This window comes from Sorex fumeus, unplaced genomic scaffold (assembly GCF_029834395.1).
Source record: "Sorex fumeus unplaced genomic scaffold, SorFum_2.1 ptg000129l, whole genome shotgun sequence".
NCBI classification, from domain to species: Eukaryota; Metazoa; Chordata; class Mammalia; order Eulipotyphla; family Soricidae; genus Sorex; species Sorex fumeus.
In genome coordinates, this window is record NW_026606186.1 from 5,699,904 (window position 1) to 5,986,710 (window position 286,807).

The 286,807-nt window shown below is 47.9% G+C and overlaps 3 protein-coding genes and 2 non-coding genes across 6 annotated transcripts in view; 2 read left to right on the forward strand and 3 right to left on the reverse strand.

Moving 5' to 3' along the window:
• Positions 1–14,755, reverse strand: part of OLFML2A (olfactomedin like 2A) — a 21,146-nt gene extending 6,391 nt beyond the window's left edge. Inside the window, exons 1-4 of the mRNA XM_056138700.1 lie at positions 14,489–14,755; positions 6,567–6,674; positions 2,976–3,182; positions 607–856 (exon numbers count right to left, since the gene is read on the reverse strand). Coding sequence (XP_055994675.1) covers positions 607–856; positions 2,976–3,182; positions 6,567–6,674; positions 14,489–14,725 — 802 coding nt within the window. The 5' untranslated portion in view covers positions 14,726–14,755. The remainder of the gene's footprint in view (positions 1–606; positions 857–2,975; positions 3,183–6,566; positions 6,675–14,488) is intronic.
• Positions 14,756–26,716: 11,961 nt separating this feature from the next.
• NR6A1 (nuclear receptor subfamily 6 group A member 1) lies at positions 26,717–227,824 on the forward strand. 2 transcript variants are annotated; one of them, XM_056138654.1, is made up of 10 exons: positions 26,717–26,986; positions 59,432–59,473; positions 190,611–190,853; positions 207,461–207,516; positions 210,445–210,599; positions 211,926–212,153; positions 213,404–213,658; positions 220,779–220,900; positions 223,301–223,453; positions 227,512–227,824. In XM_056138654.1, exons 1-10 carry the CDS (start codon positions 26,887–26,889, stop codon positions 227,598–227,600), a joined length of 1,443 nt encoding a protein of 480 aa, XP_055994629.1. In that variant the 5' UTR covers positions 26,717–26,886; the 3' UTR covers positions 227,601–227,824. The 2 variants fall into 2 exon arrangements, with proteins under 2 accessions (XP_055994629.1, XP_055994630.1); XM_056138655.1 differs by having other exon boundaries at positions 211,929–212,153.
• LOC130045870 (small Cajal body-specific RNA 13) lies at positions 69,781–70,043 on the reverse strand. The gene has a single exon (XR_008795635.1). It is a non-coding gene; the product is annotated as a small Cajal body-specific RNA 13 (non-coding RNA).
• Positions 75,917–76,023, reverse strand: LOC130045859 (U6 spliceosomal RNA). The gene has a single exon (XR_008795628.1). It is a non-coding gene; the product is annotated as a U6 spliceosomal RNA (small nuclear RNA).
• Positions 227,825–245,189: 17,365 nt separating the features above from the next.
• Positions 245,190–261,352, forward strand: NR5A1 (nuclear receptor subfamily 5 group A member 1). The gene is made up of 6 exons (XM_056138712.1): positions 245,190–245,291; positions 245,443–245,584; positions 247,406–248,034; positions 252,123–252,242; positions 253,732–253,879; positions 261,105–261,352. The coding sequence occupies exons 1-6, from the start codon at positions 245,190–245,192 to the stop codon at positions 261,350–261,352; spliced, it is 1,389 nt and encodes a 462-aa protein (XP_055994687.1).
• The last annotated feature ends 25,455 nt before the right edge of the window (positions 261,353–286,807 follow it).

Here is a 286,807-nt window from a genome sequence, read left to right on the forward strand (position 1 = left end):
AGTGCCACCAAGCTGGAGAGCAGAGGGAAAGGACTCACGGTGGCAGCGACTACAAACTCTGTGACATCTCATTCCCAACCACCCCAGGGAGCTGGAGCGAAGGGTGCCTGGCAGGCAGAGCTGAGACATCGGCCATTTAACTAGAGAGAAGGCCCTGGTGTACTGCACAGAGAGCATCGTGGGCACATGGCTTGCACGTGGCTAACCTGGGTTTGATCACCAGCATCCCATATGGTTCCCCCAAGCACTGCCAAGAGTAATTTCTGAGTGCAAAGCCAGGAGTGACCCCTGAGCATCGCCGGCTATGACCCAGAAAGAAAAAAAAATAGGGGAGGCAGAGCTATAGTAGTGGGTAGGGCGCTTGCCATGCACAATGCCAACCTAGGTTTGAGCCCCAGCATCCCATATGGTTCCCTGAGCACTGCCAGGAGTAATAGGAGTAATTCTGAATGTAGACCCAGGAATAAGCCCCAAGCATTGCTGGGTGTGGCACCAACCCCTCCCCCCCCAAAAAAAAGCCAAAACCCATGGATCCCTCTCAGGAATGCTTGGGGGGCTGCATCCATCCACTCTCCTCAAATCCAGTGGCTCCCACCGCCAGCTCACCGGCCACAGCCTCGGTCGCCTCCTTCTGGTCGGCCTTGTAGTAGGTGATGCCTCGGATCACAGCCTGCTGCTGCGCCAGGGCCCGGGGCTTGGCTGTGGGCTGCGGGGGTCTGCCCTTGCTGCTCTCCTTCCTGGCCTTCTCCACCTTCAGTGGCTTCTCCTTGGGGGGCTTTGGGGGGCCCTTGTCCACAAAGCTCTTCTGCATGCTGCTGTATTTGCTGGCGTCCTTGCTTTTCCCTCCGGCCGTGTCCTGGGAGAGAAGGGCAGGCTCAGAGTTGAGGGTAGTTAAGGGATGTGTGGGGTCACTGAGGCTTAGTGGGGGGGGGGGGGCTGGAGTGGCCATGCTGCTCCAGGCCCTGTGTCCCAGGTGCTCATGAAGTCCCAGCTTTCCAGGCTACATTGAAGTCCCAGCTTTCCAGGCTACATTCATGACCAGTGGTGCCTCGGTTTCCTCACTCAGCTCTAGCTCCCCTGCAGGAGTAGAGTTTAGCCTGTGAGGCGAGAGCCCTGTCTCACTTCCCAACTCCTCTTCACTTCCCCAGCCGAGTCAGCTCCCAACTCTGGCTGTTTGGAAGCAGCTGATCATCAAGGTGCTCAGGGTCACTCCTGACAGTGCTCGGGGGACCATGCGATGCCAGGGATAGAACCTGGGGCTCCTCTGTGTGGTGCTTCCTGTGCGCCCATCTTAAGCCATCTCCTCAGCCCCAGGTTCTCCTGTTTCACTCCCTCCGTGCTCTCTCAGTCCCTTGGCCGGGACCCCACTCAGCTTCCTGTGCTCAGAACTTCTGGCACTGAATTCCTGCATCCTGGAAACCCTTCTGCTGGGGTGGACCGGCACAGCTGCCCCCCACCCCCAGCCCCAGCCCCCAGACATGCTCTTTATAGCATGGTGTGTACATTGCCATCTTCCCCTTTGATGCCCCTAATGCTAGCCTAATGCTAGCCTGGCACAGGAACAGAGGGTGCACGATGCGCCCTATTGTGAGCGGTCTGTTCAGGAGACAGCGAGTTGAGCATCGACCTGCCATCGCTGCCAACACAAGACTCAGTCACGCCCATGGGCTTGGCCAGGGAGCAAGCAGGAAGCCAACCCCAGGCCAAGGACCAGGCTTTCTCCATGCTTTATCTGCTGTGGGCGGTGTCCCTGGCAGACACAAATGGCCCCTGATCAAAACGTCACCCCAGGAGGAAGGACACGCACCAGCCCTCACACTAGCTCTGATCCTGCTTCTGACCTGGCCCCTCCACTCTTCCAGGTGCCCGGGGAGCACCCCTCCAACCAACCATTGCTTAGGGACCACCTTAGCCCTGTGAGGAGCCGGCCCAGCAGAGAGGTGGGATTCCACCACCATTGGCTCCCTCCGCCTGCCTCACTGGAAACAAAGGTCACCCAGGGGTGCAGGGCTGCCCCAGAGACACAGAGGACCTGAAAGGGAGCTTCAGGGTCCAGCTCTCTCCATGACAGGGAGGAGCCTGCACAGTGCATCCACCCCACCCGAGCGAGCACCTGGTCATCTGCTTGGGGGATCCCCGCTGGTGATTCCTGACCCAAAGCACCGAGAGTTCAATGCCAGACTATGGTACCTCTTGGGGTCCTGTGGTGCCAGGGGTTACCAGGGTCGCTCTGGCAGTGCTGGGGACCTTCAGGGCTGCACCCATCAGTGCTTAGAGGAACCAAGCGTTACCAGGGATGGAGCAGCAAGACTCACCTTAGCCCCTGACCATTCTCTCTGGCACTGGAGGGACCCTTGATTTGTATCTGTGGGCCATACCGGGTGGTCCTCAGGGGCTCCACCTAGCTCTGTGTCAGGAGTCACTCCTGAGGGGGTACTAGACAATACCAGCGTTTGAACCAGCTGCATCCAAGGCAGCCGGGGGGGGGGCTTTTCAGTTGCACCCAAGGGATATGGGTGGGCTGGGGTGTGCTCTCCCTGGTGAGCCCCAGTAGCACTTTGATGTGCTGAGCTTGACGCAGAGTGACAGATCGGCTGCGTCCTGCGTGGGGTTGGCTGAACTGCTGTAGTCTGAAGGGACCTTTGATGCAGGGTGGTTGCAACTGGCCTAGGGTCTCAGGGCCAACCAGGAAAGGTCATCTCTACTGCCCTGTCCCTGCTACATTGGACAGTGAAGGAGAATTCCACCCAGCCCCCGCCCTGGTTCAGGATCAGGAGCGGGGGACAAGTGAGTCCCACTCCCAGCTGGATCCCCACCTCTGCCCCCATGTCCTGTGTCCAGCAGCCACCCAGTCCCCGGGTCTGGTCCCGCCATGGCTACTCTGGCTGTGCCAGCCTCAGCAGCTGGCATTGGGAAACTTGGGGGCACCAGCCCCTTGTGCCCACCGCATTCAGGCCCCAAGGCTGCAGCCTCACCTGAGAGATGCTCCCGGGGATGGTAGCTGGGGCAGCGGGGACGGCCGCAGCGTCCTTCTGCAGCAGCTGGAGGCCCAGGCTGGCCAGCTCCTTCCGGATGCCCGTCATGATGGCCGAGTGGTTCTCATAGCGCCGCAGCTGCTCACTGACGTGCCGCACGCTCTCCCGCACCTCCTCGTTCTCCCGGCTCAGGTTGGCCTTGATGTTCTGTGGGGTGGGACCCGCGTTCTTTCCTCTGACCTGCCCCTGCCCTGTCCCGGGACGCCTGACCTCTGCCATCCATCAGGCTGAGCTGCCCCACCTGCACGGTAGGACCTAGGGCGTCTGTGTGATGAGATGTGCACCAAAGCCAGGCTGCCCAAAGATTTTTGTTTTGGGGCCCACCTGGAGTGGCTCAGGGGCTGTCCCCGACCGTGGGGAACCCTGCACGGCCAGGGACATAATCTGGGGCTCCTCCATATGAAGCCTCAGCTCCTGCCCTCTGCAGTATCTTCTTGGGCCCTCATGAATAGATTCTTTTTGTTGCTGTTTGTTTTTGTTTTCGGGGCATACCTGGTGGAATTCAGGCTTATTCCTGGCTCTGTGCCCAGGATCACTCAGGCTCAGGAGCCCAGATGGGGCACCAAGGATCCAAGCTGGGTTGGTTCCATGCAAGCACCCTACCTGCTGTCCTATCTCTCTGACCCTCTCATTGCTAAATTGTTTTTGGGCTTTTTGGGTTACACCCGGCAATGCACAGGGGTTACTCCAGGCTCTGCACTCAAGGAATTACTCCTGGCAGTAATCAGGGGACCATATGGGATTCTGGGGATCGAACCCGGGTTGACTGCGTGCAAGGCAAACACCCTATCCCCTGTACTATCGCTCTAGCCCCACATTACTGAATTCTTACTTTAGGAAAATGAAAAACTTGCTGTTGGAGGGACAGTACACAGGATAAGGTGCTTGCCTTGTATGCCGTTGATCCGGGTTCGATTCCTGGCATGTCACCTTGTCCCCAAGCTCTGCCAGGAGTGATTCTTGAGCACCCTGGGTGTGGCCCAAATCAGTAAGTAAATAAATGAATGAAAAAAAACAGATAAATATATGTTCAGACTACTAAATTTTGTGTGGTGGGCAGGTTTGGGCCACACCCAGCAGTGCTCAGGGCTTGCTTTGGTTCTGTGCCCCGGGATCACTCCTGATAGGGGACCGTCTCTTCTGCCAGGGTGGGCCCTGTGCAAGGCCAGCACGTACCTGCTGTACCACCTCTCTAGGCCCCCAAGCACTAAATTCAGGCTATGGTGCCGTCTCCCCCTTTGTTTCTCTCTGTTGACTGTGGGAATGGGTCTCAACCTGTGAGGCTTGACCTCTGCCTTTTCTCTGGATCCTGTTTTGGGACCTGTGTCAGGCCCTGGCATGTCACATTTATTCAGCCACATTTATCCAGCCCTTCCCACTGACATTATCTTGACTCTAATCCTTTTTTTTTCCCCCAGTGCCAGGGCTCAAACCCAAGTAATCAATAAATATATACTTTCTTTCTATGCTGCTAACTTGGGGGAGATGCTGGAGATTGAGCCCAGTATGTACAAAGCATGTGCTTCCCCCTAAGTGCAGTCTCCAGCCCCCCTCCCCTGCGGAGCTACCAGGCACCTTTTGGTGTGAAGGTCATTCCTCACCCAGGGCTCCCATAACTGAGCTGTGACCTGAGTTAGCCTCGTCCATGGGGCAGGAAACTGGACCAGTGTGGCAGCTGTCCCAGAGCCCAGCTTCCTCGCCGCTGTTTCCCAGCAGACGGGAAGGACTAGACCCAGATGTCAGCAGCACCCATGGAGGATCCGAGTTGAAACTCGTTGAAACCCTGGTACAGTGGGTAGGGTGCTTGCTCAGCAAGCAGCCAACCTGGGTTTGATCCCCATCATCCTGTATGGTCCTCGGAGCCCCGCTAGGAGTGATCCCCAAGCACAAAGCCAGGAGTAATCCCTGAGCACCATCAAGTGTGCCTCCTGCCCCCAAAGAAAAGAGCTCCGTTGTGAGACACTTGGAAGAGAAAAGAGGAGAGGAGAGGAGAGGAGAGGAGAGGAGAGGAGAGGAGAGGAGAGGAGAGGAGAGGAGAGGAGAGGCAAGAGATGCCCTGGAGCCCGCCTCTCTCCCCCTGCTGCCAGTGACCCTACCTCCCTGAGCTGGGGTTCCCTAACCTGCAAAATGAGGATCACATATTAACTATATGTTACCATCGTAACTCTGGGTCAAGGTTCCAGTGAGAACCAGGAAGGCCAAGGATGCTGAGGAAGACAGAGGCGGGCTCCAGGAAAGGGCTTCTTAGTTTCAGGTGTGGCTGTGCCTGGTGGATGTGGCCCTGGGCACTGGATTGCTCTTAGTAGCACCTCTGCCTGTCCCCACCTGAGTCAACAGGACCTACCACTTTTTCTTTCCTGAGCTGTGACAGTCTCTGTTCAGGCTGCCTGCTTCCTAGGGAGCAGAATTGCCCCAAATGAGAACCACGAGTAGAGGAGGGGGATGGGAAGCTGGGGTGCAGACTGCTGCTGCTGGAACCCCCCCCGCCTCTTCCTTTCCCCTTGGGCAGAGCGAGTCAGCTTCTCCCCCTTCTCCTGCGAGGGCTGATTTCCAGAGAGTGGTGAACAGAAGCAAAATGCAGATAATGCAAAACAGAAGATAATTGAAATGCTATTTCTTTGAGACTGCGGAAACCATTTCTGATTTGTTCCAGTCCCCGCAGCAGACTTGGCCGCTCATGACATGCAGGGAGGGAGCGTTTCCTAAGGAGGCAAGTGCCAGGGCGAGGGCAGGCAGCAGAGAGTCTGGCGTGTGCCCTGAACCACAGGGTCAGGGTCGTAGGATATTCTACCACTGTCCCCTTTCTCCTGGGCCTGGCATGGACCCGACGCCTTTAGAACTACCAAAGCTACTGGAACTCTGCCTTTGGGGCTTCTAGGGGGTTAATTCCCCACCAGGATGCCTAGGTGCCCCCCTGCTCTGGAAAGGAAACTGGGAAAGGAAGCCCCACGCCCGCTCCTGGCCAGGGCACATCCCCGGCTCTCGGCACAGGCCGGATGCAGGAAACAGGCAGTGCCAGCAGAGATGCAAACCCTGAGCCTGCAGATGGGACCCTCCTGTGCCCCTCTCACCCGTCCCTGCCCTCACCAGGCAGCCCCCTCTCCCCAAGAAGGTCCCCCTCGGGGTCGGAGTGATAGTACAGCAGGTAGGGCATTTGCCTTGCATGCAGCTGACCCGGGTTCGATCCCCAGCATCCCATATGGTCTCCCAAGCACCGCCAGGAGTAACTCATGAGTGCAGAGCCAGGAGTTACCCCTGAGCATTGCTAGGTGTGACCCCAAAAGCAAAAAAAAGATCCCCCTCACATGGTTTGTGTGCATGGGGGCTCAGAGTTATCCAGTGTGTTGCCAGTGTGGGTGTCAGTTTCTGTGCCCAGTCTTCCAGCTTCCTGCAGGCCCCTGGGTCTCACCCCAGCCTCCAGTTTCCTCCAGTGGCCACCAGCAACCAGGCAGAATGGCCCAAGGCCCTGAGGTCACTGTCTCAGCCCCAACCCCCGACCACCCTGGCCTCTGGCTGCAGCCCCGTGCTCACCTCTTCTAGCGTGTCCATCTGGGAGGCCACCTTGCGGACGTAGGCGTGCACCTTCATCAGGTCCAGACTGTACAGGGTGCCCTCCAGAAGGTCCACCATGGACTGCAGCTGCCGAGGAAGGTCAGGGTCAGTACAGCTGTGGCTTCAAGCCTCCATACAGCCTGCTCAGCCTGGACCCCAGGCACCAAGGACCATGGGAAGGACCGGGAGGGCTCACAGGCTGAGCAGGGGCTTCACAGGCCCAGTGCTGAGTCACACGCTGCATGATTCCCAGAGCACTGTGGGAGCTCCTGAGCATTGCTAGTGGTGGCACCCTAAAAAATGGGGGGCTGGAGAGACAGTACAGGGCATGGGGTGCTTGCCTTGCATGTGGCTCACCTGGCACCTCATAGAGTCCCCTGAGCCCAATAGGAGTGATCCCTGAGCGCGGAATCAGGAGAAAGGCCTGAGTATTGCCAGGTGTGACCGAAAGCAAAGAAGAAGAAAAAGAAGGAGAAGAGAAGAAAAGGAGGAGAAAAGAAGGAGAAGGATAGAAGGAGAAGGAGGAGGAGAGGGGAGAAGGAGGAGGAGAAAAACCACAGCTGCCAGCTCCACTTCAGGGCACTTACCATGGGGCAGGCACTGGTGGGGTGAGATGGGCTATTGCCCTTGAGCCTCACGCTAACCCGGGAGGTGGACAGTGGGCATGCGAGGAGCTGCACCCACGCCCCTCTGGATATCTCAGACCATCTCTGTGCCCATCCCTGGCTGCCGTGTTCCCCCCTTCCAGGGCCGAGGTCTCCAACGCTCTCCAGAGAGCTTCTTTGCCCACAGAGTGTCCAGGTGTGTATATCTTCCTGCTGGGCCAGCCGGATGACGAGGACGTGGACAAGCACAGCTCCTGCACCCCAGTGGGACAACTGAGTCACACTCTGGTGTCTCGGTCACACTCTGGGACAGTGCTGGCACGTGGCCCCAGACCATACCCCGTCCTCCCACTTAGCCCCTGAGCACCTGTGCCTGAGTCACTGCCCTCGGGAGCTGGTTTTCTGGGGTTCCCACCTACAGTGAAAAGGGAGTGATGCTTAGCGAGGTGAGGTGCCCAGCCTGCAGCCACCCACGGCCACCTGGCTGCTTGGCAGATGAGCCTGGAAGAGATCCCAGACCGGAGTAAACTCAGCCTCTTCCCACGCCCATGGCATCGCTCCAGAGGGTAGGACGCAGGGACAGGTTTGAGCCATTGGTCGGGGCAGATGTTGACTGTGTGTTGCCCAGTGGAGGGCTCTTTCCTGTGACTGTCCCTCTGTGCCCAGCCCTGTCTCCGCTCCTGACCTGACACCACACTTCCCCCAGATGGCTCAGGGCGTCAGGGAAGCTTTGGCACTGGGGGCCGGCTGGGAAACTGGCCGTTCAGGAAGGACAGCGCCCCCCAGCCCAGGTCACCCTGCAGTGGGCACCACTCCAAGCCTGCGGTCACTTCAAGCCTTGCCTGCTGCTGCTCACACGGCTGCCTCCTACCTTCCTGGCACTGCTCAAGCCATGTGAAGCTTAAAGCGTTGCTCCAGGACTGATCTCTAACAGAAAACTAGGCAGAGAGCTCTGACGGACGCAAGCTCTGCGCCTTCCCGGGCTGCCTCCAATCTTGTTCAGCCCTGACCTCTCCTACATCCCCTGAGGCTCTGTGGTACCCCGCTGAGGAGCCACGAACAGCCTTGCAAGGGCCTCAGCTTCCTTCTCTGTGAAATGGGGCAGTGGGGTTGTAATGAGAAACAGCATTGCGTGGACAGGGCCCAGCACAGAGTCAGGGATTGGGAATCAGCCAGAGGGATAGTACAGGGCCTCAGGTGTCTGCCTTGCGCACGGTTGACCCTGAGCATTTCCGGGAGTAACTTCTGAACACCACCAGGTGTGACCCAACCCCTGTCTATCTCCACTCCCAATCTCCACCCTAGATGAAGTGTTCTGTTCTAGAGGGTCAGCTCTTCTGGGGGAACCAGTCCAGTCGGCCTCCCCCAAACTCAGCGAAGACCGTGTTTGGTTTTTTTTTTTTTTTTTTGCTTTTTGGGTCACACCCGGCGATGCACAGGTGTTACTCCTGGCTCATGCACTCAGGAATTACTCCTGGCAGTGCTTGGGGGGCCATATGGGATGCTGGGAATCGAACCTGGCACAGTGCGGGGTTCGGGTGCTTGCCTTGCATACAATCACCTCCTATCCAGTATTCAGCACCCCAGATGGACCCCAGCACCACCAAGAATTACCCCAAAGTACAGCGCCAGGAATAGCTCTGAGTGCTGCCCTGATGTGGCCATGAAACAAAGTTAAATAAAGCTGCTAAACATGTACTCTTGTCACTTACTGTGCAGTACTTTCTCATGGACCAGAACTAGGCAGGTGGCCTGCCACACTTAGAGGAACATGGCCACGTGCAAGGCAAATGCCACGTGCAAGGCAAATGCCCTACCTGCTGTGCTATCATTCCAGCCCTCCATGTGTTTTTTTTTTTTTTCCACTTTTTTAACTTGGCTTTTGGGTCACACCTGACTGTGCTCAGGGCTTACTCCTAACTCGAGGCTCAGTGATCACTCCTAGCAGTGCTTGAGAGACCATATGTGGAGCCGAGGATTGCATCTAAATTAGCTCTTGCTGTCCTGTTGCTCCAGCCTTCAGACACGGTATCCCCCGGCTGCAGAACCAGCTGAGGTTTGCTGCGGCCCATGTGCAGCTGCTCATCTCCTGAGTCGGGCATCTGAGCCCTCCAGGCTCTGCCACCTTCCTGACCTGGGCAGGTGAGTGCTCGGGGCCAGAGGCTGGAGAAGGGGATGAGCCAAGACCAGGAATGGAGGATACAGCAAGGCTGGATCCTGCTGCCGGGCGCTGGGCGTGTCCTGGGGCTGATGTGGGTCAGGGCCAGCAGGCAGGTCTAGCTGAAGTTGAACTCTGGAGGAGGAGTGTGAGTTAGACAAGATGGTAGGAGAAGGGCACTTCCGGTATCACAGACAGCTGATGCCAAGTGCTGGAGGGGAGAGGTGCATGGTTGTGGCCGTGTTCCTCTAAGTGTGGCAGGCCGCCTGCCTAGTTCTGGTCCATGAGAAAGTACTGCACAGTAAGTGGCAAGAGTACATGTTTAGCAGCTTTATTTAATTTTGTTTCATGGCCACACCAGGGCAGCACTCAGAGCTATTCCTGGCGCTGTACTTGGGAGTAATTCTTGGTGGTGCTGGGGGACCATCTGGGGTGCTGGAAACTGGATAGGGGTCGGCTGTATGCAAGGCAAGTGCCTGAACCCCGCACTGTGTCTCTGGTCCTATTTTTTTTTTTTTTGTGACATGCCCAGTTGTGTTAAGGGCTCACTCCTGGCTCTGTGCTCAGGGATAGTGATCAGAGGTCAGGGGACCATATGGGGTTCGAACCCAGGTCATCTGTGTGTAGGCAAGTGCTTCAACCTGCTATACTATCACTCCAGTAGCTCTTTCATTATCCTCTTTTGGTTTTGCAGGGCAGGGTCTTACCAGGGACACACCCCACAGCTCAACACATGATTCTGAGGACTGAACCTGCGAAGGAAGCTTTCAGCTTGTTGAGCTCTCTGGCCCTGAATCAACTTCGTGCTGTTTTAGAAAAGTACAGGTTCTTGATAGTTGTTATTTATCATTATTATCTTTTTATTTTATTTATTTTGCTTTTTTGGGTGACAACTGGCAATGCACAGGGGTTACTCCTGGATCTGCACTCAGGAGTTACTCCTGGCGATGCCCAGGGGACCCTATGGGATGCTGGGAATTGAACCCGGGTTGGCCACATGCAAGGCAAATGTCCTACCCACTGTGCTTATCACTCCAGCCCCCCCCAGCCCCCCATTATCATTATTTTTAAAAACTGTCTTTCCAAGAGAGCTGGAGAGAGCTGGGGAGAGAGAGAGAGCAGGGCAGCATGATGGACTGGGGAGAGGCTAGCAAAGGGGACAGAGACAGAAGAATGTAGAAGAAGAATACAGGAGCAAGCACGTGGAGAAAGAGAGAGCCGAGGCTGCGAGATGGAGTGGAGGGAGATGAGCGGGAGAGACAGGAGAAGAGAGGAATGAGGAGCAGTGGAGACTAGAATGGGAGGCTCAGAGAGACTGGGGCAGATGCATGGGGAGAATGGAATAAACGGCATCTGATCAATCAAAAAAAAAACTGTCTTTCACTACAGAGAGTGCAGGCACCTTCTTTTGGAGGCACTGATGGGAGGCTAGCTGGGCTGGAGCTGGAACAGGGCAAGAAAGCCAGCAATCAGCAGACTGCGTCTCTTACTGGGAGTGCCGACTCCTTCGCTTATGGACTCCTCGACACTCCGCAAAGCCCTCAGCTCCAATACGACCACAGCTTTCAACTGGGCCCTGGCCTCAGTGCCTGAAGCCCTGAGATCTCGGGCTATCCCTAGTCCCTGCACCAATCACCTCACTACTGCTGGGGTTTTCATCCCCCCACTAGACTGGAGACACCAAAAAGTTAGGGCTGTAGCTGGGTTCTGGTCCACAAGGAAAGGGTGTAAAGATGTGAGAGGGGACCCTTGTAGTCAGTCTCCCCTAGAAAGATCTGGAATCTTCTCTAGCTCTCTCAGAGGCAAACAATGGAGTTCACACGCGGCTGGAGTTCTTAGCTGGAGGGAAGGGCTGGGGTAGAAGTGAGAGGTGAGTCTAAGGTAAGAGGGTCCTGCCCTGGGGGCAGGGCCCACAGACAGCCCCCTACTGAGAAGGAGGGAAGGACTCCTTCAACCTTGGGGTGCTCTGGGCACCTTTTGAGTCCCAGTCTCTATGGTATTCGAGAAAACCCGCCAACCCCAGCTGCTGGGTCCATTCCTCTGCTGCCGCGCTCCAGTCCTCTAAGGCTGAATGGAACCCCCAAGGTCCATCTCAGGCCAGAGGAACAAAGCTCTGAGACAGAGCCTACCAGTGGGCCAGGGACAGAGAGAACAACCAACTTCTGCCACTTCATGCAGCCAACTTTTGGCTGTGTGATCTTAGGCAAGTTACACTCCCTCTCTGGGCCTCAGAGCCCCCTCCCCAAATACAGCAGTGACCATATGTTTCCTCTCTGAAGGGCTATGGCCTGGATTAAACTGGTCAGCACTTAGGAAAAGTGTTTGTGGGTCCTTAGATCCATACGCTTCCAAGTTAGTTGCTGACAAGCAATTGAGCCGAAGCTGGCTCAGACTGTCCTTATAACTCAAGAGTGGCCAGTGGCCTTGAGCCTGGAGGCTGCAGGGCCCTAGGGAGAGAGATCCAGCGGCTGCCAAGTGGTCAAGAGGCCACTTGGAATCAAATCCAAGTGCTTCTCCTCCGGCTGTGAGCATCTGGGTACCCATGCAGGACTGCGAAAATAAACCGAGAGTCAGATTTAAAGGAGACACCAGCGTGGGGCTAGAATGTTTAGGCCCCACTTCCTGGGGCTCGGCTTCTCTGGGAGTCGTGTGGAGATGGTGCCAGTATCTGTCCCACGCCCTCGTCCCCCAGTGACCCTAGACACACAGAATGTTTCCTTTCAGGATGGGGAAGTTTGCTCTTGGAGCTCATCATAGAAGTTCAGATTGGGCTGAGTGCGCTTCTGCCTGTAGGCGACCTGGGTTGGATCCCGGGTACTGCCTGATACTGCCTGAGCTCTGCTGGGACCGACCTCTGAGCATTGCACTGAAGAAGGCCCTGGAGACTGCCCGGTGTGATCCCACCCCCCCAAAAAAAGGAGCAAAAAGTGAAAGAGAGTCTAAGCTCGGGGCTTGAAAACCCCCTTGAATGTGTACAGGAGCCAGCTGCCTTCTACCACCTCATCCCCGGGGGTAAAATGAAAAAAACTCTCTCAAAAGACAGTCCATACGGGCCAGAGAGATAGTACAGTGGGTAGGGCACTTGCCTTGCGACACAGTCGGCCAGGGTTCAATCCCCAGAATCCCATATGGTTCTTGAGCCCAACCAGAAGTAATTGTAATTCCTGAGCACGGAGCCATGAGCTACCCCTGAGCACACTGGGTATGGCACAAAAAAAAAAAAAAAAGACACCCCATAATCTGACCCCCGACAAAGAGGGGAGTCACAGCAGGTGGGGACTGGAAAGCAGGCTTGCTGTATCCAGACCAGGCAAGCCCTGAGCTGAGTGTGGCAAGACGAGCCCTTAGTGCCTGCTGGCCACACAAGTCACAGGCCTTGGGGTGGGTCATGGCAGGGGCTATGTCCCCTAGAAGTGGGACTTCTTTCTACTGTGCCCATTGAAGGTGTGTGTGTGTGTGTGTGTGTGTGTGTGTGTGTGTGTGTGTGCATTTCATTCCCATAAAGCCACAGTATAGAGCTAAAGCTTTGGGTCACATGAGAGCTGGTGACAGCTATCCAAAGTCTCCAAAACTGATTTCCTGTCTGTAAAATGAAGCCAGTGGACCCATATTTCATAGCATGGTTTAAGAATTCACAGAAATAGGGGCTGGAGTGACAGTACAGTAGGGAGGGTGTTTGCCTTGCATGTGGCCAACCTGGGTTCAATACCCACCATCCCATATGGTCCCTGAGCATCGCCAGGAGTGATTCCTGAGTGCAAAGCCAGGAGCATTGTTGAGTGTGACCCAAAAACGCAGAAAAAAAAAAGCACAGAAAGCCAAAAAAAAGGAGGGGGGGCTGGAGTAATAGCACAGAGGGTAGGGCGTTTACCTTGCACACGGCCAACCCAGATTCAATTCTCAGCATACCATATGGTCCCCTGAGCATCGCCAGGGGTAATTCCTGAGTGCAGAGCCAGGAGTAACCCCTGTGCATCACCAGGTGTGACCCAAGAAAAAGCCAAAAAAAAAAAAAGCACAGAAATAAGGTGTGAAAAGACTTTTTAGCACCACGAACATACAGGCGACACCTAAGTATAGGAATTACGGTCACTACTACTTTAGAAACAGTTTACATCGGGGCTCGAAAGGTGCTTGCCCTTGCAAGTGGCAGACCTGGGTTCGATCCCCAGATCCCATGTGGTCTACCAAGCACTGCCAGGAGTAATTCCTGATGCAGAACCAGGAGCGAGCCCTAGCATTGCTGGGTGTGGCCCAAAAAATGAAACCAAAGCCAAAGAATGAAAGAAACAAAGAATGACAATACACAACATAAGAAAATGCTAACTATTTAGGGGGTAGAGAGAGAGTACATGGGTTTAGTAGGGTCTTTACTTTTCATATGGCTGACCTGGGTTTGATCCCTGGCATCATATGGTCCCCCAATCCCTTCCAAGAGTGATCCAAGAGGGTAAAAGAGAGGCCACAGAACCAGGAATAAGCCCTGAGGACAGCCAGGAGAAACACCCCTCCCCTCCCCCCCAAACAACAAGATACTGTGCAGGCTTTCCCAGATTGGCAGGATGGAGGAAGCTGATTCTGGGTAATCTGGAAATGCTTTATTTATTTATTTATTTTTATTTATTTTTGGGTCACACCCAGCGAATGCACAGGGGTTACTCCTGGCTCTGCACTCAGGAATTACCCCTGCTTGTGCTCAGGGGACCATATGGGATGCTGGGAATCGAACCCGGGTTGGCCACGTGCAAGGCAAACGCCCTATCCGCTGTGCTATTGCTCCAGCCCCTGGAAATGCTCAATTTATTCCTCATATAAATTAATGGTAACTGCATTTACAAACACCCACCTCCCGTCCACCCTCCACATCTGCTTTCTAGATCGGGGTGTCCACAGAGGAACAGATGGGGTAAAAGAGATGCCACAGGACTGGGAGGTAAGGGGCTGGGTCAGGTCAAGTCGTGGATGAACCTGAACCTAGCTTCTGGCACTTGCCAGCCTTGGGTCAGTGCTTTGCCTCAGGGAGTCTGTCTCCATCCCTAGGAAATGGGCTGAGAGCCCCCGGGGGGACGTGTGGCCCCCATCCAATGGGGAGGTGTTTCCACCTGCACCCCCTCCCTGTATGCCCCCCCCCAGCCCACCTTGAGGAGCTCAGGTGCCTGCTTCTTGAGTTTCTCCATCTTCCACTCGTTCTCGCAGGGGTTGAGCGAGGAGGGCGGCGCGGTGCAGGAGCAGCGGCAGTCGGCGCCGGAGCTCACCGTCTCCACCGTGTAGAAGTCCTCGACGCGCGCGCGCCCGCTGCGCACCCGGCTGCACGCGTCCTTGCTCAGCGGCCGCATGATGCATTTGCAGCGGCAGTCGGAGCCCTCCGAGGTCATGCGCACCTGGTCCCCGTCGCCGAACACCTGTGAGAGAGGCAGGGTGGGCTGGACGGCCGGCACAGACCCTCAGCCTAAGGACCCCTTCCAGTGAAACAGAAGCCTTCTGATAAGGAGAACACTTACACGTGAAACATGCCATTTTCCATATAGTTTTAAATTATATGTATCATTTAAAAAGTGTTCTTTTTAAAAATGATATATGTATATCATAGCACAGCGGTAGGGCGTTCGCCTTACAAGCGGCCAACATGGCCAACCCGAGTTCGATTCCTCCGCCCCTCTCGGAGAGCCGGCAAGCTACCGAGAGTATTCGATATGCCAGACACAGTAACAACAAAGTCTCCAATGGAGACGTTACTGGGCCCGCTCGAGCAAATCGACGATCAACGGGAGGGCCTTTACCTTACCTTACCTTATCATTATATATATATATATCGGGCCAGGGATATAGCTCAGTGGTTGACTACTCATCTTGAACAAGGCTCTGGGTTCCATTCCCACACACCACACATACATACACACACACACACATACACACACCCACAAACACACACCTCTATCTCTATATTTTTGGGGGTCACACCAGGTGGTGATCAGGACCCTCAAAATATAAGAGATAGAGGTGTGTGTGTGCTGGGAATGGAACTCAGAGCCTTATACAAGGTAAGTGGTCTTCCACTGAGCTACACTGGGTTAGATGTTTGACAGTGCTCTGGGAAATAGCTCTGGGGAAACATGCAGTGCAGGGGATCCATCCTGGGTTTCCTACATGCAAAGCTTATGCTCCGGTTCTCTCTGGAGTCCTGGTACCTAGTGGAAGGCAGAGCTGGTAGGAGGGCAGGCAGAGCCCGGTACGTGGAGGTCTCTGAGAACTAGCAGAGGATCAGGGTTTCTTCCTGAAAACACGGGAGTCTCAGAAGGTTGGAAGCAGGAGGGCAGAGAGGGAGTGGGCCAGGGAGGGGGCCTGGGGCCAGACCCCAGGGGGAGGCACTGGATGGGAACATTCTTCTGGACACCCCACGGCCCTGTGTCCTCATGTGGGAACACTTAGCCTGCACCACCCAGCCCATGGCTCCTCGCCCACCTGGCTTTTCTTCCCCGGATGCCCTACCCAGTGCTTCCGGGGCCCTCACCCCCCCCCCCCCCTCAGTATAGGGAGGGGTGCGAACAGGCATGGGTCTCCTCCCAACCCTGGCTCACCCCGCAGCTCCACATGAGGCTGCTACATTCCTTCCCGTCTGGATGAGGTGCTACCTCCTGGGGGGGCCAACCAAGGGCCTGACTTGGAAGAGGGGGCAGAGCTCCCTGGGCAGCTACTGGGAGTCCAGGCAGGGTCCTGCCTCTCTGGTTTCTACTTGCTGCTCGCTCAGATCCCAGTTCTCAGACTGCCTCCCTCTTTGATGTGTGCACGCGCACACACACAGACACACAGACACACAGACACACACACACACTTACACACATTCTGAGGCTGAATCTGAGTAATCCAGGTAGCACACCAGGCCTGCTGCCCTGCTCAGCACAGATCGCTGCCAAGGAATCTCTGCTCTGGGCTGCCACCAAGAACCCTTCATCTGCTTTGCACATTATTTCCCACATCTCCCCGCCTTTCCCACAACCCCAGTTTAGAGAGGAGAAAGGTGGGCATCAGAGAGGACACGGCACCTGCCCGGCTCACACAGTGCAGCTGGGCTCCGTGATTCAGTCTGTCTGTCTGTTTCTCCCACCAGCATCCATGATTCCCGGGTCAGGCTTCTCTACCAGCCATGGCATTGGGAGGGGTCATGGAGGGGACAGGGACATGGGACCAAGTCTCCCACTGGACCTGGCCACCCTGATTTTGGTGTGAGGGCTGCAGTTGGTGGCAATCAGGAAAGCCAGTGACCACTGACTCATAACCGCAGCTCCTGTCTGCCTAGCAACCACACTGAGCACTCATGGCTGTTGGTGCCCCGAAGTGAAGCAGTCTGTGTTCTAAAAGCCCCTGGGAGGGACCGGAGTGACAGTACAGCGGGGAGGGCATTTGCCTTGCACATGGCAGACCCAGGCTCAATCCCTGGCATCCCATATGGTCCCCTGAGTACCGCCAGGAGTACTTCTTGAGCCCAGAGCCAGGAGTAACTTCTGAGCATCACTGGGTGTGACTCCAAAAAAGGGAAGAAAAAAATCCCGTGGGTTGGGGATGGGGCGGCTGGGAGCCAGTTCAAAAGAGGTTGGAGCCACAGGGGCCCAGAGTACTGCACTGGGAGTGATTCCTTGAGCACTGTTGGGTGTGAGCCAGGAATGGCTCCACGGCAAAAGTCCCTGTCTTGCAGGAGAGAGGTCGAGACTCGGACCCCACTGTTGCTCACATAAGCTGTGCATGGTTCCTGGTTTGCTGAGTATGTGATCCCGGCAGCCTGCTCAGTGCAAACTTTTCACTGCTCAGGGAACAGCCCTCCTGGAGCCCTCTGACTGGACTGTGCAGGACAACCACAGGGTTGACCACAGAGGAGACCCCCTGGTCAGCATCACAGTCACACGAGTGTGTGTGCGGCAGTACCACAACTATGCATGTGAGGGCGTTGCAACATCACAACCACATGTGAGCAAAGCCATGTGGGTATATGGATGATAGCATCACAACCATGCATGCACAGCATTGCAGCTTCACGGCCAGATGTGTACCGGCTTGGCAGCCAGGCTGGGTGCAACATCAGAAGAACTGCAGCAGTGAGGAGGAAAGACTCCAGATGAGAAGATCCCTGGGCATCTGCAAGAGCATCCCACAGTGACACAGAGAGTTTTTTTTTGGGATTTGGGGGGAGTGGAGGGGAGATCTGGCCAGATAGGGAAAGTGGGGTGGGGGTGGGACTCTAGAAACACAGCACAGGGTCTCCTTGAGGCTGAGTCTTCCTCCTTCTCTCATGGCCAACCCAGATTTGCCCAGAGGCAACGTCCATGGCCTCCTGCAGCAAACCACACCCCTGCCAGCCACTGCCAGCTGGGCACCGCCTCCCATAGACACCCCGAATGCGATCCATCCCAAACTGGACCCACGTGCTTCTCCTACGAAGCTACCCACCCTCCTGCCCAGCCCAGAGCACCAAGCTGCTTCTTCCTCTGTGCAAGCCATCAGCCACGCTCTCCCCATCTTCACCCTCCGCCTGTCTCTGCCTGGTCCTCACTCTCCAGGAAATGCTCCGCTGCCTGGTGATAGAAGAACCATCTTTCCAGCTCCTCTTCAGTCATATCATGCTCCACAAACCTCCCCGGCGCCCTGTCACCTCCAGGAGTTCTCATCTGCGGCTGTGCCTCAGTGGTACCTGGAGTGTCTTTCCAAATGCAGATACCCTGGCTTTAATCTACAGCAACACTTAATCTTCACCTGAGGTTCAGGCTCTCTCTGGCTCCCCAGGCTATGTGGATGCCCAACAAAACCCAGCAAACTCCTCAGGCTCTTGTCTGGAAGATTTGAGCAGCCACAGGTTCTTTGGTGCCTCAGTGTTCAAGTCTGTCAAATGGGGGCAGGTGGGAGCCCCACCAGGAGGTTTGGGTGAATCCAAGAAAGAAGGGCTGGGAACAGGGCCAGGCACACAGGATGCTTCCTGGGACTTTATCTTGCCAAGGAGAGTGTTAGGGCAAGATCTTCCCGGCAGAGAGACCTGGGGGGCCTGGCCCAGCCCTCATGGCCACTGTGCAGCCCTGGCCTACTCTGGAGGCTGTTTCCAATTACACCCACAGGCGAAAACTGCCCAAGTGGAGACGCAGCAACACCTAACCCCTGGAGACCAGCCTGGCCTGGGATCTGGGCTCCAACCCCAACCTCAGACACCACCAGGCTTGCTCCAGCGTCTCCGGTTCCCCTTGCCCAGTTCTATCACGCCAATGCCCAAAGACAGTCCTGTTCTCCAGCCCCTAGATGCCTGGAAGAATGAGGCACCAGGAGTCCTTCCACCAGTGGGGAAACAGAGGTTGAAATGGGGCGTAAAGGGAGGACTCCTCACCACATTCCAAGGAAACGTAGCCCAAAGCAGATTCCACAAGGTGCCTGGGGCTAAGCCCTGGGTGTCATGTGCAGCAGCCTGCCCAGCCTCCACAAACACCAGGAACCATAAGCTCCTCACTCATTCCTGAGTGAGGACCAAGGGCTGGCATAGCCTGAATCCTTCTTAAGGGGAGCTGCTGTTAACACAGAATCAAACCAGGTTCAGCAAGGAGATGGTCAGACCCCCGAGTTTTACTCTGAGTACTGGGGCAAAAAGTAGTGGGGAGAAGTAGTGTGGGAGGAGTGTCAGAAAGTAGTGGGAGGAAAGAAGATGGGTGTGGGAAGGCTGGAAAGGGGGCCAACTTAACCCATTAGGGCCTGAGAAAAGCCTCAAGCCGCAGGCTGACCCTCAGAAGGGATTTCGCCTCTCCCCACCCCCCAAAATTGGACAGACTCGGAGAGGAAGGAGGATTGTCAGGGAGGCAGAGGGTGAGAACGCAAACAACACTTTCTGCAGAGCCAGCCGGAGTCCAGCAGGGCTGAGGAATGTGGAGTAACTCACTTGATTTTTATTTTTCCCAGCTGGGTGGGAGGTGTCTGGGGGAGGGTTATGCTGAGTGCCCCATCCCCCTGGCTGCCTCACTCTCCAAACTCTAGGAGGGTCTCCCACCCCATCAGCCCAGCTGGTTCTGAAGCAAACACACACACACACACACACACACACACACACATCCAGCTGAGTCCTGGAACAAGTAAATACACACACAGCTGGTCTTGGAGCAACTACACACATGCACACTCACACACACACAAGTGTTTGGCATGTGCACAGCCCCCAGCAGGGCCCTGGAACAAGTATAATAAACACACACACACGTGTTTGGCATGTGCACAGCCCCCAGCAGGGCCCTGGAGCAAGTAAAACACACACACACACACACACACACACACACACACACAGGCTCCAGCAAGTGTTTGGCTGACTCACTCCATAAGCAAGAGTTGGGTTTTCTTTGTCTTTGTTTTGAATGCAAACCCTCCCCCATAAGCACTTTGGCTCTCTGCATGGCTCAGGAGATGCCTAGCACCAAATCCTCCTCCCAGCTAGAGAGAAGCAGCAAAGTGCCAATCTGGGGAGCTGGTTTTTTCAGTTCACTTATTTTCCTACTTGAACCACCCCAAGAGAATCCTGGATGGAAAGCCAGGATGCTATTGTTTGGATGGTGGAAGTGAGGTGACGTGACATACAGTGATATGCCCAATATGTCATATAAGGTACGAAATGTCACATGAAGTGTGACACAGGGGCAGAGCTGAGCTTTGGGAGTCATCTCTCTCTCTCTCTCTCTCTCTCTCTCTCTCTCTCTCTCTCTCTCCCTCTCTCTGCCTTGATTTCCCCATCTGTAAATGGGAACAGTCCTCATTCTCTCCCCGTCTCTGGAGCACATGCTTGGGACTGCAGCCCATGTGTTTCCAGTCCCTGAACCCTGAGCATTCCTCCTACTCTGAGGGTCTCATGTGTACAGTCGCTGGGGCAGCTCCCCACCCCGTTCTCTCAGGAAAGAGGCCAGACAAACAGGGAAAAGTTCCTACTTTGCTCCAGACACAGAGCCTGCCTCGGGCTCTTCACTCTCTGGTCTTCCTCCTCACAGGGGGTCCTTTCCAGAGCATCCTCATGACCCTGCCCTGACTGGCCCTTAGCTCACTTCTTTTCAGGGCCCTAGGGTAAGATTTCATGAACCACTGTTGTGTGATTGGGCACATACTTGGTGACAAGTGGGCAGCTAAGTATTTGGTGTGCGTGTGTGTGTGTGATATTTCAAGCTGTATTTTAAGGAGGCAAGGGGATCTCTCCTGGTGGGTGATATTCAGCCAAACAGCTGGATTGAGCTTCCCGGGCAGTGTTACGGGACACGAGAGTCGACCTAAGGTGTTGGGGTGGCCCGGGCAGGAGGAACTGGGGCTGGGCTCTGGGCCTTGCATATGTGAAACACATGACTCCGACCCTGCGCTAACGCCCCTGGTGCTTGACAGGCACGCACGCACTCGGAGAGCGTCTGCTGCAAACACGGGCAAGATCACCCCCGGGTTCTTGGGCTGGGAAAGGAGGCCCAGAGAGCTGAAGCCCTAGGCCACCTGCTGAGGGGATGTGGGGTTTGAATCTAGATCCCCGGACACCTGCGCAAATAGCGTCGCCAGCACTGAGAACAGAGCAGGTGCTTCTGGCGTCCTGTTCTCCGGGGGGCGCGCCCACCCATGGCAGGAGCACCAGCCCAGGCTGGGGGTTAATGGGGAGCAATCTAGGGGCTCAGCGGAGCCCGCAAGCCCCGGGGCAACCCCCTCCCCCGCAAGCCCGGAGGGTTGCAGTCAAGACTCTGCCCTCCCGTGGTCCCGTCGACCGAGGAAACTTGAAAGCAGATCTCGGGGTCGTCTCTGCCCAGGGTCCCGGGAGTTCCCTGCTGCGGCCAGGGGGGCCTCCTCCGGTCTGCAAGCCCCCACCCCTCCCACCCGCGCCCGGCTCCTCGGCTCTGGGTTCCGGAGCGGGGACTCCTTCGCGCGCGCACCGTCCCCGCGCGCCCACCTTCCCACGCGCGCGCCTCTCCCGGGGTGCGTGCTGAGCCCGCGGTCCGGGCTCCTTGCTCCGTCCCTTTCGGCGCCCCCCGCCCCTGCCACAGCGCCCCCTCGCGTCAGGTCCCCCTCGGGGCGGCTCCGGGGGCCGCGTACCTGTGGGTCGGGGCGCGCGGGCTCCGCGCGGAGCAACAGCAGCGGCAGCAGCAGCCAGGGCAGCGGCCGGGCGCGGGGCGGGAGCGCGGGCATGGTGGGGCCAGGAGGGACGCGGGCAGCACTGCGAGCCCCGTGCCAGCTCCGCGAGCCCCGCGCCACCGCCCGCCCGCCAGCCCGCCCGTCGGGGCGTGGCCAGCGTGCACGGGGGGGCCCGACCGGGGCCGCCCGGCCGACGGGCAGCGCTGCTCACACCGTGCGCACCCCGCCGGGGGAAGGGGAATGGGACAGCGGCGGGCTGGGCCTGGCAGGTGACGGTCTGAGCTCCTAACCGCTCTGAGCCTCAGTTTCCTCTCCTGGAAAATGGGGGAAGTCTTAGGGAGTCGCTTGCCTCGCCCGCGGCCCAAAATGCGTCGGATCCCCGGCACCGCGTACTGTTCCTCGAGCCCCGCCAGGAGTGAGCCTTAAGCGCAGAGCCCCGAATAAGTCCTGAGCACCGCCGGGGGTGGAGGCGGGAATAGTGCGTGCCAGGCGGCCAGCCCTCAGGCGCAGCAGCCCCTCTCATCTTCTCCCCATCATCCCTCCCATCGACCCCCAGGGGCGCCCCTCCTCCCCCAACCCCCTCACTCCGGTTAGCACCGAGCCAACAAAAATCAAGGAGCCCTCTGGGGTGCCCTTCTCAGGTTGCCGCCAGGGTTTGCAGGAATGTCTGTTTGTTGGGGTCTTGGGAACGACCGTAGTGGAACCCGAGCTGGGAGAGCCCGAGGGTGCCCCCTTCTCAGACCTGGCCTTTCCTGCTTTCTAGTCCATCACATTTTTGGCAGAACCAAGGATTGAACCCACATCCCGACCCTTCCTCCTCTCATCTGAGCACAAGATGGGGTGCAGACCCCTTCTTCTTCCCTCTCCACTCTCCTCCAATTCAGGAAGCCGCCAAATTCCTCTTTGTGCCCCAGTGTCGCAGCCTCCCCTCCCTCCCCCTCCCTCCGCCCAAGCACGCCCCTCTTAGGCACTCAGTCTTCATGCGACAGATGACTTCTGGGCTCCCTTTCTGGTTGGTGTGTTTGTGTGGCACATGCCCTTTCCTCGTGGAAGAGGACTGGGGCACCTCATTTTACAGGCACATCCTGTGACTTTCCCCAAGCGCAGGGTGGTTCCTGGCCCTAATCTCACATTACCCCAGGGGCTGGATCTGCTGTCTGCATCCAAATTCTGAAACTCCAGGGGTGAGAACCAGCAATCTCTTGTAATGACGTTTCCAGGGCTTTAGGCTTTGGGAACTGGTGGAGTTCATGCCCCCCCCATCTCCCAGAGGAATTCAGGAATGATGTGCAATAGGTGTTTAATACAAATTAGTTTCGTCCCCAAGCAGCGCTCCTCCCAGGGGATGCGTGAAGGCCAGGACCACAGGCATGTCAAATGAGAATGTGGTGGCTGTATTCTCGTGGGTAGACTGTGAGGGAACACAGGAAGTTGGGAGAGTGTTGAGGGCTTTCACAGAAACCTGTTTTGCGTTCTGTGAATTGGTCAAGTGTGTTCTATCAAGTCAAAGAATAGACAAAATGTTCTTAAGCTATACGGAACCTGGAGGAGGGTGTGTGTGTGTGTGTGTGTGTCCCTGTCCATTTCCCACATTTATCTCCAGGCAGCAGTAGCCACGAAAGGCTGTGGTTACCAGAGAACACTGCCCCCTGCTGGCTACTTCCTGTCCAGAGCAATGGTCTCTGTGATGCTGCCTCTGCCCTAAGCCATAGTGGCCATGTAGGTTCCAAGGTCTGGCCAGCCGGGAGCCTTTGTGCATGTCATTCCTCCTACCTGAACCGCCTGAATCACTGATTCACTCTTACCCGGTCTTCCCATTTTGTTCTGACGTTCCTCATCTCAGGAAGTCTCTCCGGCTCATCATCCCAGGCGAAATGAGTCAGGAGCCAGAGACCTGTACATGCGTTTTTGGGTGTAATTGGCCTCTGCCTGCAGCTACAGGTTTGGGTGGCTGGTTTGCCTAATGTCTGTCCCCCAGCATGGCGCACAGCCCTTGTAACGGGGTTTGGTCTGCCTGGTTCCTCCCTGTCTCCCTGTTTTTGGTCTCAGGGTTCCCCTACAGAGACCTTCTCCCTCCTTTCCTTTCCAGTTCTTTTTTTTTTTGGGGGGGGGGTCACACCTAGCAATGCTCAGAGATTACTTCTGGCTCTGCACTCAGGAATGACTCCTGGCGGTGCTCAGGGGACCATATGGGATGTTGGGAATCGAACCCAGGTCTGCTGCGTGCAAGGCAAACACCCTCCTACCCGCTGTAGGAGGCTCCAGCCCCTCCAGCTCTTCTAATAAGGTATGAAAGTCTCTTTTTACCTGTCCTTCCCAGTCTGTTTACTCATTTGCAAATTGGGAGAAAATACCGACTTCTCAGAATTAGGGGGGGACAAAGGAAGGCAAAAGCCCTTTAGCAGTTGTCCCAGGACCCAATATGCTTCTGGCTCAGTCTCAATAAAGAGCAATTTCTCTTCTCTTCCTTTGTTTTTGGGCCACACCCAGAGTGCTTAAGAGTTACTCCTGGCTCTGTTTGGAGATCATTCCTGGCGGTGTTTGGGAAACCATATGGAGTGTTCAGGATTAAATCTGGATTAGCCATGTTCAAGGCAAATGCCCTATTTGCTGTACTCTCTCCAGCCCCTCACTTCTCTCACTTTTGTGCTAACTGACTCTTACCAATACAATTTCAGATGAGAAGAAATGGGTTCATGAGCACTATTAGGAGAATAAAGAAAACAGGTCCCGTTTGTTTTTTTTTCCTGGTCATGTCTGAAACAGTGAGTTTGCAGGCATCACTGTATATCGTTCTTATAACAATCCTATGAGGGAGCAACTGTCATCACTGCCAGAAAACCAGGTTTTGAGCGTCAGGCCTGGGGTTAACGTGACTTAAAGACAGCTATTAATAGGAAAGTGAGGTGTGTCTTAATTTTCCACATCTTTGGCAGTGAATTCAGGCCGTGGCCTCAGCAGGGCTTATCATGAAAGTCAGAAGATCAAGGAAGGCCTGTGGAGGAGCTGAAATCTGCCAGGTGAGAGAGGGAGGAAGTCCTTGGCTGATGTGTGACACAAGGCTTCTAGGCTTCTGCCCATCTTGAGGGTCAACTGAGACTTTTTTTTCCCCGTTTGTTCTTGGGCCACAGTAGGCAGTACTCAGGGGTTACTCCTGTGGCGGGGTGGGGGGGGGCAGAGCTGGCGATGCTCAGAGGTTTCTCCTGACTCTGCACTCAGACATTACTCCTGGCGATGCTTGGGGACCTTATGGGATGTTGAAGATTGAACCCAGGTTGGCTGCGTGCAAAGCAAATGCTCTACCGGCTGTACTATTGCTCCCATTGGGACTCGTCATTCACAGAAACCCCAACGTTGTCAGGAGGTTTCAGTGGGGCCTCTCTCTCTCTCTTTTTTTCCTTTTCATGGTTTTTGAATCACATCTGGCCAAGTCAGGGCTTACTCCTGGAAGTGCATGGGGTGCAGGGGATCAAACCCAGGTTGGCCATGTGTAAGGCAAGCGCCTTCCCTGCTATACTATTGCTCTGTCAGTGGGGCCTCTGAGCCTGACTGGATCTCCAGGGCAGAGGAAGTCCAATGAAGAATGAGGAATCTGAGCCTTATAAAGGTCACTAGACAGAATTTGGACCCCAGAGCTTGGGGACCTAGGTCGCTGTCTCCTCTCTCTTCACCTAAGTTAACTCTCTGCTCTGTGGGTTGGGGAAAGGGAATGCGTGAACACAGAGGGGATGGAGATCCTGGGAGAGAGTAAGTCCCTGGGAAGATGCCTGAGTAGGATAGTGAGCAAGGAGCAGGGCACGGGAATGGGCTGTGTGAAGCCAGGAGTCCCAGGTTCAGATTCTCGGCACTGTTTGACATTCAGCCCAGTACTGAAGTCACCTCCCAGAGGCCTGTGTGGCTTAGCCAACACAGTGTGAAAGCAACCTTCCCTCCCACCAACCTCCCAACAGGGGCAGACCCCTGATGAAGGATGCAGGAGAGGTTATGCCAATGTTGGCAAGAATACATTGTTGCAGATGAACTATCCTGCAAGTGCAGGGAAGCGTTGCAACGCTTGGGCGTAGCAGGTGAGGCAGGGAATGTGATGAGCAATGTGGCCTGGGTCAGCTCACACAGGGATGCGAATGCATAGGATGAGGGCTTGGAAAAAATTAAGCAAGGAATAACACGGGCCATCTAACGGGCTAGCGAGGCGGGGAATGGATAACCAGAGAGGGCAGCGGCGGCCCCATCACTAAAGAAACGGCCGGCAAAGCACTCGTGTATCCTTGTTCTTTGTCTCCGGGCAGCCAGGTAGGGCTTAACCCTAGGAAGGAGCCGCGAGGGACCCGACCCCCCGAGGGTGGCCGGGGACCGAGGCTGCGGCCACCCCAGAGACTGGTGGCCGCGCGCCACCTGGTGGCCGCAGATGGGCGCAGTCGGGACCAGCAGGGACCTTGCCCTAAGAGCGTGGCTTTGGCTCCGGGTAAACTGAGGCGGGGGAGACGGGGAGAGCGGGAGTGGGAAGTTGGGGGAGGCGGCGCTGGGCCTTGCAATTGGCTCCCGCTGCTCTTCCCACCCGCTTTTGCAGAAAGACGAGCTGCGGCGAAGCGAAGCCGACCGCGGCTCGGGGAAGAGACCCCGGCCCCCGGTGGGCGTCCCGAGCCCGGGCGTGCCCGAGCCCGAGCCAATTTCCTTTGAAACAAGGCAGAGCATCCTCAATGGCTGGAAGCGCCGAGCGCCGGCCCATTCTTCATTCCGGCAGGGCCGGAATGAAAGAGAAGGAAGAGAAACCGTGGTCTTTCCCGCCCACCCGGAGGTAAAAAGCCTTTAAAGAATAGCCCGGAAAGCGGAGTTTTATAGATTCCATTTGCATACGAACGCAGTCACCTCGCGGGGAACTCCGGTCCTTTAATCTCGGGTCCAATTTGCGGCCGCGCCGCGGCGGCCGGCCCCGGGGAGTGCCCGGAGCTCCGCCCCGCGGGCCCGCCCCGGGGCCGGGCTTGGCCGCACGTGCTCGCCCGGCGCCCCCGCGGCCCGCCTCCGAGGGCGGCGCCGGCCCCCGCCGCCCCGCACGGGCCGGGCCCGCCGCCGCGCCCCGCGAGCGACCCTCCCCCCGCGGCGCCCGCGGTCCCGGCCGGCGCCCCGCTCCGGCCCGCGGCCGCCCCGGGGCGCGCCTCCCCGCCTCCCGCGCGGACTACAACTCCCGGCGTGCCCCGCGCGGCCGTGCGCCGCGCCGCCGCGTGACGTCGGGGGAGGGAGCTGGCCAGTGCTGAGGGGGCGCGGCGCGGAGGGGCGCGGAGCCGGCGGCTCGGGGCCCAGAGAGCGCGGCGGCCGGGAGCCCGCCGGCCCCTGACAGCCCCCTCCCCCCGGCGGGCGACGACGACGACGACGAGGACGCCGCTCATGGCGGAGCGGCGAGCCCAGCGCGGGCCCTGAGCGCCGCCGCATGGAGCGGGACGAGCGGCCGCCCAGCGGAGGGGGAGGCGGCGGGGGCTCGGCGGGGTTCCTGGAGCCCCCCGCCGCGCTCCCCCCGCCGCCGCGCAACGGTGGGTGAGGGGCGTGCGGCGCCGGGGCCCTCCCGCTCCCCTCCGCGCGCTTGCACGGCCGGGCCCCCCTCCCCACTGCCCCCCGGCGCGGACCTCCGCCCGACCCCGCGCCGCGCCGACCCTCGCGCCCCGGCTCCCGGGTCCCCCTCGGCGCGGACCCTCCCCCTGCGGCCCGGGTCCCCGGCCCCGACCTCCGTTTCCCCCCTCCCCCCCGCGGCCGGGCCTCCCCTCCCCCCGGCCCCCTCGGCTCGGACCCCTCTCCCCTCCCCGGTCTCCTCCGCGCGGGCCCTCCCTCCCCCCCCCCCGGGTCCCCTCCGCGTGGGACCCCCCCCCCCGCGTTTCTGGTCCCGGGTGCGGCGGGTCCCGCTGCCCGGCGCCCCCACCCCCACCCCTGGGGTCCCCTCCGCGGGGTCTCTTCCCCAAAGGTTTTCGGCGCCGGGCACTCCCGTCCCCTCCCCCCGTCCCCTGCGCGCTGCCCCGCGCGGGTCCCTTCTGCCCCTGCCGACCTGACGCCGCACCCCAAGGCCCCCCCCACCCCTCCGCAGCCCCCGGGCCCGGGGTCCCCGGCTCGGCACTTTGGCCGGGACCTCCAGCACCCGGTGGCCCTCGGCTGCAGCCCGTGGCCCCGGCTCCGCGGGCTCCGCGGGCTCCGCGCGCTCCGGCCGGCCCGGGTCTTTTGGGGACACCTGCCTCTGGCGCCCGCGCCCGCCCCGGCCCCACCTCGCCCCCCGCAGCCCCCTGGGCCACCGCGGGGTCGGGGCCCCGGGAATTCCTCACCTGGCCCGGCCCTGCCCTGCCCTCGCGGCCGCCCCGGGGTCCCCCAGGTTCCCGGGCTCGCCCTCGCTGGTGGTGGTGGTGTGGGGGGGACCCGCCTCGCCCTCCCCCCCTCGCTCCTTCTCCCCGCGGGGTGTTTTATTTGTATCTGTTTGATATTTTCCCCCCTCGGTGTTTGCAGCGGAATGTTTTTATTGGTAACGTGTAAGGAGCTTTTGTGAGGTCGTAAAAGGTGAACTTTTGAACTTGGAAAGCGCCCTGGAGCAATTAGTGCAGGCGATAGCCCCGGGAGGCCTGCATTACAAAGGGTGCTCGTCCCGGCCGGCAAACGCTCCGGCGGCAAACCCGATTTATTTATTTATTTGCCCTGCCTTCCACCTTTCACGTCTCCTCGTTTCCGAATAAAGGACGGGCTCGGGGGAGCCGCGCGCCCCCTCCCCTCGCTGCGCCATAAACGCGCAATTCTCCGAAAGATGCAGGACCGAGCAGTTTCTAACAAGTACCAGATTTCAAACTGCAGGCAGACACCCGGCACAGTTAGGAGGCACTAAAAATTAATTGCTCCAGCGAGAAGTTTCCCTATCAGGACAGTGACCTGGCAGGTGTGAGGGAGGAAACCTGGAGATAGGGCCACGGAGGGGCCGGGCCTGCCGCGGGAGCCCGGCGCTGCGGAAGGGGAGGCCTGGGGGGTGGGTCTGCGAGTTTCTGCGTTTATTAACTGATCAGACCTTTGTTGAGGATTGATCTGGTGTGGGTATTTTTTTTTTTTTTAACCAGTTAAGGGAGAGTAAGGGAGAAGTCATGTTGAGAAGAGAGCCTGGTTAACTTGATGTTACTGACCAGATAGATGTCCTTGTCCTTTTAAATGTATTTTAATTTAAATAATTTTTTTAAAAAGATGTCGGTGATATGCGGTATCTAGGTGGTTGGCCGTCTCAGGGGATGTCTTTGGAGACTAATTTCTGAATGTGAACATGTTTGAGATCAATAAAATTCCGTGTCACAAAGGAGGAGGCTAGAATCCAGTTAGGATAGGAGACAGTACCACAGGAACAAAGGATTTCTTTAGTAAGCCTTTGACTTTTTAAGCTTGTTAAGTGGAGGTTTGCTATTAACGTGTGCATGCTGTCAATTCTGATCTAAAATTCATCACGACTTTTTTTTCCTTTCCCCCAAACCAACAGCAGATCTTTCTTACAACTCACATTAATGTGTTTTCATAGTGCCTTTCTGTGTGTTGAATACTTCCTGTACCCACCTGTGCATAACACTTCAGATGATGGGTTTTCCTCTAGGATTTTCAGTTTTACTTGAGAATTATGTTCTAAGGAAGTCTGAGAACTGCATTTGGGATTAATTATTCATTAGTACATTTTAAGGAACTCAATGGTAATTTTAACTCCTAATCAAATTTCCCAGTTATAGTCTCATTTCCTCAATTGATCAGAACCATTTAAAAGATGTTATTGAGCAATCCATTGATGCTTACATGGCTCTAATATTTTACATGGTTCCAATTTAGTGCTACCAGTTTTTTGGGTTTAAAAAAAAATGGGGTTTTTCACAGTGTGATGGATATAAAAGGAAAAGATTAGATTGTTGTGAGATGTTTAATTTTTTAGTGCGAAGCAAGCATTGTGTACTGTTTTATATTCGTTATCTCTGTAATTGATCACAGAAAATGTGCCAAAATTTAAAAAATCATTGAAGTAGTATGTACATTTCTTTAATACCTACTAATGTTTTTTTTTTTTTCCAAAAGTAAATGAAATTGCTTGAGTTCTAAGCAGGGAAAATGAATTCTCTTGACTTTTTATCCTAGCAACTGATTGCTATTTTGTATGAAGTAATTGCAATAGAAACGCTCTCTAGATAGGAGGTCTTTTGGTTTGTGTCATGAAGAAATAAACTGAAGGGGGAATTTAAGAAACGTTTTCCTTCTGGAACTGCCATTGATCTGAATTTACAGTCCTTTAAATGGTTTTTTATTATTCTACTGGAATAGGGTTGCTAGTCTTTTGATGCACCATCATCCTTCCAGGAATTCTTTGCTGACTGTGCTAGGTAGTTTTGGTTGTTGCTTGTAGATTTTCATAACAAACATAAGCTCACTTAGTCAAAATAGTGGTTTACTATGCTTTGGGGTTTCAAAGGAAAACAAAAGATTTGAGGTGAATATGGCTGAATATGGCATTGATTCATTTTTTTAAGACAAAGAGAAAATTGACAGATTTTCAAGTAAAGAAAGATTACAACCCATAAGCAGTAGTTAAAAGCATATCTTTTAGTACTTAAAGTGAAATTACACTTTTAGAGGCAATAGGGCAAAGTTAACCTTATAACATGATGCCTTTTTATTTTGCAATGACCATTCCAATCAAGTGTTTGTCCCATAAAATACATTAGCAAGTATTTTTCATGGCAATTTAACTTTTTCATTTATGACTTTAAAAAGTTAATTCTGAGTCACCGCAGCGTTTTCTGCTTCCATTTTTTAAAAAGCATACTATAAAAGTATTCTTTAGTACAAACAACTCCCAGGTTTTTAAAGTAGGTTCTGAGACTGACCTCCAGAGAACACTGAAAGCCAACAATGAACAGATTCAGTGGTGATTTTGAGCAGCCTGAGTATATAGCCACATTTTCTATCTCAGATTTTCCATTCACAAAGTATTTTCTGAGCACGAATCAAAATATGATTATGGATATGCTTGCTAGTCTTAGATAATTCTGAATTTTCTAGCACAGAGAGGTGCATTTTTGTGCGTGTGCTCGCAAGCACACGTTTGTGAAAGGCGAATTAGATGGGAAGGAGAGAAGCTGATGGGGAAAAATGCGGGTAACAGCTTAAAATATGCTCAGATCATGTATTTTCAAATTTTACTCATTACTTTATTCTCAATTTCCTTTTGGGATTAGGAAGGGAAAAACAGAAAATAAACTTTAGCGTAAAATAACTAATTTTACTTTAGTGGAGTTTGGAAAGTAGAATTGCCAACTGCTACTATGATACTGGCAAAGTGTTTGTTCTACAAGTTGGCTTTAAGTTGCTAATAATGTTAACAACAAGTTTGGGGTCTGTGGTTGAGTAGTTTCATTCTGTGTTAAGACATCACTATTTTTATAATTAGGTGGATATTTGTTGATTTGTGTTGAATAAATTTTTCTGTGTCAATAATGAATTGTGTTCAGAGGGACAGAAGTTGAGTCAGACAAAAATTGTAAGTTCTGACTCAACAAAGTTCGCATTTCTGTAAAGAATCAAAGTGTCCTTGACACAGTTTTGAACAGAAGGTAGCTATTGAATATGCCCATACAAGTTGTAATTTAATATACCCAATTCTTGGTAATTTAGAGTATTGTAGAACCAAGTTGTTAAAAGTAAATCTGCTGTTTGAGACTTTTCTATGTTAAGGTTAACTTTTTCCTGGCTGAGGTAATAAGAGTTTGTGGATGTCTTGAATTGGTAGAGTTCCAAAAATGCTAGAATTATTAAAAGTTGCCAAAGAATACTGTGCAAGTAATTCTTTTTGGGGAGGGAGAGTGCCAGTGTTAAGTACCCTGTTACACGTGAGGCTTCAGGTTCAGCTGAATTTAATCTTAAATAGAAAAAAATAAAATAACTCTAACTTTGATAGCCAGAATTCCTAGACCCAAGCCCTGTTTTCTGTTTATTGCCTGTTTTCGAGTGTGACTTGTCTTAACAAATAAGATAAGGCTGTTAGACCGCAAATAATGGGAAATTAGCAGAAAACTGCTGGGATGTTAGCTTGCCTTCAGTGTGGCTTAGAAATAACTGTTGAGTAAAGCATGAAAAAAATAAAATGAAAAAAATAAAAGTGCAAAGAATAAAATATTTGCAACTTAATTTTTTTTTCTTTCTCTCTTTACTGTTATTAAACTGCATCCTGTGGAGAACACCTCAGGAAAACAATTTTTTTATTTGTTTCAATTATTTAAATAAGATTTTAGTATGTAACTTGGTAATTCTAATTAACAGTGATTTAGTTGGAGGAGCAGATAAGAATTTCCTCTACTGACTGCTGGGGAGCTGAATTGCTTTTTTCCCCACCCCCAACTGCCCCAAATCTTTTGATCCCTAAGCTACAGTGGTTGTCATTTGAGAAAGCAAACAAGGAAAATAAGTTAGGAAACTGCTTACTTGGGGCCTTCATTTGCATTTTGAAATTTTTGTTCTTTAAAAGGATGGAATTATTTTTTTAATTATGTGAGTAATTATGGGGACGTGAAAAATTTATCTTGAAGTGAACTGACCAAGCTCGCATATAAGTAGAAAATTCCTAAAGGTTCATTTCTTCCTTTAACATTTTTGAATTGTTTTTGTTACTAACAGTTTTAATATTGCAGATTAGATTATTTTAACATACATTCAGAGGAGGCATTCGGATGTTTTTATATTTCCTTTAAGGGTGTGTGTTGGGGGGAAAGATGTTAACCTTTATGCAAGGAAAATTCTTGTTCCAGGTAGTTTGTAGTTTGACCATCAACATTATATGTTAAGTTCAAACAAAAAGTCACAATCTTAGGTCATACAAACTGTGGTTCTTTGTATTCAGAATTATCTTACAAAGTGTCTTCAAATGCTGAAAGTGTTTTGATCCTAATTACAAACCCCGTACCCTTCAATTTGTTTATGCCAGAGAAGCTATTCAAGCATAAACCACAGATGGCAGTAGTAGCATATTTTTTTTTTCTGTGGACGGATTCTTGCCTTTAAGTTGGTGTCAGGTCTACTGGCACTGTTGATAAGTCAGCTGGCAGGTGTAATGTTTCCAAAACCAATTCCCCAGGCAGCAACGTGTAATGTATTTGGGAAACAAATCCGGGCATTTGATTTGAAGATAGGCTCTGTGGGTGGTTTGAACCAAAATAGTGACTTTGCTGTATTGTCAAAGGAAGTGCAAGATTATAAAAGCAAATTTAGTAATAGTGATGAAAGAATTATTTAATAAGCTATAGCGTACTAGAACTTTAGAGGTGGTATTAGCAAGGATATCTAAGATGATTTGCTTAAACAGTTGTTTGCATTGGAGACAGTTTGTAGGTAAAAATATACTCAGCAACATGATTAAAAGAGAAATACTCCCTGAATTAAATTCTTCATATGGAAGAAGTAGCGTCTTGAAATTTAGATTGATTTATAAAAGCATTTCAGAGGTCTGTGTGGATTTTGTTCATTGTTACAGTATCAAAATTTTGGTTTTATCATTTTCCCCCTTTCCAAAAATACTGATTTAAAAAAGACATACTTGATTCAATCAGTTTTTTAAAACTTGCTGTGACTTTTGTTGTTGTTCTTGTTTTTGGGCTACACACACACTTGGTGATTCCTGAGCCTTTGGGACCACATGGCTACCAGATATTGAATGAGGTTGGCAGCATGGCAAGTAGCCCACCCTACCCACCATAGTACCTTTTTGACTTTAGTTTAGTTTTTCTTTTAACATAAAAGAAAAAAGAATGACACTTTTGAAGACCTGCACAGTCAGTCTTTGTCCTGCTTCCTCACCTCTTTCTTACCTTTTGAAATTGATGTGATTAATGAAGTAATAATCTGTTGAGTTGCATTGTTTTCCTTTATCTTATCATTTGTTGATTGTTATTGAATTGTTTCAGATGTATTATATCCTGGCTTTTTCCTTAAATTCGTTACTTTAGTATCTAGACCAGTGGTTCAGCAGTCTGGGGGAGGTCCCTGAGACCCTTTCTGAAAGTTCTTGAGATCATAACTATTTCTTTGTGTGTGTGTGGGGGGGGGGGGACGGGGGGCATGGCCATGCATTCTTTACGTCCCGCACTTGTTTTTATTTATATCTTGTTTCCCCTTCTCTTTTATTGATGTTGTAGCTCTGGGGGTTGAGCACATGTTTAGTTGTGTTTGCACACTAGAGTGTGACGCCCGGGGGCAGCACTCTTTTCCTTGTGGGGGTTTGGCATGTAATCACTAGGACTTACACTTTAGTTATGCTCCCTTCCTGGGGTAGGGGGATTGTACCTGCAGCTGTAAGTGCTGGTGGTCCAGAGCTGTTAGACTTAAACAGCAGCGTTTTCAGGATCTTGCTGGGTCATGGAAAGCACCTGAATTTGCAGGTGCTTTAACCACAGAGCCATCTCCCAGCTTCCTTGTGCAATTTATTTGGTTTTGGGGCCACACCCAGTGGTGCTCAGGGCCTACTCCTGGCTCTGCTTAGGACTCACTCCTGACAGCGTGGGGTACCATATGCAGCACCAGGGATCCAGCCATGGTTAGCTGCATGCAAAGCAGGCACCTTATGTCATTTCTCTGGCTCCTGCACTCACTCACACACACACACACACACACACACACACACACACACACACCCAAAAGCAGTTAAGAATGTGTTTGATGCATCCTGGGTTAGTGAGTGTGCAAGTTCCACAGATTGGTGCAGGCACCACAACTAAGTGTGTGTTCAAGCCCTGGTCAGCAACACTGCTAGGAGAGGGAGAGAGAGGGAGAGGGGAGGGAAGGAGAAGGAGAAAGGAGAGAGACGAGAGAGACCCCAGTCATAATAACAACATCAGTATTAATGGAGGGGAAAGAAGGAAAGAATGATTTCCCTCAGTGTCCAGGGATGAAACTAGCACAGGGCTTGAGCACATGCTTCACATGCATGAGGCCTGAGTTTGTTCCCGGGCACTAAAAACAAGGAAACTACAACAAAAATAATGACATTGATGTAGTAAAAGTGATTACTTCGTTGAGCTTTTGAGTACATGAGTTTTATTTTTTTGTGAGGAAATGGCAGATCTGCATAGAATTTCTGCTGCATATCAAAATAGTTTGGTTGGTTGTTGGATTGTGGGTCACACAGGGATCACCCTCTGTAGCATTTTGGGGAACCATGTGGTGCAGGGGATGAAACCTGGGCGTCTGCATGTAAAGCTTCCACTCAGCCTGGTGAACTCTCTCTTTGGCCCAAATAGTTGTTCAAGGAAAAGTGCTTCTGCAGTTATGTCCCAGCTGAACTAATACTTTTTTTTTTTAAATGGAACATCAGCTTTGCTTAAAAGAACAGTTGCTCTCCCCCCCAAAAAAATCCTAGTTTTGAAAAATTTTCTGCCAAGAATTACTCCTGTTGGGGGCCATAGTGTTAGTATAGTGGGTAGGGTGCTTTCCTTGCATGTGACTGACCTGGGTTTAGTCCCAAAATACCCCATTTGGTCCCCTGACCCCCATCAGGAGTAAGCCCTGAGCACTGCTGGGTGTGGTCCAAAAACAAAAAAACGAAAAAGAGAATTGCTCCTATTTGCTATCAGTACACTAGTTATAGGGGCTTTTTCCTTATCTACAAAAGCTGTGATTTTGTCAATGTCATCTTGCAGTTTGGCCTGCCCTTTAACCTACTTTTCACTAAGGAAAGTGGTAATAAAATCTCTATAGTAAAGTATCTCCTCTCCTCTTCTAAGAATACCCTCACCTAGTGTAAGTAACATTTTAGTGTAAGTCAATTAAGAGTTGTTAAAGAGAAAGGGATTTACTTCTTAGGGTACTTACTGGGTAGAAGTCACTCTGAACTAAGCTTGATGATAGAAGAAATGTCACATAACAATGTGAATAACAGTAGAAGTTACTGAATTAGAATTTAAAATGAAGTTTGTGTGATGAAAGAACAGTGAGTTATTTGGGTTTCTTTTCTGTGAGCTCTAATTATCTTGCGGAGTTCTTTGGGGGTTGCAGGCATAGTTGAAAGAAAATACAAGTCTTTCCTGTTTCAGATTATAATATTTTGGTACCAGTGATTGAACCTGGCCACTCCATATATATTAAACATGTTCCTTACCACTGAGCTAAAAAATGTTCAGATTTTATTTCAAGTCTCAGATAGAAATCTTTAAGTACTTTCTTGTCAGTTAAGTTTCTTTAGTTACTGAACTTAGTAATTGAGGTAGATTTTCTTTACCTTTTTCATATTCTAGCTGTACTTTTGAAATCTAAACTTCCAGGAAGCTTACATTCTCAAACCTTTTCAATCCTGCTTCCAAAATACTTACTTAGCATAAGAAACCACCTGGGGAAAACCCCCTGATACCTACTGAAAAGGCTTTGTTTTTTTAAGAAGTGTCAGCCAGTTTCAGCTAGGGAAGAAAGATTTTGGTGAGATGGTGTGAGAGGAAGAGCAGAAATTCTGGAGTGTGATAGAATTTAGATCACATGTGACTGTCACTTGACATTTCTGAACTTTTATGTTGTGATTTAAAATAACAGCAGCTAATATTTATATAGTGCCTTACTTGATAATGTCCCAAGCTCTCTTTATCCCCAGAACCCTATGTGGTAGGATATTCTTTTATTTCTGTTTTCTAGTTGCGAAAACTGAGGCTCACAGATAAAGCCTCAAGTTTTAGTTCGGAGTAGAGCTGTTTTTTTTTTCTAAATTTAATATCTCCTTCCTCCATACTCTCCACACTATATTATGTCCCCCCCCTCTTCTTTGGCATGCCTGGGGGCCACACCGGCAGTACTACCGCTCTTAGTACTACAGGTTCTGCTCTCAGGGCTCACTGCTCGAGGGACTTGGGGACCAGCAGGGTGCTGCGGATTGAACCCAGGTTAGCACAAGTGCTCTCTCCCCTGTACCATTGCTCTACCATCGCTTCTCCTCCCCTCCCCCCATACTGTGTTTCTGAAATTGGCTGTAGTGTTGTTAGGATTAGAGACAGTTTGTAAAGTGCCAAGGATAGTGTTGTCCCGTAGTAGAACTTGTGAAAGTAGACTGATTATAGTTACTGAGGCCTAGAACTCAGCTCCTTATGGTTTAGTTACAAAGACCCACTCAGTGTTGCCAGTCACTTTTTTCTTTTACTCTGTTTATTTTTAAATATTATTTATTTTGACTTTCTTGGCCACATCCAGTGATGTTCGGTTTGGTGGTGCTTGGGGGACGCTATGGAGTGCTGGGAATAGAATCCAGGTGGGCCCCATGCCGGCTTATGTTACTTTAAATAAGCTTAGCATTAAATAAATTTTAAGAATCAGTGACAATTATGGTGACTCTTTGGAGTGCAAAGGAAAGATGGGCTTTGCAGGACAGGGAGATCATCTTTATCTTACTGTATCCTTGGCACTAAACAGAAAGAAATTGGTGTTTTCAGGCTGCAGAGATAGTACAATGGGGGAGGTTGCTTACCTTACAGCCGACCTGGGGTTGCTCCCAGTACCACATACTGTCCCCCTTGTCCCTCCAGGAGTGATCCCTGAGCACAGATTTAGGAGTATGTCCTGGACACAACTGATTGTGTACAAAAAGGCAAAAAAAAAAATCAATTGGTGTTCCATGATTGTAGGATGAGTAGATGAATGAAAGAATAATCTTAGGAATCTTTCTTCTATATATCATAGATAGCCCTTTGAGTCTGAATCCTTGGTTGACAGTTGGAAAAAGTCTACAGAATTTAAAGCAAGGAAGTATGTTTTTAAGTTACTTGTGAATATTGGGCCAGTATTTAAGTCAAGTGTGTGTTGATGCGAAGTCCAAGATTTGATGTTGGTTTCCTGGAACTGGAATATAGTTTCCATATGAAAATGTGGTTTTGCTTGTAATGTGAATAGATAAACCAGGTTAAAACAGAATAACTTGTTTGCTTCATTGCATTGGGGGAAAACAGCTAAGGAAGAGATGTCTTTCTCCTTAGTACCTTTTAAAATTTTGTTGCTCAAAGGCTGACTGTATGAAAGAGAAAACCAATCAGAAAGTTGATATGACCCACTGAAAGTGAAATTGTGAGGACCAGTTTTTCAAAGCTTGTAAAACAGAAAAAGAGATTTATTTATTATTTTGGTTTTGCTACTGGGCAGTACCTGGGGTTACTCAGGGCTGACTTCTGGAAGTATGCTCAGGGATCAATCCGGGTGGTCCTCAACCGTATGGGGTGCTGAGGATTAAACCCTCGACTGCCACATGCAGGCAAATGCCCTACCTGTTTGTACTCTCTCTCTGGCTCTGAGAAAGTGATTTTTTTTTTTAATTTTGCAAATAGGTGGTGAGAAAAATGTGGGGAAATGGGGGTAACAGATTATGGTAGCAATGTGCTTAGGAAAGAATTTCAGGGAGAAGACAGCCACATCATTTGAGGAGTGGTGAGGTCCAGGTACCAGTTGATGGACCTGAGTCTTCCCTGAATCCTGATTCCAGCTGGGTTGTTTTTTTTTTTTTTTTTTTTGGATCCACCTAGCGATTCCCAGGGGTTACTCCTGGCGATGCTCAGGGGACCATATGGGATGCTGGGAATCGAACCCGGGTCGGCCGCATGAAAGGCAAACGCCCTAACCGGTGTACTATTGCTCCAGCCCCCCCCAGTTCTGTTTTAAAGACATGTCTTAAGCTGGAGAGAGAGTGCAGAGGCTAAGGCACTTGCCTTGCACTTGGCCGACCCCTTTCAGTCTCTTGCACCACACACGGTACCAGAGTAATCTCTGAGCCCAGAGCCAGGAATAAGCTGTGTCCTGCAGGTTGTGCCCCACACCAGCACACACAAAAGAAAAGAAAAGAAAAGAAAAAAGTATGTTTCTGTGGGCAGTCTACAAAATGAAGGATCTCGGGACCAGAGAGGTAGCACAGGGGTGAAAGTTTCTAACAATTCTAGGAATAATCCCTGAACCTCACGGGATGTGGCTACCCTTCCCCTCCAAACGATAATTCCTGAAAGACTTTTCCAGCTGTATAGATGAATTGGGAAAAAGAGTTTGGGAAATTTGGGAAAGGCCTTCCTACAGCAGGTAGCTGTGGTATTCGTTCACAACCATGATTTATTCTCCGGGTTGTTTTGTTTTTTAGTTTTGGGGGTCACACCTGCCGGTGCTGTGAAACTGTGCCGTGCTCAGTGCTCTGGGGCTCCTCCATGTTTGCTTGGGGGTTGTTCCCAGAAGTGCTTGGAGGGACGGGGGGTGCTGAGGTTTGAACCAGGCCTCTTGCATGCAAAGCATATGTTTAGTAGTCCTTTGAGCTCTCTCTCCCGCCCTTTGCTTTTAATTTCTTCATACTATTCAGTTATGTCCCCGGGAACATTTTGGGGCCACACTCGCATGCTCAGCACTTACTCCTGGCTGTGCACTCAGCAGTCACTCCTCATGGTGCTCAGGAAATTGTATGGGATGCTGGGGATCAAACCTAGGTCTGCTACGTGCAAGGCAAGTGTCCTACCCGCTGCACTATCATTGCAGCCCAAACCCTAGGAACGTATTTATATTTATTCTGTTTCCTTGTTTGGATTTTAGAGCAGTTGGTTGCTTGAAAGTCTGTAGGATCAGATTCAAAGAGAGGGCTCAGCTGAGGATATACTTTGCGAATGGACGGCCTGGGTTGAGCCACTGACACCCCATGGTCCCTGGAGCAACACCAGGAGAACCCCAAGTACAGAGCATGGAGTAGATCCTGGGCACCAACATATGTACCTCTGCTCCCTCCCGATATTTTTTTTTAGGATCAGCTAATTTACGTGAATTTATCTGGATTCCTACATATAGGAATATTTATAGTTCTGGGTCAGAGTGATAGTACAGTACATAGGGCCTTGCACATGGCCCATATGGGTTCAATACCTGGCATCCCATATGGTCCACCAAGCCTGTTGGAAGTGTACCCTGAACTCATTCATAACCAGGAGTAAGTCCTGAGCACCGCTAGGCTTGATCCAAAAGCCAGAAGGAAAAAAAAGAAATATTTATAGTGGTGAAATTAGTTTTTGTTTTTTTTTTTCTTTGTAACTTTTCTTCCCACATATGAATTTTCCATGTCACAACTTATTCGTTTTTTTTGTCGAGCAGGATTTTATTGAATAAAATTTACTTAGATGTGAGAAGAGAAAAAGAGAGGGGTGTGTGTTCAAGGGAGAATGCTAGCTTGAAAGAGGAAGCTACAACTTGGTTTTTGTCAGGATAATTTCATTCACTGAGTCAAACTCATTTAAGTTTTCCCTGAATTTCGGTAAAGGTTATTTTATCAGCAAAAAAATCATTTAGCATTGAGAAATCCTTGAAAATTAAATTTTCTCTCTTTTTTTTGAGAATGTGGATTCATTAAGGAAAATTAGAAAACCTTAAATGCCGCTGGTGTATTAAAAAAAGGACCCAGCAGGAAAGGGGCAGCAGTGCTTGGGGGAAGGGCGAAGAGTGTGTGTGGCGGTGGGGCGGGGAGGGGTGCGCAGAGAAAGGGAGCTGCAGTTAGAATATTCATCAATCATTTTACTGGCACCAGGAAACCAATCAGCCTTTTAGAAGAGAGAATTTAATCAATCACCTAATGTGGGAAATTACAATTGCTTTTCTACAGAAATAGATTCTTTTGCTGACAGATCAAATCTGAAATGTACTGATCCGAATTCAGAGTTAACTGATGTCACCTTTGTCAAGCAGTTACCTTTAAGATGAAGAAGAAATCCATTTAACACTCGGAAGACAAAAGTTTTTATATACTGGGAGTCTTTTCAAAATATTCCACAGTGAATTTACTTCTCATAAAGTGCCTGCTAATAAACAGTTATTGAGTATGTATTGACAATAGGCAGCACTTGAAATAGTATATAGTTTATTCTCCTAAACAGTAAATAGTTTATTCTCCTAAACTAGATTTAGGATCTGATTCAGTGGGACTCTTGATGCGGAGAACACCCGTGAGTATTTCCAAAGCCTTGTTTTGAAAGCGATTTTGGAACATTGTCCCAGGGACATTTCCTGGGGAACACAGTTGGAGGTACTTGCATATAAATAAAAGCAGGAGGAATCTCCACGTATCTCTCATTCAGACTTTCAGCTCAGATGGGAGCTCTGAGCGTTGTTTGCATTGCTTTTGTGTCCCCCAGGCTCTTAGGTGTGAGCAGCCTGGGGACCTAATGCTCTCCAAATGAGAAAAGCATGATCACTGAAGAAAACTCTGAAAGTGAAGGAAATGGTCGGTAATCTTGCCCTCAAGTAGGGGGGCTCTGCATTTCCTTTCTTTGTTTCTGTTTTTCTCTTTGGGCCACCTGGTCTAGCTCAGTGGCTAACTCCAGGTGCCTTGCTCAGGGGATGCTCCCTTTGTGCTGGGAAGGGAACCTGGGCCTCCTGCATGTGAAGCACGTTCTTGCAGCCGGGGAACTGTCTCCCCAGCGCTGTTCAAAACTTTAATAGCTATGTGGTGGTCTATTTTATTTCCAGTCGGGCATTTAGTTTTTATTGTCTCACTGTTTTAACAATATTGTACAAGTGAGCTGGTGCTTTGCTTTATTTTGGAGAAATACTGTTTCAGAAGTGTTATCTATCTTAAGAGAGTTTCACCAACAACCTGTTTGATTTTTTTTGTTGTTGTTGTTTGTTTGTTCGTTTGTTTTGGGGCCATATCTGGTGACACTCACAGGCTGCTCCTAGCTCTGCACTTGGGAATCACTCCTGGCGATTCTCAGGGAACTATTTGGGATTCTGGGACCCTAGCCATTGTACCATCTCTCTGGCCCCTAAATATGTTTTACTTCTTGCCACACCTGGCAAGCTCAGGGACTAATCCCTAAACAGTGCTTGGGGTTGCCCTTGGCAGTGCTGGGGGACCTTGTTTGCAGTGGATCAAACTGGACCTTAGGCATGCGAAGCATGTTGCCCAGCTGGTTGTGCTATTTCCCTAACCCCAAAGAAAAGGGTTTTTGTTTTTGGTCATATCCAGTGCTCAGGCCTTTACTCCTGTTTCTGTGCTCAGGGATTATTCTAAGTAGAGCTTGGGGAACTGTATATACGCAGTGCTAGGAGTCAGACTGGGGTTGGCCCCAGGGAAAGCAAACACCTTCACACCTGTATACTCTCTTCAGGCTCCAAAGATATACTTACATCTGGGGCAATCAAAAGTACCATTCTTACCTTCCCTGCAGTCTCAGAAGGAGACAGAGGGAGAGAGGGGGAAAGGGAGAGGGCCTGCATTTTGTGTTTGGGATTCTCTTACTGAAAGATGTTTTCCCAGCTTAACATAAAAGATACTTTTTTTGTTTTGATTTTTTTGGGTCACACCCAGTGGTGCTCAGGGCTTACTCCTGACTCTGCACTCAGAGGGTCACTCCTGGTGGGGTCCAAATGAGGTAGGTGCTGGGGATTGAACCCGGGTCTGCCGTGTGCGAGGCAAGCAACGTTCCTTCCAACTATACTATCTCTTTGCCCCTGATTTTTTAATCTTGTAAACTAATGAATAAAAATAAACAACTTAGGGGGCTGGAGATACTTTACAATGGGGAAGTTGCTTACTTTGGCGTGGGTTCAATCCCCAGCACCCCATATGGTCTCCTGAGACCCCCAGGAGTGATCCCTGCACGTGAGTCAGAAGTATGAGCTGAACACAGCTGTGGCTGAGGAATTAACAAAGAAGTAACTCTCTAGGGCTGGAGATAGAGCACAGAGGCAGAACACCTGCCTTGCATATGTGAAATTCTGGGTTTGAACCTGGCACCATAAAACAGACAGAAAAATAGAATTCAGGCTTTAGAGATTATGGGTCTCACTTACAATTTACATTTGAGACCCTCCCTGGGTTTGATCCCTGCCTCTGTAAAAGTAAACAGTTAAAGTTGTACAGGAGTGGAAACCTTGTTAGAAAAAGTTTTAGATCATACTCAGGCAAGGTAAAAGTGAAAATACTAATATTTATTTGGGGCCGGTTGTTGGTCTACACCTGGCTGTGCTCAGGGATCACTCCTGGGGCGTGCTCTGGAGACCGCATGTAATTTTGGGGATTGCACTTCAGTCAGCAGCATGAGAGGCTAATTGCCTCTATTATATCTTGGCCCACTTTGTGTGATTTTATTTTGGAGAATGCTGGGAGCAAAAGATGTAGTGTCAGCACGCAGAGGATACTAGAAAATAAGTGAGGTTGTGTGTGAAGAGCCTAGAGTGCAGCTATGTTAACTTTTGGAAAGCTATTTTAACATTTCACAGTACCTTTTTCTGTTAGTAAGGTTAACTCCATCTACTTCCTAGTGAAACCAGTTCACTGAGACCAAGTTATTGAAACTAGTTTAACAAATGTCTGGTTTATCCAACATTCAGTCCAGTGAAAATTAACTTGCTAAATCTGATTTGTAGAATTTACAGAATTTTTTCTTTCTTGCTACCCTGTTTTTTCCCCCTTTTCTTTTCTGCCTTTTACTGTCCCCTTTTTTTCCTCTGTCCTCTGTAGCCCGTCTGGGCTGTGTCTTCCCACCAGTGGTCTTTTCTCTGCCCTCTTTCCAACTGCCGCAGAGGAGCGCTGAGATGCAGACAGCTTGAACCTTCTGCTAGTCTGTCAGCAATAGTGTTTCTGGTCAGGCCACATGGAGGATTGAAACCAGGCATATTTCCACCACATCCCCAGTGCTGTCCTGGCCATTTTTGTTTGGTGAAAATTTAAGAGCTTATTGAATGGCCCGTTAACACATTGATGCAGGCCTTGTAATTTGTGTTAATTAAACCACATTCAAGTATGAGCCACCAGTGGTATGCACCAGCATTAGTTATTGATATGAGTTTATTATAAACTTCAGATATTTAAAGACGTGTGTGTATATGTGTGTGGGGGGTGGGCAAGATCTGACTGAACCTTAAATGAGAGGGAAGAGAGGAGGAAGTATGTGTTCAAGTGAAAACATAGGTTTGAAGAGCAAGCCAGTTAAAACACACTTTTCCCCCCCTTTTTTTAGAGAATTGGCTATTTGGTGATAATGGTTATTTGGAACTTGGAACTCTTTATAGGTATATTGGAGGAAGATAGGTAATATTAGTAAAGTGCCTATGACTGTATAGTGTTTGGGCTGACTCGGCTAGTGCTGTTCAATTGGTGCTATGTCTTCCTCCTTTAATTTATGTTTTTTTGAACCATAACTAATATTGCTCAGGAACTTCTTGCAAGGTGCATGGAGGTTGTTCCCAGCATGCTAGCACCATGTGATGGTGGAGTTTAAACCTGAGCTTTCTGTGTGTAAGATATGCACTCCAACCCACTGAGAGGCTTAGTTCCCTCAGTTGGTTTTCTAATAGGAAACTCAGAATGGCCTTCCCTTTTGGACTTTTCGCAGCTGTGGACTCTTAATTGGTCAGTAGCAAGTGATGGAGTGATCAGGGTTAGTTTTTGGATCACATAGTGACTTGCTCTCCCATTATAGTGTTGTTTCTGCCTACATGAGATACCTTTTTTTTTTTTTCAGCTTGGATCTGTTACGAAATGACCCAGTGTTCATTGGCATATCCTTTAGGGTCTGACTTCCCAGTGATTTAAGGCAACTATCACTTTTCTGAAGCACTTCATTCTCAGTCATTTGTAACTAGAATTATGAGCCTTAGCAGAGTGGACTGCGGCTTTATTAGGGTAAAAAGAAAGACAGGGTCCCTGGAGGTCCTTCATGGGAAGTACCACAACCTGCTCAAATGTTGCTGCCTCTAAAACACAGGAAGTATGGCCAGGCACCCTCCATCCAAAGCCTCTCAGGGAGTTTCTAAAAGGGCATGCTGGTAATGTCCTCTTAAGGGAAGAGAGCAAATGGTTATTGAGTACTCACTCTGTGTCAGGGCACTGCACTGCACTGAAGTAATGTAATTCTCGCCACAGACTTTCTTAGATGTTGATATTCCCATATTACAGAAGCATTAACTGAGGCTTAGAGTTGGAAATAACAAATAACATCACCCTGCTGACCACTACTCCACTGAATCAGTAATCTGTAAACTTTGGTTTCTTACTCCCTCCCTTCTTTCTCTTGGCCACACCCAGTGGTGCTTAGAGATTGTTGGATGTTGGGGTCACCTTGAGTGTGCTCCAGGCATGATGTGATGTTGAGGTTTGAACTTGGGCCTCCTGAGTGATAAGTTGTCTCTTGGGCTTGCTCTTGGGCTCCCAAACTGTAGTATTTCTTGTATTGTCATGAGTTTTGTCATTTCCTAAGATGTTATTTAATACACATGTGTGTATGTATATATATATTTCGGTTTTGGTTTTGGGTCACCTGGTTGTGCTCAGGACTATTACTGGCACAGTGCTCGGAGTCACTCCTGGTGGTGTTCAGGATAGAACTTGGGCTTCCTGCATGCAAAGCATATACTTCGGCCATCAGTCCAGATCCCCCATATTTTTTTTCTGTATTCTCTCCCTCTGGCCCTATGTCTTTTTCATCTTTTTGTTGTTGTTTATTTTTGGGCTACACCTGGCTGTGCTCAGGTCTTTCTCCTGGCTCTGTGCTCCAGCATCAGCCCTGGTGGTGCTTGGGACCATATTGGTGCTGGGGAATGAACCCGTGTCGTCTGCATTCAAGGCAAGTTCCTTATACCCTTGTGCTTCCCCCTCCACCCCTGCCCAGGACCCCTTCCCCTTGCCCTCTACTATCATTCTGTGAGCACCAAGCTTGGAGTTCCTGAGTACTACCAGGTGTAAGGAAAAAAGGGAGAAGACAAATAGGAATTTAAAATTTCTGTTTTTTTTTTTTTAATCTGGCCCAGAGATACAGTACACATAGACATATTGCACATAGCTGACCTGGCTTCGATCCTTGGCACCCCATAAGATCTCAGCTCACTGGAAGTGATCACTGAGCACAGAGCTAGTAGGTCCTGAGAACCACCTGGTGTGCCCCTCAGCACAAAAACAAAACAACAAAAAGATCTCTGCATTGTTCATAGGACCTCATAATGCAAGAGATGCAAGCTCTTTGAGCTGTCTCCCTGGCCTTAAACTGAGTTTTTCATTTTATTTTTAAATTTTTGTGCAGTGTGCTCCTGGGGACAGTGCTCCCAGTGGTGCTGCCATGGGATTGAGTCCAGTATGTGCTCTACCACTTGACCTTCATCCCTGTCTGTGGAGGTTTTTCTTTAAGGATGCTTTATGTGTTTCCAAGAAAACGAACAAATAAAGTTCCAAACCAGTTTGTAGTGTTGGAAAGGAGTGGGGAAATGGGTTTAGGGCAGATCCTTGCCCGTGGGGAAGGCAGTGCTGGCCCTGTGCATGTGACATAAAAGCAGATCTCTCTGTGTGGGATGAGAAGAAATTCTAATATCTAAAGCCTTCAGATAGAGATAACTACTGTGAAAAGATTAATTTTAGGGCTGGAGTGATAGGACAGCAAGGAGAGAGCTTGCCTTGCATGCATCTGCTGCCCAAGTTTCAGTCCTGTCATCCCATGTGACCCCACCAGCAGTGATCCCTGAGTGCAGAGCCAGAAGTAACCTTCTGAGCAAAGTTGAATGTGGCCCAAGACCCAAAACAAACAAAGGTAAAGGTAAAGGCCCTCCCGTTGATCGTCGATTTGCTCGAGCGGGCCCAGTAACATCTCCATTGGAGACTTTGTTGTTACTGTGTCTGGCATATCGAATACTCTCGGTAGCTTGCCGGGCTCTCCGAGAGGAGCGGAGGAATCGAACTGATTATGCTTTTTCACATAGTTTACATATATGTGTATGTACACAAATACATTGGGATCACTCTGAGAGTACTGTTTACATTTTTTAAAAATACGGTATTTTGTCCCTAGAAATTTTTTTTTTTTCATTTTTGTATTTGGACCATGCCTAGCGGTGCTCAGGGCTTTCTCTGGCTCTGCACTAAGGAATCACTCCTGGTGGGCTCAGGGCACCATATTCTAGGATCTAACCCATGTTGACTGTGTACAAGGCAAATTCCCTACCTGTTTGTACTATTGCTCCAGCCCAGGTCCCTATAAATTCTTGCCAAACATTTATGTTTCCAAACTATTTGACTGATCACGACCATCCTGTTATTCGTCGATTGCCTCGAGCAGGTCCCAGTAACGTCTCCTTTGTCCTAGCCCTGAGATTTTTTAAAAGGTGCCATATTCAAGGTTCTTTCAGGGTTAGGAGAATGAGACCCATCATTGTTACCGGTATTTGGCATATTGGGTACGCCACAGGGAGTTTGCCAGACTCTGCCGTGTGGGCAGGTTACATTGGGTAGCCTGCCAGTTTGTCCAAAGTAGGAATGAGATAATGAGATGTCTTCCGGGAGCTGGGTTTTATAGTCTCTGAGTCTTGGCCGTTGATGGGATTACACGGCGCCAGGGGGCCAGTTGGTGGGTGTGACCCCTGCCTACTGGAATTTGGAGGATCTGGGTGGAGGATGCTCAGCCCCGATCCAAGTAGGCTTGGAGATCTCAGCCCCGGGACCCGCATGCCTTTGTTCCTCTGCTGGTACCTTCATGGGTGTGAAGAGTGGTCTCAGCATGGTGGTGGCTAGTTCCGGAGGTCTTCGGCTGCCCGAGCCCTGGTCGGGGCGGGGAGGGAAACTCGACCGACTACCCTCCAAGGGGCCCCGGCGAGGACAGCCAGGCGCGGGGGCAGGAGACTCTGACTGAATTGGTATATAATAATATAGTTGTTAACTTCTCCATGGTTACGCTTATTGATAGCTCTCTGGTTTTGCAGCACACTGTTTGTACTTAGGGGTTACTCATTTTGTTGTTGGGGTTGCGCCTTGCGTTCGGAGACCATGAGCTAACCTGGGTAGCGAACCTGGAGTTTCCGTATGCAAGCAAGTGCTCCTGCTCTCTGAGCTATCACTATGTCCCCTCGCTCCCTTATTTATTTTTGACCCTTTTTCTTAGGGTACAATTTCAGAATTGATTGATAGGAAGAACCATCTTCAAGGACCTCACACATCTATATTGTTTAATTTTCATATAGGAATTTTTGTGAGAATATGGGAAAAGGTCCATTCTGCTGCTTCTTTATTAATGGATTTTTTTAATATAATTTTTTAATTTTATAAAGTATCATAGTAGCACTGTCCTCCTGTTGTTCATCAGTTTGCTCGAGCGGGCTCCAATAACGTCTCCATTGTGAGACTTGTTACTGTTTTGGGCATATCGAATCCGCCACGGGGAGCTTGCCAGGCTCTGCCGTGCGTGCAGACGGGATACTCTCGGTAGTTTGCCGGGCTCTCTGAGAGGGACTGAGGAATCAAACCCGGGTCGGCCTTGTGAAAGGCAAATGCCCTACCTGCTGTGCTGTTGCTGCAGCCCAATTTTATAAAGTAGTTGACAATATTTCATTACATTTAATATTCAAACACCAATCCTACCATTATTACACCTTCCCACCACTATATTTTGGATGTTTCCATCCCAAACCCCAATCCCTGCCTCAAAGCAGAACCAAAATAATATATTTTGTATTGTTATGAAAAACCACTGAAAATGCTACAAAAATTATCCTTAGAGGAAAGAGGATGAAGATTGCATGTCATCCAGGGGCCATTAAGCCCTTCTATGAGATCACTAACATGTTGTTAGGGTTGAGCCTTGTGTGTGTGTGTGTGTGTGTACATATATATATATATGTACATAGCACAGCGGGTAGGGCGTTTGCCTTACAAGCGGCCAACATGGCCGACCCGAGTTCGATTCCTCCACCCCTCTCGGAGAGCCCGGCAAGCTACCGAGAGTATTCGATATGCCAGACACAGTAACAACAAAGTCTCCAATGGAGACGTTACTGGGCCCGCTCGAGCAAATCGACGATCAACGGGAGGGCCTTATTATATATATATATCTGAAAAAAAAAAACTGAAAAAAAAAATACCCTCTAAGATTAGTTGTCTCCTACTTTGAACTCCATCAAACGTGGTGCCAGTACTCTTAGAATATGGGTAGGGTGTGAGGTATGACGTGTCCAGGAATAGGTTCACTTGTGGATGAGGCTCAGCCCTAGCGTGTGGAGGGTAGCTGTGAGCATGGCGGCGGTTGAGTTTGGAGGCTTTGGACTGCCCAGTCTGGGTTCCTTGGGGCGGGGAGGGGGTCTCACCTGCCCCCCTCTAGAACACTCCTAGTGAAACAGCCTGGCGCCGGGGTCCAACGGCATGGTTATGGTGAGCGTCATGTTATGCTCCTAATATATGTTTTCTACTTTTCCACCAAACCATTTGTTGAGGGTGATACAGGTTATACTTCCTGATATAATCCTGAAAGCACTCTGACCATGTTCAAACTTATTGGTGTATAAGACATTTTTTCAGTTAGTCTTTGGAATGGCAAGTCAAAAATCTTCACTCTTTTCTCTCCTGATGGGAATAACAAGTTTATTAAAAAGAAACTAATTCTTAGTTATTCTTTCATTTAAGTTTTATACTTTGCTTCAGTCTGATTGACATGTATCACTTAGGATATTTAAAAGGTTTGAAATAGCCGTATCTGAGATGGGCTATTTCTTCTCGGACTGCAAGGTCCTGCTGTAGAAGTGTCAGTTTGTTCTTGGAAATGTCAAGTTCCTTTTTATCTGGCTGTTGCAAAGCATGCACTAGAGCTCTGAGTAGAAATTATCTTCGTTTTGCTTATTCCACTTAGCAGAGTACAGTATACTTTGTTAACCTATAAGATGGCAGATAATTGTAGCTGCTTTTTAGTAAGAATTCATGTAAAGTGTTAAGCCAATGTCTGGCATTTGGAAAACATTCAGTATATAGCAATGGATAAATTATTTTCTATATTTTCTCATATTTCTATAACATTAGAAATTTCTATAACCTCCCTCCAGACTGAGTGAAAAATTATCAAGTCTCTCTTGTTACTCTAGAAACTGTAAAATAAAAATATCAGGGGGTTCATCAGTGTATACAATTTCCTGAGAAATGCTTGTACTATATTTCCATAGAAACACTAATGACCTCTGACTCATCAAACCAAATTGCTTCTGTAAACTGTTTTCACCTTCCAATTCTGTAGATGTAGCCTTGAAACTGTGTACTATTAAAAAAATTTTTTTAAAGTGTTTTAAATTGAAATGTCATCTAGGGTTGCCTTTTCTGCCTACAGTTTGATTTCAAGGCTGTAATTACAAAGTTGGAAGCATGAAAAGCTGCGTGAAAGATGATGTAGGCTGATCAGATGGAAGTTATTAATGTTTTCATAAAAATGCAGACACTTGTAAGTAGCATTTAAGCTGAGAAAATATATAGGTACAATAGGTTATCTAATTGAGAATGCTTGGATCCTCCCACCACCTCCACCATGATTGCACGTTAAGAAAATTTTTAGGCAAAGGGTATTGTTTTGTTGCAGTGTGACCTTGACATTACAGGCGGGGAAAGGGAAATAGGGCTGGAAGCTCTGCTATCCAGCTGTTGCTGCGTGTACTTGTGGTGCTGTGTCCCTGCATTTAAGTGCATTTTCTATTATTCCTAAAGTGTATGGCTTGTTAGGTTGCTTGTGAGAAACAAAAGCTAATGGTCCAAGTTGTACCTCATTCAGTGGTTAGAAAGGAAAGAGGCAGATGTGGCTATAATATTCAGCAAATCCAAAGAAAAGTGTCCTATATCTGCCTGGGTCTAGTCTAGCTTATAGACTGCATGCCAGGTAAGGCAGGCCATGGTCTCACTACCTAATGTTTGTTGTGCAAGAAAAGGATACAAAAAAAAAAAAAAACCCATGTATCTCCCAGTCTCAAACCCATTGTACTAGAAAATGCCTAGAAGTTGGAGTTGGGGAAGGGTCCTGAAAAATGGGAAGAATTTCTAGATGCTAAGAGACCTTAGAAGGGGCAGGAGAGGTAGGAGACTGGTTTAGGCACTTGCCTTGCATGTGCCTCACTGGTGTGACCCAGAAGTCCCCCAAAAGGGAAAATTAAAAGGACCTGGGAAGGCTTTTTGCTTATGTGTTTGTTAGCAACTACCACAAAGCCTTTTTTGGCCTTTGTTTGTTTTCCGGGGCCGGGGGACGCCCACACCTGACTATATATACTCAGGGCTTACTGTTGACTGTATTCCTGCTAGGCTCAGGGGCCCATAAGGCACGGCAGCTAGCAAACCCGGGATGACCATGTGCAAGGCAAAATGCCTTACTCTTTGTACTGTCTCTCTGCACAACCCCCGACCCCCCCCCCCCCCCGCTTTTTCCGTGTGTGTGTGTGTTTCTCGGTTTGAATTTTAGATTTTAGATCGATTATATTGAAGTAGTCAGAATTGAGATGGTATTGATATATTAGGATGGTATATGGTGGTGTGTGTATGTGTCTGTATTTCCATTTCTCCATTTCTTAACACTGTTGGCTATAGAATAAAAAAAGCATACTATTTCTTTTCTACACATATCTTTCATATGTGACTATCTGTATATGTTCATCAAATAGTACTGTTTTCCTGATTAATGCTTATCTATTGTATATGTTCCTGGCCTCAAGGATTCTGCTTCTGTTTTTCCGTTAATATTGATCACAATTACCGATCTCTTTCCACTGACCTAAACATGTTATCTTTTTGAATCATTCGGACAATCTTTAAAAATTAAAACCAAAAAATAACTAGACATATGAAGATTAGCTCAGAAAGATGAAGTAACTTTTATTTTTTCTGGATTCTGGGCCATATCTGGACTTACTACTGGCTCTGCACTCAGGAATTATTCCTGTTGGTGCTCGGGGAAACATACAGGATGCTGAGGATTGAACCCGGGTCAGCTATATGCAAGGTGAGCACTTTACCTGCTGTACTGTGTCTCTGTCCTGAGGTAAAGTGACTTTCTAAGTCATGTGCCAGAACTCAAACATTCTGACATCAGAATTTGAGTTCTTTCTACTTTTTTTGGTTGTTTTTGGGCCCCCAAATTCTTAATACTCTTGTACTATTGGCCATTTGCATCTTACCCATCTGTCTCAACCTGTCACTCACCTTGCCACTTACAAGGCAGGCACTGTATTCAATGTACTATTTCTCTGAGCCTTTACCATTATTTTTTGGTGCTTGAGAGCTCTGAGGCCACTCCCAGTGATGTGAGCATGATGGTTCGGTGTTCAGGCCTGGAAATGATGTGCTGCTTGCACCTGTGTTTGGGGCCACCAGGACCCTACCACTGGTGTTTAGGGGCCACGTGGAACTAGGAATCAGACTCATGTTGGCCTTGTATGCATATAAACTTGTACTCCATTCCTTTGTGCTGTCAGTGGCTCACTTTAGTCATTTTTAGGGTTATAGTTCAGTGGCAGGATGTATATTTACATTGTTGTGCCCTTAATTTTTATCTATTCTTACTCCTCTTCATTCCCTGACAGTAGGGTCAGTCATACTCATTTCTTAACAGGCCTAGGACCAACGTGTGTGGTCGTGGACTAAGTGATATTTGAAGAGATAAATGTTTGATGAGGCTGGAGAGATAGCATCCCATCACATGCATCTTGTCTTGCGTGTGGTCAAACTGGGTTTGATCCCCAGCACCCGTTATGTGTGTGCCAGCCTTGATCCCTGAGCACTGATGGGTGTGGCCTAGACTCTTCCCCACCCCATGTTTGAACTTGCCTTGCATGTGGTCTACCCGGTTCCATCTCCAATATCCCATATGATCTCTTGTGCACTGCTGAGTGTGCGGCACCGCCCTTCCCCAACCCCCCAAAGTTTGATATGCATATGGACTGGATAGTAAATTATAACAGCCCAGGAATTTCCATACTTTGCTTTAAGGTAAAAGGTAAAGGTCCTCCCGTTGATCGTCGATTTGCTCGAGCGGGCCCAGTAACGTCTCCATTGGAGACTTTGTTGTTACTGTGTCTGGCATATCGAATACTCTCAGTAGCTTGCCGGGCTCTCCGAGAGGGGCGGAGGAATCGAAGTCGGGTCGGCCATGTTGGCCGCTTGTAAGGCGAACGCCCTACTGCTGTGCTATCGCTCCAGCAGTTTAAAGCAAATAAACTTTGCTTTAAACTGCACCGAAGTATAAAACATGTGTCATTCAATTTAGAGGGAGGAAAGATTTAATTTTAGTCCTACATTGTTCAGTAGTCACAGGACTATGTGACTGCTTTGGTTAAGAAATTTAAGGGCCAGGGGGTATGGTGCCACCAGCAGGTCAATCTGTACCTGTGAGGCGAGTGCATCAGCAGCCTGATGGTGCCATCAGACTTCCAGACCCCAAAATTGCTACTGTGCCTTTGGCCAGACCCCAAAAACTTGGGGCAAAGTTTACCAAGAAAGTAAATGGCCAAACGTTAGGTATGTGGGAGACACACCCACAAACCACCTCCGGCTCAGCTATATAATTGGAGGCATGGCCTCTCTGGTTCCTGATCGAACTGCTTAACGGCCATGATCCCAGAGGCTCAGAAATAAATCTCAGAACCCAACAGCTTTTGGCAGAAATGCGTCTGGTCCCTGCAGTAGGTTACCAGCACCGGGCCACCCCAGGTGGGAATAGGTTTTGTGCCTTGGCCTGTTCCCCCTGGTGGCCCGGTGGCTACTATCCTCCAGAGGCCACTGGACAGTCATGTTTGGGCCTGCAGTGACAAGACACGTGGGGCCTCATAGGATGGGGGTGGAGCCGAACCTTTTCTCCCCGTCCCCAACGAAACCCCCAGTCGCCGCCCACGAACGGCCTCTTTGGCTCCTGATCAAGCTGCTTAACGGCCATGATCCCAGAGACTCAGAAACAAATCTCAAAACCCACCGGCTTTTGGCAGAAATGTGTCCAGAGTTTCCCTGGAGAAAGAATCCTGATCAGGGGAGAAAAGGATATGGGAAGAGGATTCATATGACCAGATCTTGGGCTAGAGTTACAGTCTAGTGGGTGGGACACTTGTCTTGAAACTGTCCAGTCTGGTTTGATCCCTAGCACCACATATGTTCCTTGAGCCCCACCACCAGGAGTGATGCCTGAGCTCAGAGCCAGGAGTGACTCTTGAATTCTGGTGGGTGTAACCCAAAAATCAAAATGAAAAACATAACCACCAAAACTAGCAAATGACTAGATCGATTTCATCACAAAAGATCACTGAATACAGGCCCAGAGTGATAGTACAGTAGATAAAGTGTTTGCCTTGCAAATGATTGACCCGGATTCAATCCCAGGCATCCCATGTAGTCACGCCCGCCCTCCGCGCCCCCCCTCCCCGCACTACTAGGAGTAATTCCTTGGTGCAGAGCCAGGAGTAACCCCTGAACATCACCAGTATAACCCAAAAAGAAAACAAAAATCAATGAAACAACCCATGTGCACAAGAATAGATGACTAGATAAGGAAACTGTGGTACATGTACACAGTGGACAATTAATTGGCCATAAGAAAAGATAAAATCATGCAGTATGGGCCGCCGGAGCAATAGTACAGTAGGTAGGGTGTTCGCCTTACATGTTGCCGACCGGGGTTCAATCCCCAGCATCCCATATGGTCCCCAAACACTGCCAGGAGTAATTCCTGAGTGCAGAGCCAGGAGTAACCCCTGAGCATCGCCAGGTGTGACCCAGAAAAGCACAAAAAAAAAAAATCATGCAGTATGCTGCCACATGAAGGGCTCTGGAGAGTATCATGCTGAGTGAACTTGGAGACAGACTGGCAGGCAGACAAACCAACACCGAATGATCTCTCTCATATGTGAGTATAAAGAAACATACTGGTGGAATAATAAATGCCCCGAAACAGTGGAAAGACCATGAGAACTGTATTCAGTAGAAAACATGCCCTTGTGGGGCTGTGGGATAGTGCAGCATGGAGCAGCCCCTGTGGTGAAGGAAAGTGTTCAGCTGGGCAGAGGAGAAGGTGCTGCAAGGTGGAAAGGTGCTGTGTATGGAACCCTGTCAGCACTAGGACTGTAAAACCACAGTGCAAAAGCTTACTTTAAAAAGAAAAAGTGCTCCTAGTAGAAGCACACATGGGAGAAAGGCACAAGGCAGGTGGGGGCAGGCACTGGTGGGAGTGAATGGACACTGGTGGTGGGGAAACAGTGTTTGCCAGAAATCCGGTCCCGAATAACTGTGTAATGTCATGATGATTAAAAAAACCCAAACAAACAAAAACAGTGAACGACATATATCAGTACAAATCCTGGGTAAAGGCCTTATTTTAAAAAAGGTTTTTGGGCCACCTGGCAGTGCTCAGGGTCTACTCCCAGTTTGTACTTGGTGGTGTCGGTGGGGAGCAGCGCCCACCAGGTGCTGATCTCAGAGACTAGGTGGTGTCAGGGATTAAATTGGGGTCAGCAGCACGCGGAGAAAGCACAACAACCCTGGCTGATCTCTCCCACCTCACCCTGCTGTGTTTCTGTTTTGGGGCAGGATGTGGGGAAGCTCAGGACCTACTTCCCCCTTCCTCGGTGTTTGGGGGTTGCTCCTGGCAGTGCGTGGGGAAGCGGGTCTGGGGCGCTGGGGCTGGAACCTGTACTTGGGTCATCTTCCTAACTCCTGTCTATTCCTTTCTGGAGTAGTTGAAATGAGCAGCTAAAGTATCTGGATTTCTCAAAATATTTTCTCATCTGTTTAGTGAGCTGTGTGAACTGTCCCGTGAGAAATTATTTTGGAGATATGTTTGTATTGATGTGGTTTATGAGTATGTTGAATTAGAAATCAACACAAAGGCAAAGGGTATCAGAGTTGTTCAATAAAAAGCAAACTCCTAGCAGTGATTTGAATTGTTTTTGCCAGGAATCATTTCGCTAGCTAGCTCTGGTTGATAATTTGGATGAGATTCTTAAGAATTGTAGCCAGGTCTAACTATTCTGTTGACTCGTCATCAGCTTGTCATCAGGAGTGTGGTTTTTAGGTCGGATTAACATTGTTCTCCTATCTCCTCAGACCTGTTCTTGTAATGATCTTAAAACCAAAGACAGCTTTATTTGCTAATGGTCTCAGGGATGAATGGAGAGAATATAAGCATAGATACTAGGTTCCACAATCAGATTCTACAAAGTCTGTTGCAGACCCTTTACTTGAAGGATCTCATGTACCCATGAGAGATGCTCTTAATCCCAGTAAACACCATAGTCAAGCTGTATATCTGCTACATACAGCAGACTTCTCCTTGAGTCATGTGCCTATAAAAGCAATAGCTGTCCCTTAAAACTGTTGCTTACACACTCTGTGTTTTATTTTAATTGGACTTTATTTTCCAAAAATGTATTAGCCTTCTGTTTACTTTAGACTTGTAGTACAGACCTTTTATTTAATGTTCACTTACTGAGATCCAGAATAGGGAATGACTTGCCTTTGTCAAAAAACTGAAAATGACTTGAACTACAACTTAGGAGAGGTCAAACTTTTTATTTTATTTTTTTTTTATTAGGTCTAAAGGTAAAGGTAAAGGCCCTCACGTTGTTCATCGATTTGCTTGAGCAGGCCCAGTAACGTCTCCATTGGAGACTTTGTTGTTACTGTGTTTGGCATATCGATTACGTCACGGGGAGCTTGCCAGGCTCTGCCGTGCGGGCGAGATACTCTCGGTAGCTTGCCCGGCTCTCCGAGAGGGGCGGAGGAATCGAACTCGGGTCGGCCATGTTGGCTGTGTGCAAGGCAAATGCCCTACCGCTGTGCTATCGCTCCAGCCCCGGTAAAGGCCCTCCCTTGTTCATCGATTTGCTTGAGCGGGCCCAGTAACGTCTCCATTGGAGATTTTGTTGTTACTGTGTTTAACTATTTTACACTTCCCAGCTTCTCTGTATTTTTGTGCAGTGTTTCAGTTAACTTAGATTAAGTGATCATATTTTCAATTTCCCATCTGGCAGGGTCTTCACTATTGAGTCCACATGTCGTTTTTCTTGATGCCTGTGCGTGGCTGCTTTGTTTGATCGATCTCTTTGACCTTGGTGTAGAAAGGCTTAAGTAACACCGAGGTGAGTTTTCTCAGGACATCTGTGTGACTTCTTTTGCTTTGTGTTTTGGGCCATACCTGGAGTTGCTACTTCAGGTGTCACTCCTGTGGTACCGAGGGGACCCTGTATTGACAGGGATTGAGTCTAGATTCAGCATTAAAAGCAAGTCCAGCTCATTCAGCCTTCTCTCTTTTCTAGCCCCTCAGTTGCTCTTTTTGGGGGGTGGCTACATCTAGCTGTGCTCTTGTCTCCTGGCCTCTGCATTCTGGGACCACTCCTGGTGGGACTTGAGGTACATATGTGCGGGTGTCAGGGGTAGAACCCAGGCTGTCTGTAAGGCAAGCAGCTTACCTGCTGTACTATCTCTAGCCCTTTTCAGACACCTTTAACCAGCAAAACTGATCTACCAACCCCAATTTCCACAGACTTCCTGTACCGTTTTCTGTGCCTTACCCTGGATTAATCCTAGAGGATTTATTCTGCACTTGAGCATCTTCCAGTAAATAAATTGGCAACTGTTCTGTGCATGGAAAAAACAACTTTGCAGAGAAATACGATTCCTATCCCCGAAGAACTCCCCGTGTAATGGAGAAAGGCAGATATATAAGTTAAATGTTCAGCCTTCTGTGAATGTAGGAGGGACCTTTGTGTTTCCTGTGTTTCATAATGGTGGTATTGGAGCTGGATCTTCTTTGGAGCATTTAGGGTTTGGGTATAGCCAGCTGTGCTTAGGGCTTATTTGTGGCTCTGTACTCAGGCATCACTCCTTGCAGTGCCTACATGGTGCCCAGCCTAAAACAGTTTTGACATGAACTGGACAAACTCTGTAATCCCTGTTGTATCACTCTGGGCCTGCTGCTGAATCTTGAAGGGGACCGATTGTTCACCAAGTGGAGGAGGATCAGAAGACAAAGGATGTGGACTTTTTGGTGTAGGTGTGGCCCAAACAGCCCAACATTGCAAAGGACTTTTTTTCTTTGGGGGGTGCATACCTGGTAATGCTCAGGGGTCTCATCTGGCTCTGTGCTCAGGAGACCATACTTGGTGCCAGAATTAGAACCATTGTCTCGGTCGCAGCCACATGCAAGTGCCTTAGCCTCTGTACTATCTCTCTGGGTCTGCAAAGAACTTTCTAAAGTGTTCTGGTTTTTAAACAATCTGCCGCTGAATTCCTCTTCTTCATATGACTCCCTGTTGCTCATTTGGTGTTCTAGCTCTGATGACGGAACACTCAGACCTCTCTAGTTCTGGTTTTGCTTCACTAGCTTTGGATGTATCATTAAGATGCCTACTCGATGTTTATTGAATAGCTAGTCTTGTGAAAGGAACTAGGGATGCAGCTGTGAATGAGACTGTTTACTGTGGAACAGTCAGACATTGGACAAGTGATGTTGGCCGGTGTTGATGAATCCACAGTTTCTTAGGTAATTATAATGGGCCTTGATCTTATATGTGAAATAAAGGTAAGTGAGGCAAAGAAAAGAAAGCTTTCCTGAGGAACATTTTTGAACTGGGGACTAAAAGAAGACAAAATGAGGAAAATAGCAGTTGTTTTATGGGGTGGGAGCCCCCAGAAACTTTTGACTGTAGTTTGCCTAAAAGTTTATATATATGGTATTTGATTTTTCTCTCCAGTGCAATAGTTACAAATTGTTCAGACAGATGTGACTCAAGACTTTTTGAGCTTGAAATGTACTTTGAAAGGTACATCTGAGGGGTATACTCATTACTAAGTAAATACTCATTAATAATATTAGGGGAACAATAGCACAGTGGTAGGGCATTTGCCTTGCGTGCGGTCAGCTAGGTTCGATTCCTCCGCCCCTCTGGGAGAGCCCGGTAAAAGAGTATCTTGCCTGCATGGCAAAGCCTGACAAGCTCTCCATGACGTATTCGATATGCCAAACACAGTAACAATTCTCACAATGGAGACATTACTGGGCCTGCTCGAGCAAATCAATGAACAATGGGAGGACAGTGACAGTGCAGTACTACTTTCCAATTTGAGGGACATACTCATTTATGGAAGAATTGTTTCCAGTTGTGTGATAGGTGAAATTCTTCAGCGTCTTTGAAAATTTTAAGTGAGATTAATTTGTTTGGGATTAAGTTCAAATTTTGTATATTTTATTTTGGAAAGTAATGTTACGTTGGACATTACAGATACTAAACCATTGTAGTTTTCTTACGCCTTTTTATCCTAACATTGGCTCTCTCACATCTGTTTTTGTGCTCTTATTTATTGGGTGTCAAATGTTGTTTGTATGCTAAATAAGCATTTTGACATTTCTCTCACTTATCCTCATTATTACATGATAAATGCTGTTCTTTTTTTTTTCTTCCTGTTTTGGGGCCACACTGAACAATGCTCAGGACTTACTCCTGACTTTGCACTCAGAAATCACCCCTTGCAGTGTTGGAAAACCTGAGTTGGCCATGTGCAGGGCAAGTGCCCAACCTGCTGTACTATCTCTACAGTCCCTGTTACTGCTTTTTTTTTTTAAATATTAAGATAGGGCGGAGCAATAGCACAGTGGGTAGGGCGTTTGCCTTGCACGCGGCCTACCCATTTTCGATTCCTCCATCCCGCTTGGAGAACCTGGCAAGCTGCTGATAGTATCCCGCCTGCACGGCAAAGCCTGGCAAGCTCCCCGTGGCATATTTGATATGCCAAAAACAGTAACAACAAGTCTCACAATGGAGACATTACTGGTGCCCGCTCGAGCAAATCCATGAACAGCGGGAGGACGGTGCTGACAGACAGTGCAATATTAATATGGTGTATTAGAACTTACAGCACTGTATAGTAGCTAAGTGTTAAAGAGCTAGGATTTAAATACAAATTTGTCTTCTGAGTTTGGATTTCTCTCCTATATGGTATTTGTGTTTGTTTGCGTTTTTGGTTTTTTGGCTTTGGTTTTTGGGCTACACCTGACAGAGCTCAGGGGTACTCCTGGCTCTACACTTAGAAATTATTTCTGGTTCTGCTTGGGGGGACTATAGGGGATCCAACCCAGGTAGGGCAAATGTCCTCCCTGCTGTACTATTGCTCTGGCCCCACTCATATGGTATTTTCTTTTTCATCTTGAAATAACCTTAGTTGTGGTTCACAAATCATAACTTTCTTACTGTTTTCTCTCTAGGTTTTTGTCAAGACGAGTTGGCAGAGCTTGACCCAGGCACCAGTAAGTTCTGAATGTTATCACTATTCATGTGTAAGAAAAAATATGTGTGTACTTTCAAGTGTGTAACTTATCGTTTATAAATCTTGTTTCATTGGCTCTGAGATTATTTTTGTGTGGGTGGGTCCATACCCAGCTATGATCAGGGCTTCCTCCTGGCTCTCTGCTCAGGGATCAATCTTGGCAGGCTTAGGAACCTTAAGGGGTGCTAATTGTACCTGCTATACTATTTCCTAGCCCCAACTCTGAGATTTTATTTTACTTTAATTTATAACTAGGGAAGGGCTTCTCTCTTTTCAAGTTAAAATTCTTTTTCTTTTAATATTATTCTGTGACCAGGAACTAGCAGTTTGATAGTTGACTTGCGGAAAATTTATACTTAATACTAATTTTCTTGTCCTGTATCTTTCTGTGAAACCAACAATAAAAGCAAAAATTGAATGTTTATTAGTGGATACATAATATGAACTCACAACTGCTTCTCTAAATTATTGAGTATTTTGATATAATTTCTTTAAAAGAAAGATTATACTTGGTTTAGATATTTATAATTGATAATCTTTATACTTCAGTTTAATTTCTGAAGCACCCTCATTTATGTTCTTAGAATTAAGTTATAATGGACCGGAAAGTAGCTCAAGAGGTTAAAGTCAATGCTTATCATTCAAAAGACCATTGTTCAATCCTGGGACCATATGCATCTCCCAGATACTGCCAGGAGTGAACCCCAAGAATTGATGCTTGAGAGTAGCTCCTGAGAAACACTGGGTCTGGTTAAAAAAAATTTGTTTTAAATTAAACTGATCATTTCAATGTCTGATTAAGTGTTAAGTTTCTGGTGGGTTTTTTTGTTGTTGTTTGTTTGTTTGTTTTTTGCTTTTTGGATCATACCCAGCGATGCACAGGGTTACTCCTGGTTCATGCACTCAGGAATTACTTCTGGCCGTGCACGGGGGACCATATGGATGCTGGGAATCGAACCCAGGTCGGGCCATGTGCAAGGCAAATGCCCTACCTGCAGTGCTATAGTTCCAGCCACATTCTGGTACAATTATTTACTATTAGAAATAGAACATGGGATCTTATTTTGTCCTATTGGAACTAGGACATGATACCTTATTTTGCTGTAAAGGTCAAATGATTGGAACACACCAAGATTTAGAGTGATAGTTTTCTTTTTTTGGTTTTGGGGCTACACCCAGTGATGCTCAGGAATTACTCCTGGCTCTGCACTAAGGAATTACTCCTGGTAGTGCTCAGGGAACCATATGGGATACCAGAGATCAAATCCTGGTTGATTGTGTGCAAGGCAAACACTCTGACTGTAGAGTAGTGGGTTTCAGTTGCCGAAACAGTGCCTGTCTCCAGGATTTTCTACTAGTCTACAAAAAATGTTATTGCTGCTTAACTGGCAATGGTTTTCAACTGCTGGTCAGATAGAAAAGGTTGAAAATCACTGTCTACATTTATTTTTCTAGTTCTAATAACTTTCTTTTTATTGAATTAATACTTTCTTTTATTGGACTAATATTTATTGTGGGAAATAATAAATTCCACAGTGCGTATAAAGTATTGGTGTGGAGGAATTATCTTTTTAGATATCGTAAAGTTCAGAATCAATTTTGTAGGTAGTATAGACTTGGTTTACTCTTCTATCTCAATATCTATCAATGAACACACTATCTTCTTTGTTCTCTTTTATTTTTGGAGGGTAGTTGGAAAGGGTTGGGTTTGAGCCACAGCTAGCTGTGCTCCGACCTTACTATTGGCTCTCTGCTTAGTAATTACTTCTGGTGCTGCTTGAGGAACCTTATGTGGTACCAGAGATTGAACTAGGATTGGTCACTTGAAAAGCAAGCACCTTATGTTCTGTACTATCTCTCTGGGCCTCTTTTTTTGTTTGTTTTGGGACCACACCTGGTGATGGTCAGGGTTTGCTCCTGATTATGCGTTTAGGAATCCACTCTTGGCAGTGCTCAGGGAACCATATGGGATGCTGGGGAGGACCTAACCTAGGTTGGCTGCTTGCATAGCAAGCTCCTTACTTGTTGTACTCTTTCTCCAGTCCCTCTGTCTTTTTCTTTTTAATAATCTTCATTCAGAGGAGGAAAGGGTATATTCTTGAGTCACTGTTCTTATAAGCATATTTAAAATCTAGGTAGGACATTAAAATGACCTGTAATCTTTCAGAGATGACTGCCAAAACACACCAGATAATTAATCAATTTTTAGTATGTATGTCTTTGTGCCATGGATTGAAGCCAGGGCCTCAAGCATATAAGGCATGCATTCTACCCCGAGCTACCCTCCTTTGCCTTATGCTAGATCATAGAGAACTCTATTAAACATTAAGCATTTAAACATAAAAAAGAGTGTTCTTGCGGGCTGGAGTGATAGCACAGCGGGTAGGGCGTTTGCCTTGCACGCAGCCAATATGACCAACACAGGTTCGATTCCCAGCACCCCATATGGTTCCCTGAGCACCGCCAGGAGCAATTCCTGAGTGCATGAGCCAGGAGTAACCCCTGAGCATCGCCGGGTGTGACCCAAAAAGCAAAAAAAAAAAAAAAAGAGTCTTCTCTGCTCCAGGCCCGTAGGTAGCAATATATAAATAACCAAGTATAGTTCCTGCCCTCATATTAACAGTCTGTTAGAAACTATTTCTGTGTCTGGGATTGTTTGAAAAATGACTTCTTTAATCCTCAAAGTTGCCACATAGTTCTAGACTTACTGTTCTTTTTTGTACTGTATAGTATTTAAAAGCTCTTCCCTACCTTTTAGAAGAGTCCTTGATCGTTTCATAAAAATTGTTTAGTTTTTTTCTGGACACCAAGTAATTATAACACACTTAACTCTTTTATGTAGAATTCCTAACTAGATGTAGTGATTTATGGTCTGTTAATTCTGTGACAAAGAATAGCTATTAAATAAATTGTTGTTGTTGTTGTTGGAAGTGGGGGTGGCGCTTAGCAGTATTTGGGAATGACTTTTGGTGCTGTCCTTGGAGTCCACTCCCAGCAGGGCTAGGGGGACCAGGCAGGTGCCCAGTATTGAACCTGGGGCTCCAGTATGAAAAGCATGTGTTCCAACCCTTTGAGCCATCTTCCCCGTCCTTAAATCATAATTTTATACATTTGGATAGGATGGAAATCACCTACAATCACTTTCCTTTTAGAAATTGTACTTATAGGGGCTGGAACTATAGTACTGCGCCTAGGGAGCTTGTGTTGCTTGCAGCCGACTTGATTAGATCCCCAGCATCCCATATGGTCCCCAGAGCATTGCCAGGAGAGTCCAGAGTAAGTCCTGAGCATTGCTGGGTGTGACCAAGAAAACCAGGAAAAAGAAAAGTTTTTATAGTATGTGGGTCACAGAGAGTATTGCCCATATAAGCCAATTAAAAGTCTAACTTTCTGAAGTCAGTGTTTCGTTCTTTCTGATTTATATTTATTTTTGAGCCAGCCGTCTCCTTGGTTTCTGTGCCTTGTAATTCTTAGGGGAAAAAACCCAAAACCCCAGTACATAAATATCTATTGCTTTTGGTTTGGGCCATACCTGATGATGCGCATGGGGCAGTTCTTGGCTCTTCAGTCAGGAATTATTCCTGGTGGAGCTTGGGGGATCATATGGGATGCAGAGATTGCAAGGAAGCTCCCTGTCTGCTGTGCTACCTCTCTAGCTCCCATACATACCTCCTGTTACAGGTTGGCAGAAACAAAAATTTATCATCTTGGTTTGTGTCAGTCTTGGGGTTCAAACGAGCACGCTCAGCCCACCCAGTTCTAGCAAGTGTCAAGACTGAGAGAAGCTATGTGTATTGTGTTCAGTTGCTTATGGTCGGTGATACTGCAAACTCCATGGCTTCTAACTGGGCAGAACTAAATCTCCCGAGTTAATACTCTTGAAGTATTCGATTGAGTACAATAGGGATTTTTCTGTGATGCATCTTTGGAATTTGGAGGCCCCAATGTCTCCCATGGTCCCATACCTGCTACCCTCCAGAGAGAGGGGCCAGCCTGCTCCTACCTCACTCCTGCTTAGTTTGGATCAGGGAATATCACTGTGGCTGATTTCCCATTAGGCTTCGTAGTGGTTATAGATAGCAAGTTTGGGACAACAGGTACGATGGGTTGGAGCTGGATGAAGAAATGACTGTCTACTTCAAGTGGACTTTAAGTGGGCACCTTCTCAGCACATTTGGGCAGCTATGCTTGGAATATGAGCCACTCTGCACACTTGCTGCTTTCCTATGATTCCTGGACTTCCTGGAGTCCAATGTTACGGGGCAGGTTCAGGCTAAGTTCATTTCTACAAGAAGCATCTCTGTACCCTGCCCATTAGCATAAGTTAGGGACAAGAGCATCCAAAGGTCAGGAGAAGTTCAGAACAGCACAACCTTTCTGTGCTTCTGTTTCCAAATAACCCCTGTCTGCCCTGTTCCTCCGGTTTTTTTCCCTTGGCTGTGGTGTTTACCATGTAGTTGTAAAACTCAAGAGAACAAGGACTAACTTGATACCGGGGAAGTAAGAAAATAGAAGGCATTGTTGCTTAAAACAGGAGAAATAATTGATTTATGTGTGGGGGCCAATTAGGCTATAAAATAGGCACAGGAAAGGGACCTGTGACTTCAGGACAGTTACTTGCTCTGATTTCTGCCCACAGTTAAGGGGCTCCCCAATAAAGGCTGTCAGCTTTCTAGGCTAAATTATTAATTCCTTTCATGCCGCTCAGGATTGTAAACAGCACATAATACAGGAAAACAATTGATACTGTTCAGTTATTGGCCAGATAGAAGGTCAAAGGGTAAATAGTTGGATTACCAGCAGCTGTTCTTCCTATCCAGTCAAACTTTTGTCCCTTGTTATCTGTTTTAGAAAAGTTATTCTCGAGTTTTTGGCTCCATATAGTTAAAACCTGTTTGTCTTACAAAAGAATCCTGCAGATAATTGGAAAACAATTATTGACCAGAATTGAAAATATTTTTATTTTAACCCAGTTTTGAAAGTTGAGTATGACCATTCTTTTGGTATGTGCTGACTGTGTTGTTTGGTATTTAGAGGGTATGAGAAAATTTAGCTATTTTTACCAACACTGAAGGATCTTGATGTAACTTAATTAGAATAATGATGCTTTTGTTTAAGCTATGAACACTCCTTGGGGCTGGAGTGATAGTACAGCAGGTAGGGTTTTGCGTGCAGATTCCCTGAGTTTGCACTCCGGCCCCCCGTGTGATCCCCCAGATCCCTCTAGGATTGATCCTGAGTGCAGAGCCAGACGTTATACCTGAGCAACACAGGGTATGCTTCCCGTCCCCAAGGGGGGAAAAAAACCCTAATTCACTGTCTGAAAACTAACTTCCTTCCATTCTTCCTTCCTTGCTTTTTTTTTTTTTTTAACCGGGGCATACCCAATGGTTTTCAGGGCTTAGTGCTGGCTCACTCTGGGTAGGGCTCAGGCAACCATATGGGGTGCCGGAGATCGAACCCAGGTCAGCCGCATGCACAAGTGCCCTACCCAGTGTGCTGTTGCTCTGGCCCCAATAGCAAGTTCTTACAGAGAGCATGATAGGGGAAAATTTGTACTGTATGATTCAGACTTTTAAAAGTGCGCGCGCGCGCATGTGTGTGTCTGTGTGTGTGTGTGTGTGTGTGTGTGTGTATGTGCGCGTGCGTCACACTCAGTGTTGGAGGCTGCCTCTATGTTTGTGATTTGCTGTCTGCTGTGCTTGCAGGACCTTATTGGTGCTGGGGATTGAACCAAGTTCTGCCACATATAAGGCAAGGAACCCCTGTGTCTCTAGCCTCAGTAAATGTAAATGAGCGTCTTTAGCAACTTGAACATTAAATTAATCCGTGCCCTCTCTTCCCTTACTGGTGAAAGCTTACCAAGCAGGGAACCTGGAGTGATGTTAGGATGAACAGGCAAGATAAAAACATCTTCAGAGAAGGGCAGGGTGACTTTGCTAGTTTCCTTTGGCCTTTGTGTTTATCTGTCAAGTATTTTGGGTTCTCGTGATGACATTTTGTATATCCTTCTTTAGGATATTTTGTATATCCTACAAATGAGAAAGGTCTATCTCAGAGTACCAATAGGTTCTGTCAAACATCCCAATATTCTCAACCCACCTCAATGGATTTCTTCCTTGTCAATCGAATGTCACAATTTGTTTCTGTTTCTGGGTGGCACTGTGAGATATTAGGACCTTACTCCTTGCTCTGTGTTTAGGGGTCACTCTTGACGGTGCTGGGGGGATCATATGCTGTGCCAGGGATTGGATCAGGTCTGCTGTGTGCAAGGCAAGCACCTTATTCACTCTCTCTGGCACAGTTCATTTTTTTTTCCCTTTTGGGTCATACCCAGAGATGCTCAGGGGTTACTCCTGGCTCTGCGCTCAGGAATTACTCCTGGGGGTACTTGGGGGACCATATGGGATGCTGGGGATTGAACCCGGTAGGCCACTTGCATGACAAATGCCCTACCCACTGTACTATCTCTCTGGCCCCTCTGGCACAGTTCTTGATTCGAAAATGATTCATATAACCTAAGTGTGATTTGCAGAGAAATAGCTTAAAGCAAAATGGGAGGGAAGAAAATTAACATTTTGAAGGTATCTCTCTCTTTTTTTTTTTTTTTGCTTTTTGGGTCACACCTGGCGATGCACAGGGATTACTCCTGGCTCTGCACTCAGGAGTTACTCCTGGCGGTGCTCAGGGGACCATATGGGATGTTGGTAATCGAATCCGGGTCGGCCGCGTGCAAGGCAAACGCCCTACCCGCTGTGCTATCTCTCCAGCCCCTTGAAAGTATCTCTTACATACTGGACACTCTTAAATATTCAGTAGTCATGAAAATTGTCTAATATGAAGTATTTTTTTGTTTTGTGCCCATACTCGGTTGTGCTCAGGACTTACTCCTGATTCTGTGCTCAGGGATCAGTCCTGGTCTTGCTTAGAGCATCACAAGCAGTACTGGGGTTCTAACCTGGGGTGGCCACTTGCATGACAAACACCCAAGCTGCCGAATTATTTCTCATACCTTAATTTGAAATTTGACTGAAATACCTACTCGTTGTTCTTTTCTTCTCTTCCTGTCCTCTTTCTTACTTTGTCGTTTGTGCCAAATTACTGCACACAGTTCTGTCTTCAAATGACTCTGATTTAGATAGGAAGACAGACAAAAATATATTATGACTTTTACTACATTATCATTGTAATCATCATCATCCTGATGACAATAGCAGCTGTTCTTTATTGCACTCATGTAAGTGTAAGTGAATCTTTTCACTGGGCCCTCATCAAACTTGTTAAAAAGGTACTATCCAAAGTATAGTGAAGAAGTGTGAGGTTTCAGGGCTACTCAGGTCTTTTATATATTCATTTATTTGACCAGACCCAGTGGGGGTGGTGGCGTACTCTCAGCCACATGCAAAGCAAGTGCCTTAACCCCTCGACTGTCTCTCAGGCTCAGGGCTGATTTTAATTATTCTCTCCTATTTCTGCCTCTTGTAGCTCTTCTTGATAATGAAAGAGTTTAGGCGATCTTATAATTTGTAGCATATAATTATATATTATATATGGCATATCACATATAGCAGTACTGTCAGAGTCATTTGAGCTTCTCTGTGCATAGCATAATAATTTTGCATACAAAATAGAACAGTTTGCTATGGAGTAAGCTCTCAAAGAGCTTTCTTCCTGGCTTAGGTTCAGGATTATGCCACTGTTTATCAGAAGGTTCTTTACTAAAACAAATGAAGATAAGTTTTCCTTTGTTTTCCCCTTTATGTCACCTTTCTTCCACAACATTCTGTTTGTGATTCGGGTATTTCACATTCTTAACAGTTGCAAGCCTGCTTCCAAAACTTGAGCTCCATCTACTAGATCTCTGCTAGATCTAGCGTCTTGAATGTGGCCTTTTGCTGGGCAGTCCTCTTCTGATAAGGATTCTTTTGAACAGGGTGGGGGTGGGATGAAACCCAGAGCTTAGGGTGAGCTCTCATCCCCTTGACCTCTGCCCCGTTTCAGAGTTTATGGTGACTTGGTTGGGACTCCCTATGGAGCCTAGAGTTTAGGACTTGTTTACAATTGATGAAAAGATAGTTGCATTCAAAGGAGGTTGTTGGGTCCTTGGATAGTCATGGATCTTTGCCATTATCTCTGATAGGTGCAGAGAATGCTTGAACATCTGGGTCTAGAGATTTGTAATGGATGACTAAGAAGGAATGAGAAGAAATTCTGAAGCTAGATAGACTGCTGAAATGGTTCTTTCCATGGGAGGGGTATTACAGCAACAGTTTGAGAGTCGAGAGAAATTCAGAGAAACCTGTGACTGTACCCTGTTAATGAGCTTGCATTTTCAGGCTTGTCACAGGCCCATATGGCTGCCTTCATCCTTTTGTTTCCTGAACATTTTCTTTAGGCATCTGAGTTTGCAACTCCCACATTGGAGAAGGATCAATGTGGAAAAATGTGAATTCCAGTGAATTTTAAGAAGTGACAGATATGCAAAATAAATATTCACAGATAATTCCTTTTAGCGGTTACAATACTGGAAACAGCTTAAAAATTATTTTAAAAAAGTAATGGGGCTGGGGCTGGAGCGATAGCACAGTGGGGAGGGCATTTGCTTTGTACGTGGTCGACCCGGGTTCGATTCCCAGCAACCCATATGGTCCCCCGAGCACCGCCAGGAGTAATTTCTGAATGAAGAGCCAGAAGTAACCCCTGTGCATTGCCGGGTGTGACCCAAAAAGAAAGAAAAAAAAAGATTAGTGGGGGCGTACTTGCTGAATGTAAAGCCTGAGCTCTGCTCTGTCCACAGCCAGCTCAAAATTTTATAGGGGACTGATTAAATGGATACTCATGGTTTATTTATTTGTCTAATTTTTTTGACTTGGGGCCACACCCAGAGGTGCCCTGGCTCCCTGCTCAGGAATCAGTCCCGAGAGGGCGATCATGGGGTGCTGGAGATGGGACCTGGGTTGGCCGTGTACTACTAGGCCAGCACCCTGTCCTCTGCACTGTTTGTTTGATCCCTAAATGTATATTTATGTAAGGGAATACTATAGAATGGTAAGATCGCTTTTTATTTTTTTTTTAATTTTATTTATTTTTATGAATTTATTTATTGAATCACTGTGAGAGCAGTTACAAAAGCTTTTGGGTTTAAGTCTCGGTCATACAATGATGAAACACTCGTCCCTTCACCAGTGCACATTTTCCACCACTAAAAACCCCAGTATACGCCCCATCTCACACCCTTCCCCTGCCTGTGTGGCAGATGATTTCCACATTACTCTCTCTCTCTACTTTGATTCCATTCAATATTTCGACACCAGACCCACCATTATTATTTGAGATTTTACCCCAACACTCATATCTGCCAAAAAGGCAACTATTAAGACAATTTCTTTTCTAAAATAATTCTTTTGTAATTATTTCTATTGATTATGAATAGCATATGATGTTGTGGCCATGCGATTTTGGAATTCTGAAATCTTAATAATTAAATCTGGAGGGATTTCTGCCAAAAGCCGCTGGGTTCCAAGATTTGTTTCTGAGTCTCTGGGATCATGGCCTAAGCAGCTTGTTGAGTAGCCAGAGTCGCTGTTTGTGAGCGGCCAAGATAGGTTTCTAGTATAGAAGATACACTGAAATGTTTCTTATACCTCTGGGCAAATAGTGCCATAGGATTAAAAAAGAAAGTTTCATTATTTTTATATTTAAGATAAACATTGTATTATATATATACATATGGGCTGGAGCGATAGCACAGCGGTAGGGCGTTTGCCTTGCATGCAGCCAACATGGCCGACCCGAGTTCGATTCCTCTGTCCCTCTCGGAGAGCCCGGCAAGCTACCGAGAGTATCTCGCCTGCACGGCAGAGCCTGGCAAGCTACCCGTGATGTATTCGATATGCCAGACACAGTAACAACAAAGTCTCCAATGGAGACGTTACTGGGCCCGCTCGAGCAAATCGACGAACAACGGGAGGACAGTGACAGTGATATGTATATATATATATATACACACACACACATATATATATATATATATATATATATATATATATATATTTGCTTTTTGGGTCACACCTGGCAATACACAGGGGGGGTTACTCTTGGCTGATGCACTCAGGAATTACTCCTGGCAGTGCTCGGGGGACCATATGGGATGCTGGGAATCGAAACCGGGTCGGCTGCGTGCAAGGCCATATATTTAAAAAATTTAAATATAGTTTTGGGTAAGATACATGTTTTTTAACATGCCTCTTAGATTAAGAAAAAATTTCAAGTTATTTGTTTGTTTTAACTTGTAGTAGTACTTAGTGTCCAGCAGAAATCTCTCTGTCAGTTAAACAATATCCCAGTTGTGGAGCTTCTCTTACTGTTACAGGAGATAATGACACTATCCAGTCACTATTGCTGTGGCAACTGTGCCAGGAACTATCAGAGGAAAACTGCGCATAAACTGCTGGTGCTGCGGCAGTCATGTCTCAAGAGGATGATGCTTTTTCTGCAAGTCTAGTGTGTTCTAGGGTACACCAACTCAGACCATAGTCATAGTAAAGCAATAAATATCTGGAGAGCTAGAGAGATAGTCTAGAGGTTTAGGTTCTTGCCTTGCATGTGACCAGCCCCAGTTTGATCCCTGGTATCGCATGGTTCTCCAGTACCTCAGCACAGCTCTGAGTAAATCCTGAGCACTACTGCATGGGTGGGACTCAGGACCTAGCTGTGTGCTTCCCCCTCACCCCTACCAAAAAACCTCAGTCCTGGATTCAATTCCTGATACTACATGGTACTGTCAGGAATGTCCCTTACTCTGATAAACAAACAAATCTGACTCAGTTCAGCTGCCAAGTTCCCAAGACTGTTCTGCCAGTTTATTTATTTGATCTGCCCAGACTCCAGCTTCCCTCTTGGATCACAGACTTGACTTTAAGAATTCTCTTATCTTGAAATTGCTCCCAGGAAGAGGAATCGGTGTCCTCCAGACACAGAGCTGCTTTTCCAGGCTCCGCCATGTAACTCAGCCTTCATTCACTTATCATGCTATTGGAATTGGCCTCCTTTTTAGTGTCGGAGAGTGATGAGAGCCATAGTAGCTTCTTATTGGAGTTGTGCAGTACCAGGGTTCCATTGTGAAAGGCACCCTAACAGAAGAGAACATGATGCTGTGAGTTTGTATATTGACTTATTTCCACTTCGTTTTGTTGAGTGACCATAGTGACTCTGAAGCTCAGTTTCTTCATCCATATTCACTGTTAAGAGTTGTTTTAAAAAGCAAGTGAGGGGGCAGGTCCGCCGTTTGCCTTGCGTGCTGTAGATCCTGGCTCAATCCTTGGCATCCCTTTTGGTTCTGCTGGAGAAATTCCTGAATGCAGAACCAGGATTAACCCCAGAGCATTGCCAGGTGAGAACCAAAAGGCAAATAAAAAGGGGGGGGCACGTGAGGGGCCTGGAATGATAGTTCTGTGGGTAGGGCATTTATCTTGCACCTGGCTGATTTGAGTTCGAGCTCCTGCCTCTCATATGGTCCCTTGTGTACTGCAGGGGGTAATTCTGAGTGCAGAGGCAGGAGTATTCCTCAAACATCACTATGTGTGACCCAAAAAGAATATACCCAGCACCCTTGGTGTTCTAAGCACCAAGCCAGGAGTAGCATCTGAGCACTGAACCAATGGGGTTTGTGTGAGAGAAAAGTGAGATACACAGAGTGAATTAAATAGCATATAACTCCTTAGTCATTCCTTTGCTGAAATACATGACAAAGGGTTTCTGGCTTACTAATATTTAGTAATCACTTTCTTGTATGCTAGTGATTTTAAAACATCAACTCTGTGTAGATGTTAACTCTTGTTCTTCCCTATTTTAGTGATTAGAAAATGGACAGATTAGAACTTGACCAGGGTCACACAGCTGACAGTGGGCAGAGTGGAAATCTGTGATTCTCTAGGGCCAGTGTTCTTTTTACTTCTTTTGGTTTTGGGGGCCACACTCTGCAATGCTTCAGGGTTACTCTTGACTCTGCACTCGGGAATCACTCCTGGCGGTGCACAGGGGACCCATTAGGATGTTGGGGATCAGACCCAGTTAGTTGGCCATGTACAAGTCAAGTGCCCATCCCGCTGCAGTATTGCTCTTTTTTTAAAGATTATTTTAAAACTATGTTATGATAAGGCCCCAAACCAACCTTCCCCCCCCCCCAGCCCAGTGTTATGATTTACATGTAGTTAACATGGATCTGAAGTGTAAGAGTGAAGCAGTTTTCACATATCCTTACTTCCTCGTGATTCGTATTCCATCAAGGTATGGTTCATTGCCATTTCTTTTTTTCTTTTTTTTTTTAAATATATATTAGTTCACAATAGTTCATAATTTTTTCAGAAAATTCCCATATGTTTTTTATTTTGATGATCCTGTTATTCTACCCCAAGAGTTAAGAATTTTTCATTTCTGTCATCATACATAGATGGCAGTTGTTCCTATTCTGAAATGCCATATAAATGGAATTATTCTTGTTTTCTGTTGTGTCTCATATCTCAAGCATTACGAGACTTGTCTATGTTGTTGAAGTTCTTTCTATTGATGTATTCTGTGGGCTGTCATCACAATTTTAACAGTTTATCTGTCATTTTTTGGTTTTTTTTTTTGGGTGATCCCTGGTAGTGTCTCAGAACTAAATTCTGCTTTGTTTTGGGTCACACTGTGAGTCACTCAGGTTTTATTCCTGACGTGGTGCTCAGGGATTGATCACTCCTGGCAGGGCTCTGGGGCTGTGCTGGGAATCGAACCTGGTCATATACCTACCAGGCAACTTAGTTTAATATTTCTCTGGCCCGGTTTTATTTTTGACTATTTGAAGTAAGCATACATAGACATCATACAAGTGTTTTATGGATATGTTTTTATTTCTCTTAGACATATATCTAGGGGTGTTGGTTTATGTGATGTGTATTAAAACTTTTCTATAAAATATTTTTTTTCAGATATATTTACAGTTCAGTGGTGTTTGAGTTGTAGTTTTTGTTCATCTTTGTGAGCATTTGGCATTACCATTTAAAACAAAAAATTTATATTTGGGGGAGAGGCCACACCTGGCGATGCTCAGGGGTTACTTCTGGCTCTGCACTCAGGAAATACTCCTGGCGGTGCTCAGGGGACCATAAGGGATGCCGGGAGTTGGACCCAGCTTGGCCGTTTGCAAGGCAAGGGCCTTACCACCAGTATTATCTCTCCAGCCCACCACTGAAAAATTGTTTTGTGTGTTTATTTTGTTGTTGGCCCATACTCTGCTGTGCTCAGGAATCACTCCTGGAGAATTCAGGAGATATGGTATGTCAGGGATCAAACCTGGGTCAACCTTGTTGGTGTGCGCTCTCTCTCTGGACCCATAGCTTTATTTATTTATAATGTTTATGTAATTTTTGGTTTTTGGGGTCACACCCAGCAATGCTCAGGGATTACTCCTGGCTCTGCATTTAGGGATTACTCTTGGCGGCGCTCGGGGGACCCTATAGGATGCCAGGGATTAAACCCAGTGAACTGCTTGCAAGGCAAATGCCCTAGCCACTGTACTAGTGCTCTGTCCCTGTCTAGCCACATAACTTTTAAAATTGTAAAGTTCAGAACTGGGGAGTTAGCTCAAAGGGCTATAGCGCATGCTTTGCATGGTCCCCTGAGCACTGCCAAGAGTGACACCTGGTGCAGCCTGTAAGCTCTGCTGTAAAATCGCTCTCCAAAACAGAATGTAAAATTTAGATATTCTAATAAGCACCTGATTTCCCTGATACCTAATTATGCCAACCATTTTTCATGCACTTAAATTGGATATTGATATATCATCTTCAGTCCCAGGGATGTGACTCCAGTTTGGAGCATATGGGCAAGGCCCTGTGTTTGATCCTTAGCGTTGCCTTGTCTGAATCCCTCGTGCCTCCTCCTAGTCATGTATATGTATATGTCACTATATGTGTACGCACGCCTGTTTATGTATATATGCGCCCAGCCCCAAAGAAAGCTTATACTTTGTTTGCTTTTGATCCCAAACTCAGCTCTACTCTCAGGGTCACTCCTGTCCCTGCTTTGGGATCTCTTCTGGTGGTGCTCAGGAGTTTGTATGGGATATTGGTGATCAAACCCAGGCTAGCTGCTTATAAAGCAAGTATCCTTTCTGACTCCTTAAGGTCTGTTTTCTTAACCTGTGCTATAACTGCCTCTAAAATAATTAGCTTATTTTTTTTCTTTTCTATTGTTGATTTACAGTTCTGTCAGTAATAGAGTTTCAGGTATACAGTTTTCCAGCAACACTTAGCACTTACAGAGACTCTACCAGTGTTTCAAGGTCTCCATCCACCACTCCTCTGGCAAACTCATTTCTGTAGGCTGTCTTTTTCTTCTGTAGGGTGCTACCCCTGGGCATTTGTTAGTCCCTTGCTATTGAACCCATCCTTTGGGACCTATTCTTTTGATTCTATTTATGTAAAACTTAGTTTCTGGTGTACTCACAAAGCAACTAGCTGGTTTCATGGAGTTTAGGCGCTTCCTATTCCAAATTTGAGGTTTCCATCTAGTGGTCTCTTCCGGAAGCACAGGGAGAGCCTGTAATGAGTTGGTATTCCCATGTAGTCCAATAGGTGGCGATAGGCCCTCGTTGAAGTGCCAGTTGTGACTGAGTGAATTGAAAGAAGAAAACGGTGCTTGTGGAGTTTATAATTAAACATAACAGGGGGGAAAAAAAGGGTTTTTTCCCCCCTGAAAAGTAAAACATAATGTTTTAAAATACAAGAGAAGAAATGAATCTTTAGCTTGTTCTGAGGATGTGTATAAGAGCAGCCTAAATACAGTCTGTGGGGGGATGGCTTAGCATGCAGGAGCCTAGGATTCCTTCTGCGGCTTCACCTGGTCCCCCAAACACCTCCTTAGGAGTGGCCCTTGAATACCATTGGATGAAGCCCCAAAACTAAAAGCACAGTACAAAAGACGAAAAAAATAAGTCGGGAGAATTAGGTTTTCCTGAACAATTAACGTGAAGGTGATGTGAGTTTATAAGAAGCCTGGGTAGTGCTAACAGGGCTGCGGAAGTGAAGAGAGAGGGGCTGGGGCGGGTTGCTAGCGCTTCCTGGAATGCTAGAGAAAAGGGCAGAGGACACCCGGACTGGATGCCCTGTGGCCTGCCCGGCAGCCTGGAGCAGTTGCTTGATGATGGCAGCGACACCCACTTTTTTTGGCCCTAGCTTGCTTACTTTGAGCCCGTGGTCTAATAACCTTCCAGTTGGTGCCTTCAGTTGAAAATAATCTGTGTTGGCTTCCGTGGCAGGTGGGGGCGGGCATTCAATTGGCCACTCAGGCCCATCTACTCTCTCCATCCTGGAATCGTGGTCTTGTTTGCCTGCAGCATTGCAGCAGAGAAGCCCATGCTGATGAACGCCATTGTCTTTCCTGGGGACCTTGAGTTTCCACATTTTGGCAAAATGCCAAGGGTGAGGTGGTTCCTCCAATCCGTGCTGTGGTTCCTACCGTGATTCACAGCTTGAAAAATATGGTCAGTGGTACTAAAGTCGATAGTTTCAAAGATCTTAGAGTTACGGAAGCTGTGCGGGGTGGTTTGGTGGCCATAGAAGGGTGGGTTTAAGTCACTGAGATCTTGAGGAAGTATAGTCTCATTGTTCGTAATGTTTGAAGATCAGTCTTTAACAGCTGGTTATTTGCTTTATTATTTGAGTGTTCTCAGATTATGTGTGATCAGACTGGTATTTGAATAAGACTCAAAAATTTTATTGAAAATTCTACTATAATTTATGTACAACAAATATTTCAGGTAGGATGATAAATGTGCTGTAGGAATTGAGGCATTGTTTATGTTGATTCCTTGCGCTCCCCCCCGCCCCCCATGGCTCTCCCGCCCCAACACACGTCCCATATGGTCCCCTGAATCTGTCAGGAGTCACAAGTGTGCTGAATGTTGCCCATAAACAAAAATAAAATGGAATAAAAGAAAAGCAATAATAGTAACCTTTGGAAACTGCTGCTAATTTCCTCAGTGGTGACTGTGGATTTCTTCTGAGATTAGCAGCTGATCTTCCGTTTGTATTTCAGGAGGCTCTTTGCAGAGTTGCCACTCACTGTGTGGCAGCTTCACTGCCTTTGTATGTGTGGGAGCTTCATGTGGCACGGGGAATGAGAGCTGGAACTCCTGAATGTAGAGCCTGTATTGAGCCCCTTGCACTATTTCTCTGATGCCACTTTTAGTTTTTTATTATATCTTCTGTTTGGGGGCCACACCCAACTGTGTTCAGGGCTTACTCCTGGCTTTGTGCTCAAGGTTCACTCCTGGCAGTACTTAGGGAACCACATCTGGTAACAGGGATTGAATCAGGGTCACCTGCATGCAAAGCAAGCTCCAGTTCCCTATCTTTATTTTAAAATCTTTTTTTCTTGATCGAAAAGTATGGAGTAGTTCATGAATTTGTGTGTCATCCTTGTGCAGGGGGCCATGTTAATCTTCTCTGTATTGTTCCAGTTTTGGGCTGGACCCATAGCACAGCAGGTAAGGAGTTTGTTTGTCTTGCATGCGGCCAGTCTGGGCTCGATTCCTCTGCCCCTCTCAGAGAGCCTGGCAAGCTACCGAGAGTATCTCGCTCTCACAGCAAAGCCTGGCAAGTGCCCCGTGACATATATGATATGCCAAAAACAGTAACAACAAGTCTCACAATTTGTTGTGAGATGCTACTAGTGCCCGCTCAAGCAAATCTACGAACAATGGGAGAACAGTGCAGTGCCATTATTCCAGTTTTAGTATTTGTACTCTCAGAGTACGTGTATCTGTTTTGTTTTGTTTTTGGGCCATACCTGACAAAGCTCCTTGCTTCTGACTCTGCTCAGGGATCAGTCCTGGTGGACTGGGGAACCATAATGGGGGTGCCCGGGATTGAACCTGGGGTGGCCACATGTAAGGCAAATACCCTACCTACTGAAGTATGTTCTGTCCCTCCGCCTCATCTTTATCTTTTTAAACACCAAATTTATAAAATCAAGCATTTTTTTTGCGGGGGGGGGGGGGGTGAACACACAACATAGTGATAATATAGTGGGTAGGGCATTTGCCCGGGGTTTTACTCCTGGCTTTGTGCTCAGCCATCATTTCCGATGAGATTCAGGGGACCATATTCTCCAGCCCCAAACAGTTAACAAGCTTCTGTACTAAAAAGTACTTATAAGTAGAAATGAACTTAACATCATTCAGTCATAGGGTGAATGCTTGTTGGAATAGTTTGTCAGGAACTTTCTTTGATTTTTATTTTATTTTATTTTATTTTTTTGCCACACCCGGTGATGCTCAGGGCTCACTCCTGGTTCTTCTCCCAGGGATCACTCCTGGTTGGGCTCTGGGGACCATATGAAGTGCTGGGAATTGAACCCGGGTTGGCTGTGTGCAAGGCAAACACCCTACCTGCTGTACTATCTCTACCGCCCCTGCCTTAAGTTTATAATTTGAAGATCTCAGAAGGATAGAAAGATACAGCTCAAAAGGCTGAATGTATGTTTTGCACGCTAGAGGTCCAACTTCAATTCTTGACACTGTATTAAAGTTCCCTGAATACCACTGAGAAAAAAAAATTGAAAAGAGAGAACCATAACCCTAAAAGGTTGGGAAGGAGAAAAGTTAGATATTCCAAGGCTAACTAGAATAAGACTCAAAATAGTTGCTATTTAGAACTAGGAAAGGAAAAGATGGTTCTGTGACTGAAAGTAAAATATTTGTATGGATGGAGGTCATTGTGTATGTACCAGATGTTTATAATAACGGCTCTAATATTGCTGGTAGTAAGTAGTATTTGTTATATCAGTTCTGTTGACAGAATTATGTGCTGTGTAAATCTACCACCAAATAATTCTTTTCAATATTGTTTTATCTTATGTTGAATGGAGTAGATCAATGTAATTGAGAAGGAAATAAAGTTCTTTCTTTAAAGTGTTGGGATTTCTGTGATTTATTTGATACATGTATATTAAGCATTTTAGTTATCTAGGATTGTGTCAGCATGATTAAGATCCAGTAAATTCAAGGATTAAACATTTTTATCAATACTATCTTGTGAGATTTTCTTTCTTCCTTTCCTTTCCCTCCCTCCCTCCCTCCCTCCCTCCCTTCCTCCCTCTCTCCCTCCCTCCCTTCCCTTCCTTCCTTCCTTCCTTCCTTCCTCCCTCCCTCCCTCCCTCCCTCCTTCCCTCCCTTCCTCTCTCCTCTTTCTCCTCCTCCTTCTTCTCTTCTTCTTCTTCTTCCTCTCTCTCTCTCTCTCTCTCTCTCTCTCTCTCTCTTTTGATTTTTGAGTCACACCCAGCAATGCTCAGGGATTACTCTTGGCTCTGTAATCAGGAATTACTCCTGGTGGTGCTTGGGGGACCATATGGGATGCCGGTGATTGAACCCGGGTCGCCTATATGCAAGGCAAATGCCCTCCCCACTGTACTATTATTCCCGTCCATCTTTCTTTTTAATTTTATTTTGGCCATACCGGAGATGCTCAGGGTTTATTTCTGGTGGATTTGGGAGACCATGCAGGGAGCCAGGGATTGAACTCAGATCAGCTGCGTGCAAGGCAAACTTACTACTTGCTGTACTCTCTGTTGTTCCTTCCATCCCTGACATTTTGTTTCTGTATCTATCATTCTTTGTGAGAATTTTTGTTACATAAAGACTTAAAATGCTATAATTGTTTGTGATAATCATGATAATCTTTATCCTTAACTATATTCGTCACCAAAAATATATTGCTTTTACCTCACTTAAATATTCAATAAGGCATGATTTTTGTTTTGTTTCGGGGTCATACCGTTCGCGCTCAGGGCCTACTCCCAGCTTGGTCCTGGGAAATTGCTCCTTAAGATTTTTTTCAAACAAGGAACCAAATCCAGGATTTCTGCATGCAGTGCTGTGCTCCAGACCTTTGAACCATCTCTGCAGTTTCATAAGTGTGGTTTCTGAACACTTGTGTTTCAACCTCTATTTTTCTCTCTCTCTTTTTTAAAGAGTTGGGTAAAAATACTACTAAGGAGATTTCAGGAAAAGGGCTCAAGTGGTGGAGCACATGTCTTGCATGTTTGAGGCCCAAAGTTCAGTCCCTGGCACTGCGTTGCCCCCTGAGTTATCTTGGTGTAGCCCTGGTGGATCCTGAGCACTGTGTAATATAACTCATGTAAAAAGAAGCTGCCAGGCCAGAGAGATATTATAGTGGGTAAAGTCCTTGCCTTATATATGACCGAGATCAGTTTGATCCCAAGCACCACATTTGTTCCCCATGAACCTTGCCAAGACTGAATCAGGAGCACAGAGCCTTGAACACAGCTGCCTGTGACACTAGACACTCCAGCCCCTTGCCTTCCTGCAAGAGAGGGTGGAGGGGAGCAGAAGGTGGGGAGGGAGAGGGAGGGGGCTGTTAAAGATGCATCTTACTCTAGAAACAAGCTGGGGAGAAATAGGTGTTAATTAAAGTTGGTATGACTACCCATGGGTTAGCGTAACAATACTACTACTGGGCAAGGATTACTGCTTATTAATCCTCTTGATGTACTTGGTGCCATTCAGATCATATAGATTAGTATTATGATATTTTTACTCTATGCTCAAAATACACAAGTTTGATCAAAATAATAGAGCTGCCTTTCATGGGGTTTTGCTGTGTGTCAGATGCTGTGCTGAGCACTTTGTTCTCAGCTTTCATAATCACCACCACAGCTGCATGAAGTAGGTGGTATTTCCCAGTTGAGAAGCTCAGACTAAATGGTTACAAACACATGGCTTCTTATTGCCCTGTTCATCACAGCCGAAGGAAACTTAATGGCTTAAGGAATATGACCTAGTCTTAGGGATTTATAAAAAAGGTTGGCATAGAATGCAAAATATGGGTTGAATACCGGGAATCATATAGTGGTTACAAAACTAGTCTATCTTGTGAGAATGACCCTTGGGATACATAGAGACCTAGAGATGGGAGTTCAACAAGGAGTAGGAATCCTGTAAGCTAGTTTAAAAGAGGGGCATTGGTGGAAAGTGTCATTTTTCTTTGGACCCAAGGATGTTGCATGTGTATGGATTTCATGAAAAATCAGGATTTATTTTTGCGTGTGTGCAGGGAGGGGTTTGGGCCATACCAGTGGTGCTCAGGGTATTGCTGGCTCTGTGCTCCAAGGATCACTCCTGGCAGTGCTTAGGGGACCATAAGAGGTGTCCGTAATAAAGAAATATACTTGCTCTTTTCTACCTTGCCTTGTCTTTCCACCACACATGCTCAACACAGGCTCATTAAAATATTTGCGTTCAAATTAATTTAAACTTAATTAATTTTGCTGTGCCAAGGATCAAATCTAGGACTTTCCACATACAAAGCTCTACCTTATGCATGCTCTACTACTGACTGTCATTCCTGGCCCAGTTTCAAGTTTTAAACGTTAAGAAAAGAAAGTAAGCTAAGATTGGATCAGGTATCCATTTGTCCTAGCAGGGAGAACCATCCATTGACTGTTTGGCTGAGGCTGCAAGTACATTCTAAGGAGAATATGAATAAACAGATGAATACGTTGGCTTCAGTTAGAAAACAGAAAAGATGGAGGTTGTGAAACTCACTATTGAGTATAGTATTTGAAGGACTCAGTACACAAGTTATGTGTTAAGTTTGGGGGTGGGAGGAACAATTGCAAAAGTAGCAGGGATCCAGGTATCAGATGGTGCTTGAAGTTAGGCAAGTCAAAGAGGTGTTGTCCAATCACCAGTAACTAGTTGATCATGTAAGCATTAAGGTGAAAATTCTTGGGTCTTAGGTTGATAATCGCCAGATGGACTTGAGAAATGATTGGACTAAGGAGCATGTGAGCTATGATAGATATTCGGGCGTACTTAGGGGTTTGATTGAAGTTCCCAGGGCCAAATAATTACATTTCGTATACTTACTTGCATAGAATCTAGTTGGATACTTACCTGGTAATAAGGTCTGATGTTGTCCATACCTAGCCTCCATGTACCTAGCCTCATAGGATCTGAGACTGATCCAGATCTCTCTCTCTCTCTCTCTCTCTCTCTCTCTCTCTCTCTCTCTCTTTCTCTCTCTCTCTCATATTATGACTCAATAAATTAGGACTTTTAGCAATATCAGTTGACATTCAAGTTTTTATAATGTTGCTTTCTGTATTTAAAAATAATTCTGGTATTCCACATTTTTCTTCTGCTTTCCCAAAGAAGTTTTTCCTTCTAACTGTATTTTGGGATTGAGCTGTATTTGAATAGTTTAGATATTCAAACAATCCTGTCAGGTTTCAGAAAAATGAATTTGATTTTAGACTGTTTGATTTCACCAAGATTAGGACTTTTGTCACAGATAAAAATATGTATGTTTATTCCTGGGTAAAAATACTCATTTCTTTTTTATACTCGGCATTACGTAGAGGTTAGTATTCCTAGCTTGGTGCTCAGGAATTACTCCCGGCAGTGCTTGAAGGACCATATGGGTTGCTAGGACTTGAACCCCGGATGACCGAGTGCAAGGCAAAACGCCCTACCCGCTGTGCTGTTACTCTGGTCCCAAAGTATTCATTTCTAGTATGAGTAAGAAGGTCAGTAAACTTTGCCCCAAAAAAGCAAATGTGAATATGGACAAACTTTCAAAAGCAGATACAGACTTACGGATTCATGAAAGTCACTAAATTTTTACTCTGTTTTCACTAAATTTTGACTAAGTCACAGATTCAGTCAAGGAAAGTTTTATTTGCTTTTTTTTTGTTTTTGTTTTGGGCCACACCTACACATCCAGCCACACAAGACTTCCTCCTGGCTCTGTGCTCAGAGGTCACTCCTGGTAGTGCTTGAGGGACCACACAGGGTGCTTGGGATCAAACCTGGGTCAGCCAAGTGCAAGACAAGCGTCCTGCGCACTGTGCTATCACTCTGACCCAGGAAAGTTAGTTTAAAAAACAACAGCGACACTACTAGTGGGGCAGAAGCGAGAATTTACAGTTTCCAATAGCGCATTGTTTAAATTCAACAACAAAAGATTAGAAGGCACGCAAAGAGGAAGTCAGAGCAGTAGTACAGAGGGTAGGCGCTTGCCGTGCTTGCTGCCTACTTGAGTTGACAATTCCTGGCATCCCATATGGTCCCCCAGCCCATCCAAGATTGTACCTGAGCATGGAGCCATGACTAAGTTCTGAGAACCTCTGGGTGTGACCCCAAAACAAAACAAACAAAAAAGAAAAACCTGCAAAGAAAGAAAACATGGCCCATACTCAACGGGAAAAAGATCAGTCAAAGCTGCTTTAAGTGGTTCCAAATGCTAGGTAAGGCATACAACTATTAGAGGTATTTGAAAAGGTAAATAGTAATCTTTGAAGAATTCAAAATGTGATGAGAACTCAACAAATAGAGTCTCAATAAATAAAAATATAAGGTGTCCAGAGAAAAGAGTACGGCCAGTAAGGTGGTTGCCTTGTATGCAGCTGACCCAGTTTTGATGCCTGGCACCTCATGGTCCCCTGAGTCCTGCCAGGAGTTTGCCTGGGGACCACACAGGGTGGGCACAGATGAGCGTGCCCCTCCAAAAACAAACCAAAATGGATTGTGGCCCCCAAACCAAAACAAAACAGATACTTTGCATATGGGAAACCTGAGTTCGGGCCCTGGCACTGCTGGGTCCTCCAAAGTGACTCCTGAGAACTTCTGTGTGCTGTCCCAACCAAAAAGAGAAAGTACTTATTAGAGGGGAGAATTTTAATAATTGAAAAATTAGGAGCAGCGCAGTTATGGTACTAGAATAAATAATTGGTAAGTGTATAGAAACACCAAAAAAATTAATACAAAGTATAGAGAAGAAAATAACAAACTGAACTCTGACATTATGGCACACCATCGTGTGCAGGTATGGATATACATAGGAGAGGAGTGAGAGAAAGGAGCAAACATTCTGGAGAAATAATGGCCCTAAACTGAACTGATTTGATGATAAACATTAACCTGTAGATCTAAAATTTTGAAAAATCCTAGTTACGGGGGCTGGAGTGGTAGCGTAGAGGGTAGGGCGTTTGTCTTATACACGGCTGACTCGGGTTTGACTCCCAGCATCCTGTATGGTCCTCCAAGCACTGCCAGGAGTAATTCCTGAGTGCAGAACCAGGAGAACCCTTGTGCATCACCGGGTGTGACCCAAGAAACAAAAAACAAACAAAATCCTAGTTCTGATAAACATACTTCAGAGTCAAACTGTTAGAAGATGCATCAAGAACACAAAAAACCTTACTGTCTACAAGACAACAGCAGTGGGATTTTTGACTGATTTGTCAGTAGAAACCATGGAGGCCTGAAGGCAGAAGATGGTGTTCAAAGAGTGATGGGGGTGATAGGTGATAATTATTAATTAAGAATTATATATCGTCAAAAAGGATTACAAAATGAAGACATTTTCATGTTTAACCAAAAAAATTGTTGGTGGATTGGCCTTAAAATACTAACGGGGAAAAAAAAGTACAAGAAAAGTGGGCCAGGGGTTGGAGTGATAGTACAGAGGGTAGGGCGTTTGCCTTGCACTCGGCCGACCGAGTAGGTTCTAGAGTAGGTTCGATTCCCAGCATCCTGAGCACCACTAGGAGTAATTCCTGAGTGCAGAGCCAGGAGTAACCCCTTTGCATCACTGGGTGTGACCCAAAAAGAAAAAATAGAAAAGAGGGCTAGAAATACAACTCATTGGTAGAGCACTTGCATTGACTATGCAATTGTGAGGTCCTATAATCAATCCCTAACAACACACACACACACACACACACACACACACACACACATTTAAAGATACTCTTTGTTTTTGTTTGTATGTTTGGGCCACACCTGGCTGTGCTCCTGGCTCTACACTCAGGGATTTTTCTGGTGGCCTCGGGGTGCCAGGGATGAAACTGAGCTGTGTACCAGGCAGATGTGCCACCCACTGTACTATTTCTCCAGCTCCCCTGGGGGTATGCTTGACTCCTCATTCATTTCTATTTGGCCAGTTCCTTGGAAGATGGAACTGATGGAAAGATAGTCTCAATATTTTATGTTTGAAAAAGGTGTATCCAGGTGAAGGGACGGGTGTTGAAATATTGTATGACTGAAAACTAGTCATGAGCAACTTTCTAGTTGTATCTCGTAGTGATTTAATTAAAAAAAATTTGAACCGACTGATTTAATTAAAAAAAAAGTTGAAACCCTGACAGTTTGGTGCTCAGGGCCAGTGGAGCCCATACCTGGGAGTGTGTGGGCCACTTGCTAGTACTAGGAATCATTCAGAGCCTTGACATGTAGGCACGTGCTGTACTACTTGGCTAGCTCCCTGACCCGACTTTGTCATTTTTTATTTGGTGGGTGGGGTGTTTCCCAAGCAGTGCTTTGGACTGACTGAGGCACTGTTTGAACACACTCAGGTTCAATGCTAAGGCCCCCAGTTAGGGAGTTTGAGCCCTCAAGTTTGCGAGGACCTCTAGGACCAACCTTAGTAGTGCTTTACTTCAGATCAGCTTTTGGTGACTGAAAAGCAGTTGATGAGCTTATTGTAATACAACACGATTTTGGGGGTGATATCTTTTGTCTAGAGTAGAACTCAGGAATCAGCATGATTTACTTAATTCTGGTGTACAATGAGGTTTGGGAAACATTGGCTTAAATTCCATATTTTTCATTCTTGCCACCTTTTTTTTGACTTTGACTTTTTATTTCTTGTCACACTGTAAATATGAAAGACTAGAAGTTGATACAACTTTTTTACTGCCTTACTTAGACTTTTGCTATGAGAATCTGTTTCTTTTTCTTTCTTTTTTTTTTTTTTTTTTTTGCCTTTTGGGTCACACCCAGCGATGTTCAGGGGTCACTCCTGGCTCTGCACTCAGGAACCAATCCTGGTGGTATTCAGGGGACCATATGGGACGCTGGGGGTTGAACCTGGGTTGGCCACGTGCAAGGCAAACACCCTACCGGTTGTGCTATTGCTCTGGCCCCATGTTTATTTCAAAGTGTATGATGTTATTAATAATCAGAGTTATTGTTTAAAAAATAAGGATATTATTTTAATATTATTCCATTGGAAAATGAGGTTCCCTGTTATATCATAAAAGTGGCCTGCCTCCTGTTGAATCCTGAGAGTTAATCTTTGATTTTAATTTTCATTAAGAAAAATATAATTATTTCCCACCTCACTTTGTTTTTTCCCTTATTTGAGGGACAGACAGGTTTGCAAAAATAAGAATGAATGAGCCTCATTTCTTTGGCTAAAAAAAGAACATGTAAGTACATTTGAACAATAATAACTATAGCATTCGTATGAAGTCATACTATATTGTCATTTAAAACAATGAATAGATATAACTAGATTGTTGATGAAGACTATAATGTATAGCTGACTGAAAAAGCAAATTGTATAGCATTAAGTATAAAATGGGCTAGTTTGTTTACTTTCCAAAACATGAAATTATAAATTGGTTGGTATGTTGGTGGATATAAAGTAAAATTTTATTTCTATTTATTTTATGTTTTTTTATATCTATTTATTTTAATAAATGACACACATAGTACCTTTGTTAGAATTATTCTAAACTAGTAATAAAAGATGAGTAGGCTATAACAAGATTATGATGAAAGGCTGTGGAAAAGATTGTATAGCATTGAGGCTGGAGCGATAGGACAGTGGGTAGGGCATTTGCCTTGCATGCGGCTGTCCTAGGTTCGATTCCCAGCATCCCATGTGGTCCCCCCGAGCACCAACAGGAGTGATTCTTGAGTGCAGAGCCAGGAGTAACCTTTGTGCATCGCTGGGTGTGGCCCAAAAAGCAAAATAAAATAAGATTGTATAGCATTAAGTAAAAAGTGAGCTTGATCTTGTTTAAGTCACTCTTAAGAGCACACAAAGTTATTGGGGCTGGAGAGATAGTTCAGCAAGTAGTGCACTTGCCTTGCACACAGCTGGCTTGGGTTTGATCCCTGGGAGCACATATGGTCTCCTGATCAGGAATCACCACAGCAGTGATTCCTGAGTACAGAGCCAGGAGTGATCCCTGAGCATCATCAGGTGTGGCCCAAACACCCCCACTCCCAAGAGAGCAAACAAAAGAAAAAAGCACACAAAGTTATGGGCAAGTGTCTATTTGCATATAAAGGAAAAGATCTCCAAAGGTATAAATGTCTAGATTATGACATAACAGTAGGTAATGCAGTTTATAATAATAGGTAATTCAGTACTACATTTATTTCTTCTAATAATTACTTGTAACAAGTCATTAAGCTTATGTTTATAGGTAATTTCCGTTGAGAAAGTGTATTGCAGAAGTAGGGAAGGGATTAAAAATTATTTTTTTTGGCCCCTTGGATCACACCTGGCGATGCACAGGGATTACTCCTGGTTCTGCACTCAGGAATTAACCCCTGGCAGTGCTCAGGGGACCATATGGGATGCTGGGAATCGAACCCGGGTTGACCGCATGCAAGGCAAACGCCCTACCCACTGTGCTATTGCTCCAGTCCCTGGGATTAAATTTTTAATGTTACATATTTCTATATGCAGATTTCTTAAAATGAGCATCTGTGTTTTTTTTTTAATTTAAAAATTATGAAGCACAATTATTTTAAAAATATGGAATGATGCCAAGGAGCATAGTTTCTTCTTTCTGTAAAATTATAACTTGTAGATCCAGGAAAGTACTGTGATTGCAGAGAACTTGCTTTTGATTAAAACAAAACAAAAAAAAAAGGGAGAGAGGCCCTTATGTTAGAGAAACAGCTTCTATTCAGCATGGTAGCTGATAGGGGACTCCGCGTTGTTGCACTTCTCTGTGGTTGTTTGGTCCGCAGTTTGCATTCATTGATCAATGAGTTGATTCAGACCTCAACCCACCGACAGCAATGAATGTTGAGTGCAGCCATCAGTGTTTCCCGCTGGTGGAGTTGCACGGCTCCCGACACTCCTGGTAACTTTTCCATATCGGTTCTTTGAGCTGTCCGTCTGGTATGCCCCTTAGTGACCGGTGGTGGAGGGCCCACATAATGATAGATCTCACTGTCACTAGAGCTGGCAGGTTCTTAAGCTAGAGAAATGATAGCACAGAGAGGAGAGGGAGCGCCTGTGGAAGCTGGAGGCTAGCAGGTAGCTCTGGGACCATGCCGCAGTGCTTTTACAGATGGGGAAGCATGAATAAGCCGAGAGGATCCTGTTTTGAGCCGAGAAATGTGAGTGCTTTTAAGGGTAAATTAACATAGACGATGTTTTGGTTAAGTAGTGTTCAAGTATTGAGCAGTTGAAATATTCTTGGAGTAATATAAAGCCTCTTCTGTATAATTTCATTTATTCTTAAAACTCCATGAGCTAGGTCTTCGTACTATCCTCCATTTTGCGCACAAGCAGACTGGGACTCTTGCTCAAGATCTACAGATAGGAAAGGAGCTGAACCAAGATTCATCCCAGTCTGACTCATCCCAAACCTTATTTTTAAGTTTAACAGCCATTAAGTATATGTGCTATTGTTTACTGGCTAGAAATAATAAGGAAGCTATTTTGAAACAGCCCATTCTAATGGAGATGTGAAAACACAATCACATTAACTATAATTGGAGATGGAATGTGTTAAGAGCCGTATATCAAATCCTCTCCTTGTACCTTAATTAAAAGTTTGAAGGAATGTGGGAGAAATGGTAATGAAACTTGTTTCTTGGTTTTGGGATGGGATTCCCCCCTCCATTCCACAACAAGTACTAGAGGACCTTCGGTGCTGAGGGGGGACCTCGAGACCTTAAAAGTGGTCCACCACTTGAGCTATCTCTGGCCTCCAAATCTATGCTTCTAACAAACCTTCCATTGCCGTCCCTTGTTTCTTATCAGCATAGAGTATATTTCTAAAGTACTATAAGCATCATCATGGAACTTGCCTTATTTATTGAAATGTTTGCTTTTAAAAAATGCAATGTAAAGCAAGTATCAATAGGCAGTAGAAATAGAGGAAAACTAGAAAAATTCACTGATCAACTTTAAGGGACTAGTGATTTCGTGTGGCATGAGAAGGGACAGCTTATTCCTTTGCTTTTGGAAATTAATGTCGTCTGTAAGGACCCCAAGGTACAGTCAACGGTCAGTGGTTTTTTTCAAATCCCAAACTCACCGACAGCGTTGAATGTTTCTTGGAATCCTCGGAAGGCTGAGTTCTAGCCCGGTAGTTCTTCTGCTTGTTCTAGGAACCAGTGAGAGTTGAACCACTGCTGATGGGATGTCTCATTCTTTTTTTTTTTTTTTTGCTGGGGGTGGGGTGGTGCTGAAGGGCCGACTCCAGGCTTTGCACTCATGAATCATTTCTGGTGGGCTCAGGGGAGTCTCTGGGATGTTGGGATTCAAACCTGGGTTGGCCTTGTGCAAGTACCTTACCTGCTGTACTCTTGCTGCAGTCCCACTTCTTTTCTCGGTTTTAAGTTGAGAGTCTTTAAATCATGAAGTCTGCAGTATATGGTAGAGAGTTAATGAAGTTCAGGATTGAGACGGTATTCATAAAATCGGGCTAAAATGGATCTTGGAGAAAATATCTTTGAATGGTACTGTCTTGTAATTATGAAATATAAAATACCCTTTTAGTAATTGTGTTTTAACACCTAAAGGGTGAAGATAAGAAAGGATATAGGGGACAGAGTTTAAGGATTAAGGCACTATTGCATGCAGTCCATCCCGGTTCCATCTTCAACAATCCCCAATATGCATATGTTCTCCTGAATACCAACCAGGAGGCCTTGGATCACAGAGCCAGAGGTCGTCCTGGTGCACTGTAGTGTGGTCCCAAAATAAAACAGCCCTAACTCATATATATTGAGGATCTACTCTGATTTATATTTTCATCATTAAGTGTTCAATGACTCCCTTTAATTTGATGAGAAAACTGTCTTATATAAGTTGTTAGCCCAAACTTACTATGTCAAGAGGCAGATTTATAAATACTGAGTTTTTTGATTGCAGTGTTCACTGATCATACTTTTCTCTTCCTTCTCTCCTGTCCATTACAAGTGTTGCATATCTTGGTCATAGGCTTCTGAAAAATGCCAAATCAGAGAAATATTTTTTTATTGTTTGCCTCTAGAAATGATAGGTGGGTGTGTAGCTAAAGTGTTTCATAGCGAAACATGATAAAAATTGACTTCCAGGAGTTGGAGAGATACAACAATGGGTAAGGTGCTTGCCTTGAATACAGTCTACGCAGTTCAAGTTCAACCCCTGGCACCCACCGAGGTCCCCCAAGTCCCACCAGGAGTCATCCTTGAGCACAAAGTAGAAGAGGAAGCTCTGAGCACCACTAGTATGACCCAAAACCAAAAAAATTACTTGACTTTCAGGGGGTGAAGAGAGATAATATAGCAGGTAAGGCACTTGCCTTACACATGATTAATCTGGGTTAAATCCTCAGCACCACATATGGTTCTCTGAGTACTACCCAGAGTAAGCCTTGAGCACCTCTGGGCTTAGTTCCCCCCACCTCCCCACAGACACAATACAGAACTCCAGGGGCTGGGGAGAGTGTACAGGAGGCAGGACTCTTGCATTGCATGTGTCAGACCTGGGCTCAATTCCTGAACGTGGGGTGTGCCAAAAACTGAAACAAAACAAAATTTGACCTTCATATTTGATGATCTCCCTAGCTGAAATCTTGGATTTAAATTTACATAGCGATTCTGTGGTCTTCTGTAAGCTATTTTCTGTATTGAAAATGGAAGGGATAAAAAGAATCCTACTACCTGATAGAAAATCTGCATTTTTTCAGTAAGGTCACAGACATTAAAATGTGGGTGGCTTTGCTTTGGGCTGAAAATGTATCGAAATATTGGGCTGGAGAGATAACACAGGTGTTAAGGTGCTTGCCTTGTATGTGGCTGACCCTGGTTCAATCCCTGGCACTGCATGTAGTCCCCCAGTTCTGCCAGATCCCTGAGCACAGAGCCAGGAGTAAGCCCTGAGCACTGCCATATGTGACCCTCAAACCAAACCAAAACAAAATATTGTACTGGTTACTTTTTTACTGTTTGTTGAATGCCCTTGATAAGAACCTGGGAAGTGAATCTATTATTATGACTCTTTTATAATGTAGGGTTGGGGTGCGGGCATGGGACAAAGATACAGTATGAGGTGCTTGCCTTGCTCTAACTCAGCTTCACTTTAGGACCTCATGATCCTCTGAGCCCCACCAGGAGTGATCTCTGAACTCAGAGCCAGGGTTAAGCCCTGAGCATAGCTGGGTGCAAAAAAGAGCCCCCCAGAAAATTAGAATGTAGAGTTTATGATGGGAAGGGAATTTGGGAATACTCAGTAGGAAAGTAGTTTATAGACCAGCTAGCTGAATTGAGGTTAATCTGTAATCAGGGGTAGTTTCGTCATTTGTCTTAGGTTTTAATATTAAAAGTTGCCTGTTTGCAAATTCATTTTTAAGCACCCAAATGGTACATTGAAAAAAAAATTTTGCCACTGAGAATTTTGTTTGCATATATATATAAACATCAGGTTATACATTAGTTTATTTCACTTTTATGTCAAAACACTCTAGCTAGCCTTGTGTCCTCAGCTTATGGCAGTAAATTTTACAAAAATATAACAGAAAATCAAAAGCTATTGTATTTTTTTAAAAATAAACAAACACTCTTTTTAGTGGGTTTAATTGGTCTTCCTTAACTTGAGAAAATGAATTATTTAATATATGCCATGCAACTATTCAGACTTAAAAAAGCGAACTATTCTGCCATTAGATATTTGCAAATTATTATTGTTTAAATTTATAGTGTTGTAAAAAAAGTATTGTTCAGGGTCTTGGAAATCCAACTTCAGAAGTATGAAAAGTGAATTTCTAGAAATACAAATTTGTTTTCATAGTGTTTGAGAGCATTAATGTTCATGACATTCAAGGCCTCACCATCCCTATTCCTTTGATTTTCTGTAAGTGCTTAATTTTAGTTTCTACCCTCAAGCAAGTTTAAGGCGCACAGACGGCCTTTTAAATGAGTTTAGCTATGGTATTTTTATACCCATCGCACAGAGTGAAGTCAAAGGGTTGAAAAAGTTTAGGGTTAAGTCAAGCTTATTATACAGAAATTTTGCATTTAGGGGCTGGAGCCATAATACAGCAGGTAAGGCATTTCCCTTGCACGCGGCTGACCCAGGTTCGATTCCCAGCATCCCATATGGTCCCTCGAGCACTGCCCAGTGTAACTCCTAAATGCAGAGCCAGGAGTACCCCTGAGCATCGGCGGGTGTGACCCCAAAAAAGAAAAAAAATAGATTTTCCACATTTAATATTCTAGACTGACTGATTTCTGATTAGACTGTTTTTGAGTTTACCAAGACTCATCTTGACTTTTTTTTTTTCCTTTTTTGGGTCACACCTGGCAATGCACAGGGGTTCCTCCTGGCTCTGCACTCAGGAGTTACTCCTGGCGGTGCTCAGGGGACCATATGGGATGCTGGGAATCGAACCCGGCTCGGCCGCGTGCAAGGCAAACACCCTGCCCATTGTGCTGTCACTCTAGCCCCATAATCTTGACATTCTTTATCGTTTCACTTACCTCCTTTCTTTACTTTTTCAGAGGTACTATGAAATATTGGAACCCATTTTGTTTCAACTTGGAGATGGCAAATACTTCCATGGTCCTAAATGTTTTCATAGTGTTTCTGAGGCTTTTTATATACCCAGAAGAAACAAGAAGCATAGACTCAATACAATGATATATTTGAGAGATTAGCAGTATAGAAGAGGGATATTGTCTCAGGTCTCTGATTAGACACTTCTCAGAGCATTATGTAGACAGTATCTCCAAAAATGAGGTAATGTTACTAGCTCTGACATATTATTTAGTTAGAAAGATGACAGTTCATGTTCTTCTTTGCTAAACTTGTTCTGCTTCATTCTTTTATTAACCATTACTTCCTGCATTTGCTAATGCGGCAGCAGAATTCTTGAAATTCCTTTTTGCATAGAGCTCTTGCTGCCATAGGATCCCATAACCTACTATGGTAGAATCAGAGACACAACTGATGACAAATACAAGGAAAATTACTGTGCAGATGGCATGGTACATACCTTGTAAAGAGGAAGCAGAAAATACAGGTTATTTATATCTAGAAGAGTCAGGAAAGGTATATCTAAGCGGTCAAATCTGATTGGACTTGAAGATTGTGTTGAATTTTTTACTAGACAGAGAAGGAAAGAATGAGGAAAAACTTGTACTGTAAATTTAGGTAAGAAAGTTTAAATAATGTTAAGTAGTGAGATTAACCTCTCAGAAAAGAGCATTAAGTCATCTCTAAAATACATGACAGTGGTCAGAGAGATTGTACAGTAGGTAGGATGCTTGCCTTGCATGTGGCTGACGTGGGTTCGATCTTCGATCTTCGGCATCCCAAATGGGCCTCCAAGCTTGCTGGGTATAATTCCTGAACACAGAACCAGGAGTAACCCCTCAACATTGCTGGGTGGAGCCCACAACCCGAAAAAAATAAAAAAGAAAAGGACAAATAGCATTTACCCTTCCTTTGCACTTTGGGTGAAAATCACATGAGGTCACGTATTTGAAAGTGTGACAAGTAATCACTAGGTTTTTTTGCGATTTGCTCTTGATTTCTTTATACTAAAATAGAAGAGTATCTTAGGCATTGCTAAATTGAGTTCTTATTTTTCCTTTTGTCGGATTTCCATTAGTGGCCATAGTTTAAGGTTGATTTTTGTATATTACATCTTTGGAGAAGCAACATTAGAATGTAATGATGAGTATAGGTTTTGGAGCTAGAATCTTTTCCATTTTCTAGCTCCATGATCTTGGACTTATTAATTATGCTCTCTGTTTAATAATTTATAAAATAAGAATATTATCTCATAGGACTGTTTATAAGTGACTTAATATCCAGTGTTTAAAAATTGTACAATGCATGTTAAAAATTATGTTTTTATGTTATTTTATAGTTCTTTAAAATTTTGGTTAGAAAGATCTAGCTCAATGTACTGAGCACATGATCTGCTTGAAAGAGGCCTGGGTTTGGTCCCTGGCACTACAATGGTTCCCCAGGCATAGTCAGGGTTGACACCTGAGCACTGCTGCGTGTGGCCTGCAACCAAACAAAATAGCCCTAGAAGATATTTACGTTGTTAAACTCATTTACAACTATTGTTTGCATTGTACCAAGTAAAATCAGATGGTGAGGCCCAGAGAACCGTATGTGATATTCTGGGGTTTAACCCTGGTTAGGCTCAGTACATGCAAGACAAGCATCTTAATGCTATACTGTCTCTCCAGCCGCAGTAAACAACTTAGTAATTCCGTGCCAAGGGTTATTGTTGTGCTGAACTTAAGGAGTATATGATTTAGAAATATAAAGTCATAAGGTGTTAGAAAAATCACGCACTAAGCAAACATTCAATAGAATTAACAAAATCAAGAAAAACTGGACTCTACTGCAGTGTGTGAAAGTGTTGGCTGAGGTTTTAAGCCAGTGTTTCTACAACGAATATTGACATAAACAAGAACAAGTATCAAAGAATGGTCTTTCTTTTCCTGTAATAATGAAACCCTGATTATTTTTTTATTCTTTTAAGACTGGGCTGGAGCGATAGCACAGCGGTAGGGCGTTTGCCTTGTGCGCGGCTGGCCGGCTGAGCCGGGTTCAATTCCTCCGCCCCTCTCAGAGACCCTGGCAAGCTACCAAGAGTATGGTGTCCCCATGGCAAAGCCTGGCAAGCTACCTGTGACATACTTGATATGCCAAACACAGTAACTAGTCTCACAATGGAGACATTACTGGGCACGCTAGAGCAAATGGGTGAACAATCAGAGGACAGTGCTTATAAGACTAACCTGTTTCAGTTTGTTGCATTAAATCAGTGTTTCCCAATGTGGACAATACCATTCCCTCCCTCTGTGGTTTTGCAGTAGCCTCAGGTGTAATGAGGGTTGGGGGGAGGGGCTTTGGACTTAAAGAAGGTAAACTTACAAGGGGACACAGTCATTTTTTTTTTTTCTGAAAAGGACAAGGCAGGTGAATAACTTTAGAAACCTCTGGGTTAAGTCTAGTCTTGTCACTTTATACTTTAAAAACTTGACCAATTGGATCATAAAGAATCTAATGTCATATTCATATGGAGTCATAAATTTTAAGCAGGGCCAAAGAGAGCACATTGGTAGGGTGCTTGCCCTGCATGTGGCCAACCCAGGTTTGATCCTTGGCACCACATATAGCCCATGAGCCTTGCCAGGAGTGGTCCCTGAGCTTACATTTGGAAGTAATCCCTGAGTATTACTTGGTGTGGCCCCAAAATAAATAGGGTCTGGAGCAATAGTACAACAGGTAGGGTGCTTGCTTTGCACTCAGTCGACCCACCTCTGATTCCCATTATCCTGTATGGTCCTGTGAGCATTACCAGGAGTAATTCCTGAGTTCAGAGCCAGAAATAAGCCTGGAACATCACTGGTGTGGCCCCAAAACCAAACTAAACAAATAAAATCTTGATCTTTGTTCTTATAGAAGTTCACTATTGCCTTAAATAGATTTTAGAATTGTGGTAAAGTATTGTAAGTTATAAGGTAATTAAACATAACAATTTTTCAGTCACAGCATTTAGGAGAAGTACTCCTGTGTCTGTCTGTCTTTGACTATATCTAGAGTATAGTTGAATCTTAGCAAAATACTGTGTCTTAAAAGTGTGTGTTCTCTAGAAAAGATGTACTTCTATCTACCTCATACTTTAATAAGTGAAAGTCATCTCTGACTTGGTAGGCTATTAATAGTTGTCAGATTACTTTTTGATTTAAAAAAAAATTGTGACCACACCTGGCTGTGCTCAGGGTTTACTCCTGGTTTGATGCTCATTGGGACCACTTCTGGCAGTGCTCAGAGAATCATACGGGGTGCCTGGGATTGAACTCAGATCAGCCACATGCAAGGCAAGCGTCCTATCCACTGTGCTGTTTCTTTGACCCTGCTTTAGGTTTATGACTCTGTTGTAAATATGAAATCAGACGGTCTTTGTGTTTGAATTGGAATGCTACTTTGGATGGGGGTAAATTCAGGGAAGAAAGTGGCCCTCCCGTTGATCGTCGATTTGCTCGAGCGGGCCCAGTAACGTCTCCATTGGAGACTTTGTTGTTACTGTGTCTGGCATATCGAATACTCTCGGTAGCTTGCCGGGCTCTCCGAGAGGGGCGGAGGAATCGAACCTGGGTCGGCCATGTTGGCCGCTTGTAAGGTGAACGCCCTACCCGCTGTGCTATCGCTCCAGCCCAGGGAAGAAAGAATAGAAAATAAATTTCAGCAAACAGTTTTATCGTTTTAAAAATTCCTAGAGCGGATGGGGAGATAGCAGGTCAGAGGGCTGAAGCACATGCTTTCATGTGGAGCTGCAGGGTTGGTGCTCCACCAGATCATTTTGTTGACCTATGCTCTGAACAGAAGCTGTACAGAATAGGATATGATAGGCAAGTGAAGTTGAGAAACCTCTGAACTTTGGTAATTTAGCCTAATGGTTTCCAAACTTGACTTTGCATCAGATTTTCAAGTGGCATTGTTGGGAAATACAGCAGATTTCTTGGAATCACCTTGGACTTAGCCATATCTGAATCATTATTTTGCAGACATTTGAGAATCTTTGGGGTAACCTGTTTCATTGCTAGATGAGAAAATTATTTAGAAGAGAAATCAGGTCAGAACTGAAGTTCTTGACTGTCTGTGTGTGGGCATGTTTGTCTGTGTGGGCTTTTGAATCACACTGCTTCCCCATCATTGAAAATTATGCTTTTTGCAGAAATTACCTAATGTCTTATTGGCTATCTACAAAGCCCTTCAAGTCAGTCTTGCCTGACAGGTCCAGTGAGTTTTCCTTAGGGACCCATCTGGAGCTGCAGCAAGTAGACCGACTGCTCTCTTGGATTTGGCTTGTCAACCTGAAGCTTTTGACTAAGTAGGCAGTGTTAAGTGGTGTGGCTAAAACTGACCCTTGTATGACTAAGAACTAACTGATCAAAAATTGTGAAGGCCCTCCAGGCTCTGACAGCTATTAGCTGCTACTTCCCTTTAACACTGTTCTCTAATCAGTGGTGACTGCCTGGGTGGAAGACGCTTGAGAAACTTTGACTGTTCCCTGGGGAGTAATTTATTTTAATTGTGAAAAAGTAGAAGTGAGTCTACTACAGATCAAGAACTTCTGATCACTTCAGCTTGGGCTCCTCGCCAAGAGTGCATCTCAGGAGGTAGTTTGTGTCGGCTGATGCCTTGTGGGCTGAAGGTATTTTGGGAAAAAAAAAATCAAAAATATCTAAAAGGCAATATAGAAGTTTTTCCTGAGTTGGCAGATAGGAGAGACACTAGGAATCAAGGCCTGACACATGTCATCGGCCTTAGAAAAAGTAGTTTGGACAGTAGTAATGGCTCTTGTCTACTCTCAGTGTGATGAGGCAAGACAGAGGGTCGGTTTGCATAGGAAAGGAGTCATATCTTAGGGAATATCTGCCAAGAGTTTTCATTGCCTCAGCTGTGTGTCAGTCTGGATGGGTCCCTCATCCTTGACTCCTGTCACTTCTTTTTAATGGGTGATGGTTAGAAATGCTGAGTAATCACGGAAGAGAGGCACATAGTTTCCTTCCTTCCTTCCTTCCTTCCTTCCTTCCTTCCTTCCTTCCTTCCTTCCTTTCCTTCCTTCCTTCCTTTCCTTCCCTCCCCTCCCTCCCTCCCTCCCTCCCTCCCTCCTCCTTCTTACCTTTCCCCCTTTTCCTGACTCTGTGCTTGGGTCACTCCTGGTAGTGCTCAGGCAGCCACGTGGCAGTGCCAGGGATCTAACCAGGTTTGGCTGCATACAAGGATTATCCTGAATTATCTCTGCCACCCATTTTTTCTTGCCATTATCTCTATAGAACTAAATTTGTATGGCTGTACTTGAGATTGGTGTTTTGTTCTGTCTTTATCTGAAGTTTCTGAAGTTGTACTGGACCAGAGTAGCAGATCCTCTATTTCCATAAATATTATTGCTGATGAGCACCATGTTTTAATGGTAGTTATCAGGAAGCTTTTTTTTTTTCTGATGCATCTTTCTGTTAGAACTATTATTATCTATATTTTTTTTAATACGGGGTTAAGGGTTGAACTCAGGACCTCACAAATGTATTGCAAGGGCTCTAACACTGAACTACCTCCCTGGCCTCTGGAACTATTATTTTCAAATCTTTTGCTCTACCATTTAGTGTATATGACTTTGGGCAAGTGTTTCTCAACCTGTTTCTCATCTGCAAAATGGAGGTTAGTAATTAACCATACCTAGATCACAGTGTTGTAAGAATAAAAATAGGAATACAGAAATATCTGACAACACTCAAGTTTTAATTACTGTTATTATTGCAGTTATTTAATTGAACTTCCTGCTTATTGGGAACTGGAATGAAGTGTCTCTAAACCATTGTCTCCATAAATACAGGAATTGTGGTATAGATTAAATATAAAATTGAAGCCAGGAGACTCATTCAAGTCTTGGCTATGTTTTGTGTTACTTCAATTTCCACAGAAGTAATTAGACCAACTAAGAAAAACAAAAGCAATCTTTCGGATCTCTTGCTATATAAAAACCTTTCTCAGTAGTTCAGTAGTTCTCAAATATGTTGATATTAGAGTCCCTGTATTCATAAAAATTATTGAGGTTCTCAATATTTGTATTTATATGGATTATAGGTCTCAGTTTTTACTGTATTAGAAATTTTTTTGTATTAGAAATTTAAATTGACAATATTTTAAAGAAAAATCAACACATTAACTTAAATAATATAATAAAATAAACTAACTCCAGACTGGATATACGAAGAGTAGGGTGACTGCCTTCCCCCAGCTGACCTGGGTTTGATTGCTGGAGCCCCATATGGATCCCTGGCATCACCAGGAATGGTCCCTGAGTGCAGAGCCAGGAATAACCCCAGAGCATCACTGGGTATGCCCCACAAACAAACAAACAAACAAAATGGCCATGTTCTCCAAAAAAGTCACAGTAAGAGGAGGTTTTTGTAGTTCTTTCAGTGCCTGGATTCATAAAAGATACCTTTTTAGCTCTTTGGGTATCTACACCTGCTCTCAGGTCTTTTTCTTTACTCTTCTTTTAAATTGGTTTGTCTGGGGCCATTCCCAGGGTTGTTCCAGCTGTGGTGCAGGGGCCACTTTCATTGATGCTCTGTGGGACCCGTGCTAGAATCAAACCCTGGGCTCCTGCATGCGAAGCCTGCAGCCCAGTCCTTTGAGTCATCTTCCTGATCCCTGCATTCCATTGGTTTTAATATGTTGCCTTGGTTGAAGTATATGAGGAAAATCTGGCCTCAGGTAGTATAGATGGAAAAAGGAGAAATTTTAGTAAAATTTTTTTTCAGGTAATTTCCTATGTTCTTTCTTGATACTATACCATATTTCAATACATCATAGTTGTTTTCATTTTTTTCTTCCTTTTTTTTTTTTTTAAAGAGGGGCTACCCCTAGTGGTGCTAGTGTGTGGGTAAAATGAATGAAAACCTGACAGTTTGGTGCTCAGGACCATTGGAGGCCATACCTGGGAGTGTGTGGGCGACATGCTAGTACTAGGAATCATTCAGAGCCTTGACATGTAGGCATGTGCTGTACTACTTGGCTAGCTCCCTGACCCGACTTTGTCGTTTTGGGGATTTTTTTTGGGGGGGGTAAGGTGGTTCCCAAGCAGTGCTTGGGGCTGACTGAAGCACTGTTTGAACACAATCAGATTCAATGGTAAGGGCCCCCAGTTAGGGAGTTTGAGCCCTCAGGTTTGCGGGGACCTCTAGGACCAACCTTAGTAGTGCTTGGGGGTCTCCATGGCTTACACTCTCCATGCTTAGGGGAGGTATGTCATCCAGAAAAATGAACCAGAGTTCCAAGAATGCAAAGCATGTGCCTTTGTCCTCTGTACTATCTCTCAGGCCCCAAATGGTCCTCTGAGCACCCCCAGGAGTAATTCCTGAATGCAGCACCATAAATAACCCCTGAGCATTGCCAGGTGTGAACCCAATCCCCCCCCCCCAAAGAACATAATGTCCCTAAAACTCAACTATCAATAACTTTGTAAATCATGACTCTTGAATAAAGTTTTAAAAAACTAAATTATATGAAAGCAAGATGATAAAATAATTTCATTCCAAAGTTTTTTTTTTTTAACTCTTTCAGGATTATTTGGTTACACAGTTAACTTGTGTGCCAGAGTGGTGGTGCTTTGCAGAGACATCCCCCAGGTTTGGTCCAGGCCCTGCATGGTTCCCCAAATACCTTCGGGAGACCCTGTGTGCTGACTGGCAGTACCACTCAAATTCCACTGACTGTGGCCCCAAAACAAAACAATAAGAAATGAACTTGTGAAAGTTTTAGCTGTTGAAAGTAGAATCTTGTGTGGTGCCAGGGCATGAAAGTGAGGAGAGGGCATTTCTCTCAAATAATTGTTTTATTCATGTTAAGTCCAAGGAGACGAAAACTGCAGAGTATGTGAGTGGGGTGACACCTTTTATGGTGTTACTTTAGTTAATGCACCCAGCAACCCTTCTGATACAGCAGTGATTATTGCATTATCTCTGCACTGGGATATTTTGTTCTCTCAGCTAATTGACCCTAATGGTACATAGTTGGATGTACCAGAGTAATTTTTAGTTATGTGTTAACTGGCTTATGTGAACATAGTAACAATGGGACATAGTACTAAATATATCATGTCAACTGGATTGATGGGAATAACTAAATCCTACAGCTGCTGCATAGCGATGATATGTACATCATTTAGGCTTAGGACTCCATGAAAAAGCTGTTGATTAGGGTGCACCTCTCAGCAAAATGCTAGCTAATAAGCGTTTATATACTTGTGTAGTAGGGCTAAGGCTGGCTAGAGATTTGTCTTAGGAACAATGTCAGATTCTAGGTACTGGAGTTTGAATGGTCATGAAATAATAGTAATTGGAAGGCTTAGGGTGCAGCAAGTGATAGAGCCACTTGCCTTGCATATCTGAGACCTTGGATTGGATCCCAGAACCACTGCCACCACCAACAAAAGAACATAAGTAATTGGGGTGGGATTAATTCAGTGACAGGCAATAGAAATGAATATATTAAGGGCTCAGAATTTTAGTTCAGGATTCTCAGGCTGGAGGAGTGATAGCTGAGTGGGCTGTCGTGCATGTGCAATGTTGAGGAGAGCCGGTTCCATCCCTGGCGTTACATGGCCCCCAGGCACTGTTGGGTGTGGACCCCGCCCCCATGTTGGGAAACTTGTGTGTATTTTAAGTGTGAAGATTTCATTTTACTATGGTTTTCATGTCTCTTTTGGGGCCATGTCCAGCTCATAGCTCTGCATTTAGCGATCACTGTTGGCAGAGACCCTAAGTGGGGACCATAGGAAGTGTTAGGGGTAGAGCCTGGGTAGCTGCCTGCTGTGCTGTTTCTCCAGCCTGTTGTCTTCTGCACCCACTTCCCCTTACTTCTGATATTAAGAGTTTTACTTTAAAATAACTTTCTGTTTAATGGGTTCAGTGTGTCTAAAATAAATGTAATAGAGTAGACACAGGGAAACTATTTTTTGTTTTTTGAACCACATCCAGCTGTGCTTAAGGCTTACATGGCTCGACACTCAGTGATCACTCCTGGTGGGGCTCTGGGGGTTCATACAAGGTCCAAGGATTGAACTCTGATTGGCCACCTGCAAGGGAAGGAGGATCCTACCCATTGTGCTATCTCTCTGACCCCATAAAGAAAACAGAATAGTAAAAATACTTGTGTCTGAATCTAATTGGCAGAATCTTAGTAACAGTTGAATATGTGATAATTTATTATTAGCATGTTTTATGAAAATCTGAAACATTATGTAATTGAAAAATTTTACCGGTCTAAACATGTCAACTGTTATACCTAGTTAGTGATAGATGAAAGTTTTTTACTTCTTCTTTGACCTGTCATATTTCCACATTTAGAATTTGTGTACTTCTTGGATTATAATGGAGAAAAACAAAAGTGAATCCTGCTTTTATGTTATCATTTGTTGAAAGAGTACAAATCTAGTCTTGATCTTGATTTTTTTTTTCTTCCTGGGTCACACCTGGCGATGCTCAGTGGTTACTCCTGACTCTGCACTCAGGAATTACTCCTGGCAGTGCTTGGGGGACCATATGGGATGCTGGGAATCAACTCGGGTAGGTTGTGTGCAAGGCAAATGCCCTGCCCTCTGTGCTATTGCTCCAGCCTCTTGATCTTGATTTTCGTTCTTGAATCTGAACCGATAAAAGTCAGATAACAACAATTTTTAATGTATGGCTGTTTTAATTTTATTTGGGGAAGGGATATGCCTGCCTGTGCTCAGGGCTTACTCCTGGTTCTCTGATCAGGGAACTTCTGCTCGGCCTCAGAGGACCCTATGGGATGTCAGGGATCAAACCCAGGTCGACTGTTTCAAGACAAGTGCCCTACTCATTGTACTCTATTCTAAAAATTGTTATGGTCTTTGGGGCAGAAGCAATAGCACAGTGGGCAAAGTGTTTGCCCTGCATGCGGCAGACCCTGGTTCAATCCCGGCATCCCATAGGGTCCCCTGAGCACCGCCAGGAGTAATTCCTGAGTGCAGAGACAGGAGTGACCCCTGAGTATTGCCAGGTATGGCCCAAAAAGCCAAAAATAATTTTTTGAAGGCCTTTTATAAGCATTTCTAATACTAACAATTTCTCCCATGGTTGATGTTATAAGAGCTGATTGGTAAAATGATGTTACTGTTCCGTTTTGTGTTTGAGGACCCTGAGAATCTGGTTTCAGGTAACTTGTCCAAGGTCTTATTGCTGGAATAGAGAGGGCATCTCATCCGTGACTTTCAAAGGATGCCGAAACTGCTGGTTTCAGAGTAGAAATATGAAGCTAATTATCATTCTTTGTTGCTTATTCATTATTGCCACAAGTAGTCACTTTTTAAAAATACATTTGTCTCTTTTTTAGAGATCATATTGAATGACTTTTAACATCTCAGAATCAACACTTCATTTGTAACTTGGCAGTTATGGCTTTGTCATTTAAAATAAAATCTGGAGTAAAGAAAAGCACTTATATCCCTGTTTATGAAAAAAAAAAGGTTATTTTGTGTGTCATTGCTGGGTGTGGCCCAAACAAACAAAGGAAACAATGGTAAGAATACATAATATAACTACCCAAACTCACTGTGTTTAATTTTAACACTTCCTGGCAGAATCCATAACTGAATATATATTTTTCTGTTTGTAACAAATTATAATCACGTATTTGTCTGGTTGGGGAAGTTTGGTAGGAGTTAAAACTTGGTTAATTCCTTCTTTTTGAGATAATGATGCTGTTTTGCCTCTTAAATACTTCTAGGCACCCTTATTTCCCAAATCATTTATTCTTCTGGGTGATTCCTTCTGAAATATGGCATAGAGGGGCTCTTCGCTCCTTTTGCAAGGGAGCTCTTCCATCGGGCAGTCTCTGATCAGGCAGTTCCATGGATTAAGTCCCATGTCTATGTCAAGTCTTAGATTCATCTCTAGTACGGTATTTAACTAAGTAATCATATACATAGTGGCAACAGTCTGCATTTTCTTAAGTCTGCAGAGAAAGTGCAAAGCCAGAGGAGCATACCCAGATGTTTCTGGCTCTGGCATCCTCAGTTTAGAATTCTTGATGTAAACGTAGATTTGGGAATGTGCCCAGGCTTACTCAGTGGCCAGTTTTGCCATCTGTCTCGAGGGTTTTTTTTTTTTTTTTGGTGGTGGTGGTGGTGGTTGTAGGGGTGCGGCGGGCAACATCTGTCTGTGTCAGGGCTTACTCCTGCCTCTGTATTCAGGAATTACTCCTGGTGGACTCCAGGGACTCTATGGGATGCTGGGGATCGAACCTGGATTCAATCTAATGCTCCACCCACTGTACTATACTATACCTCTGGCCTCACCTGTCACATTTTGATGACAAAATTCTAGCATTGCCTCTTGTGGAGAGATAAAATACTGCACTAGAGCTGCTTGGAAAGTGAATGTCAGGGGCCAGGGCCATAGTACAGTGGGCAGGGTGTTTGCCTTGCATGTGGCCAACCTGGGTTCAATACCTGGCATCCCATATGGTCCCCCAGCAGTGCCAGGAGTGATTCCTGAGTGCAGAGCCAGGAGTAACCCTGAGCATCACCGGGTATGACTCAAAAAATCAGAGAGAGAGAGAGAGAAAGAGAGAAAGTGAATGTCATTTGAGAGAAATATTTTATTTGCTTAGACAACCATATATAGGAATGTAGTATTGATGCTTGGAATAAGTCTGGAGTAAGAGCAGGTACACCCTGAACTTGATTCGTCTTTAGCCAGATCTTGTTTAATTTTTGAATAGTCTAAAATAGCTGGTACCAACAGAAGTAAATTATTTTGGGAGAGGAGTTGGATCACACATAGTGATACCTAGTTCAGGGGCGTCTCCTGTCTCTGTCTCAGGGGCCCATGTGCGATATAGGGAAACAGACCAGGGCTAGCTGCATGCAAGGCAAACACCTTACACCTTAACACCCACCCGGCTCCAGTGCTATCTCTCCAGCCTAACACAAGTGAACTCTTGTTGGTTCTCTAGCACCTAATCTTGTACCTTGTAGATAGGGGGGTGCTCACTACTGTCTGTATTCAGTCACCATCATTTGAGCACTTTCAGAACGAGATGCTAATGATATTTGATTTTTTTTTAACTTAAGTCTACTTAACTTTTTTTTTTAACTGAAGTCTGGTAGGAGGCACACACTTTTAATAAAATTTTAGTTAATGTTATTTGTGTATTGATGTATTAAGTATTTTGTTTATGTTGTAAGTTAACACCAGATGCCTGTCCTCAAGATTGACCCAAGAACAAGCATCCGATTTCCTTCCATTCTAAAGCTTGCTTACTTGCTTGCATTTTTACCTCTTGTGGAGCCAGTAGTCGGGTGAAGGATTGAGGCCGCACCGCATGGTGCTCAGGGCTTATTCCTGGGTCTGTGCTCAGGGATCACTCCCAGTGGTACTCGGGGGACTGTATGCAGTGTCAGACATCCAACCAGGGTAGGCTGCATGCAAACGGCAAACCCCTTTACTATATCACTAGTATTACTTCATGCCCTGCATTTTTTTTCTTTTTTGTGGTGCTCAGGGGTTAACCCTGGCTCTGTGCTCAAGGATTACTCCTGACAGTGCTCAGGAGACCATATAGAGTATCAGGTACAGGTATTGATTCTGGTTGTCCTCATGCAAGGCAAGCACCCTGCTTGCTCTGCTGTCTCTCCTGCCCCCTCCAAGTCCTTCATTTTTCCTCTTTAGATAATAATTATTATGACTTGCCAAGTAATGAAAATTTGTGTGATATGGGGAAGAAAGTGCTAATATAATACGAAAGACGTTTCTGAGAAGTCTTTTTATAATTGCTTGTTCAATTCTAGGTCATGCCTTTATCTAAAAGAGATTTGAGAATGCACATATTTCTCTGTTGGTTATTGGTTGTTGTCAGGTAAGAGAAGGAGAAATGACTTCCTTCTCTTTAGAATGTAGGATCCCTTTATATCCCTAGTTTGAGCAGAGCTAAAAAGTACCCCTTTGCTCATAACTATTTCTGATTTTTGTTAGGTTGGGGGCCACACCCTGTGATGCTCAGGTTACTCCTGGCTTTGCTCAGGAATACTCCTGGCAGTACTCGGAACCATATAGGATGCTAGGGATTGAACCCAGGTTGACCCAATGCAAGGCAAGCACCTTACCCATCAATTTGCTATTGCTCTGGCCCTTCTCATAAATATTTCTGAAAAGATGAGGTCACATTTACTTGGTAGCTGTATAAGGCTGTCATGTAACTTGTAATTTTCTTAACCTTCCTCTTCACCTCTGTTTTTGAAGATATCTCCATTAGGCCTCTTATCCATTGGAAGACATTAAATTGGTCATGTCCAGACTGATTTCTTCATTTCTTTCACGTAAAGAAATCTCAGATAATGCATATGATATAATACTTGAATCGTACTTAAAATTTGGGGTTTTTTGTATTATTTCATTGGTTTTTGGGACACACCTTGCAGCGCTCAGGGCTTCACTCCTGGTGCCCAGGGGACTGTATGTGGTGCTGGGATTGAACCTGGGTTGGACGCATTTGAGGCATGCACCTTACCCACTGTACTTTCTCTTCGATTTTCTGGTCTTATTTTTAAGGCTTTTTATATAAAACATTTAAAATATGTCTAATCCTTTTGATATCTCAATAGGAAAGGCACTTGCTATGTTCCTCATGTCACAGATATAAATAGGTAAGAATAAATAATTTTCCCAAGAGCAAATAACTTATAAGTGGAGAAGCCAGGATTTGAACTCAGAACTCCTAGATTCATTGTCATCTTAATTTTTAAATATGCCATTTGTCCAATTTGCATGATAGCAGAGTTTCCTGGAAGTAGGAGGTAATGGTATTTAGCATTTGAATCTCCCTTTGTAGCTAGGCATTCATTATTTGTGTTATTTATTTCCTCTTGAATCTTCCAAGTTTGTGACTTGGTTCCATTTTGTAGATACTAATGCCAGCTAACTTTTATGTAGCTCTTAATAGTGGGCCAGACATTTAATCAGCTGTGCTACTTAAATGATCTCATTAATGGCCACAATATTTCTGTGGATAATTAATGTTATTCTCATTCTGGATACTAATGTTGTCAGGGAAGGTTCTTTGTACTCTGTTCCCTTCCTGCCTAGAGCTAGAAAGGGAACAGAGTTAAGTTTGAATACAGGTTTGACTGACTGCATGAGCTGACCACTCCTTTTTCTTGGCCACACCCAGCAGGGCTCATGGCTTCCCCTGGCTCTGTGCTCAGGGATCACTCCTAGCAGGCTTGGGGGACCATTTGGGGTGCTGAAAATTGAACCCAGCCACTTGCAAGGCAAACTCCCTACACACTGTACTATACTGAGAACCAGACCCCAGCCTCTTTGACTACCATAATACTTGGGAAGTGGTGATCAGCCAGCTCTTCTAGCAATCATGTGAATCTCTGTGTGATTTTTTTTTTGACCACCCAAATATGGCAGGTTTTGAAAGAGTGTTGGTGGAAGATGACAACTACAGCATTAAAACTTTATCAGCAGAAGTGGGGTATCATTTGTTACAAACGTTAAGAACCCTATAGTACTATCTCTGGGAGTTGAGAGCCTACGTAATTCCATTTCTAGGCATATACCCAACTCAGATGTATAAAGTGTATACTGAAGGACATGTACCAGAATGTTCCCAGCAGCATTCTTTGTAATAATCCAAACTGGAAACAAATACTTATCATCGGTAGAAAGAGAAACTGTGGGATAATCCACAAAATACAATGCTGCTATATAACATTGATAGGACAGATCATCACAACACATAGGCCATGGGTGAATTTTCTAGACAAAACCTTGAGCAAGAGAAAATGTTATAATGTGATCGTTTTTATGTGAAGTTCAAAACCAGGAACTTGGGGTGTGGCTTCGTAGTAGACCACTTGCCTCCTATGTGTGAAGCCCTCGATTAAAGCCTGGGCACTGCAAAAACAAACAAAAAACAAAAGACCACAAAGACGCCTAGTGTGTGTGATAGAAGTTAGAGGAGCTATAGTTGTCACCTTTGCTGCAGGAATATAATGGCTAGGAGGAAGTACAAAGTCTTTTGAAATATCGTGGGTTCAGTGTCAATGTCCTGAAAGTGTTCACTTTGTCAAAACTCAAGAAATTATACCAGTGACATATGTGATGAATCGATCTAATGTATTGTTATTCTTGAATCAATTTGTTAATTTGGGAAGGAGGGGTTTGGGCCACACTTGGTGGTTCTCTGTGCTCAAGGATCACTCGTGGAGGTGTTTGGATGGCTATTTACAGTACTTGAATCTAACTCAGGTCAGCCAAGTTCAAGGCAGGTGCTCTATTCCTGTACTATCACTCCAGCTCCGGTTTATTATTATTATTTTTTAATTAGGTAGCAGCTCTTTTTAAAAAATTTGAGAAAAGAGATCTGAGAAGTAGTACAGTGGGTAGGGCATTTGCCTTGCACATAGCCAACCCGGGTTCAGTCCCTGGCACCACATATGGTCCCCAGAGCCTGCCAGAAGTGATCCCTGAGCACCACCAGGTGTGGCCCCAACCTCCTCTACCCCAAGATGAACACACAATTGAGACAAATTAAGTATACATACATTGTTGATCTCCAAAGTTTGACTCAGTGTTTAGAATTAATGTGGGTGCTCAGAGGACCATGCAGTGCCCAGGATTGAACCACTCCAGCCCATGGAACTAGCTCCCTAGCCTTTCTCCAGAAGTTGTCAATCTTAAAATATGGAAACTACTGATTAAACAATTTTTCATTTCCCTTACTCCCGGCCCTGTGTTTTTACTTATATGACTTCTCTCTTTTTGTTTATGATTTTGACTATATATCTCGTGTCACCATATATCTTTGCTTTTGTGGCTGGTTTGTTTTACTTAGCTTAACCCGTTGAAGCTGGAGCTTACCACCAGTAGCTCATGTTTGATTGTGGTTTAATTAACACAAATTGCATTACCTGTTTTAACATGTTAATGTCCTTACGTTTCATCCTTGTACATGCCTATGACAGCCTTTGCCTCTTCATTGCTACCACTATAGATAAAATTCATCTTTTTCTCTGTGTGACTGGAACAGTCCAAGTGGTCTTCCCACCTCTGAAGTACCTTCCATCTAGTGTGTCAACATGAAGTTGACTTTGCTTTTGAAAACATGATGCCCTTATTACTGTTAGATAAAATCATAGTGCTTTAATCTGATAAATGCTTTCACTGCTGAGCCATAATTAATGTACTACTTCATAAGCTATATCATTTACTCTCTACGCCCAAATTAGACACACCCTTTGCCTCATCTACTCTGTTTTTCTTCATGTTCATGCTGACTACTTCATGTTCCCAGCCAAGACTTGTTAATATTGAATCATAACTTTCACTGTTAAATGTTTTTTGACTCCTCTGCATGGAGCCAACCTGTAAGCAATATCAAAATGCAATGAGTTATTAATATACAGACGCTCCATTGTCTAGCTTCCTACATTTTTATGCATCATTTAAAAATAGTTCAGTCTGGGGCAGGAGAGATAGTGTAGCAGGCAGGGTACTTACCTTGCACTCAAATGACCCAGATTCAATCTTTGTACCCTATATGGTCACCTATGCACCTTTAGGTGTGATCCTGAGTGAAAAGCCAGGAATAAGCCCTGAGCATGGCTGGATGTAACTCCCCTCCCCCTAAAAAAGTCCAACATGAAACAAAGATAAGAATCTTAAGAACTATGGTGAACAAATTTATGTGAGGGAAAGACTAGGGAGAGTGGAAAAGAAAATTATTTTTATTATATGTATATATAATTTGGGCTGGAGTTATAGCACAGCGGGTAGGGTGTTTGCCTTGCATGTGGCTCACACAGCTGACCCGAGTTCGATTCCTCCACTCCTCTCAGAGAACCCGGCAAGCTACCGAGAGTATCTTGCCCGCATGGCAAAGCCTGGCAAGCTACTTGTGACGTATTCGATATGCCAAACACAGTAACAATTGTCACAATGGAGACGTTACTGGGCCCGCTCTGGCAAATCGATGAACAACAGGAGGACAGTGACAGTGATATAATTTGGACTGGAGTGATAGCATAGTGGGGTGTAAGGCGTTTGCCTTGCATGCAGCCAACCCAGGTTCGATTTCTCCATCCTTCTCGGAGAGCCTGGCAAGCTTCCGTGAGTATCCCACCCACATGGCAGAGCCTGGCAAGTTCCCCATGGCATAGTTGATATGCCAAAAACAGTAACAAGTCTCACAATGGAGACGTTACTGGTGCCCGCTCAGCAAATCAATGAACAACGGGAGGACAGTACAGTGGATAGTATATATAATTTACATATTTTTGCTTGTTTTGGGGGACACCCTCAGGGTGCTTGAGGGCTGTTCCTGGCTCAGTGCTCGGGGGCCATTGGCATGGGGAACCATGCAGTGCTTTGCCAGGATTTGAAACCCAACCTTCCCTGAAAAGCATGTGCTTCAACCCTTTGAAATTTCTCTCTCTTAATCTTTGTTCTGCTTCTCCCATTACTATTAATGCACCAATGTTAAAGCTTATTAATAATAAAAACATTAAAATTTGCTCTCACTATACTTATTATTTATTGAGGGCTTGCTATATTTTTAAGTCTAATTTAGGAGTCAATAAATTAAAAGTCTGCCAGAAAAGTTTTTATGAACTTGACTGGCATTATTACTAATGGCTCAGTTCTGATGAACCTGTTTGGTCTGGGAGAGATGAGCTTTCTGGGTTGCACAGAGTGCTTTGCCCCTGATCAGATTCACAGGGTCCCGGCATTGCATGATCCCCCGCAAACACTGCCTGGAGTGACTCCCAAGCATAGAGCCAGAGTAACCTTTGAGCACTTCCAGCTGTGGCCTACAAGCTGAACAACAAATCCAAAGAAGAAAGATGAACCTGAGGTGGTTTTTTTTGGAGGGTGGGGTAGGAGCGAGGAATGCTCATGGTACTCAGGTCTCCCTAATGGTGGGCAGGGCTTATTATTCCTGGCTTTGTTTGGGAGTTGAGCCCGAGGTACTTAGGGGACCATGGGGCGCAGGGGAATGAACCCAAGACTACTGTGAAGAGAGTTGTCTGTCACACTGACTTGAGCAAACTAGTGTTTGGAACTCTTTTTTTTCTTTTTGGATCACACCCAGTGATGTTCAGGGGTTATTCCTGGCTCTGCACTCAGGAATTACTCCTGGTGGTGCTTGGGGGACCCTATGGGATGCTGGGGATTGAGCCCGGGTTGGCAGTGTGCAAGGCAAACGCCCTACCCACTGTGCTGTCGCTCCAGCCCCAAATGTTTGGTACTCTTATACCATCACAAAACCACATGTGTCTTTAATCTAGTTAGATTGAGGGAAATGTAGCAGTACCTCTCAAAAAAGGTTTAAATTCTCAAATGAAGTTGCTCTCGGTATAGGTTTTGCAAATTACTGCATAGAATGAGTTTCACAGCTTGAGTCTGAGAAAGAAGCCCCTAATTACTTTATCAAGCTTCTCTACTCCCTGAGTTTCAGATACATTGCACATATCATTTGTTGACTATACTATTTGGTTTTAGGCAGGGCTTTTGCTCATGAAAAACTCCTTATACAGAAATACTCCTTACTTTTTCTTTTATGTAAATTGTTTGTCTTTCAAGTCTCATTTCAGATGTACCTCTTAGATATCCTTTCCTTACCATATATATATATATATATATTTTTTTTTTTTTTGGCTTTTTGGGTCACTCCTGGCTCTGCACTCAGGAATTATCCGTGGCGATGCTCAAGGGACCATATGGGATGCTGGGAATCGATCCCGGGTTGGCCGCGTGTAAGGTGCATTGGTGGTAGAGAATGGGCACTGGTGGAGGGATGTGTGCTTGATAATTGTATGACTGAAATGTAATCATGAAAGTTTGTAAGTCTAGAACTGTGTCTCATGGTGATTCAATAAAAAAATAAAAATAAAAATCCAGTTGATTGCCAGCCAAAAGTTTTGGGCAGTGTCTTTTTTTTTCTTACCATATAGGCAGAAAGCCAGAGAAATAGTAATGGGCTTAAGTGCTTGCCTTGCACAGTGCCAGCCCTGACTCGATTCTGGCACTGATGGGGACCACTGAGCATCTCTAGGAGTGAAACTTAAGCATGGAGACAGGAGTAAGCCCTGACATGCCTCTGGCTGTGACCCAAAAACAAATTGAAAAAAAATACACTCTCAAACTATATATAAGGCCATATACACCAACAACATTGGAAATCTGACTCTTAATAGCAGGGGATGGGGGGGAACCCTAAGGAAAAAAAGTAAAAGTGATTGAACTGTACTCTGAGTTGGGTACTGGGCTCTCATTTAAGACACTCATTCAGGGACAAGGATATCATTCTGTGGTAATGCATACTTTGCATGTATGTCACCCAGAGTTTGGTCTGTAGCACTTTGCTGTCTCCACTCTGTAAACTCTGTAAACTTCATACAGTAGAAGTCTCATTTAACTGTATGAAGAACCTAGTATTTTCCCATTTTACAGTTGAAACAACAGAGGTTCAGAGAAATTCAGTATCAAAGCTTGATTTAATCACGTTTACTATCTGCTATTTTCCTAAGATTTTGCCATCCACCCCAAATTAAGAGTAGTAATAGGATTATTCCTAGTCATCGGCTCTGAAAAGGTAACCTAAATTTCTGGGAACTATTTTATTTTTTTTAATTTAAATGTTTTGGGTCATGCCTGGCAGTGCTCAGGGTCTACTCCCAGCTCTGTACTCGATGAATTGTTCCTGATGGTCCTCAGGGAATCTTGTGGTGCCAGGGATTGAACCCGGCCTACCCGCAAAGTATGCAAAGCATGCACTCCAGCCCATTGAGCTATCTCTCTAATCTCCTGGAAACTATTTTAAAGCAGCATAATAAAATAATAAATAATTTTAATGACAGTTCGCTTTGCCATTTATAGAGATATTTCAAATCCACATATGGTAATCAGAAAATCATTCTTCTCATTCTTAGACTTAAAAAAGTCTCAATTTTATTTTTTAAGGTGTTATAAAAATTTTAACATTGTAAAATATTACCATACCACATCAGTATGGTAAAACTGTAGTGTATTTTAGCAAGGACTTAATTTTGATCAGTTACATCATATCTTATATCTTCTCCTTTTCTCTTGTTTCTTTTTTGTTCTGCCAACCAGAACCCGCACACTTTAGTTATGGTGCTTCCACATCCACTCGGATGCAGTGTGCTGGAGGTAGCACAGTTTCTGTTGCTGTGGGAATCACTAAGGGCTCTGCCCCTGGGATGGCGTGTGTCATGTGGCGTGTGGGGTGGTGCTGGGGATTGAATTTGTAGCCTGATGGCTGGCAGGACTGCCACTGCACACTGAGCAAAGTCTCAGCCCTTGCTTCAGCAAACTTTAAAAAGAGGTGAAACAGTTCCTTCTACTTTTTTGAGACTTGAAACCTATAAATAAGTGATACCTAGCTATTTTTAAAAGTTAACATGCATAATTTAGTCTGTATACTTGCTGATATCCAGAAATCTATTTTCATCATTTGCAAAATTGCACTGCACTGTCCCATATTCTTGGACTCTTGAAATTCAGCTTTGTTTAAAGATAGGATCAGAAAAAGCGTTCTCCAGGCTGGAAGGAAAAATCTTAAAGGGAGGAAATAGTCCTCCCAAGTCAGAGAAAATCAAACTGGTATAGTTAAGTGGACAGTAATTTGCATCTGAATCATGGTTGTTTCCTAAAGTTTAGGTAATAGACATGACATGTAATTTATTTCTTCATCAATAAAATAGGGGCTAATGATAGTACTGGATTCTTTAGATGGTTGTGATTATTACATGACATGTTTAGAAAAACTTGTACAATGACACAGAATAGACCTTTGATAAGCATCATTTACTACTATTTGCAAGTGGTATTTTTTTAATGCATGTATCAAAATCTTTTAGGCAGGTAAAAAGGTCTATTCCCCTCACTTCCTCCCTTTCATTTCTGAAGCTGTAGATACTATGCCAATTTTTCTTCTATATGGGAAAGCACACACCTCTCTAAAATCTGGGACATTTTGTTTGTTGTTTGTTTTAGTGTTTGGGTCACACCCAGCAATGTCCAGGGGTTACCCCTGGCTCTCCATGAGGAATTTCTCTTGGCATCCATATAGGATGCCAGGGATCGAATCCGGGGTCAGCCAACTGCAAGGCAAACATCTTACCCACTCTCTGCTATCGCTCCAGCCCTGGGAATGTTATTTTTCATTAAGGAGAAACTCCTTCCATTGGACCCAAATTAAGAAGTTAGAGGAGGCTGGAGAGTTAATATAGTTAGACACTTCTCTTGCATTTGGCTGCTTTGGTTGTTACCCTGATTCCATCCCCGGCACCATAAATCATCCTCTTAGCGCTGTCAGGGATTACTCCTGGGCACAGTAGCTCCTTAACACTGCCAGGTATGACCACAAAGCAAAATAAAATAGGATTCTCCCAGAAAAAAAAATACTGATTTTTGTATATCTTATCAACATTTTGTTTGCTTGTTTTTTGGGACACACTTGGCTGTGCTCAGGGTGTACTGGCTCCTGCTCAGGGGTTAGCCTTCCCGTTTCCTTTTCCTTTCCCCCCACCCTCTCTTGGTAACCCAGATCCCTCTGTAGTGACCCCAAGCCCTGAGGAAGTCAGGGTGTCCTTGACGCTTGCTCATTCCTGTCTTCAGCACCTCAAGCTTACCCTGGCACTTTCTAAAGTACTTAATTGACACATCTCCATGATCCTTTTTTCTTGGAGATTCCAAAGAGCAGAGTTGTCAGAATTGTGTCAGTATGAATTGGTGACACTAGAGTTGGAACATGTGATCGTATGCAAGTGCTTTTTGATGTTAGGTCATCCTTTGGAGCCTCTGAGTTTTTTTCCTATAAGCCTCTCTTCTGTTTTTTCTTTTTTTTCTTTTCTTTTTCACACTTAGCTATATTTAAGGGTTAATCTGTCTCAGGAATTACTCCTGGTGGTGTCTGGGGGACCATATGGGATGCTGGGGATTGGACCCTGGTGCCCTACCTGCTGTTCTCTGGCCTTTCTTCTGTTTTTTTCATTATTAAGCAGATAGAAACATTATTATATTTGGACTCCAAATATGTATAGCACATTTTTTGTAATTGTGTGTATAATTCCGTTGTTCATGGATTTGCTCGAGCTGGCACAAGTAACATCTCCATTGTGAGACTTGTTATTGTTTTTGGCATATCGAATACATCATGGTTAGCTTGCCAGGCTTTGCCGTGCGGGCGCGATACTATCAGTAGCTTGCCGGGCTCTCCAAGAGGGGAGGAAGAGTCGAACCAGGGTCGACCCTGGTCGGCTGTGTGCAAGGCAAGTGCCTTGCCACTGTGCTATCACTCCGCCCAACAAGTGTGTATGTTGGTCAAATAAAAAATCACTAGATGGTTCAATATAAATGTATTCATACAGCATTATAGTATAGTTCAAAACTATCTGGATATCTAAAATTTAAACACATTGTAGTAACTTTAAAAATGCTTATAAATAAACAAATCTGAAAATCAAAGAGAATTGATTCCTTTGTGTATATATGACCTACACAAAGATAATAAAAATTTCTTATGTGTGGAATTTTATTGGAAAATTTTTATTTTCATCATCTAAATTTTCTGTATATATTAAGTGTTATAGAATGTAATCTCAGGGCTAGGATGAAGGAGACGTTACTGGGGCCTGCTCGAGGCAATCGACGAATAACAGGATGATCTGTGATCTGTGATAGAATGACAAAAAAGCCAAACCATTAAAAGTTAATGACTACAGGGGCTGGAGAGATAGCACAGCGGGTAGGGCGTTTGCCTTGCATGCAGCCGACCCAGGTTTGATTCCCAGCATTTCATATGATCCCCTGAGCACTGCCAGGAGTGATTCCTGAGTGCAGAGCCAGGAGTAACCCCTGTGCATCATCACTGTGATCCAAAAGGCAAAAAAAAAAAAAAAAAAAAGTTAATGACTACAAAAGACTGGAGAAAAATATACTGAATCTTAACAGTGTTCATCTTCAGTAGTGCGATTATGAAATTTTTGTCTATAGTTTTGTACTTCCAGGGCTGGAGTGATAGCACAGTGGATAGGGCGTTTGCCTTGCATGTGGCCGATCCAGGTTCGATTTCTCCGCCTCTCTTGGAGAGCCCAGCAAGCTACCAAGAGTATCCCGCCTGCACAGCAGAGCCTGGCAAGCTTCCCATGGCATATTCGATATGCCAAACACAGCAACAGAAATCTCACAATGGATATGTTACTGCGCCCACTCGAGCAAATCGATGAACAATGGGAGGACAGTGCTTCAGTGCTATTTTTGTACTTCCTATTCTATTTTTTTTTCCTTGTGGTACTTTTATTTTTTGGTGGGGGAGGGGATTGGGCCACACCTAGCGCTGCTCAGGGCCTACTCCTGGCTCTGTTCTCAGGGACCATTCCTTGCAGGTTTGGAGGACATATGTGGTGCTGGGGATCGAATCCTGGTTGGCCGCATGCAAAAGCAAGTGTGCTGTGCTATTGCTTTAGTACTCTCATTTGCTGGGGTTTCTCTCCCCATAGTGCTCAGGGCTCTCTCCATGTAGAGATCACTACTGGCGGGGTTTGAAGGACCATATGGATGCCTGGGATTGAACCCAGGTGGGCCTCGTGCAAGGAAAGCACCCTACCTGCAGTTCATTCACTTGCACCACTATTCTATTTCTCTACATGAAAAATACTTATTTTTACAAAGTATATTATGTATATTATATTACGGCAGAGCCTGGCAAGCTACCTGTGACGTTTGATATGCCAAAAACAGTAACAGGTCTCACAATGGAGAATTTACTGGTGCCCCCTCAAGCAAATCGATGAACAACGGGAGGACAGTGCTACAGTGCGTATACGTTTGAAGGAAATTATCTATTTTCCTTCAGAGAACTTTCTCATACTTTTTGCAATTTTTATTTATTTTTTGTAATTTTTAGATGAAAGATGATTTCTTTACCCTTTCTGACGACTATGTAGAGATTGAGATTCTAAGTTTTTTAAATATGCTTTTTCTATGCAATTTTTATTTTATTTTTATTTTATTTTATTTTTTCTTTTTTGGGTCACACCCGGCGATGCACAGGGGTTACTTCTGGCTCATGCACTCAGGAATCACTCCTGGCGGTGTTTGGGGGACCATATGGGATGCTGGAAATGAACCTGGGTCGGCTGTGTGCAAGGCAAACGCCCTGACCGCTGTGCTATCGCTACAGCCCCCCTCTATGCAATTTTTAAATTAAATAGATTGAAATAGTAATATGAGAAATTTAAAAAGAATGGGAAATTACTGGGAGGACCGTGACCGTGATTGTAACTTCAGTGATCCATTTCATCATTAACTCTCCAACAAAAAGTATTTTCTCATATATTCTTGCCTGTGTTCAGCCTATGTAACCAGAAGCTTTTTAATAATTTGCAAGTAGCATTTCATCCATTAGTGGATCTTACTCTGCTTAACAACTGAAACATATTTTAGTTACAGAATATTTAGTTTTGTAACTTACTTAGTTTCAAAACTTATTATTAAAAAAAACTAGAGTAATCCTTTTATACAGATAGTAATACTCTCTGCTGTTAAGCATCTGTGGTGTTCTATGGACTAGAGTCTGCCAAACCTTAGGCAGAGGTGGCTTTATTTTCTCCCTAGAGGAAGTGCCATCAGCAGTGCTCAGGCACACCAGGGATTGTATTTAGGGCTTCACAACTGCGAGGCATGTGCTCTGCTGGAGCTGTCTCCTAGCCTTTGGAACTTGACTTTCTGATCCTAGTAATTTGTCCTGAGATATCTTTTCTGCTTTCTTCGGGAGGGGCTTTGCGCCACACCTCTCTTGTGAGGACTCTGTGCTCAGGGGATCACTCACAGTTACTTGGGGACCATTTACAGTGCCAGGGCTCAGCCACGAGCAAAGCAGGCACCTTAGCTCCTGTGCTATCTCTGTTCCTTTTGAGTCTTTCTTCACCTCAGTGAAAAATACAGTCTTGTTAAGTATCTTGGGCTGGAGTGATAGCACAACGGATAGGGCATTTGCCTTGCACGCGGCCGTCCCGGCCAACCCGGGTTTGATTCGTCAGCCCCTCTCTGAGAGCCCAGCAAGCTACCAAGAGTATCTCACCTGCACAGCAAAGCCTGGCAAGCTACCCTTGACTTATTCGATTTGTCAAACATAGTAACAAGTGTCACAACGGTGACATTACTGGACCTGCTTGAGCAAATCGATGAACAACAGCAGGACAGTGCAGTGCTACAGTTAAGTATCATGAAACTAAATGGGAATTTCTTGATTAGGACTTTTGGTTTCTGTGGAGACAATTGTGCCATTATGTATATGGATGTGATTAACTCAATTGGTAACAGGAACTTCTACAGTTGGATGACATCAGACTAAATTTTGATTGGAAGAGAGGTTAACAGAAACCTCATACAGAGAGTAATACTAATTTGTAAGATAAATTGCCAATTGTAGCTAGTTATTGCATATTTATCATTCATCTCTCAAATATTTTCAGTAAGAGCTGGTTTGAGTCCCTGCTGGTTGTATAATCATGTTCTACAGCATACATCATTCAAGAACATGCTAAGTGTGAAGAACATAGTTCTTGGGCAGGAGGGAGGGTGGGTAAAGGAAATTTTGTCACATTTAATGATTCATACAGTATATCCTGATGTGTTCCTGGAATGTCATATCACACTCCTTTCACTCCATCGTCTCCAGAAATAGTTCTATTCTTAAATATGCATCTAATGTAGACTACGTTTGTGCTTGAGTTAGTGGCTTACCGCACATTTTAGTGACCACCATTGTGAAACTAACCTATGCTCAAAGTTATTTCATTTCCTCAATGACTTAAAATTCGTTTCAGTGTTTTAATTTTATAGCTCAGTGCAGAATTCCTGCTTTGAAGTGTGAAGCCCTGGGGTAAATCCCCAACCACCTACAGCTTCTTAGCCCCTCTTGTAGTTTTAGTATATCTCTTTGCTTGAATGAAATGGAGATGAAGGTGTGTATTCTTTTATTATAAACTTCATTAATTCAGCTTCAACATTTGGCAAAGAAAGTTTTATCAAATCACCAGACTCATTCTGAAAGCTTCTGAACTTAGATTCCTACATCTTTAAAAAAAAAAAAAAGACTTCTAACTACAACTAATCCCAGTGTAGAGCTTTTCCTCTCCATGAAGAAAGCTTACAGCACTTGTATGCAGCTGACCGGGGTTCAATATGCTCCCCTCTCCCTTATGGTTCCCCAGGCACCATCAGGAGTGATCCCTGAGTTCAGAGTCAGGAGTAAGCCCTGAACACTGCCTGGTGTGGCCCCCAAACCAAACAAAAAATGTGTGTGTGTATGCACATGTATATATGGATATAATGAAATACATATTAAAATTGATTTTTAAAAATGGGGATCAATAGAGATAAAAAAGACTAGGAGTAATCCCTGAGCACCACTGAATGTAGCCAGACTTTCCCATCACCACCCCTGATTCTGCCCTCTGGGGCCACTCTTGGTGGGGCTCAGGGATTGACCCTGAGTTGGCTATGTACGAAGCAGGCCCACTACCCACTATAATATCCCTCAGGCCTTCACAATAGTGGCAGAACAATGTCTTTTAATTCAGTCAGTTTTATGTAGATTAACCTATTTTTTTTCCAGATTCCCCATCACACTATCTTTCTTATTGTTCATATGCTTTGGGAAATCTGTTGCCTTAGGTAAATCGAAAGGTTGTGTGACATGTTCAACATTTTTAACCAAAAAAATTGTTATCTTTAAGAAACACCTACTTTAGTTCCTGTTGGATTATCTTTAACTTTAAAATGAGTATATAAGATATAGTAGGAATTTCTTCTGCCTAGGAATTTTCTTCTGTGGTTTTGCTTTGGAGGTGTTGGAGTGTGACACCACACTGGGCTGTTTTCTGGGCTTATTCCTGGCGCTGCCCTCAGGGACCACTACTGGCAATGCCTAGTATATGCAGTGCCAGGGATTAAACCAGAGCAGGACTTGGGTTGGGTGTAAGGCAAGTGCTTTAACCCCTGTACTATCTCTCCTGCCCTATGGCTTTGATTTTTTCCTTTTTTTTTTGTTTTAATTTTAATCAAGACTAAGTCAGTAGGAATAATTAAGATAAAATATCCTCCAGGAAATACTGCTTATTAAAATTATTTGGGGGGATAGAGGTAATGCAACGCGTTGGGTCCTTGCCTTGCACGTGGCTGACTTGGGTTTGATCTATGGCATTCCATCTGGTCTCCTGAGTCTGCCAGGAGTGACCCCTGTGCGCAGAGCCAGGAGTAAGTTCTAAGCACTGCTGGGCATTGCCCAAAAATCAAAACGAAGAAAAATAAAACAATGATTTTGTACTTTTAAAAAACTTGTAGTATTAAATTTATCTTTAAGTATTAAAACCTTCAACTATTAAGATCTGATGTTTCCCATCATTTTAATGACTTTTATATTCATTAAAATAGTCTGATTTTTTAAAATTATTTGAAATTATTTGTGCAATGTTTACATTTTATCTTGTGTTCATTAAATTGGTATCAAAACAGAGGGTTCCATAAAGATAGTAATGAAGTAAGGCACTTGCCTTACATACACCAGCCTCGTTGTGGTCCCTAGACCTTATGTGGTTCCAAGCTCTGTCAGAGGTGATCCCTGAGCACTCTTGGGTGCGACCCTGAAACAAACCAGCAAACCAAACAAGAAACCAGGACAGAGAACTGGCCTCTGCTTTAATTAAACCTGGAATTCTGTTTCCATTTTCTGTACTTGGGATGAGTCGTGCACAGTGAACTGAATCTAAATCCTGTGTTTTTCTAGAATTAATATTTGCAGTATTATCCATGTGCTAGAATCAGTTCAAGATCTTTTACGTATATGTTGCTTGAGCCTCAAAAGAAGCTTGCAGGAAGGTATTAATGTTTGTATTTGGTTCATGAAGCATCTGAGACAAAGAGAGGAAGTGACTTAGACTTACATAAGGAATCAAGTACCTGCCAAGTCAGAATCCCAGTGCATTTCACTTGATCCTGAGACCCAGTTTTCTTGTACCTACCAAACACTTGATGGGTGGAGAATGGCATAAAATCTAAGACCCTCTTATCAGTGTTTATCGTGTTTAGTTCATTCATTTGATGGTAGATTGGGAGGTTAAGACATGTAATCATGATAGAAATCACTTGGGTTTTGTTTTGGGGTCGGTCACACCTGGTTGTGTTTTGAGACTTCCTAGAGCAATGCTTGGGACTTACTGCCGGAGATTGCTTGGGGGACCAGTGGTACTAGTGATCAAAGCCAGGTGAAGCATGCTTTCCAGCCCTTGAGCTATCTTCACACTTGAACTTATTTTGTAATCACTAAAACCTTGAGAAGGGGATACCACTCATTCATCTGGACTTGACCATAAACCAGATCATAATAATTACAGGCCATAAGGAACTCAACATTTTTTCAGTTCATCACTTCTACTACTATAATCTATATTATCTGGTTATTTCTTTTAAGAGGTTTTAGTTTAATATATCTTTAAAGATTTTCATCTGCATTTTTTGTCTGTTTCAGTCATCAGCAAAGGAGAATAAAAACTTTTTTGGGGGGGGCACACCTGACAATACTCAGGGGTTAGTCCTGACACTGCATTCAGGAATTACTCCTGGTAGTGCTTGTGTAACCATATAGGGTGCTGGGGATTGAATCCTGCTCTGCTGTATTCGAGGCAAATGTCCTGTCCACTATACGTCCTCTCCAACCCCAGGAGAGAGACGTTTCTCCCCTTTTCTGTTTTCCTTTTTAAATTTTTATTTTGCCAGGCACTATTTTCATTGCTCCTATAGGGGCAGTTTGCAGAGTGGGAATTGAACTCAGGACTTCCCACATGCTAAACAGGTGCTCTGCCACTTGGCCATATCCCTGGGCTCAATATCAGCTTGGTATCATTGTATTCCTAAGATAAGTGTTTCCATCTTTCTGCTTTAGTGTGTGTGTGTGTGTGTGTGTGTGTGTGTGCATGTGCGTGCGTGTGTGTGTGTTTGTGTGTGTTCGGGTGGAGGGAAGCACACCTGCTGGTGCGCAGGGGCTACTCCATCTCTGTGCTCAGAGATCTGGTGAGGAGTAGCATACCACATATGGTCCTGGGTATCAAAGTGGTGTTTGCTGAATGCAAAATAAGCATCTTAGCCTCTGTATTGTCCTTTCCAGTCGTTCGTATTTTGTTAAAGAGATACCAAGTGTCAGTGTTTGGAAGCCATTGCTTTGTATTCGCATAATAACGTGTATGAACTTATTGGTAAACTAGAGTTTAATTTTCAGCCATAGAACATTGTTCTATCTAACGCCTAAGCCCAGGTAAGACTCAGAACATACAGGGAGCATGGCATGTTAGTGGTTGGCCAGGTATGGATTGAGATTGTTTTGGCAAAGCCAGGCTGTGTGGGGTAGTTTCGACCAGGAGGGCTGGAGAAAGTATACAGTATACAAAAATAATTTAGTCAGTTTTCATTTTGGAATATATTTCCCCTAACGGTACTCAGGGGGTTAGCGATCACTCCCAGTGAATTTCATCTTGGCAGTGCATTTGTGTGGGGATCTAGTGGTGCTGGGGACCATCGGGGCCGCTCCCTGCTGTCCTGGCATGCACTCCACGCATTTGAACTCTCTCCTTGGCCCCAAATTCTTGTTCTAATAGTTAGCTCTTAAGTATCATAGTGCTCAGCTATCTTGTTCTACTTGTCATATTTTTCACTTAGAGGTTGATTTCTTTTATGTTCGGTTGGAACATAAGCAGGTAGTTATAAGCAGGTACTCTGGGTATGAGCAGTCCTAGATCAGTATTAGAGTGATGGAAGTGTTCTGTATCTGTAATATACAGTCAGATATCCAGTTCTTACATAGAGAAATTAAGTGCTTGAAATGTGGCTAATATAACGAAAGAATTTAAAATTTATTTAAATAACTAGCTTTTTAAACATCAGTTAAAATATGTGTGGCTAGTATATTAGATATAACATTGTCATTGAACCTGGTGTTTGTTGAGTAATGATAGAATTTGAGGAAGTCCAGTAATTAGTAGTTTAGAAATTGATTTCTTTTTTTAACAACATTAAATTTAGCTTGTATGTAGCCAAATAGACTTGAACAGTTTCAAAATGTGATCTCGTTGATGATTAGATATAATTTGGCTTTGTGTTTGCTAATGTATGTAAGAAGAAAGGTGGAAGAGGAAACCATTTATAACTTCCTTGGGCAGTATCCTGTTGAATTGGATAGTGGGCTGGCCTGTTGGTGCTCAGGTTGTAGTATGAAGGTCTGGAGAGGTACCCGTGGGTACTGTTTTCTCTGCTCTGATTTGAGATTGAGAATGATCTCTTTCCCTTTACCTAGAGCATCTATTAATTTAATTTTTAGATCTAAGTAGAATGTAGTAGAGGTAATTTCTAAATTAAACCGGGAAGCTAAAATAATTTGCTAATCACCAAGAGAGAGAGATGTAATTTTCCTTAGTTATCGTTAGGGCTTTGATTATAGTCCTTTGTTTTAGAAAATTCAACCTAAAACTCAAATTTTCTATGTAAAATCAGTTTTTAAATTGATCTGTCTCTTTCTGAAAAACTTTTGATGGAATTGATAGGTTTAATTAGATACTTGAAGATTTGTTTTCCTAGAATCTTAATACCTTAGGTTTCAGTTTGATTGTCTAGGTATATGTCCTTATTTTTAAAAGATAGAAATTCCGTCACATTGCTAAGCACATTTGTGTGCTTTTTATTTGTTTACTAAGCACTTTTCTCTCTCCCTCCCCCCCCCACCCCCCATGCTCCTCTCCTTTCTACCGGAGATCACAGCCAATCAATTTTGGATGCTTTTGATTTTCCTGACTGTACGTGGGCATCGAATGAAAGTTCCCTCTAGTGAGAAAAGAGCGCGCATGGCACTCGTGACTTTATGTACCCCAACAATAGAGCTTTTATGGCATTGGAGGTGGTTAAAAAAGCTCCAAGTAGCTCTTAAACGTGGCATCTCTGTGTTGCTTTTCCCCCCTTGTATTCTCAGAAGTGCCAGGAGTGCATAGGCCTGTAATTTCCTGTTCCCTGAGTCCCCCATCTTTCTGCAGCCCCAAGCTTTGTGTCCCACAGCCTGTGACTCTGTGCTAACAAATCGCTATTGTCCAGTGGGGCGAATGGTGGCTGGAACTGAAGAATTGCTGTCTGGTTTCTATTCAAATCCAGGTAGTGAGATATATGAATGGACTTTTCGAATCGTCATGTGAATAACATCTGCTCGGCATGAAGGCTCAGAGCCATGCTAGGAAAGATTAACTCCTAGGCTGACTAGTAACATCCTTTGTGAAAGGAGATAGAAAGGTTCCCGAGTATCATTTTCTCCAGTTAATTTTGCATTTCATCACCCCAAAGGAGAGTTACCCATTTAATTACTTGGTGGCTTCTCTCTCAAGTGTGTTTCTGTTGATAATAAGGAAGTTTGGGAATACTTTGTTACTGTTTTTTTTTCTTTTCACTTAGAATACTTTTTTTCTCTCAAAAGTTTTCTGTCGTAACTTATTTTTATAGAACATACATGCAAAAATATAAAGAAAGAGCCCTTCTAAGCAGCCAACCCTTCGAAATTCTTTCCAGACATTGAGGGGAAAATCTTTCCACTGCTTACTAGTTGAACTTTTCTCCCAAAGTCAAATTTTATACAAAGTAAAAATGAAAACTTCAAATGCAATACATTAGTAAAACAAAACAAGTCTCCTCCAAATTAGGTACCAACTTAAGCCTTTGTGCATACATACAGCAGAACCAAAACTTTTAAAAAAATCAGATTTGAAAGCTAGACTAATTCACAATATTCTTTTATGCTTGGAAAATTATTTTATCTTTTCCCTGTACACCTGAAAAATGTCAACAGACTTGAAGGGCCGTGCTTTTTACATTCTTTCCATATCACAGGTACTGTGGAATGGAGAGCCTTTTATGTTCCTTTTTGTCTTAAACTCAGACAGCTTTGTAAGCAGTAGTGTGTAGATTACAAGAGTTAGACAAAAGCAGGCGCGACTGAGAAGAGTTGGGGGCTGGGGGGGAGAGCTTGGGGCACTTCCTGTCACTCAACACATTCCAGATCACTAAAAAATTTCCACACCCTCGACATTCCCTCTTGCCCACCCCAGAGCCCCGTATTTGCCGATTCCATATGTTGTGGTGTTTATCTCACGTCTATCCCGGGGCTCTGGCGAGGCGGCTGCAGAAGAGATGCATTCCTTTAGATTGCACAAAGCATAGCTGGGAAAATGGCTGGCAGTTTCAGAATCTAGTCACGATCGCACGCATGAGCACCTCACACATCCATGCCCCTTCCCCCCGCCCCCGCCCCCCCCTTCCAGCCCCTGCAGCTGGCTGACCTGTCTCACCCACTGCTGGCCTATCGAACGGCCTGGACTGTCTGGTTTTGGCTCGTGCCTTTGTCCATGTCTGGCTTAGTTCCTCTCTGTCTACGCTCGCCACTACCCCCACCGCCCCAGGCGGCACAAGTGTTTGGCCACACAAAACTACAGATAGAAAAGGTGGTAAAAACTTCAAACTTCGCTAGATTCTCCAACAGTTTGTTCTCTTGTGAATTTCTCCTTTCTTTAATACTTCGTTAAAAAAAAAATAAAAAACCAGACACAAAATCAATTACCTAAAGGCGAAGAATGCAAAGCAACCTTTGTGTTCCCTAGAATAACTGACTTCATAACTCTCTCCAGCTGCGTTATTGGGCATGTATAAAAAGCTTCTGTCTGAGAACAAAGGAGCACGTGCAGAAATGAGACTGAAAAATCCACTGACAGTATTTCGCGACACACATTACTTTAAAAGATCTCAGTCAAGCCTCGCAACAGATTCAATGTTAAAATGGTTTTTAGTTAAAAAAAAAATTGAAAGTGCTTACCCCGTAAAAGAACCGAAGTAGTCCTGAACTGTTACGTAAGAGTTTTTACAGTTGGAGCTTTGTCAAAAGGGGGTGGGGGTGATGGGAGAAAGCAGCAACAACAGTCAGAAAAGTTCGAGCTGCTGTGGCTGGCGGACAACTTCTGTGTTTCCAGATAGGGTTCTTGTTGGAGGTACGGAACTTGCAGCCAGCACAGCATCCTGTCCCGGTAGAGAAATGAGTTTGTCAGTCAAAAAATGAGATACTGGAACCCAGGCTAGACGAGGTATTGAACCGCGCCAGATTTCCTCGCAGCCCTGTCTGCTCAGCTCGCATTGAACTATATATGACCCAGATGATGGACAGAAGCACATCCAGTCATGTGCACGCTGGAAGAAAGCGGATTTGCTGGTCCCTGGCAGTGCAGGGGTTTGTCTCCTGATTGGGCTGTGCCCTGATCAGTGAAACGTGAAGCCCTCACCATTCAGAGGCCGTAATTCAGGACTGGCAGTTTGAGCGTCTGGCTGCCTGTCCTCACGGAGACTTTGAAGGTGTTGCTTTTGTTCGGTGGCATTGCCCACCCAGAGTTGCTCCTACCTACGTACTTCTGTCAGGAGAACTGTTCGTCTTTCCCAAGCGCTGGGAGGCAGCTGACGCTCCGAATCCTGTCATCATATGCTGATGAACTTGGCTCATACTTAATTATTTAAGAATTTCTGTGATCTTAACCTAGGCTTATGTCCAGGCCACACTTTGGTCTTGATTTTTGGGGTTTGAAAAGGGAAAAATAAAGGTGACATTTGATATAAAATTAAAACAAAAAACGGGGGGGGGATACCTTAACTTACAGTACTGCTAATGATAGGGTTTCAGCGTGCAATGTCCCAATACCACACTCTTCATCAGAATGTCCCCCACCTTCCCCGTCCTCCACCATGGTAAAGTCGCTTCTGTAGAATTTGTTTGACATTCGACTTGAAAGCTTTCTAAAGGTGATGTAAATTGCTTTTAATGCCAAATAGGTTGGATGAACAATAGAGAAGTTTTGGGTTCAGCAATTTAGGAAAAAACTTTCTCTTAAACTCTCCTCTTTGTTAAGCTGTCCTTCTTACTATCCTTAGTCACACGGGGGATCTACTCAAGTATAGATTCCGCTGAGCTGTGACAGACCCCTTGACAGCAGAGTCGGCTCCTCGAGTAGGGCCTTGGGTTTATGTCCTCATCTTTATGAGCCACAGGGAAATCAGAACATGACAAGAGATTGTCAGCTGTGTATATTTGTCATTTCTGTATATAGCTTTATGTATATACTTATATGTGTAGCTTTGTTTGATGTAAATTACTACTTGAGCTTTTTTAGCTAGTTACATTATGAATCGTTGGCACCGTACCATGAAACTTACTCTATATGGATAAAACAATCGTTTTTTCTCATGTGGACCTTTGGCCTCTTAAATCCTTATAGAAATAAATTCAGTTTCAGTGTATAGCATAAACCTATTTTACTGAAAATTCTGGACTTGTGTATTTGTAGATTTAAAATTACTTAGGTGTTGGCTACACCACACAGCATTCCTCTTTATGAGGGCCGCCTTAGGATTCTTCTCCTGTCCTTACCCTAGAAACACTTAGTGGCTGTACCACCACAGAAAAGTATGATCAGATGGAGCCTGGGGGAGGGAGCTCAGTGATAGAACACACGCTTCACATGAAGGAGGCTCTGCCCTGGCACCAAAAGAGAAAGTTGTTGGAGGAATAAAATAAGGGATGCATATTCCTGCTTTTTAAAAAAAAATTGTGGTAAGATATATGTGATCATAGACCCAGGAGTGGCCTCTGAGCACCTCTGTTTATGAGCCTCCACCCCCCCAGCCCCCCAAAGATAGACATAGCCCAAAACCAGTCGGGATAAGTTTCTTAAATGTTTTAGGTGTGTATAGTCGAAAATCAGTGTGTATGTACAACATTAACCCCATGAGTCAGTATGTTTATTGGGGCCTCCCCTGCAGTGCCTGGATCCCAGGGAACAACTATCAGTGGTGCTAACCTGGTGGTTACTGCTCAGGCCTGGCACGTGCACGCTATTTCTTTGTGCCCCCACCACTCTTCATTTTAATTGGGCATTCTATAGCATTTGGGTGCCCACGTCAGTGGTGCTCAGGAATAGTTTTAGTCCTAAAGATTGTAGCAGGCTCGCCTGATTATTATCCCTTGTGTGTCTCACCAGCCCAAGTGTCAGAATTTTTTTTTTTGAGGGGTTGGCCCATTCCTGGCTCTGTGATCAGGAGTGACCCCTGGCTGTGCATGGGGGAACATATATGGTGTGGGAATTCACACTGGTGTTGACCGGATGCAGTACAAGCACTTTATTCCTGTACTATCTCTCTGGACTCCAGAGCTAAAAACAGACCAAAATATCTAGCTTTTTTTAATCTTTAAAGCAGCCCTTTAAGTACTGTTGTATTTCTTTGATTCTTGAGGAAGCTTGCCCAGATCCTTACAGCATGTCAAAAAGGTACTACTAGGAAATTAAACATGACTCCAAAGTCATTGTCTGAGAGGCAAATTTGATAGTGAAGTGATAATAAGTGGGTGTGAAATCAGAATGTTTTGTCAAAGCATTGATTCCAAATCAAATCATTCTTTTATTGGGCATCAGGTGCCCAATAACAATATAACTAACCTGGCTCTAAGCAACCTTTGGCACCATACTAACTTGGATCTTTCACAGATCTTCAGCTAAGCAACAACTATTGATGTCAAATATTCCTGCATACGTAAATTCTCCTTCACAAATTACATTGGAAAGTTCACTTTAATGGAATTAAGTGGTATTCTTCATTTGGTAGATTCATACGCATAAATGAATAAGTGTTGGCACTCTATAGGTGCTGAGAATCATGAACAAAACAAAATTTTTTGATTGAACTTGCATTCTAATGAGACAGAAAAATAAAGGTAAAGGTAAAGGCCCTCCCGTTGATCGTCGATTTGCTCGAGCGGGCCCAGTAACGTCTCCATTGGAGACTTTGTTGTTACTGTGTCTGGCATATCGAATACTCTCGGTAGCTTGCCGGGCTCTCCGAGAGGGGCGGAGGAATCAAACTCGGGTCGGCCATGTTGGCCGCTTGTAAGGCGAACGCCCTACCCGCTGTGCTATGGAATAAAACAGGAAGACATACTGTGAAGAAAATAAGATAATGTAATGATGATTGGTGTGGGCTGTGGGTTAGGATAGGAAACACCTTTAATGAAGAAGTAGGGAATACTTCACTGAGAAATGAAACATACAAGCCAAGAACCTAAATTATACAAGCTGAGAGCCAGAGGATGACAAACAAAACCCTGGTGTAAAAAAATATGCAAGAAGTGAGACGTGGGCAGTGACAAAGAGACATTTGAACTCTAAAGACAGGATGGAGTGAGGCATGTTTGAGGAGGAAAAGACAGTCTGGCTCAGCCATGGAGTGAATGCAGGTCGGAGATGATATCGGAGAGGTGGGATGGACTGGGGTCCGTCCCGTAGGGTCTTGCATGCAATGGTGAAAAATTTGGGGTTGGGACCAAGAGATAGTATCCGCTCGTAAGGCATTTGCCTTGCACCTACTGGACCTGGGTTTGTTCTTTGTTTTGCTTTGGTGTCACACCTGGCGCCTCAGGAGTTACTCCTGACTCTGCACTCAGGAAACACTCCTGGCAGGATTCAGGATACCAAACGAGATACTGCAAATTGAACCCACGTCAGCCAGGTGCAAGGCAGCCAAGGCCCTAGCAGCTGAACTCTCTCTCCACTCCCTGCCCTGGGATTGACTTATGGCATTACACGTGTCTTCTGAGCAACTCCAGGAGTGATCCCTGAGCACAGAGCCAGGAGTTAAGTCCTAAGCACTGCCAGATTCAGCCCCCAAACCAAATAATTAAGGAAGAAAATAATACATTTCTTGAATTTGGGGGATTCCCCCCCCAGCTTTATTTATTTTTGTCTATTTGGTTTTTTCTCCCCAAATATTAGAAAACTGGAAGGTTTTAAGCGGACAAGTAACCTGTTTTTTTTGTTTTCGTTTTTTTAATTTTTATTAGTGAAACACAGTTGTAGACTTAGAGATTTTTGTGCTTGGGTTTCAGTTATACAGTGATCGAGTACCCATCCCTCCACCAGTGCCCATTCTCCACCACCACTGATCCCAATATCCCTCCCACCCCCCATCCCACCCTGCCTCTGTGGGATGTTCTCTTTCTCCTTTTGGGTGCTATGGTTTGAAAAAGAGGCATTGAGTGGCAATCATGTTCGGTCTAAAGTCTACTCTCAACACGCATCTCCGATGCTGGGTGGATCCTCCGAACACCCTTTATTTGGTGCTCCCTTCTCTATCTGAGTTGTCTTTTCCCCTAGCGTGTGCGGCTGGCCTCCAGGCCATGGAGTAAACCTCCTGGTATTTATCTCGACTGTTCTTGGGTGTTAGTCTCCTGTTTTGTAACTTTGTTTCCCAGATGATTGCAATCTTTCTATGTCTGTTCCTCTCTTTCTGACTCATTTCACTTAGCATGATACTTTCCATGTAGTACCACTTATATGTAAATTTCATGACTTCATCTTTTCTAACAGCTACATAGTACTCCATTGTGTAGATGTACCAAAGTGTTCTCGGGCACTCAGGTTTTTTCCAGATTCTAGCTATTGTAAACAGTGTTGAACAAACAAGTGCAGATGTCACTTAGATCATACTTTTTTGCCTCTCTGGGATATATTCCCAGGAGGGGTATTGCTGGGTCAAATGGGAGCTCAATTTCTAATTTTTTGAGAATCGTCCATACTGTTTTTCAAAAGGGCTGAACCATTCGGCATTCCCACCAGCAATGAAGGAGGGTCCCTTTCTTGTCACATCCGCGCCAACACCGGTTGCTTTTGTTCTTTTGGATGTGGGCCAGTCTCTGCGGTGTGAAATATTTCATTTTGATCTGCATCTCCCTGATGATTAATGATGTAGACCATTTTCTCATGTGCCTTTTAGCCATTCGGATTTCTTCTTTGAGAAAGTCTCTGTTCATTTCGTCACCCCATTTTTTGATGGGGTTGGATGTTTTCTTCTTGTGGAGTTCAATCAGTACTTTGTATATCCTTGATATCAACCCCTTGTTGAATGTGTATTGGGCAAATATCCTTTCCCATTCTGTAGGCTGACTCTGTATTTTGGTCACTGTTTCTTTTGAGAAACAGTGCAGAAGCGTCTTAGTTTAAGATAGTCCAATTTGTCTATCTCTGTTTTCACTTGCTTGGCAAGTGGTGCGACATCTTTGAAGATACCACCAGTAGCTTCAGTGTCGTGGAGGGTTTTGCCAACTTTGTCTTCAATGTAACTTATGGATTCCGTTCTGATGTTGAGGTCTTTAATCCATTTTGATCTATACTTTTGTACATGGTGTTAGGCAGAGATCTGAGCCCATTTTTTTGCATGTAGCTGTCCAGTTTTGCCAGCACAATTTGTTAAAGAGGCTTTCCTTGCTCCACTTCACATTTCTTGATCCCTTGTCAAAGATTAGATGATCATATGTTTGGGGGGAGATGTCGGTACATTCAACCCTGTTCCATTGGTCGGCAACTCTGCCTTTGTTCCAGTACCATGCTGCTTTAATTATTACTGCTTTGTAGTAGACTTTGAAGTTAAGGAGGTTGATTCCTCCCATTTTCTTTTTCCCAAGAATTGCTTTAGCTATTTGTGGGAGTTTATTGTTCCATATGAATTTCAGGAGTGTTTGCTCCATTTCTTTGAAGAATGTCATGGGTATCATTACAGGGATTGCATTGAATTTGTACAATGCTATGGGAAGTATTGCCATTTTGATAATGAGTAACCTGTTTTGTAGGCTGTTGTTCGTCTGTACATTTTTTGTCTGTTTGGTTTTCTGACGCTACAGATACCTTCTTTGTTTTTGTTACTGTTTTTATTTAATGTGTAATATTTTGATTACTTATTAAATGCATGCTTATGTTTTTTAATTTAAAAATTTATAAAGTAATTTATTTACAGTGGTGTGGGCATTTGTGATCTTAGTGTACACACAATTATTATCTCACCACAATAAAGTTGTTAAGACTTCCCCACCTCTCCCCTGTGTGACCTCCAATACACCTTCTCAACTCCTTGGGCCTCTTTTTGTAAAACTGGGAATTCTAGCTAGGCAGGAGATTTTGTCAGGGCTTCCTTTCAGATGTCAATTAATGGCCAACTCTCAGTGTCCTAGCAAAATTATTTATTTTAGAAAAGTTTGACCCTTTGCGGTCGTGACAGCCTCCCCAAGAGAACATGCCTCTCGCCAAGGACCTCCTTCACCCCTCTCCGGAAGAGGAGAAGTGGAAGCACAGGAAGAAGTGGCTGGTGCAGAGCCCCAACTCCTACTTCAGACGAAAGCAGCACTAAAAGCTCCCTGAATCAGATGAACGGGAAACCATCCCAATAAACCCGTTTTGGATTAAAAAAAAAAAGTTTGGGGGATAAGATTTATCTTATTTCTCTTTCCATATCAATAAGGACTTTTCCAACCTTTTAGGTGGCTTCACATGTCACTATTATCTGGATAAGGTTTTGCAGACTGTTTCTCTGTATAAATTTAGGATAAAATTCAGTTCTTAGTAGTTTTTCAGGTTACATTTTCCCCCGACAAATTTTAGCGTGTCAGCCATGGGGGTGGGAGGACACACATGAATGGCATTTAGGATACAGAGGGACCACTGTGACAATAGTAGTTGAAAATGATCTCTCTGGGTAAGAACGGAGTGTTGAAAGTAGGTAAATGCAGTATCTGTATAGCAAACCATAATGGTCAAAGAGGGTGGGGGGAGTGGAGAGAAAGAGAGGGAGGGAAGGAGGGGAAGAAGAGAAAAGTGTCTGCCGTAGAGGGAGGTGGGGGTGGGAGGGTAAGTGGGGACATTGGTGGTGAGAAATGTACTGTAGTGAAGGGATGGATGTTGGGACATTGTATGACTAAATCCATCATGAGCAACTTTCTGTGGCTCACTGTGATTCAATTTAAAAAATTCAAGCAAACAAAATCAGATGACAGGATAATAAAGTAAAGTAAAGTAAAGGCCCTCCTGTTGATCATCGATTTGCTCGAGCGGGCCCCGTAACGTCTCCATTGGAGACTTTGTTGTTACTGTGTCTGGCATATCGAATACTCTCGGTAGCTTGCCGGGCTCTCCGAGAGGGGCGGAGGAATCGAACTCGGGTCGGCCATGTTGGCTGCGTGCAAGGCAGACGCCCTACCCGCTGTGCTATCGTGACAGGATAAAAAAAAAAAATTCAAGTACTTTGAAAAATACAGACATTTGCACATTAAACACTTGAGAGCCTCATATTTAGGGGGAGTGTTTGGGCCACCCCCAGTGGTGGTATTCAGGGTGGTATTCAATTCGAGCCTGCATCAGACACCTGTGAGGGAAGCTCCTTACCGCCTGTGCTCTCCGGGCACCTGGGAGTCTTATTTTTTGGTTGATGAGTCTCAGTTATTTGACCATTACTTTAAGAAAGTATTGTTGTTGTTGTTGCTCTGGGGGAAGGGCATGCGTGGCAGTGCTCAGGGGACCATATGGGTGCCAGGGATCAAGCCTGGCCCACCAAATGCAATGCAAGCACCCTACCCACTATGCTATATCTCTGGCTCCTCTAAGAAATACTTTATATTGAAATCCTTTATAAACAGATTTGTGTCTGTCTATACTTAATGAAGTAGGACTTGTCCTTATTACATATTGTCATCTGATATTTTCTCCTTTTTAAAATTCTTTTCTCCTTTTGTTACTCAGAAAAATGTCGTTTTCAAGCCTCCAAATTTTACATTCACTGAGGGTGCAGCGTGCTTTAATATAAAATACTACAGGTGAGAAAACTGATATTCTAAAAGTTTGTGACAGGTGTTACACAACGAGGAAGTGCCAAACTAGAACTTGCTTTGCCCCTGTAGCCTTTATTTTTCCTACTATACTATGTAGCTTCCTTAGTGATATACACCTTTAATAAAATGGAATTTTTAAAAAAATCCTACGAATGACCTTTAATTATACTAAATGGGAATTTTCCGGGGGGCTGGAGCGATAGCACAGCGGTAGGGCGTTTGCCTTGCACGCAGCCAACATGGCCGACTCAAGTTCAATTCCTCCGCCCCTCTCGGAGAGCCCAGCAAGCTACCGAGAATATCTCGCCCGCATGGCTAAGTCTGGCAAGCTCCCCGTGACGTACTCGATATGCCAAACACAGTAACAACAAGTCTCACGATGGAGACGTTACTGGGCCCGCTTGAGCAAATCGATGAACAACGGGAGAACTGTGACCGGGAATTTTCCAAAGCAGGGAGGCAGGAGGGGTAGAAATAGTCTTTCTGTGGTTGCTACTTCTGCAGTTTTCAAAGTGCTATTGGCCGCTTGAAGTTTTTTGTCCATATCCTGTACAAAATATAGTGGATAGTACTCATTAGCTCTACTGGGAACACACATTCCCAATCCACTTATATCTCATTACTCAGCCTAGTTCTGAGCTAATCTTGGCTTTTTAAAATAATAGCTGGTTCTAAGACCTCGCTTATATGTGTTAAAGTGTGGTCTCTTGCAAATGAGCTGTTGTGGAGTGGTTGGCGTCAGCACTCGAAGTAGGAAAGGACCGAGCCAGCGTCTGAGCCCCACTCTGCTCTGTCTCACCTGGCTGTGGGGCCAGTTATTTTGCGGAAAGGAAAAATATGCCCTCCTTTCCCCCCTGAAGTGTAAGGTTGTATTGGGTGGGAAATGTAGGGATTTGATGCCCACTGCTTTCTGTGACCCATTCATTGCGCTCGAAACACTTTGGATATATTTGTTGTTTTAGATCACACCCAGTGGTACTCACAGCTTACTCCTGGCTCTGTGCCCTAGGCACCATCTGCAGCGTCAGGGATCGAACCCTAGATAATTTACTTGTACTATCTTTTCTGGCTCCAAGTGTGGGCATGTTTTAATTCTCATAGCAGTTCTCTGAGGCAAAAGTTATTATCCCTGTTTTGCAGAGAAAAAAAAATGTTGAGGCACAGAGAGAGCTTCTGAATCACAATTAGGTACTGACCACGTAGAAGCTAGTGTACTGGAGCCAGAGACACAGCACAGGGATTAAGGTGTTTGCCTTGCATGTGAACAACCCCGGTTAGATTCCTGGCACCAAACCTTGTCCCCTTAATACCACCAGAGGTCACCTTTGAGCACAGAGTAAGGAGTAGTAGCCCCTAAGTACCACTGTGTGTGGTCAAAAAAACCACCCTCACCCTCTCTCCCAGAATCCTGTTATACCTTAAACTTAAAATTTAGAATTAAAATTAAATATTAACATTATGTATGGTGCCCCAGCTCTGCCAAGAATCATCCTGAGCTCAGAGCCAGGAGTAAGCCTTCAGCATTCTCAGGTGTGCCCCCAATCATTGCCTTCTTTTTTTTTTTCAGGTATTTTATTTTCATAAAAGTAGTTCACAATAGTTCATTACAGATAATATTCAAACATCGTCCCACCACCGAGCACCTTCCCACCACAGTAAGAGGGAATTGTGTGAAGGTTGATGTATTTTATTCTGGAGCCACTTAAGCCCAGATATAAGAGAATACAAGCAAGTATGTTAAAACCAAAAGAGTGTGCTGCTTTTGATAAGTAAATGAAGTTGCATGGCTGCATTTGTGGCTGCACGCTCCAGAAAATTCTGTGGTTCTCTCTTCCGGGAGCTTTAGTTTATAGTCTCTAGGTTTTGGCCGTTGATATGATTACTTGGTTCTGGGAGCAGTTTGTGGCTGTGACTGCCAACCTACTGGAAAACTGGGGAGCTGGGGGAAGGAGGCCCAGTCCCGATCCTAGTGGGCTTGGAGATCTTAGTCATGGGTACTCACATATCTGGGTTTTTCTGCTGGTCCACTCTTTTTTTTTTTTTTGCTTTTTGGGTCACACCCAGTGATTCACAGGGGTTACTCCTGGCTCTGCACTCAGGAATTATTCTTGGCGGTGCTCTGGGAACCCTATGGGATGCTGGGAATTGAACCCGGGTTGGCTGCATGCAAAGCAAACGCCCTACCTGCTGTGCTATCACTCCAGTTCCATCTGCTGGTCCGTTCTTGAGTGAGGTTCATCCCGTCTTGGGTGAGGCTCGTCCAAGCATGCGAAGAGTGGCCTCGCGCATGGCTGCGACTGGGTTCTGGAGGTGTTCAGCTGCTGGGGTTCTGCTTGGGGTGGGGAAGGTCACTCATCCTGCCCCCCTCTGAGGTTCCCCAGTGAAGCCAGCCTGGTGTGGGGTCAGGACATGCTGCCCAATCATAACCTTCTTTGAGCGGAAGTGGACTCCAAGTTAATGAGACTGTTAGAAGGGGGTGTTCACAGACCTGGGGTTCAGAAGTCACTGGCCCATGAGGATCTTGAGGTGTGGAAGTAGAGCTGTTTGCTTTCTCCTGCTCTGTGTGGCCTTCACCTGGGATACCTCTAAGGCTTTCAGGCTGTCCAGGCTGGGAGTCTGGAAGCTGGTTTTTAGTCTTCACGTAACAGCTTTTCTTTCTTCTTCTGTGTGGGGCACTCCTGGCTCTGGACTCAGGCATCACTCCTGTCAGAGCCTGGGGACCGGATGGGGCTGTGTGCAAGGCACCTGGCTTGCTGTACTGGCTCTCCAGCCTCCTCTTGTTTCTTCTTTGGGTTTGTTTTTTGGTTCGTACCCACACCTGACAGTGCTCAGGGCTTATTCCCGGTTCTCTACTCAGGGGCTTGGGAGGCCATCTGGCGTATCAGGGATTGAATCCGGTTGACCCTGTGGAAGTCAAGCACCCTGCCCACTGTACCATTTCTCCAGCCACTTTATGTAGTAGCTTTTCAATAAAATACATGAATTTTACTTTCTTTGTATTAGCCAGTAGATGTGTGTGTGTCTCAGTATATATGGAAAGGCAGAATAACTTTGAGATTCAGTAAGACAGAGCCAGAGTGATCTGAGTTATTTTGTGCGATTGATTGTTCAGTCAGAGGGGAGGGCTCTAACGCCTTCTCTAAAGGGATCACTAAGTCAATGATGGTAGGAAGGATTGTTCGGGATGGGAGATTTGTGCTGAAAGTAGATAAAGAACCAAACATGATGGCCTCTCAGTATCTGTATTGAAAACCATAATACCCATAAGTAGAGAGAGAGAAAGAGGGAAATTGTCTGCCATAGTGGCAGGGGAGGGATACTGGGGACATTGATGGTGGAATGTGTACACGGGTGGAGGGATGGGTATTTAATCATTGTTTGACTGAAATTCAAACATGAAAGTTTTGTAGCTGTATAGCTCACGGTGATGCAATAAAAAATAAGTAAAGCCATCTCTAATGCCTATTTACTATCTCACTAACTCCCTTCTAGGGCATCACAGGGGCATCGCCAAGCTTCAGAGAATAGTGGTATTGATTGTAGACAGACTTCACCCCCACTAAGGTGTCAAATGACTTAGGAATGTTTCAAGTGTAAAGAGAGATTTATTCAAAGTCTTATGGTGACTTAGGCATCATTTAAAATGAAGGCCATCAAAATCTTCGGGAGCTGGTTGGGACACGATGGGACCCATGGCTACTAGACTGATCGAGAGCCTCACGCTTACTGAACAAAAGACGACAGAGAAGAAAGGTGTTTCACCATGGCCGGAACTCACATGCAATCAGTCTATGTCATAGGAGTAAATCAGGGCTAAAATTCAGGTCCTAGAGAACTGAACCTAAGCATATAGCAGGGCAGCCAGTGTTCTGGTTCTGAGGTCAGCCTTTGGCCTGACTTCCTGCCTCCCATTTTTTCCACTAGGCTTATCCAAGCAAATCTCTAAACCTGTTAGGTGGAGGTTATGTTAAGGAGATGCCTGTCACTAAATTACATGCTTCCTAAAAGCTGCTTTGCTTGTTATTACCGTTAGAATTACAAGTGCTTGCTGAGAAAATACTACAGACATAAATTAGTTTATGTAACACTCAAGCAGTTTCCAGGGAGTGTTTTGTAGCTATGAAAGTTTTGAATATAGGGTTGGGATGTGCTTGCTTAGTGTGTACAGTGTGTGCCTCACATGTGTGTGGCCATGGCCTTCTTGCCTGGTACTGCAGGACAGCACACTGTCAGAGCCTTCACTCTGTGCTTAGCATACAGAGGCTGAGTTTGATCCCCAACCCTGCTTGAACCCCGCAAGCACAGTTGGGAGTAGCCCTCTATGACCATTGGGTATGGCTCCCAAAGAAATCCCCTTCCCCCAAGCCCAGGACACCCAGAAGTTTTGAGTATACAGGTTTTTGTAAATTTTACCACACTTCCTTCCATATGTCTTTCTAAAGGTAAAAATTACTAGTATGTGAAAACTTAGGAAGGAATGTCTTTTATTACAATTAATAGCTATTTTTAGAGCATTTTAAAACTTCTGATTGCCTTGTATCTGCCATTGTCAACATCCAGCACCAGAGTTCAAACTGGGGTATGTGGCATTGATTTGAGGAGATTCTCGGTCATTATTACTTCAAAATAATGCTTTTGTTCCTTTCTCTGTTTTCTTTCTTGTATTTCCAGTACCCTGCTTAGACCTTTCGTTCTCATTCTCTCAGTTCATGGATAATCTTTCTCTTTAGTGCGGTGGGTTTGGGCCACACCTCACTGTGCTCAGGAGTCACTTCTGCTGATGCTTGAGAGACCCTATGGAGTGCCAGGGATCGAACGTGTGTCAGCCATGTGCAGGGTTAGCACCACCACTGTAGTGTTTCTCTGGCCCAAATCCTTCCTTTTTAAAATTTTGGATCTTTCATTTCTTGACTTTTTAGTTTTGGAAGTTTCTTTTGGCTCTATCTCCAAGCTCAGAAGTCTCTGTTCATCCAACTGCTATCTACTAAGTAACTTTCCAAAAGCCCCCCTCTCTCCCTCCTCCTCCTTTTCCCTTTCCTCCTCCCTCCTTCCCTCCTCCTTGTACCTCCCACCCTCTTACTATAGGCTCTGCTCAGGAACCATTTCTGGTGGGCTCAGGAGACCATAGATACTGAGAATCAAATCTGGTTGGCTGCATGCAAGGCAAGCTCCTTACCCACTTACGATGATCTCTTCAGCCCCTATAACACTTACTTTTAAAATCCCTAGCATTTATTTTTGTCTTAAAATCAGTGTCTGCTTACATTATCCATCTTTCATGTTGTTTTATGGTTTTTCACTAAACTCTTTAGTGTATTAACTGTAGTTATTCTTCAGAATTCCTAATCTCATTGAATACAACATTCTTACAGTGTCTGATTCTGGCGCTTGTTCAGTCTTTTCAAACTGATTTTTGCCTTTCAGTATGCCTTGTGGTGATATTTTTTCCCCCTTTTTGGATCACACCTGCTGGGGATCGAGCCCAGGTCAGCCACATGCAAGGCAGATGCCCTACATGCTATACTATTGTTCCAGCCCCCAATGCTTTGTGATTTTTGTTGTTGAAAGTGAGATATGTTGTACTGATTACAAGGAGCCAGACCTTAGAATTGTAGTGGTAAAGTTTGGGGAAAGGGGAAGCGTCTCTTAGATCTTTGATTAGATCATAGGCTTTCTGTATATTTTATTATTTTTCAGCCACAGGGGCTATTTCCAGCCTGGTGCTTGGGATTTGTGGCATCAGACTTGGGCCTTCTGCTTGTAAAATTGTAACCCAGCCCATTGAGATATCTCTTCAGCCCTATAGTATCTTCCCCTGCCCCCAACATACACACAACACATACATACACACACATACATACACACGCAACATAATTGGAGCAGTTGGACTGTCTCTTCAGCCCTCGGTCTTAGTTATTTGATGACCCTGTGCCCCATGTCTGTAACTTCAGTACCCCTGTACCCTCCAATACACATGCGTGCGCGCGCACGCGCACACACACACACATCTTGCCCTAATTGGAGCTGTCTAATTGGAAGGGACTGGTATTGGTATTTCTCTTCTTCCAGGTAGGGTAGCACTGTAGCACTGTCCTCCCGTTCATCAATTTGCTTGAGTGGGCACCAGTAATGTCTCCATTGTGAGGCTTATTGTTACTGTTTTTGGCATATTGAATACGCCAAGGGGAGCTTTCCAGGCTCTCCTGTGCGGGCAGGATACTCTCAGTAGCTTGCCGGGCTCTCTGAGAGGGACAGAGGAATTGAACCTGGGCTGGCTTCGTGCAAGGCAAACACCCTACCCACTGTGCTATCGCTTCAAGTAGGGTAGACTGATAAAACCCCATCAGATTAGGCAGTTAGGCCTTAGTCAAATCATCTAATCTGATTCTTACAACAGAACGCTCCAGTATATTTCAAAATACTTTCTTTTCTCCATTTCTTCCACAAATATTTTTCTCTGTATTCAATAGTGAAGTCTTGGTAGAGTTCTTAGAAGTAAACTTCACAATAGTGTGGGGCCCTCCTTTAGCTGTCCCCCTGCCCCTGATTTTCTAGCTCTCAGAGCGGCCCACACTGATCTTCTAGTAATTTATCACTAACACTTTCCTTATTCTGGCTCTGGATCCTGTGAGTTTCTGTTTCAGCAAGTTCTGAATCTGTATCATCAATAATGGTCTTACCAGTGGCAGGGTGGAGGTAGTGGGTTTGCATATTATCCCACTTCTCTGCTAGATCTAAGAGGAATTGTAGGCTGTTGCATTTTGTTGGCCTTTATTGTTAATAGGGATGGGCAAATTCTAAGTTCCCTGCAAAGCTGGACTGAAAGTGGGAAGTGTAGCATTTTTTAAAAAATCGATTTTTCCCTTTTCGTTGGTTTTGGTGTAATGACAGGAGATCATACATGCACCCTTTGGTTGTGGTGCGTGCTGGCTGTCACATTCAGTTGTGATACAGTTGCCCATTCTGTTTCGGGTGCTTATTGGAGTCATTTGTGTTCACACCTGCTTATTGGGGGTCGCACATCTGTAGTTTTGATGCTTACTGGGGGTCGCGTACTAGACTGTCTCTCTGGCGTTGACCTCTAAATCACACATATGGTTTGCAAATATATTCCTCCATTTGATAGATGGTCTTTTATTTATGATTGTCTCTCATATATAATTTTAATGTATCTTATTCTTTGACCGTAGGTTGTTTATTCACATATTGCCTGTCTACATATTTATGAATTTTTCAAGTTTCCTCCTAATCTCTGTTTTCACACCATTGTGATAACAAAGAGGCTTGCTTTTATTACTTTCTTCCTAAACTTCTGAAACACTGGTTTTGTGGCAGTCCAGGCTTAGTTGCTTTGATTCAGTTCCTATTGTCACACACTGCACGTAGAGAGCTTGGTCCCAACAGTGTTCCATTTGAAATATAAGGAATACGAGGCTTACAAAAGTTAAATAGTATGACCAGATTCAGCCAGCCAATGAGCTTCAGAGCTTTGACAGTTCCCACAAAACCTTGTTCCCTCATTAAATTTTTATGGACATGTGTCAAATTAGGTGAAACCTAACCTAAACTGCAATATCATTCTGCAACTCTCTGCTTTAGTGAGTTTAACCATTTTTTTCTCCTACAATAGCTGCTGTTGTCAAATGCTATGGTAATGTTAGGAGGGGGGAAAATCTTTACATATTGATCTTAGACTTCTTAGTAGTCCTATGTTTCTTTTTCTCCCTCTTTTTTTTTTTTTTTTTTTTTGGTGCTGGTGAGGGCGGGGTTGGAGGGGGTGGTTGGATGCACACCTGGCCCTGTTCAGGGCTTATTCCTGGCTCTGTGCTCAGGAATCACTCCTGGCAGGGCTCAGGAGACACATGGGGTGCAGGTCAGCCATGTGTAAGGCAAGCACCTCACCCTTTGTGCTATCTTTCTTGCTCCAGATCTGTATTTCTTTTTGTTTGTTTGTTTGGCGCTCAGGGCTAGTACTTACTCAGTATTTGGTACTGCTCCTGGCTGAGGTTAGGACTATGTGGTGCCCAGGTCAAACCAGGACCTCTGGACCAGAGAGATAGTACGGGGTAAAGGTGTTTGCCTTGCGTGTAGCTAGCTGACTCCGTTTTGATTATGGCATCACATAATGATCCCTTGAGCACTACCAGGGGTCACTCCTGAGCACAAGATCAGGAGTAGCACCTGAGCATCACCTTGTGTGCCCCACACTCCTACTCCACAAAACAAAACTCCAAATTAAAAAATACGGATATTCTGCATGTAAAACATGTGCTCAAGCTTGAACATATTTTTGTTTTTTAACTTTAAGGGAAAGTAGAGGACCTTACTCTATCTGATGCTAGTCATTTTAGGGGTTCCTTGAACAGAGGTTACTCCTGGCTCATGCACTCAGAAATTACTCCTGGTGGTGCTCAGGGGACCATTTGGGATGCTGGAAATCAAGCTTGGGTCAGCCGCGTGCAAGGCAAACAAACACCCTACCCGCTGTGCTGTTGCTCCGGCCCCTCCTTGAACCACTGTTTGCTGTAGTCCCAAGTGAAAGCATTTAAAAATTACATTATCCTTTGGTATGTTGGGGAGATTCCTAGGTTTTTTTGCAAGATTTTTTGTAGTATTTCATTGAAGTTAAAACAACTGATTGGGGAGTGCTATCTAATCACTCGAATCTTCTGAGTTCAGTGGGGAAAAAACTTCCATTGCCAGATTTGAACATGAAATGCAGTGAAGTATGTAAAATACTCTATAATACATATACTTTATAATGATATTTAATAAAATTAATAAACTGACAATAATGTCTTATTTCCTCCCACGGGGAGATTTCAAGCAGTTCAGATATATATATATATATATATACACACACACATATATATACACATAACTTTTCCCAGCCTGACCTTCTTTTGCTTTCTGTCAGTCACTTCTTAATACTCTCATGTACTGAAGGATTGTAGTTGCACAAAATTACTTGTGTCTTCAAAGCATCTTATGCTTTTATGCTGCCATATCTTGTTCATTCTGTTTCTTCCACCTAGAATGCACTTTCACTCCCTCCTGCTGGTTTAGTTTTTTTTTGGGGGGGAAAGGGGAGCATGGGGCTACTGCTGGCACTACTCAGTCAACAAGTCTGGACAATTCAGTGCTCAAGTCCCAGCAATGCTGCAATGTCCTAGTAATGCTTGGGGACCAGCCATGACCACAGGATATTGGTGCTCAGGGACCTCCAAGGCTTTACCTAGTGAGATGTGAGGTGGAACCAGCCAGGGAAAGAATATGTGTTCCTCTGGATCAATCTGGAATGCAGTGCCTGCATTGCCAGGGATCAGCCTAGAGTGCGTGCAAGGCATGTGCTCTGTCCCTTGCTATCTCCCCACCCCCACTTCTTCTTTGTTTATTGGAAGATGTTCTGTCTTCCGATTGTGCAGTTTCCACCTCTGATGATCCACCCCAGATTCATCACTTTTGCCTCCGAGTTTCTGTTCACGCCTAGGGTGTTCTTCTCTTGCTCTTCATGTTAGATAATGTGTTTTCTGTGTTCTCTGCAGTCTTTGGAGAATAGGACTCTGTCTCAGTGTTTTTCTACAATTCTGAGAGCAGCAGGTAGTACTGTATTTCGCTCGGGGCACCCCCTTGCAGGGCATCCTGAGTTTTTGGTATGAACAGTGATGATAGGTTTCTTTGTTTTCACCCCCTGAGATACAAGCCAACCACGTGGCAATTAATCTCATTGCTCAGATTTCGCCATCACCATGTGTGCAGTTTCTTTGATCCTCTTTGAGCTATCAGAGCAGATTTAGCAATTGGCACCCTCTTTCTGCCCCACCCCTCTCTGAGAGCAATTAGAGCTTTGTAGAAATTGGCCTGGAGGAGCAGTGGCCTTGTCTTTCCATTTTAGTATCATTCTGGGGAGCAGGACTAGGTCATTGACAGTACTGGAATCGGCCCCTCCTTAACATTTATTCAGGAAATCTGCAATTACGTTCAGCCTCTGATTTAATTCTCTGTGACATATTGTGTTTCAGTCTGCAGAATACTAGAGCTGTGTTCTAATTTTCTTCACCCTACCTTGTGATCTTCCTTTCACTTTTTTGGGTGGAAAAGGACTTTCAAGCAGTATAGAAATGGCCTGGGTTTGAACTCCCAGCAGTTTCCACCGATAAAATGGGGGTTATAATACCATTTAAAAAAATAATATAAAAAGTTACTCTAGGGGCTGAAGCGATAGGACAGTGGGTAGGACATCTGCTTTGCATGCAGCCAATCCGGTTTTGATCCCTGGCACCCCATATGGTCCCCAGAGCACCACCAGGTGCTCTGAGTGCAATCCAGGAGTAACCCCTGAGCATCACCAGGTAACCTAAACAGAACCCCCCCCAAAAAAAAAAGTTATTCTAAAGTCATGGTTATAAGTTCTTTTTTTTTCATTTGGACATGTTTTAATACAAATTGTCATAACACAGGAAGAAAAGCCAACTAACTTGTTATGAGGTTATTATTATAATAGAAGTACATATAACACATCATCTTATATAAATACCCTATAATTTCATTAATGCTTTGTACCTATTATCATGTTTTTATTTACGTTTTCCTAGTTCATTATTGCATAATCTTACAGAATGTCTAAAGAAAAGTATAGTTGAGGAAATAATATATTTGAAACTGTGTGTTGTGCGAAGATGAGTTACTTACAAAGTAGGTGTTTCTTTTTCTTTTTTTTTTCTTTATTCAAGTTAGCTTGAATAAAGAAATTAGCACAGTGGTAGGGCATTTGCCTTGCACGCGGCTGGCCCGGCCCACCTGGGTTTGATTCCTCCGCCTCTCTCAGAGAGCCCGGCAAGCTACCGAGAGTATCCTGCTCGCACGGCAAAGCCTGGCAAGCTCCCCGTGACATATTCGATATGCCAAAAACAGTAACAAGAAGTCTCACAACGGAGACATTACTGGGCCCGCTCAAGAAAATCGATGAACAACAGGAGGACACTACTACTATGGACAGTGCTTCAAGTTGGCTTTTTTTTTTTTTTTAAATTTTATTTTAAAAGGTAAAGGTAAAGGCCCGTTGATCGTCGATTTGCTCGAGCGGGCCCAGTAACGTCTCCATTGGAGACTTTGTTGTTACTGTGTCTGGCATATCGAATACTCTCGGTAGCTTGCCGGGCTCTCCGAGAGGGGCGGAGGAATCGAACTTGGGTCGGCCATGTTGGCCGCATGTAAGGCGAACGCCCTACCCGCTGTGCTATCGCTCCAGCCCTTCACACCCAGAGATGCACAGGGATTACTCCTGGCTCTGCACTCAGAAATTACCCCTGACGATGCTCAGGGGGACCATATGGGATGCTGGGAATCGAACTCGGGTCGGCCGCGTGCAAGGCAAACACCCTACACACTGTGCTATCGCTCCAGCCCAATTTTTTCCTTTTTTCCTTTGGTCGCTCGCTCCTCTCCTACTTGGATAACTGTGGTAATTCTAGAGCTAATACATGTCGACGGGTGCTGACCCCCTTCGCTGGGGGGGGGGGGGGGGGTGCGTGCATTTATCAGATCAAAACCAACCCAGTCAGCCTCCCTTGGGGCGGGCGCCGGAGGCTTTGGTGACTCTAGATAACCTCGGGCCGATCGCACGCCCGACGACCCATTCGAACGTCTGCCCTATCAACTTTCGATGGTAGTCGCCGTGCCTACCATGGTGACCACGGGTGATGGGGAATCAGGGTTCGATTCCGGAGAGGGAGCCTGAGAAACGGCTACCACATCCAAGGAAGGCAGCAGGCGCGCAAATTACCCACTCCCGACCCGGGGAGGTAGTGACGAAAAATAACAATACAGGACTCTTTCGAGGCCCTGTAATTGGAATGAGTCCACTTTAAATCCTTTAACGAGGATCCATTGGAGGGCTGCAGTTAAAAAGCTCGTAGTTGGATCTTGGGAGCGGGTGGGCGGTCCGCCGCGAGGCGAGCCACCGCCCGTCCCCGCCCCTTGCCTCTCGGCGCCCCCTCGATGCTCTTAGCTGAGTGTCCCGCGGGCCCGAAGCGTTTACTTTGAAAAAATTACAGTGTTCAAAGCAGGCCCGAGCCGCCTGGATACCGCAGCTAGGAATTTTATTTTAAATAATTTATGTATTTATTGAAATCACTGTGGGAAAAGTTACAAAGCTTTCAGGTTTAGGTCTCAGTCATGCAAATATCAAACACCTTTCCCGTTACCAATACTTATTTTTTACCACGAAGAACCCCAATAAAACCCCACCCCCCACCCCTCCCAATGCCTGCGAGGCAGATGAATTCTAGTTGACACTCTATCTGCTTTGATTAGATTCATTGTTTCAATAAAAGATGCACCACTATTATTTAGAGTTTACCCCCTCCCCCCAAATCAGACATGCTGAGAAAGCATTGTGAAGTGATTCGCTTTCTACAGCTGGGTTCAAGAATTAAATGTTGGTTTTGGATTTCCGCTATTTTGCTAATTAACCCTGGAAGTATTTCTACTGAGAGTCAGATAATTAAGAGATTGGTTTCTGTGCTCTGGAGTCGTGGCTGTGCTGGAATGCCGCTCGTGGGGGGCAACTGGCGGCCTCGGTAGGGCGTGAAGGACGGACCGGAACGCCCCCCTTCCCATGAGATTTTAGTCGCCCCCCACACGCCTGGCCCACACCTGCTCTCCACAAGGCACCCATGTGGCCGCCATCTTTCTTTCCAGAGAGGAGAGGGTGAATGGGGCAACACCCTCCCCCCCCCACCCCCCCGCAGACATGATGGCCTGGATTAACGCATAGTCCGTTCACTTTTCTGCTCCAAGCTGCTGGGTTCTGCCTTAAGTCCTTGTGCTTCTGGGGCCGTGGCCATGCCGGAGAGCCGCTCGTGGGGGGCAACTGGTGACCTCGGTAGGGCATGAAGGACAGACCGGAGACTTTATTTTTTATATATAAACTTTTTTTTAATTTATTTTTTATTGGATCACCATGAGAACAGTTACAAAGCTGTCAGGTTTAACTCTCAGTCATACAATGATCAAACACCCATCCCTCCACCAGTGAACATTTTCCACCACCAAGAACCCCCGTATACCCCCATCTCAACCCTCCCCCTGCCAGTGTGGCAGATGATTTCCACTTTACTCTCTCTCTCTACTTTGATTACATTCAGTTTTTCAACAGAAGACCTCCCATTATTATTCAAAATTTTCCCCCAACATTCAGACCTGCCAAGAAGACATCACTAGATAATTTGTTTTCTGTTGCTGATAATGAAGAGAATATGGATTTCTGATATTTTAGTAATTAAGTCCAGAGGGATTTCTGTCAGCTGGGTTCCAGGATTGGTTTGTGTGCCTCTGGGATCATGGTCATTCAGGAGTCAGAGGAGCCGTTCGTGGATGGCAACTCGGGGTCTCATCGGGACAGGGAAAAGGGCCAGTTCCAGCCCCGTCCCGTGAGGCCCTGCGTGTCTCGTCACTGCAGGCTTGTGCCTGGCTGTCCAATAGGCTCTGAAAGAAAGCGGTCACCGTGCCGCTGAGGGGAAGAAGGCAGAAGGGACAACTCCCTTCCCTCCCCCCACCCCACCCCCTGGGTGGCATGGGATCATAGCTTAATTCACAGTCCAAAAGCATGGGCAACCGTGCCTCCGTGAGATTCAGTTACAAAGCTTTCATGTTTGATATTCAGCTATACAGTGATCGATCACCCATTCCTCCACCAGTGCAAATTTTCCACCACCAATATCCCCATTATCTCCTCTATTTCCATCTCAGTCCTTACCCTGCCTCTACAGCAGACAATTGCCAGATACTCTCGCTGTAGTTTGGGGCATTATATTTTGCTTGGCTATTCCTACCCCCATTCAAGCCTGCCTTCTGGGGGCAGATGGTAGATTATCTATTTTCCATTCTTCATTTTGTATAGCAGGAAAGGTCGCAGTTTGGAGGAATAATCCTGGTGCCCACACAGCCATGCTTGTGGTTGCCGGGATTCCTTCTGGAGAAGGTGTGGAGACTGCACCTGCTCCATCTGGGGCACCCACATGGTGATATCGGCTCAGTTTGGGGCTCGGAGAATTCTCCGGTGTTGTGGTGCCCGCCAAGATTCTTCACTGCTCAGTGCGGCAACATCAGTGCATTTTGTTTTAAAGGTTCGAAACCTATGTTTTGGGGCCACACCCAGCAGTGCTCAGGGAGTACAAGTGGCACTCGGGCAGCAATGTGGGGTGCTGGAGATAGAACCAGGGTCAGCTGAGTGCAAGGCACCCTAGCACTGTACTATCTCTCCAGCCCCCAAAAGGTATGTTTCGAAAGCACTTGAGTTGCAACATTTTTCTGGTCATGTAATTTCACAGTAATTACATCAAATTACCTGCTGTTACACTTTGTTACAGGAAAATACCTGATCATCATGCAGCTGGTTTCTACTTGGCCTATCTGAACACAAACTTAATGTCGTTTCATCTGAGTTTATTTAGCCAATAGCCAACAATACTCGCTTCATTGCAGATTGATTGTTCTCAGGGTCACGGTCTGCAGAACAGTAAAAAACGGAGAATTTGTGTATGCTTTAAATCTGTGTATTTGTGGCAGGAAGGATAAGAATTAAGGGCGGCTCCTGAAGGCCGATGGGAGCAGGAAAGCGTGGTAAGAGAGCGACTGGCTCTGGGCTGGCACAGACAGGTGAGGCCAGCTCTTCAGATGGAAAGCAGAGCAGACAGCGCCCTCCCACACCATTTTGCCCGCATCTACATTTAACCCTTTGCTACCGCTGCACTTGATGAGGCCTTCCCTTAAAATACTTGCCCCCGCTTTCAGTTGGCCTTTGGATTTCCAAAGCCTGCTGTCGCCCATGGCTGCTGTTGCCTGCCCTCTGGGCTTGTGGCCACTTCACATCTAGGGGCGAGGAGAGTAAGGGAAGGAGACTAATGCAAAGTTTACTTACTTTGGTTTGGGGACACACCCAGCGCTTTGCAGGGGGTTTCTTCTGAAGATTCGGCTCAGAGGTTGCTCAGAAGATTCCGCTGGGGGCCAGCCCCATAGAAGGCAGGCACCTACCGCATCTTTTTTAAGAGAAAGGTGAAGACTGTTTAATCGATCTGTCTTGCACTCCTAGGGCAGGCATGGGGAGATGCTCAAAGAACTGGAACACTGGCTCAACGTCCAGCACTATTTGGTCCCCCTGCACCACTAGGTGTAGCCCCCAGTACTGCCAGGTGTGGCCTAGAGAACTAGCACACCAAACAATGGTTAGTGCAGTTTGCCTCATCCCAGCTCTTCTCTGTTCTAGTTGTTTCACCGGTGCCAAAACAGTTCCCAGAGATTAATTTTGTAATTTGCTGAAATGTGAAACAAAGTCTTTGTCTTACAGTTATTAAATTTAAATAAAGCAGTGTAAAAATCAGGAAGATTGCTCAGAGGGCTGAAACACATCCTTTGCCTGTGTCAGTTCCATGTTTGATCCCTGGCACTGCATGGTCCCCTGAGCACTGTACCAAGAGTAGCTCCCAGCACCACTAGGTGTGGCCCCTCAAATAAAAAATAATATAAAAATAACTTGATTATGAATGGTACTACTAGTACAGTCCTTATTAACACAATGGAAGGAAGTGCTCAGTAGATATTGTACCTTTTTTTTTTCCAAAAAAATGTTGTTTGCATACTCAACAAAACTGAAAATATTAGATCTCAGCTGTGACCACTTCGACTTTATGATATGCCTGTCAGGTTCACAGGCAGGGATAAGGGTGAGGGTCGGGGTGGGGAGGGAATATGGGAACACTGGTGGAGGGAAGTGACACTGGTGGTCAGATTGGTGTTGAAATAGTGTATGCCTAAAGCTTTGTAAATCACAGTTCTTTAAAAAGAATAATAATAATAATGCTTTTGTTTTGGGGCCAGACCTCGTGGTGCTCAGGGCTTAGTCCTGACTCAGTGCTCAGGGATCAGTCCTGGTGGGCTTGGGGTCCACATGGAGTGCCAAGGAAGAAACCAGGTTGGCCTCGAGCAAGGCAAGTGCGCCGCCCACTGTAATGTCACTCTGGCCCTCAAAAACAATTTTTTAAATAGACTTGATGGCGTAGTGGGTTGTGTGCATCTACTCTGCTGTGTGAGACCTGGCTTCAGTCCCTGGAGAACCACCAGAAGTGACACCCCCACTCTGGGGAGAGCTAACAGTGTGGCCCCTGAACACCCTGACAGTGCGCCCCCAAAAACCAAATAATAGAACATTGACAATGATACATATATTGCAAACTAGTCACTGAGTTATTCGGCTTCATTTTTGTTTTGTTTTGTTTTTTTGCTTTTTGAGTCATACCCGGCGATGCACAGGGGTTACTCCTGGTTCTTAGGAATTACCTCTGGCACTGCTCAGGGGACCATATTGAATGCTGGGAATCAAACCCGGGTCAGCCGCATGCAAGGCAAACGCCCTACCCGCTGTGCTGTTACTCCAGCCCCCACGGCTTCATTTTTCAATTCCTTATCCTTAAGCTCCCTTTTACTATTGAGAAACAGTCTTTTAAGTTTCCGGCAGCTGATTAGCTTAAATGTGATTTTTGGAAACATGTAATTTATAATCAGAATCTATCTTCCCGGAACAAAAAGAGCTCTGGAGATAAACTTTAGATTTATTCGTGACATTTCTTCCCGTTATTATTAGAGGATAGGTTGTTCCTCTTGATTTTATTTTAATATTTAAATGTGGTTACCTACTTAATTAATTTTTTCCATCGAATAAGGTTCTGTGGTTTACATTGCCACAGTTAATGGTTTCTCATGCACATAATTCCAACACCACACCTATCACCAGTATACCCATCTTTCTTTCCCATTCCTTTTGAATTCTAAACAAGGCTAGATGTTAGATATTAGCTTATGTTTTCCAGAGAAGCACAATGAATGTGGCACTTGTATGCATGTAGATAGAGATGGTAAGGAATTGGCTTATATGATTGTGGGAACTCACAGGACCAAAATTGACAGGGTTGACCAGCAGTTTGGAGAACCAGTAAAGCCAGTATTGCTATTCCAGTCTGAAGGTTAGCAAGACACCCAAAGAAAGCTCATTTTCCAGCTCAGTCCCAAAGGCAATGTCCTAAAGAATTGTTTCTTACTCAAGAGATCTTTTTGGTTGATACAGGCTTTTCAGTGGATTGTATGAGTCCACCCACATAGGGGAGGGCAGTTTGCTTTGTCTCAGAGTCCACCAAATTAAATCCAAACCTCATTTTAAAAATGCCTGCACATGAAGAGGCCGGAAAGATAGTACAGAGGTTAGGACATTTGCCTTGTGTGTGGCCAACCTGGGTTCAATTCCTAGCACCCCATATGATTGCACCCCCCTGAGCCAGGAGCGATCGCTAAGCACAGAGCCAACAGTAAGCCCTGAGTCCAGCCAGGTTTGACTCAACAAAACAAAAACGTACACAGAAACACCTAAACACCTAATGTTTGACCAGCTGTTTGAATAGACAAATTAAAATTAACTACCCTTGGACCGGAGAGAGAGTCCCGCATACAGGGTGCTTGTTTGCTCATGGCCTAGCCAGGTTCAGTCCCCAGCACCTTAGATAGTTTGCCAAGCTGCCAGGAGTGATCCTTGAGCGCAGAGCCAGGTATAATCCCTGAACACAGCCAGGTGTGCCCAAAAAAACCAAAGTAACAAAAATAATTAACTATCGCAGTAGATTTAATGAAAATAACACTTAAAGGATTCTTGTTAATGTTGGTTATAATGGCACGATTTAAAAAAAATATTTCACATACATTTTCTCAGTCTTTATTTTACAATGAGGTTATCACAGCGGAAATAGACTCTGTCCAAAGAGGGTAAGACTGAGACAGATGAGGGACTCGGGCTCACTCACAGTGAGTGATGAATGCATAGTGGCTGCAACTTGCCCAGGTCCTGTTATGTCAGGTAGTCATTTCCCTTCCGTCGTCCATTCTCGTGCAGCTGCGTATAGCTGGAGATAATTCTGAGAGCCTTGCGGTTTTTCTCCTTGAAGCTAGTATCGTACTATTCACGATGGAACTGTTGGCAGAGCCTAAGGAGCTTTGTTTCAGGTGACTGTAAGAGCCCTTTCAAGTAATGAATGGGATAGGAAAGAAGGAATGGAGGAAGGGCAGGAAGAGGACGTTAGCCGCAGAAAGAGTAATGTCGGAAAGTAATTAGAGCAGGACAAATGGATTGTACTGCCATGTTCAAGGCTGTTATTTCTCTAGGCAGTGAGGAGGAAGGGCACTAATGTAATGTGACGGATCTGGAACAAAACCTAGCACGCTGAAAATTGCAGAGACTCAGCCAGTGACGAGACTCAGATCGCAAGGCTTGACTGAGCAATATTTATATTTGATCATTTAAAGAGGCTTGCTGGTGTGTGTTATTTGAGGAAAGTATGTCACAGGCCGTCTTTCTTGTTTTCTGCTTTTGGGAAATAATCTCATGGTTCTGTGTAGGTCATCTGTTTTGATACGGGACCATTCCCATCCCAGCTCACTATTCCTGCACCTCATCCAGCTGAGCAGGAACATGATATGAACAGGGACGTTGGAGGAGCAGACACACAATATGAAGTTAAGAGTTCCGAGGCAGAAGGATTGAATTTGTCATCAGCATTGAATTTGGTCACATCACATCACGGTCCTCCCATTGTTCATCGATTTGCTGAGCGGGCCCAGTAACGTCTCCATCGTGAGACTTGTTGTTACTGTGTTTGGTACATTGAATACGTTACGGGGAGCTTGCCAGGCTCTGCCGTGCGGGCAAGATACTCTCGGTAGCTTGCCGGGCTCTCCGAGAGGGGCGGAGGAATCGAACTCGGGTCGGCCATGTTGGCTGCGTGCAAGGCAAACGCCCTACCGCTGTGCTATCGCTCCAGCCCATTGAATATGGTATTAGAAAATTAATCTGGAAGTTAGAAGGTAATACAGCTGTCTCAGAACAGAGGACCGGATCCCACAGCCGCTGCCACATACCAGGAAGCGTCCATGGGCCTTAAGAACAGAGACCTCGGTCATAGGCTGAGAAAATTATTTTCACAAGTGCATTGACATTTCTCCCCATGCTCAGATCTCTTACTGATTGTGACAGCCATTAGGACATGGTCCCTTGGAGTTTTCCCCTGAGATGCCGGAATTCTTGGGCAGTTTACCTCACTTCCAGAAATCAGCCTCTATATCTCTATAATAAGCACAGTATACTTACTCTTCTCTTCTCGGTGATATTTTAGTGATAGAATACACACAAATAATTTAACACTGGTGCCAGGCACAAAGGGCCTGTATGAGCAGATGCAAACGTGTGGGGTGGGAGGGTAGAAGTATGGGGTGGGGTGGACTCAAGTTATTTTTCAACAGGCCTCGATAAAGAGACATGTATTTCTCAACTCTCTAGCTCAGAAGACAGAGACGGTTGGTATTCCAAGTACAGCTAAGGAAGAAGTAGAATACCAAAGGAGGCATTCTTTACTCCAGTGATATGAAAAGGACATTCAGACAGTGGATTATAATTCTAAAATATTGGACATTGAGGCTGGAGAGATTAGTACAGTGGGTCGGTCACTTCCCTTGCACACTATCGACCCGGGTTTGGTCACAAGCATCCCATCTGGGCTCCAGACCACTACCAGGAGTAATTTGTGAGTGCAGAGCCAGGAGTTACCCCTGAGCATCATGGGGTATGGCCCTAAACCATCTATCCCCCCCAAAAAAAAAAAGAATGGAGTCAGGGTCTACGGAGATAGCCCAAAGGCCTAGAGTGAATGTGTGTGGGAGCCCCAGGTTCAGTCCTCGGCGCTATGTGGTCTTCCCACATTCTGCCGCAAGTCACCCTGAACACCAGGGTGGTAGTAGTCCCCAAGGACTGCCCAAACAAAACAGACAAATTTGAGCCCCCCAAGGGATAGATTGTTGCTCTTAGTCATCGAATGGCGATTACTTTTTTCTTCCCAGCCCTTGACTTGCTTCAACTGCCAGTGCCCCCTACTCCCACCTACAAACCTTAGGACAACTCAGAATGATCAGAGACCAAGGTGGGAGTCCACCTTCTCTTTCCTCAGCTCAGTTCATTGGACAGTCTTTCACCTTTCTTGCCATGGCACTTTCTCTGCAGGTGACTGACTGGTTAGTGAACTATTCTCTAAGTCCATTTCTCTGTGTGTAAAATTGTTAAAATAAGGCTGGAGAGAGAGTTCAGCGAGGAGGGCATTTGCCTTGCACACAGCTAACCCAGGTATGATCTCTAGCATGCCTTACGTTCCCCTGAGCATCACCAGGTAATGTCAGAGAAATACCTCACAGGGAGTAGGATGCATCCCTTGCCTCTGCAGGCCCCAGTTTCTAGTCACAGCACCACAAGGTCTCCTGAGCATCTCTGGGACTAGCCCTGGTTGCACTCAAGCTCTGACAGGCCCAAACAACGACAAAAATTAGATAGAAATTAAACCCACTTGAACCTAGAGAGGATTACAGGGTTTAAGGTGCTTGCTTTAATGCAGCCGACTGTGTGGTTTGGTCCCTGGCACCTCATGTGGTCCCCCAACACCACCAGGGGGCACTCCTGAGCACAGAGTCAGGAGTAGTCTCAAAGCACTGCTGGCTGTGTGGGGTCTGCTCCCCTCTCCATGCAACTCCCTTCCTCCTGCCGTCACTTGGAAACTCTCATCTATTGTGCCTTTTCCAGAATCCTGTTCTCAGTAAGGAAGCTCTAAGGGTCAAAGTTGAGATGAGTTTCCTGCCTTTTGCTTGGAATTTTCCAGTACTTCTGGTTGGGGTGAGAACTAGGAGGCCTCTTATATGCAAAGCATGTGTTCTACTTCCTCAAAACTCAAAAACCCAGATTTTCTAGTGTTTTGCTTGGTTTGACAGAATGAGCCTTATTTGTGGCTTTTTTTTCTGCTAACCTTTGCTTTTTCTGGGTACCCAAATCCTAAGGAATGTAACATCAGCTTTATATTAACGTAAAAGTAAACCCCAGCTATGTTACAGTTGCCCACTATTTGTCATTTACTCGTCTTTTTTAGTTCATAAGTCTTCTCTGAGGTTTTTCTTCTCAGAGATACGAGAAGGTGAAATGATCTCAGTTGTCAAGATTCAGAGCAGAGTGTTGCAATTAACAATTGAAGAACATGGATTCTTCAAGTGCTCAGCAGAAAATGCTAGAGACAGCCATTTATCTCTCTGAACTTTTTCCATCTTTAAGTGGGAGGGAGGGAGATGGGCCCGTGTTATCAATCCAACTCAAATGTAGGCACTGGAGTTTTCACACAGAACCAGTTCTGTCTATGAAGTATAAAGGAAAGCTGTGGGGGGGAGGATGGGTTGACTGTATGCCGGTCTTTTTTTTTTTTTCTTAGTTGCTTTCCTCGAGCTGGGAAGGTCTTTGGAGGCTCTAGCTGCTGGCAGCCTTTTTGTATTTTTTAATCAAAAATAGTGTTTTGGGGTCAGGCCCCACAGTGCTTCCTGGCTATTCTTGGTTCTGTGCTCAGGAGTGACCACTGGCAGTGCTTAAGGGACTGCTTGTTGATACCAGGGATTCAAACTGGGCCAGAGTGGTGGTTTTCAGTTTTTTGGTAGGCTCTGATTTGGCATTTATCACTCACCTCAAGGGCTGCAGTATTGAATTCAATACAAACTTTAAATCGGATTAATTTGATGACTCACTTGGTTCATGATAAATACAGCCTTTTCAGCCATAGCTGTCTTCCTTTTCTTAGACTGTCCTATTTGCTCTCTTGTTGCTGGTTGCCGTCCCCCTTCCTGCTGCCTGCTTCCTACTCAGACTCTGGTTAGCACTGTAGCACTGCCCTCCCATTGTTCGTTGATTTGCTTGAGCGGGCACCAGTAACGTCTCCATTGTGAGCCTTACTGTTACTGTTTTTGGCATATCGAATATGTCACGGGTAGCTTGCCAGGCTTTGCCGTGCAGGCAGGATACTCTTGGAGCTTGCCAGGCTCTCCAAGAGGGGCGAAGGAATCGAACCCAGGTCGGCCGCGTGGAAGGCAAACGCCCTATCTGCTGTGCTATCACTCCAGCCCCGACTCAGGTTAAAGTGAAACCAAATGGAGGGGCGACAAGTGTGGACGAGTGCAGTAAACGAGTGTGTTTGCATTTTTATTCTGTAAACAAAAAATACCAAAGAGACCGGCAGTCTGAGCCTCTCTTTCAGCCATCTCTTTTGTTAACAGGATCCTCGATGACGTGGTCACTGCTTGACATGGACACTGCTGCCAGTAAATCACTATATACCCATCCTGGGGAAGGTGCAGTGTTGGGTGTTGGTGGTGGTGGGTGAGCTCCACTTATCATGCAGGATCAGGGTCTACCTATCTCCTGGGACTTGGACACCTGGGAAAGCACTGCCTTAGGGACCATGCCTCTCCACTCTCATCGCCATCTTCCTATTGAGGCCCTTAGTCTGGGGCATGCTGCCCTCTGCTGGGCGCCAGTGGAATGCCCACAGTTTGGGTGGGTCCGATCACTGGGGAGCTGACTGACTGACAGCTGCTCAGAGCCAGCTCTAAGTTATACAGAGTCCAGCTTCATGAACTGGCAATTTCTGCTGTGAAAATAATCAGGCATTTGAATATGTTCAAGTGTAGAGACTTTATTGTAACATCTGCAGTGGTTTATTAATACAACTTAGATGGCTAGCACTGGGTTTATGCTTAGAGCTGATAAAATGGGCAATATTGTAAAAAAATCAATATAGAAGAACAAGAATATCATGAGACAAAAATCAGGCAAGGGCACAGTGATAAGAGCTCATGTTTCTTGGGTTTATTTTGTTTTTTTTCCTTGGTGTGTGTGTTTTGTTTTGGGGGGCCACACCCGGCAGTGCTCAGGGTTTCCTTCTGTTTCTGTGCTCAGGGATCTTGGGTTCAGGGGACCCTATGGGGTGCTGGGGATTTAGCCTGGGTCAGCACCCTGCAAAGCAGACATCCTACCCACTGTGGGTATCCTGCCGGCCCCAGAAAGAGCTCATGCTTTCTACTACAAAAATAAAACAAAGCTCCAGCAAGATAGTTTTGGGGGGTCCCAGGGATCAAAGGCAGGGCTGGATGTGTGAAGCATGTGCTCTGCCCCTGAGCCACATCCTTGGCCCCATGGAGCTATCTTTTACGTACAATAATGATTTATCTTAGACCCTTCAAATCTGTCAAAGGTAAAATGGTTTTCTGTGGTATTTTATTAATCTTGATAGTAAAGCAGAATGTCAGAACAGTTTTTGACCTTTTCTCTGTTGTTTTTCTTTTTTTTTTCCTCTCCTTTGTTTTGTAGCCACACCTGTTGGTGCTCCAGGGCTGCTCCCGGCAGAGCATGGGGGCCGTGAGGTCCCGGAACCCAGCCCAGGTCTCATTTCTCCTTACATACTTGACATGCGTTTTGGAAACAGTTTGCTGCCACTTATGCATTTTGGTGAGGACCTTACCACTATGGGAAGGGCCTTCCTTGATGTCCTGGCGCTGTCAAAGTATTGGGGACAGGGGATGAGCAGAGACCTATGCAGGTGGCCCAGCATGGCTTACCTGCTGAGTCACTGCTCACCTCCGTTTAGATGCATAGGGAGGGACTGGCTACATGGCCCGCTCATAGTCACTGGCTAAAATCCAGGACAAGTCTTGCATAGTGACTACATAAGCTTGATTATTTCTCAATCATATCCCTGTCCTTTTTTTTTTGGGGGGGGGGGCGGGTATGGTGGTGCACACCCAGCAATGCTCAGAGTTTCCTCCTCACCCTGCACTCAGAAATCACTCCTGGTGGTGCTCAGGAGACCATATGGGATGTTGGGGATAGAACCTGGGTGGGCTGCATCCAAGGCAGGCGCCCTACTTGCTATCTTTCCAGTCCAATATCCCTGTTTCTTGACTTTTCCCTATACTGATGAATAGCTGAGGGCTTTTTTCTTTTATGGCCGACCCGAGTTCAATTCCTCCGCCCCTCTCGGAGAGCCTGGCAAGCTACCGAGAGTATCTTGCCCGCACGGCAGAGCCTGGCAAGCTCCCCGTGACGTATTCGATATGCCAGACACAGTAACAACAAAATCTCCAATGGAGACGTTACTGGGCCCGCTCGAGCAAATCAATGATCAACGGGAGGGCCTTTACCTTTATCTTTTTTATTGTTGGGTGGTGAGCACACATTTGGTGATGCTCAGGGATTACCCCTGGCTCTTTACCCAGGAATCATTCCTGGCACAGCTCAGGGGACCTTAGGGGATGCCAGGGATTGAACCTGGGTCGGCGCCATGCAAGGCAAGCTGCTTACCCTGTGTACTGTCTCTCTGACCCCTTCTTTGGCCTTTTAAAAACGATAACATATTCCAGTGACTACCCTTATTTCCTTGTGAACTCATGTGACTCAAAGTGTATAGTTTAAATATTGATAGGGGGTCTGGAGCAATAGTACAGTGGGTAGGGCATTTGCCATGCATGCAGCTGACCCAGGTTTGATCCCGAACATCTGAGCACTGCCAGGAGTGATTCCTAAGTGCAGAGCCAGGAGTGACCCCTGAGCATCGCTAGGTGTGACCCAAAAAGCAAAACAAATAAATATTGATAGAGCATGTGGCTTACCCTGGTTCAATCCCCTATCCCCCCCTAGCCTGTCAGGAGAAAGCCTGATCACAGCCAGATGTGCCTCCCACACACACCAAAAATAAAAAAGTCAATATTTTTAGAAGGCTGAGGAAAAAGTTTAAAGGGCTGGAGGGTGTCCCTGGCAAGCACAGGGCTTCAGGTTTGATCCCTGGCACTGTATGGCCTCCTAACAGATAATAGCCCTGGTGGCCCCTGAGTACATCCTGGGAGTCATGTCCCCTCTCTTCAAAAAAAAAAAAAAAAGAATAAGTTAATAGGCACTGTATACTTTGTTCAAGTGTTGTACCAGCAGCTAGCATTGAATAAGCATGTCCATATAACATACATAAAAAAGGAAAAAAAAATGAGGCGGGTAACATTTAAAAAAAAAACAACTGAGGTGGGTGCTGGGCATCAAACGCAGACCTCCTGCCTGTGAACCCTGTGCTCCAACTCTTGGACCATCTCCCTAGCCCCTTTACCAGTTTTTTTTTCTTTTGATTTTTTTTTTTTTAGCCACACCCAGCGTGCTCAGAGCTCACTCTTGGCTGTGTTCAGAGGCCTTCAGTAATGCTGGAATCAAACCCAAAACAGCTATGTGCAAGGCAGAAACTCTCCCTGCTGTATTATCTCTGCATCCCCCTCCATATTCCCTTAAACATTCTTCAACACAGAAGAATTCTCAGCATTTCAAATATTTTTGCCACTCTGGCAGCTGAAGTTCTTATTAGTGACCATTTATAAAATTATTCATACCATAATCATATTAGGGCTTTTGGGGTCATATTTACTGTACTTTTTATACTTTCCTCGTTTAATTTTGTCTGTATGTGACTAGTTCTTTTATAGATCATGAAACTGCTGACACACTTCGTTGCAAAGAAATAAAAATAAAAATTTTAATTCAGAAAGGTAGTAAAAACCAAAGCTGTATACATGTCCTATTTCACTGTGGGACCTTGAAACTATTTAACTTTCAAGCTTACGACGTCTTGCTCACAGTAAGTCTGAATAGAGGCCGCAGCCACTAATGGGACAAGGGGACACTTTGAGGTGGTGATGTCCAAAACAGTTCTCTAAGCTAGTACTCAGGAAGCACAGTCAGATGTTAAAAGCAATTCTCACCTTCGCCAGGTATTAATCTCTCACATATGTGCAGTTAGAGCTAATGTAGTCTCCCCACCCTACCTCCTGCAAAATGGAAGGTCAGTCTCCGACCTCACACTCTCCCGCAGAATGGACACTGTCCCGTGCCAGTTGACTGTCATCACGGTGTCTGTGCACGCTCGCTCTCGCTCGCTCGCACTCTCTCTCTCTCTCTCTCTCTCTCTCTGCTTTTTTGGGCAATGCACAGGGGTTACTCCTGGCTCTGCACTCAGGAATTACTCCTGGCCGTGCTCGGAGGACCTTATGAGATGCTGGTGATGGAACCCGGGTCAGTTGCATGCAAGGCAAATGCCCTACCGGCTGTGCTATCACTCCAGCCCCTGTGCTGTCTCTTAAGAAAAAAATTTTACAGCTTTTTTTGGCGGAGGTCAGGGTCTCACCTGGCAATGTTTAGGGGTTACCCCTGGCTCTGTACTCAGGAATGATTCCTGGCAGTGCTCAGGGGACCATTTGGGATGCTGGTGTTGGATAGCACCCTTTGCCACAAGGAGCTTAGGTTTACTGAGTAATATCCAGATGAAGGATAACACCCTCTGCCATAAGGAGCTTAGTTTTACTGAGTAATGCTCCCATTTCCTGGGTATTCATCTTTAACTGCTCTGTGCTCTGCTTTCTCTACCTCTTAATCACTCATTTCCCCTAAACAGTACCTGTGACTTGTAAAGCCAGATTCCTCAGAAATCTCTTGGTAAGTAAAATACTACTTTTCTCCTTCTCTTACGATCTTTGCATAGTTTACTTCAGAGCACTGTCCTTTTTGTGTAGACACAGGAAGACAGTTAATGCTATGCTTTTGCACCTTGGGAGTTGGACCCTGTAGATTCACTCCCGGGCATCTGCTTTCTCAATGTAAACCTTAGTTGCCCTTAGTTCCTAGCACCCCAAAAACAGGGTCCCGACGAGGGACTGGCTGGACCCAGGGCAAGCTGTGAGCTACCCTTGCATCGAAACAGGACAGACCAAGAGCCATAAAACTTAACTGTGAATTAAGAGCATGATCATGGACAAATTCTGTCATGATCCAAAGAGTATCAGCTGGCTTAGGACCCTGCTAGGGTTAGGAAAGACTAATCTGGCCTGAGCACTGGAGTCTGGGGTCTATAGCAAGATGTCTCCAGGAGAGCCACCCTACAAGCTTAATGTATCTCTGTGTCCGTACAAAATGTCGAATATTAAGAAGTAGAAGTAAGATGAATGTTTAAATGATTGTTGGACTAAGGAAAGAAGAAACACACTCCTAGACAGTATTTATTTGGCCCTTGAACTGATTTCCTAGCTGCAGGAGGTCTTTGGAAAAGCTTCCCAGAAGGAAGGGCCTTTCCATATGTTGATTGTGCTGCCTCACCTGTGTGGTTGCCACCCCCAGTGCTTGGAGGTTGGGGCTAGATGGAGGCTGAGAGATGGAGCTTAGAGAGACTTGCGTGGGGGACAGAAGGAGACTGGAATGAGGGGCAGGTCGAGACTGGAACAGTCGCATGGGGAGAGTGGAATAAACGGGGACTGATCACCAACCAGCCTGGTGTTCCTGTTACCTCTTTCATGCGTTCGTTGGCGGTAACAGCAGGCCAAAGTGGAAAAGTGGAATGTGGCCACCGAATGCATGTGGTGGGCGAGAGAGACACTGCCACTGCCCGCCTCATTTACTTATTTATTCTGTGATTACACACCAGGGATCGAACCCGGGTCAGCTGTGTGCAAGGCAAATGTCCTACCTGCTGTAATATCCCTCTGACTCTCATGGCTTTTTTTTTTTTTAATCCTGGGGTTTAGATCCTCTAGGAAAGGCAGGTAAATAAGATTCTTTCCCTTTATTTAATAATTTTTAGAATACTTTTGATTTCCTAATAGAGTTTAGTAAGAACTAATTATTTTTCTGAGTATATGAAAATTTATTACTACTGTGCTTTCATCATAAAAACTTCTGATCTTGGTCTTTCCTTCTTGCCTTTGTATAAGACCGAAAGAGACACGTTGGCTGCTTTCACAACCTTGAAGCAGACTCCGGGAATGTTACCAGCAGTATGTCCTTTGCGATCAAATCCAGCAACCAGAACTTCATCATTTTCCTCAGTGAAATTCAAGCAGCCATCATTGGGCACAAAGGCTGTGAAGTTTTGCCGAAGAACTAATTTTTAAGAGTATTGTTTTGTGTACATAAATGTTTGTATTTCAGACAATGGGAATTATTTTTCAGGGAGTGGAGGACCAGTGACTGGAGCGATAACACAGCAGTAGGGCGTTTGCCTTGTGCGCGGCCAGCCCGGCCAAGCTGGGTTCAATTCCTCCACCCCTCTCGGAGAGCCTGGCAAGCTACCAAGAGCATCTTGCCTGCACAGTATATGCCAAATACAGTAACAAGTCTCAAAATGGAGACGTTACTGGGCCCGCTCAAGCAAATCAATGAACAACGGGAAGACAGTGACAGTGGAAGACCATAGGAGGTGCCAAGCATCAATTGGGGTCTGCAGCATGCAAAGCAAGTGCCTTAGCCCTTGGGCCATGGTTTGGCCCTGTGATTTTGAAAATTGGGTGATGCAGTGCTGGGAGGGGTTGAGGTCCGCTCCTGTCCATTCTCAGTCCCGCCAGGCCTCAGACTCCGGGCCTCTCATAGGTTGTGTACTTTGCCACCTGGGCCATTTCCCCAGCCCAATTGTAGTTATTGTTTGTTTGTCCTTAATTTTTTTTAATTGAATCACCATGAGATTCACAGTCACAAAGGTTTCATGGTTGCATTTCCGTCATACAGTGTTCCAACAACCATCCCTCTCTACCAGTGAACGGAGTTCCCCATCACCAGTGTCCCCAATTTCCCTCCCCCCACCCCCACCCCTGCTTGCCTCTGTGGCAGGGACATTTCTTTTTACTCACTCTCTACTTTTGGACATTGCGGTGTAATTATTGTTTTCAAAGGACACTAAAATTGGGGGCCTGTGCAATAGTACAGCAGGTAGGGTGTTGGCCTTGCACACGGCCAGGCCCCCAGTTTCGATCCCCAGGACCCCATATGTTCCCTGAGCTACAGGAATAATTCCTGAGCACAGAGCCAGGAGTGAGCCCTGAGCAGTGCTGGGTGTGCTTCCCTCTTCTCCCCTTCCCCCACCCCCTCCAAATACTCAGGTTGTCTCATCTTTGGCTGGAAAGTGATTCAGCAGCTTTGAGGAGTCAGAGAAGACAACAATGCCAAGTTGAATGAGGCGAGGTCAAAGGGGAGGAAGGAGTCAAGGAAAGAGTTCCAGGTTCTGAAACCATTCCCTGAAAACAGGCTGTCCAGAAAGAGGAGCAGGTTTGGAAGTGAAGGCACGCCAGGACAGGTCCGAGGGTCCCGGGAGCAGCATCTGGGTGGAGACGCCCAGGAGGCAGGTGGCTATCAAGATGGGAGGCTTCAGTGAGCAATCCTTGACTCCAGGGCTCGATAGTGCTCAGCTGCACTGTGGGATTGACTCATTCCGATTGTTTATGTTGTATCTTGTTTGATAAAAATAGATTCCTTTTCCAGCTGAGGTCAGATTCTACCCCAGAGTAAGGCTTTTAAAATGCTCGGATTTCCTCCTCTTTTCCAGGTTCTGAGAGTGTTTGGTTCAATCTCTAATAGAATCGGAGGGCTGGAAAGATAGTACACCAGGACCCTTGCATGCAGTCAGCCCACGTTAAATCCCCGGCAACCCAGATGAAGCCCCAGCCCACTAGATTGCCAAGGAAGAGCCAGTAATAAGCCCAGAGCACTTCTAAGTGTTCCCCTACTCTCCTCTCCCCTCCCTGCCCAAAACAAGTCCTGGAAAGTTGGGGTTGGCTGTAGGTAGGACTGCTGCTTGGCTGGGAGGCATCAGGGCTGTACTATGTGATGCATGGGCCTCTGTGGTACCAGGGTTCAAACTCAGGACCAGTTTCCAACCGGTCCTTTTGGTTTGCAGATTTATTACACCTCATCCCTCAATTAGAGTTCTCTGTGTGGGTAGAATTTACTTGGTTTGGGATTGAGGCTGGGTCGACTGGTTTTTGCTTTCAGGAATGGCCTCCAGCAACCTTTTTGTATTTGTTTTTCTGAAGGTTTTTTTTTTCTCTTTCTCTGTTTTTCCTGTTGGTACCAGCAGTATAAACCCAGGGGCTCCTTGATGAAAAGTCTGTGCTCAACCACTGAGCTGCATCCCAGCCACCTGCAGGGTTTTCTCTCCTCCCCGTTTCTGCTCTCTGAAGTAACTCTTCTCCTTTCTTCCTTCTTTCCTCTAGTTAACAGATAATCTTTACGCACCCTTTTTTTTTTTGTCAGCCACTGGGGATATAAAGACGAATAAGACTAAGGGCATAGTGCCTGCTCTCACATAGCTTGGAGTCTAGACGGTATGTATTTTTCTGGGTTCATACCCAATGGTGCTTGACCAGTTCTGTGTTGCTAGGGATCAAATGTAGAACCCTGCACATTGAAGACTTGAGCCAAATGGGTGAGATCAGAAAGGGATGGTGGGAAAAGGGGAGAAATCACCAGGGTCTGCATTGTGAGGACCCTGGGAGTGATTGCACTACAGGTGCCTGGAAACCATTGACTAGGTCCCTGAGGTCATGCTGTAGTTAACTCTTCTTTTGACAGGGATGGTTTTTTGTTGTTGTTGTTTGTTTCTTTGTTTTTTGCTTTTTGGGTCACACCCGGCAATGCACAGGGGTCACTCCTGGATCATGCACTCAGGAATCACTCCTGGCAGTGCTCAGGGGACCATATAGGATGCTGGGAATCGAACCCGGGTTGGTCGCGTGCAAGGCAAACGCCCTACCCGCTGTGCTATCGCTCCAGCCCCAACAGGGATGTTTTATGGTTATGTCTTTTTTGTTGAGTTTTTGGGGTGCCAAGGATATATCCCAGGACCACACGTGGGTGAAGAATGTGCTGTTTCTCAAATATGTCTCTGGCCCATAGTGGGGCTTTTTTAACTTGCAGGCCCTTACCCAGAGTCTTTCTTATACAGAACTCAGTATAATCCCACCCCAGTATAATGGTTCCTTCATCTGTGTTTCCCTACTGCTGAGTTCCCACCTCTATCATGCGTTCATAAAATCATGAAGTTGTTAGTTACCTGTTAATGTGGAGTGGCGGAAGGTGAGGCAGAAGAGGTGAGCAGAGCATAAGCACCTCGTTGAGCATCATCTAGTAATTTCTGGCATTTTGGCACAGTGACTAGCTCACGTTGGGGAAATACAGAACAAACAAGCCCAGCTTCTGAGTATTTTTTGTTTCCAACTCTGAGCTGTCTTGATCTTGTTTTCTTTCTGTATTCACGTTTGCTTGTTTGTTAGCTCCAGACAGCGTTGATTTTGTTTGAGCATTCGTGATTCCTCTTGAGTTGAATTAAACTTCCCCTTGCCAGAGGGAATGCTTCTGCCAAGAGTCTTGACAGATGAGAGCCAGACCTTGGGCCTTTGTTGTGTGTGTGGGTCTGGGGGGTGATTTGCAGGAGTAAAAAGGAATATTAGACACTGAGTATTACTGGTTTTCTAAAACAGATATTTTCAAATAGTCCTCCGTCAGAGTAGTCACATGAATTTTTACTTTGCATCACACTTTCACTGAAACTTTTTCAATAGGGCCCACTTTGAGGCTGGTGGGAAGTGTCAGAGATGGAACTCGAAACCTCAGCCATGCTAGGCATGTGCCCTACCATTTTAAGTCACATCTGCATCCCCTCCCAGTGAAACTTTTTTTTTAATTCTGGTTGTTGTTGTTGTTGTTTTGGAGACCCACCTAGTGGTGCCCACCACTTACTCCTGGCTCTGCGTTCATGGATCACTCCTGGCAGGTGCAGGGGACCGGGGTGGGAGGAAGGGGGGTATATGGGGTACCAGAGATCAAACTCACATTTGCCGCATATAAGGCAAGTGCCTACCCTCTGTACAATTTCTCTGGCCCCAATAAAACTTCCTCAACATCTGTGTGACTGAATTAGACTAATGAGTATGTCATCACAAGTGTGTAGAATTGCATTCTTTTGTTATAATTAGAAATAAATCACATATTCATCTATTCTCTTCTTCAGCTTCAAAATCTGCAACTATCTTTGACAGTTACTTGAATAAATAAACAGATGGAAAGCAGTGTTGAATGCATCATCTCCAAAAAGTCTTGGCTTTTTTTCTTCCAAGATACGTGGTATGGATGAAATGAGGAACTAGGATACTTGGCTTTTTAATTTTCTCCATTGGTGTGATGACTCATGCCTCTTCTGTTTGTTGAGTCTTTTTAGTTTCCCCAACCTTAAAATGAAATTGGAACCCTTTTCTTATGTGGTTAACTAAGATTCATCATTTAGATTCAGCTTTTGATTTTTTATTAGATAAGCGGTATGCAGAGGTTACAGCAGATGTTAATTGAATGAGAATGTTGTTAATTTTCTTTCTTCTCCCATCACAAAACTTGTACTGGCAAGTAGAAAATGTTGCTGGTTTCTTGTTTTGTTCATTTTTACCGTTAAATTCTTTTATTCTTTTTGTTTCTTTTTGCTTTTTGGGTCACACCCAGCGATGCTCAGGGGTTACTCCTGGCTCTGCACTCAGGAGTTACTCTTGGCAGAGGTGCTCATGGAACCAGGTGGCATGCCAGGGATCGAACCTGGGTTGGCCGCGTGCAAGGCAAACACTCTACTCACTGTACTATTGCTCCGGTTTCCTCTTTTATTCTTTTAAAAAGATTTTTATTTGCAGTGTGTTTTTTCAGGGGCTATTTCTGGCAGTGCTCAAGGCTTCTGCTTCTGTTTTCAGGGTCATACCTGACAGCGTTTGGGGGGACTATATCTGACTGGATCAAAGCCCAGTCGGCTGCATGCAAGACAAAGCCTTACCTGCTGTACTGTCATGCTGGCCCCTGCATTTTTATTTTCAAACAATTACTCGGAGACCTGGTTAAGATTTAAAGTTTGGTTTTGGTATGTACGTGATTAGTTATATGTCTGTTCCTCCTCCTCTCCTCCTTTCTCCCTGTAGAACCTATGGAGGGCCCTCCTTCCGTGTGGGATGAAATGCTGAAAAGTATAATTTTATGTCTAAAAATAAACTTAATCTCTAAAGATAAATGCTATCATCTTCACATTTGGAGAGTGGTGTTTGGTTCAGACCTGGTGTATGGCGCTCGGTGTTTATTCCTGCCTCTGTGTGAGGGATCAAACCACGGTCAGCCTGGCGTAGGGCAGGTGCTCTAACCCCTGTACTAACCTCCTGCCCCTGCCCATCTTCTAATGTTAAAGTTTAATTGGGTACATTGCAGTGTATTACTAAGGTTCTACTAAGTTTCGCTCTTAAAAATGGAGAGCTCTGCTTCAGTTTGGTACTAGTTGCCAAACCAGTAGCTTACGTTTTTATCTCTTCCTTTAAAAGTTGTTGCAATAAACCGAAGAAACTTACTACACTCTGTTACGTGTAGATACAGGGTTCAGATAAAGCTGAGTGACTATTCTCAATCGAATACTTTTGCTGCTGGATTTTACCTTCTTCTGCTCTCCTTCCCCATTCCATTTATATTCAGTTTACCAGAATTATGAACGACATTAAATTCTGCAGAAGTAAATATTAATTGCATGCCTAGAGGTGAGAAACAGGTTTGTCTGCTTGTGTTGGGCCGAGATCTGTAGTGGCAGTGGCAAAATACTTTTAGGCAAATTATAAGCTTTTTATCTTCCTTCAAATCATTGTTCATTTTCTCTTGATGCCCTGCTTTTGTGAAATGACCCTAGTTAATATTCTCCATTGGTTGGAAAAATCCTTTCCTTCTAGCGTAACATTTGCCATTTAGTTATTTGGCTTCCCAGTGACAGATTCTATTTCCATCCTGAAAAGGTTCACTCTTCCTAAGACTCTTGCAGTGCACTTCTAAATTATCTCCAAATTAGGGAAAACAGAAGATTTTAAAGGATGAAACACTTGGACAGTTAGAAAGCATTTATTGTATGTGTTTTTTTTTCCCTGTATCTCCCACTTTGCTTAGTGTAACTTTCCCTGTTACTGTATTAATGGTTAGCTGAGTGATTACAGATTTGCCGGCCTTTGCATTTCTGTGGCAAGGTTCCAGCTTGTGCGTGTACAACTGGTCTGACTCTGCGCTACTGGTTTGGTTCACAAATCGAGGAAGCCCAGCAGTGATTGCTTAAGATGTTAGGTGTTCTAGAGGAATGAAGCAAGCTTCCTCTGAAGATTAAGTGTTTGACTGGGGGCGGGGTGAAATTTCTAACCTTTGCTTTCTAAAAGGATTTGAGAGACCTGTGTTTCCTTTCTTCACATTCTTTCAAATAAGAGTATATAAACCAGTGCATGGAAATTAAGGGCCAGAGGCTAAAGTAAACTCTGTAAATAACTGTGTTCCAAGTTTTAATTTTCTGGTAAGAATTTGCCTTGTCATTGTTTATTATAATGACAAAGAGCAGGGAATCCCAATACCACTTACCCCCAGCACACGCGGAACATGGAGTTTTCATTTTGTCCTTGTTGTGCCAGGGTTATAACTCTAAGTTTTCTAAACCAGAGCCCAGAAGAACGTGGAAAGAAGGGGAGAAAGTAAAAACACATTCATTTAAACGAAAACACAACCTTTTAAATTTTAGCAGCCAGTTTAAAGAAAACTGGCGGATCATTTCCAGTTAAGTGTTCCCGGCATCGTTTTTAAAGAGACAGTGTTGTTAACTGTAAAAATTGAGCCTATCAGTTCCACTTAGATAACCTTTGGTAATAAACGAAATCCATCCACATTGTGACCTTAGCGCCTGAACTTTCTAATCACATGACCGGCTTGTAAACTGACCTGTGAGGGTGACTGCCGGAGTCCCGGCTGGGAGAGAGGAACTGGCCAAGTGTCGGGAGGGTGCTTAGCCAGCCGGGCTTGTCCTGTAATTTCTGTTTCTTCATGGCTGCTAGAGAACTTCTCAACAGACTCCGAGAAGCATGAAATGGAGACATGGGAAGGTAAGGGACCAAACTTAATTGACTCTTAAAGTCTGAACCCAGATCGCAGACTTAATTCTCTTTGCCGGGTTTTAGAGCGAACAGTAGCCTTGAGGGAGGAGGGAGGCAGTCAGCTCCTTTTTTGTGTCTTGGCAGAATCCAGTCAGTAAGTTTTCAGAAGTACCTTCATAGTAGCTGACTAAATATTTTAGGATAGCGAAAAGTGAGAGAAAACTGTAGTGAATTGGGCATTGCAGTTGTTGTTTTAAGAAAAAGGGAAATGGATTTTAGAGTGACTTGAAAATTTTAAATTTTGTATTATGTTCCAGTCAGTAGGTAAAATTTACATTTTTAATATGTTTTCTGTTGGCAGAATTTGTTGATGTTTTAAATTCCTTAATCTAGTTCACCATCTGCCAAAGCCTTATTTAGTATTGTTAATTATAGATAGTAATGAGATCATGAGGCTGTTGATAAAGCAACCTCCTTCCCTTTGGGGAACTTTATGGTTTGGGGTATAAGACTTAAACCATTACTAATTTCTTTTTAAGTGGGTTGGGTTAGACTGAGTAAATTCATTTCTCTCTGTCTCTCATTCACACATTTTTATCACGAGTAACTAGTTAGTGCTACAGTTGATGTATTTGGGGATAGGTTTCTGCTTGTGTGAGAAACCCTAGTATCCCACAACTTAATTGTTTTTAGAGCAAGGAAAGACGCACAGCAAAAGAAACAGCTAGAAGATGAATCTTGGTGTTAAAGATTCACTGTATTAACTTGCTGTGTTTTTAAAGTTTAAGAGTTTTCTAAGCGTTTGTTTATTTTTGTAGTGACCCGCTCCTCAGCCAGAGTGAGAGCTGGTTCCAACTCTTTGAGGGCGGTTAGTAAGTTTCTAGGAATGGCATTAACCTCTGAAAAAGCTAGTCCTGGAAAGACATCCCAGCCCCTCGCAGCATGGCGAACATCTGCCATGGAGAGCCTGTAGAGAGCGTTGCAGTTTCTTCTCCCCTGAAGATGCATGGCCAGGGCAGGGGCGCCCTCCCCAGCAGCTCTCCATGAGTTAGTAACACTTTATGGTAACTTTCCCTTGTGTGTGATGCTCTAACCCTGTAAGCCAAAGTTATCTCAGTGGTTTTTACTTGTAAGTTTGTGGAAACAAGCTTATAGAAAGTACCGATGACATGCAAAAGTTGTTATTTTTACTGTGACCAGTTTCCTTCCCCCAGTGCATACAGAAATTCTTCCTTAAATATGTCCGGATATACAGCATTTCCAGAAAGAGTAATTCAGAAGATTGGCTCTGGGACGCATTGGAATAGGGGTTAGGCATAAGCAGAGACGCCAGAGCAGTGGCAGAAAAGTTCCAGAGGGATAATTCTCTAAACGATTTTAGATCTTTCTTTCTTTATTTTTGTCAACTTTAATCTCTTACTCAATCATATATCCTTCATTTCTGAAGGAAAGGATTTGAGCATTGCCTTGTCCCATCATCTGTCAGTCCCTGCCCCCGGCCCCCACCCCTCCCCACCCCCAACTGAGAATGGAAACTTTGGCTTTTTTTTGCTATTCAATGCCAGAAAATAACGTAAAGTACAAAAACAACCTTCCATTAAATGTGGAAGTGAATTGAATTTTTTTTTACCTGAATCGTCCAAACAGATTTTAATGAGGTAAAATGAATTATATTAACTGAAGGAGATCTGTGGAAACTTAAAAGCAGACTACGTAGAGAAGAGATCAGTAAAAATGCTACTGTAAAAAAAAAAAGTGTTGCCTGGTCTTAGATATTGGGCCCTTGTCCATTTAAATTAACCTTTGTCACAGCTGGGCATACAAATGTTTTGTTTTAGTTCACAGAGGGTTAACTCTATTCAGGCTTTCACTGTGGCAGGCCTGATCTGTGGAGTCATACAATCTGGTCTTTCAGCCCTGCCAGTCGCTAGGCAGGAAGTCTTATTTCTTAAGCTATCTTTCAGAATGGGGGGTTGGGATTTGGGAAAAGGTGGGGGAAGGGCCCTGGAGCATCTGTAAGGATCAATAACAGAGAACGCCGCGAGAGAAGCCTTTGTGCACGCTCCAGGATAGATGCAGCCCTTGCCTTGGCCCCAGCCTGCCAGGACCCACATCTAAAACCAAAACAGTGCCACGGAGCGAATTCCCTGTGAAAATCAGCTTGCTGCTGAAAGAAGAGAAAATATTTAGAAGTGCCCTTTTACCATCAGAAACACTGTCATTCCTGTGCTTGTGAGCACCAGGGAAGCTCCATGAAAAGTAACTCCAAATTGATTTTTAACCGCCTTTTGTCCTCATGCTAATACTAACTTAAAGAGGGTGATCATGTTGGTCTTAGTTCCATGCATCAAAGCACTGAGTAACCTTTTTGCTTTTCGTAGTTTTCCTCTTTGCTGCTTTTTTATTCTGATGCTTGCTTTATTTTATTGGTGTGGGGGCATCATTAAGAGAATGAAAAAACAAAACAAAATTTGGTTAGGATTTGAGTAACACATGTGTGAAATCCCTCCCCCAACAGCTGGTATGGGTCTTGAAACTTCAACTGAGCTAAACAGATGCTCTTAGTGTGTTATTTTCAGTTTGTTTAAATCAGACATGTAGCTAATAACCCTACAGAAGTCATAGTTTGTTATTTTCCTTTTTCAGGCATCAGGGTTGTGATATCATGACACATCTTACACACATTGTAGAGTGCTAAAATATCAGCGCTTGGGAAAGTGCAAACTCTGCCAATGCAGTTATTATTTTGAAAAAGTACTACCAAATTTTTAATTATTTTACTCCAGCACAGATTTTCATTTTTCCAGTTCCCCTTTCCAAAAAGCCAACTGTAACATTCCTGTTTTTACTGTATCAGCTTTCAAAGGACTAAGGCAGTAATTCAGTAGGTGCTTTTATGATGCAAATTCTTTATGGCAGTTGGGAAGAGTAAGGAGGCCGTGCTGCCTCTCTTCCACACCCCCTAAAGTATTGCTGACAACTGATGGTAGCAGCTCTGCAAAACGAATCAGAAAGCGCTTCTAATATCCTCCCAATTTGAAATCTTCCAGGGTGAATGCATGAACCATCTGGGGGTCCATAATGTGGCTTGGAAACATGCAAAGGGATAAGGAGGCGGGGCGGGCTGGAGGGGGCGGGGAGGACCTGCATTTGAAGTTTAGTCTATACTCAATTGAGATCTGAAATATTAGCCCAGACTTTTGAGGGTTGATAGAATACTTAGACTCCTAACAAGATGATCTGCTTGTTTCCTTGCCCTGTCTCTGACCTGTTTCCCCTTTCTGGGGAAAATTACATATTAAAAAATCCAAATTAACAATCGCAAGCGGTGGCTTGATGCCATTGCTTTTGCTTCCCTTTTGTAATTTTGCATTCATATTTACACCCTGGGATTAAGTCTTACGTTTTCAGGACATTTTCTAGAGGGATGCAAATATTACTAACAAAACTTGGGAGTTAGTTACCATTTGCATTGTATTAAAATGGGGTATGAAACCTACCATGACCCTTTTGAACAATGTGGTCTTTAATGTGCATTAGAGGGAGGGTCTAGGAAAGGAAAAAGCCATAAAAGTCTTCAGGGTTCAAGATGAGGTTGGGTCTTAGCACATTGCTTTTGTCATTTTCACACACAAACATCTCTGCGCTCATGTTTGATTTAGCATCCTTAATACAATGATGCGGGAGGACAAAAGGGTATCAGAGGCACAAGTATGGAAGTCATACATTCTCTGCCCGACCCCACTTCCAGACCCTCTCAGATCATTCTCTTTAATTTCCCTGCTGCTGGTTTGTTTCTTGGTTTTTAGCTTTTAGTTTTTTTCTCCAGGTCAGGAAAGTGAGAATCTTTTTGCATGCCTCAGTTTGCCTGGCAATTGAAAACTAAGGTACTCCTCAAATACGTTTTAGTCACATTTCTCAACACTTGGTGGAAACACGGAATCAGGAAAAACACAGCTCCTCATATTTCAGGGTTGAGAGTTTGGGGCGTTTCCACTGCACAGCTGTTTTACATATTTTGAAAGGTCTGATAGATGTAAAGGTCATTGCTAACCCTAAGAGGGTCTTGATGCTCACCCTGTGATCCAAGGACCTTGCATTAATTAGGATGCAAAGCATGGAAGGTCAGGAGTCAACTGACTGGTGGGCCTTAGTATATTGTTCAGAGGGCCAATCAGAATTTCTAAAGGATTTTCAGCCACTACAAGAAAACAAACAAAAAACCAAAACCTGCTGCTGCTTCCAAGCCCCCCTTCACCCCCACTCCCCGGCCTGTGTGGTGAAGGTTCATCTCCTGATGCCCACATGACTTGTAAAAACTTGACTGCATCTGGTGCTTTGCTGCAGGTTCCCTGGTAAGGAAAGAATCTTGGCGGTCTCTTCTGTCACTTGGCTAAGTCATTTGAATTGTACAGGTTCAATCTCCCGCTTATATATGGTAGAGAATAGTAAATACCAACCTCATCAATTCGTGTAGGACCAAAATAGCAAAACCAGGTTTTTTATTATTCTCCAGTTGCCCAGCACACATTGAACATGCTTTGAAATTGGAATCAGTTTTAAAGAATCGCAAATTTAGAGAGACAGGAAGGAGAGGATTTTGGGGTGAGTCTGTGTCTGTAATTTACATAGAAAAGTCCCCAGGGAATCCCTTCATTCAGTGAATCATGAAGGGACTCTGAAAATATGGTCTCGAAAATGCCGTACAACCAGTGAGACCAGATGCTGAGCAATTCTCTTAGAACCAGTCACTGTGCTAATACTCCAGCACCAGTGAAAATAATTAGTACAGGGCGAGATTCCGTGAAAGTTGTGGCTTTTCCCCCAAGAGAGTCTTTTTACAGTACGTTTAAAAGATCGGAAGAAAGAGAAGAGAGGTGGGGGGCTTGGATTGTGAATACAGAGGTTGAAGAATAACCAAGAAAGGAAGGATTGTTCAGTTGGTCTTGTCTCCTAACATCTGTTTTGGAGGCAGCAGGACGATTAATAGCCCTTCTCGGCAGCTTTGCCCTGAAGTGGTAAATTTAGGAATATTAGCATTGTCCTACTTAACTTTGGCGTCTTCTGTCACTCTGCCTTCTGAAGGATTGAGAGATTGTATCAGAGCTCATTATTCTAATCTGTTTAATATTGTAATTTATGTAGCCAGCATTTATAGAACATTTGCTGTTCCAAAGCCCTGGAACAAAAGTGAATCAGATAGAATTCCTCACCTGAACTGCAGGTTCTTTTTGTGAACTAAAAGAGGGAAAGTATTTATGTTAACTAAACTATCCCTATTTAAAACAGTTTTTGAGGACATTTGGGAGGAGAGAAGAAATACCCCACTGGTAAAGCTGCCAGGTAACACTTTGAGGCCATATATTTTTTTTTTAGGCTTTGTTTGTTTTCTTTGTTGGATACTTCTTGACTTGTTTCTGCTCTTCAAATGTCATAGTCATGAAACTGACTTAATATATTTTTCTTTTTTTTTGTTTTGTTTTGTTTTGGAGGGCACACCTAGCTGTGCTCAGGGCTTGTTCCTGGTTCTGTGCTCAGGGATCACTCCTGGTTGGGCTTGAGGAACCATGTGGAGTTCCAGGGATTCTGGGTCGACTGCGTGTAAGGCAGGTTCTACCCTCTGTACTTTCACTCTGCCCCCCCCCCCATCCTTTTTATTTATTTATTTATTGCTTTTTGGGTCACACCTGGCGATGCTCAGGGGTTACTCCTGGCTCTACACTCAGGAATCACTCCTGGCAGTGCTCAGGGGAACCATATGGGATTCTGGGAATCGAACCCAGGTCGGCTGCGTGCAAGGCAAACGCGCTACCCGCTGTGCTATTGCTCCAGCCCCTCAATCCTTTTCTTTTTATAAATTTTTATTTTTATTAAAGCACCAGGCTGGAGCGATAGCACAGCCGGTTGGGCTTTTGCCTTGCATGCGGCTGACCCAGGTTCAATTTCTCCGTTCCTCTCAGAGAGCCCGGCAAGCTACCAAAAGTATCCTGCCCATGAGAGTATCCCGCCCCCACAGGAGAGCCTGGCAAGCTCCCCGTGGTGTATTCTATATGCCAGAGATAGTAACAAGTCTCACAATGGAGACATTACTGGTGCCTGCTCAAGCAAATCAATGAACAATGGTGGGAGGAAAGTGCTATAGTGCAGTGTATTGAAGCACCATGATTTACAAAATTGTTCATAATACAGTTGTTTGTCATTTAGTGTTCAAGCATCACCAATGGACCTTCTCTCCACCAATATCCCCAGTTTTCCTCTCAGCTCCACCCTACCTCCTTTGTCATATAACAAATTTACTTTATGATTGCTTGGCCCCTTGGGCTGTCTCTCCAATCCTATTGTGATTATATTTTTCAAGGTATGTGTACCTGGGGCCCAAGTGATACTATAGCAAGTGGGGCGCTTACCTTGTACGAGACTGGCATGAGGCTCAAGATAAATCGGTGGAAGCCAATTTGTGATTGTTATATGACAGATCTTTTTCTTAACAAGATGGAATTACTGACAAGAGGCAAAGAGCTTTCATTTTGGTTTCTCGGTGTCAAGGCTGTTGCAACCTCACTGTGCTTTTCAGAGGAGTGGCCAAGTTGCGGGTATTTTATTAAATTCAGGTATGCTTAGTTACTATTTATTAGTAATTTTCTGTACAATTTATGCATGATTGGACAGTCAAAAAAAAAAGTACTACCACCCCAGTGGCTGTTTATCCTAAAACATGGAGTCTACAGAGATAGTTCAGTGAGCTAAGTACATGGAAAGCATGCCCAAGTTCAGTCCCGAACTTCTCATGGTTCCCTGAGCACCAGGGAATGACTCCCAGGCATACAGCAGGAAGTAGCTCCAGGCAGTGGTGGGTGTGGCTTCAAAACAAAAATAACTGAAAATCATGAGCAGTCCTAATGGGGGCATATGACTCAGTGTGGAGATAATGGAAGCCAAAGGCTTGGCACCAGGTAGGTGCTAGTTATGAAGTCTTGGCTGTTGTCAGTGTTTTGTTATTGATTTGGGGGACCCAGGAAGTTCCAGGACTTGAACCCAGGTCTCCTTCAGGCAAAGCATATGCTTGCCCCTTGAACTGTCTCTGCAGTCCTGTTGTAGATTATATTTTTCAAAGTGTCTGTACCTGGGGCCCAAGTGATGAGTATACCAGATTGGGCACTTGCATGAGATAAGCCTGGATTCTATCCCCAGCATCCCATGTGGTCCCCCAAGCCCACCAGGAGTGATTCCTGAATGCAGAGACCCGGTATTACCACTAAGCACTGATGAGGGTTGGAGTGGGAGGGACACGGCAATGCTCAGGGGTTATTCTTGGCTCTGCAGTCAAGAATTGCTCATGGTGGTATTAAGGGGACCATATGAGATGCTGGGGATTAAACCCAGGTCAGTGGCATGCCAGGCAAATGCATTACCCACTATACTATTGCGGTGGCCCCTGTTTTTTTTATGCTTGCCCTGAGGTAGTTGTTAATTGTGATGATGTGTCACAAATAGTGATTCCTTGTCATCTTAAAGAGTTTCTAGGTATTTCAGGGATGGGAAAAGGGAGGGGGCTTTGGTGGGTTGGTTGGTTGGTTTGGTTGGTTTGGTTTTGGGGCTTTCTCCTGGCTTGTGCTCAGGGTCACTCCTGTGCTTGGGGAACCGCATGGATACCCTGGTCAGAGGCACTGTCTGTAGCACTGTCCTCCTGTTGTTCATCGATTTGCTTGAGCGGGCCCAGTAACGTCTCCATTGTGAGACTTGTTACTGTGTTTGGCATATTGAATACATCACGGGGAGCTTGCCAGGCTTTCCCTTGCGGGCGAGATACTCTCGGTAGCTTGCCGGGCTCTCCGAGAGGGGCGGAGGAATCGAACCCGGCTTGGCCAGGCCTGCTGAGCAAGGCAAATGCTCTGCCGCTGTGCTATTGCTCCAGCCCTGGTCAGAGGCATGCAAGGAAAACACCTTACCCTGCTCTCTCCCTCTCTTGCCCTGTCATGCACTCCCCCCACCCTCCAGAGTTGCTTGTTCTAATAAAGTATTGATCCAGTGGTTCAGGGAAACGGAACCCTTTGGTTTTTGCTACTTTAGTAAAACCATGTAATTGTATTTATGTGAAATAAACTTTACATGCATTGTCTTAATTTCATAATTTGTGAACTCACTAATGAATTAGACTCCAGCACCCTTTGGGTAGCTTTTCCCCCTTCCCCTTTTCCCTCTGGTGGTGGTGGTTGGGACAGTGGGGCAAACGCATGTGGCTGTGGTGTCTTGGAGGTCCCCCCTTCTCAGTATCACTTTTTCATAGGCACCTGGAACTTGAGAAATAGATGGGTCTCCTTAGATAATGCTGTTCAGTTTTCCTCATAGGATATTTTCAGGGGAAATCATTGTCCTCATTTTACTGTTGGGTATCCTGAGATATGGTATGAAAATTGTAATAATAGCAAATCTGTTGAGCATTGTATTCCAGGAAGTGTACACATGCCAACTCTGTTTTAAGCATGTTGCTTTTTTTTTTTTTTTTTTTTTTTTTTTGCTTTTTGGGTCACACTTGGCGATGCACAGGAGTTACTCCTGGCTGTGCACTCGGCAGTGCTCAGGGGACCATATGGGATGCTGGGAATCGAACCTGGGTCGGCCGCGTGCAAGGCAAACGCCCTACCCGCTAAGCTATCGCTTCAGCCCCAGCATGTTACATATATTAACTCAAGCCCCAGAGCAGTTTTATAATGAGTACCATTGTTATCTCCGCTTTATAGATGAGGAAACTGATGAGGTCATGTGAACATACATTTGATAAGTATAAAAGTTGAGATTTGAATTCAGTGTAACAGTCTGTTTTGTTTTGGGCGGCATCTGGCTGTGCTCAGGGATTACTCCGGCCTCTGTGCTCAGAGGTGGTGCTCAGGGAATCAGTCCAGTTCCAAGGATCGATCCAGCATTGGCCAGGAAAACACTAAACTTCCAAACTATCTCCCCAGCCCAAAGAATCTTAACTCTATAATAGTTCAGCCTCTTAATCACTGTATTGTAGTGATTATAAATATAGTAATGATTATGGATGTAGTGACCATTTCATAGTATGTGTAAATTGTCATTAGATGTCACCTTAAAATTGTACAGTGAAGGGCTGGAGAGATAGCACAGCGGGTAGGGCGTTTGCCTTGTACAAGGCTGACCCAGGTTCGATTCCCAGCATCCTCTATGGTCCCCTGAGCACCGCCAGGAGTGACTCCTGAGTGTAGAACCAGGAGTAGTCACTATGCACCACCAGATGCGGTTCAAAAGGCCAAAAAAAAAATTGTACAGTGATTCAATACAAAATTTTTTAAAATAACTTTAGAGGGATGGAGAGATAGTATAACAGGTAGGGTGCTTGCCTTGCATGTGGTCAATCTGTGTTTAAACCCCACTATCGTTCCCCCAAGAGTTGCCAGGAGTAATTCCTAAGTGCAGAGTCGGTAGTAACCCTTGAGCACAGATAGGTGTGGCCTTGAATACAAAACAAATAACTATTGGGGGCTGGAGAGATAGTACAGTGGTTTGGGTTACGCCTTGCATACAGCTACTCTTGTTTCATGCCCAACACTGCACATGGTTCCCTTGACACCACCAGGAGGGGATCTTGAGCACAGCTGGGTGTGAGTCAAACCCCACCCCAAACCCTGGAATCACTGTATTGGGCCAGAGAGATAGTCCAGTATGCTGAATTGCAAGCTTTTCATGCTAGATACCTGAGTTTGTCCCCCTAGCACTGACAGGAGTAACTGAGCACTAAACTGGGAACAGCATCCAAGCACCTCTGAGTATGATCTTAAAAACATACACCAAAAAAAAAAAAAAACCCAATGTATTTGGGGAAGGAGATTGAGCACATGGCAACTCCTGGCTTTGTGCTCAGGGTTAAGTTCTACAAGTGCTTGGAGAGCTATATGCGTCTAGCTTTCTTTCCCACTATATTTTGTTATGGAGTGGCAACTTAAGAATAGGCTTATGATCTTTTTTTTTTCTCTTTGGGTCACACCCAGTGATACACAGGGGTTACTCCTGGCTCTGCACTCAGGAATTACTCCTGATGGTGCTCGGGGGACCCTCTGGGATGTTGGGAATCGAACCCGGGTTGGCCATGTGCAAGGCAAATGCCCTACCTGCTATGCTATTGCTTCAGCCGCAAGCCTCACTTTTAATCCTTAACCAATATTATATTAAAAACTGTAAATGCAGTAGTAGAATGTGGGTTGTGGACTCCTTTTAGTGTTCCAGAGCTAAGACAGAAAGCTCGTGTCATCTTAACATCCGAGTAACTTGGACTAAGCAATAAAGTTCTATGTTAGATTCGCCTGCACCCCACTATAGGAAGTAACGAGGCGGTGTACTGGCAAAACATGAAAAAAGGACTGAGATGTTTGAGTTAGTGTATTGATCAGTATTAATTTTTATGTGGTTATCTATGTTTTTTAAAATACATTAAAGCAGCCCCTAATGTGGAAAACCCAATTTACATTGATTGAAAACAATTCAATAAGAAGGGGAGTCGGAAGAATAGATCCTCTCTGTCCAGGGCTGTACTCAATTCCGAGCACCGTATTTTCATATAACTCCTCTCAGCATTTCCAGAAGGGGAAGGTAGATGACTGGCGTAATGACCAGAAGTCGTATACATGGGATCAGTTGCTGGGACCAGGGCTACCAAACTCCAAATACTGTAAAACTCTTGGTGGAGAAAGGGAACACCTTATTCATCTGATGACTCACTTATTAAATTAAGACCCCTGTGTCTTTGTTGTTGCTTTGCTTCCATTTTTGAGCTGGGCTAGGGCTTATTCCTGGCTCTCTGCTCAGTGATTACTCCTGGTGGTGATCCGGGGACCACCTGTGGTGCTGGGGATCGAACTGGGCTAACAGCATGCAAAGCAAGTGTCTAAACCCTTGTACTAAAAGACTGCTATGTTTTTATTATAGGGAGTCATAGTTTAATTTCAGGGCTGTAGCAGCCAACTTGAATCCTGAAGTCCTGTAAAATAATAACCTCTTTCTCTCATTATCTCCCAGACCTCATTACCGCTTCCAGAGAGACCAACATCCTCTGCTTTCCTAGAGCAAAGCCATTCTACCAGTTACACATTCCCAGTCTCATCCATCAGAAGCTCACAACCCCTGTGTAGCTCTTACAGACTCTTGAGAAGAGAATCACAGTAGACCTACTTTGGCCAGTGTCTTTCCAGTCCAGTTTGCAGTCCCTGTCTCTGTCCCTGTCAGCTTGTCTAGCAGCCTAAACCTGGCACCTCTCAGACAGGGCAGTGGCTATTGTTAGAGAAAAGAGGTGTTTGTTGGTGTGAACTGAACTGACAAAATAACGTAAAAGAAATCCGACCTTGTGCAGGTTCTGCTCTCGCCATAGGTGGCTCTTGGGCAGCCTCATTGCCTTCCTGCTGCCTTTCTGCAGATGTGTTCCAAGTGTATCCAACTCATTCATCAAGAGTTTTCCCACCGCCTTCCACCTTCTGTACCCCACACCTAAACACCGCAAGCCCATAAGCCTCACTGCATGTCCTGTTCCCTCTGGTGGAAATTCCCTGTGGAATACTTCCACGGCTCTAAAGCCCAGTTGAAGTACAGGCTTTCCTGTACTTCTCTGGCTCCAGAATCATTCACTTCTCTGTGCCTACTGTCTTTCTAATCAGTATCGACTGACCATGGGACTGATGCTTGTATCCTCCTCAGATGATAATGAGGTACAGAATGGGCACAGAGGAGACCCCTCAGATACTCATTCAGCACTAAATATCAAGAGATGCTGTGAAGCAGGAAGTAATAATTAGTGAGTCTATATTCATATTTTTCCTTTGAAAATATTTGTTGTTTTTATATTTTTTTTCAACGAAGACTTCGTAAACTCAACCTCTTCTATTTATCTTAAATGACAAAAGAAACCTTAAATGTTCATTGCTGAGACTGGAACTGTAACAATTGAAATAGGACAAGCCACAGATCTGCAGATTCTTTTCTCCACCTGGAAAATCAAAATTTGCATGATTCTGAAAACTTTCGTCATAAATCGACTCTTGTTTACTAGTTCAAAGATTTCTACATGTTAAGAGGAAGGATAGAGGGGACCAGAGAGCTAGTACAGCAGGTAAGGCTCTTGCCTTACACGCAGCTGAGCCAGATTCATCTTTAGCCCCCTGTCTGGAACCCGGAGTCCCACCAGAAGTGAGCAGAGTCAGGAGTAAGTCCAGAGCACTGCCAGGCGTGCCTCCTCCAGAAGAAGAAAGAGAATGGAACTCTGGATTTCTTGTCCCAACCTGTTAAGTAAAGGGGGAGGTAGGCAGCATTTTCCCCGAATTAATTTCTTGTGGCTTCAGCTAGTAACAGGTTTATGAGCCATTTCATCTTTTGTTGAAGACTTAAGCAGATTAATGGTGAACACTTACTTTGACTTTTCACCATCTTTTCTTTAAAAACCTGTAAGAATAACTCAGACAGATAGTCCATTCTAATCTTGTCTATTGCTTACATGCTTTCATTCAGCTAATTTGGGGGTTTGGGGGCGGTGGCACCCAGTGGTATCAGGGCTTACTCCAAGCTCCGTGCTCAGGGATCATTCTTGGCAGTGCTCAGGGGACCATATGCAGTACTTGGGATCAAACCTGTGTCTTCATGTGCAAGACAAGTTCCTTAACTCCTGCATTATCGCTCTGACCCACAACTGATGTTTTAAAACCCTCTGGGGGATGGAGCGATAGCACAGCGGGGAGGGCATTTGCCTTGCACCTGGCCGACCCAGGTTCGATTCCCAGCATCCCATATGGTCCCCTGAGCACCGCCAGAAGTAACCCCTGTGCATCGCTGGATGTGACCAGAAAGGGGAGGGAAAAAACCCTCTACAAATGGATTTTTATAGTCATATATGCAGTGACAGAGGAAGGGAATTTGAATAGAGTAGAAATCCTCTGACTTAAACTTTTTAAGTTTGTTTGCAAATGAAATTTTCAGGTATCTTTTCAGTTTCTTCACTGCCACATGACTTTAGGCCTTCGTTTCAGTGATGGCAAGCTTAGAATTGTGCAGCCTGCTCATCAGGGAGGTGGAAGCAGTAATTCAGTCGGAACACTCCTTTTATTTTCAAATTCCTTTTACCAGGTAAATTCCAGGTTGCCTTAGCTGTCAGTGTCATTTTGGTGCAATGAACAACTCTCCTCTCGGTTTCCTAGATCTGGCCTTCCTCACAGTTTGAAAAGCAGGTCTTGATAAAAATCAGTTTCCAAATGTAATTTGTGTAACTTGATCTCTTGGAATGGGTTAAATGCCCTTCTTTTGAGGGGGGTGAGGTATTTTTGCAACAGTGGGGCTTAGCAGAGGCATGAGTAATAGAGGCCTTTTCATGATAGACTCTGAAGATCACTAAAACAGATGAAGTGGCCCTCGGTACTGGTACAGAAGTCCTTCTTGCCCACTCACTGGATGGGGAGAATACACTCGGTCCGTCATTTCACAGATCTCGTGAGAGCTGTTGCTTATTTGGTTGGGGGTTCTGGGAATGAGGCGGCATTCTGACGCTGTTTTGATGTATAGCTTCCTTTTCTTCCTGCACGCCATGCCATGGGAAGCAGCTTGGTACAAAGGGAAGTCTGTTGGTAGAAAAGTGAATGGTAAGGCCTAAACTCAGCCCCAGAGCAAGCTGTGTGACCTTAGATAATTCACTTTACTTTTCTTACTCTTAATCAAGTCACTTTTATCTTTTTTGTAATAAAAATGAAATGAATGCTTTTTCTTTAGAATTCCTTGGTCACATCATCTCACTTCATTTCCCTCGCTTCATACCGCCCCTTCTCAATGTCCTGTTTTTCCCTGTTGCTGTTTCTCCGCACATCTTTTTCCTCCTCAGATCTTATCTATGGCCAGAGCTTTAAGTTTTGCCTGTGTTAAATTCTTCATTTTCTCCTAGATACCTAGCAACCTTTGTTGCATTTCTGTCATAATCCTGTTAAACTGAAGCCGCTGGTTTTGCCCTCACTCAGGTTTTTTTTTTCTTTTTAATTAGTGCTTCTCTCTCTCTCTCTCTCTCTCTCACACACACACACACACACACACACGCACGCACGCACACTACCGCAAATATTCTTAGCCCTTGCTCATTTTACAAATTTAAGTTTCATTTAGTGATAAACACATTTTGTGGGGGGATTGGGCCATACCCAGCCGTGCTCCTCACTGACTCCCACTCTGGCTCAGGAGTCACTCCTGACAGTGCTCAGAGATCCGTAATCCAAGTCTTGTCTACTTTCCCTCTGAGCTGCTTTTCACTTGCATTCCATTTCTGTTAGAGGATTTCCAGTGCTGTTCATCTTGTTGCATCCCGTACTTTGCATTGATATTCTTCGGATACTGCCTTTGTTTTGTTGTTTGTTTGTTTGTTTGTTTTGGGACCACACCCGGCAGTGCTCAGGGGTTATTCATTACTGACTCTGCACTCAGGAATTACTCCCGGGGTTGCTTAGGGGACCACGTGGGATTCTATCTCTCCAGCCCAAGTTTCCTTGTATTCCATGTAGCTATCCAACAGCATTATTCCAACAGTGGTAATTAAAAACATTTGCTTTTCCCTTACTGCCTTCTAGTACTGCCTTTAAAATAAACATCTGTATATTCTTAGTTATGTTGTAATAACTTTCCATTCAGCTCCATTGGTCTATTTGTCTTATCATTGAGCCAATAAAATACATCTTAATTACTCTTCCCTTTAAATGAAAACAAATACTCTTGTGTAGTAATCAAGTCTTTTTATTTTTAAGTACCTGCCATTATTTTGCATTTTCATTATAGAACTAGCTTGTGAGTCATATGCACAGAATTGAATTTTGGTTTGTTTTTATGCTGTGTTCTGTGCTTATAGCCACTCACAGCAGTGCTCGGGAAACCATGCAGTGCTGGGAACAAACCTGGGGCTTCCCTTGGCGTGCATGTGACCCAGGCCTCTGAGCTGTCTCCCTGGACTCTCAGTTGGGATGTTTTCCTGGGATTTTACTGATTGTAGAGATGTTGACAGTAACAATTGCTAGTCTGTGAACATACTACTGTATTTCCCCATTTACTGAAGGCTTCCTCATTTTTTCATAGAAATGCTTTATACTAAGTATTTCACCATTTCTCCCTAGGTTTCTACATGTTAAATCTTTATTAGACTGATTTCTATTTAGATTTTTTGATGCTATTGTAAATCACATCTTTTTTAAAAAAATTTCTTATTGAATCGCTGTGAGATAGACCCTTACAAAGCTGTTCATGATTGAATTTCAGTCATACAGTATTCCAACACCCACCCCTCCACCAATATACGTTTCCCAGCACCAGTGTCCCCAGGTTCCCTCCTATCACCCCTCACCCCTTGCCTGCCTCTATGGCAGGTGCGCTCTCTTTTCTCGCTCTCTCTTGCTCGCTCGCTCATTCTCCCCCCCCCCCCCCCCCGCTTTTGGGCATTGTGGTCTGCAATATTGATACTGAAAGGCTAATATATGTATTATTTTTGTGTACTGCAAAATGAATGTAGTCATTCTATATCTGTCCCTTTCCTTCTGACTCGGTTCACTCAGCATGATACTATCCATTGCCATCCATTAATAAGCAAATTTCATGACTTCATTTTTCCTAAAAGCTGCATAGAGTTCATTGTGTAGATGTGCCATAGTTTCTTTATCCATTTATCTGTTCTTGGGCAGTCAGAATGTTTCCAGATTCTGGCTGTGGTGAATAGTGCTGCAGTGAACATAGGAGGTAAATCACATCTCTAAAATAAGGTTTAAAAGAAGGCTTTAGGCTTTAATGCAATATATTTCTATTGACATTACTGCCGACAGTCTCCAGTACGATGTTGATAGGAGATATTGATAATGCACTTTTTGTTTTACTTTAGAGAACTATAAAAAAGCTTTTTTAATGTGTGAAAAGCTCGTGGTAGAAGGATGAAATTTGGTCTAGATTTTATTAATAATCTTTTTTAGATAGAAAGCAAAATTTTGCCCTATTTCCAGTTGGCTGAGTACAATGATGATGATGATGATACTGAATTCTGTCAAAAAAAAATTTTTTTTTTTTAATTAAAACATGCCGTTTAAGGTGGTTGGGTTTTGGTTGGTTGGTTTGGGGTCATACCCATTGGTGCTCAGAGACTGCTTTGGTTCATTCTGGGGTGGGGGGCTGCGCGGGCAGTGATGGGGATCAGACCTGGACCTCCTGAATGCCAGGCACGCGGTCCAGCCTTGAAGCTATCTCTCTAACCCTCTATTGCTATTTTTTGCAGATAACAAACTGCCTATTCAGAGGTTTCAAATACCTATCATTTTTCAAACGCTCAGTTTTTCATTAACTCCTCAGTTTTTTCTCTTTTGTTTTTTGGGCCACACCCAGCTGTTTTCAGTGCTTATTGTCAGGGCTGCACTCAGATCTCTCATGACAGGACCCAGGGACTTTTATGGGGTGCCAGGAATCAAACCGAGGTCAACCATGTGCTAGACAGACACCTTACCCCTGTAGTGTCTGTACCCCTCTTTAGGTAAAAAAATACTGATTTAAGAACATTGGATGAATAGCTTAAAAGTGCTAAGTTAGGAGTGATTGTGAACATTGCTTTTGGGTTATATTGTCAGAAAGTGGTGTCAGTCATTCTGAATTTTCAGTGAGGCATATGGTGTAGTCGTTGACGACGATACCATTATACATACAGGTGTAGGCAAAAGTATTCTGCCTGAACAAGAGTATGAACTAGCTGCACAACTATTTCCAGAATGTTAATGGTTAAATCAGATTGGGGAATTTCCACTATCTTGCCTGAGGTCACATTCTGTTTTAAGGATTCCATTTTAAGGATGGAAATGAAAATGATATTGACCATGAAGGGAAAGGAAGGTGGGAGAAAATTTAACCGATAATTCTAGATGGATCCCCAAAGATTTCAAAAGACTATCATGGCATCTATATGAAATTTATACAGAAATGAAAAACTGACCACAGACGAATCTGAATGCCCTAGCCTTGGGTTCAACATTAACCTGGCCAAGAATGGGATATGAAAGTCATGAGTTAATTCCATATGTAATAAATGCTTCAGATTTTAAATGTCTGTGTCTCAGATGTGAATTAAGTGTAGGGAGATGGAAATTTGGAACTGGAAGGTCTTAGATTCTAATTTCATATTCACTCCTGTGCAACCAAGGTGACGGTTCCTCTTTAAGTTTCAGTTTCCCCTTTCTTTGCTTTTTTTTGTTTTCTGTTTTTTGTTGTTTGGGTCCACACCCAGAGATGCTCAGGGCTTACTCCTGGCTCTGCTTAGGTATCACTCCTGCCTGCCGGGCACAGGGAATTGATAAGGTGCCAGAAATCGAACCCAGGTCTACTGCATGCGAGGCAAACATCCTTCCCATTATACTGTCTGGCCACAAGTGTGCCTGTTTGTAAGTCTTTCCAAGAAACTGAAGGTCTCAGGTTCTGTAAAGGACAATGATCTCTCGGTTACTGTAATGAATTAAATAAAACAGTGCATGTGAAAACTTCTTGAACATTGCATAGTGCATAGTTGATGCCCCCTGAATGTTCTTTGCTCTCTGTATAGGGTAAGAATAATCTTTGCCCTGGCCCGGTAGAAGTGAAATGGTGGACGTGAACATGCTATAAGTACCCTTAAGTCCCAGTGGTGCTGAGGGGCTACTTCCAGTAGTTTTGGAAGAACAGCAGACCAAGTATGTGGAGCGCCCCCTCCAGCCCTTTGGTCCATCTCCTAACCTTTGGTCTCTTAACCTTTGGTTTAGCCCTTTGGTCCATCTTCTAGCCCTTTGGTCCATCCCTAGCCTTCCCTAAGTCCTGTTTAAGAAATATAAAAGTCTGTATCTGGTTCCTGATGGGCTTCATGACGGAGACTCTGTGCTTTTTTCTTTTAATGTTTTTTTTGGTTTACGTGGGCAAGGGCCTGACTTGCATGTGAATCAAATGGATAGATTTGGGTCTGGAGAGGTAGGTCGCTTGCCTTGTAGCCTGCTGACTGAGGTTCAATCCTTGGCACTCCATATGGTCCTCCAAACCCATCAGGAGTGATCCCTAAGCACTGCCAGATGTGCCCCTTCACCATCCAAGAAAAGAATGGATAGATTTGCTGTGATGTGGCCACAAAATGTGATGACTAGGTACATAGAATTTTTTTTAAGTAAAACCATTTTGTTTGGAGTTCTTTGAAGGGGAGAGGGGTAAGAGAGAGGCAAAGGCAGACACAGACTGACAAGAGGGGAGATGCAGGCAACACATGCGCTCGGATAGCATATATGGACCAGTACATAGAATTTAATGGTTCATCTTCTTATTGGTGGAGTAGCTGTTAAGAAATTGTATCTGTATCATCACTATCATATGTCAAAAAAAGGGTACCTTACCAATTGTGAAGATTCAGCACTTAGGAAACATACAACATGTGCTTGGTGTGGAATCTGGTTTCCTAAGTGCTATATCGTGTATCTTGTAACCATCATTTTTTTTCCCCACATGCTTTGAGAGGAGTTTGCCAAATAATACATTTCTTTTTTGCTTTTTTATTTGGAGAGGGGCGTACCCCATCGTGCTTGGTGCAATCACAGAATAAGTGAGGGGCGTGGTGCTCTCTCTCCACGTGGGCCGAGAGGAGGGAACAGGCCAGGCTGGTTGGCGATCAGTTGCCTTTTCTTCTTCCTCTGTCTCCTTCCAGCCTCTCTTGCTGCCCCTATTCCCCCTTCTCCCGCCCACTCCCACAGCCTAGTGGCCGAGAACAAAACCCAAGGGTTGAGGTAGCAGTTACAGGTAGCTGAGGCAGCACAATCAACATATGAAAGCCCTTCCCGGGGAAACTTGCATACAGTGAGCACATCCTGCTAGTCATTTTGAATGGACACAGAGATATATTAAGCTTGTAGGGTGGTCTCCTGAAAATGTCTCGCTACAGACCCCAGACTACAGTGTTCAGGCCAGATTAGTCCTTCCTAACCCCAGCAGGGCCTTGTCCTGTCACTTCCCTTTGGGCAATGACAGAATTCATCCACGACGATGCTTTTAAGCTTGTTGCAAGTTTTATGGCACCTGGCCTGTCCCATTTTGATGCCAGGGTAGCTTACCACTGCTCTGGGTCCATCCAGTCCCTTCATCGGGACCCTGCTTCGGGTTGCTAGGTCCAGTAAATATTATTCAGTCAATTAATTCCCAAGTTGTAAAAGCATAGCATTAACTGTCTTCCTGTGTCTACAAAAGGGACATTGCTCTAAAGTAAACTATGCAAATGACATAAAATAGAACAGCCATATTTCACTTAGAAATCCAGAGATCTCTGAAGAACTTGACTTTACAAGTCACAGGTTCTGGTTAGGGGAAATGAGTGATTAACAGATAGGGGAAGCAGAATACAAAAGGAGAAGTTAAAGATGAATACGGAGGAAATGGGAGTGCTTTGGGAGCATTGTGATGGGTATTACTCAGTAAACCTGAACTCCTTTCCTTGGAGGAAATGGCAAACCAATGTTAAACCTAAAATGTTTAGAATTGTAATCCAACACTTGGAAACCAGATGGTTTCACACCACGGTCCCAACCAAGGATGAATGCTAGGCAAGTGCCTTAACCTTTGGCTTATTCTCTCTCCAGCCCATTTGAAGGGCTATGGTACAGATGAGGAAAGGGCTTTCATTTGTTCCTTGAAGGCTTTCTTCTGGGGTCTGGAGAGATAGGACCAGGGTTAAGGTGCGTGCCTTCTTGTCCCCTACCCCTGTTCTATCCCTGGCACCATACATGATCTCATGAGCATGCTAAGAGCAAAGAGCCATGAGGACTGACAGGTGTGGCCCCGAAACAAAAGAACAACTTCCTTCTGAGTTAGTGCCTGTTTGTAGACGCAAACGTGGCAAGAGGAGTAGCTGTAGCCAAACAGAACTTCGAGGGAATGTAGTATCTTGAAACAGTAAGTGGAGAAATTTGCACCTCTAGTCTTTGATCTTAGTTTGGCCTTTCTTATTTATTTAATAGATTAATTTTTGGTTTGGAGACCACACCATCAACGCTCAGAAATGCAGTGTGTGGGACACAGCCAGGGTTGACTGTTTGCAGGCGAGCCCCTTCCATACTATCTCTCCTCACTGTAGCCTTTTAGAAACTGTTACACAGGAAGAGAACAGTGTTACAAAACACAACATTCTTACAGGTCTATACTTAACTGTTATTCAGAGGGTGCTTTGCTCCAGATTCAGATGTTTAGAATGTGGGCTGGAGCGGTCATTAGTTTGCTTGCCTTGCATGTGGCCCACCCAGGTTCAATCACTGACACCATGTCATATTCCCCGGGACTAAGTCCTGAGCACAGTTGGGTGTGACCCAAAAGCATACGGACATTATGACCCAACAGGTGTTAATCAGAATGTCATCTGAGTGTTTTATGAAGAGCTTTGTTTTCTTTCCTGTAGGAGGGATGGGATTGCTCAGGGGGCTATTCCTGGCTCTCTGCTCGGGAGTGTCCCCTGGTGGGTGGTCTTGTGAATGTATGTGGTGACAGGGATCAAACCAGCAAGCTCCTTAACATGCCCTGCACGGTCTCTTGCAGCTCAGCTCCATTTTTCTTCTTTTTTATTTTTAATTTTTTTAAAAAATTAAATCATGATGAGATACACAGTCACAAAGTTGTCCGTGATTGGGTTTCAGTCATACAGTGTTCCAACACCCCTCCCTTCATCAGTGTACATTTCCCACCACCAGTGTCCCCGGTCATCCTCTTTCTATCCCCCACCCTCAGTGATACTCCATTTCTCCTGTTGACAGATGAGGGTCAGCCACTTCCTAAATTAACAAGTTGCTTAACTCTTTTTGAGATAATCATATTTTCATTACCGCGTGAGGATAGTAATAGTGTCCACGTATGCAATTATGAGAATTACTTGACACAATACGAAGTCTCAAAGTGCTTAGTGAAATTGTATCAGTGACCAACAAAAGGTGCCCTTTTTCCCCTCTTCATTGAAACACGTTGTTGACAAAGTTGTTCGTGGTGCTTTGTTATAGGCATTCAATATTCTAACACCTTCCTCCACCACCGTCTCCATTTTCCCATTTCTCAATCTTGCCCTCATAGCACAATAATTGTCTGTTATCATTAAGTGGCTAATGGAATCATCAAAACGTATTTTAGTAGATGAAAATTTGTGAGAATTGTGAGTCTCTTGAGCAAGGCAGCAGCGGGATGTGGGTATTAAAAGGTGTCATTCTTGCAGATACTGATTCATTATGGCTTTTAGAAGTCTTTCCTAATAGAGTTCTGATTTTTGTTTCAATGTCTGCATAATAGAATATTTATGCTGGAGCGATAGCACAGCGGTAGGGCGTTCGCCTTACAAGCGGCCAACATGGCCGACCCGAGTTCGATTCCTCCGCCCCTCTCGGAGAGCCCGGCAAGCTACCGAGAGTATTCGATATGCCAGACACAGTAACAACAAAGTCTCCAATGGAGACGTTACTGGGCCCGCTCGAGCAAATCGACGATCAACGGGAGGGCCTTTACCTTACCTTTACCTTTACCCTACAAGCAATCATGACTTCCTATCAGTATTTATGCTCCATTTCTAAGTTATTTCAGCTATTCAAGTCCAAAGTCTAAGAAATTCCATCCCAGACACAGTGCTGCTGTTATGCCATTCATTTTGCCTCTTTGATCTTTTCTGGATTGGTGTTTAAATTCACTGTTTGCTCCAGTGATTACCTTGCACTTCCTTTGTGTTACTTTGTTTTGTTTGGGGACCCAACCAGCAGTGCTCAGGACTTACTCTTCGCTCAGTGCTCAAGGGACCATATGTCGTACTGGGCCAAACTCTGGTTTTATAGAGTTATCTTAGTTAAGCTTCTCTTTGCAGATAATAGAAACTTTCTTAAATTAGCCAAAGGAAAGAAAAAGTGTTTTATTGCCAGAACACAGGTTTGATGGTTTGTCAGTTTGCTTTCAGAAGGCTCATCGACACCGTAGGAGAGCCTGTGAGGAGCCAGAGAGCTGGCACCACTGCGCACGGCCAACCCGGGTTCAATATATGGCACTTCATCACAGTCCTCTAAGCACAGAGCCAGGAGTAAGCCCTGAGCACTGCGAGATGGGGCCCAGAACTTAATACATAAAAGCTACCACAGACTACGTGGTTTAACACAATAGAAATTAATTTTCCCATAGTTCTGAGCCAAAACTCCAAAAGCCCACGTCCCAGCAGCAGTGAGGATGTGGCTGGAGCTGGGCTTCCTCCAGCGCTCCCAGGGGAGACGCTTTTCCTTGCCCCTTCAGCTCCTAGGAGCTTTCCAGTATTCTTTGGCTCGAAGCTACCTCTGCCTCTGGCATCACATTAGGGTTAGGACAGGTGGTGTGCGTGTGTGTGTGTGTGTGTGTGTGTGTGTGTGTGTATTTCCATTTCCGTGGCCATCTGTCTTTGGGAGGAGAGACTTTGCTCTAAGGACTCTTCTTGGGAGCCCTGGCAGTGCTCAGATGGGGACCTTACCTCCAGCACTCTCTCCAGCCCCCCTCCAGGTCCTCATGTTGATGCCATCAACAAAGACCCTTTTTCCTTACAAGATAACATTTACAGGCTTCAGGGACTAGGACCTGATTCCTCTGGGAATTCCTAGTAGGGGTCCCAAAGAGATATTTTAACACTAGCCTATAATGAAGCCTTCCTTCCGCTTCCCTTCTCTGTGTGCCACCATGACCCTCCTTCAACGTTGTCTATAACTGTTTTCTTCCCAGGCATATAATTCACACATAAAATTAAGGCTGGACTGTTAAGATAATGATAATGGAAACAATAGTTCTCATTTTTTTAAATGTCCTGGTGGCCCAGTCATTGTAGTGAGTACGTTACCAGTGGCTTGTAGGTACCATATCATCCCCATCAAACAGATGAGAGGCACTAAGAGAGGTGAAGCAACTTAATTTGCTTGGATTCGCCCAGTTAAGTGTCAGAACTGGCATTCAAATAAAGGTATCTTCATCCTGAGGGTGATGCTCGTAATCGTTGCCCTTTGCTTATAACTCTGGAATTTGTTGGAAATCTGGTTTTCTGCCTTGTCTCTAATCAGAATCTTTGGTGGAAGTTTCTTGCATTTGCTAGGCAGACTGACATCCTAGTTCAGCAGAGTGCTCTCTGTCACATGCTTGTTCTTGTTCCCGAGCCAGTGGAATCTGAAGGAAGCAGAAGCAGAGAGCTCTATTCCTGCCTCGGTTTCCCTTTGGACTACCTTGTTTGATCCTAGGAAGGCCGTGATTGCCCTTACTGTGGAGATCATGGCAATTTATTTCTGTTTGCCCCGTACCTCTTACAGGGCTTGGACTCAGGACTCCAAGCAGCTATTCTACCAATATATTTTTCCTTGAGGGACTTTGCAGTCATTGTGCTGGAGATCAAATCTCGAACCTCCCACATGCAAGGCAAATGTTCTGCAACTCACCACCATCCCCACCTCACCCAGTCAGGGACTTAGAGTCGCTGCTGTTCTGTGTCTTAGAGCGGTGTCTGGAATAGAATAGTGGCTCAGCATATCTGTTGTGTTGACAGCTGACTGACTTAGCCAGGCATAGTGTAAGCTTCACTTCGTTACCAATTTACAACTGTAATTTAGGACCGTGTGCCATATAGCGGACACTTAGATTGTCACTAATCCTCACTACCTTCCTGCAGCACAGAGGTGGTATGACTGTGGCTGAAGAAAGAAGGGAAGGGAGCCAGAAGTCAGAGGCACCTCCTAGATTTCTGACTCGGACGCTGGTCCCAGTGCTGATGAACCCATGGGGAAGAGCAGTAGCAGTCGTCACTCTAACAGAAGTTCTGTGTCTGGTATCGTCCCACAGGTGCAAGGACCTGTTCTCCGGACAGGAGCTACAAAAGAACCCTTTGGCCTGGGGAGGCTGATATTCTCCATCTCCCCAGAGCTGGGCTGCTTCTTTTAGAACTTGAGGTTTATAACCGTTATCTCTATCGTGTTCTAACTTGAATATGTTCAGTTTCTGTTCCAGATGATCGGGCTGAACAACGCACCTGCCTCATTTGTGGGGACCGCGCCACAGGCTTGCACTATGGAATCATCTCCTGTGAGGGCTGCAAAGGGTTTTTTAAGAGGAGCATTTGCAACAAGCGGGTATACCGGTGCAGTCGTGACAAGAACTGTGTCATGTCTCGGAAGCAGAGGAACAGGTGCCAGTATTGCCGCCTTCTCAAATGCCTCCAGATGGGGATGAATCGGAAGGGTGAGTAGTGCTCGGTCCCCGACCACCCACCTTTCTATTTGAGTGTCAGTAGAGTAAAGGCAGTTTTTTCCCATTCCAGGCTGTGTACTGTGTACTCACAACCCCAAAATCTGTCACAGTTCCTGCCTCTAGTGGTCTCTTTGGTTTATCGGGGAGAAAGACTGGTGAGCTGATAAGGCTTCGTGGGAGTAAATGCATAGGCTTCGTGCAGCAGAGCCCCAGTAAACAATCAGATCCGGGCTGGAGAGAGCTCAGTGTGCTGAATGCATGCTTGGAATGCGGGACACCCGGGCTCAGTCCCTCGCGCTGCCTGGTCCCATGGACACTGCCGGGAGCTTCCCCCAAGCAGTTAGTCTACCATGGTCCCTGAGTGCCACCAGGTGTGGCCCAAAAACCAAAAGAAAAGCTTAGGGAGATTAATATATTCTGCATGGTGTTAGAGAGCATCATGACAGGTAGGAATTTTATTTTATTTTATTTTATTTATTTTTTTAATGTAGGAGTACTGCTATTTATTCAGCCAGGTAGGAATTTTAGATGAAAAGTCAGGAATGCACACATTTCCTCAGGGGGGCATCATTTTGTTTGCTCCAATCCAAGCACCCTCAGAGGCGGGGCATATCCAGAAACATGCATCCAAGTTGATGAGGGTTTGTGATTTATTGGAAAAAATCTCTGAAAACCATTAGGCTAAGGTAGAGTAGGACAGTGTTGCAGCTGAGATCAGAAAATCCAGAAGACAGATTTGGAGAATGGATACTTAGGGAGGAAAAGAGGAAAAGCCCACCTAGAATGTACAAAGAAAAGAGAGGATGCATCTGAAGCAGAAAGGGAAATTGCGCAGGTGTGAATGCATGGAAACTCAGAGAAGTTAATGACATCCTGGGTGTTGGGCGGCACAGCAAGTTGAAGATTGAGATTAAAATTGCAGGTACTTCTAGGAGACTCAGCACTGACTCTCCAAGCCCACAAACTGAACATAAGGAATTGGAGCTGAGGTGGGAAGTCCTGCCTGCAGTTAAGTTTGTGGAGGTGTGGCCAGAGGGAGTCGGTAGCAACCATAGAACTTTGTGAATGGCTAGAGTTCCTGTGGAGGGAGCCTTTGGGATATAGAAGAGACGTGGGAGAAAGAGGGCAGGGCCATTGCCAGACCCCTAGGAGTCAGAGCAGGAGACTGCAAGGGAACAGGCCAGCTGTGCAGTTTAGGCAGTTTGCTTTGTCTCTGATGTGGAAAGGTCTTACCTTTACAATGGGATAACACAGTGGTAGGGCGTTTGCCTTGCGCGCAGCCAGCCCAGCCAAGTCGGATTCGATTCTTCCGCCCCTCTCGGACAGTCTGAGAAGCTACCCGTTACGTGTTCAATATGCCAAACACAGTAACAAGTCTCAAAATGGAGACGTTACTGGGCCCGCTCGAGCAAATCGATGAACAGCGGAAGGACAGTGTTGCAGTGCTACAATGGGAAATACAGAGGTTAAAGCACTTGACATGCTTGCAGCCAACCCTGGGTCGATTCCTGCCACATCATTCTCCAAGCATCGTCACGCTCAGCCCTAGGAAACCCTTTACTTAGAACCCCTTACTTAGGTATGACCCTGGCAGCACCCTCTCCCAGCTCCAGAGGTGCCTGGTTCATTACTGACCCCTCCCCCACCCCAGGGTCTGTATAGCACCACATCCTTGTGTCCTTACGTTGACCTCCTGCTTGTTTGCCCCAGAATCACCTGGAAGGGTCATCAGCCCTCCTCAGCCTTGGGAGGCACTCCCTCCCCACACAGGTGATAAATGATCCTTTACCTTCCAGAATTTTCTAAAGGATCTAAATATGACAGTGTAAGGTTTAAGCATATGTTCTGTGCAGGGCTGGTGGGATTGTCAGATTTATAAGCTGTTCAAGTTGGTTTTGTAGCATTCATGAATGCATACATCCAATATGCTTCAGACTGCATTAAAACTTTCCTTTTGGAAGGGGGCCCTTATCTGGGGGGTCTGAGGGGGGTTCAGGCCACAACCTTCAGTGCTGGGGAGAGGCACATGATGGTGCAGGGCATATTCTGGACCTCTTGAGCCATATGCTGCCCCCAGACTCTGTGTGAAAAGTTAAAATAGATGTTACGGTAGATTTACCAATAGTGTACTGGTGGCCATGTTGCCAGTTAATAATTATTCAACTGTAAGGTGTTATTCATCTGTCAGAACTTGTACTAGACCACATGGACAGGCCTCTTCCCATGTCTAGCGTGTGGCATGTTGGTTGTCCTCTGAATGTCAGACACCTTAATAGGGCATTCAGCTTTTAGCAACTTTGTCCCCTGTCTTTCTCACCTCATTCTCTGCTCAGACCTTACTTCCTATGCCTCAGACTTGCCTCAGGTTTTTTCCTGTGCCTGGAAATCCTCTCCCTCCTGGGTTTGTGCTCAGGGGGTCACTGCTGGTGGTGATCAGGGGACCATAAGTGACCATAAAGAGTGCCATAAGCAAGCGCCTTGTCTGTCAAAGCATATTTTATACATTGCCTTCTTGAATACTCACTCTGGTGAATTATCCAGCTTCTCCAATTGGAGTTGGAGAGTCAGAGACCTCTAATAAACACACCTGTTTCTGGGAAGAAAAGGCTCACCCTCATATCCTCTCTGCCACTGACAGAAACTGCGAGGTGGCCCAGAAGGGTTAGAGAGCTCCCTCGTAGTTCATTTGCACAGCCGACTTGGTTTGTCATGAGAGGCACCGCTCAGAGGGGAATCCTGCCATCTTCTGGTTGGTACCAAGAAAGCAAAATTGAATTTGCTGTTGGCATTAAAATATTTTTGGCATGATGGAACTTTCTGTTCTACATAGAATAGCTGTATAAATACAACAAAGAATATATGTATGAGTATATAGAGTATGAGTATATAGAATATATACCTGAATAAAATATGACTATTCTGTATGGAATTGCTGTAACTATTCTATTAGCTCATGAGTCCAGCACATAACTCTGTGCATTTTCAAAACCTGTTCATCAAAATAAGTCACTTTTACTTTTCATACAAGCCAGTATGTGGGAGTTGGGGGTGGGAGGAGGCGGAGTGGCATGCAAACTGTGACAAATCCACCAGAAATAAATCACGTAGCCACAATGAAGGGAGAGAGGGGAAGGAGCTGACCTTGGAAAACAATGATTTGACTGTATTGTTCGGCTGAAGACAAAAAGAACACATACAAACGAAGCACTCTGTTTGTAAATTCATTTCTCTGGGGGCTATAGGCTAGGAATCCTGTCACTCTATTTGTATACTAGAGTTGCAGATGAGAGTCAAGTTTCTTGTATCAGAGAGGTTATGAATCCAGGAAAAAGGAACACTTGATTGAAACCTCCAGTGCTAGATTGAATTCAGAGATACCAATGTGGACTCTGTTTAGATAGGCAGACAGAAAATAGAGATATATGTGTGCGTACGAGTTCGTAGGTACAGATATTTCCTAGCCTCAATCATTGAGAGGAGCTTGAAACAGGGACATGCCAATGGCAGCGAACACATCTGGTGACCCAAATTCCATTTTCTGTTAGTAAAGAGAATCAAAGCACCATGGAGAACTGGTTAATTATAGGACTGAGGCAGGACCTTGAGTGTCTTAGTGCTAGAAAGTTAAAATGCACTATTTTTCTTTAATGGGGTTGAGGGGAGACAGGAAATGGAAATACTAATAAGGCATAGAAGCTCACCTGAAAAAAACTTCTAATGGCTAGAGTTGGCTGTAAAATAACCTTATATACATCTGTAACCCAAATAATAAAATATCCTTTCGTTCATACTGATAGAAATAATTGAATAGAGAAATGATGAGTTTCCTTATTGAAAAATTCTAATGAATATAAGAGGAAGTAAAGAAAATAGAAAATCACCATGGTAATAATTGCTGCAGATAAGATGCACTTGTGGATGTTAAAATAAGAGAGCAGAGGTTTGAACATAAATAGTATTTGCGTAGTCTCGAAATATTTTGAAATTACAAAGGGAAAAATAATTTCAGTAGAGAATTCTGGCAGCTACCCAAAAAGATCAAGGTTAATGCTGCGACTGAAACCCTGACATCATGTCCCCTGGGTGGGCTACCAAGAAGGCCCCTTTACGCATACACTTTCACAGGGAGAGATTTGTGTTCTGTCTCATCGTGAGGAAACATACAAGCCCAAATTGAGAGACATTCTTCAAAGTAGCTGACATTCTCTGAAGAGTCCCCCAAAGTGTCAAGGACACACAAGACAAGGAAAGACTGAAAGTGTCGCTGATGGGAGGAGCCTACTTGTGCACCAGCAGTGCAATTTATCTAATCTATCTCTTTCTTTCTTTCTTTCTTTCTTTCTTTCTTTCTTTCTTTCTTTCTTTCTTTCTTTCTTTCTTTGCATCTGCCTTTTATGGCTAGAGCTTCCCTCCTTCCTATGAGCCAGCCCTCTGCTATTCTCTTGTCTCTGGATACGGATGCCTTTTCCATCTTGGAAGTGGACTGTTGAGGAAATAAATTAGCAGGGCAGTGAGAGATCTAAGTAAGGGTGGGCTTTATATGTTCACCCTCAATAGTGCCCAGTTATCTGTCAGACACATAATCATCTTGCAGCCCACAGGATAAATTGGTCTCTGTTTTCTGGTTTTCTTGTTTGTTTGTTTCTTGTTTTTCTTTTTTGGTTTTTGGGTGTGCTTAGGGATCACTTCTGGCAGGCTCAGGGTACCATGTAGGGTGCTGGGGATCAAACCTGGGTCAGCTGTGTGCAAGGCAAGCACCCTTCCCACTGTATTATCGTAAGGCAGGTACCTTTTAACCCCCTGCACCCTCTCCAGATGATTTTTAAGACCTGTTGGCTTTGACATCAGCCTCTTCATTCCTTCGCTTTTCTGTCTGCTGCTCTGCACACAATCCATATTTCATCCTAGTGCTCTAAAGATTTCTACATGTGGTTTCATCTTCCTGGAATGTTTCATCTGACTCTAGATACTTTTTCCCCCATGTAAGTTTTTATTTCTGACTTTCTCTAGGAAGCCTTCTGATAGCGCTGCCTGCCCCCCAGATCACCCCTCCCTAGTGCCACTGTTCTTTTTTTTTTTATTTTTTTTGCTACCTTAGTATACTTTTCTCTTCCCTTACCCCACTGGGTTCTATGATCAACTCCTACTTTTCCCTGTCTCCCCCCAGCAGCTCGCCCGGTTAGGGTAGGATGCTTCCTGGTGTGATGGTTGGTCTGTGGTAGAGGGCCAGAGCAGTGTAAGTGGGATGGTGGAAATACCCATTAACTGATCAGAGGTGAGACAAAATGACGCTGAGCTATAACCCATGTCTTACATGTGTGAAAAGACCTAAAACTCCATTAATTTTGATGTCTTAACACGTAACTAGTTCAAAAGAAGAGGACAGGACAGGAAAGATAGTTCAGGGATTAAGGTTCATGCCTTGCATACAGCTACCCCTGGCTCAGTCTCTGGAACCATACAGATGGTTCTCCGAGCATTGCAGGGTGCAGCCCTGGAGACCCCTGAGCACTGCCAGAGTGGGTGGTCTGGGTAATTCCGGGCACTTCAGGGCTGAGCAGCATCCTGCATTGAGTCACCCACCGTTGGCTGAGAATTGCTGCCCATGGGCCTCCTGAGAACCGTTGGCTCGAAAAGAGGACAGAGGGAAGGGAGAACAGGAAAATCCACTGACCGGAGAGACAGTTTAGGGATCGAGGCAAGTGCACCAGTTCCATCCCAGCACCACACATGTCCCCTGGGCACCTCTGCGTATGCCCCCAAAATAAAAAAGTGTAAGATGGTCCCCTGAAAAGAAAACAGTCTCCTTAGAGAAGGTTAAATTGAATCCCGTTGTGCTGTACGGGTCCTGCGGCAGCCGCCCTGTCACTTGCCCAGGATAAATACGGAGCACAAAGACATCTTGGAGATGATAGGAGCAGAGTCTTGAGAGAGTAGGAACTAATACTCCTTCAAAGCATATAAAGCTCTTCCATAGATAACTCCCATCTCCCCCTCCTCTCCCTGTCTGTGTGTGTTAATATTAGCTACTTAGGAACAAGTTACAGACATTCGAACATAACCCTAGTACTAGCAAAATCAGGAAGTTTAACTTGATTGTTGGCTTATTCACAGAACCCGATTTTGCCAACATCCAAGTGTACTTGATCCTTGTTTAGGAGCCAGTCTCAGCTTGCATATCGTACTTGGTCTGTACATCTCTGTAGTCTCCCTTGTCTGAAATGGCTCCTCAGGTCCGGGGGCTCTTTAGTAACACTGTCAGTTTTAAAGAAAACAGGCCATTTATTTTGCATATTATCCTTCAGTTGAGTTTGTCAGTTTCCTCATGATTAGATTCAGGTTATGCTTTTTTTTTTTTTTTATCAGAATTCCACAGAAGCAAAGTTGTGGAGAGTCTTCAGCGCATGATGTGGGCTAGGGATAACTCGAAGCAGTAGAGCAAGACATGCCCAAGGCTTTTGTCCCAGCACCAGATGCCCCCTGGCGACCCCTGAGCACCTCTAGGTCCAAGCAGCACTAGACCACTGGGAGGGGCCCCCAGTTCTCCCTAATCACTGCAGTGGAGACCCCAAAAAACATAAAAAGAGACTTGCGTAAGTTTGTCTTACTAGTTGTATAATTTGAATCACTGGATTAGTGTTCACTTGGGTTTGAAAGTGTTTCCAGGCTTTCCACTGTAACATTTCTTTCCTGGTGGAACAAATAGACAGCTGTGTAAAATAGCATGGCTTGTTCAGGGATCAGCAGTTCGTTCTCTGTAGCTACTTAAAACATTTGAAGCAAGAGATGGAAAGTCAAAAATTCCAATAACGTGGATGCTGTTGAACCCCACGCCTGGGAGCTCGGGCTTAGCCTGTGGAGCAGGGAAAGCCCCCGCAAGCTGCGGGTGTTTCTGCGTCCTCCTCATTCTGCGCCTCTCAATGTACTTGGCTGTTCGAGCACAAGCAAAGGAGAAATGGTGGTTCCATGAGCTCCTCGCCAGTGAAAGCAGCTACTTGTGTGGCGTCTGGGCAAATGAAAACCTGAGGATGGGGCCCTCTTCTTTTCCGCTTGGACAGGAGGTACAGCAGAGCCGTTTCTGTAGTCCTGTGCACAGAGCGCCCCCTTTCGGCAGGGACCATAGCCAGCAGCGCCAGAGATCAAACCCAAAGCGCGTGCTCCAGCTCACCTTTCCGCAGCCCTGCCGAAAAATGTGTTCTTTGCTCGCTGTAGCAGCACAGAACAGTGCATCTTTAGAAGTAAGAGACGTGAAGTCTTAGCTCTGTCCGATCTTCCCTGAGCAACCTTGAACAATGCCCTTTATTTCTCTGAACTTCATTTTCCTCTTCTCTAAATTGCATAAGATTCAATAATGTAAACCTCCCAAGGTTTTTGTGAAGATTAAATGTGGTAGCATAGATGAGTGTGTTAAGCTTTAAAATACGATCCACAGTTTTGTTTTAACATTGGCACTGCAATAAAAATGAATTGTTTCCCTCACTTCACAAGTTCATGCCATCTGTTTGTTTATTCTGGGCCATACCTGGTGATACTCAGGGCTTACTACTGGCTCTGCACTCAGGGGTCACTCCTGGTAGTGCTTAAGGAGCCCTGGCTGCTATCGAATCTCTCCACTCGAATTTCATGCCACCTTAACGACCTTCATCATCTCTGACTAACCCACAGCTATAGTATATCTTAGAGTCTTAATCATGTCAGATTTTGTTAAAGCAAAGGGACTTTTTTAATACCTCATCATATGGAAAATATATACTTTAAAATGTGTGACATACTTACATTATCTTAAAATTACATTTCCTATAGTGTATAGGAAATTTCCTATAGAAAATTACATTTTCTGTAAGGGATACACATACACCATATGGAAAAAACAACAGTGAAAGAAATGTTAATTTTAGCTTATGGTCTAGGTTCCAACTTGATTCTGCTTGTTCAGTTTCTGTCATCTTAAGCAAAATACTCCATTTCTCTGAGCCTTAGAATCCTTTGCTTCAGGGGCCAGAGAGTGAGCCCAGGGAATAACATGCTTGCCTTGCATGCTTCTGACTCCAGTTCCATCTCTGGTACCCCATATGGACCCCTGAGCAACATCAACAATGATCCTGAGCACAGAGGAGTAAGCCCTGAGCACCTCTGTAAGAATCTCCTCAGGGTCTGAGATACAGCACAGTGGGTAGGGCACTTGCCTTGCATGCTGCCAGCCTGGGTCTGATCCCTGGCACCCCTTAGACTAGGAGTTAAGCCCTGAGCACCTCAGGTATGGATCACCACCTCCCGCCCCCCCCCCAAAAAAAAGAATCTATTCAATAGGACTAATACACTTTTCTAATGGATTTATTTTACTCAGATTAGCACTTGACATAAAGTATATGTCAATCATATACGTTTCCTTATTCATCCAGATAGGGTTAAAGGACAATCTGAACATTCAAAATACCAGAAGATGAAATTGGCAATAAGTAAATCTTTATGGTTTATTTAGTCTTCGAACAAAAAGAAAAACAGGGCCAGAGAGTAAGTCCAGTGGCTAAGGAGGTGTTTACCCCACATGTGGCTGATATGGGTTCGATTCCCAGTGCCACGTCTGTCCCCTGAACTCTGCCAGGAGTGATTCCTGAGCACACAGTCAGGAGTATGCCCTGAGCACTGCCAGGTGTGACTTAAAAACCCAAAGAAAAAGAATCCTTGTTGTATCTGCCAGTGGCAAATCACTCTTTGGCACCTGAAAGACATATAAGGCGTCAGCATTGGAAACAGATGCCATTGAAGACTGTCAACGATGCTGAAACAATAAAATTCCTTGAAAGGAATTGTAAGGATTTTTAGAATTTAAAAAATCAGCCACAGAGGAAGCTCCAAGACAACTTCCAGCATGCATCTGCGTCTGAACCAGGCCCTGCATGTTTTCCCCTCCAAAGTCACAGCAGCCGTGTAAAGCAGGCCGTGTTGCTTCCACGGCCTTCTCAGATGGGGCTGCTAACGCTCTAGCAACACTGAGAATGGAATTTTTAAAATCTTTTTTCACCTTTTAAAATGATTTATTTTTCTTCTCACGGTTAAGGTAACATGGTTATAATAGTGTTAGTAACATTTATGGTTTAGGTAGTTACTACACCACCACACTCAGAGTGTCTCTGAGGCCCCCTTCCCCCCACGGCTCTGTGTCACCTCTAGCCCGCCTCTTCCCTTCCTTCTTCATTTCTCCTCCCACTGTTTGGTGATCTGAGTTTTGTAATCAAGGCCGAGGGTTTGTCATCATTTGGTACTGTCTGTTCCCTTGTTTGTCTCGCTACATGCCTCAGATGAGTGACATCTGGTATTGTCCTCCCTCTCGCCTATTTTGCTTAGCATGCCTTCCAGTTCCATCCATATTTCATCTTCACTACTATAGCAGAGTAGTATTCCTGTGTGTGTGTGTGTGTGTGTGTGTGTGTGTGTGTGTGTGTGTGTATGGGCTGGAGCGATAGCACAGTGGGTAGGGCGTTTGCCTTGCACGCAGCCAACATGGCTGACCCGAGTTTGATTCCTCTGCCCCTCTCAGAGAGCCCGGCAAGCTACTGAGAGTATCTCGCCCGCACAGCAAAGCCTGGCAAGCTACCCGTGACATATTCGATATGCCAAACACAGTAACAAGTCTCTTGATGTTACTGGGCCCGCTTGAACAAATCAGTGAACAACAGGAGGATAGTGATAGTGATGTATATATATATCACAACTTCTGCCTCCTTCATCTACTGAACATTTGGGTCATTTCCACATTGTAGTTATTGAACCAAGCACTGCAGTAAAACTAGGTATGCATATATCTTTGTATCCAGGGAAAGAGAACACACCCAGCAGTGCTCAGAGGCCATTCCTGACTTTATGCTTAGGAGTAATCGCTGGGACTACTCAGGGAACCATGTGAGTTGCTGGGGATCAAACTGGAGTCAGTAGGATGCAAAGAAAGCACCTTAACTCCTCTGCTATCTCTCCAGTTCATGGATATCTTTTCAAATTAATGGTTTTGTGTTTTGGGAATAGATTTCAAGAAGTAAACTTGCTAGATCATACAAGAACTTTGGTGAAACAACAAAGAACATTGATTGTTATTTTTGTATTGATATATGCCATTCTCATTGATGTCAGATAATATGTCATCATCTTTTTTTTTTTCTTTTTGGGTCACACCTGGCGATGCACAGGGATTACTCCTGACTCTGCACTCAGGAGTCACCCCTGGCGGTGCTCAGGGGACCATATGGGATGCTGGGAATTGAACCCAGGTTGGCCGTGTGCAAGGCAAACGCCCTACCCACTGTGCTATCTCTCCAGCCCCTGTCATCATCATTTTAAATAATGCATTTCTAGATCCTGAGAGCTAGCACATTGATTTAGGTGCTTGCCTTACAGCGGTCAACTCTTGTTTGATTCCCAGCACCACCAGGAGTGATCTCTGAGCACAGAAATAGGAGTAAGTCCTATCTATGTACAGCCAGGTGTGGTCCAAAAAAACAAAAGTAAAACTGAAAACCTTGATTTGCAGTCCCCTGATAAGTGGCACTTATATGATAAGTCTCACTAATATTACTTGATGGCCAGGGGATTGGCCTCTTGGGGGTGCTCAGGTCTTCCTCCTGGCTTCCTGCTTGGGAATTACTCCTGGCAATGCTGGGGGGACCATATGTATGCTGTGGATTCTAATTGGATCAGCTGTATGCAAAGCCAAGTGTAAAACCTCCTGTAAAATATCTCTGCAGTAAATACTTTCTTCATATGCCTACTGGCTATCTGTCTTCTTCAGAAAAGCATCTCTTCATATCCTTTCTCTTTTTTTTCGATGGGATTATTAGAGTTTTTGTCATTAAGCAGTATGAGTGCTTATGTGTTTTGGAGATTAGCCTTTTGCTTTGCATATAGGTATTTTCTCCATTCAGTAAGGTGTCTTTTTATTTCAGCTTGATTTTTTAAAAATTCTTTATTGATTGAGATACTGTAATTTACAATATTGTTAATGATGGTTTGTGCTTACGTCATTCCACTACCACAACCATCGCCAGACTACCTGCCCCCTCTCCCAAGGTCCCCAGAGACACCTCCCTTTCACTCCACTGTGGTCTCTGTGGACCCACTCTCTCAGTTCTGTTACCTTTATCTCTTTGTTGCTATCTCTTTCTCCTTATATGTCTTAAGCCTCACATATGAGAGAGACTATCCTGCACCAGCCCTTTCCTTCTGACTTCACTCAGCCTGAGTGGAACGAAGTGTCCTCTTCGTTCCATCCATATCTTGGCAAATTGCATTATTTTGTCTTAAGTGCTACAATGAACGTAGGTGTGCCTATCACTATCACCCCATTGTTCATCGATTTGTTCGAGCGGGTGCCAGTAACGTCTCCATTCGTCCCTGTCACATGGTAGTGTAGCCTGATGGCATATTGGGGCCTCTTTCAGGGCCAGGGGAATCATTGTTACTGTTTTTGGCATATCGAGTATGCCACAGGTAGCTTGCCGGGCTCTACAAGAGGGAGGGAGACTTTTGGGGCAGCCTCTTATCACCTTTACAGGTGTTCTCAGTCAGGCATATATGTGGACAGGATACTCACAGTAGCCTGCTGGGTTCTCTTGGGAGTGAGAACTAGAGAAGAAGAGGTTGCCTGTATCATTTCAAATTTTTTTTTATATTGGGAACTGTTAGATGCCAAGAAGTAGTATGTCACATGCTAGAACATACGGAATATCTATTCCCCCGCCTCCTTTTTTTTTCCAAGAGAGAGATCTCCATATTGCTTTCCTTAGAGATTGAACCAAACAGCATCCCTACTAAAGGTGGATGAGAGTCCCTTTCTCACCTTCACCATGCCAACACTTAGCCTGACTTTAAATTAACCTATATATATATATATAAAATAAATGTAGTTTATACAAATACATAAAATTATGCCATGTAAATATATAACTATAATACCACATAATATAAACTATACTATGAAGCTAAAGAAATTAAGGTGGTATGGTACTAGAATAAATACAGACTCTCAGAGCAATGGCATAGAATTATTGCCTTGAATTAGACCTTTAGACTTATGGACAGTTACTCTGTGACAAAGGAGAAAGGGTGCATGACATGAGACAAGTAAAGCCTCTTCAATAAATGGTATTGGGAAAACTTGAATAGCCATATGCAAAAATATAAAACTGGATCCATATCTCACAAAAACTGATCCAAAATGGATTAAATACCTCTAGATTAGACCAAAATCAAAGACAAGCTGAGAAAAACAGGCAGAACTCTCTAAGATATGGACTTCCAAAGTGAACTCCATCAAACTTAATAGTCTTCATTGTATAAATCTTTCATATTCTTTGTTAAGATATTTGGATTTTTCACACCCTTGGTTAAGGCACTAGATTACTTTTGAACACTTTTTTTTTTTTTATCATTTTGGGTCACACTCAGCTATGCTCACGGGTTACTCCTGGCTCTGCACTCAGGAATTACTCCTGGCGGTGCTCAGGGGACATATAGGATGCTGAGGGTTGAACCCAGATCAACTGCATGCAAGGCAAACACCCTACTGGCTTGTACTTTCGCTCCAGCCCCTTTTGATTTCTCTTCTAGGAAACTCGTATTTTTGTTTGTCTGGGCCACACCCACCTGTGCTCAGGACCTTTTCCTGGCTGTGCTCAGGGGGCACTCCTTGTGGGCTTGGGGTTCCATATGGAGTGCTGTGCATCAAACCTGGGTCTGCCCAGTGCAAGGAAATTGCCCTATCCTCTGTACTATTTCTCCAGCCCCTGGAACTTGAATTTTTAACTAATATATTTGAAGAAAAGAGACTGGGAAGAAGGAAGAATTGGTTACTGAGAGTTCCCTCTGCATAGCATAGCTGCTCTCATATTTTACATAGAATCCTCACACTAGCCTTTACACAGGTTCTAGGCACCCCTCTTTATTCTTCAGTAAAACAAGTTCAGAGAGATGAAAACTTTTGTGTGTAATCATACAGACCAAACAGAAACAGTATTTAGATTCAATAGTGTCTAATTCCAAAACCCAAGAGTGCCAGGAATACTGTCTGATTTAAGGAACTTCAGTTGCCACAGGCACTCAGTATTAAAACTCAACCCTCTTTTTTTGGGGGGGGGTGCTGAGGAGGGGATCCTAAGAGTGCTTAGGGGCCATACCCATTAACTGCCCGCTGTGCAGTGCCTGGGCCCAGAGTTTCTGTGGTGCTACAATACAGGGGGATGGAGTGGGCGTGGGTGGCAGTGAGCAGAGCTGTGTGCTCCGAGGGAGTGTAGGACCCCTTCCCGGAAAGTATGCTCTCCAGACCCAGAACCTTTCCATTTGGGTTTTTTTTGTTTGTTTGTTTGTTTGTTTGTTTGTTTTGTTTTGGGGCCACACTAGGCTGTACTCAGGGCTTATTCCTGGTTCTGTGCTCTGGGCTCACTCTGGCATACGGGGTGCTGGGGATCGATCCTGGGTCAGCCATGTGCAAGGCAAGTGCCCTACCCACTGCACTCCAGTCCCCAGAACCCTTCCTTTTTGAGGCAACCCACCCTGACCTGATAACTTTCTGGTTTTCGTGTTACATATTTTTGGGAAGCAGATAGGTAACAGCTGATTCTTTGAATACTGACCATTCAGTGTTGTTTTGCTATCGTGTTGATGAGAAAACAGATTAATTTCTAGCCATGGCTGCTGTGTGGAAGAACTTGTACATTCTTACATGGGTTTTCTCTGGTTACTCTGATTTCCTCCCACATCAAGAGGATGGTACATCTAGATCATTCCAGTTCGAGTGAGTACAGTCGTGTGTGACTGTACCCTCCAATGGAAGGGGGACAGGTGTCTGTATGTTACTGCACCCTCTGATGGAAGGATGAACAGGCATGTATATGACTGCACCCTCCGATGGAACGGAGGTGTCCTGTCAGGATTGGGTGCTGCTTTGTGCCTTGGCCTCAGTTGCCCATGATCCAGCTCTGAAATAGGTTGGTAATAGATGGATGAGTGGAAAATATTGTTTACTATTAGAAGTATATGGGGTCTTTATTTAGAGTGTTAGTGAGATTTTCGTGAGTAAAAATATGCCATGGGAACTTAACAGTTTTTGTTGTTGTTTTCTTTTTGCACTTGCTTCTGGGTCACACCTGGCAGTGCTCTGGGGTTATTCCTGCCTCTGCACTCAGGAATCACTCCTACCAGTGCCCTGGATCAAATCCTGGTCAGCCTTGTGCAAGACAAGTGCCCTACTTGCTGTACTGTCTCTGCAGCCTCAAGGAACTTAACTTTTATTTATATCAGTTAGCTAATAGTAAAATCGGTCTTTCCCATAATGTAAAATTCTGCTATACATTATTTTACTTTACCTAAGAACCCAGTGTTAATGATTGAGGATGTACTCGGGTATGTTACAGCGAAATTTACTGTCACAGGCTCCCATGATTCTCTGCCAGACACTCCCCTCAGTGACCATCACAAAGGTTTTTCAGAAATACCAGCCTAACCACATCTTGCTCCCTGCATTCTCTCTTACCCTCTGGCTCTTCTGCTTACACTAGCATCCAAATGCTCCGTGATCTGGGCACAGGACCTCTCCAGTCTCGTCTCTGACTACCCTTCCCACATCCACTTGCTCCGTGATTCAGCCACATTCAACCTCTTAGAAATTCTCACAGGGTATGTGTGTGAGAGAGGGGTGAGAGTGGGGGCGGGGACAGGGGGAAGCTCCGTACTTTTAGCTTGAAGAGTCTCTGTACATAGTTCATTCAGCCTGGGGCATCTTTTCCTGCCTGTGTAAATTCTGTTCCTTCCTTAAGACTGAGTTCAGAGTCTTTTTTTTCTTTTCTTTTTGGGTCACACCCAGCAATTCTCAGGGGTTACTCGTGGCTTTGCACTCAGGAATTCCTCCTGGGAGTGCTCAGGTGACCATAGGGGATGCTGGGAATTGAACCCGGGTTGGCCACGTGCAAGGCAAATGCTCTACCCTCTGTGCTGTTGCTCCAGCGCTCTGAGTTCAGAGTCTTAAGAGTCTTCAGAAGGCCTTGCCAAGTGCCCGAGCCCTTGGCAATTGTGCATCGCTGATTCTTCTCTCTGCTCCCGGGCTAGGTGCTTCGTCAGTAGTCGTGGTAAGAGTTTTAGTAATGAGGGGGCACCATTTGGGAGCTGATACTGATTAGAGAATGCTTTTCAATTAAGAAATAGCTATGTAACAGCTTCCTTTTGTGGAGTCACCTGTGTGGGAAATCAAGGGTCAGGGACCTCTATAGACTACTTCTGTGGGAAGCAACTAGTGAGAGTAAATGGATTATTAAAAACAAAAGTTCATTCTCATTATCCTAGAAATTAGACTTGTACAGCCTTCAAATAAAGCAATTTTGGTTAAAAATAGAAATATTATGGGGCCAAAATGACAGTACAACGGGTAGGGCATTTGCATTGCATTGACTGACCTAGGTTTGATTCCCAGCCTCCCATTTGGTCCCCCAAGCACCACTAGGAGTAATTCCTGAGTGTAGAGCCAGGAGTAACCCCTGAGTATTGCCAGCTGTGACCCAAAAAGCAAAAAAGAAAAAAAAAAGAAAGAAAGAAAGAAAAAAAGAAATATTCTATGTATTTCCCCCAGAAATTCCTAAAGCCTGTAGAGGCTTCATCTTGATGATGTGTTTTTGTTTGGTTCGGGGCCACATCAGGCAGTTCTCAGTTTACCACAGCTCTGCTTTGGGCTGTTCCTGCACTTTTCAGGGGACCATGCGGCACTGAGGATTGGACCTGGGCCTCTTGTGTGTAATGCATGTGCTCCAAGGGGCCGGAGAGGAGAGAGAGGATAGGATGGTACAGTGGGTAGGGCACTTACCTTGCACACAACTGACCCAAGTTTGATCCTCAGCATCGAATACAGTACTCCAAGTACCTCCAGGAGTGATTTCTTTTCTTTTCTTTTCTTTTCTTTTCTTTTCTTTTCTTTTCTTTTCTTTTCTTAGTGTGTGTGTGTACGTGTGTGTGTGTGTGTGTGTGTGTGTGTGTGTGTGTGTATGCGTATGCGTGCTTTTTGGGTCACACCCGGCGATTCACAGGGGTTACTCCTGGCTCTGCACTCAGGAATTCCTCCTGGCAGTGCTCAGGGGACCATATGGGATGCTGGGAATTGAACCGGGTCGGCCGCATGCAAGGCAAACTCCCTACCCGCTGTGCTCCAGCCCCCCAGGAATGCTGTTGCTTCAGCCTCCCCAGCACAGAGTAATCCCTGAGCATTGCCAGGTGTAGCTGCAAAACAATAAAACGGCAAGAGAAGCACTTGCACTAGCCTGCTGAGCTCTCTTCAACCCTAGTGGGATTTTTTTATCTCTGGGGCTATTTTTGATGTCCCCTTCATTGAGTTTATTGATCATGTATGGTTTGTGCAGTGCATTTCCAGTATTTGGAGAGACCCAGAAGGATCTCATGCCTATCAGGTAGCCTGGAATCATGGAAAGGGAAAAAATTAAAATAAGAGAAAGAGTATGTGCTTTAATCTTCATGTCACCGGTTGCTCCTTGTGGCTTGGACCAGATGTCTCTTTAGCCTCGTTTGCGTGAGCTTGCTTTGACTGTCTGGCTTATGTTTCCTTCTAGCAATCAGAGAAGATGGCATGCCTGGAGGCAGGAATAAGAGCATTGGGCCTGTCCAGGTGAGTTCTAGGCTTCACGCTTTGGGATCCATCCAGGATTTCTAGACGCTTCTTTTGCTGTTCACCTCGATCCTCTTGTCTGCTGTTTGGGGAGCCGTCTTTGCTTTCATTTCTGTGAAACTGCTCTTAAAGCCTACACATGAGGGGTCAGAGAGACAGTACGGTGTGTAAGGTGCTGACCTTGCACACAGTTTACACTGGTTCTACCCCCAGCACCTTCTGTGGCCCCCTGGGTCCTGCCTGGAGTGATCCCTGAGCATAGAACCTACCGGGCCCTGAGCACCACTGGGTGTGGCCCCCAAAACCTAAAGAAGTGTATGAGGCCTGCACATGAAAGTGGTTTTTATAAAAATGTTAAATGCATAAAATAATTTCTAAAACTTTTTAAAACTTATATTGTGATGGATTTCACAAATAAAGAAAATCAACTCTAGTTCGGAATCAGCCAGAGGATTGGGCAGGGCTGGGGGGTGGGCAGAGCCAGTCACTTGAAATTGTGGATAACTTCGCAAACATTTCAAGACTATTTTGCTGTTAGATACAGCTAAGATTTACTAGCAGAAACTTTATTGACTCATTTATAGGGTAGGGATGATGATAATGCTCATTTAAACCCGTCCTGTATTGTGAATTGAGTCTAATGGGAAGGACAGACCAAGAAACTAATCTCATCATATAGTTAGACATAATGGTATTCTATCCAGGGAGTGCAGAAAGGAGGGACTAAGCGTTATGCTTGGCTGGAGTAACGGTTCGGGATTGAAGATACACCAGGAAAGCATTCTAGAAAATGTAGTTTGTCCTGAACCTTGACGAGAAAGGAGTTAGCTGTGTTACAGGAAAAGTGGGGGCAGACAGCTTTCACTCCTGCTAGGAGTAAAAAGACCTGTAAAAGGACTGTAAAAACACCCAGAGGTGAGTCTATAAGGAATAGCGGGTGCCCCCCAAATGCCAAACTATCTCCGAAGGCTCTGACTGAAAGCCCTCAGCTAGTGGAGACAGCAAGGCTGGACCAGACTTGACAGGCCCAGCAGTCAGGAGCCAAGGTCGGACCACACCCCTCCCTCTCTCTATGGCAGAGGACAGAATGAGCCCGAAGTGCTTGGATCTGGTTTCCAATCTCATCCGTCATTCCTAGCTGGGTACTTCCTGCTGGGAAACCCTTAAGCATCTTCTGGGCCCAGTTCTTCTAGAAGTGTTTATTCACTCCCTATATGGTATAGTCATTGGGCCACAGAATTTAACTCTTGGTTACTTGGGTCTCTTCCTCAGACTCAAGCCCAGACGTGGCACATAATGTGATAGTAGGCCAGTCCATTGTCTGAGCTACAGTATCAATGCATTAATTGATTGATTAATTCAGTAATTGGTTCAATTAAATATTCATTAGACTGAGGAACATCTTTCTCACTAGGAAGATCTACAGGAAGGTACATCATTAGCACTTAAGTGAACGTTTGTTTTATCACCCTACGTGCATTTTTCAGTACTTTTTAAAATACTATCATAGCTCTAGGTTGTGTGGTTGATATTTTTTTATCATCCATTATCATAAGAGCTCTTAAAAACAGTAGTAATAAAGTTATCTGTCCGCTTTCTGTAATTGGTACATAATAGGACTTTCTCTAAATATGTGGTAATGTATCAATTTATTTTTCTTTCAACTGTCGATATTTTATTTTTAACAATAGCTTATTTCCCCCCTCCTTCCGTTTGTTGCTGCTGTCACAGTGATGTCTAGAGGTCACACACTTGGTGGTGGTACCCATTGGGGTTGCCCATCTGGGTTGTGGTACTCCCACAGTCAGCCCCAGAGAGTAGGTTCGTCGTATACTCTGGCTGACATGCCTGCATATATGCGTGTCAGAGGTTTAATCTAGTTGGGATGCTTGCTCACCTTCCCGGCGGTTGTGCTTGTGTGTAGATCTCCACACGTGTCCTTGCCAGGAATCACACACCCCGGCCTGTCACACATATCGAGTTTCACGCTCTGTTGTGACCGTGCTGACTCCAGACAGCAGTGCTGCGGGAACTGTCATAGGAACTTGCTGTTGTGAGCAGCACCAGGGCTCACGACTCAAGACTTGATGCTTGCAGGTGCCTGCAGCCACTGAGTCATCTTTTAGGCCCCACCTAGTGGCTGAAGTACCAGAAATAATTAATTACGGAACTTAGTATTAAATAGTTACAGTTGATTTGCCCAAGATTGTACAAGAAAGTCACCTGACTGTAGAATTCATATGCTTACCAATTATGTTATTCTGCCTCAGAATATACAGGATCGGGAGTGCATAGGACTGAAAATCCTGTCCAGTAATAATACAAGGGCTCACATGAAAGACAGCATTTGAGCTGAGTCTCTTGGGGCCACGCCAGCAGTATTCAGTATTCAGCAGTATTAACCCCATCTCTGTTCTCAGGGATCACTTCTGGCAGGCTTGGGGGGGCTATCTGGGGTACCCAGGATTAAACCTGCTTTGACCGTGTGTGAGGCAAATGCCCTACCCACTGTACTGCCTCTCCAGCCCTCCCTGGACTCAGTCTTAAAGGACTAGTAATAAGTTTGTTATTAAAGAGTTGTTGGGCCAAGAGAGAGTACACGGGTTAAGGCTTGCTTGCACATCGCTAACCCCAGTTCAATCCCGAGCACCAATATGGTCACCCAAGCACTACCAGGAGTGATCCCTGCACGTCAGGTGTGGCCCAAAGCAAAACAAAAAGTAGTGTTGTTTCAAGGGTAGGAATATATTCAAGGTCAGAGGGGGCTGTTGAAGGACCTACAGGCCTTCTGACGAGAGAGTAGGGGTCAGTAAGTTAGGACAAGGCCTGGAGTGTGGAGAGAGAGATTCAGGAACAAGAGTTTCTCTCTGAAGCTGAAGCAGAGGGTATCCTGTGGATCCAGTCTAATGTATTGATTCCTTCTCAAAGATATCCGAGGAAGAGATTGAGAGGATCATGTCTGGGCAGGAATTCGAGGAGGAGGCCAATCACTGGAGCAACCCTGGTGACAGCGATCACAGTTCGCCTGGGAACAGAGCTTCAGAGAGCAACCAGCCCTCTCCCGGCTCCACCCTGTCCTCCAGGTGAGCTCCAAGGGGGAGATCTTGGGGCTGAATGTGCCTGCCAGTCCCTCTCAGCCACGGTGCTCTTGCTCCCTCAGCCTTAGGAGTCAGACCCCGGATGATGGAAAGCACATTGCCCAGCCCATTTCTTGCTGAAGACCTTGAAAATGTCAGCAGTCTCTTGTGCAGACTGATAAATGCTATAGATGCTATCTGTGCCCGTTCATTCTTCACCTAAGAGAATACTCGAATTAGCACTTTCGTCTTGTTTACTTTTACCACATGACAATATTGAACCATCATGTCTTCATATCAGGAAGATTTTTGTTTTGTAAATTTCAGGAAACAAAACTTTCTGTTTGTCAGATTTGCTACTAGTTTGGAAACACTAGTGACTCAAGAATCTTGATTGCTTCGTGTGAATTAGTTATTAGCTACCAAGAAAAATCTCTTCTCCCCAGAATATTTCTTATATAATCAGAATCAACAAACTTTGTGTAAGGCCAGATGGTAAATATTTGAGGCTACAGCTCATCTAGTCTAGTTTCCACTACTCCGCTCTGGCATTGTAGTTTGAAAGCCATAGACAGTATAGAAATGAATGACTGTAACTATTCCAGGAAATTTTTTATTTGTTTGGCTTTTTTGGTTTATTTTGGGGCCACACCCGGAGATGCTCAGGAATTACTCCTGGCACTGCTCAGAGGAACATCTGGGGATCGAGCCTGGGTCAGCCATATGTTAAGGCAAGAGCCCTCCCCACTGTACTATGGCTTCAGCCCCCATTAAACCTCCTTACCAAATCAGACCTTGAGCCAGTTTACCTCCTTCTCTAATAGATGGATCTGGGTGAAACTTCAGGGGGATTTTTTAAACTGATGGACAGAGTGGTAAGAGTTTTCCCAGAAATAAAGGAAGAAGATCAGATTCTGTTTTTTCTTGATATTGCAACCTTCATTCATTTACTTGTTCCTTTATTCTTCACTTAAATACAGGAGTTGCTGCCATGTACTCCTCTATAGCTAATAGATTTGTTCTATTATCTTCATAGCTAATAGATAACCTGTTAATTGCCTCCTAGCACTACAGGGTCCAAACACCCACCTCTGTAATCGTATTCCATGAGTTTCCATTAAAAACGCTCCTTGGTGATACCTGTACAAAGAAACCATTCAGCCAGTATGTGTCCAGTACCGGCTCTGCCCAGTGCTAGGTGTCCAGTGATAAGTGACGCACACAGTTCCTGCCCAGTGAGGGAGACGTGTGTGGAACCATTCCTGAGACTGCTTCCTGTGAGGGCAGCCGTCCTGGGGGGATCCTGCTTGACCCGAGACTCTCTTTCCCCAGTAGGTCGGTGGAGCTCAATGGATTCATGGCCTTCAGGGAACAGTACATGGGGGTGTCTGTCCCGCCACACTATCAGTATATACCGCACCTTTTTAGCTACTCTGCCCACTCGCCACTGCTGCCCCCCCAAGCTCGCAGTCTGGACCCCCAGTCTTACAGCCTGATTCACCAGCTGGTGTCGGCCGAGGATCTGGAGCCGCTGGGCACACCGATGCTGATCGAGGATGGGTGAGTGGGAGTCCTGCCACCTGCCCGCCCCGCCCGCCTCACTCCTGCACCCCGGGCTTCAGGACAAGCTGGCGGCTAATGAGTGCGTGAGGAGAACAAATCTCAGAGATCAGTTTAATACTTAGCCTGGGAAGTCATGTGTCATCATTATGTTCTTGAGCAGCTTTTCTCTCAGAGGTGTGGGGTTGTTTGTCAGTCCCCGTCGAATCGGGATTAAAGGTTTTTGTTCCTGCGTGGGCCTAGGTAAGCCAGGCCGTGGGATGGGTCTGAACACTGTGCACCAGAGATAAGCTGTAAGTGTGGGGATAACCCATCGGGTTAGCTCCTCAGCAAGGTACACGAGGCCCTCACCGGTCATGGCCCTCCTGCTTCCTAGCAACAGGCCTTCGGAGAGGCGCCCTGCGTTTTCTGCTCCGCCTGCTAGCCCAGTGGGTGGGAGGAATAGCAGTCCTCTGGCGTTCCCTGAGTAGATAATAGTTCGGCCTTTTGGCCTACCTGTTGCTGTATCAGTTATTCCTTTGGCCTGGAGCACGGCTTGCATGTTACCACAACTTAATGCCCCTACTCCCCCCTCCCTCCCAAAAAAGCATCCGGCAATTTCTAAAGTTAGTTTCCTGTTTCAGAAGTGAAAATTTAAATATCTTCCAGAAGACCAGACAAAATCTTAATTAGTCCAGGCATGGGGTGGTGGTGAAGATACGTGCCTTCAGGCCTTGACAATAAATCATGGAGACCCCCCCGCCCCTCACATCCATTTGAGAAATGCTTGACTCTCCCTCTCAGCAGCAGCTAAGACCCGAGCAAGCCTGAGTCCTGATCTCTGCCCACCAGGGGGTGCAGTGAGAGCAGGAAACGCTTCCGAGCAGGTTCTCCTGGCCGGCTGGCCCTGAGGCTCAGTATAGTGGCCGCCCCAGTGGCCAGTGGGGCCGAAGCCACACTCTAATGCCGGAGTGAGCGGTAATTTTCTGGAAGGAATAGAACACTGGCCACCGGCACTCAAAGCCCTGCTCCCTGGTGGGTGCCCAGACTGCTAAGCTTCCTCTCCTCTCTGCATCCTTCTCTCATCCCCACCTCTCCAGAGATTGCGGCTGGCCCAGACCTGCCCCCTTATCATTAGGCTAAAGTGAGAGCTGGAGGTACTTGTCCCAGGGCAAGGAGCACACTGCCAGCCCTCTGTGCCCTCGGGAGTGTCCTCTCCCGGTGCCCTCTTCTCTGGCCAGCGGAAGTGACTTTTCCCTTTCCTTCCCCAGATATGCTGTGACCCAGGCCGAGCTGTTTGCCCTGCTCTGCCGCCTGGCTGACGAGCTGCTCTTTAGGCAAATTGCCTGGATCAAGAAACTGCCTTTCTTCTGTGAGCTCTCAATCAAAGATTACACGTGCCTGCTGAGCTCCACGTGGCAGGAGTTAATCCTGCTGTCCTCCCTCACTGTCTATAGCAAGCAGATCTTTGGGGAGCTGGCCGACGTCACTGCCAAGTACTCGCCTTCCGATGAAGAGCTGCACAGGTAAGGGTTGCTTGTCAGGGGATGAACCCTGCGCCCTGCTTCATCCCTGCAGGGCAGGTGAGCACAGGAAAGCCCCCCAGGGCTCTCTGTGACTTCACCCACTGGCTCTGCCAATCCAGTCAGTTATTTGATCGTCAGATTCTGCATTTATTCTGGATTCCCCCGGAAGTTTTTGGCAAGTGATAGTATCATTCACCAAAGCATAGGGTGCTAAGAAGTTCATAAGATCACAGCTGGATTATGGAAGTAAAATAGCATTTCTGAGAAAGCAGAAACACTTTGCCTCCAGGGTGAAGTTCTGAGCTGTTGTTCCCAGCCCAGCGATCATACTCAGGAGTATGTAGGCCGCTGATTGGCTATTTCTTCCTATCCTCTCATTTCTCACGGTCTTGAACATATTGTAGGTGATATTCAACTGATTTCATAGATGAGAAATTAAATTTCAGGCAGACTTATTCTTGAGGTTTTCAGGTTGGAGCTAGAGTTGCATTGGAACTTTTGCTTGCCCAACTGGAAGCTATAAGCTCTCTTTCTGGGGTTGGAGGGAGGGATGTGGGAGTGCGGGATGGGGTCACAGTGATGCTTGGGTGCTGTTCTGGTGTTTGAGACCCTGAGTGCTGGGCACTGAGCTCCAGTCTGGAGCCACCTCTCAGGTGCAGCCGCAGCTTAGGCATTTGGGCTCCATCTGGAGACTTAGAGCACACAGTAACACCCCCAAATCAGGATGGATGATCTGTTGATATAACTGTCTTGGCTTATTATTTTATATAATTTCATACATAAGAAAAATGTTGTTTGGGCTGGAGCAATAACACAGTGGGTAGGGCATTTGCCTTGCACATAAGCCAACCCGGGTTCAATTCCCAGCATCCCATAAGCACCACCAGGAGTAATTCCTGAGTGCACAGCCAGGAGGAACCCCTGTGCATCTCCAGGTGTGACCCCCCCAAAAAAAAAAGTCACATTCAAGTAGGCTTTTCAATAATTCACCTTTGTTGGACACTTTAAGCACCAAGAAGAGAGAAGAACGGAGCCCCTTCTTTTTTTTCATGAGGACAGGGGTGCACCCTCCTTCTTCCAGGACACTGGAGCATAAAGAGAAGCCATGAATTCAGCTGGGGCTGAACTCCAGAACGACCCTCAAGCACTGGGCTGATGGAGGGGTGGATGTGGGCACTGGCTCCCGGGTTGTTTGCTGATATTTTCTCATCCATGAGCTTACTTGCTGCAGGGTGATCTGTAAATAACAGTTTTGAACCCAGCTGACACTTGATCCTGCACACAGAGTTCATCTGATCTTGCAGATGACCTTCCCCCTTGTCGCCATCAGTGTCAGCGTGACTGTGGGCTCCGCTCTGGTCAGGGCACTGGGTTCCTCAGGCCTCTGCAGGTTGGGCCGGAAAGGGCTCCTGGCGCCCCATCCCACTGAGCCCCAAGAGTGAGGCAGGGTTTGGTTGTAACTGAATTAGGAATATTTTATTTCCTTAGAAAGCTTCTTACCAAGGAGAATTTAGAGCAGGATTGTCTGGTAGTCTATAGCCTCAAAGGGCTTTTAAATTGATGCAAAATTAAAGATTCAGTTCCTGGCTTGGACTAGCCACAATGGGACTCGCGGCTACAGAATATGCCACTCAGCTCGAGAACATTTTCGTGTTCCCTAAAAGCCCTGTTGAATGGCGCTGACTCTGGAAACCAGCCTTCCTGCTGAGCGTTCGGGTGTGTCTCACTATGAAAGTCCGCTTGTTGTCGGGGCTGTGAATCTACCCTAAAATTGTTTCTTGGACAGGTGAGAGTTAAATGTCAGCACGTTGTATGAGCTCGTATTCATTTGCGGAGCACCTCTTATCTCTAGAGGGATTCTGCCATCACAGCGGCCACCCTTCTGGGAATGCCCTGGAGATTATGCAGGGCACCCACACACAGAGCCCACTTCTAATCCTTCAAGCTGCCTGCCTGGTTGCAGACCCAGTTTCTGATCCTGCAGCGAGAACTCCTATGTCTGGTATGGGAGGCTGAGCAGTAAATAGGAATAGTATACAGCCTTGAAGGCGGACGAAACTGTAGACTCACTAGGGTGAGCATGCAAGTCCAGACCGGAGAGAATGGGCACCTCTCCTCACATAGCAAGATGCTGACCATAGGGAAAGACATTTGAACCACATATCTAGAAGATGGGTTCTTTAGGGAGAGTATAAAGAATGGGGAGAAGACCGGATGATGACACAGAACATTAGAAGTAAGAGAATCTGGATGATTGATAGGTTCTCTGGTTCTCTGGCAGAGAACAGGAAAGCAATTCTGTGGAGCAGATGAAACATATCTGAGGGACACAGGAAGGTACAAAAAAGATGGGTCGAGAAGATGCTCAAATGCTGGTCTCTAGAATTTGGAGGGAGCAAAGAGATATTCCAGTGGGTAGGATACTTGCCTTGCATGTGGCCTACCCAGATTTGATCCTCAGCACCATGTACGGTCCCTCGAACTCTGCCAGGATCCCTGAACATGGCTGGGTGTGATCCAAAAACACAACAGAAGAATTTGGATTTCACTGTAAAACTGTTAAGTCACATGATGTATTTCAGTAGAGCAAATAAGTTGTCAGTAGCCGTGTGGCGAGGTCCCTGTGGCTGTAAATCTCAGGATAGATTAGCATTGGCGGGGGGCTGTGTCCATACGGCTATGGATATGGGCTGGTAATTCCATAGCTCGGCTCGAGAAAATATGGTCTGGACATGACTGCAGTGACCACGGGCAGCAGAGGGGACAGCGGGATTGGGCGGTGGCAAGGAGGTGGGGTCAGTGGGACTTGCGAGTGTGGAAGATTAGCGGTGCCGCTCCGCAGTGGGCACGAATTCAGCTGGCCCGGGCGGTGGAGTCCAAGAAGAAAGGGCTAGAAGATCAGACCCAGCATGTCCCAGACAGGAAGAGGGAAGCGTTGAGCTGCTGCTCCCCATCACCAGGAGGGAAGCCCGCCCGCCGCTGGGAACCCAGGGTGGGTGTACAGTCCGTAATTGGCCCTGGTGTTCTCCTACCTTGCCTGTTCCCGTGTCACTCCCACTCCTCCAAAATGCCTCCGCTTTTCACAACTCCGGAGTGCAAGTGAGTTCCTGCTGTCACGAGAAGGCTTTCGCAGATGATGCATGGCCACCTCCTTTCCTGTCTCCAATAGGGAATCAGATTTATGATGCCGGTTTTCCTTAATCAGGCTGTTAATCAGACAGGGAGCTGGGTGAATTTGATTTAAAACAGATTGTAGCACCAGCCAGCGACTGCTCCTAGCCCTAGACCCCTTCCCATGCAGGGGAAGATGCCGCACACTTTCAGTGAGCCCTTGCTGCATTTCTGCCACATCTGGAAAATTTCCCTACCCAGAGTGCAGCAGGGAACAGATGGCAGTGGTTTCGTTTACAAAATGGTTGTTTGGGGGCCACAGCTGGCTATGCTCAGAGCTTATTCCTGGCACTGCTCAGGGATCATATGGGTGCCAGGCATTAAGCCCACATCAGTTGCATGCAAGTCACATGCCCTACCCACTGTACTGTCCCTCTGGACCTACAGTCTTCTTCCCCCACCCGCCCCCATACTGGGAGTGATGATGCTGTTAGGAATAACAACTAATGGGGCTGGAGTGATAGCGTAGTGGATAGGGCATTGTGCATGCTTTGTACACGGCTGACCCAGGTTCCATTCCCAGCATCCCATATGGTCCTCCGAGCACCGCCAGGAATAATTCCTGAGTGCAGAGCCAGGAATAACAGCTAACAGCTGCAGACCTTTCTTATGCTAATTCCTATCAGAAGTGCTGGTTAGGTTTTGTTGTGGTGGTTTTGCCCTCACCACCACCTTCTGGGACCTGTACTTACTTGCTATCCCTGTTCTACAAGTGCAGAGCATGAGATTCAGAAAAGTGAACACATGAGACCAACACAGCATAAAAAAACGAAGTTAGGATTATGCTCCAGATCACTGGCCTCTTTACATTGCCCCGACACTAAATTCCGTAGCTTTCTCGAATGTTTTTGGCTTTTTGGAATGTGTTCTGGAGCCGCAATCTGTCTTTCACCCTGGAGTCTCGCTGTCGATCCCGAGATGGCAGATTCTGGAAGGTTGGCTCCTCGGGAAGGTGCACATAGACCAAGAAGAAAGAGGCGATGGGGCCTGTTGGTCCCCTTAATGGGACATAACTTACTTGGTGTCAGTTTCAATTGCTGACTGAATGGTCCAGTGGTTTGGGGGATATTGGCAGGAATGTTTTCCTTGTCGCAGAGTGTGTGTCTAACGGGAACCTGGAAGAAGAATGGGGGTGTTTGTCCAGCTCTCTGACTCGCCCGCTGATAACTCGCAGGACGTGTGGAGTGCGCAGCTGTGGAGGAGGTGCGGCGGCCAGGGAGGCGGCCCGCGGAACAGAGAGCAGTTTGTTTACCCAGGGGTGGGATGCGGGCTGTGAGGGACGCTTCCCCGTCGGGCCGTGGAGCTGGAGTGGGGGCTGCTGGGCTCACCGCCAGCTCCCCACCACCGCCCGGGCGCCGCGGCGGGAGCCGGCATCGGACATTGGAAGAGAGGGTGTGTGTTCTCCCCAGGGGGAAGCGCCGATCTGGAGCAGATGCACGGGCCCTGCCTTAGCCAGGCTGAGGCCTGGCACTGCTGGCAGAGTGTCCAGCTGATAACCGCACACCTGCAGGCTCTGTGGTGCCGGCGCCAGCACGTGGGGCGAGAGGCGCTGATTAGAAGGGAGCGTGTTATCTCCGTGGGCTGCACTGCGCGGCCACCAGGCAGATGCCGACAGTGCAGCTGGCCTGCGTCTCCTCTCGTCGGCCCAGGCCTGTTCCATCCCCACCCTTGCCCCCCAAGTGGATTCTGAGGCAGTCTGGGGCTGAGGCCTTTGCTCCTGGGTCCATGGCCTGAAGGGGCACTTCTGGGCCTTCCAGCAGAGCCAGCAGAAGTTGGTCTTGGGTCCAGACTGAGTTGCTGTGGGAACACAGAGCTCCTGAGGATACCCGTGGTAGAAAGTGGCAGAATAGGGTCCGTAGCTTTTGCCAGGCACCAGTGAAAAACAATACATCTGGGCAAGAAGAGTTCCTCAGCTTTGCATGCGGGAGGCCGTGTTCAGTCCCCTCCAGAACTAGTCGCTGAGTAATCACTGAGCACCAGGCTGGGAATAACCACCAACCCCACCCCACCCCACCCCCCAAACTAAGAAAGGATTAGTGCAGTGAAGGAGGAGACAGCACCGTGCTGAGAGAGAAACACTCGCCTGAGAAAGCTCAGGCTGCAGCCTTGGACCCGCGACCCCCTGCTCGCTGTAGCCCCGGGGAAGGTGCCCTTCTGCTTCCTCATCCCCAGCGGATAACACTTATCTCACAGGTTACCAGGAGAGCAAAATGTGAGGGATCGGGGTTTGGGAGCAGGAAGTAGCCGGAACCTTTGTTTCCACATGTGAACACAGAGAGTTAGAATAACCATTTGTGGATATTTTGTGACAACCCAATGAAATAATATATGTAGAATATTTAAAAAGTGCTTGACAAGTAGCGCTCAGCCACTGGTTGGGTTTAACAAGGTAGCAGAAGCCCTGGGCTCAGCCCCACTTTTGGCCCTTGCCCCCTGGAACTGTGGGGGTCGGGCCTGCAGGCAGCTCCAGCTCCCCCGGGCTTGAGAAGCGCCAGTGAGTGCCCGGTGCCCTGTCAAAGCAGCAGGTTCCGGCCGCAGTGAGCGTGTGATGGAACCTACCCACAGAGGCCGCCGTGCCCTCTGCAGGGCCCCCGTCTGAACAGTTACCGACAGCAGCCCTGGGGTGACCGAGCTATACCTACACCCCAACTGCATCGCGCCTTGGACCATGTCGCAGCCCTTCCCTACTTTTTCTTCTTTCGTCACTCCCATTCTTCTCCCCTTTGCTTCATTTATGGTTGTTGTGGTAATGGGGGTCACACTCATGTTGGCTGTGGTGCTCGCACACTAGCAGTGGGGTGCTCGCTGGGGGTCAGGCACCAGGTCACAGAGCTTTGCTTGCACATACTCTCTGGGGAGCTCCCTCTTTAGCTGAGGCACATGAGTTATCAGTATGGTGTTGGCTGGGGGGAATCATCACAGGGTTCACACATTGCGTGCCAGGAATCACACTTCCTGTCAGGATCGCTCACACGTCTCTGTAGTAGCAGTGATGGCTGGGGATCGCAACCCTTTGTGGTAATCACACACCGGACATCACAGACAGCAGAGTTGCCCGGTTCAAACAGGAGAGTTGTCAGAGTCACATTCGGCACATGTGGCAGTACCAGGAGTTGAACTCATGACCGTATGCTCAATGGGCAAGCATTTTAAATCACTCAGCTCTTCTCCCCTGACCCTCGCTTTTATGAATTTCTGCTTCCACCTTAAACCTTCATCTCCTTTGTCTATCTCCACGTCTGGTGTGAAATATTCCTCACTGTGACCTAGAGTTTTAGTTGCCTGGCGATAACCTCGCCTTTGCCTGGAATTGGTCCTTCCCCCAAAGCTTAGTCCTGGTCCAAGGGAAGAGCACAGTCGGCTTTGTGATACCTGGATACCAAGGCTTGGGAGAGTCAGGGTGGGTTTCGGTTCCAGTCCTGCCACCAGCTGCGTGTTGGTGGACCAGTTCCTTCTCTCTTGGAATTCATTTTCCCATCCATACGGTGATGATCATCTCCCTCTCACTTAGCCCAGAGGGTTGAGAAGACGAGTGAGATTACAACACAGAATGGGGCTCACATGACACGGGTCTCCGTTGATGCTTTCCTCCCAGCCCCTCTGAAATCAGCAGTGCCTAGAAATATTTTTTACTTTGCAAAATCTCAGCCTTGCTGGAAATAGTGAACGTAAACAAACACAATCAGCAGCTTTTTCTGCGTTGTGGCAAAGGCGCGCAGAGTCACCATGGCAGCTGCCGTTGGGTCGGGGAAACTGCCACTCCACAGTAGTGTTATCTCAGTAATGTCTTAGTTTTCCACGTTTACATCTCCAACCTCCTTTGGCTCATTTTACCCCAGCAAGCAAGTGTTGTTATTTTGTAGAATGTTATTCATTTCCCATAGGAGGCTTCTGCCCTCCCCTCCCTGGTATCTGAGCCCACTCTCAGTAACCTGTGTCTCTTCCTCAGATTCAGTGATGAAGGAATGGAGGTGATCGAGCGGCTCATCTACCTGTATCACAAGTTCCATCAGCTGAAGGTCAGCAACGAGGAGTATGCGTGCATGAAAGCGATTAACTTCCTAAACCAAGGTGAGTGGCCGAAGAGTAGGAGAAAGGGGGGACAGTTTTGAATTTGCCTCTGGGGATCAAACCCGGGGCCTGATGCATAGCTGCAGAGCATAGGCTCTAGCCCTGGACTTTGTTTTCCCGTTAGTGTTTGCCTGCATGTCCTCCCAGCCCCGTTTTACCCTGAGACCCACACACAGAGTCTGTCGAGCCCTGTGGGACCAGTCTGGGAGGGCTTGTGCCTCCCTCACCACCATCTGACCCGCTTCTAGTTCAGGCAGTGCTTGGATTTTTTTATTTTTTCTTCTAACTCAAATGCCACAGTCTCTATAACTCAAAGAGGAAGGAAGAAGATTCGCTTTGTTTAGTCAGTTTTAATGCATTTAAACGCAGACACCAAGGACAGAACATGCGTCATTTAAAATATGCGCCGAGTTTTCCAGGGACTGAAGAAGAACAGGGTGATGAAACTGTTGGAGATAAGGCCTCAGTGACAGGCTGGCACTGAGCATTTCTGATGGCAGCATGGGGGTGCATAAAAACTGGCGTGTGTGGCCCTCAACTATGACTTTGGGGGTTTTTTCTGTTGTTTTTGGGTTTTGGGGGGGTGAGCCCCCCCCAGCTATACTCAGGCCTTACATCAAAGATCACTTGTGGCAGAGTTTGGGGTGCCACATGGGATGCCGGGGATCGAACCTGGGTTGACTGTGTATAAGGCAAGCATCCCACTGTATTGTCTCGCCAGCTGTAGAGATTCTTTCTTGTTGTTGTAGTTTATTGAGGGTACAGAGTTACCCAGCAGTGATCAGCAGGCCTGGTCCATTCGCAGTAATTCTTGACACTGGACTGGAGAGTTCCCTGCTGAGACTTGGTGATGGAGCATCACTAGGGCCCAGTAGTGCCGGGGGCCACCAGGGCTCCACCCAGCGGTGTTTGGGGTAATCTCAAACTCTTCATTCCCTGCATTAGCGTGGCCTTCTCCTCCTGGTCCTCCACTTGCTTTGTGCCATCCTTGCATTTATGTGTTATGCATGCCTTCCCTAGACCAAGTTCTGTTACAGACATTGAGGACCTTGAAATACATTAGATCCTATACCATGGCCTCAGAAACGTGTTCTGAGGACACTTGGCACATTAGTTGAGCCCCCATCTAGGGGGAGAAAAGTAGCAAATACTTGGAGGAGGAAGAAATCTGAGCTGGAGCTTACGGGCTGTGTAAGATTAACATAGATTGTGTGTGTGTGTGTGTGTGTGTGTATACATGTGTATAATGGGTGTGTGTATACACATATATGAGAAAAAAAGATTATAAAATCTGTATTTTATATATAGAAAAAAGTGGAGGGGGCTGGAGTGATAGTATAGCTGGTAGGGCGTTTGCCTTGCACATAGATCCGACCTGATTTCCGTTCCCAGCATCCCATATGGTCCCCTGAGCACCGCCAGGAGTAATTCCTGAGGCCAGAGCCAGGAGGAACCCCTGTGCATCGCCGGGTGTGACCCAAAAAGCAAAAAAAAAAAAAAGTGGAATGACAATATAGAAGACCAAAAGTACCCAAGAGATAATCTGTTCAAACATGAACGTGCTTACACTAGCAGCTTTTGTTTGGGTAAAATCTTTATTTTTGCTTTGGGGCCACACCTTGGCAGTCCAGAATCTGACCAGGGGTACCAACCACAGCCCCATGCTAGGAAAGTCGAAAAGTGCCTCAGCCTTTGTCCTCCCTCTCCCCAGCCGCCTCAGCATTTTTTGTAGTTGGCTCCAGTAGAGGATATAATTAAAACTATTGAAAAGGTTGATTTCGGAAAGGTAGATTTTTCATCCAGTTACTCAGTGCCTAGTGGAGCCTGTTTTTAGCCAGGCTCTGTGTAGGAAGTTGGTAGACCCAGACTGGCCCTAGAAGGCCCTGTCCGGTGATTGTCCTTTATGGCGTCTTCCTTCGTCGTCTTATTTTTCTGCCCTTATCCAGAGCATTGTGACTCCCTGTCTTAAAGGAAAGAGACACCAGTTTGTTTGTTGTTGTTGTTTTGTTTTGTTTCAAATGTAGGAGTGCTGCTATTTATTCGACCACTGATAAGCTCTGAGCTCCACATTACCTTTTTTTTAAAAACTTTTTATTGCATTTCCATCCATGAGACAGACCATTACAAAGCTGTTCATGATTGAGTTTCAGTCATACAATGATCCAACACCCCCCCCACCACCACCAATGTTCATTTCCAACCACCAATGTCCAAGTTTCTGTCCCACCATCCCCCAAAACCCCACCCCCAACAAAAGACACCCTTTGGACCAGTGTTCAGAAACCTACAACTGAAAGATGCGCGTTCTCCGGGAGGGGATTTCTTTTGAACTCTTACTCCCATTTCCGTTTGGTTGTTTTCTTTTGTTTGTTTGTTTGTTTGTTTTGTATCCTCCCACAGATATCAGGGGTTTGACGAGTGCCTCGCAGCTGGAACAGTTGAACAAGCGATATTGGTACATTTGCCAGGATTTTACTGAGTATAAATACACACATCAGCCGAACCGCTTTCCTGACCTCATGATGTGCTTACCTGAGATTCGGTATATTGCAGGTAATGTTCTGGGCCCTTGAATCCTACCCTTCCCTGTTTCCGTTAGCTGGGAAGATGAGGCACGCCGTGTGTTCGGTCAGTTCAGTATAACGTTTGTGTTTTCTCCATAAAGGAAGAGAACCTGACAGTAGTTTCCTGAGCTCCTGCACTCTGAAGGGAGCCTTGGATTTTTTTTTTTAATTTTTATTAGTGAAACACCATGAGGTACAGTTGTAGACTTACAAAATTTTTGTGCTTGGGTTTCAGTTATACAATGATCGAGTACCCATCCCTCCACCAGTGCCCATTTGAGCCTTGGATCTTTATGTCACTTAATCTCAGTATAGTCCCGAGTAATCCTTTGGCACTCAGTGTTTGGGGAAATGCCTCCGATTCTCTCACATTAACTTTTGTTTCAGAACTATCTCTCTGCCCCTAGAAGCCTTTCTTTTATTGTTGTTGCTGGATTTCATTTGGTAATGTGCCTAGTGTACACTGAGAAGCAGTGGATAGTACAGGGTTAAGGCACTTACCTTGCATGTGGCTGACTCTAGTTTGAATCCCCAGCAACACATAGTCCCCTGAGCACCATAGAGTGTGCCCAAACCCCACTCCCACCCCCGCCAAACTCCCAAGAGGGAAGAGAATAAATGTGACCTCTGGGCTGAGAATTGGGCCCATAAAATGCAGCAGTTGTTTTTGTTTTGTTTTGTTTTGTTTGTTATTTTTTTTTGCTTTTTGAGTCATACTTAGCAATGTCAGGGGTCACTCCTGGCTCTGTACCCAGGAATTACTCCTGGTGGTGCTTGGGGGACCATATGGGATGCCAGGAAATGAACCCTGGTCGGCTGCATGCAAGGCAAACACGCTACCCACTGAATTATCGCTCTGGCCCCAGTACAAAATTTTTTTAAGCTCTTCCCTTGTTTTTGATGACTGACAGACTGGCACACTTGGTGCTTGCATGTACTTGGTTGCATTGAACCAAAGATCACACACATTTTGTTGCGATACTGGAGTTGTGGTTGGTATATGGGGTGGTGCTGTGGATAAAACTCGCACATGGCCTCAGACTTGGAAGGCAGGCACTTTGCCACTGAATTCTCCCCAGACCCCAGCGATAAAATTAATGTTAATGAGAGAAGTTTTCAGTCTGACAAAGGTAGTTCTTGCTACTGCGGTGGCCTAAGATCACATATACACAGTTGGGACTTGATGGGGGTGGAACACAACGGTTGTCTGACAAAGGATTTTTCCCCCTGCTTTTAGACCACAGAGTAGTCTCGCAGATAGGAATTCTCCTTAAATTATTGGACTTTGAGGGGTGTTTTGATTATGTTCAGCATTTTCAGGACTGTTGTATATATGAGATATTGATCAGGTGCTCTGGGATGTAAGGGAAGTCAGTAATTATGCCTCACGTTCCTGGGCAGAGTTGGGGTCTCAATCCTGGCAGAACTTTTGAGTCACCTGAGAAACTTTAAAATAAAGTCTGTGAGCCAGAGATAGTCTGGCAGGTAAGGTACTTGTGTGGCCAGCCGGGGTTCAGTCTCCGACACCACAGACAGTTTCCTAAGCCCTGCCTGCCCGGAGTGATCCCTGAGCACAGAGCCAGGACGAAGTCCTGAGACGGTGGGTGTGGTCTCCAGATCAAAACAAAATCAGTAAAACTTGTGGACTCAAGGAGAGGACTCCAGGAGCTCAAGTGTCTGCTTTGCATTCAGAGCCCTAGGTTTGTCCCCAGCACCTTGTGGCCCACAGCCTATTCCCCGCCCCAGATGTGGTGCCAAAACAAAAACGAAAATCAACAACAAAAAAATCTGTTTGCTTGCATCTTCTCTGGATTGATTCCTGAGTATGAAACGGGGCCTGTGTCAGTATTCTTTTGAACTCCCCATGTCACCCTGAGGGACTACAGAGGGCGAAGCAGCCTCCAGTACCGACAGTCTCTCAGGATGCGGGATGCTCCAGGAAGTCTACTGGTGAAAAAGCGGGTACACGTCTTTGATTGATTTGGGGGCCACCTTCTGACTCTGCTCAGGGGTTTCTCCTGCTGGTGCTCAGAGAACTCTGTAGCTCCAGGGATCAAACCAAAGCCTCCTGCATGCGAAGCACACGCTCCAGCCGACTGAGCCATTTCTCTGGCCCCAGACATCTGTATGCCCTTTTCTGTTTGTTTTGGGGCCACACCCAGTTGTCCTCAGGGCTTACTCTTGGTTCTGGGCTCAGGGATCAAACCCAAGTTAGCCATCTGCAAGGCTATGAGATTAAGCAAGTTTACTTGCTATGTAATTTTTTTCGGCCCTCGTTCACCTTTTGTAACCCTAAATTTCTCAGCTTTTTTTTGTGTGTGTGTGTGGTTCACAAACACTCCTTTTCCCCGTAGTACTGCAGGTCCTCAGAATAACTGCCTTGCATTCAAAATTATTATATAAAATTATGTAATGGGGTGAGAGAGGGATCAGTTCCAAGGCCCTGACCAGTAACTGAAATATCCACCTTCTCCCCATGTCTTTGAGTTTCCTTCCTTCCGGTGCTTCGTCTCGTTCCATATCCCAAAGTCACTGACATGTCCCAGATGTGGAGGGGACGCGTTCTGCACTGAGTATCTAGGATAAGTTCAGCCACCATCCATCCTGAACGGGAGTCAGCTGACCGGAAATGAATATAGATTATTGTTTAATATTAGAAGTACATTAGGTCCTTGTTCAGAAGTTTGATTGAAGAGTTTTGTGTGTTTGGGGCCACACCTAGCAGTGCTCAAGGCTTACTCCTGGCCCTGTGATCAGGGGTCACCAGTGTGTCAAGAGACTTGATATATTTAGGGTTGAGCCAGGGTCAGCAGCTTGCAAGGTAAATGCCTTAAACCCTATGCTATCTCCATTCTCACCCAGCCCCCCCCCCCCCCCAGCTGAGTGATTTTTTTTTTTTTAAACCACAACTCCATAGGAATTTAACTCATCACTTGGCCTATGGTCAGTTGCTTTTGTTTGCAGTTTCCAGGAACCTGTCCATGGCAATTAAACTGGCAGTTTCCAGGAACTTATCAAAGGCATTAAATGAGAGCTTACTGAGAGCACATTAACAAAAATAATGTGGTGACTTATTATTAACATGTATTCTTTTGAGAAGCAATATTTTGTAGTATCCTAGTTAGAAAATGTATCACGTAGTTTAGTTCTAAAAGGGCATGTGGGGATACTTCTTAGTTCACATTCCTTGCCTGCAAAATGGGGGATAAAAATAATATCTATCAGGGCTGGAGCGATAGCACAGCGGGTAAGGTGCTTGCCTTGCACGCAGCCAACATGGCCGACACAGGTTCAATTCCCAGCATCCCATATGCTCCCCCAAGCACCGCCAGGAGCAATTCCTGAGTGCATGAGCCAGGAGTAACCCCTGAGCATCGCTGGGTGTGACCCAAAAAGAAAAAAATAATAATAATATCTATCACACAAAAATATTAATAGTTAAGTGAGATGCTGGTGGGACTGCAGGGGCAGCTCAGTAGCAAGGCATATGTCGGGCCCTGGGTCAGTGCCCAGAACCAATGAAAAGATAGAAAAAATGGGGGCTGGAGCGATAGCACAGCAGGTAGGGCGTTTGCCTTGCACACGGCCAACCTGGGTTCAATTCCCAGCATCCCGTATGGTCCCCCGAGCACCGCCAAGAGTAATTCCTGAGTGCAGAGTCAGGAGTAACCTCTGAGCATCGCTGGGTGCGACCCAAAAGGCAAAAAAAAAAAAAAATAGAAGACTAAAATGGAGCTGGAGCAATAGCACAGTGGGCAGGGCGTTTGCCTTTCACGTGGCCAACCTGGGTTCGATTTCCAACATTTCATATGGTCCCCTGAGCACCGCCAGGAGTAATTCCTGAGTGCAGAACCAGGAGTAACCCCTGTGCATCGCCAGGTGTGACCCAAAAGGCCAAAAAACAAAAAAAGACTAAAAGGGAGAAAGAAAATGTCTTGAAACGCTTGGCCCAGAGTGAGTACTGGTGAGTAGGGCGCCCTCATCTCCAGGCTCCCCTCCTGCCACTGCACGCTGCCGCTCACTCCTGCTCTCCGCCTCTGTTTCCAGGAAAGATGGTGAACGTGCCCCTGGAGCAGCTGCCCCTCCTCTTCAAGGTGGTGCTGCATTCCTGCAAGACAAGCGTGGGCAAGGAGTGAGCCGCCCGGGACGGGGGCGCGGAGCAGCCCGCCCCGTGGCTTCCGGAGCAAGAAGAGTTTGTTTGTTTGTTTGTTTGTTTGTTTTTTAACCTCATTTTTCTATATATTTATTTCACGACAGAGTTGAATGTATGGCCTTCCACACGATGCACAGGCTTTTGTGTGAATGCAGCCGATGCATTTCCTTGCAGTTTACAGAATGTGAAGATGTTTAATGTCACAGTGTTGTCATTGTTTAGAGATAGTTCTTTTCTGTTTTGAGGGAGCGGGTGGGAGGGGGCCGAGATGACTGTTTTCCGTAATGTCGATGAAGACAACTACCTCAGTGGAGAGGGCGGGGCGCGCCCGGCCCCGCTCCTGCCACCTGTTCTCTCTCAGCAGACACAGACATTTGTCTGTCCGAGAGCAAACTGCCTTTTTCTAGCCATAGCGTTGCCAGATGAAAAAGCACACCGTAAGCGGGCAGAGGCGGGAAGGCTCGGCCCTCTCTTCTCGCTTGGGAAGGCAGGGAAGTAGAGAGGTCAGCGCACGTCGGGGCCCTCATCCTTCACAGCTCCTTAGGGAGAAAGGGGTCCGGGCACGGCCACCAGGCTCTGCCACTGTCGACTTCCACCCGGGCACAGACCTGGCAATGAGCTAAACCCCCACGGGGCTCCTGCTGACTTAGCCCCTCTCCGGGCTGCTCACACTCCCAGCCTTTCTGAGGCCCCTTTGAAAAACTAAATGAGCAACGAACGGGCCTTCTCTGGATTCTGGGCCCGCTTCAGGCTTAGCCTCCGCTGGCCCTGCTTGCTTCAGCGGGAACTAGACCAGCTGAGAGAAGAAGCCCCCTGCCCTCCGGCCCCCCGCAGGCTTGTTCCAAACAGTGGATGGGACTCCTCTCCCGCCCGCTGGAAGCCTTGCCCCCGCTCTCTCCTGCTTCTCCTGATCCCTTCAGAACGAGACCCGGCTTCCTCGCAGCAGATGCCCGAGGTCCAGCATGGCCCTGCAGCCCCCGAGAGTCCGTGGTCTGACTGAGCAAGGTCCAGAGGGCTGAGATCCAAAGCACCTAAAGGGATGGGGGGGCTTTAAACTACCTCATGCTCCCGAGGGCCTGGCCTGCTCTTCTGCAGATGCGGCCTGGACCCTTTGTTCTCTCACTACCTGCCCCTCCTGGTCCCAGACAGTGTTCCTCACCCTCTTGGCTTTGGCCAGCAGCCACACTCCATTTCCCTTGGAGCTGTTGAAGGTGCGTTTCTCTCCTCTGCCTTACTCGGGCAATAGCTCCTGCCAATACTGTGGGCACAGCAGCCAGCCCACGTGGCTGGTGGCGTCTCTGGGTGGGCCGAAGGGGCTGACGGGCACCTCCTGTTTAGTCAAAGGCCATTTGCTCTCTCCCCAGCTCCACCTGGCAAGCTTCCCCACGGGGTCGCTCCCTGCCACACGTGCTGGGTTGTCTGTGTTGGATTGTAATCTTTTTTCCTTTCCGGTGAAATGTTACGGGTACCAGCAGAGTGGTGACTTGTCCAACCCTGACCTGTCTGAAACTCAGAGCGTTACCCCTCGGTGTCATTTGCCCAACCGCTCTGAGAAAGAAAAGAAAGACAAGAGAGGTTGCTCAGGAAAAGTTCCACCCAGAAATTTCCCACATGTCCATGGGAAGGTGTGTGTGTGTGTGTGTGTGTGTGTGTGTGATTGTGTGTGTGTGTGATTGTGTGTGTGTGTGATTGTGTGTGTATCTACGTATTTCTGAGTCCATGATACTTTTCTTTTTCCCTCAGTTTTGTTTTTTCTTTGTTTTCTGTTTTTTTTTTTTTTTTTACTTAATCAACAAGATCACATTCTCTGGCGACAGTTCAGACTTGAAGCTGCTTTCTCCGAGCTGGAGAGGAGGAACCGGTAGAGACCCCTTCTCCAGAGCAGCCTTCTTTGCGGCATCCTACTTTGCTTACTCTTCCATCTGGAAAATCCCCCATGACTTTTAAAAATTATTTCTCTCTTCGGTTAAGTATTGACTGGCTCTGGAGAGGAGTCAAAGGCAACTGCTCTCTGCTGGGACAAGATCCGTGTCTCTTCAGTAACACAGTAGTAGACAGAGCGAGTTGCTAATTTGTGGAGGGGGGGGTCGGCTCTGTAAGTTTCCATTGTACGCTTCCATTTTTACAAATGTTAGCAGTAGATTCCACAGAACAAAGAGCCCATTCATCTCCCAGCCCGCCGAGTCTCTGAGCCAAGCGGCCGGCCGTGTGTTCGAGCCGGTGCCTGACCTGGGGGCCGCCTTTCATGTCCTCTGCGCCCAGTCCATGTCCGACGTGGGCTTTTTAAAAACAGGGTAAAGTGAATGTGTTGCATTGCGAACTCAGGTATTGTGGGGAGAAGGTAGGCGTGTAGTTAGCAGCGTGGGGACCTTAGGTCGGCCACTAGATGTATTTGTGAGTCTGGTTTGAAGGACACAGAGAAAGGTTGGAGAGGGAGGTGTGCTTGACTTCACCTCCCTTCCCCAGAACGTTTGGTCAGCCAGCAGTAGCCTTTTGGCTAGTGGAAGAAGAAAAAAGTTTTCATGTTTTCCCTGATTCCTCTCTTCTGTCCTCTCTCTGATTTCCTGCCACCAACAGTTCTCACTGAGTGAGTTTTTCCACCACGGAAACGAGTGAGGCCCCTTAAAGCTGATTGTTAAAGGAGAATCCAGCTCCTCGCACAGTGCTCAGCTGAGCAGGCTTCCCCTCCTGCCCTTGAAACATTTTCTTGACCTAAAAGTGTGAAACCTTGGGACTGCACCTTCAGCTCCTGCTCTGTCTCCTTGATAGACTTCTCGAGCCTTTCACAAGGTTTGATGGTGTCTTGGCCTGCGTTTGGAGCCGTTCCCCAAGCCGTCTCATAGCTCCTCCTGGCTCAGAAGACACCTGCTCCGTAGAGCCAAAGGAGGGATGGAAGGAACCCTGGGGGCTTCCCCACCACCACCACTACCCTTGGTTTTGGTGTCATGCCCAGCGGTGCTAAGGAGACCCCCTGTGCAGGGCTGGGGATCAGACCAGGGTCGGCTTCATGCGAGGCAAGCGCCTTAACATTCTGTCCTTCCGGCGCCAAATCCCAGGGTCTTTGTGTTATCCCTGAAAGCTGCCTGCTCTACACTGACCTCCTCTGACCCACAACTCCTCCAGGAAAGTGACTACTGATGTGGCCAGTATGTCACCAGGCGGTAAAACCCAGACCTGGAGCTGCCGCCGCTCCACCATTTCCTACCTCAGTTCATGCATTCTTTGTTTCCTGGGGACGAGTCCATTGGAGGCAAACCCATAAACCCCGCACGAGCCACAGTGCCGGCCAGGTGAGAACTTAAACCCGGCTTCCAAGTCTTTGACTCTGGACCCCGATCTATCCCTTCTTCCTTGTTGCTTTTTTTAAAATTTTGCAATTGTTTTAAGAAATCTATTCTTTCAGACCAGCCCTTTTATTCAGCTTAAATTTTTCTCTATTGATTTTTTTAAGGTAAAAATCAAAAGGACAAAAAAAATCATAAATAATAAAAAACAAAAAAACCACTCCTCTTACTTTCCCCAGTTTGATCCATGAGAATCCCCTTGTCCTCCCCACTGCCTCGGCAGTGAAGTTTTCCTCTATCTTTCCTTGGCTTGAAGCATCTCTGTCCAGTGTCTGTGAAATGACGTTTTACCTGTCTCAGGATGAGAAGCGGCAATCATCCACCCGGTGCTGGATACTGGGCAGCCTTGAGGCAAGGGTTTCTAGGGCCACAGCTCAGGGATGTGTATTTAATTACAGGGTCCCCAGAAACCCCTCTCTTGGTTGCCATAAGCAACGGCCTCCCTCACGGGCTTGGGAGCCAGGCCTGGACTGTTTCCTCCGAGGCAGGAGCCCCAGAGAGCCCCCCAGCCTGGGAGGGGGCGGTCCCGCCAGCTCGGGGCCTACTGGCTCCCCTACAAGGGCCCCAGCCTGCTCCGAGCGCAAGACAAGCGTCGCGTCACTGGTGGAGGTGGCCCTGCCCGCCAGAGGCTCGTCTTTGCCCTTTGGTGACTGTTGTTTGCTTTCTCTGAAATGTCTTGTAATAGGTGATGTTGTTGTTGACTCAAATTTCCCTGAAAAAGAAAAAAAAAACTACCTCTTGAATGACATCTTGGCCGATTCCTCTCTGCAGAGTGCTGTGGGAAAAGAATGGAGCTCCTGCTCTGTTTACATGTTTCTGCTGAAAAAGAAACTCTGCCCGCCTGCCTTGGTGTGTTGGTGTTTTTGTCTGTGTTGCCATCCCAGGCCCGCGATAGCAACTTGTGGCTGCCTTGTGGTGTCTGGGCCGTGTCTGGGAGTCCCTCCCGCCCGCCCAGCCAGGAACTGGCCACCGTCGTGAAGAGGCCTCCGTTTCCTTCCTGTACCCAAGACCCGGGGAGGACCCACTCCCCACCACGGCAGCACACGTGTCCAGGAGCCCAGCCCCAAGCTACCTGCCCGCAGCCCACCTGCCCGCAGTCCGCTGTAGGAATCGAGCGAACGGATGTCTCTGAGCCCTTGTCCCCACAGGGCCAGCCAAGGGCTGCCTGCCCGCCTGGCTCCATCAACCCTGCATGACCAAATAAAGGCCAGTTGGTGGGCCCAGCAGGTGACCCAGGCCCTCTGCTGCCTCCCGCCCTGCCAGCTGCCGGGGCGGGGCCCTTCCTGTGAATTGACTACCTGTGGAAATGTGACCAGTTAGTGTGAAATGCATGTTTAGCAAGTGTTAGGTACTGTATCTGAACCAATAAATGTGAATCCTTCTGCACATGGCATCTGTGAAGTTTGTTCGGAGCCCTGGGGGTGGGAGTCACAGTGTCCCTCAGCCGGTTCATGCCTTTAGGCCTGTGGCCACTGCTTGCATTCAGAGCCGCCCTGGCCCCATTGCCTACACTGACAAGCGCCTGTCCTAGGCGCCTGGCGCTGGGTGAGCCCACTCACTCACTCGATCTCCTCGTGCTTCAGAGTTCATGCCCGCTTTCTATGTGAGGAAACTAGGGGCAAGTACTGCATCCAAGGTTTCCTTAAGGAGAGCAGTGGGTGGGGTCACACGCGCGGCCTGCGGTGAGGACACAAGTGGGGGCAGGGGGTCTAGCACAGGGTTCTCAACCTCTTACCTGGGGACCAGAGTTGCTCTGGGGACCCACCAGTTGAAAACCACCCATCTGCGGCCAGAGCGATAGTACTTGTCTCGCATGCGGCGAACCCGGGTTCCATCCCCGCCATCCCGGGATCCCTGAGAGCAGAGTTAGGAGTAAGTCCTGAACACCACTGGGTGTGGCAAAAAAAAAAAAGGGAAAAAAATAGGTGATCTGAAGGAGGATGGTGTGAGCCTCTCAGGACAGGCCCCTCACAGATGTGTTGAAGTGGGGATGAGTCAGAAACGTGGGCTCCTTGTTTTCTTTAAAGGGCAAAGATGAAATGAGAAAAATGTTTGTTTCTGGGCTACACCCAGTGCTGCTCAGGAATCAGTGCTCAGGGACCGTGTGTGGTGCGGGGATCGGACCCAGGTAAGCGCCTTCCCCACTGTACTGTCTCTAGCCCGGAAACGCGAGCTTGAAGGGACGGCAAGGGGCTTGAGGAGCACTCAGGAACCTCCAGTGTCTCCTGTAGGAGTTGGTAATCAGCCCCAGGGAAGGGCTGCAGCTCGGTGCCAGTTCTGAACCAATGGCTGCCCCGTCCAGGACATCTCTGTAGCCCAGCAGTTAATGGCCACTTTCCCAGAAAACATGAAGTTTCAGAGCTGCAGAAACGGAGCCCTGGAGAGGCGTGGTAAGGGTCTCTCCCTGGTGCCACACACAGGGTGTCGGGAGGCCAGACTGAACGCAGCCGGATGGGAAGGATGCAGGCTGGGAGCATCGCATCCAGCATCCATCTCGCAAGCCCGGATCCTTGGGACTGGTGGGCTCCCAGCTGCCTCCCTACCTCAGCCGCCTCCAGCTCAGAGCCCTTGAGGTTTGAAAGGGATGGTTTTAGAACAAAGGAAACGCCCAGAACTAATTAATTGACTCTCCTTTGCCTGCCTAGAGGGAAGAAGATAAGAACTCGAGGTGCAAATCAAGAGGGGGGGAGGGTTTGTGGTGATGGGGGGAGCCCATTTGCTGAGCCTCGTGGCACTGGGGTGCGGGTCTGTGTTCTTTGTCTACTGCTCCTTATCACATTTTCCGGGCATCTGTCTCAGCCCAACCCCCACCCCCGTTAATGGAAGCACACTGACACTGGAGGAAGTTGCACCTAAGATGGCACGGGAGTGAGGGGCGGAATTGGCTGTAGAATCCAGGTCTATCTGATACTGAAGTTACAATGGGCCGCCTCCCTTCTCTGCCTTAGCGATTCGTAGTGCTGAATATGAATGTCTGGAGTTTGTAACAAAGCTCTATAATGGCCTCTGGTTGAACTTTTTTTTTTTTTTGCTTTTTTTTAAAAAAAAATTTTTTAGAAACTATTAGGCTCATAAAGAATTAATTTCTAGGAGAGGTGAATGAATGGGCCCAAATTCTTTGACACACTGGTATCCTCCATGTGGCTCCCTGGGTAAAGGAATTTTTGCAGCCCAAATTCTGGACTGCCCTCCCCTCCCCTTCCTCTTCCTGCTGCCCAGTTTCTGTTGGCAATGCATGTTCCAGACCCTAATAAATCTTTTCTGGAGAAAACTGATTTTGGAGTCTGAAGCGATAGTACCATGGGTAGGGCACTTACTTCCCATGCGGCCGACCGCGATTCTATCCCCAGCACTAGATTCAATCCCCAGAGCCCCACCAGGAATGATCCCTGAGTGCAGAGTCAGGGATCTGTGTGAGAACTGAGCACTATCCAGGCGTGGCCCCAAAACAAGAAGGCTCTGACTAAGTTCAGAGCCTTCTCCCGGGGGCTCCCCGCTCCCCTCCCGGTAAGACGCTGCCAGGACACAGCCCCAGGGAAATGCACAGAGAGTCTGGCTTCTTGGAGAGCCAGGCAGTAGAATCTGGGATTATCTTAGAGCGAGGTCATGCATTTTGTGTACCCTCAGCCCTATGAGGGTGCTAACGGATCCCATTTTCCAGATTTAAAAAAAAAGGTTAAATATTTCAACACCAATCCTACTTTTTTTGTGAACAACTTTATAAAAACAAAGAAAACCAAGAAGGTCAAATATTCCAACAACAGGGGCTGGAGAGATAGCACAGTGGGTAGAGTGTTTCCCTTGCATGCGGCCGACCTGGGTTCAGTTCCCAGCATCCCATATGGTCCAGCACCACCAGGAGTAACTCCTGAGTGCAGAGCCAGGTGTGACCCCAAAAGAAAGAAAAATAAAAAGCACTGTCACTGTAGCACTGTCCTCCCATTGTTCATCAATTTTCTCGAGCAGGCACCAGTAACGTCTCTGTTACGAGACTTGTTAACTGTTTTTGGCATATCAAATACACCACAGGGAGCTTGCCAGGCTCTCCAAGAGGGACAGAGGAATTGAACCCGGGTCGACCGCATGCAAGGCAAACGCCCTACCTGCTGTGCTATCGCTCCAGCCCTAGCAACTATGTACTAAACGAAATTTTAGTATAGTAAATAATTATTATAAAAAGTCAATGATAATAGAATTTCAGTGGAGTAATGAAAAGTACTCTGGTAATTCATAAATGCTACAGTGAGTTGTGCCCTTGTTTTTCACCATGCTAATCTAAAAAAAAAAAATCCAATCCCACCTTTCGGTGAACAACTTTATAAAAAAAAAACAAAAACGGGCTGGAGCGATAGCACAGAGGGTAGGGCATTTGCCTTGCACACTGCCGACCTGGGTTCAATTCCCAGCATCCCATATGGTTCCCTGAGCATTGCCAGGGGTAATTCCTGAGTGCAGAGCCAGGAGTAAGCCCCGTGCATCGCCAGGTGTGACCAGGAAAAAACCTAAGGAGGTAAGTGGTTTGCCTCAAGTGATGGATGCAGCCTCCAGCGCTGGGGATAGCCAGGCTGCTCTGGCTGCTGTGAGCCCTCTGAGGAGGCCTGCAGGTGTGCAGAGGAAATGGGTGTGCTGGCAGCTGGGTTGGGGGGTGAGGGTTTGAGAGTTGACAGCCAGAAACTCCCGGGAATGGTGGCAAGAGGGAGTGGGGACAAGGCCGGGGTGGCAGGAACCTTCCAGGATCACTCCCCTCAGGGCACAGGCAGGGGCTCGCCCTGAGTTGGTTTTGAGTTTCTTGGGTTTGGGTTTGGGTTTTTACTTTGGATTTTGGCCCACACTCAGAAATGCTCAGGGGTTCCTCCCGGCTCTGCACTCAGGAATCACTCCTGGCGGTGCTCAGGGGCCCGTATGGGATGCTGCGGATAGAACCCAGGTTGGCCTTGTTGCGTATGGCAGGAACCGTCCCCGCGGGGCCATTGCTCTGGCCCCCTGAGTTCTAAGGCCAGTGCTACCCACCCCAATCCTGGCGGGTCCTCCCTCCCTGGTGGATACACAGGCACCCAGTTGGAGGGGGTTGGCTCAGAGCTGGGGTGGGATGACGTCTGTAGAGCAGAGGGCGGGGGAGGGCGGGGGGGGGGGGCGCTCTGCGGCCTTCACGCCCGGGAGCAGAAGCCCTCAGAGCAGAGGCCAGTGCTCAGGAGAACCAGCCTCTCAGCCTGTGGCAGGAGTGCCCAACTGACAGGTCCAGGGCTCTCGGAGTCTTGTTCCCTTGGCAACAGGACTCACCATGGAGACCACAGCCCCATCCTTGCCCTCCTTGCACACTCCCTCTCCACAGACCTTCCTGTTCCAAACCGAGTGCTCGGAGTAGCCTGGTGACCGAGGGTCACCCCAGAAGGCCCTTTTCCAGGGGAAGGCATTGGAGACGCTCCCATTTTGGGGGTGTCCACTTTCTGCCTGGCAGAGTCCTAGGGGCATCTACACATGGTGCAGAATCTCACGTAAGCTGGCAGTAGGGCACTCTGCCCGTTTGACCTGAGGAAACTGAGGCTCGGGGCGAGGTGACAGACCAGTCCCAAGTCTGCCAGAGGATCTGAGACTCGATATCTGGGTCTCCGCAAACACATCCGCCACCTCAGGGAGCCGGGGAGGTGGGTAGCTGGGTGAACCCCCCGACTCGGGCCTCCGGGAGCTTAGCCAGCAGAGGGAGGAACTGCTCTATTTTAAGCCAGGGCCAGTGGGCCCCATGTGGGCACAGAGAGGGAGGCCCCGGGCCCGAAGCCAGCTTCCCGGAAGTCACCGGGGCCTCCCTCCTCTGCCTGGAGCTGCTTTCGGAGGCGGTCACTTCCCTCCAAACAGGAAGGAGGCCCTCAGACCAGGACCTGCAGCCTCAGCTCCGCGGCCACCCCCACCGTCATTCCCGGGGCCGCCCCCAGCACCAGGGCCCGATTCCTGTCTTCCTGGCGGGGGGGTTCACGTGAGGGGATGCGACCTCTGCCGGGCCTGCGCCAGTTCATCCATAACCAGGCGAAGGTTCCCCTCATTGCCCCGGCTCTTTGCCCTGATTTCTATTTTTGTTGTTTCTGTTTATTGGGGACCACACCCAGCGATGCTCAGGGGTTACTCCTGGCTCTGCACTCAGGAATCACTCCTGGCGGTGCTCGGGGGGACCCTATGGGATGCCGAGGATCGATCCAGGCCAGCTCCATGCAAGGCAAGCGCCCTCCCAGCTGTCCTCGCTCATGGACATCTCCGGAAGCTGACCGCTGTGGGGCCAGGAGGGAAAACAGAGATGTCCCCAGGCATGATGCCACTCCAACCTGAGAGACAGCAGAGGAACAGGTCCATGGCGGCAGCTACAGAGATGCCCAGACAAGATCCGAGAGTGCTGGGCCAGAGAAGGCAGCAGCGGGGCTCTGGGTAGCTGCTCCTGACCACCCCCCAAGTTCAGGCCCCGTCAGGGCTGTGGGGGGCCGCCGGCTGCGTGGCTGATGAGGAATGTGGGGGCAAGGCTGGGTCACCCCTTGAGGGCCAAGCGTGTGTGCTGAGAGATAAAGCCGGGGAAGGGCCCCCAGCTGTGGCTGCCGCAGAGGCCCGGGCCCAAGGCTGAGCCCCGGCCCGCCTGACCCCCAGCTCCCCCGAAGGGCTCCCGCCTGGCCACCTAACTGCAAGGTTTGGGTCCCTCTGGCTGTCACTTCAGAGGAGCAGGGTGGGCCCTGGGACCTGCCAGTCGCTCTCCTGCACGGCGGCAGCTACTGCTGCGGGTGGTCAGATGGAGGGGGCAGCGGGCAGCTGCACAGAACTGTCCCGGGTGCCTGTGCACTGCCTTCACGCATGCGTCTGTGTCCTTGTGTGTATGTGTGTGTGGGGGGGGGGGGGGTGCAAAGACGTAAGAGACCACGTGCTGTCAGGAGCCCCTCTGCCCCCAGCCTGGAGAAGTGCACTCCCCCCCCACACACACACCTGGACTCGTCCACCCCCACCAGGGGGTCCAGCCCCTGTGCCTGAGAGCAGCAAGCAGGTCTATTCCTGCCGGCGTGCCCCTCCCACACTGCAGCTGAGGCTCCGGCTGGCCACGGCCTTGACCCGCCACTGTGGACCGCTCTGACATTGGCATCGGATCTGAACATCTGGCAGCGGGCTGATAAGGGGCGGAGCGGAAACGGCCTCTGCCGCTGCCAGGAGCCCCACCCCCTCCCGGACCTGCCAGGGGGTCTCCACGGGCACATCCGCACTCCCGCTGCCCCTGGGACTTCGGAGCACCCCGTTTTCTCTCTCTCCTCCTCCTCTCTCCATCTCCCCTTCCCCTTCGCTCGCTTCTTTCCTCTCTCCTTTCCCTCCCTCCCAGCCCCCCCAGCCTTCTCCTGTCCCCCCCTTCTCCCTCCCCCCTACCCTTCCCCCCTTGTCTATAACTGTCATTCCCTCCTTTTCTGTCCCTTCTCCCTGTGGCCTATCTCTCCGACGGGCTGTCCACACGGTACCCCAGCCTGACGCTCCTTTTCCATTTTCATTTTTGGGTCCCTGCTTGTTTGTTCCTTGTTCCACCTCCAGGAAGCAGGTCTGACACTTTGGGAAAGTCCCTACTTCAACGAGAGACCCTGAGCTTTGTTTGCTGGAGGTGGGGGGCACAGGCTACACCCCTTCCCCTTCCCCTCTGGGTAGGGCCTATGCCCTGGGACCACCTAGGCTGGGGCACAGCGGGTAGGGCGTTTGCCTTGCACGCGGCTGACCCGGGTTCGATTCCCAGCATCCCATATGGTCCCCTGAGTACTGCCAGGAGGAACTCCTGAGTTCAGAGCCAGGATTAACCCCTGTGCACCGCCAGGTGTGACCCAAAAAGCAAATAAATGAATAAATAAATAAATAAGAAAGAAAAAGTGAGCCCCCCTCCCAGCCTGGCAGAGTGGGGGGGGGGTCTCTAGCCCCTACTGGACTCCGGATCCCAGCACCCATCCCCATGCCTCGTGACTGGGAAGATGCCTCGTCTCCCAGATGCTCCTGGGAGAGAATGTGGGGCCACATTCCACTGGTGCCTTCGGGCCTTGATGCCCCTGGCATGTGTTGGCCAGCTAGGGTGAGGGCCAGGAGGGCAGCGTGGAGGAGGGGTTGTGAGTAAACAGGCAGGCAGCTGTGCCCCAGAGAGACTCCAGTAGGAGCCTCTCCTCAAGGGTTCCCGCAACGGACTGAGTCACCCCAGGCCAGAAGGGCAAACAGTGTCTGCGATGATGTAACCTCGGCCCTCAGGCCTTCAGCCTGCTGTTTGTGTCTTGCTAACATCGTGTGGATTGTCTCATTTTGTCCCCACTTCACAGAGAAGACAGGAGGCCCAGAGAGGGGAAGTAACTCGTCCCAGGTCACACAGGAAAGGTTTCATTCACACTGAGGTTTTATTTCCACACGGGCCCACAGCAATTCTCAGGGTGTGACTGAAGGAAGAAGTCAGGGTGAGGCCAGGATGGGGTGCAGTGGGAGAGAGTCTGTCCTATAGGAGGCCCTGGTACCCCTCAAGAAAAAGGGGTGGAGGAAGCTAATCCTATTTCACAAACCACCCTTCTTGTTTGGGGGTCACGCCTGAGTGCTCAGGGGTTACTTCTGGTCTGCTCTCAAGAATCACTTTTGGGGGCTGGAGAGCTAGCACAGAGGGTAGGGCGTTTGCCTTGCACCTGGCCGACCTGGGTTCGATTTCCAGCATCCCATATGGTCCCCTGAGCACCATCAGGAGTAACTCCTGAGTGCAGAGCCAGGAGTAACCCCTGTGTATCACCAGGTGACCCAAAAAGCAAAAAAAAAAAGAATCACTTTTGGCAGGCTAGAAGGACCACATGGGATGCTGGGGATTGAACCCAAGTGGTCTGTGTGCAGGAAAGTCACCCTACTCACTGCACTACCTCTCTGGCCCTCAAACCACCAAAAGTCTGTGGTGTACTTGCGCTTGTCCATATTTCCTCTATATTGGTGATAGGACCAGCTTGCCAGAATGTCCTTTTCCCACTTCGAGGATACCCAGCATTACTCCAGAAGCAGAGTCACTGCATTAAATGGGAGAGAAGTTCAGTTTCCTCGGACACAAGATGCGTATCCTGCACGTGTCTGTGATCCCAACTCTGAGGTCAGACTTGCTGGAAGTCAACTGCCTTTTCTCTGATGGGCTGAATTGGAATGTACCGAATGGCTATCAGGTCCTGTGATGGCCAGCAGAATATTGCCTTTTGTGTATTTTAACGATAATAATTAAAAAAAGTTTGGAAAAAAATGCTTGAAGTAGAACTGGAAGGTAGCTCAAGGGCCAAGAAGCCTTTGTACCGTGAAGGCCCTAAGCTCAATCCCCAGCACCCCATGGACCCCAAGCACAACAAGTGTGGCCCTGGTGTCCCCAGGTCAGATGGGCCTGGCCAATACGTCTCCAGGCTCCGCATTGAACTGTCCAGCCCAGTTGGCTCCAGGGCCCTTGATCATTTCTTGGAAGGCCCCCTCATATTTATCTTTATTTATTTATTTGGGGCCACATCTGGCGTGGTTGGGGCTTGCTCTTGGTTCTACACTCAGGGATTGCTCCTGACAGGGCTCGGGGGTTCTTAGAGGCTGCCAGGGGTTGAACCTGAGTGGGCTGCATGCAAGGTAAGCCCTGTACCTGCTGTATGAGCACTTACCCGGGATGCAGCCTGTTCAGATTTGCCCCCCAGTACCTCCTATGGTCCCCGAGCCCCAGCAGGAATGACCCCTGAGTGCAGAGCCAGGCATAACCCCTGACTACTGCCAGGTGTGGTCCCAAAACAAAAACAAACAGAAAAGTTGAAGTAACACAATGACGACAACTGGATTTTTAATTTTTTTTTTTACAGTGTCAGGAATTGAACCCAGGGTCTCAAACACGCAAAGCAAATGCTCTGTCACTGAGCCACGTTCCTGGCTCTGAAGATCGTGTATTTTCTGTGTCAATTTTCATGTTGGTGGGTGGTTTTTATTTATTTATTTATTTATTTATTTTTACTTTTCTGATTGGGGGTCACACCCGTTGTTCTCAGAGAACCACGTGATGTTACATGTGGGACCTGGTCCTCCCACAGGTAGAGCACCCCCTGCGTGATAATCCATCTCTCAGGCCTCTACTTCCTGTTTTAAATATAGGTGGTATATATAGATGGCTTCAGTTTTCCAGGGGAAAAAAAATCCCTTCTTCCCAACCAAATAAGAGTGGTGAGGTGTGTGATCTGCCCATTTCCTTCCATCTCAGCAGAGTTTACCCCCCCACCCCACTCCCCGCCCTCGGGACAGAATTTTCTCTGCCAGCCCCTAGAATATGACCTGGGGCCAGAAAGGTGGCTCAGGGGGTAGAGCACAGGCCTTGTGGCCTTGAGGCTCAGCACTACATGGCCTTCTGCACTGCTGGTTGTGCCCCCTGACCCTGGCAGGACAATAAGGAAGGACCACAGAGCAACAGGAAGTGCCCACGGGGGCAGAGGGCAGAGCAGTGTGGGGCCTGGCTGAGCCTAGAGACGGTAGTTCAGGTGCTCGGGGGAGCCAGGCCTCCAGGGAAACAGCATTGCCCTACCCCCTGCCCTACCCCGGCCTCAGCCCTGCTAGGCCCAAGAGGGGGCCACCAGAAATCCTGAGGGCCCAGGCCAGGCCGCCGCCTCTGGCCCATGGCCTGGTAGGGAACTGCAGAACCCGCAGACGGAGAAGAGCCCCAACCTCGGAGCGCAGGCACACGGGAGGTCTGAGCTCACCTGCTGGGTGTCCCGGCCCACTCCTGTCTTCAACTTCTGCAAGAGTAAAAGCCCCGGCCCACACGGCGGGGCCACCTGACCGCGTCCCCCAGGCCGGGCCTGTGCACCAGCCCCAACCTCGCAATCCTCCGAGTCTGGGCCTGGCGCACCGGCCGGGGAGGTGGCCCGGGAGAGGCCGGGCTGCAGGCCCGTGGGGGAGCAGCCCATAAATCAGACCCCACTCCCACCGGGCGCTAACAAGCGGGGCTGCCGACCCGCCTACGTGGGGTCCCTGGCTCTGGGCTCCCCCAGAGGCCTGAGCACCAGCTGGCCAAGGCCTCCGCCGTGCCTTGGCCTCCACCCCCACCGCGGCCCCCAGATAGATAGGGGGAATTTTTTTTCTTTTCTTTTAGGAGAAGGAAAAAAAATCGACCTAAATGAAGAGAAACACTAACAAAGAAAGAGACCCGCAGTCACGTGGGGGCAGAGACCAATTGGGCCTCCGGTCCCCCCCCCACGGGCGGGGAGGAGGAGGACCGACAGACAGGGCCAGCCTACTGTCCGCTCGCCGCCCGCCGTGGCCTGAGTTCCCGGTTCCTGGTGCCCCCACTCGGCACTGCCCAACCTGGGCCGCCACCGCCTCCCCGGGACCCCCAGTGCCCGCTGTCCACCCTCATCGGCGTGAGCTCGTCTTTGCTCCGTAAGTGAGGGCCGGGGTCCAGGCCTCCTCCTGCTCAGGGCGTCCCCGCGGCCTGGGCTCGCGCTACTCCGGGCAGAGAAGGGCCCGGGTGGCCTCTGCCCTGCCCTCCCGCGGGTTACCCCTTCTTTCTCCCTGTGGGAGCGGCGGGGCCTCTGAGGACAGGCCGTGTGCGGGGCTGAGCTGACTCCGACCACCCGGGGCCTGCCTCTGTGCCCCTCTGTCACTCGGGGTTCCTGGGCCCGGCCAGGGTTTGTCTCCCCGGTTAAGCCGGGCGTGAGGGGTTGGAAAGTGCCCACCAGACGGTGGGGTCCACTGTGAGGCGTGGGGGCAGCGTGTCCAGAGGGGACCCCCCCGCAGTGAGAGTGGGAGCAGGAAGAGGGGGTGCAGCGGAGGGAGGAGGGACAAGGACTCAGGGTCCAGCCCCCACCTCATCTGGGTCCTGCCTGGACACGGGCCCTGAGACCACCCCGCAGACCCCACCTCGGACCCAAGCTCCCCTTCACCCTTTCTAAGGCGCCCACCCTTCGGGGCTGCTCAAAGCCAGGAGCCCCTACTTCTGCAGCTGCCGTCTGAAGGGGGGCGGGGAGGGACCGTGGGGACCTGGGCTCAGGTTCTTCCTCCACCCGGAGACCCACCCATGAGCTCCCAGAACCTGCAGAACCCCGCCACTGTAGGAAGCCCCCCTGCCCTGGGTCTTCTGCAGACACTCAGAGAGCCCAAGCAACTTGCTGGCCATGCACAGCAGGGGGCGGCTGACTCTGTCCTTCTATGGGGGGTGGAGGAGTGGGGTGCAGGACTAGGGGGCGACAGGGAGGGTGGTGGTGGGGTCCCAGGCCCCCACCCCTACGCTGGGGATTTGAGCTGGTGCTGCGGGTGTCCTTTCCTGGCTTAAAGGCCATGGAAGAGAACCCCCTCCCCACCCCCTCACCCCCATGATGCTCTCAGCACCCACTGGACCAAAGTGCCTGTGGGGAGCAGGGTGCAGGAGTGGGGTGGGGGGCGTGGTAGCCCCTTCAACTCTCAGGTCTCATTTATTTTTTTCATCTGAAGAGGAGAATGACGAGGTCCGGGTTCCTCGGGCCAGATTGATAGCTCAGCCTGTCCGGGCCCAGGGATCCTTTTTGTCCCCTGGGGCTGCCGGGAGCCCCCTTTCCCTGGCGCAGAATGGGTGGGGCAGCCGGAGGGCTCCCCCTTCTCCCGGGTCTCTGAGGACAGTTCCCACCCCACCCCCCCGACAGCCGCGGGTTCCCCCCAGGAGCCAGACCTCGGGGAAAACTCTTGGGGGTGAGACTTCCCATTTCCAGCCTCGCAGACCGCGGGACCCTGCCGTACGACCCTCTTTAAGGAAACCCAGGCCTCACCCCCACTTAACAGATGAGGAAACTGAGGACTGGAGAAGGCAGCGATTTAAGTCTGCAGGGAGGCTTCGCGGCTGTGCCAGGGCAAGAACGGAGAGGGGGTGTCCCAGCTGCCCCCCACCCCCGCTCTGCCGCACACTCGCGCGCGCGCGCCGCAGGACGCCCCGCGCCCGCGCCCCCACCCCAACGTGGCCCTGGTCACCTCGAAGCGGGAATTGCGACGAGGGGCTCCCTCTGGCGCCCCGCGGCGGGCTCCGGGGGCTCCTGGGGGCCGGGCCGGGCTGGGGTCCGGCAGCAGGCGGCGGACGGGTCTCCGTCCCCGGATCCCCCCGCGGGCCGCTCAGGGCGCGGGTCCCAGGTGCGCCTCGGGGCGGCCGTGCGGCGGGGGGCGGGGAGCGGCGGGGGGGAGCCGGCCCGCGCCCCCGCCTGTCTCTCCGCCCCCGGCCCCGGCGGGCGGGCGGGCGGGCGGCGCGGGGCGCGGCTCATCCCCGGCGGCGGCGAGGTGCGGGGCGCGGCCGCTGCAGGCGTCGCGGGGTGGACGCGCCTTCGGGCTCCGGGGCTCCCCGACGCCGCGTGCCTCCCGGCGGGGGCCGGAGCTCGGCCGCCCGGAGCCCGCGGGGGTCCCCGCGCGAGGTGTCCGCGCCCGACATCGGGATCCGGGGGGCTCGGGGGGCGGCGGCCCGGGCCGTCGCGGCCGCCGGCTTTGTCCTGCCGGCGCTTCGGGGCTGGGTCCGGGCGCGACCGTGCGGGGCGGCGCCCGGTGCGTGTCCGCGCGGCCCCGCCGTCCCTCCCCGCGTCGCTGCCCGCGGGCCCGTGGAGTCCGTGTCCGCGCCCGTCTCCCTCCGTCCTTCCCTCTCCCCGTCCTGCCGCGCCCCCCTTCCCCCTGTCATCTCGTCCCCGCACGCTCTGCCACTCGGGTTTTCGTTGTCCCCGGCGCAGGGACACGCGCTCCGGGGAGCCGCCTCGGCCGAGGTCTCTGCGTCTCGCTGGGGCCCAGCTCGCGATCTCTGCCGGCTGCGTCTCTGTCCGCCTCGTCCCTGTCCCCTCGTCGGGCGAGTCCTGCGCACAGTCGCGCCCCGCTCCGTCCGCCCGGGCGCCTCCGCGTCCCCCACCCCGTGCCGCCGCGACCCCTCTTCTCTCGCTTTTCTCAGAATCGGGGTTTTTGTTCTCGGGCGAACGAATCGAGATCAAAGCGCATCGAATCCGGGGGTCCCGCGTCCGGCGCGGCGCGGGCAGCGGGACTGCAGCCCCCGGCGGGCGTAGGGTGGGCGCAGGCCCGGCTGCCGGCCGCCCTGGGGTGCAGGCTCCCGCGGGCTCTCGGACGGTCGACGGCGGTCGCGATGCGGCGAGGAGATCCCCTGGGCGGATCCCAAGGGCGGGTGGGGGCTCGGGTTGCGGGACCCCCGAGCCTGCGCTGCGGCGCCGAGCCCCGCTGACCCGCGCCTCCCTCTACAGGCGGTCGCCGCGGGCATGGACTATTCGTACGATGAGGACCTGGACGAGCTGTGCCCGGTGTGTGGGGACAAGGTGTCCGGCTACCACTACGGGCTGCTCACCTGCGAGAGCTGCAAGGTGAGCGCGCACGGCCCTGCGGAGGGTTCGGGGGCGGCCTGGAGTGCGGCCTGGAGGTGGCGGTGGCCAGCCGCGCGCCGGGGTCTGGGACCGGGCGGCGGGAGGGGAGAGGACGCTGGCCGGCCCGCACGCTGACGCCCCTCTCCTGCAGGGCTTCTTCAAGCGCACCGTGCAGAACAACAAGCACTACACGTGCACCGAGAGCCAGAGCTGCAAGATCGACAAGACGCAGAGGAAGCGCTGCCCCTTCTGCCGCTTCCAGAAGTGCCTGACGGTGGGGATGCGGCTGGAAGGTGCGCGGGGCCTGGCCTCTGCCCGCCCTGGGGGGCGCGGAGGAAGGGGGCCGTGTGGGACGGGGTCGGTCGAGGGCCCGGTCGGAGACTTTCCGGGTCGGCAGTCACCCCACCCTGGATACTAGGGCTGCGCGCGGGCGCGCGGGGATCCGGTCTCCGCCTGGGGTCAGGGGAGCTGCCCGCTGGACCCGCGCGTCGAGAGAACCGTTGTCGTCGATTCTGCGAGGCAGATCAGGGTCAGCACTGAGCAGAGCCCCGCAGGGAGAAACCCCCAACACCCTCCGGACCCCCAACAGCAGGGAGCGCGGGTGCTTTCAGAAACATAAGCTGGGAATTTAAGAGTCTGAGGAACGGGGAGAGCGCTCAGGGCCGGAATCCCTGCGCCGGCGCCTCCATCCTGTCCACAGCGACCCATGGTTTCCTGCAAACCATCGGCAGTAACCCTGATGGCCCAAATACTGTGAGGGGGACCTCACAGCGTGACTGGTCCCAGATTAGCCGCTGTAGCAGGCTGTGCTGCGTGGGGAATTACTGACCCTCTCTGAGCTGCAGCCTCAGTCAGAGGTCTGACAAAGCCCTGCAGCCGGCAGGAGACCTCGGCATTCTCTCCTCGCTCGCAGGAGCTTGTCTGTGCACCATCCTCTTCCAGCTCTCTTGTCTGTCCCTCAGCCCAGTCACCCCGTGGGTGGGTGAAGTTTCCTCCTCCATGGCTCACTCAGCCAGGCCCTGAGAGGGTAGGGGGTGAGAAAGGTGGTCCCGCTGTGGACCCCTCCTGGCCTCCTCCCCTGCCCCAGCTCCGTTCGGGGGTGGGGAGACGCAGTTTGGTCAGGAAGGACTCCTGGGTGGACGGCAGAGGCGTCCACCCCGCTGGCCCCGGCTGGGCTGTGCGCCGAGCCGGCAGCTGTCGGCTGATGTTCTCAAGCTTCATCCAAAGCTCCAGGGTCCCGCCACCTAGAGGCAGCGGTCCAGGTTGTGGAGGATGGGCGGGGTCTACCCTGTTCTGCCCCCAGGACCCATGTCCCCAATCTAGGTCTGGGTGGGGGAGCAGGAAAGCAGGTGGTGGGGCAGCAGGACCTTTGGAGGGGCGGGAAGGCAGGGAAACAGCCCGCGTGGGTCCCAGACATGCACCTGGATGGTCAGCTGGCAGCACATTCCTGACCACGGGAGGCCATCTGGCAAAGGAGTCCCTCCCACCCCCCACCCCCCACACAGTCCCTGGCAGCCCTCAACACAGCCCAACTCTGAAGGCTGTGGCAAGCACCCAAGATGTTTTGGCCACTGAGGCAGGCGGGCAGGCTCCAAGCAGCGGACTCCGGTTCCAGCTGCAAACTAGGCTCCCAGCACCCACATTCATCACCGTGTCCCTGCTAGGCCCTGGGAGGGCTGCCCCAGTCTCCAGAAGCTGTGAGTCTAGCTCTGGTGGCATCCCCCCCACCTCCCGCCTGATAAGAAGGGGAGGGACCCTCAGGGCATGGAGAGTGCATTCAGCCTGCACAGTAAGTCCAGGAAAGCATCACGGAGGAGGTGACCTCAGGCTCCAGCAAAGCACCAGGTTTGAGGCAGAAGGAAGAGCAAAGGCAGCATGGTGGTAAAGGAGAAGTCCCAGGTAGAGGTGCAGAGGGAGGAGGAAGGCGGCGTGGAAAGAACCCCGGCTCGGAGGGGAGGGCCTGGGAGAGCTGGACAGGGCCTTGAAGGCTGGGCGAAGGAGGGGCGGGCGCCGGGAGCCAGGCCCAGGTGGCAGGGCAGGGTCAGAGGTGCCGGGGATGCCAAAGGGACGGTGGCCTGGAGGGGCTGAGTCTGACCTGCTGCCCCTGCCCGCAGCCGTGCGTGCTGACCGCATGCGGGGCGGCCGGAACAAGTTCGGACCCATGTACAAGCGGGACCGAGCCCTGAAGCAGCAGAAGAAGGCCCAGATCCGGGCCAACGGCTTCAAGCTGGAGACCGGGCCCCCCTCGGGCGCACCGCCCCCGCCGCCCCCGCCCCCGCCGGACTACATGCTGCCGCCGGGGCTGCACGCCGCCGACCCCAAGGGCCTGAGCTCCGCGCCCCCCGCGGGGCCCATGGGCGACTTTGGGCCCCCAGCGCTGCCCATGGCCATGCCCAGCACCCATGGGCCCCTGGCCGGCTACCTCTACCCGTCCTTCCCCGGCCGCACCATCAAGTCCGAGTACCCGGAGCCCTACGCGAGCCCCCCGCAGCCCGGGCCGCCCTACGGCTACCCAGAGTCCTTCTCGGGCAGGCCCGGGGTGCCCGAGCTCATCCTGCAGCTGCTGCAGCTGGAGCCCGAGGAGGAGCAGGTGCGGGCGCGCATCCTGGGCTGCCTGCAGGAGCCCGCCAAGGGCCGCCCCGACCAGCCCGCGCCCTTCAGCCTGCTCTGCCGCATGGCCGACCAGACCTTCATCTCCATCGTGGACTGGGCGCGCCGGTGCATGGTCTTCAAGGAGCTGGAGGTGAGTCCCGGCACCGCGGCGCTCCTGGGTGGGTGGACCCACTGGCCCCAGCCTGTTTGTGGGGACACCCCAGCCCGCCCGCCTGCCCGCCTCTCACTCCCTTGCTCCTTGCTGTGCTCTTCCCTGCTCGCTTCATCTCTCCAGCCCCTTCAGTCTGCGTTCTTGTTCCCTGACTGGGTCTCCATGCAATTTTTTTTTTCTTTTTGGGTCACACCTGCCGATGCACAGGGGTTACTCCTGGCTCAAGCACTCAGGAATTACTCCTGGTGGTGCTCAGAGGACCCTATGGGATGCTGGGAATCGAACCCGGGTCGGTTGTGTGCAAGGCAAACGTCCTACCCGCTGTTCTATTGCTCTAGCGTCTCTCCATGCAAGCAATTCTCTGTCTCTCTGTCTCTGTCTCTGTCTCTGTCTCTCTCTCTGCCCCCCACCCCAGCCTTGGCCAGACCCCGGGTCTTGCAGAAAAAAAAAACTGAGACAGGCGGGCCTCCCCGCTTCCCCACCACCACCCCATTTTGGAGAGCCTCTGGCAGCTCGGGTCAGTCATCAGGGCAGAGGGAGTTTGTGGTTTGTCCTTCCGGCCGGAGGGGCAGTGCCCATGAATCCCTATAGGGGGGAGCACAGGGCCGGGGGGCTGAAGTGCACGTGGTGCCTCCCCCACCCGGGCTGAGGAATCTGAGACCATGGCAGAAGGGACTGAGGCCTGTACTTCTTCACCTCATCCCCAGACTGGTTCCCTACTAGGAGCAGAGTGAGCCGCCAGCCCTAGCGGTCCCCCAGTCCTGCCCGGTCATGGACTGCTTGGGAACGAACCCCACAGTGTTCGCCTCCCCCCTGCTGTACCCCCAGCTGCTGCAGCGGGCTCCTTGGTGGGACCCTTGCAGCCTTGAGCCGAATTGCATTCACTGGCACCACTCCCGTCTGGGTTTCCTCAGATGGGCCGGAGGCTCTGCCTGGCACTGCTGACGGGGGTAGGCATGGGGGCACTGTGGGCCCAGGACGCATGCTTGGGGATTTGGGCACCGCCGTTGCTGACCTGGTCACTGCCGTTGTTGCTGGCTCCTATTTCTTCTGAGGGGATCTGACATGGTGCAGGCCTGAGGCGGTGCCCATGTCTGTTCTAGGGCGAAGCCTCTCACCCCCGTCCCCTTCCCCCAGGCGGCCAGCCCGAATGACACAAGAGGCCCCAGGGGGCATTGCCCCCTGCAGCAGCGGCCCAGGCCCCAGGAGGGAACGGGGCGTCCAGCTTCCAGGAGCCCCTGTGCTGAGGCAGGTGGCAGGCCAGGAGCTTCCTGTGGCCAGCCCGTCTCACGGGGCTGTGCACGGGGTGGGGATGGCTTTTGTCCCAGCCCTGCTGAGTGTTTTTTCCTGCTTCTGGCTTCTCTGTGCTCCCAACCTTCCTGCTTCCCCTTCCCCACCCCTCTTTGAGGGGAGCCCAGGAACATGGACCCCAAGTTCCAGCCCAGTCCCGTGAGGGCCTTCAGCGGTGGGAACCGCACACCCCACACTTCCCGGTTCACAGGGCTGCGGTCAGTCTGCACATTCTGAGCAGGGACAGTGTCGACTGGCCCTGTGTCCCCTCCCAGCAGGTCCCTCATCCCCACCTCGGACAGCCCCCCCACCCACCCCCGCAGCAGATGGGAGAGCAGGCTCTCCGGCATCCAGAGGGGAAGCCTTGGGGGAACTCTGGATGCCCCAGGCTAGAGAAGGGGACAGGTCCACCCCGGTACTATGGCCCAGAGAGGGGGCAGTGGACTCTGCCTGGGCACATCAGGGCAGGCAGCTGGACCTGCGCCTTCCAGAACGTAACGGCCACTCTGGGAAGCAGGAACCACTGGGCATGTGGCAAAGCGTCCAGCTGAGGTGTGGGCCCCGAGCGTGGACACGGCCGGAAGCAGGCTCAGCCCGGGCCTAGAGGGAGGCAGCGTCCGGGGTCAGGTGGGCCTCTCAGTCTCGGTGCTGCAGGGTCTGAGACCCCAGATGTTGGGGTTCAGATGCCCTCATGGGGCTCCCCGCCATCCTCTCTTCCAGCCTCCCCTGCTCTCGTGCCATTGCGGCCCGGGACAGCCCCCCGTGGGCGAGTTCAGGTCAGACCCGGGAAGCTGAGGCCGCCTGAAGCTCCCGGCTCTCTCTTTGGGGCAGTGAGGGCGGCACAGGAGGACCCCTGCTGCCTACTGCAGGGGTGCAGGGTGGGCGGTGAGGGCCCCGGGCAGGCGCCTGCTGACCCGACCTCATCCCGGGTCCTCCTCCGTGGCCAGTGCTGAGCTTGGATGGATGATGGCGTGGAGACATGGCAGGAGCTGTCAGCCGGGCTGACAAAGGGTGCCCCGTGGGCCGCCCCTGCAGAATGAGCGTGGCTGGCCTTGGCCGCAGGCCCCCCCAGACCCTAGCGGAGGTCAGCCCGGCACCCGTAAATAAGCCGTGTCCCAGGCGGGCGGCAGCATGTCAAGGCTCCAGAGAGATTTGTGGGGACTGGCAGGAGGGGTGGCCCGGGCGGGACCCGCACGCGTCCTTGTTCAGGGGCCGCGGGAGACACCTCGCTGAGGAGACACGGAGCCAGGCAACACCAACTCTGTCGCTAAGTGGCCTCTCAGCCACCTGCTTCCGCCCAGGACCCCTGGATTTCTTTTCCACGAAAAGGGAAGGGGGGGAAGGAGCCAGGGGTGAGAGTGTGTGTGCTTATGAGTGTGTGAGTGTGTTTGAGTGTGTGAGTGTATGTGTGTTTATCCGTGTGTGAGTATATTTATGAATGTGTGTATGTGAGTGTTTATGTGTGTATGAGTGTGTGTGTGTGTGTGCCTGTCTGTGTACGTGTGTATGTTATTTTGAAGGTGGGTGAATACATGTGTGTATGTCTGAGAATGTGAATGTATGTGAGTGGGTTTATGAGTATATGTGACAGTGTAGGTGTGTGTGTGTGTGTTTTTGAGTATATGTGGGTATGGTGGGTGTGAGAGTGAGTGTGTTGATGAGTATGTGAGGGGTGTGACTGTGTGTATGTGTGTGTTAATCAGTATGTGAGGTATATGACTGTATGTTGATGATTATGTGAGGTGTGTGGCTGTGTGACTGTGTGTGTGTGTTCCCATCTGTTTGGGGAAGGGTGACAGGCCTGGGTGCTGTGAGAGCCACCAGGCTCCTGGAACCCATCCCCCCCACACACACACACAGGAGGTTTCCTGCCCATCTCCTGGGGCAGGAAATCAGGGCAGGGGAGGGATGTGGGCGACTGGGCTGCCCCCTGAGCCTGCACCCCTATCTGCTCTGGGGCTGAGGTCTAGGGACCACGTCTGCTCCCAGGCTGGGCCCAGCCAGGTCACAGTGACCCCTCTGCTCTCTGCCCGGCCTGTCTGCTTATCTCTTGTTCTGCCCCTTATCTTCCCCCTTCTACCTCCACCCTGCGCCTTCAATCTGGGCACGAGGGCGTCTGCCCCCCCTGGGGTCCAGAGGACTGGGGAGCTGAGCCCAAATCTGCACGTCACTCCCGTCACCCTCACTCTGGGCCGCCCGAGGAGGCCTCCACTGGGGCTCAGGGGTTCTCAGGCCCCCTGAGGCCAAGCCCTGTGGGGCTACCAGAGCACATCATACCAGTGGGCATGATATGGGGCACGCCAGAGAGTGCCACACGGATCAGGTCCCGCTGGCCCCGCTCTCTCCTCGAACACTGGGGCACTGTGGACACGGCCCCTGTTGCTCCATGGGGGAGGTGACAACCTTCCAGGAGTTGGTTCCGATTCCCTGGTGGGGGAAATCTGGAGCCCGGTAGAGCTGTGTGGCCTGGGCAAGTGATTTGACCTCTCTGGGCTCTGTCGAAGCTCTGCAGCTGGGTCGTCCTTGCAGGTTGTCTCTCTCCTCTCTCTCTGTCTCTGTGTCTCTGTCTCTTTCTTTCTCCCTCCCTGTCTCTCCCTCCCTCTTTCTCCCTCTCTCTCTCCCCGTCCCTCTCTCTCGCTCTCTCTCACTCACTCCCCTTCCTCTCCCCCCCACCTCATGCTCCTCTTGAGGGTCAGGCCCCACCACTCTGGGGTACACAGTTCAGGGTGGGGAGAGAGGTGCAGCCCAGTCACTGTCCCATGTACCTCTCCCTCCAGGTGGCCGACCAGATGACCCTTCTGCAGAACTGCTGGAGCGAGCTGCTGGTATTTGACCACGTGTACCGGCAGATCCAGCACGGCAAGGAGGCCAGCATCCTGCTGGTCACTGGGCAGGAGGTGACCACCCTCTGAGCCCCCTCACCCCAGCCCCGGGGAGTTCTGCTCTGGGGGAGGCCACAGAGGGATGTGGGGACGATCCGAAGCTCCCGGAGGTGTTGGGCTCCGGATGTTGGGAGAGTAGAGGAGATCAGGAGGGCAGCAGTGGTGGGAGCAGGGGCACAGCAGGGCAAAGGGTGCAGAGGGATGTTTCAGGCTCCAGGTTGCCTGGGCCACTGGCACATGGACTTGGAAAGACTGGGTGGGACGGGCTGAGAGGCTCATGGAGGTGCTCGGGGCTGGTTTGGAGCAGACCTTGCAGGCTTTCAATCCTGGATGGATGGACAGACAGAAGGACCGATGGATGGATAGATGGATGGATGGATGGTTGGACGGACAGATGAACGAATGGACAGATGGGTGTGTGGATGAATGGATGAATAGACAGATGATGGATGAACAGACAGGTGGGCAGGTAAATGGATGGATGGGGGAGTGGATGGCTGGGTGGGTGGGTGGGTGGGTGGACAGATGGATAAACCAATGGACAGGTCAACAGATGGATAGGTGGGTGACAGGTGGTGGGTGGATGAATGGATGGAGGGATGATGGATGGGTGGATGAACAGTTGTGTGGACAGGTGGATGGATGGATGAGTAGGTAGATTGGTGGGTTGGTGGGTAGATGATTGTGTAGGTGGGTGGGTGGATGGACGGATGGATGGATGGATGGATGGACGGATGGCTGGGTGGATAGATTGGTGGTTGTATAGATGGTTAGGTGGATGAATGTGCAGAGAAGCCTAGGGCTCCAAGAGTTCAGTCAGAATTTGGTTCCCTCTAGGGGAGAGAACCAGGGGCAATATGGCAAGTGAGAGGAGAGTGGAGGCAGCTCCCCAACTGATCAGAATTCTGGGGATTTGGGAGGGGGCACTTCAAGCAGGAGGTCCCCCAGCTGGTGCAGGAGAAGTATCAGGAGGAGGGAGTACAGGGGGAGGAGTGGGTTTGGCAGGTGCCTCACATTCTGTGTCTGTGGGGGGACAGTGAATGTGATCCAAGTGATGCCAGTACACTCCGAGACATGCATGCCCGCACGGTGTCTGATGGTGCAGTGCATACAGTCTGTGTGCGTGGGACACTAACAGGGTGTGTCTGTCTCTCTGGGATGGAGTTGCCCTGGGCACATGTCCATGCTGGGAAGCAGACGGCTGGCGGCCCTGGAGAGTTTTCCTGAGCTGAGTGCCCATGGGCATGTGCCCAGTCTGCTGGTCCCTGTGTATGTGTGTGTGTGTGTGTGTGGTGGGGGGGCGGCCCTGATGGTCACCTGGCCATGTCCACGTGTATATGGGTGACACCCCACGAGGTGCCACTGGCTGCAGACACTAAAGATGACAGGAGCCCCTCACAAGCCCCACGGTCCCCATCCGGGCGGCGGCTCAGCATGTTAGGAGTGGGGGTCTTCCTCGGTGGCTCCGAGCAGGTCCCCATGCTGACCTGCCCTCACCCGCCAGGTGGAGCTGAGCACCGTGGCGGAACAGGCGGGGTCCCTGCTGCACGGCCTGGTGCTTCGGACACAGGAGCTGGTCCTGCAGCTGCACGCACTGCAGCTCGACCGCCAGGAGTTTGTCTGCCTCAAGTTCCTCATCCTCTTCAGCCTCGGTGAGTGGACAGCGCAGGAGGGACACTGGCCCAGATCCTGGCGCTTGAGACGGGGTGCTGCTTCTCTCAGCCACAGTTTCTTGTGCGGGGGGCACAGAGAGTGTCTGCGGCTCTGTTTGGGATCAGGGCACCTTTTGAGAATTGACATATGGGGGCTGGAGCGGAAGCACAGTGGGAAGGGCATTTGCCTTGCATGTAGCCGGCCCGGGTTCAAATCCAAGCATCCCATAGCGTCCCCTGAGCACCGCCAGGAGTATTTCCTAAGTTCAGAGCCAGGAATAACCCCTGAGCATCACCAGGTGTGACCCAAAGAGAAAAAAAAAAAAGAAAGAAAGAAAGAAAAAAAGAAAAAAGAATTGACCTTTGGGGACGGGACCCACCAGTGTTTGGGGAGCCCTGCGAGGCCGGGTATGGAATCTGGGGCTCCAATAGGCGAAACGGGCACGCTGGTCCTTTGAGCCATCGCAGCCCCTCCTGAGAATCTGGAAAATGACTGAAAACACCTTAGAAAGTGCCAGGTGACACAAAAATCACCTGGTTCCAGAACCTTCTGTTGTTGCCCCACGCGTGTTGAGGGAAAGAGAAGGTCTTGATTTCTCTAACTTCCTACCAGGCCCAGGAAGAGGAGGGCCACTGTGACTGAGTTCTTTCGGACCACATCCCCGTCCTCATTCATGCATTCTTTCATTCATCATTCATTCCTTTGCTGAGCTATGCCCAGTGCAAGGTCACAGGAGCCGGAGCCTGGCTTTTCCTCACAAGCTTCAGGAGTCCAGATGTGTAGGCATTGAGGGTAAAGTGTGCCACCAGGAAGGCAGGGAGGGACTGGATGAGGTCAGCCCAGGACTCCAGCGTCTCCGTTGGCCTTGGGTCCAGCCTCAGCTACACCAGCCTCCACCCCCTCTGAATATGCCCTGTGCACCTGTGCCTGGTACTGCTGCTAACCTCAACCTTTTCTTGCTGTCAGGAGACCTCGGTCCAGGTGGGAGAGATCTCTTTTTGGGGGCAAAGGGTCAGAACTGGGGAAGAGAGATCAGATCAAAGCCTCTGCTTGGAAGGCTTCCTGGAAGAGGGATCTATGAGTGGGGTCTTGGAGGATGAATAGGAGTATTCTGGGTAGATGGATCATTCTGCAGAAGCATAGCTGGGTTGAAAGGTGGAACACAGGGTCATGGATATCGCCTCGCCTGCGGAGGGGCTGGAACTGAGGCACAGATGGACAGGGGTGCCTGCCCAGGGGGAGGTTGAGGACAGGAGTGAGCCTGAGGAGTGCTCAGTGCTGGCAGTGGACAGGCTGTGCCCGTGTGCTGGGGAATCCGGGGCTGGACCTCACTATAGAGGTCTTGTCCTCATTCCTCATTCTCTCATTCTCCTCACTATAGAGGTCTTGTTCCGGTGCAACCCACAGGTTCCTCTGTGGCCCTGGGGGGCACTGGAGTGCAGCCTCTGCTCAGGAGCAGAGACCACCCCAGGGGGAATGGGGCTTATGCCCGTGTGTCCTTCCTCTCTTATGCATGGCAGTGTGTGGGAATATGTGTGAGTGTTGTAAGAGTGTGTATCAGTATGTGTGTATGTGACAGTTTATGTGAGACAGTGTGAGTGTGTGTGTGGGGAAATGGGTGTATGTGAGTTTGTGTGGGTGCATGAGTGTGTGAGTGCGCATGAGTATGAGTGTATGAGTGTATATGAGTGCATGTGAATGTCTGAGAGTGTGTGTGTGTGTGTGAGTATATACGAGTATGTGTATGAATGTGAACGTGTCTGAGTGTATATGAGTGTGTGAGTGTGTATGTGAGTATGTGGGTGTGTAAGTGTATAAATATGTGTGAGTGTGTGTGGGTGTGTGAGTGTGTATGTCAGTGTGCGGGGGGTGTGAGTGTGTGTGAACGTGTGCATGTGAGTGTATTTTTGTGAGTGTGAGTATGTGACTGTGTGTGAGTGAAGTATGAGGATGTATGTAAGTGTGGGGCCTGTGAGTGTGTGACTGTTAGTGCATGAGTATGTGTGAGAGTGTATGTGAGTGGGTGTGGGTGTGTAAGTATATGTATGTGAGTGTGTGACTGCGTGTGTGTATGAGTGTATGAGAGTGTATGTGAATATGTGTGGGTGTGACTGTGACTGTGTTAGCGTATGAGTGTGTGTGAGAGTGTATGTGAGTGCGTGTGGGTGTATATATGAGTGTGTGATTGTGTTTGAGTGTATGAGAGTGTGAGAGTGCATGTGAGTGTGTGGGGATGTTAAAGTGTGTGTGAGTGTGTGTGAATGTACGACTGTGTAAGTATATGAGTGTGCGAGTGTATGTGAGTGTGTATGAATGTGTGTGTGACTGTCAGCTGTTATAGGATCACATTTTTCATGTGTCATGTGTGTCAGGAATCTGGAGAGCTGGTGAGGGGCGGGGCTCTGGGGATCCCCTCGAATGCAGGGACCATTGTGGTGGTCTGGGCAGATTTGCAGCTGGGAACTCTGGAGCTGGAGGCCCAGGGGTCAGGGGGTGGCCGGATGGCTGGGCGGAGAGGGGGCCACTGTTCTCTCCCTGGTTGGGCCCCGTCCATCCTGGGGTGCCCCTGAAAGTGAAGTCCCTGGGCTTGGCTTTCTAGATTATCTGGGGTCTGACACACATCTTAGCCGAGCGACTTCTCAGGTCTAAGTGGCTGGTCTTAGAATCCGGGGACCCAGTGCCTCCTCTCCACGGGCCCTCCGCCGGAGTCCCAGGACTGCAGTGAGCAGTGCCAGGCGGACGAGGGCGCAGCGACCCCGTCTACACCCGCCCCAGAAGGCAGGGTGGGTATGGGACTGAGCATGTGTTCTAAATCAGAGCTTGCCCTGGGGCGGGGTCCAGTGCCTGCTGGACTCCTGTCCCCTCCTGTCCATCAACCTTCCTGCTGGCCCCTCGCTGGCTCAGAGGCCGGCCGAGAGTTTCCCAGAGTGCTCCGTGCCAGGCCAGACCCCTTGTCAATGTGCGTGGGACATTTGTACAGGTTTTGTTTTTGTTTGGGGGCAACAGCCGGTGGTGCTCAGGATTCACTCCTGGCTCTGTGCTCCCATAGGTGGTGCCAGAGATATACCTGGGTGTGCCCTACTCTCTACCCCATCCACTAACCCGCCAGCCCCAGTTTTGCAATTTTTATCAGAACTCTAATTAGGAAGGCTGATCATTCACTGCAGGAGGGAATGAATGAAGTAGGTGAATGAACGAATGCCTCATTCTCCCGCTGGGTCACCCACCGTGTGTCTCCATGTTATGCTGACTGGTCTTTGGTGACAGGGACAAGAGTCTGACTGAGGTGAGTGGGGGGCAGTCAGCCAGAAGCCAGAGATGTCAGTGTCTTTGGGGAGCAAGGGGAGGAGGAGGAAGAGGAGGCAGTCTGAACCTGCCCACGCTCATGGCAGAGCCGGAAGCCAGGCTTGCTCCTGAGGCTGTCGGCAGGCAGGTCGCTGGGTGGAACAGGAGTCTGAGCTATGAATGTGACAGGGGTTGGTCTAGAAATCAACTTTGCCTGGGGTATCAGGGAAGGCTTCTTGGAGGATGAGGCTCGGAGCTGGGCTTTGCAGTATGAATATGAGTGTTCTCTGTGAAGCAAACAAGAACCCCTTCCCACCTGCAGAACAGTTTATGCAAAAAAAAAAAAAAGGCAAGGGATCCTGCAGGTTTGGGGTGACTGTGGGGCAGGGAAGGAAGGGGTGCAGGGACTGGGATCAAGTCCCCAGAAACTTTCCTGGGGAAAGATGGAAGGAAGAGGGACACCCCGCACACTACAGTCCTTTGTCCGGAAGTTCTTCCAACCGCGGGAGGCAGCCCAGGGATCTGTGAAGGGGGGAAGATGCCCCGATGGAAACAGACTTGGGGGGCTCCTCTCATCCCCACCTCCCACCCCACACAAACGACTGGGACCAGGAAGGGCCGCACACAGGCTACCAACCCCCAACTGGCAGCTGGGTGCTGCCCTAGGGCAGCGCCTCCCGGGGTGGGCCGCCAGGACCCCCCCATGCTGACTGTCCCCCCTGCACTGCCCCCTCCCGCCCCGCCCCACGGCCTGCCTCCACGCCTGGCTCCACAGAAGGGCACCATTTGGTGTCTAAATAGACAGCTCTGGCAGGCACGGAGACAGGTAAGGAGGTTTAATTAAAATTAGTGCCTCTCTCCTGGCAATCGCCGTGTTTATGAAGATGGGCCCGGCCGGCATTGTTCGCCGAGGACTTAATCGAAGCTTAATGGATTGACCTAACATGCGGTTTCCTGACTCCCATTGAGACGCCCGCCGCCGCGTTCCCTTAAGCGTTTGCAATTTACCCACGGCTCCCTGCCAACAAAAGGCGGCCTGAATAGCAGCCCACTCGAGGGCTCATTGTGCGCGGGGGCGCCCGCCTGAGTCACCGCTATTGGGACAACATTCTTTATGCCTCGCTGGAATGAAAGGATTATTCAAATATTCAATTAAACCGTGAAAAGGGGGCTTTTCTGAGAACCTGGGGCCCCCAGCTCCGCAAAGCTAGCGGCTGCTGGGGCGGGGGGGGGGGCGGAGAGCAGTCCCCCCCTCCCACCACACACCTCCAGGATTGCTGGGAGCCGAGCAGGCTTGAGGGGGGGACCCCCCGCAGTCTGATCCTCTCTGGGTGGGGGGTGCCCCAACTCCTGCCTGCGGTGGCCCGGGGCCCAGAGCCCGGCAGACAAGACCAGATACCGTTCCCTGGTAGCCTGGAGGTAGACTGCTCTGCATCCTTATTCTGCAGGTGATGGGAAACTGAGGCTCAGAGAGAGGGTCACCCAAGTGGCAGAGGGGTTGGGCTGAGTGTGACCCTGTTCCGGGTCTGATGGAGGGGTGGGGTGTGGTGTCTTGGGGTGTTGGTGCCGGCTCATCTCAAGGGGAACGTCCTTGAGACACGGGGTTAGGGGGTGGAGGGGTCAGGAAAGGGTTGAATCACATGGTTCCTGCCTGTCCGTGGGGCTCTGAGCCCAGGAACTGCCTTGGCACTAGGATCCTGGCACTAGGTCCCCCTGGTGGGCCACCCCCTGGCACGGGGGCTGCTCCTCCCCTCCCCCGGGCCAGTGAAGCTGGTGCTGAGGAAACCAGCCTTGTGGGGGCCTGAGTGAGTCCTTCAGCCCCGCAGCCCTGCAGTGAGGGTTCTCCCACCAGAGAGAGCTGCCCAAGGGGGGCACTGGCTCCGCAGACTGTCCTTGGGGTGTACCCACACCTCACACCGCCCCTGTATGAGGCAAGGGACAGTAAATCCTGGTAAAGCCGACTCTGGCCGCCCTGCTTGAGCCTGCCCCCACCCCCAGCCAGGATCTCCACTGCCGTGAGCTTCTAGCAGGGTCCGACCCTTCCCTTGGCCCAACCCTCTGGGGTGAGTTACCAGCAGAATTGTCCAGTCTGGGACCAGTGAGGTTCAAGATGTGAGAGTTGAAGGGATGGGACTGGCCTGAAGAGTGGTGTCAATGGGACCAGGGCCAGTAGGCCACTCAGGCCTCCAGGAGGCCAGTCGGCGGGGGTGGGTGTGGAAGGGGATTCCCATGACCTCTGAGAGTATCCAGCAGGTGAGTGGAGGGGTCAGATGGCACTGTACAGTTGGGCATGTTGTTCACTGCACAAGGGCATTTTGACACTAGCGGGGGACAATAAGGGCTAAAATACAGCTGGGATGGTGCTGGCTAAGCTGTCTCTGGGTAGCAAAAGAGGAATTTCTCATTGGCACCTGTGGGCTCATGGCAGCCTGGGGAAGGAAGATGAGGGAAGAAATCACCCAATTCACTTTCTACAGGAGATGCAGGTTCTGCAGTGGGTCGTGGTCAGGACCAGATCCTGCCATACGGCCTGAGCCCAGCTCAGGTTTCCCTAAATCCGGCTTTGGACAACATGGGCCTCGGCGGGCACTCTGGGGGCGGCTGGGGATCAGGGTTGCCAGGAGCCCTGGCCCTCCCAGTGCTGGGGGTGTTAGGAGGGATTAGAGGGGCCAAGGGCGACACATGCTCTGGGGACCTGGGAGAGCAGGACCGGGCGCGAGTGCAAGGGTTGGGGGCCACTTCCAGGGCTGGGACTCCGCTCCTGTGGACCCTCAGCACCAGGGACACGGCAAACAGGGGTGAGGGGGCACTGGACAAGCCCCTCCAGGGGCACCCCTGGGCCAGACACCTGTGAACCCCACCAGGTGGACACAGACCAAGGAGGTCCGGGCACTGTGGTGGCTTGGGCACCCATGACCTCATTGGACAGAAGTGAGTCTGCCTGATGAGAAGTGTGTGAACCCCACTTCTGGGTCCCGGGCACAACACCTCACGGTTCCAGGCAGGGCACAGGCTCACATCTGTCTCATCACGTTGGCTCGCATTGGCCCCCTGCTGGCCACTGTGTCCCTGTACTGGCCTAGTGCTGTGCTGGGTACCCCATGTGAGAGAGAGCTGCTGCTTCCCACCCCCCTTCACCCCCAAGTCCCGCCTGCCTGCAGCTGTCCCCTGCACAGACTCAGGTCAGCCCCTGGCCACCTCCCAGCCCCACTAGAAGGAGCTTCCCAGGAGGCTCTGTTGTCTCAGCCTGGAGGGGGCGCCCCAGGAGGGCCTTGGCTCTGCAGACTGGGGGACTCCGGGTGCATGAGAGGGGCTTGTGATGGAGCTAACAGGGAGGGGGGAGGGCGTGTGGGGGGAGACGGTGATGGCAGGGCCCCGATGTGAGTGTGACTATCCTGGGGGGGCGGGGCTTGTCATCGCGGTGAGGGTTGGTGTTGGGAAAGTGACAAGGACTGCGGAGAGAGGACGGGTCAGGCGTTTGCTTAGCACACAGTTCCATTCCTGGCACCCCCAGATGGTCCCCAGAGCCCCACCAGGACTGATCTCTGAGCAGAGAGCCAGGAGTTTGGGGCTCTGGCCCTAAAACAAAATAAGTAAAAGGTGCCACATCCCGACCCCTCCTTTGGGGCCCTGTGCCCTGCCCCAGCGCGGATCGACTGTGGTGAAGAGGGCCTTTCCCCACCCCGGTCCACCGAGGGGAAACCGAGGTGCAGCAATATTCCCAGAGCCCCCGCAGGGGAGGACGATGAAAGTCCTGTTCCTAGGTGATGCAGCAGAGGGCATTGGCGGGGGGCCCCGGGATGCGGGCGCAGGGGCCGCCCACGCGGAGCCGGGACGCGACTGGTTAGAAGTGGCAACGCGTCCAGCGTCCCGGGCGCAAGGAGGCCGGGCGGGGGCGGTGCCGGGGCTGTGAGCGCCCCTCCGTCTGTACGTCCGCAGACGTGAAGTTCCTCAACAACCACGGCCTGGTGAAGGACGCGCAGGAGAAAGCCAACGCCGCCCTGCTCGACTACACGCTGTGTCACTACCCGCACTGCGGGGACAAGTTCCAGCAGCTGCTGCTGTGCCTGGTGGAGGTGCGGGCCCTGAGCATGCAGGCCAAGGAGTACCTGTACCACAAGCACCTGGGCAACGAGATGCCGCGCAACAACCTGCTCATCGAGATGCTGCAAGCCAAGCCGACCTGAGCCCGGGCCGGGGCCGGGCCTGTCGGGGCGGGGCCGCGGTCGGGGCGGGGCCCGGCCGGGGCGGGGCCTGTTCGAGGGCGGGGCTGTGGTCGGGGCGGGGCCTGTTCCGGGGCGGGGCTGTGGGCGGGGCCTGATCGGGGCGGGGCCGCGGCCGCCCAGGCCTTCCTGATGGTTTATTTTAATATGCGGATCTGGGAGCCCTGCCCTGGACCCCTGAGCTCTCCGAAGCCCTTTGATTTGGGAAGGTGAGATGGGTGGACAGGCGCCCACTAGCCACGGGTGCTCCCTCTAGACACGCACAGTGCCCCAAAGTGACAGCTGACGATCCCCCTCCCCTGCTGCCAGCTTTGAGACCCCAAGTCTGGCGTGCACGTCCGATGGAGGTTTAGGATCCCCGGGGGTGGAGGGGGGCTCCATGGCCCTTGGGTCAGCGTCATCCCTTCATCCCTTCCCTCGTCTCCTGGAAGCCGTCAGGGAGGCTGAATAGGCAGCTGCGACTGGGGGAGAGGTGAGGGAGGGTCTCCAGCACGCCAGGAAGCCGTGGGTGTCTGCGTATACAGGTTCAGGCAGGGGCCCCAGAGGGCCCCGGGAGCTCGTTAGGACAAAAGGACCCTCCTCTGGCCCTTCCACTCCGCCAGGCTTCTGCAGGGGAGAGCTTTAACAGCCCTCCCCGCCTCGCTCCCCCCCTCACCTCCCGGAGAAGGCGACCCTACTCCTCGCCTGCCCAGGCGGGCGTTATCTGCAAGTTTGTAACGCGGAGGTTTGCTTCTGTTTTGTTTTGCATCACCTCGATATTCCCAGGAAGGCGGGGATGAGGGGGACGGAGGACGGATTTGAGAAATGAAGTTGGGACTTGGAGATGAGCACAGAGTGTGACCCAGTCTTTCCCCAGATGCCCACATACGCATGTCCAGTCCAGAGAAAACCTGTTGTCTGCCCGCTACCCCACCCTGCTAGTCGGATGCCCTGTGGAGGCTCTGAGTCTCTGGGTGGGACTAGGGGTGATCTTTGGGAGAGGGGAGATGGTCTCTAGGTCAGGGGCACTGCTGACGAGTTCCTCGCATTGGCCTATCTGCTGGGTTTCTTGCTGCAGATCCTGGAAGCTGGGCCACCGCTTCCGGGCTGCCTGGCCTGTTCTCAAAGACTTTCCAGGGCCAGGTGCCAGGGAGAGGCCATGCTGCCCCAGTCCCCACGCAGGGACACTGTCTGTCCTGCTTTCATGTTGCAGCTTACGCTGAGCCTGTCCAGTTGGAGGTGATTGGGCACCCCTGCCCCCCTGCCCGTCCCCACTGCCACTGACATGTGCCCCTGCCAAGACCAGAGACTCCCCAGCTCCCCATGAAAAGTGCCCTTAATCTCCCCAGCCCTCCCCCGCAGACCTGGAATAAATTTTGCAATTAGTTTCCAACTGCCTTCGCTGTTTCCATTCTGAGGTGGAGGGAGCCGGCTGGGAGGGTGTGGGGGGCGGTCTGGGAGGGGCGTTACTCCCACGGTGGTGGAGGGGGCATGCACATAACTTTTGATTCAAAATAATGGAGAGGCAGGCTGGGATGTGGGGGCAGAGTGGGTGGGCGCTGTTGATGGGCCCCACCTCGAGGCTTGGGAGTTGCCTCTGACTCAGTTCCTCAATTCATGCACCGTCCCCCCCCCCCCGCCCGACATTCAATGAGCCAATGAGCGTCTGCAGCCTTAATCCCGAATCCCTCGCTACACGTCGCTCCCACGGCCCAGTAAACTGGAGGGGCGTTGCCAGGGGACGGGACCGCCCAGTCTGGCTTCGTGTCCTCCTCCCCACCGCTGGGTGGCAGCAGTGAGCAGCGGAGGCTCCAGCACCTTCCCGGCTCAGCCAACCTCCTCCCGTGGTCCCATCTGCTCCTCCCTCGCTGCCCCTGCGGTAGGTGGCGGCCCCGGATTACAGAAGAGGAAACCGAGGGAGGTCCGGAGGGGCACGGTGGCCTGAGAAGGGGTGGAGCCAGTAGGCAAACCGTCTTTGCCCACTCCCCTACCCGCTGACCAGTGCTGATTTACCCAGTGCCTCTGCAAACAGAAAAAGGTGTTGGGACTGGCTCCTATGCAAAGGAAAGGGGGTCCTTTGCCCTCCTGGCGCCTTCAGCAGAAAAGCAGGCACAGAGATGGAAATCCTGATGTGATGTCGTGCGTCATATCTAGAGCTCGAGGAGATCGGGAAATTATTTGATCTTTCTTGCAATAGGAAGGCTTCATAACAGAGGTGTCTTCCGAGTTGGGTTTTGGAGATAGTCCAGGAGTTTGCCAATAGACAAGAGTTGGGGCCAGAGGAAGAAGAGTGAGCGGAAGGGTGGAAGGATGTCAGTCAACAGTGCTTGGGGACCTACATGATTTTGGCTGCAGATTAAAGAGCGTGTGGAAGGAAGCTGAGAGTACAGTGAGAGGGAGAGACTAGGAAGGATTCCTTAGTCCCTAGCCCTGGGCCCTGCACCCAACAGCTTCGGATTAGTTGGGTGCAGGAGGCAGAAGGGCCTCAGCAGCGGGAGGCATCAGGGACTGCACCCCAGTGTCCCCCACACCCTGTTTGGTGCCACCTATTCCACACCCCCCAGGCTGCAGTCCCTCAAATCTGGTCCCCCAGCTGTGGTGCCTGCACAGTGTCCCTGTCACCCTCGGTGCCGCTGTGCCTTTGCAGAGCTGTGCAGGAATATGTGGGCAGCACCCCCTCAGCGCTCCCCCAGTGTAGGGAAGGGCACGAACTCTCAGGACTGGGTTCCACATTTCGCACGTGATGAGCACCTAGAGGTTCCACCAGTGACCCAGCCCGGGAGGAAATCACGTGACCCTGGAGCTTGCGAGGGGGGTCAGTCTCTGCCGGTGGATTTGTCCCAGGCTCCCCCTCCAGACACACAGGTGGTGACGGGAGGGGGCAACTTCAGGGGTGCAGAGGGAGCTGGGTGTGCTGTCCTGGGGCTGTGTCTCACTCAGGGGCGCCCCCACCCGTGAAACAGAGTGTGTGTGTGTGTGTGTGTGTGTGTGTGTGTGTGTGTGTGTGTTGGGGGGGCAGGCAGTGATACGCTGAGTTCTGTCCCTGGCTCCTCCCTGGCCAGCTCCTCCCGGGCGCCTCCCTCATGTCCAGGCCTGGTGCTGACCTCCCACATCTCTGCTTCAGCTGCTTCTGGGCAGCTAGAGGTGGTGGGCAGGCGTCCAGGGCTCACAGACCCCAGCCACAGGGGTCAGCCTGGGGGTTGCCACTCATCTACCCCAGCCCCCCTCCCTACGTTCTCCCAGCCTGTGACCTGTGTGTTTGTGTGTGTGTAGGGGGGGTGCAGTACACGGTGATTGCTAAGCAGGATTGTCTCTATCCCCCATCCCCAATGAAACTGGGGTTCAAACCTCAGTTCCCAGGCTTGGACAGCAACTCCCCTTGTTCCTTCTCTGGGGAAGCCCGTCCTTGCCCCAGGGGACCCTCAGACAGAGAGGAGGGAGGGATGGGGACCGAGACCCGGCAGTTTATTCCCAGACCTGGAGTGGGGGAGTGTTAGTCTCAGCGAATAGGGTGGGGGAGGTGGGGCTCCCCCGAGGCTGCTGGGAGCAGTGGGGAGACCCCGGGGTACTCTGGAAGTCTAGGGACATAGTGACCCTTAGGGTCAGTCTAGCAGAATCACCCTGGGGGGGATCCACCAGCGCCCGAATGGGGAGAGCGGGGAGCTCGGGGCGGCGGAGCCCAGGCCGGGTCCCGAGCTGTCTCCTTGCATCCCCCCTCAATCCCGTGCCTCAGTTTCCCCAGGACCCCGGCGTGGCCCGGGCGCAGAGAGCAGGCGGGCGAGCGGCTGGCGGCGCCCGGTTGCTATCGCAGCCTTAGCAACGCGCCCATTCAGCGAGACAAAGGCGCTGTCACTCGAGCTCCGAGGCGCCGCCGCGCTCTCACGTTCCCGAAGGCGCTGCGCCTGCGGGGGTCGCGGCGCCAGGAGCTGAGGGCAGCGCAGCGGGCGTCGCCTGCGCCGTCCCCGCTGGCCTGCAGGGGGCGCCGCCGGGCTGCCGTGCGCCGGGAGCCGCGGGGACGCAGTCCCTGGCCACGGGCGGGTGGGCGCGGGCTTCCGAGGGTCGCTGCAGGCCTGTCCGCTGTGGGGACCCCGGCCCGGCTGGGAGCAGCCTCGAGCCCGCGAGCCTTCCGGGCCTCTCCTGGGGCAGGTGTAGGCGTGCAGTGGCCACAGCCTCCACCTCTTCCCGGTCCCATTAGCTGTCCATCTGGGGAAACTGAGGCCTTGGCGAGCAGCGCTGGGCCCGAGCTGTGTCTGTCTGGCAGGCCTCTGAGACCATGAGGGGATACAGAGCTTCTGCTTCTTGCTCCCTCCCTCCACAGGGCACTAGCCCGGCTAGGGGGTCCTGACCCGCCCCCCTGGAGGCTGACCGGAGGTGTGCTGCCTTCCTGCTGCGAGGGGCTTCATCAATTAAAGGGGTTCTCAGCAATACCACTCCTGGGAATATATCCCAGAGAGGCAAAAAATATATAGTCGAAGTGACATCTGCACTTGTTTTGTTCATTGCAGCACTGTTTACAATAGCTGGAATCTGGAAAAAACCTGAGTGCCCGAGAACAGATGACTGGTTAAAGAAACTTTGGTACATCTACACAATGGAGTACTATTTAGTTGTTAGAAAAGATGAAGTCATGAAATTTACATACAAGTGGTACTACATGGAAAGTATCATGTTAAGCGAAATGAGTCAGAAAGAAAGGGATAGACATAGAAAGATTGCATTCATCTGGGGAACATAAAGTAACAAAATAGGAGACTTAACACTGAAGAATAGCCGAGATAAGTACCAGGAGGTTCACTCCATGGCTTGGAGGCCAGCCACACATGCTAGGGGAAAAGGCAGCTCAGATAGAGAAGGGAGCACCAAATAAAGGCTGTCGGGAGGATCCTCCCAGGATGGGAGAAGCATGCTGAAAGTAGACTATAGACTGAACATGATTGCTGCTCAATGCCTCTTTTGCAAACCACAGCACCCAAAAGGAGAGAGAACACAAGGGAATGCCTTGCCACAGTGGCAGGGTGGGATAGGGGGATGGGGGTGGGAGGGATACTGGGATCAGTGGTGGTGGAAAATGGGCACTGGTGGAGGGATGGGTACTTGATCATTGTATAACTGAAACCCAAGCACAAAAATTTGTAAGTCTACAACTGTACCTCATGGTATTTCATTAACTAAAAATTTTAAAAAATAATTAAAGGGGTTCTGTCTGGGGTGCCCCCCCCGGGAGTCCTGAGCTGTGCTGGTGATGGCTCTCCAGCAATGAAGAGTCACCTCCCTAGTCCACCACCATCCCTGTGTCCCCCCCAACCCTCTCGCCCACCCTCCCCACCTCACCCTTCTCCTGGGTTCTGCAGAGGAGCTTGTGGGAATTCTGAGGCCGCGGGTCTATAGTGGGGAGGAACAATTCTAAAGAGGAATTGTGGGGAGTCTGAGGCAGAGAGATCTCAACTCATCCATCTTGAGGCTGTCAGTGCCAGAGACCCTAGGAATCCTTTTAAAGCCCCATCAGTGTCAGAGAGACCAGGCCCAGAGAGGGAAGGGCACTTGCCCAAAGAGGCACAGCAGGGCTGGGCTGGGACAGCCTGGCCTGGCCCTGTCTCCCGGCACCATACTTCCTCCACCTGCCTGCCTGCCCGAACCCCTAAGTCCCCAAACTGGGGACTCAGGGCACAGGAAGGGAAGGGCAAGGAAAAGAGCCAGTTCCTCTTTTTTAAATATGCATGTTTTCATTATTTTTTTGTAAATTAGTTATTTATTACCTTGAACCATTTTTTAAAATTGATTGCGGTTCTGTGATTTGTATCCTGGTCACTGTTTCCTTTGAGGTGCGGTAGCTTCTTGGTTTAATGCAGTCCTGTTTGTCTTTGCTTCCACCTGCTTGGTCAGTGGTGTTTCATCTTTGAAGTTGTCTTTAGCTTCAGTGTCACAGAGAGTTCTGTCTATGTTTTCCTTCATGTACTTTATGGATTTAGGTCTGATATCGAAGTCTTTAATCTACTCTTTTTTTAAAAGAAAGATTTGTTTATTGAATCACTGTGAGTTAGATCCTTACAAAGCTGTTCATGATTAGGTTTCAGTCTACAGTGTTCTAACACCCATCCCTTCACCAGTGTATGTTTCCCAGCACCAGTGTCCCCAGGTTCTCTCCCATCACCCCTACCTCAGCCTGCCTCTGTAGCACTTTTCTCTCCTCTCTCTCTCTTTCTCTCTCTCTCTCCCTCTTTCTCTCTCTCTCTTCTTTTGGGCATTGTGGTTTGCAATACAGATACTGAAAGGTTATCAGGTATATCCCTTTACCTACTTTTATTTATTTATTTTGCTTTTTGGGTCACACCTGGACATGCACAGGGGTTATTCCTAGCTCTGTTCTCAGGAATTACTCCTGGCAGTGCTCAGGGGACTATATGGGATGCTGGGAATCGAACCCAGGTTGGCCACGTGCAAGACAAACGCCTTACCTACTGTGCTATTGCTCCAGCCCCCCCTTACCTACTTTTAACTCTCAGTTCTTGTCCAGAGTGATCATTTCCAGCTATCATTGCCACACTGGTCCCTTCTCTATTTTATCTACCCCCGCCCCCCACATACTTGTGGTTCATTTAATTCACTTTGATTGGACTTTTGTGCATGGCACTGCAAAGAGGTCTGAGTTCTTTCTTTTCCCTTTCTTTCTTTCTTTCTTTCTTTCTTTCTTTCTTTCTTTCTTTTTTTGCATGTAGCTGCCCAGTTTCCCCAGCACCACTTGCTAAAGAAATTTTCCTTGCTCCACTTCATATTTTTGCTCCCTTATCGAAGATTAATCATATATTTGAGAGACTGTCTCAGGATATTTCACTCTATTCTGTTGATCTGAGGGTCTGCCTTTATTCCAGTACCATGCTGTTTTAATTACTAACAGTTTGTAGTATAGTCTAAACTTGGGGAAGGTGTTGCTTCCCATCTTCTTTTCACTCAGATATTGCCTTACCTGTTTGGGGGTTGAGTTACGATACTTTTATTGGTGATTTCTGGCACACATAATTAAAACACCACATCCACCACCAGTGTATCCACCTACCTCCCCCAAAGACCCCAATGCCAATCCCCTCTTTTTGCTCCCCATCCCCCCCCGACAAAGAAAAACTCAGTTGTGTTGATCAATTCTCCCACTGTGCCGCCTTTGACCCTTTGCTGCTACCTTGCTGTGTATCTTTAAGTCATTCACATGAGGGAGATCATTCTGTATCTGTCCCCTTCCTTCTGCCTGATTTCATTTAGCATGATATCTTCTAGTTCTGTCTATATTGCAGCAAATTGCATGATTTAGTTCTTCTTTAGAGCTGCATAATATTCCATGTATGTTATGTTATGAATTTAAGATGAATGCAGAGAGGGGTCAGGAAGAGAGCTCCCAACTCTTCGATAATTACTAATTTTGCATTAATAATAATATAATATTCATATTACAATAGCATAATATTCCATAATCATATATATCACAACCTCTTGATTCATTTGTCTATGGTTGGGCATCTGGGTTGTTTCCACATCTTGGCTAGTGTACCAAGCTCTACGATGCACATGAATATACATATACCTTCTAAATGTATGTTTTCAGTATTTTGGTGCTATAGGCCAAGAAATTTGTATTTTGGATATACCAAACAGTACTCAGACTTACTCCTGGCTCTGCACTCAGGGATCACTCCTCGTAGGGTGATCTATATGGGAGGTGACTATATGGGAGGCAGGGGATTGAACCTGGGTGAGTGGCATGCAAGTGCCCTACCCACTGTACTATCTCTCTGGCCCTCTATTCTTTTTTTTTTTTTTTTGAGAGGTCCTCATATTACTTCCCATAGAAACTGAACTAGATAAACGGCAATCCCTCCAACAGTGGATGAGGGTTAATAAAGCCTATTCTGGGGCTGGAGCAATAGTATAGCAGACAGGATGTTTGCCTTGCATGCAGCTGACCCAGGTCTGATTCCTGGCACCCCATATAGTCCCCTGAGCACCGCCAGTAGTGATTACTGAGTGCAGAGTCAGGTGTGGCCCAAAAACTATTTAAAAAAAAAAACATTTCCGGGGCTGGAGAGATAGCACAGCGGGTAGGGCGTTTGCCTTGCACACAGCCGACCCAGGTTCGATTCCCAGCATCCCATATGGTCCCCTGAGCACTGCCAGGGGTGATTTCTGAGTGCAGAGCCAGGACTAATCCCTGTGGATCACCGGGTGTGACTCAAAAAGCAATAAATAAATAAATAAATAAAATAAAAAAATCCATTCCCAAGTCACACCCCAGGCCCCTTAATTGTAGTTCCTGGGGCCTCAGTCTGGCTTGCCCGGAACCAGAGCGGGGTGAGGCTGTATCTCTGAGAGTCACATGGCTTGGGGCAGAGTTGAGACTGGCGTCATCTGGGGCCAAGTCCCAGAGACACAGCACTGGAGCAGGCTTGCAAGCAGTGGGCGTGGGTGCTCAACCCGGAAGGCTGGGTCCACACCTGTGCCCACACAAAGGCCGCCTCTGCAGCCTTCTTCCCATCATCCTCTGCGGGTGCTCGGTGCTGGGCAGGGGAGCGGGGTCAGGCCTGGCACTGCCTCTGCCCCAAGCTGCAGGGCCCCTGTGGTAACCCCTCTGTCCCCCGCTGCTCACCTCCCCCTTAAGCCCCAGAGACAGGAAGTGGTAGGGCCTAAGGGACAGACCTGGAAGTGGGGGCATCGCTCCAGCCGCGGACACAGTAACCTGGACCTGACGTGACCTCCTCCTGGGCCTCTCACAGGGTCCTCCCAGAGCCTCTGTCGCCTCATCTGGAAAGTAAGTGGGCACCCTGGGGTGGGAACATGTCAGAACAGTGACTGGGCACAGCTGTCTCTCTCGCGCTCACAGAGTGCCATGCGCCTCAGCTAGGCTCTCAGCCCCACTGGAGAGAGACCCCCGCCCTGGTGCCTGGGGGACAGTGTGAGGCCCCACGGTTCCTCAGCTTCCGGCCCTGTAACCACAGGTAGGTCCCTGAAGAAGGGGCAGCGCTGGCCAGAAGTGGACCTCCCGCCAAGTGCGCCCAGGAAGAGCCCACAGAAGGCCCTGTCTGGAGTGTGCCAACCTTTCCAACAGGAAAACGGAGGCAGGGAATGGCTAGACCAGCTCCCCAAGTCACGCAGATGGGATTCCCCGTCTTGGGTCTAGAACCAGAGAAGCCTCTGAAATCCCAGGCTGTGGGAATTCTGCTCACTTGCCCCTTACTGGGTGAGCACCCGTGTCCCCACCATGAGAGGCAGATCACAGCCAGGGTGCTCATGTGTCACAGCAGAGAAAGAGTCCTGGGCAGGACTAAGAGCCCTGGGACAGTGTCGTGGGTCCCTCCTAGGGCGCTGCTTGATGGCCCGATGGGGGGGTGGACAGGTGACAAGGTAGCACCCCTGTTTCCAGGACCCCCTCGGGCCCTGAGGGCGCCTGATTATTTACAGCCAGCAGGGGTGGAGCTAAGAGGGATGCAGCCCATCCCCCCACACTCAGGCTAAGGGCCTGAGCGGGGAGACCCGGGTGGGTGGGTGGGCGTGGCACCAAAAGGGCCTATGGGAGGTGGGTGGAGGCACAGTCTGGGAGGGGATGGATGGGTCATGCCCCCCCCACACAAGGGCACCCACGGCTGGCAGCAGTGAGGGCTGGAAGTCCAAGGCGCCGGGGACCTCGCGGAAGCGCAGGGCCGTGGTGGGGTGGCTGTGTGGGGCTCAGCAAGGTGAAGGTCGCTGACTTTGCCACGGAAGGCGTCAGGTGTCCCGACCCAGCTCGAGGGTGCTGCGGGGTGGTGCCGCGTGCCTGGTCCCATCACCCCCCCAGACCCCCGACACTGTGGCCTCGTCGGCCAACAGGACACGACGCACTGGCGGGGAGGGTGGCTGGGAGGGCGCGTGGTGCCCGCTGGAGGTCCGGGGCAGGACAGCAAGAGGAACGCCGGGTGAGGCCGAGGCCTGAGGCTCGTGTGCTGGGCCATGCGGGACAGCCCCACCAGGACCTCACTGTCCACCCTGTGCACCCCCGCCCAGCCGCTGATGGTCCCTGGGTGCAGCGTGGGTCATTGCTCCCGCAGGAAGGAAAAAATAGGGTGTCCAGGGGCCACCCCTCAGTGTCCGCTCAGGAGCAGGAGGTATTGTGGGCTCAGCCCCCAAGGAGGCTGAGATGTGGCTACCCATTTCTGGGGTGACCAAAGCTTCTCCCGTACCCCCCTTTCCAGGCCCCCAGCCACATTCACTTCATTGTGGGGGCCTGCCCAAGGGTCATCTTTGTCCCACACAGAGGGGTCAGGTAGCTATAGGGGGTAGGATCACGGGCTAGGTGGCCAAACCACTGCTCAAAGGCCAGTGTGCTGGGAACTCTGCCACCTGCTTGGGTCGGGGAGCAGGGGCCATGGGACAGAGTGGTCATCTTGGGGCATTGAGCGTGGTCTGTCAGCGCTGGGGTGCACGATCTGTGCTTGGAGGTCTTGTCCTCTCCCAGGTCTGTTTTGCAGGGCCTGAGGGGGCTGGTGCAGTGCGTGCGTCCCCCCTCTCTCTCTGTGCATTCGAGGCCTGTGCCCCCTCGGACCCCAGACTGGCAGGCTGAGGAGAGTCTGCACAGTCTCTGGGACCCCTCCCCCCAGACTAGCCTGTGAGCCTGCTTCCTTGCCAGAGAGGGCAGACACCTGTGGGGTGTCAGGTAGCTATGAGGGGTCTAGCAGCCGTGGGCCTGCAGCCCCCGAGTGGTCCCTCTCCTGTCCTGCTCCTGTGTGGGGTGAACCCCCAGCCCATGGGCAGATGGGGGGATGGTGCGAGCTGTTTGCTTCCAGAGTCGCCCTGCTCAGTTTGGGGAGGGGGCTGCCGTGTTTGCACCGGGTGGATGCCCCCTGGACACCGTGCAGACTGGGCCGGGAGAGAAGGCCAGGATCCGTCCCACAAGGTGTGATGCGTGTCCCCTCTGCTCCCGCCCCCTGCCCCCCGCCCCGGTCCCATCTGCAGTCTCCTCACTGGAGCATAAGAGAAGACCAGTTCCATCCTTGGAAACGCCCCTGTCCATGGCCCCCAGCTGCCTCTGTCTGAGGACATGTGACCTGACAGTGCCCCACCTCGGACATGACCAAAGATGTGGGGGCTTGGCTGTGGGGGCTAGCACCGTAGGGGCCTTGGCCAGCCGAATCTCTCCTCCAGGGGCTGGGGACCAAGTCCAGCTGATGGCCCACGGCCATTCATCAGCTTCCAGCCAGCAGCCCAGGCCAAGGCCGTGGGGCTCCCAAGGTTGGTCCTTCGCCCTCTAGAGGGGCTCTGGGGGATGAGAGTATCAGGTCTGCAGTCCTCAGGCCGACTAGCCAGTCTCTGTGACCTGGAATATATTTTTCCTTTTTTTGCTTTTTGGGTCACACCCGACGATACACAGGGTTACTCCTGCTCTGCACTCGGGAATTACTCCTGATGGTCCTCAGGGGACCATATGGGATGCTGGGTTAGCTGCGTACAAGACAAACATCCTCCCTGCTGTGCTATTGGTTCAGTCTCAGGGACCTGAAATTTTGGAGGAGGTGCCAGCAGTGGGGTGCTTCCCCTCACAGAGTCAGGACCCAGCCGTCAGCCACCTTCTCTGAGCCTCGACTTGGTCTCTGTCCCGTTTCTCCTCACCCAGAGCATAGGGAACCATCCCATCCCCTGCAGGTTCTTGAGGTATCGTGAGAAGAGATGGGCTAAGACCGGGGCTGGGGGCCCCTGCTCCCCAAAAAGCCCTTTGTCATTTTCTCTGGGGGACGGGTGGCATCTACCTACGTGGCACTCCTCCCCTCCTCACAGAGACTCCAAAGCCCCAGAAGCCCGGAAAGACCCTCCAGCCTGCACCAACCCCTTCTCCCTTGCAGAGTTCTCTGGAAGCTTCCACCTGCTCAGAAAGTGTCTCCCAGGGACTCCAGCCCTGCACAAGTCTAGCAAGACCCCAACTCGCCTTCCCCCATGGTGGCTGCCCAGGCTGAGTGAACCCCCCATCTCCCCGTTTTGTCCCTACCTCCAGCCTGGGAGAAGCAGTGGAAGGCACCTGGGGTCCTTTCTGCCATCCTTGAGTCTCAGCTTTCCTTCTAGGGATCCCCTCCCATTAAATGGTTTTCAGACTCTCTGGGAACCCCACAAATGCAGGGGAACTGCCTGCCTGCCCCCTTTCCCTGCCTCATGCCCTGCCAGGGCTGGAGGGAGCACAAGGTGGCCCAGACTTCAACATACCTGAGACTGTAAGGTTTGGGGCGCTCTGGGCACCCACACCGCTGGTGGTGGACCCTGGAGGACCAAGCAGCTGTTTCAGCGAGCTGCCCCTCATCCCCGGATTCTTAGTCAGATCCCAAAGGCAGCCTCTCCTGCCCTCCCACCTGCCCCCAACTGTCTGGTGTAGCCGCACCTGCCTCCTGCCAACCCGTTTCTTTGTTCCAAACTTTGGAATCCCCGTACCCCTTTGCCATGGTGGCAGAGACTGACCATGGGCTCAGATGTTCTTTAGGGTCTGTGAAAAGACCCTAAAATTGTAGTCACAACTCTGTGACACTACCCAAGGCAATCAAGTGGTGTCTTTATTTTTATTTCAGTTTTGTGTGTGTGTGTGGGGGGGGGAGGGCATCTGGCAGTGCTCAGAATCACTCATATGTGGTGCTCAGGTTGGCCCATGCAAGACTAGCACCTTACCTGCTGCACCATCTCTCTGGCCCTTGAGTGGTGTCTTGAAATGAGGGAATGTTACGGCAAGTGGATTACATAGCATTAAGCTATTACTTGAAAAAAAAAAAAAAAGAATAAAAAAGAAGACGAATGCTGCACGTGGAAACTAGGCTGTTTGCTGCCCAAACCTCAGAGCCCCGTATCCTCTCTTTGCGGTGTGTCCCCTCCCCTCCCCACCTTCCTTCAGGGGTTTGTGGGGTTCAGTGAAGGATGCCCAGCGTGGAAAGCAGCCTCAGTGGCCATTCCTGTGAAAACGGGTCTTATTCCAGAGGCTGACTTGATAAAGTAAGAAAGAAAGAAATACTTTCCTAAAGAGGAAATACAAAATGAAAAAAATACAGGTGGTGGGGCTGGAGCGATAGCACAGTGGGTAGGGTGTCTGCTTTGCACGTGGCCAACCTGGGTTCGATTTCCAGCATCTCAGCATCTCATATGGTTCCCTGAGCACCGCCAGGAGTAATTCCTGAGTGCAGATCCAGGAGTAAACCCTGAGCATTGCTGGGTGTGACCCAAAAAACAAACAAACAAACAAACAAACAAAAAAGAAAGAAAGAAAATACAGGGGGTGAAATGTTCCTTCTCAGTTTAATTTTTTTTATTTTTATTTTTTTGGGGGGGGGGGTGTTGGGCCACACCTGGTAATGCACATGGATTATTCGTGGCTCTGGGCTCAGGGGACCATATGTGGTACCAGGTATTTGAACTGAGGGCTTTTTTTGTTTGTTTGTTTGTTTTCCTTTTTTGTTTTTTTTGGGTCACACCTGGCAATACTCAGGGGTTTACCCCTGGTTCAGTATTCAGGAATTACTCCTGGCCGTGCTTGGGGAACCATCTGGGATGCTGGGGATCAAACCTGGGTCGGTCACATGAAAGGTGACCCCTCCTCCCACCCTCCCCGCTGTCCTATCACTCTGGCCCCATGAACTGAGAACTTCGACAGTGCGGTTGCATGCTCTTGCACTGAGTCTCCAGACCCTCCACAGCTTATCTTAGGAACGCAAATAACAACAGCTTCAAGGGATTTTATGCCACTCAGAAAGAATCTTTTTAAAAATGGTAACCCAGGGTCAGAAAAATAGTAAATAAGCAGGTAAGCCATTTGCCTTGCATACAGCATATCAGAGTTTGATTCCTGGGACCCCATATGGTCCCCAAGTCCATCAGGAGTGACTCCTAAGTGCAGAGCCAGGAACACCTCTGGGTGTGGCCCCCAAGCAAAAAAAAAAAACAAACAAAAAACCATGGTAATTCTCTGTGCTGGCACTGTTGTAATGAAATCAGTAGGCTCAGGTGCTCTTACATATGCAGAGTAGTATAGTTGTCTTGGAAACCAGTCAAGGAATATAGTAAGAAAGCTAAATGTGTTTTTTTTTTTTAAAAATCTTTCTTCAAATAATTCTACTTTGTGGAAGTTGTGTTTTGGAGGACATCTGCCGAAAAGAAAATATTCTGTGCATGAAAATGTTCATCATGTAATTATGTCCAATACTGAGAACAATGGAAGCTATTCATGTCCCATAAATACACTGACTTAACCACTTCAAGAAATACTTAAAAATGAGAATTATAAAACAATGCAATGCAATGGGAACTGTAGTGGCGCTGAGAGAGAGCGGGAGCAGAGACTCTACGTGACTAAGTGCCAGCCTACAAGATGTGATGCACATCTTTAGTGATGGGTAGAGCATTGGTGACCTCAAAATATCTTCCTCAGCCCACCTGGCAGCTGTGGGCAGTCGTGTTACCACAAAGGTAAAAACCAGAGTGTCCTGGAGGAATTCAGGAACTCCCATTTTCCTTGTGCCTTTTTACTTTTATTTTTTTGTGGGGGGGGCGGTGTTGGGCCACACCTGGTAATGCACAAGGATTATTCGTGGCTCTGGGCTCAGGGGACCATATGTGGTACCGGGTATTTGAACTGAGGGCAAGTGAGATTCTGGTGCTTGGCATCCTTTTGTGATCTTTAGGCACCTTTCTTGGCAGGCACTCCTCAAAGATGATAGGACAGCAAGACTGACAGACCCCAGCCCCTGGGCATCATTGTTCTACCTTCTTGAGGCAGAGAGACTTCGTCCATCTCTCAGGGAAAGTGCTCCCTACTTATTTAAAACGTGGCCGTTGTTGCTGAAAGCATGGGTCAGCGACACGTGCAAGATTCGGAGTTGGACCATCTGGAAGTCAAACCCCTTTTCTGCCATCGTGAGCCACAGTTTCCTCAGCTTTGAAGCTCCAACTCCACCATCCTCCCCTGGGGGCTTTACATAGGAGAACGAAGGACAGGTCTAGAAGTAGAAACAGGCAGGTGACAATCGGACTTAGTATCATCAGACTTTGAAGCTGAATAAAACAGAAAGAGAAATAAGAGGAGTGAACTGACCAGTTTTTGGTGGGGGCATGTGTGGCTCTGTGCTCAGGGGTCTCACCTGACTTTGTACTCAGGGGTCCCGCCTGGCTCTGTGCTCAGGTCACTCCTGGCTCTGTGCTCGGAGGTCCCACCTGATTCTGTGCTCAGGTCACTCTTGGCTCTGTGCTCAGGTCACTCCTGGCTCTGTGCTCAGGGGTCCCACCTGATTCTGTGCTCAGGTCACTCTTGGCTCTGTGCTCAGGGACCACACTTAACTCTGTGCTCAGATCATTCCTGGCTCTGTGCTCAGGGGTTATTCCTGGCTCTGTGCTCAGGGGTCACTCCTGGCTCTGGGCTCAGGTCACTCCTGGCTCTGTGCTCGGGAGCAGTAATGCGGTGCTGGGATTTGGACCGAGGCCCTGACCAACGCCACATGCGAGGCACCTTCACGCCTTTGCACAGTCTCTTTGGTCCTTTACACGAAATGTCAGGGACTGAGTCCAGGGCCCAGAGACCTGAATTCTTCATTCTTTCTTTTTTCCCCTTTTGGGTCTCAGCTAGTCTTCAGGGCTGCTCTCACCCTTTCTGCTTCAGGCCGTGACCCTGGAAACGGGGTGTCGCTGGCTCAGCAGGAGGCCGGGGAGTCGGTAGATGGAGCTCCAGCCCTGCGCCCGAGCCTGCACGCGGCTCCCTTCCCCGGAAGGCACAGCCGCGGCCGCTGTGACCGGAGGTGAACATAATCAGGCAAGGACAGCTGCTTCCTTGTCAGCGACCAAGAGGGAAATAAAGCTCGTGTCCCCTCCAGCGAAAGCCTGCTGTGCGGGTCCCCTGGCTCTTGCCACCAACTGCTCGAGCCCGCGTGCCAATCCAATTTGAACGCCTGCGCGTCACCCCAGAGAGGCCTTATTCTAACTTCATCAAACGCCAGAAGCCCGTTCAGGCCCAAGTCAAATTGGGGAGCGCAGGCTGGCGGTTGGGGGGGATGGGATGCAGCTGCTGGGGAGGGGGGTTGTCAGGGAAATGGTTCCTGGGGCCCCTCCGGTGGTAAAACTTGGGGGGTCTTTTCCTCCTAGTCTGGTGCAACAATGGACAACGTGGTAAATTCAGTCAAGACTCGGTGAGCCTAGGTGATCCCCGAAAACCAGGGGGTCAAGTTCCAGCTCCAGCCCTTCCCCACCCCCAGGCACTGCCTCAACCTTCTCTCTGCACCCCTCTCTTCTGCACCCTGTCTCCAGAGCTGGCACAGTTTGTCGCCAAGGGACAGGCACGCCAGTTCTCCTGTCCCTGAATCCTGCCTTTACCCCATCTGTCTTTCCTTCTCTGCCTGGGGCATGTCTTGAAATTCTAGAGAGTTCCTTGCCCAGCTTTAAGACTCAGCTGGGTGTTGTGGGCAGTTTCCATGCCCCTGTGGGCTGAGAGCTACTCTCTGTGCTCAGGTCACTCCTGGCTCTGTGCTGTGTGTGTGTGGGGGGGGGAGTGTCTTTTTCAGTCCCCATCCCACTTATCTTCTCTTTCCCTTGTTTCCCACGCATCCTCAGGGCACTGGGGGCGGGGGTGGGGTCCCTGCCCTCTGAGCAGGCACCACGCACGGTGCTAGTCTGAGTTACGCTGCCCAGAAACAGCCGCCTGCAAGTGACAAAGTGGGGACTCGCTTCTGTGGGTCCCCCCTTCCTTTGTCTTTAATTACGGGAAGGGCCTGGTGATCCCTGCTCCAGGGGATGCATGCTCTTCGTTTATTGGGGTTCTCTCTGACTGTTTAGGAGCGGGTAGTTCTTGCCTAGCGGGACTAGCGGTAGATCTTTACACAGTCCAAGTTAAATAATGGCAACAACCAAGTCATCAATGAGCATTGAAATAGTTTAATAATAATAATTCAGTGGGGGAGAGATAGCACAGGGCACTTGCCTTGCATGGGTCTGACCCAAGTTTGATCCCCGGAGCCCATTGGGTCCCCCTGTGCCCTGCCAAAGGTGATCCCTGAGTGCAGAACCAGGAAGGAGTAAGTCCTGAGCACCACTGGGTGTGCCTCCAAACCAAACAGAAAGTATTTTAGGGGACAACAGTGAGACAGTTCAAAATGCTGGAGCACAAACCTTGCAAACAGGAGGCCTGGGCTTAACCCCTGGCATCGCACGTTCCCCGAGCACAGAGCCAAGAGCAGCCTCTGACCACCACTGGGAATAACCCAAATCCAAAAAAGAGTTTTAAGAAGCAATTTACAAGCTAAGTCTTTTTTTTTCTTTTTGGTCGCACCTGGTGAAGCTCAGGGGTTATTTCCTGGCTCATGCACTCAGGATTTACTCCTGGAAGTGCTCAGGGGGACCATATGGGATGCTGGGAACCAAACCTGGGTCGGCCGTGTGCAAGGCAAACGCCCTCCCTGCTGTGCTATCACTCCAGCCCCTTATAAGCCAAGTCTTCCTCTGCTGCCTGGCTTAGTCTCTGAGGAGTATCAGCGCTGCCCCCAGGAGACCATCTGGGCCTGGCTGCTTGGTGAGGAAGCAGCAGCATCCTGCCGGGCCGTGCCCGGAGACAGATCCAGGATGCCAGGACATACGTGGCGGCCACCTCCCTGCTCCTGCAGGCAAGCAGGGGCCGACTGTTCAGTGGGTACCAGGCCCCTCTGTGCCCCATCTTGGGCCTGGGTGACACTGGGCAGGGTGCAGGGCAGGGCTCAGGCTGAAAGAAGTTGTCTATTTTCCATTTGGAAATGTACAAAATTAGAAACTTTGGTTGTGTCTTAGGCAACGCTGAGCCAGTGTGGCGTGTGGGAGAGGTCGCGTCCTGGTAGAGTGAGGGAGACCTTTGGAGCATGGGCAGAGGGATGAGAAGGTGAAGAGGGAATTCTAGGTGCACGTGGGGGTGGCAGGGACTGAGTGAAGCAAGCCTGGAGATGGAAGGGGGAAGGGACAGTGACTCAGAGAGGTAAAGCAGCCTGCCCAAGGCCACACAGCTGGGGACAAGGCCAGCTCTGACTCACACATACACCCCTTCCACAAAGGACCAAGCCTGTCACACGCACCCTGGAGGCACCCCTCTCCTCTCCTCCTCCTCTCCTCTCCTCTCCTCTCCTCTCCTCTCCTCTCCTCTCCTCTCCTCTCCTCTCCTCTCCTCTCCTCTCCTCTCCTCTCCTCTCCCCTCCCCTCCCCTTCCCCTCCACTTCCCTTCCCTTCCCTCCACTCCCCTCCATCCTCTCCTCTCCTCTCCTCTCCCCTCCCCTCCTCTCCCCTTCCCTCCCCTCCTTCCCTCCATTCCCCTCCATCCTCTCCTCTCCCCTCCCTTCCCCTCCCCTCCCCTCCTCTCCCCTCCCCTCCCATCCTCTCCTCTCCTATCCCCTCCCCTCCCCACTCTTCCCCTCTTCTCCCCTCCTCTCCTACCCTTTCCCCACCTCTCCTCCTCCTCTCCTCCCCTCCTCCCCTCCTTTCCTTTCCTTTCCTTTCCTTTCCTTTCCTTTCCTTTTCTTTCTATCCTTCTTTTTGTTTTGTTTTTGGGTCACACCCAGCAGTACTTCAGGTGACTCCTGGTGGTGCTCGGGAGACCATATGGGATGGAACCTGTGTTGACTGTGAAGGGTGAGCACCGCACCTGCTGTCCTTTCTCTCTCTCCGGCCCCTGCACACAGATTTTAAGAAGTTTTATTCATGATCCTAGAGGAATGGCACATCCCAGATCTGCAGGGTAGGTCAGCTGCGAGGGAGAGCCGGTGTTCAGAGTGAGGGCAGCGGGCCTGCTCGCCCGGTTCCCCCTCTCCCAGCGGAAGCCAGACTTTTGCTCTAGGCTGCTCTTCACCTAACTGGATGGGGCCCCCATGTCATGGAGGACAAGTTGCTCAATGCACAGTGCTCTGATGTCAGTGTTGATCACAGAAGAGATGGTTCAACAGGATGAGTGAAGGCGGCCTGGGTTTGATCCTCGGCATGGCATGGTCCCCTGATTGGGAGCCACTCCTGAGCACAGAGGCAAGAGTAGCCGCTGAGCACCGCTGGGTGTGGCTCTCCCAGACCAAAACTAACCAATCAAAACCCAACAAGAGCCTAAACGTTAATAACATCCCAGACTGCCGGCACAGAAGCGTCCAGAAAAAAGTGTTTACCAAACATCTGGGGACCATAGCCCAGCCCCATGGACATCAGATGAGCTGTCCATCCTCTGAGGATACTGAGGTTGAATGATGCTCAAGGTTGAGGTTGAGCTGCTGTTTCTGCTTCCCAAGACAGAGGTTGGACATAGGGTATATCCTTAGAACTTCACTTCTGCAGGTGGACACACAGCCCAGGCTGCCTGCTGGGTGATGCACGCCCCCTGCCACAAAGCCATTGCAGGAGCATAAGGGTGCTGGTGCCCCAAGTCACGTATGAGATGCTGGGGATCAAACCCGGGCTGGTTACCTACCTGCTCTACTGCTGCTCCAGCGTCCTCAACAATCATTTATTTATTTATTTTTGCTTTTTGGGTCACACCCGGCAATGCACAGGGATTACTCCTGGCACTGCGCTCAGGAATTACTCCTGGTGGTGCTTGGGGGACCATATGGGATGCTGGGAATTGAACCTGGGTCAGCCGTGTGTAAGGCAAATGCCCTACCCGCTGTGGTATTGCTCCGGCCCCTCAACAGTCATTTCTTGTATTGAGGATTGGGGCACAAACCCATGACTTACGTAGCAGAGAACTAATCACGTGGAAGCCACTCCTGGCCTCTTCCTGGGCCCCATAAAGACTGAACCCCTCCACATGGGGGTCAAGTAACTTTGTGTGCATTGCCCATCGTTCCTGAGCTGCGATTTCTGCTTCCCAAGTCTGAATGGCAGTGGGTGTGGTCACATGCTATCAGCTGGTGAAACATCCCATTGGCCCTGGCCTCCAACCAGATCCTGAAGATGTGGATGATGAGGGGCCTTTGATATCAGCCGCCACCACTGCCCCCCAGCTGGGGCCGCGCTTGGCAGCCTGCCTCTGAGAAAGCCCCTTGTCATTCCATGCCACCTCGACCCCAGATGAGCCAGGATTCACTTTCTTTTTCTTTTTGTTTTTACTTTGAGGCCATAACTGGTGGTGCTCAGAGTTTACTTCTGTCTCTGCACTCAGGTATTACTCCTGGTAGTGCTTGGGGGACTCGATGGGGTGCCAGAATTAAATCTTAGTGGATTGTGTGCAGAGCAAGTGCCCTCCCTGCTGTCCTAGGGCTCCCCGCCCCCCCGGGCCTTCTTATGACAAGGCCTTCGGTCCTTCCCATTGTTCAAGCCCCTCTGACTCTGCAAGCTCTGCAAGGCAGCTCTTTTCAGGTTCTGAGCACTGAGACATCGGCACATTTGGGGGGCGAGGGGGGGGGCGGTACTCAGCCTTTGGCAATGATGCACGCTGTCATTCATTCATCCATTAATTGCATTCCTCCATCTTTTGGTTCCTTGACTGGCCAGAATCCTCCGCCAGGTGCTGTATCCTGCCACCCACTGCTCTGGCCCTGTGTCCACAGCTTCAGCTCCGAGACTCTCTGGAAAATGAGATGAATTGAGCTGGAAAGACAGTATGGTGTGGCCCGAAAGGGAAAACGTGGATGGCGTGAGAGTTATTTCAGTACAACTGTATGGTTCAAAAAGAATTCACAGGGGCTGGAGCGATAGCACAGTGGGTAGGGCATCTGCCTTGCACTCGGCTGACCCGGGTTCGATTCCCAGCATCCCATATGGTCCCCCGAGCACTGCCAGGAGTAATTCCTTAGTACATGAACCAGGAGTAACCCCCGTGCTGATATCACCGGGTGTGACTCAAAAATTTAAAAAAAAAAAAAAGAATTCACAGTCCCTTCTGCTATTGCCACCCATTATGTTTTGCTTTGGGGGGGAGCTACACCCATCAGTGCTCAGGGGCTATTCCTGGCTTGTGGGTTAGGGTGGTTCCAGAACTTCTCGGGAATTGTGTGAAGCCAGGGCATGGACCTGAGCCTCCAGTGGGCAAGGCATGTGCTGGGCATCTCTTGGGCCCTGCATCTGCTGCTCAGCCCCTTAAATTTATTATTGTTAAGGTACCATATCAGCAGTCTGCACTGCTGTTGACATTTATGGTCTGAGTGCAATCCTCACTACCACCAAATTGTCCAAGACCCTCCCGCACCTGTGCCTCCGTGTCTTTGCTAACAGGCCGGGGCAGCTCAGAGAGGCCAAATGTCTGGCCCAAAATCACACAGCACGGAGGTGGCAGAGTAGAACGGAGGCCCTATGGCTGCAGAGCCGTCCTGCCCCCTCTGAGTGCAGGCATCCACAGCGAGCACAGTGACCCTTTTCCCTGGTGCCCCAATTTGGCCCCATTTCTCACTCTGTCCCCTCCGAGTTCCACAGGCGTGGGTTTCTCTTGGGAGCGGAAGCCTCAGTTTCCTAAGCTGGGGGCCTCGCAAGCCCCCGAAGTGCTCTTCCCTTTTAATAGATTTCTTGGGGAATGAGTAATTTGTGGCTGGTGGCGGCGTGGTGTTGGACAGGAAGTCCCTGAGGCCGGGAAGGTCAGTCTGGGGCAACTCAAAGGCGAAGGCGGAGGACGATGCTGGGTCAGGGCGGCCAATTACTGGGCGGCCTGCTGGCTGCCGCGGACGTGCCCAGGGCCAGGGCTTTGAACCCTGGCAGGGAGGCCGCTTCCAGTAAACAACCCAGGGCAGCTGCAGATTGACAGTCGCAGAGCACGACACTGGCCGCCCACTGCTGCTGCTGCCGGATGAACAGGCCCCAGCTCCCTGGGGCCTGGGGTGGGGGGGCCCTCAAGTGTCCTGCTCGTGTGACAGTTTTCTGCTGTGTCCACTGGTGTTTTTTCAGCCCCAGTTTCTGGATCATTGAGGAGGATTGTTTTCCAAGTGTGTGTTTGAGGCAGGAGGCTGGCAGGGGTAGTCAGGATCGTGCGTGGTCTGGGAGCAGCAGGGAGCAGGAGTGTGGCAGAGGACCCATAAAGGGACATGGGTGCCCTGGCTTGAGCCTCTGATATATTTGCACCATCATTCGTCTGGCCATCATCATTTTGCTGTGCAGTGAAAGAAAGGAGGTGTGCTCACAGCTCAATTTCCACTGATGGGCACATCTAGAATTTTCAGATAATTTGCCTTGCACATGGCCGATCCGGGTTCGATTCCCAGCATCCCATATGGTACCCTGAGCACTGCCAGGAGTAATCCCTGAACGCAGAGCCAGGAGTAACCCCTGTGCATCGCCGGGTGTGACCCAAAAAGAAAAAATAAATAAATAAATAAGTTTTTCAGAAATCAGAGAGAAGCCTGATAGATAGTTCTCTATCTGGGGTGCTGTTTACACGTCTGTCAAGACCCATCCAATGGATGCTCCACATCTGTGTCGTTTATGGCACACACATGTGTGTCCTTGAGAAGAAAGAACTGAGAGCCAGAGGCTTGTAGAAGCCCCTGCCCCGCCCTTCCTCACCCCCCGCCCCCCACATGCTTGCAGTCATACCATGCTTTCTTGCTTTTCCCTCCTGAAATATGTCTCGGTCCCCCAGTGTTTTACAATGTTTTCCAGTACCCGTGGTGTACCCAATATGCCAAATACCAGTAACAAGGATGGGTCTCATTCTCCTAACCCTGAAAGAGGCTTTAATAAAAAAATCTCAGGGCTAGGACGAAGGAGACGTTACTGGGACCTGCTCGAGGCAATCGACGAACAACAGGATGGTTGTGATCGTTGTGATCGTGACAGTGTTTTACAGTGAATACCGGGCCCATGCAGGTGTGGGAAGGGAACAGGAATGGGCGTAAATGAGTAAATAGCCAGCAGTCCTGTTTCTAGGCAGGGGCACTGGCCCAGCACCCCGGGGCAAGGGACCAGTGAAAGCCCTTCTTGGCAGGCCCTTGGAACAACCCCCACCTATCTGCAGCTGAGTGTCAGTTTCTACGGACAGCGCCCTCTATCTGCACCTCATGAAGGTGAGGCTGAGCCCTGCACTGGGTCTGGACAGTGACCTGGGTGGAAGAGCCCTGAGCTCAGTGGGAGGCGGTGAAGGTACCTCCTGTCACATGGAGACAGCTGGAGCTCATAATGGCGCTAAGAGAGAAACGAGCTTCTGTCACATGGAGTTAAAAAAAAAAAAAGTCGGGGCCAGAGCGATAGTACAGCGGGCAGGGTGTTTGCTTTGCACGTGACCGACCTGGATTCGATCCCTGGCATCCTATATGGTCCCCCAAACACCACCAGGAGTAATTCCTGGGTGCAAAGCCAGGAGTTCCTGAACATCGCTGGGTGTGACCCAAAAAGAAAAAAAAAGTCTTTGAACTGGGGGCCAAAGCAATAGTACAGTGGGTAGGGCGCTTGCCTTGCATGCAGTGGACCCAGGTTTAATCCCCGCCTCCTATATGGTGCCCCAAGCACCCCCAGGAGTAAGTCCTGAGTGCAGAGCCAGGAGTGAGCCCTGAGTACCGCTGGGTGTGGCCCAAGAACAAAAACAAACAAAACAATCAACTTTGAACTTTAGACAATGAAGTTAAACTGCAGATGGGGCAGGTTAGACAGAAATCGCCCTGATGGAAGACTGTGGCAACTAGGGAGCCGGGAAATGGGAAATGGAATCGATGACCAATCAGAGTACTCCGCTCAGAATCCCAGTTACTTAAATTACTCATCCAGGCAAAAAGGCTCCGAAGCTGCTGTCTCTCTTGGTGACGGACTTCTGGGAACAGATTTGTCACAGTCTCTTTGACAAATTAGCCACAAATTGCTTTTTAATCACAAAGAGCAGAAAAAGGCCATGCAAATGGAGAAATCTCCAGGGCTGGAGCTATACAGGGTGTTTCCCATGCATGCAGCTGACCTGGGTTCCATCCCTGGCATTCCATATGGTTCCCTGAGCCCTGCCAGGAGTGATCCCTGAGTACAGAGATAGGAGTCAACCCTGAGCACCTCTGATGTGGCCCAAATCCCAAATATATATATATATAATTAAGTAAACAAATAAATAAACTCACGTGCCCCAGCAAGAGGACAAGTCACAGGCACATTCTCTGATGTGGCCTCTGAGAAAGACTCATCATGTGTAAGATGTTCATGGCCAAATTAGTATAGCAGAGTGTGGGCTTAAGAATAGTCTGTTTTTTTTTCCTTTTAGGTCACACCCAGCTATGTTCAGGGGTACTCCTGGATCTGCACTCAGGAATTACTCCTGGCGGTGCTCAGGGGACCATATGCTGCCCCACTTACTGTACTATCGCTCTGGCCCCTCAAGAATAGTCTGAAGGCCAAATCACCAGCTCTACACTAGCCCAAAGGCCTGGAGACACCTCCCAGATGCAGAAGTGTGGGCAGCACCCAGAGAAGGGTGGACCCCTGCTCTTGAGAACCAACCCCAGAAGAACAAAAGATCATGGCAAGATTATGAAAATTATAATTATGTCCAAATTATTATTTAACAGAATGCCCGTGGAGGAAACAAAGCACACTTAGTGTACCCAAAAAATAAAATGAGGCTGGAGGGATAGAGTGATGTTTGCTTTGCACGCAGCTCATCCCACTGGACCCCAGTACCGCCCATGGTCCCCTGAATCCCACCAGGAGTGATCCATGTGTACAGAAAGTAAGATCTGAGCATTACTGGGTGTGACTCAAAAGCAGAACAGAACAACACGATGAAAAAGACCATCAAGAATCTGGACTCTAATTCTCCTCTCTTCTGGCTACTTGTGAGTAATTAAGGCTGGATGGTAGGAAAAGCTGTACTATTAAATCACCTTCATAAAGCAAGGGGTGCGGACATTCTCTCTGCTCTGTCTGTCTGTCTATCTCTCACACACATATTTTTCTTTCTTCTTTTTTTATTTTTTAAATTTATTATTATTATTATTATTATTATTATTATTATTTTGCTTTTTGGGTCACACCCAGCGATGCACAGGGGTTCCTCCTGGTTCATGCACTCAGGAATTACTCCTGGCCGTGGTCAGGGGACCATATGGGATGCTGGGAATCGAACCCGGGTCAGGACATGTGCAAGGCAAACACCCTACCCACTGTGCTATCACTCCAGCCCCTCTTCTTTTTTCAAAAAATATTTTTTTTTGTGGGTGTGTGACTACCAAACTACTGGAAAACTGGGGGTCTCGGTGGAGGAGGCCCAGCCTTGATCTGAGCCATATAATCTTATCAATGGCCAAGATCCAGAGACTATAAAACAAAGCTTCTGGAAGAGAGCGATGCAGTATTTACTCCGTCCCTCTCGGAGAGCCCGGTAAGCTATGGAGAGTATCTCGCCCTCACGGCAGAGCCTGGCAAACTTCTCGTGGTATATTACATATGCCAAAAACAGTAACAATGGGCCTCATTCCCCTCACCCCTGAAAGAGCCTCCAATATGTAGTGTTGGGAAAGACGAGTAGGGAGAGGCTGTTAAAATCTCAGGGCTGGGGGCTGGAGTGATAGCACA

Excerpts from the sequence above, each read along its gene's own strand:
- NR6A1 (XM_056138654.1), top strand. The coding sequence starts at position 26,887 with ATGGAGCGGGACGAGCGGCCGCCCAGCGGAGGGGGAGGCGGCGGGGGC. Across the intron at positions 190,854-207,460 it reads GATGGGGATGAATCGGAAGG|CAATCAGAGAAGATGGCATG; the intron begins GTGAGTAGTGCT and ends GTTTCCTTCTAG. Across the intron at positions 210,600-211,925 it reads GGCTCCACCCTGTCCTCCAG|TAGGTCGGTGGAGCTCAATG; the intron begins GTGAGCTCCAAG and ends CTCTTTCCCCAG.
- NR5A1 (XM_056138712.1), top strand. The coding sequence starts at position 245,190 with ATGGACTATTCGTACGATGAGGACCTGGACGAGCTGTGCCCGGTGTGT. Across the intron at positions 245,585-247,405 it reads GGTGGGGATGCGGCTGGAAG|CCGTGCGTGCTGACCGCATG; the intron begins GTGCGCGGGGCC and ends CCCTGCCCGCAG. Across the intron at positions 252,243-253,731 it reads TGCTGGTCACTGGGCAGGAG|GTGGAGCTGAGCACCGTGGC; the intron begins GTGACCACCCTC and ends CTCACCCGCCAG.